Here is a 255,279-nt window from a genome sequence, read left to right on the forward strand (position 1 = left end):
CACGACGTCCGGGCCTCTTCCAAGTATTCTCTTCTCCACGTGCACCTAGTTAGCCTTGCAGGCAGCAGCAGCATTTTCATATCACGGTGGCTCGGGGCGTCATTTCTATTGTGAAAGATGGCGTGCTCGTCACGGCCTCTGTAACACACTCAGTTGCCGCGATGGCTCAGCGGCTAAGGCGTTGTGCTGCTGAGCCCGAAAATATTCGAACCCCGGAGACGAAAAGTGGTGCATTATTTGGTGCATGCTAAGATCCCCAGGTGGCCAAAATTAATCCAGAGCCCTCCACTACAACATGCCTCATAGCCCAGACGTGGCTTCACCCTGTTAATCCCGCAAATTAATTAAATTACAGTACATAACTTTCAATTTATGTTAGTGTCTGCACACCAACGAGTGAAGCCACACGAGTGAAGCCACAGTGCCCCAACAAAGAAGGCTTTTGGGTAACGTCATGACAGCAAAAGCCCAAACAAACGAGCAGTTAAGTGGCGCAGAAAAGACATCAGCCATTGATGTAGCTGTCCAATCAGGTTGGAGACGATAAAAAAGGCAAGCAGCAACCAGTGCATTCATCACGGCTGCCTTCATTTACACCTTGACAGCTGTTGGCCCGGAAAGCTGCAGGCAGTGGGTCGTGAAATTGCCGCTCCTTTCTCGGTGCCCTAGCGTGCGCTACAGGCAGCTTTATTGGGAAAAGTGCAGCACTAGCAGCGTAGCAGGGTGCCTATACGACGGAAACCGAAACTGCCAAGTGCTAACTCGAAGGCCAATAGGGGCCGCGAGTGCTCGCCCAACTGCTCGCTGTAAACGGTCGACAAACACGGGCCATAGCCTCCTTTATAACGGCTTGTGCCTGCTCAGTGCCAGAAGTTCCGCCGTTCTCTCTGGTGGCGCCCTAATCCCAGGTTGTCCTGTGTTGGCGAGGGCATGGTAAACATTTGTCTACACACCTGGCAACAATGAGTGGTTTTAAAAGAAGTTGTCAAGGCCCTTTGCAAACAAAAAATATGTTGTATAAAGGTGACTCTGGCTCTGAAATTCACGAAACCAGAAATAAAACCATCTAGGTAGGGTGACGCCTGAACTTAACAGTGTAATTATAAAAGAGATGATCTTTCTCGGGCTATCTTGTTCGTTCATGAATAATTTAACGAAAAATTTTTTCGCTGCGTTTCCCTCGATTCAGGCAGAAATGTTACGGGTGAGTTTACTGGTGGGTTTGTGACCCACTGGGAATTGATCGGTTATTCGGTATGTGATTGGTGAGGTAAGAATGAATGTACCCGGGAGAAGTAGCGAGAGAAACAAGCTAAGTGCATGCCGAATGTTTATCCTAAGCGTATATAGGGGCTCTCAAATACTGAGCATCGCCTTGAGCTAAAGCTTGAAGTCGTCATTCTTTGCGCAGCAGCCAGGCATTGCCGATTACAGCGTCGTCAATATATCTACTACATGCGCGATGGCAACATTTCCTGGAGCAGCAGCGACGGAGAAATAGGGAAGGGATGGAGGAGGGTGGGCGTGTACCTTTTCGGGGACCCTAAAAAGTATTAGCCGCAGAACAAGACTTAATAGACTCGTAAGTAAAAAAAGGGGAGCTCACGGTTTGGACTTCTTGAAACGAAATTTAATTAGTATGACTCGATTACCCCTAAACATCGAATCTAGAATCATTATTTTTCACTTATCAACTTTTCACTTATCAGCGGGAGAAAAGTTAACTGGCTCTTATCGCAGTGACAACCATTAGGTCATGCATACATTTTGTTGGGAAACTGCCGGGGCGAACCCAAAAGGGCGAGTGTGCAGGCGGAAACAGTACACTGAACGCAGTTTAGTAGGATTGCGACGCCACCCATAAAGCTTTGGTCTTTAATACTGGCTCATGAAGTTCAAGCTCGCCGTTTTGCGGACTTTCGTAGCTGGAAGATGCCTTCGTGTAGCAGACGACGCCGAAGTGCGTTTCAGTTCACCTCCGCCTGAAACAGTAGTTCGCATCGGCATGGCCATCGAAAAACCTGGGAACTTGGCGCCCCCACAGTGAACGGGCTGCTGCAATGGGTTTCGGGGCGATAGAGCAGGCACAGTAGGTTATATAGGAGGCTATGCACGGGCCCAAATTTGTGCCACCTAAAGCCTGCTGCGCGCACCTTAGAAGCTTGCCCAACTGTCAAGCGAATTTCACCATGTTAAGCAGTGCATTTGCACTGTATACCCATGCGCGCGTTTTTCAATGACACGACTTGTTTCAATGCGCAGCCAAAAACAAAATGCGCCGATGCAAGGGGTTCGAGCCACTTCCTGAACACAAGTCGCCCCTATCGACTTAGAACGAAGCGCGGGACGCTCTAGGCGAAGGCCAACGAACGCCAGCGAGTATTCCCGATCGTTAGCTACAAGCTCTGCATTTCGTTGTTCTCGTCAAATTGCAGCGACCGATTCGAACGCTCTGCGCAGTTGGTATGCGGGGGTTTTTGGGGCATATCCAAGCCACCGGAACGTAGCATCTCTGGCGATTCCCGGATACGACAGCTCGAGTAGCCGTTGGAATGCGCCGCCTCTGCAACCGCGCGCGCGGGGCTACGCTCAAGTTTCAGCCGGATCACACGAATCCGCGCGACGGTCGGCAAAACGGACAATGAGCGGACAGCCAGCAGCAACAGCAGCACGATCTCAAAGTGGAGCACGACCAACAACAGGTTGCCGTCACTCACCAGCACCATGGCTGTGCTCCTCCAGTCAACGCTGGCACACGACGACGAGGCGGCTGGGCGGTCGCATTAGCGAGCAGTGCCGCGCGCGATCGTACCAAGCCGCCTAGCACGAGAAGGAAATGCTGGCCTCCTGCTGAACTTGCCGCAGCTCGCTCAACAGCGCGCTCGAGCGCTCGTCCACAGAACAGGGAGGATTTTAGAGAAGCAAAGGTCTAGCTTTGCCTGTAGTGCCAGAAAAAGCGTAGTGGCGGCGTCGTGAACTACCCAGTACGCCCGCTTGATGGCGCTGTAAACACGGCTTTGTAAACATGGCGGATGCTTTTTGCACAGGCCGCTTGAGCTCCTTAATAACATGGCTGCCCTCGCACGGCGGCCGCCGGCTCGCTGCTCCACGGCCGGACTCGACTCTCCTCCTCCCGCGCGCGAAAGGGGCGTCGAGTCCGGCCGTGGCTGCTCCTGCTGGCTCCTGGCTGGCACGCTGGTCGCGTGTTTACTTGCGCCGCGCTAGTGAAGTGATGTTACGCCAGGTGACCAGATGGCCTCGACTGGCACAGACCACAGTGAGCAGCAAGTGAGAACAAATCGTTTATTGACATCCGCAAGTTTACAGAGGCCAGGACATCATTTCATTTCGATCGCTGCAATTGTACGTCGCTTTCGTGACAACATTTTTTTTTTTGCCATAACAACTCGTTCACTTGCGCTAAGATTTCGAACGAAGGGCACAAATGAAGTATTGACGGCGACAACGGTTTCCTTTGCACCGTCTTTCTAGCGGAGTGCATAACACTCACCTTCTGTTGGAAGAATCGAATATTCTGGCCTCGACAGCTGCCTTCCGATGCGGAATTTCCCACATTTGTCATTCCACAAGCACTCAATTCCCGTGTTTTGCCAGTCCTCTCAACAACTGATGGACGCAAAAGCACATAACAGCAATAACAGTCACGAAACCGGTGCTCCGCGCACATTGAAACGGTCGGCCGTTGCAGCGGTTTCAATTTGAATTGGCGGCTTTGTGGTTGCGAATTCAGAAACGAGGTGGTGCACCAGTCGGCTGTTCGTAAAAAGTTGCGTACATTTTTGCTCAACGGATGTTTGATGCGGAACTTGTTAATAGTATTTTTAAATAACACATTGTAAGCGAACTGTGTGGGCTCTTTGAGTCACGGAATGAATGTTTTGTATTCTATACCAAAAGTAACATTTTGCCTGCGCCGTCTGGTGGGCTTGATGGTCGAAAACAGCGCTTTAGGTTGGTCACGTGGGGCGTCGATTTTTACGCCGCCTATAGGGAAGACAGGGAACGTCCAAGCTTGAGAGGCCTGGCTCGTCCTCGATGGCCCTTCGTGGCTTCGGGAGCCTGCGGGAGCGTCGTATCCCCCTCGCACATTCTCTCCTCGCCCCTGTTCCAGTTAACATAATTGTTTTCGTTTCTCTTTCTTCTCTCACCGTTTTCTCTTCTCTTTTTTTCTGTCATTTGATGTTTCTTTTTCTTAATTTCTTCTTTTTTTTTGCTGAAAATTTGTTGTCTTCACGAGGGTTGGGATAACATCAATCAGAGTGGCTGCTGCTGAGATCACAGTTTGTGGAGAAGTTTCAGTTTCAGCTACAAAACTGCCAAGCGAATCTTTCCTTTAATGTGGCGTCACCTGGCCACAACTATACAAACTAGTTGTTTTTACACTCACCGCTGTGCTGCTGGGAGGCGGTACAGCACTGGGCGGCCTTAGGTGCGCACCGTTGCGCGCGTATTATGAATTGCGCGAGAGCTCGCGCCCGATAGCAGCTCACTGAAATGAGCTTTGTCTTGTGAAACCGTATTTGTTGGCACATATAATGCAAGTTCGGTCTAAATGCACAAAGTGACATTGCTCGCCGCTGCTTGCCTTGTCGTCTGATGTGGACGCGTCCTGTCTTCAAGCTTATCACCTGGCCAGCGCCTCGAGGACCTGCCGGACGGCTCATAGTTCTTGGTTGCTACTCGTCTTCGCGGCCTCCAGTCGCGGCAGTATGCGTCCTGATTTAGCCTCGTCCGGATTTTTGATACAGTCCCACAACATGCGTGCGAAGGTGGCCGTCTCCCTGCGGCATGCCTCGTACTTGTCGTTCGGTTGTGACTCAGGGTACATTCTGTGTAGTAGTGCCGGGCTCGGCAGCGTGCCCGTTTATAGTTGCCTGAATATAACGGCCTGCGACCTGCTTAGCCCCGTGCAGGGCGGCGGGAGAAGTCTGCGGGTCAGACGGAAGGCCTTGGTCATCTTGTTGTAGTTTGTCATCCTGTCTCTCGTACTGAACCATAGCGGACGGTCGCCGTGGGCGCGGTCGGTTAGTGCTCGCGCCGTAGCGTGTGCTGTTTCGTTACGGTTTGCGTTTTTCTCCGACGCCTCGCCCACGTGGGCCGGGAACCACTTGATGCGCACGTTCGTCTTTCCTTTCACTTCTCGTAGTATGCGGATCGCCATCGGTGAGATTCTGCCCTTGACAAAGTTCCTTTCGGCTACTCCGATCATCACGAGGTTTAACAGAAGTGGTGAAATGACTGAGGCTTGAGGCGTTCCTGTGCTACCTCAGGTCGCCGGCCCTAAGTTCCCCTGTCCTGCCCGCGAGGAAGTCCTTGATGAAGTTATACGTTCTCTCGCCCATGTTTACTTTGGACACACAATTGCTATAGAATGGCGGAGTTTTTGACTTTGTCAAAAGCACTCTGCAGATCGAGACTCAGCATTGCCTTGGTGTCTTTGGTGTCTCCGTCTATGATTTGATGTTTGAGTTGGACCATGGTGCCCTGTGTGCTAAGGTGTTGTCGAAAGCCGATGATCGTCTCGGCATACAGCTCCTCTCTATCGAGCATACAGCTCCTCTCTTGCCACCTGTTTAGCAGGACGTGCTCCAGAACCTTGCCCACACAGGACGTGAGCGAGATTTGGCGGGTGTTGTCGGTGCTCGGAGATTTCCCCGGTTTGGGGATGTATCATCTTGGCTTTCTCCCATTGTGGTGGACCGTGCCGGTTTTCCAGCAATTGTAGTACGCCGTTAGTTTCTCTATGGATCGATCTTCTAGATGTTTGAGGGCTTTGTTTGTGATGGTCTGGACCAGGGGCCGATCTGCTATTGAGGTCGTGCAGTGACGTTCTGACTTCCTCTACTTCGATGTCCCTGTCGAGGCGCGCGTTGCATCGGCCCTTGTACGGTCCGTGATTGTCAGTTGGTGTCGATGGGAGGTATTTGTCTTGTATTCGCTTCAGGACGGCGTCCGTCCCGTGCGTCGTGACTTCTTGGTGTAGAAGCTTTGCTATTCGGTCCCTTTGGTGCGATTTGTCTTGGTCTCGTCGAAGAGGTGCGTGAGTAGGTTTCAAGTTTGCCATTGTGCATTGTCCATTGTCCATCCTCAGCGTTGCAGGTCGTTCCATTGTTGGGTACATTGTGTGTGGCAGTGCTCGTCGATCGCTTGGTTGAGCTCTGCCACTTTCTTGCATAGTTTTCGGTTGAGACGTTGTCCTTCCATCTGTTCTGCGTGGAGAGAGAGAGAGAGAGAAAGAACTTTATTCTGGAACCGTTGGGTCAACGACGAGTGGTGACCAGCGCTTGGAGGGCGCCGGTGACCTGGGCTGCTCGTTCAGCGAGTCCTTGCTGGACCCGCGGATCCGAGCTGCCTAACGCCGCCTCCCAGTGCTCCACACAAGAGATGAGAGGGAATGAGTTTTGAGGGCATTGCCAAATGATATGAGCAACTGTTTCGTGGGCTCCACAGTCGGGGCATTGGGGAGAGGGAAATACAGATGGATAAATTGCGTGTAGTCTGGCGCGACAGGGGAGGGTGTTAGTTTGGAGAAGGCGCCAGTACCGTTCCTCGGCGATAGAGAGTGACTAATGGGATGGAGGGTAGCGCCGGCGAGAGAGGCGGTAGTGGGAGGTAATTTCCTGGAAAGTCAAAGGCTGTCGCGGGTTGATTGGGCTCCATGGGAAGGGGTGCGACCTGGCCCAGCTCGGTGGGTTAGCTCTCAAGCTGCAAGGTTAGCCGCTTCGTTTCCTTCCAGCCCCGCATGGGCAGGAGTCCAAATCAACTCCGCGTGGGAAGTGGGAGGATTTTGAAGGAGAATTTTGAGAGCCTGCGGGGAAATAATCCCCCGGGCGAAATTTTGAATGGCCGTTTTCGAATCGGAGATAACAATTGTTGTGGTAGGCCGATGAGTGAGCGCTAGCGCAATAGCCGCCTCTTCCGCAGTGGCAGGGGAGCGCGCTCGGATAGTGAGTGAGTGGTAAGAGGTTGCGTTTGGATCAAAGACGGCGGTGACTGCGTAGGCGTTTTGACGGGTATAACTAGCGGCGTCCACATAGGCGGTGGACTGGCCCATGGGGTATTTCCGGGCTAGGACGCGTGCGCGATGTTCACGGCGTTTAATATTGTGCTCCGGGTGCATATTGCGGGGAATCGGCCGCACAAGCAAGAGGTTGTGCAAGTCGGGTGGAATGTACACTCTGGGGTCAGTAACAATCGGTGCATGAAGCCCGAGCGACTCTAGGATGTACCTGCCAGTAGAAGTGGTAGAAAGGCGGGAAAGTTGACTGACAGAATGGGCTTCTATGAGCTCTTCAGCTGTGTTGCAAATGCCGAGGCGTTCCAGTTTGGCAGTGGAAGTACTTTGAGGTAGTAAAAGCGTAATTGTTTTGTATATTCTTCGTATCTGGCAGTTGATTTTAGACAGCTCCATTTTACTTGGGTTTAGGTACGGGATGGCGTATGTCAGGCGACTGAGCACGAATGCTTTAACCAGCCTGAGGCGCTCAAATTCTGTCATTCCTTTGTTTCGAGCTGTTATGCGACGGATGAGGCCAATAGTTTGGTTGACATGTGAGGTTAGTTGAGAGATATATCGCGTATTGGCTCTGTTGCGCTGTATGATCAAACCGAGGACTTTAAGAATAGGGACACATGGTATGGGATTATTTTGTATTCGTATAGTTATGTCTGGAGTGTAGCGTTACCGGCGGGGGCCAGGGACGGTCAATAGCTCCGACTTAGTTGGGGAGCATTCAAGACCGGCCAGTGCCGCTTCTGCTACGACGATGTCTGTGCCTGACTGAAGCGCCTCCTCAATTTGTGCATCACTACCTCCTGCGCACCACAGAGTAATGTCATCAGCATAGAGACTATGTCTAAGATGTGGAATTCAAGCTAAACGCTTAGGGAGAATAAGGAGAGCCAGATTAAAAAGGAGAGGAGAAAGGACTGCACCTTGAGGGGTACCAAAGGAGGGCATGTGAATGGTGTCCGATACTAAGTCACCGACATGAATGACGGCAGTACGATTAGTAAGGAATTCTTTAATATAAGTGTAAACCCGTTGCCCGGGGTTTGTCGTTGCCAGATTTTGTAGTATAGCTCGGTGTGAAACTGTCGAAGGCTTTGGTCAGATCTAGTGCTAGAACAGCAGCTGTATCTACTTTGGAGGCCGGGATAATGATCTCATGTTGAAGTTGCAAAAGGAGATCCTGTGTCGAAAGACCCTACCTGAAGCCTAGCATGGTGTGGGGAAGTGCATTGGTTTTGGTAAGATGTTGAACTAAGCGGGCATGTATGATGTGCTCAAAAACTTTCCCTACGCATGAAGTGAGCGATATTGGGCGGAGATACTCCAATTTCTATGGTTTTCCCGGTTGAGGTATTAGAGTTATTTTAGTGTGCTTCCAAGAAGAAGGCAAAGTGCCTGTGGTCCAATAGAGATTGTAGTACTGTGTGAGGATGTAGATGGAGTTGTCGTCTAAATTTCGAAGGAGTTTATTGGTTACACCGTCTTGTCCAGGTGCTGATCCAGGGCTAATCTCCATGAGTGCCGCTCTGACCTCCGTTTCGGAGATTTCTCTGTCCAAGTCCGGATTATTATCGCCCGTATATGAAGGCAGCTCTATGGTATCCCCTTCAGCTATGCAGAGAGTACGAAGACGGTCTAGGAGTTGTGTATCTTCCCCAGGAAATTGTTGAATAATTTTCATGAGCCGATTATTAGTAGCTATTCTCGAGTGACTGGGATCCAACATGTGTTTGAGGAGGACCCAAGTACGCATAATGCTGAGATTACCTTTAATCTGTTCACATACCTGTCCCCATTGAGCACGAGCAAGTTCAGAGGTATAAGTTTCTATCTTTGTAGCGAGAGAGGCTAACCTTATAACTTTAAGGCGCTTATTTTGCTTCTGCTTACGCGACCTACGCTGTATGCTGCGGTAAGCGTCCCACAGATGATACAGGCGGGCATCTACTAATTCCGCAGGTATTTCGGGGTCTACAGGATTGTCGTGAGTGTGTTTGTTATCGAGAATTTGGCTGACCCATGTAGGATATGTGTCAGGGGATATTTCAGGGGACTCTGACACTGCGCAGGTTTTCTTAAAGGCATCCCAATCTGTAAGGTATTGCTGTCGGGGTCGGCGCAAGATTTCAGATTGGAGCCGTAGATCGAGTCGTATAATGAAGTGGTCGCTGCCGAGCGTATGTGGCGTCCAGAGCCATTTAACTTCTGGGATACCGCGTGAGAAAGTAAGGTCCGGAGAAGTATCTTTGTGCACGCTATTGCCGATTCTTGTGGGGAAGGAGGGGTCGGACTCGATTGTAAAGCGCTGACCTGAGCTCCCATAAGAGACGGCCCTTGCGAGTAGTGTGTGTGTAACCCCAGGCTATGTGGGGGGCATTGAAATCACCTAATACGATCAGAGGGTGAGGTTGCGAAGCCTCAAAAGCAAGGTGAAAAAGTTGTTTGAATTTGTGTGAGTGCGCACGGGGGCTACTGTACACGTTGAGAATGTACAATCGGGAGGCTTTGCGCTTGGGCGGGTAGAGGACAACCAAATCATGTAGAATATCAATGCTGTCAAATTGTGAGCGTTCACCGGGAATATTACGTTGAACGGTGTACGGATTATCCAGAGATTGGAAGGCCTGATAGCCCATCAACTTGACGTTAGGTCCAGGTTCTTGTAGTGCTATTGCAACGGCGGCTTTTTGCTCAGTGGAGAGAAGTAACTGCAGGTTGGGGCGTTTTCGGGTAAAGCCTCTGCAATTCCACTGCCAAACAGAACACTCTGCGTCCCGCTTATTCATCGTAAAACTCACTAGGTGGAAGGGGTCGCCACTACCACACTTTGCCGCAAAATACCCCCCTTCTGGGTGGAATTCTTGGCTTCAAATTCAAACAGCTTGGCGAGTTCGCTGTCCAATATTTCGGTTTCGGTGTCCGTCTCGATCTCCTTGGTAGACTTGCAGACGTCTTGGGCGATCTTCGTCCATTCGTCGATGTCGTTGATCTCGTCTTTTTGCGCTCGTTATTGGTCCTGACGTCTGGATTTTCTGAATTCCATCCACTCGATCCAAGTGTATTTCTTCCCGTTGTCGCTGGGATTCCCCTGGGTGGGTATGTTGATCTCGGCGATCATGTGGTCACTGCCCAGATCGCTGCCAGTGCTGCTCCAGGTGGTCGTGATCGGCTCATTGTTTTTGATGAAGGTAAGATCAGGGGTCGTGTCTCTGGATACCGAGTTTCCGATCCTGGTAGGATGGACCGGGGCAGTGATGAGGGTGTAGTTCAGCTCTAGCGCGTCTTGTTCCAGGTTTCTTCCCTTGGCGTTGCTCTTCGCGTATTCCCACGCTTGTTCCATGGCGTTGAAGTCGCCTCATGCTACGAAAGTGTGCTTGCCAGCTGTCGTGCTCCCCTTGTTTTGGGTGGTCTTGTATCTTTGGAGCATTTGTGACGGGTTGCTGTAAACGTTCAGGAGGACGATGCTGTCCTTTCTGTGCCTGGTTTGGATGAGTTCTGTCAGTTCTGTCAGGGTGTGTTCGGTATTGACGTGCTTCAGCTCGTGTTCGATGAAAGTCAATTCCTTTCTGATATGGGCGCACAGGCCTCTGCCGTCGGCCGGGCTCACGAGCGCTGTGTAAACGGGAAGGGATGGCGTATTCGTAAGCGTTTCTTGCCGTAGCAGCACGTCAGGTTTGCGTCCAGCGTGTTCTATGTGTGATCGCCACCAGGTGGCCGACCGATTTGGGCGTGCTTCACATCAGCTCTGCTAAGCACCGCTACAAAGACTCGTCAACGGCCTCCAGAGCCACAAAACATACACCAGCCGATAGACCTCGTCAACGCGATTGCCGGGACACCAAATTTCCAGCAGCAAGCCCCTAAATGTAGGGTTAGCCGTGGTGACGGGATGGCTTCCTCGGCAAGCTCGCTACCTCGCTCCAGCTCGCCCACACCAAAGCCGCCGCAGCGACCGGTGCTGCGTTCACAAGCCTGTTGCCACGCGTTCACAGCAGCCTTGACCTCCCGACCATGACATCCACGACTATGACCGTTGAAGTTGAAGGCACCGAAATACCCCGAATCGTACAGCCCCAGCAAATGGACCCTTATACGATACGACAGCAAGCCCACCAAATGACGCCGGCGACCGGCACCTCGCCTTCTTCTAGCCCGGTACATCACAGCAACACCCGTGGGAAAACAAGACACGCCCGCAAACTACCACCCCTAACTGCGCTTCCGGCCACGGTTCTCCGACCTCTTGGAGGTTTCAATATCTCTGAGACCTCCACCCTAACCATCGCCACCGCCGTTCAACAACAATAGGCTGGCTTGGACATGAATGACATGGACCAGCTGCGACTTCACAAAAAAGCCAACTTCATGGTCGTCAGCTTTCCCGTCTGAGGAGAGAGCAACACGATATACGCAGCCCTCCAAAGTCTTCAGCTGGCTGACTGCACCTACCCCTTGGCCATACACATTCCGGCCCCCTCAAACACATCTTCAGGAATCGTCTTTTTACCTCCACACCCAAGAGACGCCCGACGAGATCACGGAACAACTCATCCTGTGGAAAAAGTCCAGGGAGGCAAGGGAGGAGGCCATCGTCAGAGAAAAACCAATGTATTTACACTATATACAGAGAACGGGTGTTAAGCAGCCATATCGTCGTTGGTTCATTGGTTGGCTGGTACCAAAAAATTTCCCCGCATTTCCCCGAGGGGAAGAATGTGAAAGTGCGAATGCAGGAGTTGAATTTGCGCGGTTCGGTAATGTTCGCGAAAGAGAGATCACACACACACACACAACTATAAAGAAAGAAAGATGCATTTATTCACAGACACCTATTTGTGTTGTCGTTGTACTTGATTGCTAGAGCGGATCTCAGCTTTGAAATTTCGTGTCAGTACTCCTTTAAGCGGGTGAATTAGCCCTTCTCACGCCCGATTCCTGGCCAATCCCCCACGTGGGTATGTGCCATGCACAGACACCTATTTGTGTTGTCGTTGTACTTGATTGCTAGAGCGGATCTCAGCTTTGAAATTTCGTGTCAGTACTCCTTTAAGCGGGTGCATTAGCCCTTCTCACGCTCGATTCCTGGCCAATCCCCCACGTGGGTATGTGCCATGTCAGCGGCCAGGCAGCGCGCGCCCATCTCCCCCCGTTGCCAAGGAAGACGAGGAGATTCCCGGCCAATATGTGCCATCTCCCCCCGTTGCCAAGGAAGACGAGGAGCGCGCGCACCCGCAGCTGTTGCTATGTGGACGGACGGCGGTCAACGGAATTCAGGGTCGCTTATAAAGTGCATTCGCACTTAAAATCAATGGCGTCGCCTCGCCTGGTCGTCTTCTTCATCGCCTATGCGCCTGTTGCGCATGCGTCTTCCACGGCCCCAAAGAAGCCGTGGTCAGCCCGCGTCCAGTCGGTACATTAGGTCGTTCCAATCGATTCGGTGAGGCAGTCTGACAGGGAAACTGTCGCAGCGGCCGTCTTTTAAACCCTCGCGGAGAATGTCGCCGCAGTCGACGCAGCCAAGTCAAAATTCGTAGGCCATCTTCGCCGCTTCTGCACTCGTATGTTAGTTCTCGAGATTTAGATACCGTGTCTTGATAACAGTTTGTGCGAGGCTTCCCCTTCTTTCTCAGTCCCTGTAGTCTCGTGGTTCGATTGTCGTTGTCAGATGCTTTCTTGTTCTGCAAACGGTGTTTGCCGTGAACGGCTTTCTGCAGATTGCGTTGTGTTCGACCAACGGCAACCTTCTCAGGATGTCTCTCACTAATGTCGGTATGCCGATCATCAGTTTCCTGCGTAGCGTGTATGTTGTTTGTTCCCAATATTTCTCGTTTATCTTGGCCAATATTACTCGTTTATCTTGTTCCCAATATTTCTCGTTTATCTTGCCATTTTATTTTCTGAGGAGAAGCGTTCATGGTTTTCGGCTGAACACATACGGTATACGGCGCATGTGCCACTGTTACGGCACTAGGTGAACAGCCGGTCTCAATCGGGGTCCTTTCCGGAACCACTTGAAACGAACACAAGAACCTGGTATCATCCGACTGAACGTCACGTGCTGCCAACGAGCAGGGCCTCTTTTCACTTTCTGCTTGGTGGTGTACATGTGACATATGCGCATTTTCTGTCGCAGAAACTTCTTCATCAGGGTTTGTCAAGTCTTGTGCTTCAGAGCATTGCTCTGTCAATGTGAAAAATTCCCCGAAGTTTGCAGACGAATGCAATTTCTCTATAATATGGCACTGTTATGTGCCATATTATAGAGAAATATAGAGAAATTGTGCCATATGTTGTGTCACTGCCTTCATAGATTATGAACCCTAGCAGTCATTCAGGCATTACGGAACCAGGGGGTAGATGAGCATTACGTAAGAATACTACAGGATATCTACAATGGGTCCACAGCTACCATCATTTTCCATAAGGAGAGCAGTAAAATACCTATAAGGAAGGGCGTCAGACAAGGAGACACAATCTCTCCAATGTTATTCACAGCATATTTACAAGAAGTATTCAGAACGTTGGATTGGGAACAGGTGGGAGTAAGGGTTAATGGAGAATACCTCAGTAACCTCAGATTTGCTGATGACGTTGCCTTGCTAAGTAACTCGGGGGACGAATTGCAAAGCATGCTTTCCGCAATGGGCGAACAGAGTAGAACCGTGGGCCTGAAAATTAATATGCAGAAAACCAAAGTAATGATCAATAACCTCGGGACAGCACAGCGGTTTGAGATAGGTGGCGAGGCAGTGGAAGTGGTAAGCGAATATATCTACTTAGGCCAAGTTGTGACCCCGGGTCCCAATTATGAGGCAGACATAATAAGAAGGATCAGAATGGGGTGGAGTGCATACGGCAGACCTTCTCAGATAATGAATGGCATCCTACCATTGTCCCTGAAGAAGAAAGTGTATGACAGCTGCATCTTACCGGTATTCACCTACGGGCAGAAACGTGGAGGCTCACTAAGAGGGTGCAACTTAAATTGGGAACGACTCAGCGGGCAATGGAGCGGAAAATGATAGGTGTAACATTAAGGCACAAGAAGAGAGTGGAGTGGGTCAGGGAACAAACGCGTCTTAAGGACATATTAGTAGAAATTAAGAAGAATAAATGGGCGTGGGCAGGGCATGTAATGCGAAGGCAAGATAACCGTTGGTCATTAAGGGTAACAGAGTATATCCCTAGAGAAGGCAAGCGTAGAAGCGTAGCAGAAGGTGGCAGAAAGTCAGATGGGCACGTGAGATCAACAAGTTTGCGGTGATAAATTGGTCGCTGTTACCACAGGACCGGGGTAATTGGAGAATAATGGAGAGGCCTTTGCCCTGCAGTGGGCGTAGACAGGCTGGTGATGATGATGTTTTGTGTTGTCGGATTTTTATCCTTCAATCGATAGTATATTCGAATCACAACATGAGCCATTTCACCTTCATATTCTACATAGGTCGCATATTCCTCGTCGAGGGAGTCGGTGTGAATAAACGATTCGATTTCTTCGTTCAGCATTTTCAATTCAATTTCAGTCTTCCGTAGCTGGCGCATGAATTCTTTCAAAATTAAGGCCAACGCTAATGTGGCTTTTGCGTATCTGCATAGTCTCCGAGCGATTAATCGCGCCTTCTCTCTTTTCGTCGTCAGTCCATGCAGGCGCATCGTAGATTGAGGAGCAATCTGTTCGTGCGGAAACGGTAGCACGTCTTTCGTTGCGCGATGCTTTGCGGCATTCCACTCACCCTTAATGGAATCTCTGCCTCGACCCATTAGGCAATCGTCGGAGGTGAGGTTGCATCGTCGTCTGTCGTCCCATCGTGCCGTTCGGCTTTGGGTACAACAGCCGCCGTTCTGTCCATCACAACGGTCCGTCGTCGGCATCGAGGGGCCTTCCTCCTTTCGGATAAGTCTGAATCCCATGGGGGCCTTCATCCTGGGTTTCGGCACCAGAATGTAAAATAAGAGGCGAGACCAAGAGCCGCGACGTCCCGGTGACCCAGTGGTGGTGGTGGTGGTAAAAAACATTTTTTATTGAGCAGCCAAGGGAGCTGGAAAGGGACGTGGTCAGCCTCCTACGTCCAGGAGGCCGCGAGCCTGCGCCGAATCCAGGGCTCGTTGCACCAGGGTGATTTGATGCTCCGGTGCCGAGCTGGTCTGCGCAGACTCCCACTGCTCAAGGGAGGGGGAGTGAATGGGGTGGGGGTGGTGGGGACATGAATACACAAGGTGGTAGGTTGTGAGATGAATGTCACATTGTGGGCAGTTGTGGGGGAAAATGGACGGAGATATGTGGGAGAGGATAGTGTGGTTGTAGAAGGTTTCTGTTTGTAGACGCCGATATATGTGAGCTTGGTGGTTGGAGAGACTGTGGTGTGGAGGAGGGTATGTTCTTCTGGTGTGTGTGTAGTGCGCGAGGAGGGAGCTGTAGGTAGAGTCCAGCGGAGTTAGGATTTCATGGTCAGAGATGAGGCACCCGGCGGTGTCGGTCCTTGCGGTTGGGAGTGCCCGGGTAAGGAGATCGCGGGCTGCGGCATGAGCCGCCTCATTCCCGGCAAGGCCAGCATGGCCTGGGGTCCAGACGATAGAAATTTCAATGTCCTCGGGAAGGTGTTGGAGCACAGGGAGGGCCTGGGGTGGTGCAAGGCCAGCTTGATACAGCCGACAGGCTTGTTGGGAGTCCGTAAAGATGGTCAAGTATGGTTGATGCTGGTGTGTGGTAGTTGCATGGGCGATGGCAAGCGCTTCGGCTGAGGTGACCGGCAGATTTTGATAGGTGACGGCTGTGGCCAGATGTCCGTTCGAGTCCACAGTAACTAGGGTGGTGCGCGTGCGGTCGGGAGTTGTAGCAATATCCGTATATCGGGTTTGAGAGTCGGCGCCATACCGTTTATCAAGCATCTTCACTCTGGCTTCGCGACGTCCTCGATTGAAAGATGAGTGCATGTGTTTGGGTACCGGGCTAACCTTCAGGCGTTGACAAATGGACAGGGGGATGCGTTGGAGTTCGTGATGAGGGGAAGGGGAGGGCCGGCCAATGTTTTGGAGAACGCGTCTACCTGAGGGAGTGAGGGCGAGGCGATGGAGGTGGGACGTCCGCTGTGCTTCTAGTAGTTCGCTGAGCGTGTTGTGCAGGCCGAGGTGAAGCAGACGCGCATTGGAAGTATAAGTTGGGAGTCCAAGGGCAGCTTTGTACGTTTTCCGTATTAGAGCATCCAACTTGTTGATTTCCTGTGGTTTTAGGTTGACAAAAGGAGTTCCGTAGGTTATACGGCTGACCAGCAGTGCTTGGACCAAGCGGCAGGTGTCTTGTTCTTTGAGGCCGTGAGTGGATCCTCTTATTCGTCGTATTAGGTGAGTGAGCTGTGTGACCGTTTTCTGTAGCTGCGGCAGGAGGGTGGCGCCAGAACCATCGTAGTGGATAGGCACACCCAATATACGGAGAGTGGGGACTTGGGGAATAGGTGAGCCCTGGATGGTAACTTGCGGATCGGGAGTGGCCACAGGAGGCCGACCTCGACTGCGGGCACGAAGGACTAGGAGAGCCGATTTGTTAGGTTCGCATGTCAAACCTCTGGGCGAGAGATAGTCGATAGTTGTGTCGATCGCTTGTTGGAGAGCGTCTTGTTGTGCGCCGCTGGAGCCCTGCGTTGTCCAAATGGTCAAATCGTCCGCGTAAAGAGCGTGCTGGAGACCGGGGATAGCTTGTAGGCGACTCGGAAGGTGAAGGAGGGCAATATTAAATAACAATGGCGAAATAGCGGAGCCTTGTGGGGTGCCCTTGGGCGGAGTGTGGAAGATGGGGGATCGAAGGGGCCCAAGTCGCAGTGTTGCGGTCCGGTTTCGGAGAAAAGCTTTTACGAAGTGGAAAGTCTTGATGCCGCAATTGGTCGTGTTGAGGTTTTCCAAAATGGCTTGATGTGTAACGTTATCGAACGCTCCCTTGACGTCAAGTGTTAAGATGGCCCTAGGAGTGGCTCTGCTCAGATGATCTAGGACCTGTTCCTTGATCTGAATTAGTACGTCTTGCGTAGAGAGATGCTGTCGAAACCCGAACATTGTTAATGGATAAAGATTGTGATCTTCCAAGTACGTAGGTAAACGTTGATGGACCAGGTGTTCGAAAAGTTTCCCGAGGCAGGACGTCAGGGAGATGGGCCGAAGGGTCGTGGGGGAGACGGGCTTGTTTGGCTTTGGGATTAGAGTGATGTCCGAATATTTCCATTGTTCAGGTAAGGTGCCTTCAACCCAGTGGCGGTTGTACAGGTCCAGGAGCGCCTGCAGGGTGTCTTCGTCCAGGTTTCGGAGAATGCGATATGTTATCTGATCTTTGCCTGGTGCAGTATTGCGTTTCAAGCGGGCAAGTACAGCATGGAGCTCGGCGAGGATAAAAGGTGCGTCCAACTCATCATTTGCCTGGCCGGTGTAATGTGTTTCCGGGTAGGTCGGATAAGAGGCTGGGTCTCCAAAAAGGTGGAGTTGGATAGACCTCAGGAGGTCTTGAGAAGACAGCGAGCTGTTCCGAATCAACTGGTGTATTTTATGGTTTGTTTGCCGCCTGGTAGTGGTGTCGTTGAGGAGGGACCGAAGCAGATGCCAGGTTTTCTTCGTGTGCAGAGTGCCTTGGAGCTTGTCGCAAAAAGAGTGCCAATTCTGTCGTTGAAGATCAGCAGCGTAGGTCTGTGCTAGCTGTGTTAGAAGGGCTATGCGTTTTTTCAAGGAACGATTGTGTTTCTGGCGTTTCCAACGTTTTGACAGGCTTCGTCGAGCTTCCCAGATGTGCATAAGGTGGGGGTCCGCGGCTGGTGTACTGTCAGTGAGTGCGATTTCTTGGGTGTGCTTATTGACCCGCTTTTCAAGCTCCAGTGTCCATTCGTCAAGATTTTGATCTATGGGTGGTAGAGGAGTGACGTCATCTCGAAACGCGGACCAATTGGTTAGGCGGGCAGTGCCCTTCCGAGGAGACTTCTTCGAGGTCGGAATTCGGATGGAGATGATCTGATGGTCGCTGCCGAGAGTTTCATCCAAGCATGACCACGTGATATTTCGAATGTTTTTTGTAAATGTTAAATCGGGTGTGGTGTCACGCGTGACACTGTTACCGGTCCGGGTGGCGACTGTAAGGTCATTTTGCAGGACTAACTGATGATTTTGGGTGGCGCGTAACAGAGCCGTACCCTTCTTCGAAGCGCGCATATATCCCCAAGCCGTATGTGGGGCATTAAAATCACCAAGGAGAAGCAGCGGGTTGTCATTGGCCTTGAGTGTAGCTTCATGCAAGAGCGCCTCGATGGTGTGAAGACTGCTGGTGGGAGGGCTGTAGATATTTAGTACATACATGCTGGGTTGCGATGGGCGGGTGGAGATGACTTCAACGAAGGTATTAGGAATGGTCTGGCTGAGCTGGTGTGCTTGGGCTGGGTGGGAATTCAGTACAAGGATGGCTGTGCGGTTTTGCGGGTCCTGGGTGAAGGCGTTGTATTGTGGCAAGCGAGGGGCAGGAGTATTTGCTTCTTGAAGAGCGATGACATCTGGCGGGTCCTGTTGGGTAAGGAGGGCTAGCTGGTGTCGCTTACTACTGAGAGATCGGCAATTCCATTGATATACGACGAGGAAGGCCTCCGGTGCGCTAGTCATGATAGGGGTGATGCTTGAGCTTCTTGGTCAGGTGGGAGGACGCCAGGGTGTCATGTATGCCCTGGATAGCCTGTTCTAACTTGTTCTGTCGGTCAGTGAGCGCCTGAATGCCAGAGCATAAGGGGGCCAGACTCTCTCTTTGGGCGTCCATGAGTTGCTTTAAGACATCGACTAGCTTGCTGTCGATGGTGGCGTTTATCTGGTCAGATGTGGGCACGACTGGTGCGACAGGTGTGGGGAGAGGGGACGCAACGAGGGCCTCAATCTTCTTGGTGAGAGTGTCAAGTTGTGTTTGAAAACGTTGTTGTTGTTCTTTGAGTTCCTTAGCACTGGTTCGTAAGTAGGGGGGACAGGGGGGAGAGGTTGTGAGGGGTGGGAGGGGATTGGGTTGGGAGCAGTGGGAGTGTTGCGAAGTGCGGCTGACCAGCTCACCTGTGTTTGAAGATTATGATGGGACTTGGAGCGGGCGTCCGTCGGTGGGGTATGTAGCTCCGGGAAATCTTCAGTACAGTAGGCCGGAAGAGGTTGGTGGCTGGGCTGGCTGCGAGGCTTGCGTGGAGCTGGGGTGGGAAGCAGGCGCTTGGGACAGTCCTTGTGGGCCGTGAGGTGAGGGCCTTCACACAACTTGCAGCGTGGAACGCAGGGGTGATCCGGAGGGGGGTTGGAGATGCCGCAAGCCGGGCAGCGTGGCTGGTCGGGTTGGGGGCACACGTCATGACGGTGGCCGATGTCGCCACAACACTTGCAAGTTTGGACGGCACGACGATAGGGGCGGCAACGCACTAGTTCGCAGTCAAATTTAATGTAGTATGGTACGCGTGGCCCGTTGAAGGTGAGCAGTGCAGATCTTGTGTTACCCATCATCCGGGCGTGAATCAAATATGGGCGGTTGGTAGCCGTGAGTTCGAGCAGCTGGTCATTCGTGGTGTTCTCCGGGATGCCATGAATAACGCCCCTGGAGGTACCGGGTGGTGGCTTCATGTAGGCGGAAACGGCGTAGTCGGTTCCCCGAAGGGTTATAGTGGCGAGTTGGGATAGTCGATCGGCCAGGTAAGGATCCGGAGTGCCGGCGACAATGAGGTTGGGCCCCGGCTGGGTTTGGAGAGTGACTTCCTTGCGGAATTGCAGGTCTGACATGTGGCTGGCGGTTGCCAGGCTGCGAGCCAATTCTGAGGTGGGCCAGTCACTGACTCGGAGACCACCATGGGGGCGGAAAACCGTGACGTGGTAGGTTTGGGGGGACCGCGGAGGGGGTATTGGGCGGGCAGATGCAGGGCGCTTCGTGGCATTGGAAGGAAGTACCTCGTTGTGAGTCAAGGATGGCCGCTGCCGCGATTTGATGACTTGTATCCATGGATTTTGGGGTGGCACGGTACGAAAGGGGGTCGAAGTCCATTGCTGCGGCCTGGTTGTTCGCAGGGTTGGAGGCTTCCTGGTCGGTTGGTTGTGGTGGTGCGATTACGCCAGGAGTAAGCGCTGTAGCCATTCTCGGAGAAACATTCGTCGGCGGTTGGGGAGACGTGGCTGCAGGCACGCAGAGGAGCGTGCTCTCCGACAGCGGGGAGGCGGGGAGGCAGCCGCTCGCGCCAGGCCTGGAAAGTAGGCCTAGTTGCGGCGCCGGCGTGGTCGAACTGGAGGGGTGGCTTGTTGATGCTCCCGTCGGTCGGAGATGGGCTCACAGGGTGTCAATCGAGTCCGGATGACTTCCGACGACCAGTAGAGGTGCTGGTTAGGTCGGGATCATCGATAGATCGCAGGCAGGGCGTTGGAAACGGGAGTCGAAACAAGGCTCGAGTTCCTGTGTCGGCCCCCCGACCCAGTGGTGTTCTATTTATATAAGATGGCGATGAGACAAAGACGAAGCAGCTCGAGCGCGAGCTGTTTGTCTGATGACCGGCACCGATGAAATCATCATCATCGGTGCAGTGAGGATTGTCCATAAAGTTTCTACACATCCTAGATGCTAGATCCTACACAGCCTAGGTGCTAGATGCACACCGCACGGGCACCACCGATGGACTGGTCCTCCAGTCGAAACGTCAGTAAAATACTGTTTTTGTTTTTAATCGTGAGTCAAGTATTGTATCATATGTTCAGATCTTGTTCGATGAGCCCAGGGTGCCGTACTGGGTCAGGTATAGAATGACAACCCACCGATGCACGCCACTGCGCCGGAAAGTGTAAACTTGTGCCCTGTGCTGGAGCGAACCCCCCAACCGCCCAACCGGCGCCCAACGTGCGGTACTCCTTACGCCACTGAAGCTCCGGTGAGCCGTACGGGGCTTTCGCGCACCTGCGCACTTAAGCGTGCATTTTCAATAAACACTGCTGACTAAGTTTGCGTCATCGTCACGAATAATATTATTGGAGCGCTAGCTGGCCGTTTTTACCGTGGCTCAGTCACAAAATGCAGCTAGCGTCAGAAGCGTGAAATATGTTTATGATTCCGAAAGTAGTGACCGTAAAACAAAGTGATCGGGCGAACTGAGTGGCCGTTCCGTTTCCTTGATGCTCTCACTCTATTTAATTGCGCTCTTGCATCATATATTCCCAGTTCGCAATTACATGGAGCCGACACGCCGGAGGTCTGGACGGTAAATCGGGTGGGAGGGAGAGGGGTAGAAAAAATTAAGCGGATTGCCAATAATATTTGAAAATAATCTAGCGAAATGTGAACATGGGGGACAATGCAACTGGAAGCGATGAATTCTCTCGTATCGCCGTCTAACCCCATTTGAGGACAAAACTGGCGTGTCGGCGTTCACATTGTTAACGACGACCCCTGCACTGCAAGATAACCAACACAGTGACGATCATGTGTAAAAATTTTGGGCCACGTACATTGTATACGGCTGCGCTATGTTATATAAATATGCAAGTACACAACCAAGCAGGCAACGGACTTTCGATTCGATTTTTATTCGCGTACTTTAATTGCTCTCAATCTGTTTATTTGACGGTATTGCCTCACCTACTCGCTAGCATACATGTGCCCTTCCATTCGTACACCATGTGGGGTAAAATGTTAAGGAAGAATCATTTAGTTTGCGAAAATGCAAAACAAAAATTTTCCACCCGTTTTCAAGGCGGTGTCAGGCCAGCAGCGTCAGCTGAATCGGCTGCGCTTCTCGCGTCTGCTGGCATGCTCCCACTGAAGCAACCATTTACAGTTACCTCAGGCTCAGCAACGTTCTGTTTATGCTACTTGTGAACTTTCCTTTGTCGACCGCACGCAAGAAGAACGAACGATAATTATCATCAAAAACTTAGACCACCCGACTTGGCGATCCACACGCCGCGACGATCACGACAGCTCGCTGATAAGAAATGCCGATAAATCGAGTTGTGGCGGATATTAGTTTGTTTAGCCTCTGCAACTACTTTAAGGGCTATTTAATTCAGTATGCAGTCATCCAAACGCGCCCCAAAATGATTAAAATAATTATAACTAACTTTCGCTCTGGATTGTGATTGAAAACACATGGAGGGAGGCGAGTGTTGTCTGCTTTTGTACTACCCAGACGCGTTGGCCATGAGGGGGCGCTGCATGTCGTCAAACTCCAGCGCAGGAGCCCTATGCTAAAACTCTCACGGGCATCATATCACACTACAGACACGAGCGTCAACGGGTCCCGCCACCCCAGCCGCCCCATTCCCGAGACGAGGCGACCACACTTCGCCGGCTCCAGACACACTCCACACTCCTCCGCCACAGACCAACTACAGCAGCTGGCAGCTGCTACTTCCGTACCTGGGCCAAAAACACCACCGCCTTGTCAGATGGGCCTGCCCAACACCGCTCCAGAAGCTCACCTGCGAAGAGGGTGTGGCCTGGCGGCCACTTCACTTACTGCATATCATACACCTTACAAAATATCCACCAGATGCCCATACTGCAGCGAACATACCCCACTGTACCACACCACGTGGGCTTTTTTTAGAAAACACCAACAGCCCCCATTATTCGCACTGTGCAGTTCGGACCCTGCGGACCAACGGCCGTTGGTGGACCACGGATGCAGTACCGCAGCCGCCGCAGGGGCCCTGGACTGAGGTCTTCTCCCGCTTTCAAGCGCGAACCTCTTTTACTTGTAATAGATGTTTTACCACCACCACCACCACTTCCGGCCATAGCCTGGCACCCTGTATCGTCTGGTAAGGGGGCGGGAAGCAATCCGGGGGCCCAGCAGTCCCCGTCCCGCGTACGAGAAGTGCTGTCCAGCTCAGGCTGAAGAAGAGATACCGAGCAGCCAGGAACGACCAGGACATCGCCTCTACGAGGCCGCTGCTCTCACCATGCATGCACGCACGATGCGCGCAGTTGATTCTCCCGCCCTACCTACATTAGGCGCGCCACATCCCGCTTTCTATCTGCCAACTTCCACTGCTTGTGTATTTGGCGCTTTATTCCACCCCTTCGTAATGGAGCAATGCCGTGTGAACGATAATAACGATACACTTGGAACGGGCTGTTTCCGCGTTGAAGGTACGCACTCAGGCATTTGTGCACCGGCGGCATCCATTGCGGTGCAGGAGCTGCCCGTGGGAAGTGCAAACTTGCCGCTTTATTGAGCAAGGGGGAAGAAACAAACATTCGGGGCGAAAACGTTCCGTGGTGATTGTTCGAAGTTCACTACCACGTGTCACCCTTATCCCATCGTTGTCTCGGGCACACGCACTGGCCAGCTATAGCCTCGGGTAGCACACGTGGGCGACTCCGTGGCCGAAGAAGAGGAGCGAACGGAGGGTGTCGCTAGAGCAGCGCCTGTCCCCCGCCGGGCAGACAGGCCCCCGACGACTGCTGGGAGGGGACGCCGAGGCACACGTGCAGGCGCAGCAGCTGCGACAGGTGCTGCACCTCGAGGCGGAGCCGCTGCAGCTCCCGGCGCAGCTCCTCGTTCCCCCTCTGCAACCCTTCGGACTCCTGCGGGAACCGGAAGAAGCGATTAGACGCCAAGCAGTTGGCCTCGGCCGGTTGTTCTTTTGCCGAGGAAGTGGTCGAGGCAAATGATTATGGCGATTATAAATTGCGCATTGCCTTTTCTGTGGACCAGACGACAGGATAATGCTCTGGGGTCCAGACCGCAGTGTTATGATTTGTTCTGAGCCATTGCTGAAAGGGATGTGTTTGTCTTTCTCTCTTTGTGCCCGTCATTTTACCGCTGTTAGAAGAATGAAAGGGCTCTGTTCGTCGGCTTCATCGGCGCAGAGGTAGACCATTGGATTTTGGCCCTTTACGAAGGTACAGGTTCCGTAAATAATGTCACCGCTATTATTATAAACATTAAGTGATTTTAAAATAGACAAAATCATCTTTACCACTAGTAAATTATACTAAAGATTCCAATAAGACAACAAGTTAGTTTCTAACAACATTATTACGCAAAAAGGTGGCGCTGGCGTCACTAAATAGTTTGGTCAGGAAGGTAGCCTGCATCGTTGCTGACTTCGATGGTGTCTCCTCGAAGCAGTCTTCTTTTACTGCCTCGTTCGAATTGGAACGGGGCTTAACATGGCGGACTGTCCGCGAAGACGGTAGCGAACCCGTCTAGAGGGTAAATTCGAACGCACCCTATGACTGGCCTTTCTCCACGCCGCAGTAAAGCGGCACCATGTACACAACGCCCATTTCGCACCCAACAAATTCTGTGGTGGGCCTCTTGGCGCGGTGGTGCTTCTTTCAGGGTGGAAAACACCCGGCCACCTTTTAATGGAGGGTGGAAAAATTGTGCAAGCATAAAGTATGGCCACAGGCCTCCTTTCTTGGCGATTCGGATCCCGCACCTTACGGATCTGCCGGAATCACCCCAACCAGCCAAGGCGTGATGATGATAATAACTTTATTTTGCCCAAAACTGGGTGAAAGGAGTAAGGGGAAATGGAAGCCTTTCTGATATCGGTGCTAGGTTTTTTGTGGCGCAATGCAAAACATTTTCAGCATGGAACTAAGACACACCTGCTTATTATGAACGTTTGATGTACTCTTGATCATACTTGCACTGTTGGGACTCGTGGCTACAGGTTAACATTAAAAGTTTGGAAAGAGTGCAGAACTTAGCGGCCCGCCTGGTGTTCCATAATTACGCTATAGAATTTGAGAGCATCGCGAGCAAAAGAGAATCTTGGATGGGAGGAACGCAGAAGGGATCTGAGGTTGAAGTTGTTCCATAATGAATTTCACTCCAGGACTGTAATTAAGCGAGAAAAATGCACATTCAAGCTTGGTTATATGTCATTTTACGTTTAGACCACGTGAGATAAAATGCAATACACATGCGCTGAGACTGTATTTTTTCCTCCAGGACAATACCGAACTGGAACAGCTTACCCCAGTGTAATGCCATAGCTATGTTTAGCGATGCGTTCTTTTGCTTGTTATCTATACACCATTTTCCATAAGCAGCCGGGAAAGGAGGAAAATACTCTCAAACCAGTTCTTTCGGCGGCCGGCCAGCGTTGCCTGTGCGCGCTGGGCTGCTAACATCGCTCGGCCCGGTGTGCTCCGCTGCGTAGTTCAGGAGTATTTCGCACGGCGTTTTTGCGGAACTTTCAACTGTTTTAGCCAATGCTGCGATGCCGTTCAAGGCGCAAACGTCGCTTGGTCAGCACTGCGCGGTGGCGGGTTATTGCAACAGCCAGATAAAGCGAGAAACAGTCGCTGACAGCACGCATGTGCAGGACACTGCCTGGAGAAAATGCAGTGTGGTTGCGGCGTGTTTTAAGTGCGAATGCACTTTATAAGCGACCCCAAACCTTCCACCGCCGGCGGCGCCGTCCGTCCGCAGTCCTCCTCTCTATATATATATAAAAAAAACAGCATCCGGCGCCAGGTTTCGATCCGAGGACTTTGCGGCGGCAGCGCGACGCTCTACCGACTACGCCACGGACGCGACTTTTTTTTTTTCTTTAATGCATGGAAATGTTAGAAAACTTCAAAAGACGAGACACTTAACACACAATTTAAGCACTAACAGACAGTCGAACAAAGATCAAAACTCAGGCAAGCAAACGCACGCATCCAAAAGAGGCAGCCACTCTGGTGGATCACTCTGCGCAGCATAAACGCTCCGCACCAACGCCGCCTGTTCCCGAAAAATGCACTTGGTCGGCCTAGGGGGTTCCGCATGCCGATCAGTCATACGGCACTTCCACAAGCTAAACAATCCTAGGAGGACGAAAACGTCATATGGCACCCGATTAACATCTTCAAATGGCAGGAAGCGAATGGTGTACGGGGTGATGTCGATGTCCTTTTTTAGTGTCCGCTGCAAAACGTCCCAGAAGAACACAGCGTCCCGGCACAACACAAAACAATGATCAATTGTCTCTGGTTGATTACAGAGGCGACAATTGTCCGACCAAGGAATAGACATTCCTTTTTCGCGCAGCCATGTCTTAACTGGGAGTGTGGAAGAATGAAGCTTGAAGAAAAATGTTTTTGCATTTGGCGGGATACACATGCTCATTACGCGTTTTAAAACATTGCTTTTCTGGTGGCCTAAGTAAGGCTGGCGATAAACAGGCACCGGGAATAGACTTTCAATAAGAGTGTTCGTCATAGTTTTCCTTGACATGCTGAACAGATATTCCAAGGAAAACCGCGCGGTAAGAAAGTTAAATGACTCCACGACCTCTTTGAGAAATCCCCATGGAGGCTTTGTATTGACCTCGCCCGTACATACAAGCAAAAAAGGCAAATGGAAACTTATGCGCTGCTGAAGTACAGTCAGTAAAAGTGGGTGATCAACCAATTTGTAGAAGAAAAAACGAGACACAAGTTGGTGCACAAACAAATGCATGAGCCCAACACCCCCTGCCTTTAAAGGAAGCAACAAGTTGTCCCTGCGCATAGGTTCCCATTGAGAGCCCCACACAAATGTTGCAAAAACTCTATGTAGGGCCTGAACTTTTGCTCGCGCACAGTGAAGCACTTGAAGCACATAAAGGAGCTTTGTGGCAAGGAAGACGTTACACACTCTTGCACGTGCAAACACAGAGAGGTCTCGCCCATTCCATGCCTGCGATGCGCGCGTAACTTGCGTGAGCGCTGATGACCAATGAGGCCCTGTGTTCCGTATTTGATGTAACGGCACGCCGAGGTATTGAAGTGGGGCGCTATCCCAAATAATACCAGCGAATGTAGATGGTTTTGTTCCCCATTGTCCGATCCAAAATCCCTTAGTTTTTTCCATATTAACATCCGCTCCAGACACATCGCAGAACTGCTTAGTCACTGTAAGGGCTTCCTGGACACTCCTTTTGTCAGCACAAAAATACGCTATATCATCTGCATAAGCAAGCACATTAACTTCGCACGATTGTAAGCAAAAACCTTTTACTCTTTGACTCTGCTGAATGCTGAGACAAAGAGGCTCGAGGTACAATGCAAACAGCAATGGTGACAGGGGGCAACCTTGTCTGACAGACGACTTGATCGCAATCGGCTCAGACAGAATACCATTGACGATAAGCTGTGTACTGCACCGATCATAGCACAGCTTGATGCCCTTATATAACACATCACCTAAGTTGACTGCTGCCAGAAGTGCGAATAAGAAATCATGAGAAACCCGATCAAAAGCTTTTGCAAGGTCAATTTGTATTAGGGCCATCTGATCTACCGAATCGGACACGCACTCCAAGACAGAACGAGCGATATGAATATTTGTGTGAATACTCCTACCCCGAATACCGCAAGTTTGGTGGGATCCCACTAAACTAGTGATTACAAATTGAAGGCGCCTAGATAAAATTTTTGCAAAAATTTTGTAGTCAACGTTGCAGAGGGAGATTGGTCGGTAACCCTCTACATACCTTAGTTTTTCTGCATCCGCAGTTTTGGGGATTAGCACCGTGTGTCCTGAATAAAAGGTTGGCGGCAAGATATTATGATCATAGGCAGTCGTAAATACGTCCAAGAGAACTGGAGCAAGGATACCAGAAAACTTTTGATAGAACTCCCCACCAAGGCCATCTGGCCCTGGGGTCTTGTTAGTCTTAAGCGCGGAGATAGCATCCTTAACTTCCTCCAGTGTAATAGGCCCTGACACCATCATGCACTCGTCCTCTGTAAGCCTGGGAAGTAAGTCAATGAGGGAATGGAACTTTAATTGCTGAGTATTCATTCTGGACCCCCCAAATAACGTGCTGTAATGTGTGTGGAAAGCACTGACTATTTATTTAGCTTCAGTATACCTAACACCGTTATAGTAAATTTCAATTATCTCCTTTGCAAGTGCGGATTGGCGCTCATCACTAAGACACCGGCGGGAAGGATAACTATCAAAGAATCTTTCAGTTCTGGACCGAATTAAGGCACCATGATACTTTTCAGTTACATATTTTTGCAATTGTCCTTTTACAATCCCAATTTCTTCCAAAGTTGATCCCGCATTGACTGTTTCCAGTTCGTGAAGCGCCACCAATGTACGGGAAAGTTCACGTACATAAAAGCGTTTTAAAAACGAAAGCCGAGCGGACTCCTCTATTGCGTCATTCCTAATTTCCTGTTTAAAGAGATCCCATTTTTGATAAAGAGATAGTTCGGGAGTGTTTAGAATATGGTGTAAGCAATCAGATACCCTTTTGCAAAAAATTTCGTCAGCCAGTAGAGAGGTATTAAGTTTCCACAGATCCCATTGAGTCGGCTTGTTACGTGGTCTTCACCTACCGAAGTAGATTGAGACCATACAGTGGTCAGTAAAAAATATTGGACGTACATTATAGTCCGAAACACCAGAAACTTCCTCTGCTGATATATATATCCTGTCAAGGCGAGCATTTGAATTGCACTGAAAATGAGTAAAGTGCACTGCACTTCCTTTCATCTGACCGACATCAACAAGACCATGCTCGTGCACTAAATCGGCCAGTGTGGCTGCACTGCGGTCATAGCGCGCAGCTGGCCTTGAACGATCATGCTCACTGCAGACGCAGTTGAAATCGCCCATAAAGAGAAGCTTTCGTTGTGTTCGGAGGAACTGCCCCAGCGACAAGAAAAAGGTATCACGGTCTCGACAATTAACTGGTGCATAGAGGCAAATGATTTGAATTTCACCGTCGCGGCGCCCCCCGAGCGTGTGTCTGTGTGCGCGCTTGTCGGTGCGCGCTCCTGCGCGGTCGTCGCCTCGCACCTCTGCAGCGGTCCCTGTTTCTACTCGGCCGTTGGAACAGGCCCGCATTTGAATTTCACCGTCGCGGCGCCCCCCGAGCGTGTGTCTGTGTGCGCGCTTGTCGGTGCGCGCTCCAGTGCGGTCGTCGCCTCGCACCTCTGCAGCGGTCCCTGTTTCTACTCGGCCGTTGGAACAGGCCCGCATTTGAATTTCACCGTCGCGGCGCCCCCCGAGCGTGTGTCTGTGTGCGCGCTTGTCGGTGCGCGCTCCTGCGCGGTCGTCGCCTCGCACCTCTGCAGCGGTCCCTGTCTCTACTCGGCCGTTGGAACAGGCCCGCATTTGAATTTCACCGTCGCGGCGCCCCCCGAGCGTGTGTCTGTGTGCGCGCTTGTCGGTGCGCGCTCCTGCGCGGTCGTCGCCTCGCACCTCTGCAGCGGTCCCTGTTTCTACTCGGCCGTTGGAACAGGCCCGCATTTGAATTTCACCGTCGCGGCGCCCCCCGAGCGTGTGTCTGTGTGCGCGCTTGTCGGTGCGCGCTCCTGCGCGGTCGTCGCCTCGCACCTCTGCAGCGGTCCCTGTTTCTACTCGGCCGTTGGAACAGGCCCGCATTTGAATTTCACCGTCGCGGCGCCCCCCGAGCGTGTGTCTGTGTGCGCGCTTGTCGGTGCGCGCTCCTGCGCGGTCGTCGCCTCGCACCTCTGCAGCGGTCCCTGTCTCTACTCGGCCGTTGGAACAGGCCCGCATTTGAATTTCACCGTCGCGGCGCCCCCCGAGCGTGTGTCTGTGTGCGCGCTTGTCGGTGCGCGCTCCTGCGCGGTCGTCGCCTCGCACCTCTGCAGCGGTCCCTGTCTCTACTCGGCCGTTGGAACAGGCCCGCATTTGAATTTCACCGTCGCGGCGCCCCCCGAGCGTGTGTCTGTGTGCGCGCTTGTCGGTGCGCGCTCCTGCGCGGTCGTCGCCTCGCACCTCTGCAGCGGTCCCTGTCTCTACTCGGCCGTTGGAACAGGCCCGCATTTGAATTTCACCGTCGCGGCGCCCCCCGAGCGTGTGTCTGTGTGCGCGCTTGTCGGTGCGCGCTCCTGCGCGGTCGTCGCCTCGCACCTCTGCAGCGGTCCCTGTTTCTACTCGGCCGTTGGAACAGGCCCGCATTTGAATTTCACCGTCGCGGCGCCCCCCGAGCGTGTGTCTGTGTGCGCGCTTGTCGGTGCGCGCTCCTGCGCGGTCGTCGCCTCGCACCTCTGCAGCGGTCCCTGTTTCTACTCGGCCGTTGGAACAGGCCCGCATTTGAATTTCACCGTCGCGGCGCCCCCCGAGCGTGTGTCTGTGTGCGCGCTTGTCGGTGCGCGCTCCTGCGCGGTCGTCGCCTCGCACCTCTGCAGCGGTCCCTGTTTCTACTCGGCCGTTGGAACAGGCCCGCATTTGAATTTCACCGTCGCGGCGCCCCCCGAGCGTGTGTCTGTGTGCGCGCTTGTCGGTGCGCGCTCCTGCGCGGTCGTCGCCTCGCACCTCTGCAGCGGTCCCTGTCTCTACTCGGCCGTTGGAACAGGCCCGCATTTGAATTTCACCGTCGCGGCGCCCCCCGAGCGTGTGTCTGTGTGCGCGCTTGTCGGTGCGCGCTCCTGCGCGGTCGTCGCCTCGCACCTCTGCAGCGGTCCCTGTCTCTACTCGGCCGTTGGAACAGGCCCGCATTTGAATTTCACCGTCGCGGCGCCCCCCGAGCGTGTGTCTGTGTGCGCGCTTGTCGGTGCGCGCTCCTGCGCGGTCGTCGCCTCGCACCTCTGCAGCGGTCCCTGTTTCTACTCGGCCGTTGGAACAGGCCCGCATTTGAATTTCACCGTCGCGGCGCCCCCCGAGCGTGTGTCTGTGTGCGCGCTTGTCGGTGCGCGCTCCTGCGCGGTCGTCGCCTCGCACCTCTGCAGCGGTCCCTGTCTCTACTCGGCCGTTGGAACAGGCCCGCATTTGAATTTCACCGTCGCGGCGCCCCCCGAGCGTGTGTCTGTGTGCGCGCTTGTCGGTGCGCGCTCCTGCGCGGTCGTCGCCTCGCACCTCTGCAGCGGTCCCTGTTTCTACTCGGCCGTTGGAACAGGCCCGCATTTGAATTTCACCGTCGCGGCGCCCCCCGAGCGTGTGTCTGTGTGCGCGCTTGTCGGTGCGCGCTCCTGCGCGGTCGTCGCCTCGCACCTCTGCAGCGGTCCCTGTCTCTACTCGGCCGTTGGAACAGGCCCGCATTTGAATTTCACCGTCGCGGCGCCCCCCGAGCGTGTGTCTGTGTGCGCGCTTGTCGGTGCGCGCTCCTGCGCGGTCGTCGCCTCGCACCTCTGCAGCGGTCCCTGTCTCTACTCGGCCGTTGGAACAGGCCCGCATTTGAATTTCACCGTCGCGGCGCCCCCCGAGCGTGTGTCTGTGTGCGCGCTTGTCGGTGCGCGCTCCTGCGCGGTCGTCGCCTCGCACCTCTGCAGCGGTCCCTGTTTCTACTCGGCCGTTGGAACAGGCCCGCATTTGAATTTCACCGTCGCGGCGCCCCCCGAGCGTGTGTCTGTGTGCGCGCTTGTCGGTGCGCGCTCCTGCGCGGTCGTCGCCTCGCACCTCTGCAGCGGTCCCTGTTTCTACTCGGCCGTTGGAACAGGCCCGCATTTGAATTTCACCGTCGCGGCGCCCCCCGAGCGTGTGTCTGTGTGCGCGCTTGTCGGTGCGCGCTCCTGCGCGGTCGTCGCCTCGCACCTCTGCAGCGGTCCCTGTTTCTACTCGGCCGTTGGAACAGGCCCGCATTTGAATTTCACCGTCGCGGCGCCCCCCGAGCGTGTGTCTGTGTGCGCGCTTGTCGGTGCGCGCTCCTGCGCGGTCGTCGCCTCGCACCTCTGCAGCGGTCCCTGTCTCTACTCGGCCGTTGGAACAGGCCCGCATTTGAATTTCACCGTCGCGGCGCCCCCCGAGCGTGTGTCTGTGTGCGCGCTTGTCGGTGCGCGCTCCTGCGCGGTCGTCGCCTCGCACCTCTGCAGCGGTCCCTGTCTCTACTCGGCCGTTGGAACAGGCCCGCATTTGAATTTCACCGTCGCGGCGCCCCCCGAGCGTGTGTCTGTGTGCGCGCTTGTCGGTGCGCGCTCCTGCGCGGTCGTCGCCTCGCACCTCTGCAGCGGTCCCTGTCTCTACTCGGCCGTTGGAACAGGCCCGCATTTGAATTTCACCGTCGCGGCGCCCCCCGAGCGTGTGTCTGTGTGCGCGCTTGTCGGTGCGCGCTCCTGCGCGGTCGTCGCCTCGCACCTCTGCAGCGGTCCCTGTTTCTACTCGGCCGTTGGAACAGGCCCGCATTTGAATTTCACCGTCGCGGCGCCCCCCGAGCGTGTGTCTGTGTGCGCGCTTGTCGGTGCGCGCTCCTGCGCGGTCGTCGCCTCGCACCTCTGCAGCGGTCCCTGTTTCTACTCGGCCGTTGGAACAGGCCCGCATTTGAATTTCACCGTCGCGGCGCCCCCCGAGCGTGTGTCTGTGTGCCCGCTTGTCTGTGCGCGCTTCCAGCGCGGTCGTCGCCTCGCACCTCTGCAGCGGTCCCTGTGCGGCCGTTGGAACAGGCCCACAGGCCAAAGGACTCTGCGCTTCGTCGCCCTGGAGCACTCGCTCAGCGGCAGTGGCAACGCATGGTCACGCTGCAACCTAAGCATCGCTCCTGATGTTGCAGGTTGGTTTTTGAAGGTTTGGTTGTCGCTGCTGCTGAGCGAGCCTTGGCGCGATGTCGGACGCATGTCATTTATGCAGTGAATTATTTGATGATGACGAATTCTATTTGACTTGTGCTATCTGTAAAAATAGTTTCCACATTGGCACTTGCTCCGGAGTAACGGACAAGTCGTACCGAAAAAAAAACAAGACCGCGAAGGAATCTTGGAGGTGCGGAGCATGCGCCAACGCCAAAAATGGTCAGAAAGATAGCAAACCGGCTGAAGCCGCAGCAACGCATCTCGCAGACGAAATCGCAGAAATTAACCGCAAGCTTTCTTTACTGCTCACAATGAAATCCCAAGTCGATGCCTTCGCGGGCATTAAGTCAACGGTTGACGCCATTGAAGCTTCAATGAAAGAGATGTCTAGCAAATACGATGAAGTTCTCGCTGAAATGAAGCAGCAAACCGCGGAAATAGCAGGGCTAAAAAAACGCGTCGTAAGGCTAGAAGAAAAGAGTAAGACCGAAGATGTTGCATCTCTGAAAAAAGAGATCAACGATCTGGAGCAGTACAGTAGGCGACAAAATTTAGAAATACATGGCCTTCCCCAACATAGCGATGAAAACCTTCTGGAGAAGCTTAACACCTTGGCAACTCATCTCGAGCTACCCCAACTTTCTGAAACTGATCTAGAGGCCGTCCACCGACTGCCTTCGAAATCTGACAAAAACGGAGGGAGCAAGATGCCCACGGTCCTCGTACGATTTTCGTCGCGTGTAACGAAAGAAGCATGGCTAGGAAAGAAAGCACAACTAAGACAAGAAAAGTCTACGATTTTCTTCAACGAAAATCTGACCGCACAAAATAAGAAGCTGTTCTTGGAGATGAAGGCGAAGGATGAGGAAAAGGAATACCAATTCGCCTGGCACAGAAGCGGAAAATTGTTTGTCCGTCGCGGCCCTCGGGATCGGATAATCAGAATAAGAGAGCTGGCGGATCTTGCAAAAATAACATGAGCACGTAACTCGTTATCGGTTTTAGACAGTGCAGAAACCTTTCTAATGTCTAGTTGTCCGGTGCAAAACAGTTATCTTGATCCTGATTCTTTCAATCGCTGTTACGCGATACGTCACAAACAGCAGTCTTCCTTGTTTCACTTGAATGCTCAAAGCCTAAAAAATAAAAAGGATTCTGTTGATATGCTCCTTCAAGAGCTTAATCATAATTTCGATCTGTTAGCTTTTACTGAGACTTGGTTTTTAGATGATTGGGATACTGTGCACTTTACCGGGTACAGATGTGCATCAATGTGTCGGAGCAATATGAGGGGAGGGGGCGTAGCCATTTACGTCAAAGCAAATGTACATTTTACTATTGTCAGAGAATTTTCTACTGTTAATCCTCACTACGAATCTATCATGATCAAATGTTTGAACACTATATTTTTGGTTGTGTACAGACCCCCTTCTGGTACATTGACTGTGTTTTTGGAATTCTTAGAAAATGTTTTGCAATACTGCGAATCTCTCCGTACGCCGGTAATCGTAACTGGGGATTTTAATGTCGATTTATTATCCCGAGACTCTTCTTCACAAAATCTGCTGGACATCTTTCTTCCCTGTGGGTATGAAAACGTCATTGATATCGCGACGCGAGTGACAGCGGTATCTCAGACATTGATTGATTTATGTTTCACGAACTACGAAACAAGCAGTTTGCAAGCAGGTGTAATAATTTCAGATGTTAGTGATCATATGCCAATCTTCCTTTTTTTCACACCATTTTCAAGTCGATACAAACAAACTGCAACAAATACACCCACTATGCAAAGATTAATAAATGATAATAATATTACGATATTTCAGAGATTAATGGCCGTGACCGAATGGGACCCAGTCTTGCTTGCAACCAATCCTGAAGATGCTTACAACATGTTCGCAGACAAAATTCGTTACAATTATAACTTAGCATTTCCAAATGTAGAGTTAAAGAGAAACAAAAAAATAAGGAAACCATGGATTGACTGCAGTATCCTTAAGAGAATCAAAGAAAAAAATAAACTGTTTGCTTCGTTTATAAAAACTAGAAATCATGATGTTTTTACTCAGTTTAAAAAAGTGCGGAACAAATTATATTCAGATATTAAAAACGCGCGTAATGCATACTTTGAAAATAAATTTGCAGCCATTTATAACGACCCCAGGAAAATCTGGAACAGTATTAATAACCTCATGGCGAAAGGCGAGAGACGAGTTATTTCCGAGATTATTATTGACGGAGAGCAATGCACGGGAAGTTTGCTTGCAGATAAGTTTAACAATCATTTTTTACAATCGGGTGCTGCTACGGTCACACACACAGCTAGTCCTAGTAAAAAACATTGTATTCCATCTAGTACTGCAGGTTCAATATTTTTGTTTCCCGTTACGGAATCAGAAATTCTGAGCTTAATTAAAAAACTAAACAACAGCCGGGCATGTGGGATTGATGAATTTAAAATACAGCCGATAAAAGCAGTCGCGCAATATATATGTCAGCCACTTTCACATATATGCAACCTGATTCTCAATTCTGGTGATTTTCCTGATGTTTTGAAAATTGCCAAAGTTTCCGTAATTTTCAAAAGTGGGGATCCAAATGATATGAACAATTACCGACCGATTTCAGTTCTACCCATTTTTTCAAAAGTAATAGAACAGGTAATCAATACTCGAATCTTAAGCTTCTGTAAAACTAACCATATCATCGCCGAACAACAGTATGGCTTCCAAAAACAAAAATCAACTGAAATGGCAATACTAAATATAAAAGATAAAATTATTGATAACATTGAACAAAAATTATTTACTATAGGAGTGTTTCTAGATTTTAAAAAGGCTTTCGATTCTATTAAACACGATATTTTGTTTCAGAAACTTGAGACATACGGAATCAGGGGAACCTGTCTCAGTCTAATCAAGAGTTACTTACATAATCGCCTTCAATACACAGAAATTAGTCACGCCAGGTCCAACTTTGGACAAATTAAGTACGGTGTTCCACAAGGATCTATTCTCGGCCCGCTATTATTTTTATTATATATAAATGACATTGTTAACTTGCCTTTCACCCCGGATATAATACTGTATGCAGATGATACAAACGTCTTTTTTTCTGGCAGAGACCTGGCTCTGCTAGAAAGACAAACAAATTTATGGCTTGAAAATTTGTCAATTTGGCTGAATACAAATAAACTGAATTTAAACACAAGAAAAACAAAATATATGATTTTTCGAGCTTACAACAAACGTTTAGGGCAACAGGTTCTCCTCAATTTCAGAGGCGAATGTATTGAACAAGTTACTTCACACAAATTTCTTGGCATTGTGTTCAATGAAAATTTGAGTTGGTCTCCACATATTGACAAACTTAGAACGGATATATCCCGGTGCATTGGTATTATTTATAAGATGAAATATTTACTACCAGCTTGGTTAAAAAGGCAACTGTACTACAGTCTAGTACATTCTCGCCTTAACTACTGCCTTCTAGTGTGGGGTTCAACAGGGAAAACAAACATAGAAAACCTATACCGGCTCCAAAAAAAAGTCTTACGCATAATTGAAAATGCACCCTACTTCAGCCACAGTTCTCCATTATTTAAGAAACATCGGGTATTGACAATTATGAACATTCTAAATAAAAAACTCTCTTTAACTATTTATCACCAGATAAAGACAGACTCTAATGACTTTTACAGAAAATACACGTCACGAACACATGAATATGGGTTTAGGCAGGTAATATATACAAAGCCAAAAACTCGCACAAACTACGGGCACCAGAAATTGAGCTACCAGATTCCTAACATTTTAAACAGTCACCCCGCAATTTTAACCATGGCACAAGATGCTAAATCTGAACAAGGATTTAAGAGGAAATTAGACATGTACCTTTTGGAATTGCAGTAAAAAACGTGTATTTCAACTTTTGTTTCTTTTAGAAACTTTGAGGTATTTTTTTTTCCGCTGTATGAAATCTTTTTACTGTATTATTGTTTGTTTATGAAAACTGAGAACTGTCTTTTTTTTGTTCTTTCTTGCTGTGAATTCTTGAATTCTACTCATTGTTTCCTGAAATCCGAGAGCTGATGTGTATGTTTTTTTCCTAGTGGAATTGTCATTGTAATTATTGTCTTTCTGTAAACTGAAAGCTGGTTTTCTATGTGTTAGTTGTGTGCATTATTTTGTTAATTTTTATTGTCACAAAGTACGTGCCATTTCCCGCAGAGTCGCGCCAACACGTGGGGGGGGGGGGAGGGGGACGTCACCTTGTCAGGCTTTTTTTTTTTTTTTTTTTTCCTGTAGCCTTTTTGACCGTCCCCCTCGACAACTGTATAGCCAGTCTTGTACATGTTGTCGCAAACTTTCACAAACGTGCTTTCAATAACAGTCTTGAATAAACAATCATAGATATTTTTTTAAACAGGTAATACATTTACATTTTTCCAGGAAATATCGACTTTTATTAGAGCAGAAAACTCATTCATTTTGGATGCACCTTTTCAACAATTTTATTTCGGAATAAATTAACCTTTTAACAAAAATTTTATACTTCAACACAGTTGTAGAAAACAGGTTATCCATTTCGCATAAATCCAACCTTGAAATGGGGCGTATGTGCGTATTATGATGTTTTTCTTTGTATTCATCTTTTAAGAAAAGAAAGAAATGTCTGTCCATTCAACACCCCCAAGAACAAGGTCACAGCAAATCAAACGCCCTGAAGTATCTACAGTGCAGGAGAGACAAGAAAATCCTACTTGCTTGCTGATGCAGAGGAAACATCCGCCAGACAAGCCTGAGGAATGAGTGACGCACGCATTATAATGTTCCAAAAAGGGCTCTAATGCAGCCGCTGTGTCCTCATCACCACAAAGCTTTGTCTCCTGAATAGCGGCGATGCTTACGTCCATCCGTTTTAGGAGACGTAAGAGCTGATACTGTCTTCTCCTGTTCCTGAGTACTCGCACATTAAGTGTGGCAGCGTGCAATGCCGTGACACTTGCCATCCCGTTGGAGCAGCTTACGTAATTCTTCCTCCAGCTGAACCACCCTTGCGGCTGGCCTTGGACAATTGAGGCTTAACTTGCTTCTTGGAGCCGGCCAGCGGCACGCCTCCACTAACCCCGGTGGCCGTGTCGGCATGGTCCAAAACAGTGGACGCCTGCTTTTTGCCGGCACTGGATGCTTTGTTTTCGCTGTCAGCTGGAGCTGGTCTTTTTATCGGTCCACTGCTGGCACTCGAAACGTCCTCAGGCAGTACCGAGGCATCCGCCCACGATGGGTATGAAACATCGCCATCGTCGATATCCCCAGAAGACATGTCGCTGCGATCGCTATCGCTTGCCGGAAGGGGCACTACAGTGTGGTCGTCACCCACCGCGTCATTTGGAGGCAGTATATGCGTGTCCATTTGCTCTTCCTGCTGCTGGTCGCACGACGTTGCCTTAGACTGGCTGTGATGGGAGCCCCCATCTTGCTCACGATCTGGGGACACTGGAGGTGGACACATATCCTTGTTTTCTCCTGCTGAAGGAGCCGTGGGCACAGCCGTCATGTTTTCCGACAGCATCGACTGGCTAATCTCCCCTGTCGCATCAACGACCTCCGTGACGTCCATTACATGGGCGGAGAGGTCCTCATCGGTCGATGGTTCCTGACCTTGGCGGAGCTTGTCAGCGTACGTCATGACGCATCTCTCAGCGGTGTGACCATATCGCCTACACTCGCTGCACCGGGGTGTTCGGCATTGTCTCCGCACATGTCCAATCCTGCTGCAACGCAGACAAAGAGGTGGCCGACCAGGAATCAGAACAAGGCACTGGCTTCCATAAATGTCCATCATATGCGGCACCTCTGCGACAGAGACGCCGTCCTTAAGTATAAGGGACACTTCCCGAGCTCCAGTTTCCATGTGGTCCATACCTGGACACCGCCACATTTCGCGGACGACGGATTGGGTAGTCCCAAATGGCTCAAGAGCTTCTGTAATCCGACGGTTCTCCATGTGACGTGGCACCCAAAGTAACTTCATTTTGATGTTCCTTGTGTCCGGGTCAAACACCATACACTTGAGTCCCTTGACGGTGATGTGCTCAAGCTGAACTAACTTGTGCTTCACGGCGCTCGAGGCGCAAGTAAGCATCCACACGTGACTCATTTGGTATTGACCAATGCACACTACGTCACGAAGGTTTATCACGCGAGCCAGGGCATCCCTAAAGTCAGGAGCACGGTATGGACGGCCTTTCAAGTCCGCATGCAGGAAAACGGTGTTCAGGACAACATTACCGGTTGGGAGACGGGGAAGAATGATCTTGTAGTTATCCATCTCACTTCCGGACGAAGTAGAACCTCGGCACAAGGCCGATGCGCTGTTCCCAGCAGAGAGCATAGAAAAACACAGCCGTTCGGAACGGCGTCTTCTGCTGATATTAGTGTTAGTAACGCGCCTTATATCTTTAACGCATTCAAACTACGTCAGCGGCGTGCGTTGGCGACTCAGCGGCGTTATAGCGGCTTGATAACTGCGTGGTGTACACGTGATACTACAAACCCGATGGAAGAGATGGAAGAGAAGGCGGCGAGGCGGTGGGCTGCGGGGGCCGAGCGCAAGCGCCGCAAGCGGGCCGACAACCGTGCATTCGCACTTTCACATTATCCCCCTCGGGGAAATGCGGGGGAATTTTTTGCTGCATGGCTTCCCAGCGCACACCGAGTTGAGATATCGGTGGATGCCGTTGATAAATCGCAACGACTTTGTACCAACGGCCAACTCCAGGGTTTGTTGGGTGCACTTGGACGGCAAGCAGATGGAGCAAAATCCATTTATTACACGCACAGCTGCGACAGGGAACGGAACCCCCTGAACTTTATCCTTTACAATACAGCATTGATTGATTGGTTGATGGAATAATTGATTCATTATGGTGTTTAACGCCCCGACGCTTCATAGGTGATGAGGCGTGCCGTAGTGGAGGGCTCCGGGTTAATTTAATTTGACCACCTGGGGATCTTTCGCGAGCGCCGATACAATACATTACAATAACTTCTGTTTCCTTGTAGTCAATTTAAAATACCATATATTGTTTGGTTTTTACAGCCGATTGGCATTAAACAATCCACTTTTCATCTAATCTAACCTTTAAAATCACGGCGTTTGTTTTGTTTACTTTTTTTCAGGCTAACGCATTACATTGCCAAACGATATGAAAGAATAATTTTCTCCATCACACACAGCTGGTCGCTAGCAGGATAAGCAGGCAGCCCAATCTGGAAACGCAGCTCGAGATGCGCGTGAACACTGCATTTGGAAAATAGCTCAACCTGTTCACAACGCGGTCAAATGAAAAGCTTCTAATCCTTTTGCGTTGTCACGGAATCTAAAGTATTACAATTAGAAAACAGTTACTGCTGGTTGCGCAAAACATTTGTGGTGTAAGCAGCGGTTTCACAAAGGTGGGCTCCGAGCGACAGGCCACATGCGCTGCGCAGAGTTAGGTCAATCATGATCACGATCATGATCAACGAATATTAACTCGCCCGAACGTCGACCCTTGTGCTCAACCTTCGAATAGTAATCTGACTGGTTGTGCGGTCGTAATTATTTTTCCGCCCAGGTAATTTCGTTTCGTCAGTAACCGTCATAAGTTTAGTTAAGGGAGATTATATTTCATTGCAATGTCAACAACGTCGCAATCGCCTTGTCGGAAGTCCATCGCGAGCACGGTTTAGCGTGACCCACACATGCTGTGCGCGCTCCGCATTCGACGTCCGCGCTTCCATAAAAATGACTAATCGGTGGACATAACAAGCACTGTGCCATTAAAAACACGTATTTACTCCCCGATATCGATTTCTATGTCAGTCGGTGCCGTACCGGTACGTTTACATCGCGGAACTGCGGAGCACCACCGGCACCACCACCACACTGCTACTGCTACTCGCAACAGCCGGGGTCGGCATTTTCCGTTCTGGCAGCAAATTAGGACCTAAAATCCGTCCGCCGATAATGAAAACAAAACAGAACACACACACACAAGCACTGCAACCACTAACTTAACGCCAAACCACTACGGTTCACTCCGTAATGCACGGGTACCGAGCAGACGCACGGAAAGAACGGAGCACTTAACAGCCCAGCGCGGCGGTTTCGGCGGTCGCTTCATAGACGGCGCTAGCGTCGGGTCAGAAAAAGCAAATGGCGGCGCCCACCTCTAGCAAGGAAAATGGTGTATAGTGAAATGATTGTTGTGACTGCTGCATATCCCTCCCCTCCCCTTCCGCTTCTGTAATGCCCCGTGGCGCGGTGTGCTCTGTGATAAATAAAAATTGAGGCCTCAACTTTGTGGGATACGAGGGGGGAGAGTCTCGTGGAAGACCCAGTCGGGGCTGGTTCGGCGGAACATCGCGGCGGTGCGGATACGTATATCTCAGGTGGGAACTTTGTTTGTCGCGCGCCGTGAGTGCCTGCCTCCCGTTCGCGGTCACGACCCGGACGGCGTGAACACCGTCGAGCCTCGTGCTCGCATGCTTTGGTATTCCCCAAATATACGGCTGTGATTCGGCACTGCTGCCTGCTGGGTTCTCGTATCGGCGAACTTCGCTGGGCTGCCGTAGGCATGGGAGCCCGCGCGGTTGACACGCCGGGAGCTAGCGTGGTGGCCTACCCCAGAGTGCTGGCAAGGTCCCCGAGGAACCCCTCATATCCCACAACTTCAAACCGTCAGTTTGGAAAAGAAGCGATGGACGCTTCATGTGGTTACCTCGCAGAGGCGCACTGTTCGCTCTTTCTTCCTGTTGCGGCACTTGGAGGCGGCGATCTTGTTGCGCTCTCGTCTCCGGTTTCTCTTCTCCTCGTCCTCCTTGGTGAGCTGCATGCAACAACAGCACACGGCGTCAGAGCCACATTCCCCCTCCGAGAATCGCAGGGTCTCGTCGCCAGCACTTCCTGATCCCATTCCTATGCACTCCTAAAAAAAGGTGGTGGCATTTACCAACAGAACACAAACCATCCACTACAGTCACATCATCCACTACGGACTTAGTAACTGGAGGTAGCAAACGTAGCACTTGTAAGTTTACTAACTGAATCAGGTAGTGCGCACCGCTATACCTTCAGCATTAAAGTCCTAGTGAATAACACGCTACATGCCCTTAGCTACATGCTTTTACTTACTGGCCATGCATAACAAACCAGTAGAATGCTACGCGTGGCAATGTGGATCGGCTGTGCGCGCACCACGACATGGAACTCATTCAACACGCACATATCACACTTAAACAACAAATAAATTGAGGAAGCAAAACCATCGGCATGCACGGGGACAGCGACTATAATTTAGTTACGTTATATATATACAACTGCTCTCTTTTGCTTTTTTAACCAGCCGCGGAAAGCCCTCAGATAGAGTCGTAGCTTTGCCGGCAACGCAGGGAAGTCGTTCGGAACGGCGGACACCTCGGCTCCGGAATCGACCTTGAACTGCGCTGTGTAGTTCGTCGACGAACTTTGCCGCGGCGGGCGTCCCGACAGCGTGTAGTTGAATAGAACCGAGCTTGCGTTTTGACTTCTTAGCGCGGCACACTTCAGAAACGTGCCCTTTCTTTTTGCAGAAGTTGCAGGCGGAGTTTCGTGCAGGGCAGTTCGAACGTGGATGTGGCGCGCGGCCGCAGAATTCACATGTTGACGGCTGGCAGGAGCGCGCTGCTTTCAGCGGCGGCGAAGGCGGCTTATCGCCGCCGCTGAAAGGCAGTGAAAGAGATGAAGCCATAGCCACGCGCGCCGCCCTTCTCCTCACCCTTAGAAAGACGCTCTTATCCGTATTCTTTCTGTCGACGCTGCTGCGTTCGAGACGGCGCCCGCACGAATTCCAGGTACCGGCTCGCAGAGTATCTGAATTCACTCTTTGTAGAGCCACGTGTAAGAATTCAAGTGACGTCGCATAGGTAATCGTTGTGGGTGTTGTCTACAGCTTCGCAGTCCACCCACCTTCACAGCGTGAATTGGAGCCAATATTTTCATTTGCAATAGGGAAAACCTGTACAAAGTGCATTAATGTACAATAGTATTTTCGCTTTTGCACTCATGTTTTGCCTCAAATATGCCTGAAGTATCCTTTGAATTGAATAGTGTCGACATTTATGATCCATGCATATCACTTGTTCTACCTTGCATATGTATAGTTCGTCTTTGAGCCTTTTCTTCGGCTGTATTTAGGCCGGGCTGTTGAATCGAGGGGCATACATACATACATACATACATACATACACACACACATACATACATACATACATACATACATACATACATACATACATACATACACGCATAATTAATATGCTAGAAGCGATTCAGAATAGGGCGGCCCGTTTCATTTCACGCAATCATGACTACCACAGCAGCGTAACTCAAATTAAGCACAACCTTTCACTTCAACCGCTCAGCACTCGCCGCGACATTTCCCTTCTCTGCCTCTTTCACAAATACGTATACAGCAATAGACAAACCCCACTTCACCTTGATGTTCCTTCCGTTACTTCACGTAGGTTGCATAATCACCTCAGTTTCACGCGGTTATATGGCTCAACTGATTCGTTCAACTCATCTGCTCTCCCTCGCGCCATACGTTTGTGGAATGATCTTCCAGACAGCATCGCATCAGTATCAGACAACAATACTTTCCGTCAATTACTGCTCACTCACTTTTTACAATAAGGTCTTGCCGCTGTTTTCGCATTTTTTTTTCTGCCGTGTCCTGTATCCCTTTTTTTTTCCTCCAATTTTTTTTTCTCTGCTGGGAGATCAAAACAATCTGTCTTAGCTTGGGCTTTCTATTTTTCTTTCTTTCTTTTTTTTTTTGCCAGTGTCGCACTTTGTGCCTGAGTACGAACATTTCATGCCGACAATGTCTCTTTACGTGCGCAAGTATTGTTCTGCGTTTTTTCCTGTTATCTCTCCCTTGTGCATACTCGAGACTGCAGAAACTGATTGGTGCTATTCGTCTGCGCATATTTGGGTATCTTTGGTTGTTCTCCTGTTTACCTACTAGCGTGTTAGCATTCAGTATAATGTTTGTGCGCAGTTTACGTGTGTGCGATATGATATTGACTTTTCCTTTTCTTGTTATCGTTTTCGAACTTGCACGTGTATTGCGAACCTTGTCATAAGTTGTTCCGATGTTTTTTTTAACTCGTGATTTTGTGATGATTGATCTGTAACTTTTTCCTTTGTTACCCCCCTTACTCAATGCCCTGAACAGGGGCCTGTAAGGTATTTTAAATAAATAAATAAATAAGTGATGGCAGTTAAGAATGCCTCAGAGAGCAAAGGGGAGCATGTGGTAGGTCATTGAAACAGCCCGCCGACAGCTCCGTGCCCTCTAAGAGGACGTGCTGGGGGCTATTGTCCAGGAGGAGTGGGAGCGGCTTAGATCAAACAACAATACTGTCGGTTCCTACACTGCTACCTGCAGAACTGAGTGAGGGCTCTGATATATTCTGCTGGAGAACCCACCCTCTATTAAGCTTAGGGTACCTTCGGAAGTGAACCCCTCACACGAAATAGATTTCGCACTAGTAAAGCCTCAGTGGTCTCCGGGTGGGATCCGAACCCACGACTTCCAGGATACGCGTCTGGTGCGATGACCACTACGCTACCGGCAGGGCTGTTTCCCTTCCACTTTCTCGGTATTTATGTTGAGGTAGTTTGTTTCCTGCGCTGGGGGGTGGTAATCTTCATCATCATCAACCTATCTACGCCCACTGCAGGGCAAAGGCCTCTCCCATTAACCTCCAATTGTCCCGGTCCTCTGCTAACTGCGACCAATTTATCCCCGCAAGCTTCTTGATCTCATCGGCCCATATAACTTTCCGCCGCCCCCTGCCACGCTTGCCTTCTCTAGGGATCCACTCTGTTACCCTTAATTACCAATGGTTATCTTGCCCTCGCATTACATGCCCTGCCCACGTCCATTTCTTCTTCTTAATTTCTACTAATATGTCACTAACACGCGCTTGTTCCCTTACCCAGTCCGCTGCCTTCTTGCCCCTTAATTCTTGGGGGTGGTAGTCAGCGCCAATGACCTACCACATTCTCCCTTTTGCTTTCCGTGGCATTTTTGACTGCCAACCCTTATTTCTGTCTTAATTCAACGAGCCCCTTATCTCCCATTCTGATTCGCTACATGCACAGCGAGGGCCTCTGTTCTGGCAGTCTTGGTGCCATAGCTAGCTTAAGAGGGTTCAACGCTGGTGCACTCTCGACATATCGTAGACACTCAAGTCGCGGCCCGGGGGTTAAAAAGAAGGTCCCTTTCACCCCGAGTAGTCCGAGTGGCGCTGGCTACCACCCCCAATCGCAGGAAACAAACTACCTCAACATAAATACCCGAGAAAGTGGAGGCAAAACAGCCCCGCCGGTAGCGGCCGGTCACCGCACCAGACGCATGTATTCTGGAGGTCGTGCGTTCGGATCCCACCCGGCGGGGATTTTTTTCTCCACTTTCTTTCTACCACATACTCCCCTTTGCTTTCCGTGGCATTCTTGACTGCCAACCCTTATTTATGTCTTAATTCAACGAGCCCCTTATTTCCCATTCTGATTCGCTACAGACAGACAGATAGACACAAACAGACATACCACATTTTTTGCGTTTAGGTAGCGCAAGAAAAACGATCGTCTTTAAACAATGATGCGTGCATTTTTTCACCAGTCCACCTCGTGACTCACCAGCTCTGCATGTTCGGCGAAGGCATTTGATGGCGCTTACTTCCTTCGTGCATCATAGCAGTGCTGCTTCAGGCGCTGTCCGAAGCATGCAGCCCGTTTCGCCTGTGCCCACAAAGTTGCACTGCACTTTGCATGCAAAGGGGACCTGGTACACTACTACTCCCGGAAAGGTTTTTTTAAATGCGGAGCATTTCTTAGGCTCGCCTGGTCCTCCGTCGTTGATAGCGGCGCCATCCACACGCTCACTCCGCAGGTGCGCGTCTCTCCCCCGTACCCTCCTCGCTCTCAGCAACAGCTGCGGCGGTGCGGGGGAGCGCGTCTGCGCGCGCCTGCGCCGTAGCTACCCCGTGCGCCTCGTCGCTCTCAACAGCTGCGGCGGTGCGGCAGGGAGCGCGCGTGTGTGCGTGCATTCTTAGTAGTTACCCCGTGCGCTCCGTCGCGCTCAGCAGCAACAGCGGCAGGTGTACACGTGATAGCGGCGTGCTTGCGGCGTGCCAGCTGCGTGATAACGGCGCGGGGGGGGGGGGGGGAGGGGGCGTGGAAAGGTCGCGCGCTTGTGTACGGAAGTGTGCGCATGCGCGTCTCTCTCCTGTACTCCTCCCCCTCTACTGCGCGCGCTGTGTATATAAGCGGCGGAGCGCGAGCTCGGAATTCAGTCAATTGCGATCCTTGGTTGATGCTCGATCCACGTTACTCGTGTCCCACCACGGAGCTCCGTCGTTGACATACGCAAGGACGAGTGGTTGGTCGAGTACATGGGGATCCGCCACGGCCTGCACTGCGTCTCCACCACCTCCAACAACAACAACAACAACAACAACAACAACAACAAGCAACCCACCACCATCCACGGTAGTTGCATCGACCTCGTCTTCACCAGTTACTCCAACGTACGACCGCTGCTCAAAGATCCCTTGACAGTCCACTTTAGCGACCATAAAGCTGTCGTTCTCTTCGTTCAATACAACGACAGCACCAACGAATAAAAGAAATAATAATGACCACAATACCTTCCCCTGTCCTTCCTGTGTCCCAAAATCACGAAACATTAAATAAGAATAATAAAGACGAAACCCTCCCCACATCCGAACGGTAACCACAAACTACCCAATTACGCAACGTTCACGCAATACAATCACCCCTATGCGACACATTTACTCGAGTTCCCCCCGTGGGAAGATGCGGGCGGGCGGCTTTTTTTTTTTAAGCTTATCATTTACGTGTTTCAGTGTGTGTCGCAGCTTGAGCTATGGCACGTGGGCCACGCGCACATCACAGCTACGCAGAACACGAGCCGGAGCTTCCCTTGTGCCAGGGATGTGAGGAATGACAATTTACTACGGAGCGTATGCTCGTGCGTGATCCGGCGCCTCTCAGTTTCTGTGTGCTTATTTGCATTTTTTTGTGTCTCTATGAGTTTTTGTGTCTTCGCTTCCTTTCACTTTCGCACCTCTCATGTTCATGTGGAGTAGCAAGCCAAGCCCGCTGCCAGGATGACTTGTCTTCATCATTAAAGGGGCCCTAAATAGGCTTCCGAAGGTCGCCATTTCAATCGCGCAATCGCTAGAGTACCCCTTCACGACAACGTGTACCAAATATTACACCTCTGCGTAAAGCAGGGGCCGCACAAACACGAAAAAAAGATTTCACTTTCTCTCCTGGCTCACCAACCATACCTTGCCGCCACACTTGCGCGCTCTGACGCAGTTCTTTCCTGCTCTGACGCGCCTCTATGACGCACGAGACACTGCCCAGTGCGGCGCCGCGAACGCGAACCACAGCGACAGCGCTCACCGTGCAACCGGAATCTGGTGGGCGGAGCACGCGCGTCGAGTGCTAAAAAAAAAAAAAAAGCGCGCAGGGCTTGGCGCAGCCAATGACTGCGTACATCAAGGAGGGTGATGGATTGCCCTGTTTCTCTCGGTGGTCTCGCGCCGGGTCGATGACGTCGCGGCTTCCACAGTGCTTCGGAGGAGCCACTAGAGGAGGAGAGCCCCAGGCCTTATGGGTGGCCCCTTTTAATGAGCGATAACTCGGCTAATAATTAACGCATTTAAACAATTTTTGCGGCATGACGTTCCTTGGATAGTACTCCAGTGACTGCGCACGCAAAATCGTAACATTTGGCAGCCTATTTAGGGCCCCTTTAAAGGCATCCGTCCTCCTCCTCCTCATAATAAGCGCAGTCTGCAGAACTATCCTTCTTCCCACGGATTCAACAAAGGCGTAAGCCGCAGCACGAGAGATCTTAACGCATTCTCTTAATGTCGTTCGTCGTGTCTTCCGCTGTTGTGCGAACAGTCCGGCCTCGTAGGATCAGAGAAGCCACTGCAGAGCGCTTGTGTGAGGCGGATTAAAAGGAGTTGAAGTGCAGATACCGGCCAGTGTGGCTGTTTTTTCGATATACGTCAAAATGCGGGGTTCGATGCTGCACGTTTGACGAGTATGCCTATAAACGGAAATTGTTCATTTATTCTTCTTGTACAGTAAACTGTATTGGCGCTGAGCGCGACCACGGGCGGCACTGCGAAGCGCGCCTCCGTGACGTCGGATTAGGGACTCTCGCATTTGTCGTCTGCTTCACTCAGGCTCGCTCTCACCGCTTTTTCTTTGCGCGCGGTTGACTTTCGGTGCTTGTCCGCACCAGATCTCCCGTTTGCGCAACTTTTTTTCATGGCAAAAGACCTAAAATCGCATAAACTATCTCAAGGCGTGATTTAAAGCATAATTTTTGATAAGAAACATTGCCGGCGCCGCCCCATTACTGCGAAGCTGGTGCTGTGCGGAGCGCGAAGGGTCGAAGCTAGGCGTCAGCTTCTGCATTCAGCGATCTTTCAAACAAAGGTAACACCCAGAGTATAACAACGGACAACAGCGAAAATGGAAGACCAAAACAAATTCCAGGTCATCGGGGCTGTCGGCTTTGGCAGAAGGCATTACGATTCCAGGTTATGATATGTAAGGTAAAACAGATTTGGCAACCTTGCCTAACGCTCGAAACGATTATCACGTCACTTTACGTTGTCACGGCATGAAAGTGTGCCGACATGCACTAAGGGGAACAAATAATGTAGGTTGATTTCCGAATAACCTACTGTGTGTATAGGCGCGTGCTGGTTTTATACCAGGCTTCTAACCGGTATGGAAGCTTACTGAGCAAAACGAGTTACTTCTATGGCAAACATACCATAAGACTATGTTCAGATCTGGAGGGATATTTCGATACATTTGCCACAGCCATATCATTCCAATATTCAGATAGGCGCTATAGTAAAACTGCACTTAAGAGGAAGAGGACGAGAAGGAGTAGAAAACTTTAACAGTAAAATCGAGCTGGTTAGTGGGCAGGCTCCTCATTCCAAGACAAGAGAGTAACAGGAATTTTTTTCAATTCATAAACAAAAATATGATTACCTAGATCTGTTCTTTAGTAGTCTGAGCTTCCAATTTGGTTTTATCATGTTATCAGAAACGTGGTATGGTGAAGGCATGTCGCCCTGGAAATTACCTAGTTACCAATGTGTCAATCCATATAGGACGGCGTCAAAGGGAGGAGGTATCAGTCTACTGGTCCGTGAAGTTTTTAACGTATACAAGTCGTGTTGGTGAGTTTTGCCGTGTTACGGATGATTACGAAGTTTTGTCTGTTCTCCATGCACGCACTGTGTACTCTGTCTTTTATCGTCCGCCTAAGGAAAAGATTGAATCTTCGCTGTTGTTCCTTGAGCAGTTCTTGTCTCATATTTCTGACCTAAACTACAATGTGGAATGGGGTGGAGACTTTAATATTAATATGCTAGCCGAAACTTCAACAGGGCGTGGTCTAGAAATACTACTCCAGACGTTTGGCTGTAGAAACGTAATATCAGCACCCACAAGAGTAACATGCAATACGGAAACAAGCACCGACCTGTTTATAACTAATTTTTGCCCAGGTCTTATAAAAGCAGGTGTCCTTGCTTACACTGTGAGCGACCATATGCCTATTTTTCTTAGTGTAAAACCCCGACCGCTTCAAACGAAAGGGAACAGGCCTATGATGCATCAATAACACATAATAGTCTTGAAATGTTTAGCTTTGATCTCTCTTTTACTGACTGGCAAAATGTTTATGAATCCCACGAACCCGACACTGCGTATGAAATCTTCCTGGACAAATTTTGTGCACTTTATGAGAAGCATTTTCCGCCACGTCCTGTCCACAACCACTCTTCAAAATTTAGGAAACCATGGATTACACAGCAACTCTATTTAAAGATAAAACATAAACAGGCACTCTATAAAAAAATTTTCAAAACACGAGACAAGGCAGATTTTACTATATTCAAGCGCTTTCGTAACCAGTAAACAACGAATTACGCCATGCCAAAACTCGCTATAACGAGGACTACTTCGCCTCCTGTGCAAATGATAGCAAGCAGCTACGGAAATAGAGTAAATTCCTTACTAAATCGAACGCCAATTAGCCAACCAGTCACATTTATCAACAAAAATGGCCTCGAAATTTCTGGACAGTTACTACCTGACACGTTCAATGATCACTTTACCGAAAACAACGATTCTGTTACTAGCATGGATTCCTGTCGCTATATCACTGCCGAATGCCCTGAAACCATATTTTTACGTCCGACAGATGTTAAAGAATTGACGGCTCTCTTTTCTCCATTAAGCAACAGCTCACCCTGTGATGCTGATAACCTGCAAATTAAGCTCATTAAATATGTGTTTGACATAATCGCACCTATATTAACGCACATATATAACCTTTCTCCCTCCACAGGTGTTTTGCCACTTAAAATGCAAAAAGCTAAAGTACTGGCAGTGTTCAAAAAGGGCGACAGAACAAAGTTGTCGAATTACAGACCGATATCTATCTTACCGGTATTCTCCAAAGGTCTTGAAAAAATTATTTTTTGTCGCCTCTCGGATTGTTTTGGAAGTAAAAGTATAATCACACATAACCAGTTTGCTTTCCGTAAGCATCTGTCAACTCACTCTGCCCTCCTTGATTTAAAAGAATCTATCTTAAAAAACCACCTCCCCTCGCGGGAACCCCTGTGTAGATGTGACGCATAGAGAGGAGGAGGAGAAAAGCGAAAGGAAAGGCCGAGAGGTTATTCAGGCTTAGAGCCCGGATTAGGGGGTTCACGTTGCAGCGTTGGACAGCGGAGGAACGGCGCTGGAACGATGGAGCGGAGCGGCGCAGGCACCGCGTTTTATAGCGCGCATAACGGTGAGGGGACGCGCCGTGCGCCAGTGCGCCTGCCGCGGCTATGACGCAACACAATCCAACACAATCCACTCTAATTCAATCCAATCCAGTCCAAGCCAATCCAATCGAATCCAATCCAATGCCCCTCTCGAGAGAGTGTTCACTATCGGACAGGAGAGGCGGGTGAGCGGCGGAGAGCGCAGCTGGCGCGGCGAGGAGAATGGGGGAGGGGCGGACGGCGACAACAACGCCGACGCCGGATGCAGGGACAAGGTGAGTGAATGAGATGCAGTCGCATCTAAAACCTAGATGAACGCCTATTAATGCTTGGTGTTTTCTTCCACCTAAGCAAGGCCGCTCAGAGCCGCCTTCAAATGCGCGTAGTAGCGTCGCGTTTTGCACTGTTATTTCCACAGAAGAACTACTACTAATGTTTGCCCAGGATAATGGGGTTAGGCGCAATTCCGACATCGCGTTGCTATCAATCGAAATGAAGTAGAACGAACGACTGTTCTTTTACCATCAGAATAACTGCCGTTGTAGCAATCCTTGGCATTGCGAGTAAAAAAGCTGGCACTTATTTGCAAAGCCAGTTGCTCGTAAGATGTCGAAAAGCAGCTTTGGTTAGCCGCCACCTCGGCTGCCACATCGCTCTCTTTGAAGGGAATAAACCCCATGATAGCGGATATCAATCACTATTTTGCAGCGTAAGCTACACTGGCCGAGGTTGAGAAGTTTCGCGTGGACCTTAAAGGGCCGTGCTGCGCAAGCGCGAGGAGCATTGCATTGGATTGGATTGGATTAAATTTGATTGTATTGGAATTCATTGGAAATCTAATCCAATGGAGAACGGGTGTGTAGAGCATTGGATCTGCACATTCGCCGGTCTGCGCATTCCAGAGGAGTGACATCATAGCCGCGGTAGACGCAATGGCGCCGGTGCGTGCACAGCTGTGCGCCTCCGTTGCGCAGTAGCCAAGTCTGACGCTGCGCCGGAACAGCTTGATAGCTGTCTGGCTTGGCTTCTGGAGAGCCGTGCGGCGCATGCCCGAGGAGCAGTAACTGGACCGGACTGGTCCGGACTGGACTGGACTAGATTTTATTGGATTGGAAATGGTTCCTAGACAACCACCTAAGAATAACCAGCTGAACCTTAGGTAACGCTACGTATATCCTGGCATAGCCTAGCTGATGATGCTTAGAGTTTAATGGCGCAAGGCCGACTAAGGGCAAAGAGCGCCAAACAAAAGTGATTACATGAAACTGACATGGAAGTAAAAGAACACTTTAGTAAAAATAAACAAAGTAAAACACAACGTAATGAAGATGACTGGTGTAAAGGGCCAGGTTGTCAACATGCATGATAACAAATGAGATGTAAAAATTTTACGTCGGTGAGAAACTCGAAAACGCGTTTGATTGAAAACAGGGCTTCGTCTCCTAAGAAGTATGACGGGTGTGGTGGAATATCTCGTGTGTGTAGTTGAGGGAAGTGTTTGCGTCGTGTAGTGTCGAGTGCCTTACATTGTATGAGGATGTGCATCACGGATAGGGCCTCTCCGCACCTGCTGCACAGAGGTCTTGGAGACCCAGTGAGAAGGTGCGAGTGTGTTGCATGAGTGTGCCCTACCCGTAATCTGGCCAAGGCGACTTCAGTGTATCTATTGCGTGTGTCGGTGGTGTATGGTCCCAAGTGTGGTTTTATTACGTGTAACTTGTTGTCTGTCTGTTCACTCCAGTGTGTTTGCCATGTTTTGCGAAGTTGTTGTCTGATGTGTGGTTTCACGTCAGTGTAGGGTAATGTGGTTATGTCTACTGCATTCGAGAGTGTAGCAGCAGCAGCCATTCGATCCGCTGCTTCGTTCCCGGCTATACCACAGTGGCCAAGGACCCAGAAAAGGACTAGTTCAAATTTGTGGACATACACAGACATAATACCCTTGACTATTAAATTTATAACGTGATTTTTAGAATACTTTGTTCACGACAACGCCCGCACAACACTGAGAGAATCTGTATATATAATGGATTGTGGGATGTGGCTTTGAAGGATATGATTAACAACCAGAAGTACACCATAAGCCTCTGCCGTAAAGATACTTGTATTACTGTTAAGAGTTCTAGTGACACTAAGTCCGGGCCCATTCGCCGCGCAGGACACCGAGGTGGAAGTTTTAGAGGCGTCCGTATAAAATTCAGAACATTGGTACTTCTGCTGCAAACACAAGAAGTGCTGCAGAATTGCACATGTGGGAGCTCGGTTTTTATCTACATGTGTGAATGAAGTGTCGCATGAGACAGGGCGGAGATGCCATGGTGCTATGAAATCTGTTACAGAACTTTGGATGGTATCTAAAAAGGAGACAGCAAGCTCTGACGCTTCCTCTCTAACTCTGTAAGAGAAGGGCGCAGAACACGATGGTCGATTTAAAAGGAGTTCAGTCATGGAGGTATCATGAAAAACTGATTTAAAAGGATGGTGAGGCATGGATGAAATTTTAAAAGCATAAAGGAGGTCTGTGTATGCTCGCTGACATTGTAGGTTCTATTTGTTGCACTCTACATACAGACTTTCGACTGGACTAGTCCGAAAGGCACCACATGACAAGCGGAGCCCTAGATGAAGCACAGGGTCCAGCATTCTGAGGGATGTTTTAGTGGCTGACCCATAAACAACGCTACCATAGTCCAGTCGTGAGCCTATCAAGCTGGTAAAAACACGTAAAAGAAGTTGTTTGTCAGCACCAAAAGAGATGTGCGACAGAACTTTCAGGATATTCATTGTTTTTAAGCATTTATGTTTTAATTGTTTTACGTGTGGGATAAATGTGAGCTTTTCGTCAAAGATTATACCTAAAAACTTGTGTTCTTTCTTGACAGGAATCGAGACACCATTGAGATGAATGTCTGGATCCGGCCGGATGCCACGCCTCTTGGAAAACAAGACACAAGTGCACTTCCCCGGATTAAATTTAAAACCGTTGCTGTCTGCCCAACCAGCTAGCTTGTTAACACCAAGCTGGACTTGGCGCTCGCAGACAGACAGGTTACAAGACTTAAAGGATAATTGAACGTCGTCTACGTAAATGGAGGAGGAAATCGATGGTGGTAGCGCCTTACGAAGAGAATTCATTTTTACAATAAAAAGGGTGCAACTTAAAACTCCACCTTGCGGCACGCCGTTTTCCTGCACATGAACCCTAGAAAGTGCAGTTCCAACTCGCACGCGAAACGTTCTTTCAGACAGGTAACTGGCAAGCGTGTTCATCATGTTACCCGACATGCCAAAGGTCTTCAAGTCGCTAAGGATGCCGTATCGCCAGGCTGTGTCGTAAGCCTTTTCAAGATCAAAGAATACCGTAAGGCAGAACTGCTTATGAGCAAATGCATCTTTTATGAAGGATTCCAACGCAACAAGATGATCGTTGGTGGATCGCCCCACCCTAAAGCCTGCCTGGCAGCTCTCGAGAAGACCGTTGTACTCAAGGAAGTACACGAGCCTGCGATTTATCATCTTCTCGAAGAGCTTACACAGGCAGCTTGTCAGGGCAATGGGGCGATAACTGGCAGGAGAGGAAGGGTCCTTCCCTTCCTTTAGGACAGCCACTACTATGGCCTCCCTCCAAGAGCGAGGAATGTGCCCCGAAAGCCATATTTTATTGTATAGGTGTAAGAGTGTTTCAAGAGTGTCTGGGTGTAGGTGTTGTATCATGGTGTATGTGATTTTGTCTGCACCTGGAGCTGACGTCTTACATGTGCTCAGAGCAACCTTCAGCTCATGAATTGAAAAACAAGAATTGTAAGAAGTGTGCGACTTGTTGTTATCACGCAGGGACTTCTTTTCTACAGATGTTTTGTGTTTCATGAAAGTGTTTGTGTAGTGTGCTGAACTGGACACGTGTTCGAAGTGTTGTGCAAGTGTGTTAGCCTGGTCTTCCAGTGTGTCCCCTGTTGTACTAACCAGGGGCAGGCTGTGTGTCTGTTGTCCTTTTAGTTTTCGTATTCGTGTCCAGACTTTGTGTGTATCAGTGTATGAATTGATGGAAGTGAGGAAGGTGCGCCAACTCTCCCTTTTCGCCTCACGACGCACTCGCTTCCCAAAAGCCTTTGCCCGTTTAAAAGAAATGAGGTTATGTGACGTGGGGTACCGGCGAAGGACACCCCACGCCTTGTTCTGGGCCTCTCGCGCCCGCCTACAGTCCTCATTCCACCACGGCCTCCTCTGGTTGCGCGGGGCACCAGAGGCGTGGGGAATAGACTTTTCGGCGGCGTCGAGGATGTGCGCCGTGAGGAGTTGTGCGGCTTCATCTACGTGTAGGTGTGCTATGGATGTGTGGTGTAGTTCGGATGTCTCTGTAAATGTATTCCAGTTAGCTCGTGCTTCATTGAACCTATTATGGGAAGATGGACTGCTCGGGCATTTACCTATATACGTTAATGAAGTGGGGAAATGGTCACTGCCATATGGGTCCGTGCCCACACCCCACTCGAGAAGAGGAAAGAGAACTGCGGAGCCAATAGCCAAGTCAAGACATGAGTATGTGTTGTGACCTATGTTATGGTATGTAGGCTGTTTATTGTTGAAAAGGCATGCTCCAGAGGATGTAAGAAACCTCTCTATCAGGCGACCTCGGGCATCCGTACGAGAAGAGCCCCAAAGAGAATTGTGAGCATTAAGGTCGCCTGTTAGAATGTATGGTTCGGGCAGCTGGTCAACCAGCGCCTCGAAGTCAGAACTCAAAAGTGTAACATCAGGAGGAATGTATATGGAGCATACCGTTATCAACCTATTAAATATTATTAAGCGTATTGCTACAGCCTCAAGGATAGTGTTTAAAGTGACAGGGTGGCATGCTAATGATTTCCGGACGATTATGGCCACACCGCCAGAAGAGTGTGCGCAGCCATCCCTGTCTTTCCTGTATACCAGGTAAGTATTCAAGAAATTTGTGTGTTTAGAATTCAAATGTGTTTCCTGAACACACATTACACTTGGCTGATTGCTATGCAGAATCTCATACACGTCGTCAAGATTATTCAGAAGGCCTCTGCAGTTCCATTGTACTATGTTCTCTCTTCCCATTATGAAGTGTTCGGAGCTACTGGACTGTGTTGTTTATGTGTCGTCTTTCGGGGCTGTGACTCTCGTCTTTTTTGGCTTGTCGGGAGGCTTTGGCGTCGGGACGCGTTCCTTGCGGTGCACCGCAGACAAGAACGGACCGACGTCCATTTCATCCTCGGATGTCCTCGGAACGCCTGAGGGATCAGGTTCCTTGGACCGCGAACCCTTTGGGGCGCGCTTTTCCTTGCCCGCAACCACCGAGGGATTCAGGAACGCCTCGGATGGCGCAGGCCGCGCGGTGGGGGTGGGAGCTGCCGCTGGCTCCCCCAAGTCCATCTCCTCTGCGCCCTCGCCTGTGGCTTGGGACGCTGGAGTGGAAGTGGAGGATGCAGCATCGCTTCCACCAGACGTGGTTGCCCCCACAGCCGCTGCTGGCTCAGCGAGCGGTGCGGAGGCGGGTTGGGCTGCCTGAGGCAACCCAGGGGGGGGGGGGGGGCGGGGGCGGGACCAAGTCCGACTCGCGGTACTGGGTCCCCGCCGAAACCAGACGCCGCTCTGCCCCCCGGCAAGCTGCGTCGGCGTACCTGCCCAGAGGGAAGGAGGCGAACCTCTTCCGCGCCTCTGAGAAGCTGATGTTTTCGGTTACCTTGATGTTTATGATTTTCTTTTCAAGTTGAAATTTTTCACATTTCCTGGAGTAGGCCGCGTGTGGACCCTGGCAGTTTACGCAAAGAGATTGTTGCACGTTACAATTTTCGGACGCGTGGTCGTGCTGGGTGCATTTCGCACAGGTAAGTCTGCCGCGACAGGAGTTTGTGCCGTGCCCGAACCGTTGGCACTTGAAACAGCGCCGCGGGTTCGGTATGTACGGCCGGACTGAACATCGGATGTAACCTGCGTTGATAAATTCTGGAAGGGTGGACTTGTCAAAGGTTAGGATGAGGTGCTTTGTCGGTATTTGTTTATCGTCTCTGCGGATGGTTATGCGTCTGACCGCTGTTATGCCCTGACTACGAAGGCCCTCCAGCAGGTCAGCTTCAGATTCATTTAGTAGGTCATACTCGGAAATCACGCCCTGGGAGCTGTTTAGGCTGCGGTGGGGCGTGACTCGGATTGGCAGATCGGCGATGCTGGTTTGAGCAAGAAGTTTATTGGCCTGATCCTGGCTACTGACCTCGACAAGAATTTCACCGGTTCGTTGTTTTTTGGCCTTATACGACCCTCCAACAATACCGTCAAGAAACTTTGAAATGAGAAATACCGACTGTGAAGCAAGAGGTTTTGATTGGTCTGTAGATTCCATCACGATGAAGCGAGGATAGTTGTTCGGTTTTGGAGGACTCAAGTCAGGAAGTGGTGGAAAGGAAACTTCGGTGCGGCCCCTTTTCGGGGGCCGATCACGTCTGGGGGGGGGGGGGGGGGGGGTTTGGAGAATGCCATATGATACATTGAAAAGCAGGGAGACGGGGGTACTTTCTCCTTTGACCTTACCCTGGTAGTCAAAGAGGTCCCGGAGTACCCTGCCTGGTAGACAGGCAGGGAGCCCATCGGCCGGAGCTTGACCAAGGCTCCGACGGCCACCGTTCGTGGTTTCTAACCCTCCACTTATAAACACATTGCCACGGTTGGATCCAGCGTATGTTTGGGGGCTCGGGGTCCGCGGTATCGCCAGTACCGTCACCAAGATTGCTCAAGGTGCCCCGTGCGGGGGGCATAGCCTAGCTAAGCCACTGCTAATTTTTATTATACATTACATGCAAACAGCTTCGTAAATATTAGCCCTGTGTTTTACGCCTTGCTGCACATCGAGGATGGAATTATAAAAGGGATCTAAAACTATAAGCGAGCTTCCACAGCTAAATTATGCCCTAAAACACTAAAAACGTTACCTATCTACCGCTGTTTTCTACTTTCACCAGACACATGTGCTGTTGAAAACATTTTACTTTCACGTAAACAAAATCTTGCGCTCCAGAAAAGTAAATACTTCATTTGGGAATTGAAAAAAAAATCAAGTTTATTGTTTATGAGAGGACAAGTTTTGTTTGCTTTTGCACTTCGCTAAGGCGACGGCCGACATTTGTGCGTATGTATTTGTGACTACGAGCAAGGCGGTTTCTGGTTCACTTAGCAAGGGAGGCAAAAGTCGCACAAATGTTTATACCTGCGTGTACAACAACTCCAGTTAGGTCGTGAAACTTCTACATAGGTCTAAGGGATCGAGGTGGCGTTGCGACAGCCCAAATATGGCAAATACTGGACGCGGGATTGCAAGTAGCCAAGAATATATGAAACATTCTTTTTTTTCTGTGATAGATGCAATATGAAAGACAAATGTAAGGAAAGTGTGGGTGTCGCGTTATTTTTTTCAGTAAAAATAATATTTTCAAGTAAAAAGAGTTTTGTAAGCTCCAGAACGTTCGCAAGCGCGTGAATAGTTTGTAGGCTTCTAATTGCTTTTATTGCACTGAAAAAAAAAAGGCGGATATTGCTACTTGTGCGGTTAGTTTGAAGCATGTGATGGCGACGTCGGCACAGCGCGGTGGTGTAGCAGAGAAACACCGGGCGAACTCGGCGGAGCGCCGTGGAAGTCACCGGAGAAGCGCGAGCTCCATGGGACAGGTTCCCCAACCTCCGTCCTAGGCCGCTCGGAACTTGTTTCGGCGACTGTCCGCCAGGTGCAAACGTCATCTGCACGGAGCTACTTTGAACGACGGTACCTAGCGCGCTGTGTGCTTACGTAGCTTGGGATTTCGCCATGGTGATTTTAAGAGCGTAGACTACTTATTTGGGTCAAATTTGGACAAACGAAAATTTGAGTGCAGTTGGTCTTTAAGGAAAACAGGGGATCCCTAACGAAGGCAAGCCTGGCAGGGGGCGGCAGAAAGTTAGGTGGGCAGATGAGATCAAGAAGTTTGCGGGAATAAATTGATCGCAGTTAGCACAGGACCGGGATAATTGGAGATCCATGGGAGAGGCGTTTGCAATGCAGTGGACGTAGATAGGCTGCTGCTGCTGATGATGAAACAGTGAAATAGTTCACTTTTTTGGAAGTGAAGCGCTTATAAGCGTCTCAACGTTCTTTGTAGCTCGTGTTCCTTGCATAACATGCAATCGCGACTGAAGCCTTTGCGATGCTGTCGAACACTTTTCTCCGGCTGAATCTTAGTGCGAGGTCAGCTGCTCCGTGGCATCGACCTATACAGAAACTCTGACGACTTACCCTGCGCCAGACGCTAACGCCTCTGGTAGGCGTCTAAAAGAGCGCTGCCTTGGCTCGTGAAGGAAATTCAGTAACGGTTTCGGGCGATCGAATAGCTCAGTTGCAAGCCCTTGCGCAACGCTGTGTGGACATTCGCGGTCCTCTCGAACGCACACGCCAGAGGCCATGGAATGTACTACGCGGCGGGCGGCGCAATTTCCATACGTCGCTCGTAGCGGGGGTCCGAGTGGGCGCAGCGCCGTCGCTTTCTAGTGCGCGCATTCGGGACGGTGTCTTCGCACGCTTCTCTTCACGGCCGCCCAAGGAAGGCGCCCCTCTCGAAGAACAAACCGCGAGAGAAATTGCAAAATGCCTGCTCCCAAGCGGTGACGTGCGCCGTCGATGCCGGGAGTAGGAGAGGCCGGCAGCCGCAGGGGGGCGACACGCGCCATTAGAACACCACCGCGTCGCGAACGGGGACGGCTGCCGCCGCTTCATGGCCACCGAGGCAATGACACACAACACGCCTCTGACAAGACGTTTGTTTTGTTCCGCCCATCTTACGACATACGCGTGCAGCCACGGGAGGAATCGCGTCACGGAGAAAAGAAGATACCGCGCTCCTTAATCGCAGCCGTCTGCCAGCCTCCGTCCGGATGCCAATGAGGGGCCGGCGTCTCTTACGCTGTCGTTTCTAGACAAAACAAAATCTAATTACTCATGAAATAGTAGCTGAACAAAATACAAGCGCATACTATCACCCTAACGGTGACCCGCTCTGCAACGACAGTTCTTGACGCATACCTATAGACGAATGTGAGAGCACATGTTCCTTCTTGGGAGTGTCCCAAAGTTGTCTCTTCAGAGCAAGAAGAAACTACCAAACGATGGCATGTGTGCATAGTGTGGGCTTCTCCAGATATGTTAGTAAAACCACGTTTGATCAATACCCCGTGGGTGTCTCTGGTTAGAGTTGGGGCGAAGCCATGACGGATGTTCCTTCCACCTCCGGGGCCTTGGAAACGGCCAGAAACCACGCGTACATATACCTTCCTATATTGCGGAGTGGACACGACGGCCGCATCCGGAGTGGAGGGATTTTAATTAAGGCAATGTGTTCTTCACACCTGTGCTCGATGGCGGATATGCCGTGGTACTGGCGAGGCGTACACTCTGGCGTACACCTCTGCAATAACGCATTTATAGCATCCCACGTGGAAACGTCAAATTTCCAAGCTAACGTGCAATAGGCAAGACCCAAGAAAACAGCTGCTTAAAAGCCGATGAAAAAAAAAATGTGGTGGATCCCACGCACAGGTTGGAATCGATAACGCGAAGTTTTCGTCAAGTGGGTTCCAATGAACTTGCCTGTGGCATTTTTTTAGAGTGGTATCGGGCGTGGCGTAGTTGCTGATATCTGTTGCAGAACCGTGAGCATTGGTGATGGCTCCGAGAAATACCATACGTGACGAGAGACTTTCAACGTCTCAATCACTACGGCGTAGATGCCACCTGCTCCAACTGCAGATAACATGGTACCCGCAGTAACTGTGTTTTCCCCGGGCGGCTCTGCAGGTCACTTCCCTTCACCCGTCCGGAGGTACGACGAAGCCAGCGTTAGGTGGTGCACCACCCCCGGGCGCCCCGCGAGCCGCATTCCGGGCCCCGCGGGTATGGCGCGCGGAGGTCAGCGTTATTTGGTGTAATATAAATCCTGGTGTAAAATAAATTTGGTGTAAAATAAATGCTGCTGCTGCCAGCAGCAGCAGCAGCAGCAGCAGCAGCAGCAGCAGCAGCAGCAGCAGCAGCAGCAGCAGCAGCAGCAGCACCCTAAAAACTCGGACAAGAGCTGTAGAAAGCTTCGCTTCAAGAGAAAGGTTCCCCGCATAGAAATACAACGTGCCGCTCGAGCTACGCTAGGATCCACGGCGCTAGTAAATTACCACCACGAATTTCTAACTGATCCCAACTTTGTTGCAACTGTCGCGTTTTTACCAAGCTCGGACTATTGGTCTTCTCCAAACTATTTGAGAGAGAAAAAGGGCACCGACCAAGTAATGAAAAAGAAAAACTTAAAAGACGTTTCGGCCCCCGCGTGGGAGCCTTGTTCTCACTCACTCACTCACTCACACTCACACACACACACACACACACACACACACACACACACACACACACACACACACACACACACACACACACACACACACACACACACACACACACACACACACACACACACACACACACACACACACACACACACACACACACACACACACACACACACACACACACACACACACACACACACACACACACACAAAAAAAAAACCTGCGTTTTTTGCAGCCGCCCTTTTCCATAGGGGCAATTTCCCGTGAAAGCCGGGTGAACTTCCCAAGCGTTATAGTCCCACACAAGGGCTGAGCGGAAGGCCGGAGAGTCACTTTTACCTATTTTACCGGTAGGTGCCCGGCGCCACCAAGGCACACGAATGCACATGGTGCCTTCCACAGCTACGGTGGACGCTCAACTTCTAACCGCCTGTTGCAGGACATGCCCCCAGTCTTTTTAACCCCCGGAAATGTGGTAACGCGGCATGATGACCGGGGGCCCCGCCAGATGGGAAAGGGTCAGAGGCCCCTCGCAAGGGTAAAGGCAGCTTTCCAGGCGTGTATTCCCCTTTCAAGGGTCCGCACTCAACCAGGGGCGCCTGTACCCTTTAATGAAACCGGTGGGTGCCCGGCAACAAGGCTCCCGTGCGGGAGCTGAAACTTCTTTTAAGTTTTCTTTTTCATAACATGGTCGGTGCCCTCGTTCTCACTCAAATGTACCCTCCCGACCAGATGGGCGTCCGTCAAACCCTTGACTTCTCCAAACTATCATGATGCGTGCGTGACGGTGTGAACTCGACAGTGCCTATGAGTTGCTTCCTTTCTCCTGATGCTAAACGCCGTCTCTCTCAAATGACGTGCTCAGGGGGCACAAATAATCTTTATTCCAGTCCAATCCAATCCGGGCGAAAGTGCATGCCTTTAAACTGCACCGCGCCAACCTTCGCGGGCCGACAAGTTGCGTTAGAAGAATGGCTTTCGAGTCTGATGTTCACTGCCGGCTTTTCTAGTTGTGTGTTTGAACTTTGGATCCGTTCCAGTGCAGTATAGTTTATTTTTGTAAATATTACAGAAAGAAACGCTAGAGCTCCACCTATATGAGGCAGCTATACGCGACTGTGAGCGGTGGCATTGGCCCGTAATTTTCCAGCTCTCAATCATGGAATCCAAACCTTGTAAATTCCAAGGACCCACCCCGCCAACAGAGATTGGGCTGACAGTGTTCACGACGAACCTGAGCAGTGGGCACTCGGTCGCAACCATAAAATTGCAGCCGCCTTAGTAACAGCGGGAATGACGCATCACCCAATCCCCGGCGATAGATTATTTTTCCGTTGCGTGGCAGTTTTGCCGCACCTCATTCAGCTGGAGGCTACTAAATGCAACTGCTTGTTAACTCCCCTTGTCTTTTGACAGACGATAGCCCCAAGAAGAAACTCTCGTGCGTCAGTGTCGAGAAAAAATGACTCCAGCAATATTGGGATACCTCAAAAATAGGGCTCGAACAGCTTACTTTTTTTTTCAGCTCCCCAAACGTCTACTCGAACCTGGTGTTCATTGCAAGCAAGACTAGGGGGCTTACCTGGGATATGACGACTAGAATATCTAACCAGGCCCAAATATTACTTCCCCGGACGGACAAACGATTTCCCCACACAGCAAATGTTGTGTGGGGAGAGAACCTGGGGGCTGTTCCCAGCCCCCAGGTTCTCTCGTCGGGTATACGTACACAGCTCCAGCTAAAACCACGTCACCTAGATATATAGTACGGCCGTTGCAAAAGTAGCGCTTCCCTGTGTTCAGTTTTCAAACCAACCTTGCAACTGCTTCATTTTCTTTTGCGCGTTTCGGTACGGTGATTTGAACCGCCAAACTAACTCAAGCAGGAGACGTCGAGGAGGGGGAGGTCCTTCAGCCCCTCGCCAGCCGCCACCACCAGGACTTCGATTCTCCTCCAGCCACTACCCCACCAAATAAGTTACCTCTCTTTCTCTTGCAAAGACCCTGACGAGTACGTAGGCCCGTCTCTTTAGCCTAACAATCGCGCCATCGCCAATGCGTGACACGTGGGAAAGAAAATAGCTCTCGTCTTTGGCGAAGTAGGGTACACACGACGTGCAACGCCAACATGCTTCCAAGGCTTCATCATAGACTCGCAAAAGGCTCCGACGATCCTGCCTGGATGTATACTGCTTGAAGCCGTACAGAAAAAGCATTTCCCCCGCGACCATCCCATAGTCTACCTCGGGGACTCAGTCCACCATCTGAGTCTACCATCTACCTGTGGGACTGCTAGTTGCCCAGTTCATTCACCTGCTCCCCAGAAATGACCTCTCGCATTGGTAGCGCGGCAAAAAAATGGACGCACTCCCGTAAACGTCGTATCTGTCTCTGTGTTCCGTTCGTAGACGCAGCGATTCGCTCCCCATTTCCAATTTCCGGTTGAAGAGACCTAAAATACTGCGACGGGCTCTCTGTTGCCATAGTGCTGATCCACTTGGTGGACATGTCCTGACCAATAATTCCGTCTTGTGGAACCGCAGATCAGTGATTCACACGGGTGATTAAAGGCATGTATATTCCGGCTGTTTAGTGTATAAGACAGAGCGCTTTAGGGCTTCTCGTGACGTCTGCATATTTCGGCGAGATCGTTGACAAACGCGGTGGGGGCATTCTCAGAGCTGCTCAGGTTTCTTTGAGTGGCCGTTCCGTCTTGATTAGAAATCATGATTGTTAGCTGCAAAAATTCATATCCTCCAGTTACGCCGCCACATGATGCGGACGCTTCTTTACTGCAAATTTCTACAGCGTCTTCGTTCCCTGAATGCCGCATTCTCTAAAGCGAACGACCCACCCGCACATGATGCAGCACAGCCAGGCGGGGCGTCCGTTTCTGAGCACTCAGGGGTCAGAGGCCTCGCAAATGCGACTGCGTCACTAGTGAAATGAACGAGAATTGGGCCTTTCTGATGCAAACAAAACCCAAAATTCCGCCCCCGACTGACGCATCCCAACATTACGCACCCCTATTATTCTTTTGAGCCACACGGCGAATTCGAGATGCCAGCGGGACTCTCCAAGTGGGAAGAAGCAATACTACACTAAATGCGGCTTCCGCTTCGAGTTAAACCACACCACTTCGACAACCCTGTCCCCACTGCGATGTACGGCGTACGTGATTCACGTGGTCCGTGATGTGCGCGACTGACTGCACAAAGGGCGTACCCGGCAGCTTCTTCGGGTAGGCCGCTTTCCGTGGTACACAACTGCGGGTCGTGTTAGGTTCCTACTCTTTTCCGAAGCGCGCTTGAAGTGCGACAAAAACTCTGATTGCTTGCCTGTTGAGCACAGGTCTTGGCCAGACCATGCAAATAACTGAACGCATGCGCACTCGCCAAAGTCACTACCCTTCTCGTCATCATCGCCATCACGTTCATCTGTTACAAATATGTAGCGCAGAAGACGAGAGACACAGACAAGTAGACACACACAGCGCTAACTTCCAACACCTTTATTGAAAACAACAACACACATATATAGGCAAGAATCCCGTGACGTCACACACATGCGTACATCGGCGCGAACGCAAGTAGGCAATCTCTTTTTCTGATAATTTGATAGAAGTCGAACTTACACAAGAGCTTCCTAACCTGGTTATCTTTTCCGCCTCAATGATTTCACGTGTACACTTGTCCTTACTCTTACCAATAATAACACATTTATCAAGGAATGGTTTGCAATCTGTACATGCGTTACAGTGCATAACTAGTAGTCCATCTTGTTCATTTTTCTTTTTTACATTGCGATTGTGCTCACGAAGGCGATCATTTAAACAACGACCGGTTTGACCAACATACTGTTTACCACAAAAGAGGGGAATCTGGTAGACAACACTATCTATACATTCAACGAACGAAGTTTGGTGTTTCTTTTTACAATTATTAGAAATCTGCCTATCACCCTTATTTATCTTACAAAGCCTATTCAACTTCTCAGGGGCTGAAAATACAACTGGCACATCATAACGTTTCGCAATACGTTTCAAATTGTGGGACACAGTATGTAGGTACGGCAAAATACCTACAGGTATGTAGGTATTTTCAGCCCCTGAGAAGTTGAATAGGCTTTGTAAGATAAATAAGGGTGATAGGCAGATTTCTAATAATTGTAAAAAGAAACACCAAACTTCGTTCGTTGAATGTATAGATAGTGTTGTCTACCAGATTCCCCTCTTTTGTGGTAACCAGTATGTTGGTCAAACCGGTCGTTGTTTAAATGATCGCCTTCGTGAGCACAATCGCAATGTAAAAAAGAAAAATGAACAAGATGGACTACTAGTTATGCACTGTAACGCATGTACAGATTGCAAACCATTCCTTGATAAATGTGTTATTATTGGTAAGAGTAAGGACAAGTGTACACGTGAAATCATTGAGGCGGAAAAGATAACCAGGTTAGGAAGCTCTTGTGTAAGTTCGACTTCTATCAAATTATCAGAAAAAGAGATTGCCTACTTGCGTTCGCGCTGATGTACGCATGTGTGTGACGTCACGGGATTCTTGCCTATATATGTGTGTTATTGTTTTTCAATAAAGGTGTTGCAAGTTAGCGCTGTGTGTGTCTACTTGTCTGTGTCTCTCGTCTTCTGCGCTACATATTTGTAAGTTATGAACCAACAAGCCCAAATATTCACGCTACTGACGTTCATCTGGTGTAGCAAGCTAAACATCTTAGCTCGGCTAACATTGCCAGGCACTCACCCTCTCGCAAAGTAATTTTGGAGAGCCCTTAACCTATTACTCATATCATCACCTGATGAGAACAGTGTCTTCATTTCTGAACACATTGTCCGCCAAGAGCTGAATTCCGCCTCCTGCTCTGTTTTTACTCGTGAATAGAATCGCGCACGCTTCCGACTGCCCCCTTATTGGTTACCCACTAATTCAGACCACTTCCTCCAGAAAGCTTACGGGAGCTTCAAGTGCGCAGTTGAAAGGGAACACCAGCTGAATATGCGTAATAAAACTGGATCCCACCTTCCGCACCATTGCATGGATTGTGAAAACAAGCGATGAGAGCCAGTTTTGACTCAGACAAAGGTGCTGAGCAAAAGAAGAGAACAGGTGGCAAGGTAATTAATGTAGGTCTTTTTCATTCGAAAGCATGGTGACCAGTGTGTAAGTGAAACATCCATATCTTTGTATCGAAATAAATATGAATTTCTAAACCGTTATATCATTTGATAACGGTGGTGACATGTGTGCGCATGTGCTGATGTGGGTACATTAGCATGCTCCATTTTTCAATAAACTAGTTGCGAGTCTGCGCCTGTCCTGTGTCTTCTTTTCCTTGTCCCGTCCGAATGCGCAGTTTTAAGTATGAATATGAACCAACTAGCCCAACAACATGCTTTGCTGAAAAATAAAAAGCCACCACAAACATGGAAGCGCAAAAGAAAATCGATCCAGGCTGATTGTGATTCGCGCGTGAACCTTGAGAGACGAGGGCGGAAGCGGCGCGAAGATAACGCACGCGAGAGACGCAAAAGAGGTGAGACGAAGCTCCTGCGGCGTGGTGGCAGCGAGTGCTCGGACACGAGGCACGCCCAGGCTGCTGCTGCGTGATGGCGCCCCCGCGGGCACAGCGTGAGCCTGCTTGCCGGAGCGGACGACCACGCCAGAAGAGAGCGCGGGCACACCTTTCGTCCGATCGGGATGGGGGCGTGCTCTAGAAGGGCCGCGTCTCGGAGTCAATTTCATTCATACAGTTTCCGCATTTTTGCTCCAAGAGTCACACTTCCGGTGAAACAGAGTTCCTTTTTTTAATTTTTTTTTCTGTGATCACTGGCTTTTTGCAGGTCAGCTGAGTGATACCAAGCCGCCAACTAAAGGGGCCCTGAAACGAATGTAAGCCCAAAAACCCCGGTGACGCCTCTAAACTCGATCAACAACTCGGTCGAGCGCGGATATCGGTGTCCAATTTCCCGCACGGAAGACTGCTGTTACGCTCAGCCATGCTTTCCGGTTTCATGGGCGCCACGTGCAAGCGCCTCTTGGCGACCCTGATGCTACAATGCTGAGCGCTAATAACGACGAAGAGCAGCGAAACAAAAGAAAAAAAATTAGCCGCGTATTTGCTCCTTTCGCTGCAAATCTCGAAAAAGACGATAGTCTTTGTCGACATTGGCCAGGTAAAAGCCTCCCTTCGCTTTCCCGCTCCTCTCTCATGCTGTTCCTCTTCCGTTTCGCTGCTTTCAAGCTCAAGTCTATTTAAATTTACCACGTTCCACTCTTCCAAGCCGGGTGCCTCGATGCCAGCGCTGCCGTATGGCGGAGACGCGCTTGAATCGAGGCGCCCTTTCTTCAACGTTTAATGACATTGCACACATCCCGTGGGACTGTCTTCGCTTTGCCGACTGTAGACAACAAGCCTTCAAAACCGTATGATTGGCAATCCCACCGAGCCTTAATGATTGACTTTATCCAAGCCGTTCCAATCAGAGCGAAGAACGGCGCCTGCTCGCCGCTCTACCAAACTTCGTCGAGAACTCTGGCCTTCACCATTTCCTTTAATTCCACACCCAATTGGATGTACCATTGGATGTATCATACTTTTTCCCCAACTCCCATTACCTAATCCCTTTCCCCTAGACACCAAAATTCGCTAAAGCGTAACATGGCGTCCTTGTATCCCTTGTACATAAAATAAATGCGTGTTACCACCACCACCATAGAACCGCGTTTCCCTACTCCACGTGCGTTCCAAGCAGCCCATGGAACCGTTCTAGTGGAACCTTTTCGTAACTTTTGCCGCTTAATTTCTTAAAACGCCGCCAGAAGCTGCAGTGGCGCGGGCGACAGCAGGCGACAGCGGAGTGAATTTTTTTCTTCAGTGAATGTAGTATTTCATTCGGAAAAATCAAGCATCTATGATTTTTTTTATAAAAGAACCCTGAAAATATCACTTACGTTTAATTTGCTGCCTTATATTTGCGTAAGTACTTGTTCTTGTTCAACAATGTTGACAAGTGTGAAAATTACATCGGACTTAGACGTTTAGATTTGGATGCTAGTATATAAGACTATTGCTCAGACCTTGTATCACTTTGGTCGGCTAGCTGAATCGAGTCACAGACAGACAGACAGACAGACAGACAGACAGACAGACAGACAGGCAGACAGACAGACAGACAGACCAAAATTTCTGGGTTTGAGTAGCCCAAGAAAGGCTATCGTCACAAGTTTTCAAATAGCAATAGTCGCTCCTCGGATAAACATCATTGGATGCGACACTGCCTCTGCGCAAAAAAACCCCAGTGTGTATGAACAATTTTAGCTGGCGCACTATTCAAACGTATGTACATGTCTGATCGCCTTCCAGGCTTCCTGGAGGCTTGAGATAACGTGCGACGCTAGGACGCGACCACCGGTTAACCTCTAACGAACGTTCATTACGCGTGACATCAAGAGGACCCCCCATCGAGTGCCTGCAAAGGACCAGAAAGTCATGCTTTGAAGTGCCGCGATGAGCAAACATTTGCTTGGTGGCTTGTTGCTACGTTAGACTGTAATGTTAATGTGTGCGCCGCCACTTTCTTGCAGTTACTACACATTCGCTCGTTCTGCGTCCACTTCAGCGGACCTTATTAGGGCAGGATTAAGCGTGTAAGCGCAACGTTCGATTAGCAATACCGCGTGTAGCCCTGTGCGAGGAATATTTTGATGCATAAGCATTCTTTCCCGAGACCTAAACGCCAACTTCAACCAAATGCGGAGTTGCTAAAGTTAAGATAGTTAATCGTCGAAACAGTGTAGGTGCAGATCATAGTATTAGGTCATAGGGGGAAAAGCAAAAATTACGAAACAACAATAAAAGTCGCCAAATTTGCTTACCATTAGCTCAAATATTTTTATATCCAATCCAAATCTGGCAATCGTCATGGTAGCAAGCTAAAAGTATGTGAACAATAAAATACCAGAAATAAAATAAGTCGCAAAGCAACCTAATCCACCACGCCGACGCGATTACCTGCAAAAAGAAACCGAAACAGAAGAAAAGAATATAAAAAAAGAAACAAAGGCGCCCTTTTGTGATTAGCGAAAAGAAAAACAAAAATGTAACAAATAAAACATTTAAACTGAAGTACCGAAATCGCAAAGCGCTACCTAGTCAGGCACCCTCACGTGATTCATGAATGAAATTAAACGAAAAACATACAACAATGACAAAACTGAAAACGAACTAACGAAACACCGAAACGAAAAGACCAAACTCGGAACAAAACTCCGAGCGAAACTCCGAAAACTCCGAACGAAACTCCGAAAAAAAACGAAACTCCGAACCAAAGGGAAGACAGAACCGTAGACTGCCAAACACACTCAATAAAGCGCTGAACTCCCGACAATGTTGCACACTTATTCCCTGCAATTTCTCTCCGGTGCAAAGGTGCTACAAACCTATTAAAAAAAAAAAAAACAGAGCTCAGGACTAGACAAATAGAGACGCCACTCCCACACAGCAAATGCCGACCATTTCGTAGAACCAATATCCTCCTCCCCCACTCTCAAAGCATAGATATGTGTGAAAACAAAGAAGTAAAAGTCCTGACGATAATGATACTCCCTAATGCGAAATTTGTGCGCAACGCGAACTGTAGTCTTTTCGGTCACGGCGCATACTGCTGCGTATCGGGAAGTGATCGCGTGATCAGCGAACTCTGCCGTTATGCCGCAGCGCGTTGCCGCTGCCTATCATGGTGTAAATTGTATTTCAATCTCCCGCGTAAATATCCGTGGTTTGGATGAGCAGCGCGTAGCGCGTGCTAGGCTTCTAAGCTTTCTGTAAACTTGAAAGAACTAGACGCAATTGCTTTCACGGATGTCTGGTTTTGCGTCTCCTTTCTGGAAGTCGCCACTAGACGCCAAGGCGCGGTTTTCACACACGTGTCACGCGCGGCCTCGGCATTATGACCTCACCCTCCCACTTTCGCCATGCTTTCATCCACCGCTTTCCTGCGGGCTCATCTTCGGTGGCCTCCTCGTTCTCTCGGTCATCTCGGAGCGCGTCGCCGCCTGCGAGCGTCTCGCGACGCCTCGAAATACCGCCTTTCCCCTCACACTTTCGCTGCTCTATCCTCCTCCGTTTTTCTTGGTACCGGCAAGTGCGTTGATTGTTGCACAGCCGCTGTAGCTCCCCGTGCGGTCGCGGCGGCCTGGAAACTTTTGACCAACACTGCACATGTCTCTGCATTACAAAGAACCGCGCGCCCTGCTGCGAACACCCACATTTCTTGTGGTAAGCTTTCCAGTGACGTGATTATCAACGAGAAAAAAATTTAAAAAAATCCCGCATCTCCACGAAGTGAATCATGACTAGTGGGCGAAGCACTGGGGATTGTTCTTACCGTAAATCACCCGTGAGAGTGTTGACTGCTGCTAAAACTATTTCCAATCCAATCCAATCCAATGCTCCTCGTGCATGCGCAGCACGGCTCTCCAGGATCTCTCTCTCTCTCTCTCTATATATATATATAACATTTTGTGAACATTTTATTTTGTTCTTTTTAACCTTTTGTGAACCTTTTGTTCACAGATGTTTCGATTTACACGGTGCTGTGCCGTGAGCACGGACGCCGGACAAGCGTCGGCCTTACGGTGCTTCGCCCCCCCCCCCCCCCCCCCCCCCCCCCCAAAAAAAAAAGGACGCCATTCCGCCCCGCGAAGGTGGATGCCCAGGGAAGCTGTTGCAAACTGCTACACACGCTGACGGGGGAGGGTATGAAATGCTCTTCATTGTCTCGGCGGGCTCGTCGCTTGCACTCGGCTTCTCTAGCAGCAAATGCTGGGTCCTGCCGAGCCTGACGCATGCGCTAACCACGTCAACCCGCTTCCCCTTTTGAGAGCAGCTGCAAACACAATCTTTACCAGCACACATCCCATTGTACACCGGCGCCTTATCATCCATCACGCGGTTTTGATGCTTGTTTCGTGGTTTTTCTTTACATGAATACTGAGCTCTATGCTGCACGCCTGATTAGCCTCACGCATGCGCTCGGCGTCTTGGACGAGAACTGCTGAACACTGCCTGGGTTTTTTATTTACGACACAAAATTTTCCGACCAGCGAGAGGTTAACAACTTCGCTGTAAAAAAAGCGATGTGACAGTTTTGTTTGATGCTTCCACAGTAGGCGGCATACCCGTACTTTTATACCACTGGGCGAAGCGTTCCGCTGTCAGTACCTCCGTACAGAATCGACAGTCACGGCGCCTTGCGCCCGGCGGCAGAACATGTTGTGGCGACGCAGATAGCCATGGAAGCGATAGTTCGATTATGATGATGATGATGTCCTCAAAGATTTTGGCACGTACCCACAAGGGGGGATTGGCGAGGGCTAAATTGATTGTTAACTAGGTGGGGACTTCAAAATACTAAATTATTTCCCGAAAGAGGCTGTAAAAGGAAACTTAGTTATGAATAAAACCCGAATTACCCATTAATTAGCACCCTTCAGCAATTCAAACGACCTGAAGCAGAAACAAAATTTTGAATGCAATAATATACATATCCCCTTTTGGAAGTCCCAATTTTGATGCGCCGATAGATGATATAAGTGGAATCGAAAAAGTCAAACCCAAACGCTCAATTGGGCCTTTCAAAAGCAGTTGTCTAGCTGTTGAGAAACTGCGGCAGTCGGGAAAAAAATGTTCTATTGTTTCGGGGATCTGGCACCGCACACGTAGTTCCGCAGGTGAAAGTCCTGATCGCAGCTCAGCTGATCGCAGCGCAGCTCGGCGAAGGTCACCTCGCATTCGATAGCTCGTCTCGTCCTTCCTTCTCTTCGTCCTCATCTTTCGCGCAAACTTATTCCCAAGATTAAACGGAACGTTGATTTGCATTACAAAAGCGATGAAAATAACAAAACGGCAGATCCCACGCATATCTGGGATCGACGTAAAGCGAAGCTTTCAGTTATGTTCACATCGTCATTAATACCACTGTTCTGAACTTCACAATGCAGTTCGTTACCGAATTCACTGTGCAACCTCACCATCCTGCGCATGCGGAGCGCCCGAGGAAGATGTTTCCCACGTGATGCTAGACTGCCCATTATACTCACGGCAAAGACGTGAACTTTTACACAAACTCCCATTAGAGAACCGTCGTGTGGTGTGTTTAGAATCTTTACTAGGACCATGGCCTGATGCGGGGCTTCAAAATAAGGTTGTTCGTGCCCTGAATGTGTTTTTTACCTCAACAGGAATAGTGACAAAGTATTAGGTGACATATTAGATTTTTGTCGTGAGTCAGTGACCACCAACCCAGGAGGACATTTTACAGACAACTTTTAGTACTCACGAAAGTGTGGTGCACAGTGGAATAGTATAGCCGGGTCTACGACCCTGTATTGGTGAAATGGAGTAGCCGGGAGCAGATCCGCTTCCAACCTCTCCACTCAATAAACCAGTTAAACCACCAAGTAGCACCGTTTGGAATGATTGCACGGGCGTCATGACAAAATTGAGTTGAGACGAAAGTTCGTGTGACATTTTTATACGAAGCTTCAGTGCCCCCACCGATGCCGTCGTACGCCAATACGCCCTGCAGGGAAGCCAAATTTCTCTGGAGATGGCGAAGAATGATCGGGGGTAAGGTGAAAGAAAAAAAAACGGTTCCCGTGCCCAGATTCGAACCTGGGTTCCTCGCGTCTATCCGATTGCTTCATTCCGACATGGTCAAAGCGAACGCCAAGCAGCAAGTACCGATTCGCGCCGCACATCCCAAAGCCGCACCGGAGAGTTGCTGTAGGTATTCTGCCTCCAGAGTAGCGCATACTCGCAGTGTGGGAATGGCCAACCAAGGAATCCGTCACGAAAACGCTTCGCGTTCAACTACCGTCGTCGTTAAACGGAGGCGCGCATGATATTTTGTTCGCCCGTCGCTTGTGGCCCCGTTCCGGCGACCCTCGTAGTCTTTCCTTGCCGCCGTGTGTTGTTGCCTTGACTCACGTCTTCGATCCAGCATACCGAGTTGAATTCGCGGTCTGCGCAACATTTCGCGGCCAGTGCAGACGTTCCTGTTATGCGAGACACTTCTTTCGCAGTTGCATGTTCCGGTCGTCACGGGTACGTTTTGGGGCAATTTTGCTGGTGCGTGCTGACGTGCTCTTCGGACGCATTGGTGACTGCGGCATTCGCGGTGACCAGCGCAACCACAGAGTTTCAGGGAAATCTGGCGCCAGTGTCTAGGCGAGCCGCGCGTCAGTGAGCGCTCCGTCATGTACCCGGTAGGAACGTCGCAGCTGTACAGCCTTGGCGTGGCTCCTTGACAGGCTGAAAAGTTGCCTGCGATTGCAAAAATGCAAGTTATACCGTAAAGATTATTTTCAGTTGTTGAATTATGATGTAAGGAACCAAAGGATTATTTAGAGTCAGGCATTATTTAGAAGCTTCATGCAAGGCAAACAAGAAGAAAAATTCAGGGAAGCGTGCTCTCACGCGCAAGACTTGAATGGTGGAGCTATGGTAGGTGATCATTGGGGGACGCGTATTCAAGTTTCAGTATCATTGTTTATTTCCATAGTTGCGGTGCTATACTCGGTTACAACTCAAGAACGGCACCACCTCATGTAGTGTATCACTCCGCCAAAGCGCCGGACCCGTGACGTCAGTGCGCGCGCGTTTTGAAAGGGGTTTGCTGTGAATGCGTGATATCGTCCCTGGAGTCGTTTATAAGCATATTAAGTCCAAAAAATCACGGGAACGGCTCGCGCCATGTTCAAAATACTCCCAGTAACACCCTACTTGCGCCGCGCGGAGAAACATCCGGCTGCGGTGATAAGGCACAGCGGTAACTTCCGGTGCCGTTCTTAAGTTGTCACCGAGTATAGTAATCGTCATCATCAGCATGGAAGAGGTCGTCGTCCCCATTCCGGCGAGTGGTGGATGCAAAGTCATCTTCAGCATCGTAGACATCCTCTAGCTCTTCACCATCGGCTCGAAACAGCGGGGGCGGGATCTGCACGTCGTCTCGGGAAGGAGTGGTACACTCGTAGTCATGTATCCAGTTACCCATAAGGGCTTCTACAGAATGCGGCGGCCGCGTGACCTCTTACAAGCAGGGCGTCTTTTCAACTTTAGCATTAGCGCTGGAGTTGTTTTGTTTGTTGAAATGCGCGGCAGAGCTTGACGACAGATCTGGAGTTTCTTTATTATTATTGCTACAGTCACTGCACGTACCGAGGGCGCTCGGCGGTCACCGCGAGGCACGCGCTCATGAGCGCTCCGCATTTTCTGGTGTTTTTTCCCCGCAAACCCGAACTTAGGGGTCGTGCAACAGTTCCGTTGTTAAAAGAGCGTTACCCTGTTTTCTTGATTTTGGCTGCAGGAGCAAAAAAAAAAAAAAGTCATGCGGCTAGCCACGCCAAGTGGGCGAGGAATGCCGCTAAAGGATGCACCGTTACATAACCTTTTCGTAAATAACAAGATATTGCCATTGCTGCAGTTATATAACTACAGGCTTATGGTGTATAAATGCAACATCAAAAATTATAACCAGAAATTTCTGTCTTTTTGTAACCTGGAAGCAGCTTCAGCGACTCTATACAGTTTCCGCAGCCAGGCAAAGTGCTTGATTCCTTTTGTTACAACAAACCAAGGGTCAAGCAGAGTTGAAAACCGCATGTATGACCAGGTTTCTTAATAAACATGCACAAAAAATATAAAAATCTCGAACCTTAGTACAGCAGCCCTAAAATTACAATCACAGATGCATCATCAATAATTTTGTGGCACTTGTAGTTATGAAGGCTACATGAGTGTATTGAAATGCAGTACAGTTGAACACGGATATATCGAACACGGATATATCGAATTATTGTTTATATCGAACAGCGCGAACATCCCCTTGAAAATCCCATGCAAAAGTATAGGGCTGTTGTGCGCGTGTATCGAACTCCTGATCACGGGCAAATTCGATATATCGAATTCCGCGCCGAAGGTGCCCCTGAAAGTTTGCTTCCTCTGATGGGGTGGAGCTGATGAAAATGTTGACTCATCGCAGGAGCTGCCTGGCTTGGTGAGACAGAGACGGCGTCCGCGGCATTATGTCGCCTCGATGGCCTTCACCAGCTGTTTTCACGCTAGCACGAGGGGCTGGTCCATGATAGCTAGAACGCGGATAGTGGTTGGGGCGAAAGGACATAAAGGAGCAAAAGAAATTGACCGGAAGCACTCTTTTTCAGAGAATGAGCTGTTCGGTGGCTCTTGCAGGGGGACCGATGCGGCGTTGTATGTTTGTTTTGTCCAAGGCATTCATTTCGGAGCAACGAAGGCGGGAATTCGTCAGGTGCAGGCTGCTGAAAAGATGTTTGAAAAGGCGTTCGGAATTCCTCGCAGTTGTTTTAAGGGCGATGCACGCATCGACGTTGACGTGAAGGCGAATGCAGCACAACCCGCCCCGGCTATTCCGGAGCGTGTCGGGCGCAAAGCGACTTCGTTGCACGCCTCCAGATGGTGTAGGTGTTCGGTTCGGATACTGAAGATAACGGCACTCAGTGCCTGACAACGTTCCCAACCGCCTACTGCAGCCTAGGTTACGTCAGCGTTATTCGCCTCTGTTGGGGCACAGTGTACAGCGTTGATTTTACAGCGCAGTGTACAGCGCAGACTTTACGACGCAGGAGAAAAAAACAAGCGAAGCTCAAAGACATTTCAATGATAAATAAAGTGCGGTGGTCATCATGCTGCGGTTCGGATATTCCGTGCTTGGAGGGTCGAAACGGTAAGCTACCGTTTTCCACGACTTTAGAAAACTCTCAGTGATGTGCGGAGTGGTCAGATAATCTTCAGATAGGCGGATTTTATATATCGAATTATCGATATATCGAATTATTTTACGATCCCCTTGGAGTTCGATATATCCGTGTTCGACTGTATTCAAACTCCGGGTACTCGTCATCATAGTTGTGTGTCCGCATGAAAATTTAGGAGTGTTTTTTTTTTGGAGTTGAATTCTTTGTGCAATATGATATTGTTGCTACGGTGTACAATGTTAATGGGGCATTATCACTTAGATGTTATAATGTTTTTCCTCATATGACAAGTTGTGAATTCCTTTATAATTGACTCATGTTCCGTAGCAACGTACATTTACATGTTTTATTATGTTTTCGCTGGTGTCATTATTTGTAATAATTCAAAGATTTCAAAGATTTCAAAGATTTTTTATTTCCTCAGAAGTACGAGGAGGCAGGCTGGGACTAAAGGCTACAAAGCCTGACAGAGGCCCCAGCCCCCTTTGGTACTGAAGATGTAATCGTCTGTATGGTTTTATACGCGTCGTTTTCATTGTGTAAATCACATGTATGGCTTTCTGTTACCTAGGAGATAAAACAGTTGTATGTTTTATAAGCGTTTTTCCCTTAGGTTCGTATTATACAATTAGCTTTGTGTTACTCAGAAAAAAAATGTGTGTGTAATGTAGTTGAGTATTTTTCATGTGTACACAAATTTTCTGCCATCGCAGTATGCCATGGGTACTGGTACCTCGTCAAGCTGTCGCACGAAAAAGGTTTTGTCTCCATTTCCCTGCATTTCTCTATAGTGAGCATGCTCAAATAAACAAACTTGAAAACCGGATGAGGCAGGCAGAAACTGCGATGTCTCGAAAAAAATGATGATGGCGATGACTGAACGTGAAGCTTTCTCCTGACGGATTCCTCTGTTGAAAGCTTCGCTTTGTAAAAACGAAAACCTAAAGCAGGCTTCCCCTGTGACAGAGTATATTTCACGGAGAGTACGCTTCACAGTTGGGTGTTGGCTTTTCTGCATTTGGTTTTGAGGCGGACTACAGACGCCATCAAAGAGACATGGAAAGCTTTGCGTTAAGAATAGACGACCAGAGGGAACGGTTAGCACGTCGCCGTTAACTACTGTTTCAACAGAAACCGGAAGGATGTGCTCGCGGCGCGGAGGTCGTCAGTCAACACCAGAGAAAGGACACTTGTTTCAGGGAGCACAGAATGTTCTGTGTCCGTTAGGCTGATAGCGGGCGAGCGGAAACAAATGATCGCTGCCGTCGAAGACAGAAAGTCCCAGCCGAGCATAAGCACGTATAAGGGCCCGGAGAGAGTGCAGCACACTGGGTGTGTTGACAAACTCCCTCAACACAAACGCGAACACTGTGCACACAGTCGAACAGACGGCTTGTTAGCGCCATACCACGGCCGCTCGATTGCGAGGTCATGAAATAAAGGACCCTCGACCTTGCGTAGTAGAGTACGCAAATCAGCACAAATATCCGTGATGGTTGCCGCAGTGTCCACCAGTGCTTCCATAAAAATACCCTCAACTGACTGACAACGAGTTCGACGGATGCTCTGGAGGAAATTTTACCGTCCTAATCGATGAAGGTGTCCCTCCAAAAACTGCATGGCGTATGGTCGTGGTCGTGGCGCAGGATAGTATGGTCGTGGCGCAGGAAGAGAAGGGAACCTGAAATGCTGAGAACTAACCGGTGTCAGCGGGACGGGTGGTCGCGCAGTACCTTCGGAGAAGGACGGAGCGGTCAAAGGAGCAACATGGTCGGCAGATGCCTGATTAGTCATAGATGAGAGCTCTTTGGTTATTTCTCGTAGACCCGGCATAGCAGCGGTGTAGCAAGAGCTTGGCGCACATGAAGCGGCGTGGTTGTTAAGCTGTTCCCTGATCATCGCCCGTATAAGCGCGCGAAAGGCCTTTATCTCCAAGCTGATGAGCTGGTGTTTCTTGCTGAAGGCGCACAGACGGAAGAGGCGGACACTGCCGAAACGGTGGCAGGATTGTGCAGGGCGAGTGCAGTGACTGCTAGTCCCTTTTAGATTGTGACGCGCCCGGTCGGTCGGTCAGCCTCGGACATGTCCTTGTCAACGTGCCTGTACAGCGCAGGGACATCTTCAGTGTATACATGAGGTATACGTTTCGTGCGGATGTTTCAGGTGGACCGGGGTTTTCCGTCACGCCATTGGAACGGACAGCAGAGGAGCCCAAAATAAGGTACAGCTGAGTAGTGAATCAGGTCCAGTCGACGTATGTAAACCTCAAGGTTTAAATACCATGTTTTGGCCACGTCCGGGAGATAAAAGGCGACATTCTGTTGCTTTACGTTACCGCCCCAACGGTTCAACGCACTTGCATAGCTGTCGACGCCGAAGCATCGCCTCTCGCATTTTAAGACCGAGACTCTTTCACGCTGCCCTTTGTTAAAGAAGGCGTAGTAAGCACTCCCGAAGAGCTTCTTGAGCGCATATAGTAACGTGGCGAACAGAGGTTCTCACTCGACAGCGGCGCTTCCTACGGGGTTCCAAGAAAAGCGAAACGTAAACATCGGCTGGATGTAACATGTAAGCGCCTGGGTGGAAATTCCCGCTTCTCAGGCGAGTACTTCCGTGTTTTTTACTTCAGATGGGGTGAAATGAGTAATGTTTGTGTGGTGAAGTGCCAAGCATCAAAAGGCCAGAATAAGAATAAAAGGCCAAACGCAAGGTGTCGTCACGAATCATCATCGTTGTGGATAGCGATGCAGTGACAGGGGTAAGGCAAGAAGAAGACGAGAAGGCAGAAGAAGTGGGCTCCGAAGATGGGCTGCCTGGTGGGCTCGATGGTTCCGGAAGCGTGTCGTCAGGACGGCAAGGACCCTGGTTTTCTGCGACCGTTGGCATAGAACGTTGAGACATCACGTCGCCACTGGCAACGCCGTGCCGTGTCCCTGTCTCCAGTGCGTCTGCGCTTGATGAAGCCACAGCATCTTCTCTTCCTGGTTCTCTCACTTTGTGGGCAGCTGCAGCCCTGATCCGGGCTGCTACTTCAGAAGACTTCTGCGTCGCTAACGCCGTCAATCTCCTCAACGACATCCCCGTGCATCGATTATGTGACACTGTTTCTTGACGTAAGAACCTTGAATCATTTTAAATGCGAATGCATTTCTTAGTCGGGGGTTGTCGTGCTCCGTCGGCGTGCGCCTGCATTCCTCCAGCGCGAGCGCACGTGAGCGCGCGCCTCGTAGTTCTGCCTTCGTCGTCGTCATCGTCGTAAATGCGAATGCATTTCTTAGTCGGGGGTTGTCGTGCTCCGTCGGCGTGCGCCCGCAGGTGTTATCTCTCCGCGCTCCTCCTCGCCCCTAGCAACAGCTGTGGCGCGCCTAGCAACCGGAGCAGGTGGTAGCTCGGGCGGGAGTAGCGGAGGGCAACGGGAGAGGAGGAGCGCGCTCGGGCGTGTGAAGGCGCTCGCATCGCGGAGCTCGGGCGGAGTAGCGGAGAGTGGAGGAGGAGCGCGCTCGGGCGTGTGAGGGCGCTCGCATCGCGGAGCTCGGCGGGAGAGAGAGCTCGCGCGCGGGGCGGGCGTGTTGCGCGGGTCTCTCTGTCCTCTCCGCGTACCCTCTCTCCGCTCGCTGCGCTCGGAAAATGTATATAAATGCAGTGGAGCGCACGCCTCTCTCCGTTACTGCTTGCCGCAGCGCACTCATCGGTGCACCCAATGCATTCGCATTTCCGCACGATCCCCTTCGGGGAGGTGGGGGGAGTTTTTTTGTGTGGGTGACTATAAGTCACTCTTCAGACTAGTTTGGTTCCGTTGAACGCTCGCTTGCACCTTTAAGTGTACCTTTCTTGGTTAAAGTACCACATTACCCTTATGTCCCGTCCTGCATAAATGTTGGTTATCCTTGTCCGTCGAACCGGTGACGCGATTTCTTGCTCCTGGCAGTTACTTCCGTGGCATGAGTTCTCCATAACCTCAACATCGTCACAGTTTGTCCTTACTGGCTTTTGCACAGATTCATTAGGTGTAGGAAGTGTTTGACTTATTTTCACGTATAAATTCCCTACACAAATTTCAACCTACCCAAAACATTTCTGTCGCAACCCCAATCGCGTACACAAGTTTTCTGTGTTCACATATATTTTTACTGCCATCGCCGCTGGGCCAGTCCCACCACGTGAACAGGTGCTTCAACTTGTTTTTGTTTTTAAACAGGAGCTCGGCTGCGCGAAGGTGTTATAGCGTGCCCAGACAAACCGTCTGGTTTTCTTACAGCTGAACAAAAACCTGCTTTTTGTGCAACTTGCGCAGATTGACTTCCACCGCCAGCTCATTACCATGCAGCACGGAGTGTACGCACAGGGTGAACTCGGTGCCGCACTCGGTGCACCGAGTGCATTCGAGTGCACTCCGAGCGCCTTCCTAGTGCAGTCTAGTGCACTGCGGGTGCACTCGGTGTCATTGCACATTACACATAGTCAATCATGCTGCGTCATCGAAGGTCGCCTGGACTCGGCTCTATCTCTGCAGGCGGAGAACGGTGCGGACATCCATTAGGTTAGACAGCGGCACCACATTACATCGTCTTCTCACGACACCAGAGCGAGCAGGTCGGGCAAAAGGGTCGTAATAGTTTTACTTGTGGCATGTAGTTCGACAGTTGTTGCTGTGTTGATGTCAACGAAGACGACGCGTCAACGAAGACGACGCACAAGGAGGCTTGGCGCCTGAGACAAAGCTTCGTCCGGTACGACGCGCAGCCTTCGTTTTCGAAGGGTCAAATTTTTGACCTCCCGCCTGCCTGCTCGGTCAGGGGAGTGAAGTCGGGAGTGTCTTGTCGGCCACGTTGCGCTGCTGCCTGAGCGCACGCCAGCTCAAATACTCTGCCGAGGCGCAACTTTACACAAGCGAGACTGCGCGGCTGGTAAGTTGCAAGGTCATCCTACTCGGCTCGGTTTCGACTGCGGGGAGCGAGTGCGCGTGCATAAATTATCGCGTCCCTCAAGGCTGTTCCTCATTTAGCGCTGCCCCTACACCGTAACGCGCGATCACCGGTACGCGCACACGTCCACGCGCTTCTCGGGCCGAAAGCACGCTCCTGTCCTGACCGTTGTTGCGCCCTCTCCGACTTACAAGATATTGACGCGTACAGCAAATGCGTCTTTGGATGTGTTCGTAAGCTTTTCTCAGAAGAAGCTAATACAAGAAGCGGCGTTAAGAACGCTCTTGACCGAGAATCACTCGAGCTGCCACAGCAAGCCGCTGATGATGATGCGTTCCGGATAGCACCCGTTCGTCGTCGTCGTCGTCTTGGCTGCGATTTCACAAATTAAAGGTTCGTTCACATGCATGTGGATACGTGAAAATATGCTTAAAGGGACAGACAACAGATATTTGTCGAGTGTATTGTCTTTATCCCAAATGAAAGGGCGTCACTTGCAACACCTTAGTACTAAACGTTTTTGCTGATAGCGTGCAAGAATGTTTGCAATAGCAATTTTTAGATCCACCAGCCCTACGTCTCCCGCCAAGAGGAATGCTTGCAACCATGGCAGTGAACCCTGCTGCAACATACCTTTAACGGCACGCGAGATTAAAAGAGGCATCTAAAAATTACTTTCACCTCCCCTCGCGGGAACCCCTGTGTAGATGCGACGCATAGGGGGTTCCGTTGTTGTTTCCGTTAGGTTGATTCTCCCATCACGTGAAACATGCCGTGAACCCCCTGCTGCGGCTATGACGCAACGTGGCACGGCTACAACACAATCCAACACAATCCACTTCAATCCAATCCAATCCAAATCCAATCCAATCCAAGCCAAGCCAATCCAATCGAATCCGATCCAATGCCCCTCGCGAGAGAGTGTTCGCTATCGGAGAGGAGAGGGGGTGATCGGCGGAGAGCGCAGCTCGTGCGGCGAGGAGAATGGGGGAGGGGTGTGGACGGACAACAACAACGCCGTATGGAGGGACAAGGCGAGTGAATGAGATGCAGTCGCATCTAAAACTTGGCCCCTGCTAAAACAACAACACGTGCAACCTTTCCTGCCCCTACATGCAGTTTTTCAATAGCGTGTTGAAATCGACGGAGTTTTTTGGACAGGTATGGTAGTGTCACGGTTAGACACCACATATCGCCGCCTTTCAGAATTCAGAAATTTTAGTGCAAAATTAAAACTATTTCCGCCTGTCTATTTGGAAATTCGTTGCTGTTACCCCTGTATATAAAATGCTAGCTTTCATATGAGCTGAAGGATATGCACTCCACAAAAATCGTTTGTCTGTTTAAGGCTCTCAGCAGGTGTCTAATGCGCCAGAACGCCGAAAGAAAAATTCCATTAAACGCGCTCAGCCGGCTCGTTCGATTTGCTCCGCCCTTTTGCGTCGCATGCAAGTGGCAAGATAAAATAAATCACGCCATATCCACGGAATGAATGATGATAAGTGGGGCGAAGCTCGAGAGGGGGAGATCATCGGTAACCGTAACTCTCCCGTGAAAGTTCGCCTATTACATCATTAAGAAAGACGTAAGACTGTGTGCGTACATTGTACAAATCAACTTTTATTTTGTTCTTTTATTTTGTTCTTGTTCGTTTGTTGTTGTTGTTGTAGGGTTCGTGAGGCTGCAAGCAAGCGCTCGTATCGGCAGGCAAACCCCGATGCAGTGAGAGCTCGCGAGGCGGCTGCAAAACGCATCAAGCGAGCTCAGCCCGAAGCTGCCGACGCGCGGTTTAAGCGCGACTTTCTAGGCGAGATGCTTCGGCCTCTCTTTCGCGCACGGCGGGATCCTGTCGGCGAGCGCGCGCTGCCGCCGCCCTGCGCGCCCTCCGCTCCGCAGCCTTGTCAACAACCACCTCCTCCATCCGGTGACTCGTTGCGAAAGAGGAAGCGCGTCAACAGCGATTGCCTTTTATAGTGTCAGTCACGTGCGAGTGACATCATGACGTCACTCACACCAGCGCCACCTGCGAGTGAGTCATCGAACTAGGCGGTCACGTACCACGAGACACAAGGGATGGACAGACCCACGGCTTTAGGAGCTTCGTCCCTAATAAAATCATGCACCCCTCCGTTTAACGACGACGTTGGTGGAACGGGAAGCTTTCTGTGAGGGATTCCTGGGTTGTCAGTCTGGACTTTGACCCAGAGAGTGTTTGGGGTTTGAGTCGTTGAGCTTTGAATTTGACTCGCACATCCCCGTCAAAAAAGGCGACAAGAAAAAAAATCTGTAGTTTACCGTATTGCCGTGTCGTACTGTCGTCTTGTATTCTTGTCATGTCGTGATTCTGATTAAGGAAATCATTGTACTAGCAAACACTAAACAGAGACAAAGGTAAAAGAGGCGACAAAACACACGCTAGATTTCCTTAGTAACCAACTCGCCGCCCAACTTACCGCCTTAGTGATTCTGGTGTTCTGTCGTATTCTAAGTTTGATGTTCCGTCGTGCCGAATTCCTGTCTTGTCGTGATCCTGATGTTCCATCAATAGTTGCACATGGTTTGAATGTTATTGCCCGTTGTGAAGAGTAGCGTAAATGACAGTTCTGTTGGGAGTACAGGAACGTTTGTCGTTGAGAAAATTGACCTTGTCGTTACGACAGAAATGTGTGTCTTAAGAACCGATGGCTTTTTTGTAACAACAGGACTTCTGTTGTCATAACAAATGTTTTTGGTCGCACGACAAGAATCTTTGTAAGGTTTTTGCGGTATTCCTGTTGCGATTTTGGACTGGCGTAGTTAGAAGTTTTGATCGCAAAGGGTTTGACCTTTCGCCATTTGACTGCGCACAAAGAAAGCTTCGCGTTCAACTATCGTCGTAGTGAAACGAGGGGTGCCCGATTTTTCTGTCTAATTTTGCACCCTTCTCCAAATCCAAACTGCTTAGACTGCGCCGGAGTGGCGCAGTGGGATAGAAATAACGCGAGGGACCGAGGTTGGATTCGAACCTCGGGAAGCGTTTTTAGTTTCTTTCACTTTACCCACAATCATCACCGATGATGATGATGATTGATGACGATTTCTATTGGTTTCCCCTTTGTATCGGGGTGATGACATGTCATCTTACCAACATGTCGGGGTGATGACATGTCACCATTGCCAGAGAAATTTGGCTTCCCTGCAGTGAGTTTCCGACTTGACATACGCCTTCAGTTATACAAGGAAAGCTTCGCTTTAAAACAGAAATTTTGGGTCTCAGTGAATCTGACAGATGCCTTGCGCATGCTTGTGCAACATAAATCAGTCCAAAGAGCCGCCGCGTGGCAGGCAGATTTATAATCACGACATATGATTAAAAAATAGTTAAAGAGGACGCGATATAAAAATGATTGGCCCAATGGCCACTTCTCAACTCTGGCAAATAAAAAAAAAAACGCCGAGCAGGAGTTTTAGATAAAGCAGACAAAAAAATGGATGCTGCGAATTGAACTTCAGATATGCGCGGGTGTGAATGCGAAATCATTACAATCTATTTCGAGCTGTGTGAGCCCCTAATGTCTAATTGCAGTCCTGTCGTGATTATAGTATCTTCTGTTGCTACGATGTCTTCGTCGTCAAGGCATTCAATTTTCGCGTCGGAACTGTTCCCGTGGTGTCGGCTGGCGTTGCTGTTACATCAGCCCCTTTCCTCGCCATGCTGAGCGAGCGAAACACGTTATTAGGGACGAGAGGCCATGAAGCCCCGTGGGGAAGTGAGGAGAAAGTGGGGGAGGTGGAGGAGAAAGGGAAAGGTCACAATGCACACAGTGTACACAGTTCTAGTTTTGGGATCCTGCTCACAAGATGCACAGTTCACTCAGTCAGTGGCACCAAAATGCACAGTTTGCACTGTTGACATCGGTCGTGGACGGGTATGGACAGTCCGGGACAGTCTGTCAGACCGCTACACCAATTTGTAGAGACCGTAATCAAGGGCTTACTGGGTTATTATTTCTAGTGTAGCGGGGTCGTCACGGACACGACTAACGTGCTCCAGTTCAGTCATGGGTGCAGGACCTACAGTTAGCAGCTGATGGTGGTTGCGGGCATGGCCACGCGGGGGAATGGCCAAGAAGCTTTGTACCTAATCAGGATGTGACCTATATTATTTTAGCCCTCAAAATTTAGAAAAGGCAATACAGAACAGATATTTTTAATATGTATAAAATGAAGGCAGAGTCAGGAAGAAAAAATGAAATAAATGGGAACGCTTAGCTGGCTAGCAGGAAAACCGGCCTGTCGCCGCAACATAGGAGTGTAGGGCGGACACAACATCCCTATGGCAGACTCCAAGGGCCGAAGTGCCTAGTGACAAAAGTGCGGAAGTAGTTAGCGGAAGGCGGAGGCGCCTAAAGGTTGACTCCAGATGCGTGCGTCGCATTGGGGAGAAGCTGCGGCAATTAAACAGGAAATGTTCTATATTTTCCAGCTTTTCACAGAAAGGGCAATGCGGGGATAGGGCCAGACCAGATTTATAAAGATAAAAATTTAATTGGGGAATTTTGCACCGAAGTTTTGTGATTGTTACCTCGCATAGCCTTGATTCACAAAACATTGGCTTCCATGCATGACGAAGGTAACTATAATCTCTAAAAGAGAGAAGGGCGTCTTGCCGATAAGTCTGGAGCAGTTGTACACGTTTAAATCTCGCCTCCAATAGAAAGCTATCTTTTGGACATTGCTCGACCACAGGGCCACCAAGAGACATACTGGCTAATTGATCAGCCACTTCATTGTACAAAATTCCTGCATGTCCTGAAGCCCACACTAATGTAACCTCAGAAAGCTGATGAGAAACAAATGACCGGAGTGTGCGGATAACTGAAGAATCTTTTTCGAATGTTAATGCGGAACACACAGAGAGAGAGTCAGAAAGAATAACAGCATGCGAAAATCTATGCTAAAGCTTTTGAAGAGCCAAAATCATGGCCAATAATTTCGCCTGGAAAATAGGTGTGTAATTAGGTAACCTAATTGAAAAGGACCAATCGAGGGCCTGGGAGAATATCCCGACATCACTTTGCGAGGCATCGGTAGCAATGACAATATGGGAATAAAGGGTTGACAGACGATCCTCCAGCAATCCATTGAGGATTCGGGCCGGCAACATCTTTGCATTCGGGGGGAAGATATTATCAAAGTTTATTTCCACAGATGACACACTAATACGCGGAGGGGGGAACCGAAAAAGGTCGGCGTGAAGTGGCTGAAGCCATGACTGAACTAGATCCATCTGTGGGCTTTGGAACCGCGGCTACTGAATGCCTTGAAAAAGACCAGGCCTCAGACGGAAAATGAACTGCGTGTCTTGCAGTGGGGAGTCAAACAATTTGATAAAAATACGGTCAATAATTGAAATCTAGACTTCAATAGAGAAAATCGTGCCTCAAGGTGTAAAATAGGGTTAGCGACATATTTTGGTAATCCCAAGAATAGTCGCAAGGCCATTCTCTCAACGATAAATAGGAATGTAATTTGTATGCTGCACAACGGGAAAATAGGACGCAGCCAAACTCTAATACCGGGCGAACATAACTCCGGTATATCATAACAGCGTAACTCTATGCAACCCGAATTTGTGGTTAGATAGCCTGCGGAGCACGCCTACAGCTCTTTCTCCTTTACCAGCAACATGTTCAATATGAGGACGCCATGTAAGCTTATCATCATAGATTATACCAATATATTTGATGATGATGATGGTTGGATGTTTATGGCGCAAGGCCAACTAGGGCAAAGAGCGCCAAAACAATAGTCATATGAGGGTGAGACCTTAACCACTATGTAAAGTCAGCAAAAACAAAAGTAAAATCAGAAAACGGCAATGGGCATGGCTGGTGTATAGGGCCAGATTTCATTATGCATGATAGGAAATGAGGTTTAAAAACTTGACTTCTGACAAATACTCAAACACACGTTTCACTGAAACAATGGCATCGTCACCTAGAAAAAACAATGGATGTAGGGGAATATGTTGTCTGTAGAGTTCTCTGAAGTGTTTGTGTCGTGTTGTGTGAAGTGCCTTGCATGTTATTAGTATGTGCACTACGGATAGGGCCTCTCCGCACCTGCTGCACTGGGGTCTAGGAGATCCCGTCAGCAGAAACGAGTGAGTTGCATGCGTGTGCCCTATCCGTAGCCTACCCAAGGCGACTTCCGAGTGTCTGTTGTGTGAGTCAGATATGTACCGTCCCAAGTGTGGCTTTATTACATGTAGTTTGTTGTCTGTCTGTTCGTCCCAGTGTGTTTGCCATGTTCTTCGCAGGTGTTGTCTTATGTGTGGCTTGAGGTCTGTGTAGGGTACTGTTGCTATGTCCGGTGTATTTGTATGTGCAGCAGCAGCGGCCATCTGATCAGCGGTCTCATTTCCCGCAATCCCAGAGTGGCCTGGAACCCAGCACATGATCACCTCGAGATTTAATGCATACGCGGACATAATGGTTTTATAGACTACATTAAGAACATGGTTTTTAGAAGACTTGTTGGATGACAATGCATGTACAACACTCAGTGAATCTGTGAAAATGATAGACTTGGGTATTTCATGTTGCACTATGTGATTTAAAACAAGCAAAACGCCATGGGCTTCTGCCGTAAAAATGCTGGTCTTCGAGTTCAAGGTCTTAGAGACTCTAAAATCGGGTCCGTGCGCCGCACAGGACACAGTAAGGGCAGTTTTTGATGCGTCACTGTAAAACTCTGCACATTCATACTTGAACTGCAGGGACAAGAAGTGCTGCAAAATAGCAGTTTGTGGTACCCTGGTTTTATCAATTTTCACGAAGGACAAGTCACAACACACAGGTTGAAGCTCCCAGGGTGGTAAGACGTCAGTAAAAGAAGATGTGTGAATGTCTAAAAAGGAGATGTCGAAATTTGAAGCTTCCTGTCTCACTCTAAGTGAGAACGGCAAAGGAACAGACGGGCGATTTACAAACAGTGGCGATGTGGATGTATCATTAAAAACACGTTTAAAAGGATGGTCCTTCAAAGACGAAATTTTAAAAGCGTAGAGAAAGTCCACATACGTCAGTTGGTACTCAAGGCACCACTTATTACATTCAACATATAGACTCTGGGCCGGGCTAGTGCGGAACGCACCCGACGCAAGGCGCAGACCCAAGTGCAGTACTGGATCAAGACTTTTTAGCGTTGTTTTCGATGCCGACCCATACACGACACTGCCGTAGTCTAATCGAGACCCGACTAACGCGGTGAAGACCCGGAGAAGCAGTTCTTTGTCTGCACCATAGGATTGGTGGGAGAGGACCTTGAGAATGTTTAGTGTTTTGAGGCATTTATGTTTAAGTGTTTTGACGTGAGGTATGAACGTGAGCTTGTTATCAAATATGACACCTAAAAACTTGTGCTCCTGTTTAACAGGAATAGGTGCACGGTTAAGCGTAATCTCAGGGTCGGCGTTAATCCCGCGCTTGCGGGAAAATACAACACAAGTACTCTTGGCCGGGTTCAGTTTAAACCCGTTAAGGTCCGCCCAGCCAGCTAGTTTCTTAACACCGAGTTGTACTTGACGTTCGCATATTGACAGGTTACAGGATTTAAAAGATATTTGCACATCGTCTACATAGATGGAACAGGAAATGGTCGGCGGCAATGACTTTCGGAGGGAGTTCATCTTAACTATAAACAAGGTGCAGCTTAGAACTCCACCTTGCGGCACACCATTTTCCTGCAAATATACAGTGGAGAGTGCACCACCAACCCTCACTCGAAAGGTTCGTTCGGCCAAATAACTACAAAGAGTGTTCATCATGTTGCCAGAGACACCAAATGACTTAAGGTCCCTGAGGATGCTGTAGCGCCAGGCTGTATCATAAGCTTTTTCAATATCGAAAAATACAGTAAGGCAGAACTGGTTATGGACAAATGCATCTTTTATGTAGGATTCCAGTGCAAGAAGTTGATCATTGGTAGATCGCCCCACCCTGAAGCCTGCCTGGCAGCCCTCGAGAAGACCATTGTACTCCAGAAAGTACACTAGCCTACGGTTTATCATCTTCTCGAGGAGCTTACACAGGCAGCTTGTGAGGGCGATGGGACGATAACTTGCGGGAGAGGAAGGGTCCTTCCCCTCCTTCAGAAAGGCCACAACTATAGCCTCCTTCCAAGACCTTGGAAGCTGCCCCGAAAGCCATATTCTGTTGTAGAGGTGTAGGAGTGTCTCAAGAGTGTCTGTGTGTAGGTGTTGTATCATGGTGTATGTAATGCTGTCTGCCCCTGGAGCTGAGGGCTTACAGGTGGAAAGAGCAACCTTCAGGTCATGAAGTGTGAATTCAGAGTTGTAAGCAGAATTCGACTTGTTCTTGTCTCGTAAGGGCTTCTTTTCTGCATTAGTTTTGTGTTGCATGAAAGTATTAGTGTAGTGTGCTGAGCTGGACACGTGTTGGAAGTGTTGTGCGAGTGTGTTAGCCTGGTCTTCCAGTGTGTCCCCTGTTGTACTAACCAGGGGCAGGCTGTGTGTCTGTTGTCCTTTTAGTTTTCGTATTCGTGTCCAGACTTTGTGAGTGTCGGTGTATGAGTTTATGGAAGTGAGGAAGGCGCGCCAACTCTCCCTTTTTGCCTCACGACGCACTCGCTTCCCCAAAGCCTTTGCCCGTTTAAACGAAATGAGGTTATCTGACGTGGGGTACCGGCGAAGGACACCCCACGCCTTGTTCTGGGCCTCTCGCGCCCGCCTGCAGTCCTCGTTCCACCAGGGCCTCCTTGGGTTGCGGGACGCACTGGAGGCCTGGGGCATGGACTTTTCGGCGGCGTCGACTATGTGCGCCGTGACGAGTTGGGCTGCTTCCTCCACGTGTAGGTGTTTTATGGTTGTGTGGTGTAGTTTAGATGTTTCTGTGAATGTACTCCAGTTTGCTTTTGATTCATTAAACCTTTTATGGGCAGATGGACTGCATGGGCCTTTACCTCTGTATGTTAGGGATGTGGGGAAGTGGTCACTACCATATGGGTCCGTGCCCACGCCCCACTCAAGACATGGAAAGAGAATTGCAGAACCAATAGCCAAGTCGAGATGTGAGTACGTATTATGTCCTAAGTTATGGTAGGTAGGCTGTTTTTTGTTGAAAAGGCATGCTCCTGAAGATGTAAGAAATTTCTCTATCAGGCGACCTCGGGCATCCGTTCTGGAGGAGCCCCAAAGAGAGTTGTGCGCATTAAGGTCGCCTGTTAGTATGTATGGTTCGGGCAGCTGGTCGACCAGCGCCTCGAACTCAGAGCTCGAAAGTGCATGATCAGGAGGAATGTAAATGGAGCACACCGTTACCAACCTATTAAATATTATTGTTCGAATTGCTACAGCCTCGAGGACAGTGTTCAGAGTGACAGGGTGGCAGGCTAAGGATTTCCGGGCGACAATTGCCACACCTCCTGAAGAGTGTGTGCAGCCAACCCTGTCCTTTCTGAATACCATGTATCTATTTAAGAAATTTGTCTGTTTGGAATTGAGGTGAGTCTCTTGGAGACACATGAGACTTGGCTGATTGGCATGCAGGATATCATACACATCATCAAGATTTTTAAGGAGGCCTCTGCAGTTCCATTGAATGATGTTTTCTGTTCCCATTATTTAGGTTTAAGAATGAATGGAGTGTGTGTATGTGTTCATGTGTCGTCTTTCGGGGCTGTTACTCTGGGGTTAGGCTTTTTAGGCCTGTCTGTAGGCTTGGAAGTCGGTGGCCGCTCCTTGCGCTGCGTTGCAGGCAGGAACGGCCCGACATCCATCTCGTCGTCGGATGTCCGAGGGGTGCCCGACGGACCGGGCCCCCCGGACTTGGCCCCCCCTCGGGAGCCCTTCGTTTGAGCCGCCACCGCCGAGGGCGTCCGGGGCACCAGAGGTGGCACGGGCGGTGCGGTGACGGTGGGAGCCGGTGCGGGGCCCGTGGTGTCCATCACCTCGGTACCCTCCAACGGACTGGAGGACGGGGAGACAGAGGCGGGAGCGGCACCGGTCCCGACAGAAGTGGTTTGCACCACAACCGCTGCTGCCTCAGCAAGCGGCGTGGTGCCGGGTTGGGCTGCGTGAGGCAACCCAGCGGGGGGCGGGGGCAGGACCAGGTCAGACTCGCTGAACTGGGTCCCTGTGGAAACCAGACGCCGCTCCGCCCCCCGGCGAGCCGCGTCTGCGTACCTCCCCAGAGGAAAAGAGGCGAACCTCTTTCGCGCCTCTGGGAAGGTGATGTTCTCCGTGACCTTGATGTTAATTATCTTTTTTTCCATTTGGAATTTTTCACACTTGCGGGAGTACGCTGCATGCGGACCGCCGCAGTTCACACAAGTGAGGGTTTCGGGTGGACAGTTGTCAGTCGGATGATCGTGCGCCGCGCATTTCGCACACGTCGTTCGGCCACGGCAAGAGGTTGTACCGTGCCCGAACCGCTGGCACTTAAAACAGCGCCGCGGATTCGGGATGTACGGACGGATGGAGCAACGGATGAAACCTGCATTGATGTGTTGTGGAAGAACTGCGCGGTCGAATGTCAAGATAATGTGCTTGGTGGGAATCTCCTTGTCGTCTCTGCGGATAGTGATGCGTCTCACGGCAGTGACGCCCTGATCCTTCAAGCCGGCAAGGAGATCCGCATCCGTTTCGTTCAGGAGATCTGTTTCGGATATCACACCCTGGGAGCTGTTGAGGCTCCGATGGGGTGTGACCCTGATGTCTAGATCAGCCAGTCTAGTCTGAGCTAGAAGCTTCGTGGACTGCTGCTTGTCATTTGTTTCGATGAGGAGTTCACCAGACCTTTGTTTTTTGCACTTATATGATTTTCCTACTATGGCTTCAAGATACTTGGCGATCAAGAAGACTGACTGAGATGCTAGAGGGTGGGTTGGATTGAGCGATTCCATCACAAGAAATCGAGAGAAATTATCCGGTTCAGGAAATGTTAAAGATGGCAATTGGGGAAAAGATACTTCGGTGCGGCCCCTTTTCAGGGACCGATCACGTTTGGGGGGGGGTTTTGAAAATGCCATAGAGCATAGTATAAAAGCAGGGAGACTGGGGTACTTTCTTCTTTGACCTTACCCTGGTAGCCAAAGAGGTCCCGGAGCTCCCTGCCTGGTAGACAGACAGGGAGCCCATCCGCCGGAGCTTGACCTGGGCTCCGACGGCCACCGTTAGAGGTTTCTACCCTTCACCTTAAAAACACATCACCACGGTTGGATCCAGCTTATGTTTGGGGGCTCGGGGTCCGCGGTATCGCCAGTACCGTCACCAAGATTGCTCAAGGTGCCCCGTGCGGGGATACCAATATATTTAATTTCTGTAACTTGGGGGATGGATTGCTGTCGGTACAATAGGCATTGGTACAAAAGGGGATGGTAACCGGAAATACTAAAACAGCACATTTTCTCACATTAAGCGATAAATGTAACCCGCTAAGCCAATTATCTAGGGAGACCAGATAGCTTTTAAACGTTGACAGAAGTCATGAATGTCTCTGCCCGATGAGTAAAAAGCAACATCATCGGCATAAGCGTAAGTTGTTATACCCTCCATATTCGGAATTGATTTGAGAAGAATATTTATAAAAGAACCGGAGAAAGGACTGACCCCTGAGGAACACCACAAAACTGCTGATATTGCGATCTTTCGAACAGCAGAATGTCCTTCCAGTTAAAAACGCACCAATCCAGGATTGAATGTATAGTGGAACTTCGCTACTCTCTATATGTGACATTAAGGTAGTATACTCTACGCTGTCATAGGCCTTTGTTATATCCAGAGTAACAAGTGCGCCTACGTGTTTTAGGTTGCGGGCTAGTTTAACGCGGCTCTCAATGTCCACATGATCCTTCCAAATAGAATTTCCGGGTCTAAAGCCAATTTGGGTGGGGCTTAACATCCTATTGCTTTCGAGAAACCGCATAAGGCGACCATGCAGTATCCTCTCGACGAGCTTTACCAAGTTGCTAGTTAAGAAAATCCGCCTGGTGTTATCTGGGACATAACCTAAACATTTGTTTTTTAGAAATGGCACTATCTTAGAGAGTTTCCATTCGGGAGGTATCCAGCTATTTTTCAAAGACATGTTTACTATGTTAAGTAAATGTTTAGGGGTTCCCTCAAACAAAAACTGTAACATTGGCACAGTAATGCCATCTGGCCCCGAAGCAGCCACAGACAGCTGCGAAATAACTTCAGCCAATTACGACATTGTCACTGGGTTGAAACCAACATTACAAAGTTGACTGATAAAACGATCGAAAAAAAAAACAGAAGAAAACCGGTATTGGTTCTTGTGCTATTTATTTGAGAGCTTCAATAGACTCCTGTGTTAACTGAACCACTCAATTTTCATTGTAGCGCGCTTGTAGCCCCTTTCTCGAGCGAAGAAACTGGTATAGGGATCCCCTATTCTTTGGCTTTGAGACAGCGGCAAACTTCTGGTCGTTATGGACTTCTTTCGCTTTAGAAACTGTCCGTTTGAATATGGCGGCCGCAAATTTGTAACTGGTCCAATTTGTAACTGGTACAACGGGCATTGATTTCTAAGAAGTACCTTCCAAGCCGCCTGCCTTTTATTATACGCCAGAGCGCAATCTTCATTCCACCACGGGCTACTGCCATCTTTTTGGGAAGAGATAATGAATTGAGAAGACTTAACAGCATCCGAAATGATGTATGTAACTTGAACTGCTCTGCGTTTCTCGTTACCGGATGGAAGTGCTTGAAGTGCTGCCTTTACTTTGTTTTGCATACGGTGCAAATTTGTATGCCGAATCATACGAGCACTTGGGGACCTAGAAGGGCCCACTATCTCAAAAACAAGTGGAACGTTGTCACTACTTGTGGCGTGATCCAAAGTAGACCACAAAGAGATATTGCCGAAGTTTGAAAAAGTCAAGTCTAAGACTGAAGTAGACTTCCAGCGAAAAAATGTTGGTGATCCAGAGTTATAACAATGCATATCGTTATCATTCATCCAACCACTTAGCCGCCTACCACATGAATCTGTGCGCAGCCCCCAAGAGACATGGCGTGAATTAAAATCATAGCAAATAATAACACGCTTCTCACACGATGACAAAACACTATCTAGAGGCGAGGCGGAAATCACGCCTTCCGTGAAATAGGAGTTAACCAGAGAAAATGCAAAACACCCAGGCAAGCTAAATGTAACTGCTAGAATTTCACAATCCACAGGCATGAATTCAAATGACTTATGGGCTTTATGACAAAATTGCGATGATACTAGAATTAACAATCCACCTCCTCTAGTTAGTCGATCTAAGCGGAATATCCGATAATTCTGGAAATAAAGTGGCCGAAGCGGAGTCAGCCAAGTTTCCTGCAGTACAATAATGTCTGGTTGTTCTTTAGAGACTATGAAGTCAAGGTCTGTGAGAGCTGATATGACAGAGCGGCAATTCCATTGTAGTACCCGAAGCGACATTACGATGGATTGATGGCTGCCACTGCAGCTTCTAAGATGTCGTTTGTTTTAAGAACGCCGTGACCTTTCTTTGCTTTTTGTTTTGGAGAGGATTCCAGTGAACCCGCAGTCGGAGATTCAGTTCTTTTAAATGGAACTGTTCGGTACTCCATGTCTACTGGAGAGTTCACAGAAGTGGCACTAGGTTTGTTAGCAGGATGAATACGGGAGGATTGAAGCAAAGTGGGCTGTCGAAAAACGATTTTGGAGGAAGATGGATCATGTCCAGAGCAGGACTGAGGCGAAGGGTGCACACTAGGGATAAAGGATGGTAAAGGCTGGCTGTGCTCTGGAAGTTCAGGAGACTGAAGGGCTGTAGAGATGGTATGGCTGGGTGATTCCGGAAGATCGGACTCACTAAAACTGTGCTGGTTCAGTGACCCTACCGCTTTAGAACTGGACCCGCCTGTTGAGTCGCTTTGTACCGCTACGCCGCACAAAGCAGACACAGTCTCAGATACATGGGCTGTGTGAGCTGCCTTAAGTTCTGTCATGGCATGCATACACCTGTCTATTACTTTAACCTGGCTTTTTTCTATTGCAGAGGCAATTATTTCAGCAAGACATGAATCAACCAGTGTATAGCCACGGGCAGCTGCGGGGGCATAGCCGGACGATCTTTCTCTAACCACTGCCATCGCCTCACTCCGCGTGCACCGGCGTTTCCCAATCACTTCAAGGATCTTCATTTCCTGCTCGCGAACCGGACACCTTGAGTAGTCCGCCGGGTGAGAGTTGCCACACATACAGCAAGTTACCTCTTCCGTACTGCATGGTGCGGGAGGGTGATCACCCCCACACGAACAGCAGCGAGCCGAGGATATGCATCCCCCGACACTATGGACAAATCGCCAGCATTTCTTGAATTGTAAAGGACGCGGAGAAAGAGGCTCCACACGAAAGATAAGAGGCCACACTTTGAGTTCTTATGGGACAGACACACCGGCGAAGGTAGCAATGACTGACTCGATGGGATAGCGGGAGTCATTCTCAATTCTGCTATATCGGTGTACAGCTATGACACCCGCGGAAGCAAACTCTTCTAGCATATCGTTGACAGACATCCCAGTGTCAACTCCGCGAATGAAGCCTTTTGCCCACGCAAGGTGAGAAGGAACAAATGGGCACACAGGGAACGCCGCAAACGACTCACACTTTAGAAGGTCCTGTACACACTCCAGGTCAGATGATTTAATCACCACTCCACCTGTCCCAAACGGACGCATGCTAAAAATATTGTTAAAGTGTTCCGTAGCGGCACGAAGGGCGTTTTGCATTTTCCCAGGATTTTTGCGGCGAATCGCTCCACCATTCGTCAGAACCAAAGCCACAGTCAAGCCGTTGCGGAGAAAGGCTGTCAAAAGAATATCCTCCGGAGAAAGGCCAGGGGGAAGCCCCCCGGCCAGGGGAGTTGGTAGCCATTGGGCGCAAGAAGCGCCCACCCTAACTGGACTCCCAAAAAGGTGCTCGTTGGACTCGCACGTGCAGGCTTCGGGTTCGAGCCGCACACCCGTATTCACCGATTCCTTTGTTTAGTTTGATTCTCTCTGCGCCGTCGGCCATTTTCACACCGTCGCTCGGTCAGGAAGACTAAAGAGAAGACTAGGCAGACAAGGGGACACAGTTTCTGCAAAATTATTTGCCGCCTTAGGTATTCCGCCACTTAATTGGGGAAAATCAGGGCTGCAAGTCAATGGGCAATACTTGAGCCACCTGAGCTTCGCGGATGTCATCGCCTTGTTCGCCAGTCCTCTAAGAAATCACGCAACACGCTTCGAGAGCAGTACTTGACAAATTTACTTGGAAGGGAGTTGAAATAAACCACGAAGAAATAAAAAAAATGTTCAACAAATATACGAATGGACGCGCCTTGAAAATAGGTACCAAAATCCCTGAATGAGTAATGTCTGTGATACACGGTAATTTTAATTGACAATTGGACTTTAGCTCACAACTGCGCCCTATGTATTTACTATAGGGCACTCGATACAAAATTGGACCAACGGCCTTCGGAAGGCCTTTCAAACAGCCATGTAGCACAGGCATAAGTCATTATACCTATATTGGGCGAGATATTACTGCTGATCCAAATCATTAAAGAAAATTAACCGCAGGATAAGATTGGGATAAGATCGGGATCGAAGTAAACATTGTAATACTTGAGCAGTAAGCTGCCTGTGTCACTAAAAAATCTGCTATGTATACAACTATTGTGTACTTCAGATAATAACATATGGGGCAAAATCTTGGGGTCTCACTCAGCAACTTTATAGAAATCTTAGATCTGTCCAACGGGCCTTGGAAAGAAGAATGCTATGGGGAACAATTGGGGATAAGAAAACAGCAGCGTGGATTAGGGAATGGCCTCGCGTGGGAGACGTTCGAATTCAAAACAAGCGAAAAAAGAGAGGTTGAGCAGTATTTGTCATGGAGATGGCGGACAAAAGGTGGATTGTTTGTTTAATGGAATAATTACCAGGGGACGGGAAACGACCCAAAATGACTCGATGGCGGTATGAAGAAAGAAAATTCGCGAGGGAAGACTGGACCCGGTGCACTCACCACAAAAGCTGCTTGAGATCTTCGAGACGTCTTGAAGTGTACATAAACCGAAAATAGGTCGAGGTGTAAAAACGGATTAAATGAAAGCGCCTATACCCGCTCTACGTTGTACAGAGAGAGCAAGAGAGAGAGAATGGACATAAACAGGCTGATGATTCTGCTGGCGAGTGCGCTAACCGCAAACGATTTGTGCAATAACTAGCAACAAATGGGGCAGCGAAAAGTTGGCCGCGGTTATCGTTGCTCCGCTGCAAGCGAGGTCGAGAAACAAGAGTTAAGTCCCCTCCTGAGCCCCGCTTCAACGTTTCTCCCTCCAACTACCCCGGACTCAGTGCTGTCTTTCTCCTTGCACTATCATCCCAGGCCTTTCCCTTCCGGTCCTCCACATTTCTTCCGCCTTTACGCCGATGCTCACGACTTCTCCATTTTTGGCACTAGTCCTGTCCCCCTGTCCCTGCTACCATCCTGCATTCTCATCCTTGCTTCCAGCCTCCTTTTAAATCTTCCTGTCCACTCCCGTTCCATTCACAACCCTCTCTGTCCTTCCTCTCTCTCCTCGAACACCCGAGTATTTTCCATTTGCCCTTTCTTACTCTTCCACCTCCCTCTCAGCCCCTGCAGCTTCGCCCTCCTGTCTCCCTCCACACTCTCCCTCATTCGCGTCCACCACACTCCGTCACCCCCTGTCTGCCGCCATCCCACTTTCCCCCCTTCTGCTGCTTCCCCTCTCCCTCCTGTAACCCCCAAGTCTCCTCCCCCTCATATTCCCCCGCTCAAATGCTGCTTCTCCTTCCCTTTCCCATTTACTTCCCGGCCATCATCTTCCTCCTGTCGCCTTCCCCCTGCACTCTTATCCCCCTCTGTCTTGATGATGATGGTTGGGTCTTTTAATGCGCAAGGATGCATTATAAATGGGATTTCGGGTAGTTTCATTACCTTTAAGTCAGTTGCAGCTTTGTTCTTTGCACTTTTTCATGGTTTCGCCTCTTTTATGTCGGTTTATCTTAGTTGAATATTTTTAAGCACCGTAGTTGCTTCGCTGCTGGGTGGGTTTCGGTTCACATTTTTTTTAATTTAGGTGCTTTTGTCCGTTTTAGGCTGGTTTCGGCCCTTCGTATAGGGCAGCAAAGGGCTGGCGAGCTAGCTGCGGTAAGCATTCACGTACGCTATTTTTTACAATTGCGTTTTTTCATCCACTTTAGGTGCGTTTTGACTGTTATTTATTTCAGTTCGAATGGCTTTGCGTGCTTTAGGTAGGTTTCTGCTGTAATATAACCCCCACAGCGAGCTCAGATGACGGCTGGCTGTGCTGACTAGGAAGCGTATATAAGTCACCGGCGTAGCACCTGTTAGCTGAAAGCGGCCACGTACCAACAAACAAGACCAATAAACCTACCAGCCAATGACAGGACTCAAGCTACCACTCAGCAGTGGCAAGAATATTTATGCGTGCAACTGTGCCTGCTTCCGAAATATATTTACCCGAATCTAGCGCGTCTGTATTGAAGATACAATTTTAAAGCATCTTGTCAAGCACTGGCACCTGTGAGAAAAAGAGGGGCACCGATTTCAAAGCACGTTTGCTGAGAAACGCGCGGTCTCCGAGCTCTGGGCCGTCGACCGCCTCGGCGAGCTGACGGGTCAGCCGCGTGTTTTGTAAATATAAGCCAAGACAGAGTCCTTCAATGCTTTACATTGAAGGACTCTGGCCAAGATAAGCCAACGCTGCATGTATCCCCGACCCCATCTATTTACTGCAACAAAGATTGAAGGCGGGCTAGTTGGTACCTAACTGACTTATAAAACAGCGCTAGAAACAGGACTACAGAAAGGGCACGCAGACAGGGCGCTGTCTGTGTGCCCTTTCTGTAGTACTGTTTCTAGCGCTGTTTTATAACACATCTATTTAGTTGTACCAAAGTGGTGTGTACCGCAAGATAAACATAAATGCCTGATAAAAGTCTCCACATTTATACCCCGCGTTTTAAGTCGTTCGTATTTGTTTCCTCTATTATTCGAACACCGCTCGCAGCATGGATTAGTTATCTTCCCGCGGTGGTATGCTCCATCAGGGATTAACCGTCGACGCATGAAATCTGTATACGGTGCGTGTAATTTAGAGTGTTTCTTCAGAACATCACGAAGAAAATTAGTTGCTACCTGGCACCTCACCACCTACCCCTTAGTCTTTCCTAGCCCACAGAACTCCCACCAAAGCCCACCTCTGAGCAATGGTAGACCGCGCTGACTAAATCATCACCTGAGCAACCGATATTCCTTGTGACTACATTCCCATCTCCACCTTCAAACTTACGTCAATAAATTTTTGCTATACTACAATACTACTTGTTAACCTTATGCCTATTTTTGCGTGATCTCTGCATTTTGGAGCCATAGTGGTTATTTTGTTGGCTTGCACGCAAAATATGACTTAATTGGCGCGCTTCATGAGTGCTTTGAACGGCTGTAGTCGCGGGTTTTTTAGCCCTCTTTCTCAGATTGCCCTCTAATTTCATCTTTTTTTTTTCGTGCCACCGATGATAGCTGTTGACGTGTTACTAGCGCGCACCTGGTTCCGAGTGTATTGCAGTTCCAAGTAGCGGCGTGGTCCTTGGCTTTTCACCCCGGCGCTGGCGGATCGTAACGGAATGCGCGTACTAAGCGTCCGATGCGACGGTCGCATCGTTCCTCTTGGCACGTTCCCTGGACGTTCGCTCAAATGCGTACTGTATTAAGGAATTAAAAACAGCGCCAATTACGTGGCGCTTTCGTGCCTCCGCTCGATTATCCACGTGGCGAAATTTGTTGGCACCAGTCACTGTAGTAGTAAATTAGCATTGCGATTAGCTCCACGCGAGTAATTTATTGTCACTATCGCCTGCGGAGTGCTTGTTTGTTAGCGCTGCTGTTAACTGCTTTCGTCTTTGCATTCTCACGGGAAAAAACATCGGGGAAAAAGTAAGGAATAAGCCCCGGCTACGGCAGCCAATAACATTTGTCGCTGTCGTGTTTTGGTGTGTCGTCTGTAACTGTTTTCTAAGATGCGCACAGGTTTTAAGGCAGATATGTGTATTATTGTATGTATGGTATGATATCGCGTATGCCTGTATGTCGTGCTATGGCCGATACGTATGTATCAAACTGTATGCATGTTACCTGAACCCACGAGTGGGGCAGGTGTCCTGAATGCGGTACCGGGGTGGTTGTGATTAGCGCTTATAGTTCAATTGCGGGTAATTAATTCCTTTTCAATTTATATACATTTCATTGGAAGCCACGCATTATTTGCTCTTGTATTTGAAACACAAGGCATCCAGAGGCCAAAGAGCACAAAGACTACAATGTTCAGTTATCCAACCCACACTGTTTGAGCAATTTGTGTCGCTCTGTACTTATAGCGGCAACCGGACAAGCGTGGGCATGTTGTTCGGCAGATGAAAACATATGGGCAGTCGAAGTCACCACAGTGGTAACAAACTTCCCCAGGAGTGCATTTACGCCCAGCACGAAAGATGCGGCGAAACGAAAAAAATGGCTGCGGCTTAGCTCAGCTAATTTTGGATAGGCAAAGCAAAAGCTTTGCTTAGCCTGGTTGAGTTTTGGTTTCGCTTGGTTAACCTTTGATTTAGCTGTATTGCCGACCACATCACAAAGCCGCTGGGTGCCGTGCGACGCTCACAGATGGAGGCCGGGCGAACGCACCGTCTCCGGGCGCGAGACGATTCACGCAGCCGCGGCGACCCAGCGCCGCATGCATGGGAGGCTGTGGGGGTGGTCGGCTGCCTCGGCCGCAGCGGCGTCGGCGCCCGCAGCTCGTTCGGCGCAGAACCACTGAAAGCGTGGCCTTGTGCGCAGCGCCGACAGCGGGCCCGGCGAATCACGTGATTCGCTTCGAGGGGTGTGGCGCCGGGGGTGTGAAAGGTCATTTGCGCATCCTCCGCAAACTCGTTGGAAGAAAATAGTAAAGCTTCGCTTTAAAAAAGAAGGTAAAAACCAGCCCGACGTAAACTATGCAGCTGTTCCGCCAGCACAGGCAGTAGCCGTACTGTAGACGGTATGCCATCAAATTCATGCTTTTTTTTTCTTGGCAGAAACGCTTTCGCCAAGGGGGCTGAAAAAGGCTTCAAAAAAGTGGGGGGGAGGGAGGAGGGGTGTTGCCGAAACGACGGTATGAACGTGGTGACGCCAGGTGCGTGCGTGCATGTGTGCGTGTGCGTGCGTGCGTGTGTGCGTGTGCGTGTGTGTGTGTGTGTGTGTGTGTGTGTGTTAAAGCGAAGCTTAGTGTCCTCAATGATGCCGTTGAACTCCAATACGCCCTGCAGGAAGGCCCAACTTTCTGTGACGATGACGATGAATGATTGTGGGCGAAGTGAAAGCAAAAAAAAATTGGCCGCGTATCTGCTCCTTTCGTTGCAAATGTCGTCAAAAGACGACAGTCTCTGTAGACAGTAGCCAAGGAAATGCCCACCCTGTGTTTTCCCGCTCATCTCTCATGCTGTTCCTGTACCGTCGCGCTCATCCCAAGGTAAACACACTAACGGTTTGCTCAAGGTGATTTGAATTTACCGCGTTCCACTGCTACAGGCCGGGTTCCTCGATGCCAGCGCTGCAGTACGGCGGAGACGCGCGTGAATGGAGGCGGCAGTCTACAAGGTTTATAGAACCGCGTTGCCGTGCTCCACGTGCGTTCCAAGCAGAACGTGGAACCTAGCTAATGGAACCTTTCGTTACTGTTGCCGCGTGATTGCTCATATGCCGCCAGGATGTGGCGCGAGCAACACTAGGCGGCGGGTTTCTGCAGTTGATGTAGAATATCATTTGCTACCGAAAAGCCAAGCATCCATGAATTTTTTTTGAATAAAGGAACACTGTAAATATCCCTTGTGTATTAATTTTCGGTCCTATATTTGCGTAATGTCTTGTTCATGTTCAGCAAAGTTGACAAGTATGAACATATAAACCGGGCTTAGATGCTCACATTTGGCTGCGAGTATATAAGACCATTGCGCAGTATGCATTTTACTTTGGCCGGGTAGCAGAATCGAGTCACAGGCAGACAGACGGACAGACAGACAGACCAAAATTTCTGGGTTGAAGCACCATGTCGCGGAAAGGACCGAGCCGGGACCTGATCGGGAGCCGCCGCTTCAATGGGACCAGATGAAACACAATGTACAATGATGATGATAATAGTGCACGCTCCGTTCGTGCGCACGGTCTCTTCTTCTTCCTCCTTGCTACTATTTCCTACATCCTCCCGACCTCAAGACTATCGTCTTTAAAACGCTTCCCGTTGCCGGAATCGCACCTGCAGGTCCCTCGGGATATGAAGACGGCGTCTATCCGATTGCTCCATTTCGACATGGTAGAAGCCAAGGCCAAGCAGCAGGTACCGATTCGCGCCGTACACCCCAAACCCAAGCGTAAAGCGTACGGAGCGCACGCCCGAAAGTTGCTGTGGGCTACTCTATAAGAGCGGTGCGTACCTCCAGAGTTGCATGCGGGTGATTTGACTGATCGAAGAGTCCCATTTGAGGATCACCTGAGAGTTGGAACAGTCTTCTTGAAGGATCATGCCCAGTATTTTAATGGAGGGTGAGGGTTTGATGGGGACCCCATCTAATTCTATTTCTATGGTTGTCTTGGTGTCTTTCTTGAGTCGAGGTCTCTTCTGCACCAGTACGAGTTCTGACTTCTGAGGGGCGCATTTGAGGCCACAGTTTGCTGCATAGGTTCGGCCAACGTCTGCAGTCTGTTGTAATTTGTCTTGCATTTCGCCTTCTGAGCCCTCCCCTATCCAGATCGTGATGTCGTCAGCATATATTCTGTGGTGCAGACATGGAATTTGATCCAGTTACCTTGGAAGGTTGATGAGGGCAATATTGAAGAGAAGCAGGGAAAGCACCGCCACCTGCGGAGTGCCCTTGCATCCAATCCGTAAAGACGAGCTCATAGACGAGCTCATATAAGCCCACCTGACCGCTCAGCAGCAGCGAGTCGCCACCACTTCAACTGGCCGTCACCTTTTGCGCCGTCTCGGATACTAGGTAGTGAATTCGGGGTCTGCCATGGAAGATATCCCCGAAGAAATCAGAGAAAACATCAGAGTTTCCCCCCATCTCGAAATATGCACCCTCAGCAACATGAGGGCCAAAGAACGGCCAGAGCCGAAAACGTATGGAGGAAATATGGGCAAAAACGCAGGGTGATGTACACGCGGAAGACTACGCCCGAGAGCATGCTATGACGGCAGTGGTCACTGACACGGCGCGAACACTCACGAGCCTGACACTTAGACTCACCAATACGCTGCAAGCAGAAGAAACAGCCATTGCGCTTGCCATCACTCAAACTGAAGCCATGACTGTCATCTCATACTCACAGGGTGGTGGTGGAGAAACATTTATTCAAGCGAAAGAGGTTAGCGCTTGAAAGCGGGAGAAGCCCTCAGTCCAGGGCCCCTGCGGCGGCTGCGGTTCTGCGTGCCCGGTCCACCAACTGTCGCTGGTCCTCAGGGTCCGAACTGCACAGCGCGGCCTCCCACTGCTCGAAGGTGGGTGTGCGAATAATGGGAAGCTGCTGGTGTGTTTTGGCAAGCCCACGTGGTGTGGTACAGTGTTGGATGTTCGCTGCAGTGTGGGCATGTTGGTGGATACATTGTGGGGTGTATGATGTGCAGGAAGCTAAGGTGGGGGTATGTGTTTGTCTGTAGTTGCCGCCAGGCTACAGCCTCCTCTCGGGTGAGCTTCTGGTGCGGTGGTGGGTAGGCACATCTGGCAAGGCGGTGGTGTTGCAGAAGTGTACGGTACTGCTGCTGGACAGGCTCTGGGTCACGGAGCGACTGGTGCGGTGCCCGGAGGGTGCATGCTCGGGCTGTAGCGTGTGCTCGCTCATTTCCGTCAAGCCCTGCGTGACCTGGCGTCCATATTAGTACAGTTGGGTTTAGGGTGTCCTTGTGCTTTTTTAGAAGTCGGAGAGCGCATATTGAGATCCGACCGTTGCCGTAGTTTCTGCATGCCTGCTGGCAGTCTGTAATTATATGAAGTGGGCTATTCGAAATTGGAGACGTCATCGCCAGTGCGATGGCCGTTTCTTCGGCTTCAACAATGTTTGTGGTTTTTACGGTCGCAGTGCGAACGATATCGCCCGAGCCGTCAATGACACTAACTGCTGTGGCTGGATGGGACGCGTAGTGGGCCGCGTCCGTGAAGCGCACATGCGGGTGGTCAGAGTACTTCACTTGCAGGAATTGTACCCGTGCTTGCCTGCGCTGTACGTGATGCTCAGGATGCATGTTTCGCGGGAGCGGAGCAACCCTGATGAGCGTGCGGATGTCTTGAGGAACAGTTTCCGGACGAGGGTGGCTGGCGTCCGCTATCCGGTAGCCTAGCTGCCTCAGCACCGTGCGACCGGTCGAAGTTAGTCTGAGCCGCTCTAGTTGGCTGACAAGGTGGGCATCAATGATCTCCCGCACCTTGTTGTGCACCCCGAGCGCTTCCAACTTGCTAGTGGCAGTGTGAGGAGGGAGGCCTAGCGCTTGCTTGTACGCCTTCCGCAGTAGTACGTCAAGTTGGTCCAATTCCCGCGGTTTCAGCGGGAGGTAAGGCGTACAGTACACCACGCGGCTGACAACAAGTGCTTGCACCAACTTTATGATGTCATCCTCTTTCAAACCCTGGTGACGGTTTGTGACTCGACTTACCATACGCATGATTTGTAAGGCAGTGTGTTTGAGGCGCTGGACGGTTAGCGTTCCTCCTCCGTCTTGCTGGATATAAAGTCCCAGAATGCGGATGGCCTGGCCGGTATACCTGTCGGGAGAGCTTATAACGTTGAGTGACATCTCTGTACGTAGCTAACAACTGGTTAACCCTCTGCTGATCTTATTGTGGAGCCCGGCCGGCTAACTCTCGGGCACTCCTGTGAGCGACGAGGTTTCCACGAAGACTGGAGTGGGCAGGTGTCCAGACGATAGTCACATTTTTCCTAGGAGGGTTTTGCTGGAGGATTTGAAGGGCGGTTTTGGAAATTCGTCCATTGATATAACTCCTGCATGCTCCCTGTGAGTACCATCCGCATTCTGGGACTCACAGGGAGCATGCAGGAGTTATATCAATGGACGAATTTCCAAAACCGCCCTTCAAATCCTCCAGCAAAACCCTCCTAGGAAAAATGTGACTATCGTCTGGACACCTGCCCACTCCAGTCTTCGTGGAAACCTCGTCGCTCACAGGAGTGCCCGAGAGTTAGCCGGCCGGGCTCCACAATAAGATCAGCAGAGGGTTAACCAGTTGTTAGCTACGTACAGAGATGTCACTCAACGTTATAAGCTCTCCCGACAGGTATACCGGCCAGGCCATAAATCCCTCACATAGGAGCAAGAAACCTCACTTAACAAGCTACAGAACAATACCTTCCCTCATCCTACCAGGCTCCACGCTATCTTTCCTACAATACTTTCCCTCACTGTGGAGAGCTCTCAACATTATATCACATGTTGTGGGCTGGCCAACGTAATACGAATATAGACACAATACGAAATGCAACTTTAGAGCAGTGGGAGCGAGAGCTGGCCAGCTCAGATCCTGATCCTCAGCTTCGGCTCGTCGAGAGGTCAAAGGTGGCAGCAAGCTCTTCTGTGGTTCTGGACTGAGGACTCCACTCACAGCGATCTTATTTGATTGTTGTTGTTGTTGTTGCGCCTTTAGGTGTGGCACATACCCAATCAATGAAAGTTTACCTCGTCCTGCAGAGTTGCACATACTCCCAGTGTGGGATTGACCCAGCAAAGAATTCATCACGACAAAGCTTCGCGTTCAACCACGATCCTTGTTAGACGGAGGGTTGCATGATGCCTTTTCCCTCTTTTTCACTCACCCCCAGTCATTTTAATTTACACGTCTTCTCTCATTTTCACCCTTCATCATCCCCATACGGAGTATCAAGCCAAGTTGGCTGGTATATATAGGCTCACTTCTCCGCATCATTAAAGTTTCTCTTTCTCAACTCTAGTCGATCGTCACTAGCGAGTAGATCAAAGTTCACCGGGCGGCGGACCCAGCCGACTTTGCATTGTGCCCCAACTTCAAGCCACCGGGACAATGTGACAGTTGCGCGACTATACTCGGTGACAACTTAAGAACGGCACCGGAAGTTTCCGCTGTGCCTTATCACCGTAACCGGATGTTTCTCCGCGCGGCGAAAGTAGGGCGTTACTGTTAATATTTTGAACATGGCGTGAGCCGTTCGCGTGATTTTTTGGACTTTATATGCTTATAAACGACTCCAGTGATGACAAACCAACTGCGTGAGACAAGGCAGACGATATCACGCATTCATAGCAAACCCCTTTCAAAACGCGCGCGCACTGACTTCACGGGTCCGGCGCTTTGGCGGAGTGATACACTACATGAGGTGGTGCCGTTCTTGAGTTGTAACCGAGTATAGAGTAAACGCCTGATTCGGAAGTCGCTGATTCCCCCTTTTCTGCTGTGTTGGCAGTGATGTAGCAATTGTAATAACACACATGGAAACACAGGCAAAGAAAAATTTCCCCGCATTTCCCCGAGGGGAAGAATGTGGAAGTGCGAATGCAGGAGTTGAATTTGCGCGGTTCGGTAATGTTCGCGAAAGAGAGATCACACACACACACACAACTACAAAGAAAGAAAGATGCATTTATGCACAGACACCTATTTGTGTTGTCGTTGTACTTGATTGCTAGAGCGGATCTCAGCTTTGAAATTTCTTGTCAGTACTCCTTTAAGCGGGTGCATTAGCCCTTCTCACGCCCGATTCCTGGCCAATCCCCCACGTGGGTATGTGCCATGTCAGCGGCCAGGCAGCGCGCGCCCATCTCCCCCCGTTGCCAAGGAAGACGAGGAGCGCCCGCACCCGCAGCTGTTGCTATGTGGACGGACGGCGGTCACCGGAATTCAGGGTCGCTTATAAAGTGCATTCGCACTTAAAACAGACGCCGAGGAGAATAAATTACTGGTGCTGTTGAAGCCAACGTTCTCGGAACAAACAGTTTCTCAGGTGGTGGTAACACGCATTCATTTGGTGTACAAGGGATTCAAAGACGCCATGTTACGCTTTGGCGAATTTCGGTGTCTAGGGGAGAGGGATTAGGTAATGGGAGTTGGGGAAAATGTATGATGCATCCAATGGTACATACAATTGGGTATGAAATAAAGGAAATGGCGAAGGCCAGAAGTCTCGACGAAGTTTCGTAGAGCGGCGAGCAGGCACCGTTCTTCGCTCTCATTGGAACGGCTTGAATAAAGCCAATCATTAAGGCTCGGTGGGACTGCCAATCCTACGGTTTTGAAGGCTTGCTGTCGACAGTCGGCAAAGCGAGGGCAATCCCACAGGATGTGTGCAATGTGATTAGTGGCTGAGCACCGCGAACACTCGGGATCATCTAGGCTGCCGTATCTTGTGGCGCGAAAGTGTGGGGTTCTTGCCGATCAAGTGCTAATCCTGTGAACGATCGTGTGCCATTTCTTGGGCCATTGCTGAGGTATGACAGCCGCTCGTAGTTGCAACTTCCTTTCCACCTTGCGGTGGGTGTATGATTCCGAGCTCGAAGTAGGTAAAGGTTCCTCCGCTGTGTTTTCGTAGTTCTCATCCGTCTGCTTATCCTGAGATGCAGATGATGGCACTATGACCGAAGGAAGCTCAGGAGAATGCCCAAGCTAAGAAGAGAAGGGGTAAGCCCGGGTGATGCAGCTTTTCCCAGTTGATGTGTCCCTTGCGGCTTGTTGCGCAAGTGCGTGGGCCTTGCCATTGCCTGAGATTCCGCGTGAGCCGGTACCCAGAAAAAGGTAACAAGACGTCCGCGGGTCCATAGAGTTTCTTAGTAAGTATACTAGAGAGGAAACTGCGTCTGGTAATCCATGTCGTCGTGGGGGTTAATGGGAAGAACCCCCTTTTTGGCTTGGGCTTGGCATGACAATTGGATTCTTAAGCGGTTTGGGGGATTTGCTTTCTTCACTATGCATTAACACGTCTACGAGCTACGAGGAAGCCGAAATCCTTTCTGTTCTGTGGCAGCCGCGTTCGGTGAAACAGCAGGCAGTGCGTGATTGTACCTGACGTTGGTCATGCCGTAGTCGAAAGACGTATGACTGAGCGGGTAATATGCCGCCGCGAAATTCGTAGTCGAGGAAAAAAAATTAACAAAAGGTACTTCGACGAAGACAAGATACGAGAGATACGGGCGGCTGAATCCATCCAACGCCGCCTGTATTAACATTGCCTGACGCGTCGTGCGCTTTTCAATGGGAAGGGTAGGGACGCTTAGTTCAGGGCTTCAGGCACTGATCCGCTATGTGGCGCGTGCCGGCGGACATCTCGCCTTACGTCACTGCTCGCGAGTCGCGAACGCTGCACCCACTTCTACGACGTGTGTCTGTCAGCTTTCCTGTTGGGCTTCAGGGGCCGTTTCGCTTACACCTTAGCCGCGACGGGGCGCTAGTTCTGTGGCGCACTGGGGATCTCGTTCAACGTGTCGCTCGCTTCATACTTGCTGCATTTTTCCAAAGATAAAGACGGAGGCGGACTGAAATAGTGTAAGAACATACTGATTGTCAGGTAGACATATAGCTAACAGAAAAACGATATTTTCGGATGGGGCAGCCATTATTTTACTGATATTTTTCTTTCTGGAGTATTTAGAGAAGAAAAAATTGCGTGCACGTTTTTTGTTCAGGCGCTCACTTCTACGATTACTTTCCAATTATATCACGTGCTTGTAAACTTCAGAAAATTATAGGAAACAAAAGGATAAGCAGCTGGGATCCCGCCACGCTGCCCGGGCGCTTCTACAGTACAGTGCTCAATTTTAGAAGTGCGTACCGATGCGGAGTGCGAACAGCGGGGTCAAAACAATACCTAAATGCGGAGGGGATAGAGGTGGGATGCCCCACTCCGAAAATTTCACGGCCTGTGATCCGAGTAGATAAGCGCGCAAAGCCGGCATCCTGCGGCAGCGCAAGGGATTTTGCTTCGTGACAAAGGAAGTTTTATCAGTTGCAGACCAAGACAGACAGGCATGGTGAAAAACAAGAAGGCGTAGGAGCGACGCCTCGGGAACGCTAAACAAACTTTCCACTATTTTGCATAGTTTCCGAGAAGCGGCGCTGGCTGGCGGACACGAAAGCACGCTGGAAGGCTACGGAGCGGGGAAGGGTAGGAGAGAGCAACAGGAGAGTGGCTGTTTGGCCATTTTTCGCTCAGGCGTTAGGCAATGTTTATACAGGCGGCGTTGATCCATCCTATCTTGTCATCGTCCACTACTGTTTAACGCCACGTTTTCTTTCTTCTTGTTAAACTGCAGCTGACGGTGGTACACCGGTTCACCACGAAGGTGACGTTTTCATAGGCACGCTGCAAAAAAAATTGCGCCCACCTCTCCGCGAGGGGAACCCTGTGTATACATGCGACGCATCGTGGGGTTCACTTGGTGTTTCCGTTGGATTGATTCTGAAATCGCGTGAAACGTGTCGGGAGCGCGTATGATTATTATGTCTTATGATTATTATTATGTTTTATTGGCCAATCTTGGTCAATCTCTCTAAGTGGTATGCGTGGGGCTTCGCTGTCGCAATGACCTTTACTCCATCATTGTTGCTGTAAGTGGGAGCTTCTTTTCTTTTATTGCAAGTGTTAATCATTGCCCCATCATGCGTTGTATCAGTAGCTTCTTGACGTAGTTTGAATGAGTTAAGGATATAAGGCGCGTTCGTAGCATTTGATTCTGTGTCGGTTTTGTGGCGCAGTAGGAAGAGCACCATGTACCTCGCGTTCCGCCCACAAGGTCGTGGGATTGAAACCGGGCGCCGCTAACTATTATTTTTTTATAGTGTAGGGGGAGGGGTGTGGACGGACAACAACGCCGTATGGCGGGACAAGGCGAGTGAATGAGATGCAGTCGCATCTAAAACTTTCCAAACTCTTCATACAACTTATTATTTAAAATAATGGTAAAGTTAATAAAATGAGAGTCTATAATGAGTTTCCTCCCCAAATATTAACATTGCTCGTAACTGCCACCTTGGCCTGCAAAATATCAGGAACAAACGTTCCGGCAAAAATACGCTTTATCTCCGTTTTTCTTAGTTTTAAAACAGCCTGTTATATTTTTCACTTACATAATTACACACAATTTTTCGCGTTTTTGTGGAACTTTGTTAAAATTTGCGGTTTTCGGTCACTGAAACGTTTCAATCCAAGCCAATGATGAAATTTAGGCGAGCGCATGACCTAATGGCGGCCCATGACGGCACAGACTGCCTTGATGTGAGCCGCATAGACGCTAGCGGGAGATTCCTCTCTAGTGTATATTGTAAGAAACACTATGCACGGGTCCGCAGCGTGCTGGCTCGTCGCCAGATATTTCAGATTTGATTTCATTTAATTTGATTTGATTTTTATTCTTGCGCGAAAAAACAACAAACAAATCACTTTCGCGCAAAGGGGAGGTTTCATCTGGTCGTTTCAGACGGCTTAGGACGTTGATCGCGCCTGTAAGAATCACTGATTCTTTGAAACGTTCTTGCGTTTCTACCTATTGGAAAATCACGGAATGGCTATCAGCTCGGCCATCTCAGGTGTCGAGTTGTCGAAAAGGTGTATTTTACGCTTTCCATCGCATTCTGGACACACGAAGGCAGCACCCGCACGCCCAGTGGCTGGGTCAACTGAGCCGTCGGTGAAAACCCTGAGAGCGGTGTTATAACCCTCGTCTAGCCGTTTAAGTGGCAAGGATGCTGTTAAACAGATCTGCTGCTAAAAAAATATGCGCACTGTCCCAACAGATAGCGTGCAAGCAGTGCGAAGGCGGGAAATCGAATTGCATTGAACAAACCTCCGTTCAATACATCACGAGAAGAGCGTGATGGGTGGAGCGGAAAGCGAGGTTACTGAATGTCTTCCGCACGCCCACTACCGCAGGGAAGTATTAAAGGAGCCATGAAGACAAAATACAAGTTGGGTTTATTAGAAAGACTGCTTAGTCCCGATAACAATGATACCAATATCATCGCAATCTTCGAACAAATAACGGAGATATTGAAGAAAACGTGTGAAGCTGTCGCGACCCCCTAGCCAATTTCCCGCAACTTTTCTATGACGTCACGGAACCTTGTTTGCGCGATTGGCGGCCTCCTAACTGACCTGTCGCGACGACACATGACTGGACGTCTGTAATGGGGCCTCTAGTTCCATTTGACCGCATCACTTGAATGTTAACCTGCAGTTAACGCATTGAAAATTATGTTTTATTGTTGGCCCGTATGACGTCATTCTTGCTCATAACACGTCACTGTGGCGCAAAATTTGAAAGTTTTAAATACATCTTGCTTTTTTTTTTCGTTAAAAAAACATCTTTTGTGGCTCTAATGGTGCTGAATGAGATACTGAATCCTAGTTCTTTCAAATTAAACGAAGTTGTATTTTCTCTTCATGGCTCCTTTAAGGCTAAGCTTTCTGCTCCGCGAGTTTCCCACTTACGTTGTCGTGTGCGGGAGCCTTGTACTCGGGCGCGATGTCTCCCAGTCCCAGGGCCTCTCGGCGCTGGCGGATGGTGAGCTTGAGGCAGTTCTTGATGAGCACCGACCGCTCCTGCGGGATGCACTCGAGGCTCTCCTCCTCATCGGCAGGTGGGGCGGCAGGAGACGCCTGCGAGCATTGCCGCCCACTCACTCACTCACCCACAGCTCTCGACTCCCGCGACAAGAAATGTTCCCCACCGTTCGGTAGGATGTATTCACAAGCCTGACACGCGATCCTCATGTGAAATAAAAAAAAGAGTATGCCCCTCGAGAAAAGGCTGACCTCACATCACAGTTTTTCATGCTGTTCCTCGACAAAAATATTAGAATTTCGCTGCAGCTGCACGATTTTAGATAATCTAGCTCTACTATTCCGGTAATAATTGTCTTTCTGACATAGTTAATGAAGCCTTCAACAACAGCTATTTTCTAAGCCATAAAAAGTGTCTGATACCGCTGACAACAATATTTTGTTAAGCAGATTACAAATATACGGTATCAGGTGCCTGGCTCTCCCATTTTTTAAAAAGCTATTTGAGGCATACAATTTGCGCCATTTGAACCTATTAAGCTGCAATGATACACCAGCATACTTCAAGGTTGCAACCAACCAATACAGGAGTATCACATGGATCAGTATCAAGGCCCATACAGTTCACGCAATGTATCAAAGACCTGCCTGAGTGCCCACGAAGTCTCCACGCTATTGTGTATGCCGATGATGCGGCAATTATCTTAAGATTAAAACCATTATTAGATGCTTACAGGATTGTCAAAAACAAAGTAAGATGTTCACAAATGATTGCGCCTAACAAGCTCACACTTTGAAAACATCAAAAACTAAATATATTGTGTTTGGGTCACCATATAAAGTACACGATGGTATAACAATCAAACTGCGTGTAGCACACATGGAAGGTCGTGTTTAAACGATTCCCAATTAAGGCGCGGATCTAGAAGAAGCGTGACTGAAGGCCGCACATTGATATCCTTAGAAAAAAAAAAGCATTGGGCCGTCTCTACTAACGTGAAACCTGGGGAGGGGCGAAGCATGCAGTGTATAAGTGTATTCTTGGCGCCTTGGTGTTTTTGCCAACGGAGATGAAACCATTGGGAAGGGGGGGGGGGTGTACACGTATACAGCTTTGCTGTAAAAGTCCCTTGTTTTGGAAGCACGACTTTCTCTAGCGCGAGGCGTAAACGAGTGTCCCGGTGTTTTCTTAGTACGCGTTACGTTCTAGCGCTAGGCGTCAACATGTTTCCCGGTGTTTCAGTACCGCGACTATATACATGACACGATGAACGATAGGGGACGCCAACATCCCCAGCCCCTAAGGGGCATCGCCCTTATAATATTTGCTTATTCACAGCCAGGTAATATCAGTGCAATTGCTACGTACGTGATTACCGTCCGGTCGTGTAATTGACCAAATCATCCATATGAACTTGCCTTTTCTGCCACCATTTCTTTATAAAAACCAGCTCGAATACTCATTATTGCTCTCAAGGTGAATATTTTATACCGCCACCCAATTATCTATATGTTCAGCGGAGTTTGCAGTAGACGGCTGTTGAGAATTAGAACAAGCGTTCATGTCCTTATTCTATCTTTCAAATGAGTGTTTTTTCTTAATTTTGCCTACCCTATAAATCTCTTTTTTAACTCATGATCGCCCACCGATGATATTCACGTAGTCCGACGTCTTTTAAATATGAACTTCACTTTTAGCACCCTACAGCAGTGAATTATTGTCTTAACATACTCGTTTTGTGTGTTGGCTGGCCTAAATTATCTTGAACAAGTGTTTTCGCATAGTGAGATTCCAACTTCTGATTCCGAGTTCTTGTGGTAGATTTTTTTACTGGTATATTTTTGGTGTAGTGCTCCCAACCTGCTCATGAGCTGCCCTTGCTTTCATGTACTGGCGTGCATAATTAATCTACCCCAGTTTCCGTTTCGGATAGGCCTGTAACTAGACAATGTCTCTGGACCAAGGGATTAAGCCTTATACCTGTTTCTGAAAACTACATAATAAGCATTTGTACCAATTTCCAACCATGATAGAGTGACGGTGCAAAGCCTAGAAAATGCTTGTTTTGCGACTGCCCACGTCACTCGTCTGAAAGAAAGAAGCCGTCGTAAGAATTGGGCAACCTGGACTACCGCAGCCAATTTCCGGAGGAGAAGATTCCATGTCACTGCCCTTCTCTGCCACCAGCTCAGAAGGCGACTAAGGAACTTATAAACACCAGACACGCTTCCTACAGGCGACGAACTTAAGCACCAGACTGCCGACTGAAAGTCTCCAGTGACAATCACTGAACTTTATCTGGGTTCAGTGCTTCAGCGCTGGGCATACCTGTCTGCGGCAACTTTTCTCCATTCTGTGCTTTCTCATTTTTCGCCCATTTTTCGTTTTCCGCGCACAGGATAGCAAACTAGGCTCCAGCCATCAACTTGCCTGCGTTCCTTCACACATCTGGCAACCGTTGTCCTCCTGCTTCGCCAAGCATTCGTTGAAAATTACCGCCTAATTTCAACGCGAAAATGACCACGGGTATGTGGGGAAAAAGATTTTGTACCATGTTACGGGGCTAGGGTTTTATGTACTCTTAAGGTACGAGGAGAAAAAACTCCCTAGGCGCTACGTGTCTTTGAAGTGTGAGGTATTTCTAAAACGAACGTCCCCGTTCACGCGGTTGCCACGAATGTCGCCCGCCGTTCAAAACATGATTTGCAATGCGTTCCAATGCGCGAGGCGTTCGTTTGTGTACGCTTGTTTGCTTTAGTTGTGTCGTCGGACATTGATTCGAAAGGACATGAGACGGGAAGGATCTCCTGAGGATGTTGTTGTACCAAGTGATAAGGTACGCCAGGGTACGTCAGTCACAGGGTACGTATGCAGGGTGTATGCAGGGCACGCCCAGTGCAGGGGAAGAGAATATAGGGGGCAGACAATAGGACAGAAGACGGAAGAGTACGTATGGGAAGGTAGAAAGTCTGACGCGCCGTGGTGGCGAGAATTGTCACTTGCAGGCAGGAGAGCGTAGCTCACACGCCGGAGCACGCAACACCTGAGCCGCACACTGCACAACCCAATTGCTTGGGCTTTGTACACTGCACACCACTCCGTGCCAAGGGGTGCGGCACATCGCACCACAGCCACTGTACACGAGAAGCTTGCGGAAGGCCTTCCCGAGGCTGAAATCGGTGCCCTCGGTGCTGGTATGCCGCCTACAAGACAATCCTTAAACCGAGCAGTTCGTGGGAGTGCGTTTGTTTGGCATGCTTGCTGGCTTGCATGCGTGCTTTTATTAGACACCGCACTTGGTGTAAACGGACAAGCTGCCGTTGTCCGTTGTAAATTTGACTTCTCCTTTCTGGTCGTAACGCGGAGGCCGAGTATAGTGCGCACTCACGAGGAGCTGCGCCCATACGAAGACGAGGTGAATGTAATCGGCGGCGGCGGCGGGCGGCAAACACCAGCCATGAAGAGCGCGCACAAATTATGCCTCCGTCTCTCTTAGGGATAACCACCGTCGAAACTCAAATTAAATAAAATTTGCTCATATATTTCACTTCAAGGGGCGGACAACCAATTTTGGTCGAGTGCATGTCGTCTAGCTCGAAGCCAGCGTTTTCTATACTGGGGTAACCACGAATTTCCGAATAAACAGGTGGAAATCATTTTAATTTTGCAATAAAAATTCTGAAGTCTGAAAAGGTGGTGCCCTGTGACGCCTAAACGTGACAGTACCTCACGTGTTCAAACAATTCCGTCGATTTCCACGCGTGATTCAAAACCCGGATAAAGGAACATGAAAGGTTGCGCATTATTGTTGTTTTAGCCGGGGACAAGCTTTTAAACACCTCTTTTAGCCTCACGCGCAGTTAAAAGTGTGTCGCCGCACGAATCACTGTCACGGTTGCCAGCATTCCTTTTGGCCGCACACGTATGGCTGGTAGACCTAAATATTTCGATTTCATATGACCCACATTTTTACTGATGGATCATCTACGCCTGACTCCAGTTCTTCCGGGCTCTTCATTTCATCAACCGGCCAAGCACTCTCATACCGTCTTGAGCGCCCAACGTCATCTACATCTGCTGAGCTTCATGCCATCAAACAAGCACTTCGCTACATTCTCCGCCAGCAGCCAGCACAGTGGGTAATCTTCACAGATTACCCACTGTTTTCAGGGAAAGAAGCACCTTCTGGTCTCTCCCGGAAAACCAGCACCCATTCCTGCATCATGTCGACCCAACTTTGGCACTGAGGTTACCGGAGCGACTTCCACGTCGGCTCGAGACTTCGCTCCATCGCTTACGTATCAACGCGGCGCTAACACATACCTACCGCTATCACCTTGGCCTAACCTCGAACCCCTATTGTGACTACTACGGTTCACCAGAAACCATCGAGCATATTTTACTGGAGTGCCCTACATACTGTCAAGCAAAGAACAACCTCGCACAGAAGATCGAGTGCCTCAACCACAGTTCCTTCACTTTAAAAGCACTTCTGGGACCATGGCCATCTCCCTCCTCTCAGCGTAAAGTGCTAACCGCATTATTTAAATACCTCAATGACATCGGCGTCGCTGAGCTGATATAGGACCAGACCATCCTTGCACTGTACAACCGTCCATAGACTTTTCACGTGTCGCACTGACGGTCCCCAACGCACACGCTACCTCCTTTTTAAATGCAGAGCATTTCTTTAACTCACGATGTTATGCGTCCGTAACTCGGCGTCCGCACCACGGCAGCTGCGCCCTCTCCCGCACTCCTCCTCGCCCTCAACACGCTTGCAACAACAGGTTCAGCGCGCGCTCCGGCGTTGCAAGCGCCGTAGCAACAGCAGGTGCGGGCGCGTCGTGGCGTGACGGTGGCGTGATAGCGCGCTCTCTCTCCGCCTCCTCTCCCTCTACTGCGTTCGTTGGGAATATAAACCCGGGTGTCGGCGCGTCAGCCGACTAACACTTGACGTTACCTAATACTCGTCTCGTTCTCCCTCTCCCCAATCATACCAACAACAACAACCCTACCACCACCATTACAACACCCATCGCCACCGCCACGCGCGTAACGCCGCTAATGCTCTGCATTTACTCGTGCCCCTCCCGCGGGGGCATGTCGGGGTCTTTTTTTTTTACTTTTTATTTTCTTCTTTCTTTTCTCCCTTCCGCCTTTCTTCCTATTGCAACTTTATTCCCTCCTCCCGTACCCCGCGGAGTAGCATGTCGGCGTTAACATGCCGGCATACCTCTCTGCTTTCCTCTAATAAAGAGCTCTCTCTCTCTCTCTCTCTCTCTCTCTCTCTCTCTCTCTCTCTCTCTCTCTCTCTCTCTCTCTCTATTTCGATTTCCAAATTTCTAGGGCGCTATCACCAAACCGTTTCGGATTAAGGTGTGTTAAGTGACGCCGTTTCAATTTGAGATAAAGAGAATATACTGGGCAAAAATCGTTTGTCTGTCCCTTTAAATTCTCTTTCATTTCCATGTCCTGTACGACAAAGCCTCGCAGGTCATCCTACTTCTCAGAGCGAAATCGCTGATTATTTCTTCAGGGGAGCATATACATGAGGGCCGGTATTTTCGTGAACATATAACCCTGGCTTCCACGTCGTGCGTCGCCTTTCTCCTGGTAAAGAAGTGAACAATGGCACAGAGTCAGTTGCTTCAACCAGCGACGAACTGCACAGTTGGCGGATATAGAAAACGAGGCAGCCGCCGTTGATACCGGGTCAGGAAGTCCTGGTTGCAGTACCAGTGGCGCTCCGCCAGTTTCAAAAGGGGTCAGAAGCTACCCGTGCTTTCAAAAGGACACTTCTACCCGTTCAACGCGTCGGTGACTGCTGCATGCGCCAACATGACTGCTATTCGCAAGCTGATCCTGTGAGCGAAGTAGAGATGTTTTCGCGGGCCTCATAATTGAGGCCGAAATTTAAAGCGTTCTATTAACGCCTATCAAAGCAAAGTGTACGAACGTACGAAAGTCACCCCTACAGGTTCTATAAACAGCATCCGCGGTTCACAAACATTTATTACATAGTTATAGCACGGCCTAGCGTCAATGCTCTACTACCCTCTCATCTGAAAGGTCTGGGGCCTGGGCGGGAGTACTGACCGTGTCGCCATTTGTAGCTAAAATAAATTAAACTACGTTTGTCCACCAAGGTGACTCAACTATCATGCTCTGTGTCACGTATTTCTGGTCCACGGGCAACTTACAGTGAAGTTCTAAAAGCGTCGGCGAAACCTGACGACCCAACCCTCCTGCATGTGTCAGAAGGCCTTCGCTGGAGTTTCGATACAGCCATTTGAAGTCACGTTCGTTCGTTACAAATCTCTCTAGCAGTGGCGAGTTTTACATCATCACGCACATCTGATAATACAAAAAGGCAGTTACGGAATTCTCCGCTTCTTCTGCGCTTGCATGCAGTTCGGAAAGAAGTTCTAATACGAATTCCCTGACGAAAATTCAACCACGTTCGCCGTATAGCCGTTGCAAGTTTCGGTGTGTTCAGAAAAATGTGAACTCGAAAAACGGCCAGCCGGATCTGTCACTCATATTATAATCGATTGATTCTACTACGACGGTCCCCCTCGTTCGGTCGTCTGCAACAACTGGCAGGCGACCGCCTACAGCAACGACTGTTGTTGCAGACGACCGTCTGCAACAACGTTCGAGCAGCTTGTGCTCATCGCCAAATCTTGGGTTCATTGCTCTGCCCTTGGTGAACATGCATGACAGCCGCCGGCTACATCCTTAGCTTTCCGCTGCCATGACATGCACTCTTAAAAAAAAGGTGGTTGCATTCACTAACGGAACACTAACGAGTTACTTGTATTACTATACGCTAGGGAGTAGTAAATGTAGCACTAGTCAGGGTGACTAACTGGCAATAAGCACCTGTACCTTCAATAGTAAAGTCCTAGCGATAACACCCTTTTGAACTACATGTTTTTACAAACTGGCCACGCATAACCTAGTCATAAGCACGACCTTAATCTAGTTTATACTACCTCCTACACCCAGTTAATTTCCTAACCATGCAGCTGCTTGTGGCAGAGCCTACGTACCGTTCAGCGGGCTAGTAAAGTTCGTAAGGAGTTAGGAAATACGGCCGCTACGACCATTTTACGACCTTTTTTTATTAACAAGAGTCTGGGTGCCCTACCCATGAAGCATCGCAGGGAGTCCAGCAGTAAGGTGCCCCGTCGTCGGCCCGCTGCTGCCATCCGGAGGCCACCGAGGCGTCCCGAAGTGCAGAGCCGAACATGGCCGCCAGTCGCAGACGACTGAGCGCCCGGCCCGCAGGGAGGCCGCTGCGGCTGCCAGGACCGCGCTGATCAGGCCCGCTCCGGCTACTCTGCGGGCAATAGAGCATCCCGGTACACTGAGCAAAGCGCACAGCTGTCTCTGCTGTCCATCCTCTGTCTCGAACGGAAGGACACTACCGCTGCTAATGCGAAAGCATTTACCTTTAATTGAACGCACTGCAATTCTTTTCTTTCTTTAGATTTCCAGCTATTGCGACATACTTGGCCATCATGCAGTCAGGGCTATATACAGGAGTAATGTTCTGTTAGTCTCCTTCACGGGTCATGGGACAGGAGCGCATACACGAGGAAAATGTCATGTGGACACCGGCATCATTGTGATCTGCGGCAAGGCTCTGTGTATACGAGCGTCAGGTGAGCTTGGAATTGCTGAGGCAAAGATGGCGTGATGTTGGCAGCAGCCTTTTCGATACTGGCTATTCAACGGATAGCTCGCATTTGTTCTGCAGTTTTCCCGCAGCAAGAAAAAAAAAAGAATATAGAACGGTGAAAAAACCCGTCAGGGCGCAGACATATCGAGGCAGGTACAGATTAACAATAGGCTTGTCATGCACAACGCTTGCTTGTGGCCAAGTGTGCTAGCGTCGATGTGCTTGTGTACGCCGCAAGAAAGAATACGGGGACACAAATTTATTGGTTTAACGAAACACTAGAAGCCTTCTTCGCATATGGGCGGAAGCCTCGGTCAACAGTTGGAAAGCAGCATGGGGATTAGGGTATAAGAAAGCCAACTGAGAGCAGTCCTGCTTCTCGCGTGCTTTCTGTGAGGTGGAGATCCAATAGGGTGGACTGAAAACGGGCCAGGTGTGCTCAGGCAGCGTACTCTGCAGGAGACACCGAGGAAGCAGCACGGGCCGCGTTTCTTCCACCCCTTCAGTCACGCCTCTGCGTACCCGAGACGCCGAGATTCATCACTGCAAGCGGGCAGCGCGTCTACGGACGCCGCTGTGAAAAGCGCTCGCTGGCGTCTGCTGCGACCCAGCTCACTTTCACCGCTGTTTCCATGGCTTGGGGTGGTTGGTACGTAACTTGGAAAGAATACGATAAACGGGACGGGAATGGGAGTCTGCAAGCCTTCGCGCTCCACTCCTCTTCCCCCTGCGTCTTCAATTGACATGTGACACTTGCCCGCAGCGGATTTTACGTGCGCGCTTGATCACAACATAAGGCGTATTTGGTGGGGCGGCAGAATCATAAGAAAATACCTAACCCACAGCGGTGTGCGGTGCAATGAAGACGGCAGTAAAGAAGGGAGAGCAGGATTGAGGGGTTCAGAATAGGGCTCCCCAGCGCACTCTCGGTTTCAGGGCACGTTTTCTGGTTCTGAGGCCTCTTGTAGAGCGGCCAGAACCACAGTGTTCTGCAGCTGTCGTCCCGAGGGTCAGGCACCGCATCCCCACCCTGTACAAAGAGCCCACATATCACCATCGCGCCACCGCCCTCGCTGCTTGTCTAAACCAGGGCGCTGACCTGACAACACTGGTGGCTCTATCGCGCCTCCAACGGCGTACCCTCGTCCGCTTCTACAACCACAGCCAGACTTTCAAGCCGTCCCGCTTGAACTATAGGCCTTATGCAAAATCTGCTGCCCTCTCGCGGCCACCGCGAGCGCGACCGCCATGTTCAAGGGCTCATCTGGAAAGCGGAGCATCGAACTGCAGCGAGTTCCCGGCGATCTATCGTTTCCTGTCGTCCAGGATGCCTACATACTGTTGTGTGCCATGTTGCACACAACGTGGGAACAAGGATGCTCAAGGGGCAAAGGTAAGAATGCTAGAAGTCAAAGTATTAATGTTTATTGCGTGTCGCGCGCGCGTGTGTGCGTGTCGCTCGCGCAGCGAATCGTATTCGTGTAAAATTCGTTCATGTAACAATGACAACAACAAATTATGTCCGTGTGATATGAAAGGGGTTACCAAAGAACTGCCTGCTTGTCTCAATATGCCAGAATTACCTCGCGCTAACGCAGCGGCGATTGCGGACTATACTACTTCGGTGATCGGCGCGAACGCGACCTCGCGCTAACGCAGCGGCGATTGCGGACTACTACTTCGGTGATCGGCGCGAACGCGATCGAAGCTATAAAAAGAATTACAACGAATGCTGAATGGAACTGTCACGATTTAGTCCCGCGTTCGTGAACCTGGGAGGGTAGGGGTACCCTCCAGCCGAGAGACGACATGCAGCGTGCTGGTGGTGACGGTGACTGACCCCCGAGCAGCCGTCCTCGGAGGTGTTTATTGCCCGGCCACACGCAAGGTTGCCCACCGAGCCTGGTGGGGCCACTGAACTTAGCGGCCAACGAATATCAGGGATGGGGGGCGCCACACACTTGTCACACCCCTCACCCCCAAGTTTGTTTGTCCTACACAAACACAAAACACCTGTCCTCCCGGCGAGTACCGGTCCGGAGGTCTCCGCAGTCTCTCACTCCGCCGGAGCACAGGTGTCGAGGCCGTTGTGGCAGCATTAGGTGCTGCCTGTGTCACGCTCGCACCAGCTGTCAGCCTTCCCGGTGTCGAAGGACTTGCGCGTGGTGCCGCAGTGGCGCGAGTAGCACCAGCCCCTGGTGCTGTGCTGGCAGCGGTCGGTGAAGCTGGCTCCCCTTGAAGGAGTCCAGGCTGAGGCAGTGCAGCGGGCCCGTGGCCAGGCAGCCCGGCTGCGCCAGCAGGGGCGCAAGCACCTACTCGGGCGCGTACGGGTCCCCGCACAGCATGCACAGCATCAGCCGCATGTCCAGCCGGGGCCCCGCGACCGCGGGCAGCGCCTGGTAGATGTGCAGCCGCTCGATGCTCTCCACCAGCGCGCACAGCGCCTGCTCCAGCCGCACGGGGTCCAGGCCGCCGCCGTCCACGAAGGGGCACTGCGGGCTCTTGGCCCGGTTGATGCCCTCCTCGCGCAGGAAGTCCCCCTGGCCTGCAAACACCATGACCAGGGGCAGGCTGTGGAAGGGCAGCTGGTCCTCCTGCTCCAGGTTGGCCAGCAGGGTCTTCTCGAGGCTCTCGCGGATGTACTCCAGCCCCAGCTGGCTGGCGTACACGCACAGGCAGCCCTGGGGCAGGGGCTCCGTGCGGAACGAGTTGTGCGGCAGGCCCACGTCGCCGCCGATGATACTGAAGTCCAGCGCGTACTGGGCCTTGTCGTCGAGCCGGAAACCCTGCGGGAGCACCTGCCGCATAGCCTGTGCCACCTGCTGGGCGCTGGCCCTGGCACCCAGCACCACCAGGTGCAGCAGGCGGCCGTTGGTGCCCAGCACCCCGCCGCCGTTGGTGCCGGCCTCTCGCCGGTGCAGCAGCTGCTCGATGACGCCGTCCATGCAGTCGGGCTGGACGGGGTAGTGCTCCCTCTGGCACCTCAATGCTTGCCGCCGTGCCGGTGAATGTCCCCACCTCGGGCTGGAACAGGGCCTCGAACTTGGTCAGGAGGCCGGGGACGTCTGCCACTGCATGCACTGCTTCCTGGTACTCCGGCAGCCTCACGCCCAACGCCTGGATCCAGTTCCGGCCCAGCAGCGTCGGTGACGGCCCCTTGGTCAGGTACAGGGGAAGGGTGGCCTCCCTGTCGCCAAGGCGGACGCTGACCTGGGCTTGACCCTCGACTTGGGCGAGCTGTCCGGAGTAGCTGCGCAGCACGACGCCCGACGCCTCGACGGCCACGCCAGGGAAGGTGCGCTTGAAGGCTTTCCCGGCCATGACCGACACACTGGCCCCTGTGTCCAGCTCCATGGAGATGGGGCGCCCGCAGACTTCGACGGTCAGCCAGTATGGTGGCACCGGCGGCTGCACTGTGGCCGCGTGCCACATGTCGAACATCTGCGGGTCTTCGGCCACGACGTGAAGCCTAGCCGCTGCACCCGAAGCTGCTGCCGCACGCCCCCGCCGCCTACCCTTGCGCCGACTCCCTCGGCCGTGGGCTGGCGCGGAACCTGTGCTCGGCGCCGGCTGCTGCTTCCGTCCGTCCGCCGTCGTCCCCCCTCGGCACGCCCGAGCAATGTGCCCAGTTCGTCCGCACGCGAAGCACTCCGCTTCCGCGAACTGGCACTGTGAAGGGGCGTGGTCACCACCGCAGCGACTGCACCTGCCATGCCGTGCCGCCATCTTGTTCACCGCCGCCTCCGCCGACGGTGCGCCGGCCGCACGCGCTATCTCGCCCGCGTCCTTGGCCGCAGCCTCCATCGCCAGCGCTGCCTTCACGGCGTCGTCCAACGAGGGGTCGGGAAGCTCCAGGAGTCGCGTCTGCATGGCGGGGTCGTTGATGCCGCAGACGAAACGGTCCCGGAGCAGCGAGTCGAGCTGCTCCCCGAAGGCGCAGCCGCTCGCCAACCCTCGCAGCGCTGCGACGAACTGCCCGAGCGTCTCTCCGTCTCGGCGGCTCCGGTTATTGAAGCGAAAACGCTCCATTAGCGTCGACGGAGCCGGGCTGTAGTGCGAGCGTAGCGTCGCGAGCAGCTCACCCAGCGACTTGTCGTGCGGCGTGGCCGGCTTGAGCAGGTCGAGCAGGAGAGCGAAGACGCGGGTCCCGCAGCTGGCCAGGAATATGTCGCGCTGTTTTGCCTCGGGTGTGTCGTTCGCCCGGAAAAACACGCCGACTTGCTCCTCGTAGACCGGCCAGGCGGACCCTTCACCCTCGAACGGCTCGAGCCTCCCGTACAGCGGCATGGCGTAATGGCGGCTGGCTTGAGGGGGCGGTGTCTCGGCGTTCTCGGTGGCGGCGTTCATGGTGGCTTCGGCCGCTCCGCGGGCTTCTTCCCTCGTCGCCAGTGTCAGTGGCGACGAGTGGCGTCAGTGGCGACGTATCCCATCCTCGTCGCCAGTGTCACGATTTAGTCCCGCGTTCGTGAACCTGGGAGGGTAGGGGTACCCTCCAGCCGAGAGACGACATGCAGCGTGCTGGTGGTGACGGTGACTGACCCCCGAGCAGCCGTCCTCGGAGGTGTTTATTGCCCGGCCACACGCAAGGTTGCCCACCGAGCCTGGTGGGGCCACTGAACTTAGCGGCCAACGAATATCAGGGATGGGGGGCGCCACACACTTGTCACAGGAACGGCCAGCGCTCGTGCGTGTAATACTGATAAATTAGCGTTCGTGCTTGCTGGTCCGGTGTTTGAAATTATTTGATCCCTCGGAAGGCAGGAGTGTCAACTGGCTTGAACATAGAGGGTGCAACCGCTGTGTTTACATGCTTTGCGAGTTCAAGGCGAACGTCGCTGCTACAGTTCATGTCCGGACGTACTTTATGTACTGTTTGAAAGATTCCGTTTTTTACATTCTCACAACGAAGAGAAGTTTGCACGCGATGTAAGCATTCTGCGTTCACACCAAATGCAAGGCAAAATGAGTTGGAGTGGTCGCGTGAACGAACTCCGTGCCGAACACGAACCATCGCTTGATCCGCAATTTTTCTTGCCATGAATGACGATTATCTGGCCAAAAGCACACGCAAAAAAAAAAAAACGCTGCGCAAAAAAAGACGCCCTTCTAACGAAAAAAGATACATGGAAAAAGACGCAGTTTAGGTACATTTATTGTATGCCTTAGTTCTGCAATTAGCGCAATAAATGATTACTGAGCATTTTCAGTGCATAATTGAGGAGGTAGAACGAAGGGGAGGAGGGGGTAGCTGTTTCGTAGACATTGTTCTCTGGGGTGTACCACCGTTGTACACTCTCATTTTATCAAGTATTTCTTTGCTACCTTCCTTAAGTGAACCTATCGTATCGTACTTGCGATTACAAGCTAGCACACACTTTCAGTACGGAAAACAAGCTAAAGAGGTTGTTTTTTCCCTCCATGGCAATCATCACATCATCTCATTTTTGCAGGTGTCATTCCACTGCATTCCTGATGGTGAAGAAGCTCGGAAGGTGTTAAGTTCGGGCTCCGCATGTAATTAATGAAGGCCGCCGGTGGCCCATGTATTGGCGTCGCCTCCGCTGGTGGCTACTTTCCCGTGTCCCTTTCATGTAGCCGCGCGGACGCCAAGTTCGGAGCCGCGGAGAGCTGTTGTGCTCGTCCTTTTTTGTGTCAAAGGATGGGGGCGATTAGCCTGAGTGCCTCTGTCGCGTCGAGGGTGGCAGGGTCATTCGGCATAACAAGCTGACGGGCGGCCAGATGATCGTATCTCTTAGTGTTGAAAGCGCGCGCGGTGTAAGTTTGGAAAATCTTCGACTCCTGCGGTGGGCGCTCTTCGTCGACGGGTCGTTCGCCTCGACGATGGTCGCCTCGGCTGGCGGCGTCTTTCCCCGTGGTCTGTTCAGGTGGGCGGCGGCGCCCTTTAGTCTGGGAGGGAATTAGCAACCCTCATTGTCCCGCCGCTCGCGCAGACGCACGCTTCGTGGGAGGCGTCGCGCGGAGGGAGGTCAGCCGCGCGGGGACTGCTCTGGGCCCTCGGCTTGGCTGTTGTGCAGATGCCGCCCGCTGAACGTAATGTGTGTCCACTTAGGCCACATATGTACTGTGTTTGCTTGTCGGGTGCTATGGCGTTCGCGGGAAACGCACTATGAGTGTGTAAGAGAGAGCGTTAGGTCACGTGACCGCAGGTGGGGACATGTATGTGATTGGCTGTTTCCTGTGGCCAATCCATGGTTTGTAATAATTGTTTTGAAAGGTTTTTCTCTCTTTCTTGAACGCCCCCTTTTTGGAGGCGGAGTTTTTGCTATCAAAACCAGAGTGTTGGGTTTTGTCGGGGGTCGGTCGAGAGGGGATCTAGCTTAGTATAGATCTCGGCCGAACAGGCTGCTGCTGTCAGAGTGACAATGTAGCCGTCACCCTGACGTGATGTAAAGTTGGAGTCTTTGTAAATAATGTAAATAAACCTCATATCTAGCAAGGAAGGCAGTCCTCATCCCTCACCCGCTCCAAGCATCGGTCGTCGGTCATCGGAGCGAGTCGAGATCGTCCTCTCGGCTCGCGCATCAAAAGAACATCACTATTTCGCCTCCATCAGTTCGCCAAGAAGATGGAGAGGCGAAATTTAACTGGCGCAGTCGACAGGATGACCACGACCATCGGCTGGAGCTGGTGGGGCATTGCGGAGAGACTCCTTCAACGCAAGGTTCGGCTCCGACCAACGACGAGCCAGACTCCAAGCATCGACGGGGCGACACCTCAGCGGGAGGCCTCGTGAGTTCCGGCTCAGTGCGGCAGCAGCCGCGATTCAACGGCAACGGGGCGACACCTCAGCGGGAGGCCTCGTGGGCTTCGGCCCAGGGCGGCGTAAGCCGCGGTTCAACGGGGCGACACCTCAGCGGGAGGCCTCGGGGGCTTCGGCCCAGGCGGCGTAAGCCGCGGTTCAACGGGGCGACACCTCAGCGGGAGGCCTCGGGGGCTTCGGCCCAGGGCGGCGTAAGCCGCGGTTCAACGGGGCGACACCTCAGCGGGAGGCCTCGGGGGCTTCGGCCCAGGGCGGCGTAAGCCGCGGTTCAACGGGGCGACACCTCAGCGGGAGGCCTCGGGGGCTTCGGCCCAGGGCGGCGTAAGCCGCGGTTCAACGGGGCGACACCTCAGCGGGAGGCCTCGGGGGCTTCGGCCCAGGGCGGCGTAAGCCGCGGTTCAACGGGGCGACACCTCAGCGGGAGGCCTCGGGGGCTTCGGCCCAGGGCGGCGTAAGCCGCGGTTCAACGGGGCGACACCTCAGCGGGAGGCCTCGGGGGCTTCGGCCCAGGGCGGCGTAAGCCGCGGTTCAACGGGGCGACACCTCAGCGGGAGGCCTCGTGGGCTCTGGCCCAGGGAGCACGGCCCCATCCCAGCGGCGAGAGCGGCGCATCGGGTCCACGAGCTGCTGCACCAGCGAAACTTCGACCCGGCCGAACCCGGAGGGGGAACAGGTGGGCCCTGATTTGTTCCTCCGGGTTCACCATGGCCACTATGCTAACGGGATGTCGCGGCACCGACCGGAAGGTTAGTGCCATTGTGCTCGAGATTGAAGAGTTGAGAGCGGAGTTAGCTCTCAGGAATGCGCAGCACGCTTTCGAAAAAGCAAGGCTGGCGGGTAGCAGGGGCGCGGGTAGCTGGTCCGAATGGACAGCTGAAGAGCTTAGCGCTCAGTTAGCCCAAGGGAGAGCGGAGATCGCTTATGAGAAAGCGAAGCTCCGCAGGATCGGTAATCTTGAAGAGGACACCAATGTCTTCACAGTGTTCGTTCCATCATGGGCGTTTCGAACGCCACAGGATAAGGAGAGTAGCTCCGCCCCATGCGCCGACATAGACCCCGCGGCCGACCGCGAGGAGCCCCTCGTGGATGAGCTAATTCCGAGATCGAGCGAATCTGTCGAAGGCATGGTCATCTCGGAGGAGGCAGAGGTAGCACAGCCGTCATGTGAGGGCAGCGGAACGGCGGGCCTAATTGTTGAGCCTGCGTGCGCGAAGCAGGAATGTGCAGGCGGCCCGCGGCGTCTTGCGCGTAGGTCGATTCCGACGGGCGCGAGAACGCGGGACGCGGGGACAGGTGGGGCGGCGCAGGTGCGACATCGTCGTACGCGCTACCGCCGAGTAGGGTGTTCCTTTTCTCCAGGGAGCAGAGGACACCGCGAGCCAAACCAGGGTTCGTGTAGAATCAGCTGGTGGCGCACGAAGCGGAATCAGTTTCCGTGCGACGGTCGGTGTGTGCCGCCGTGGAAAGGAGTGTTGCGCTGAATAGTGTGCAGTGCTAGACAGAAGGGGTCAGTGTTGTTTGGCGCACACTTAGTTGTTAGCGTGTTTTTCTCTGGATGCGTAGGGATCACTCAGAGGACAATTATTGTTAGTTTTACCTGTATTGTAGTTCTCCCCCTTGTTTTTAGTTTTTTTTATTGTGCATGTGTAGGTTGCGTTCATCTGTCGTAAGTCGTGTGATTCGCGAGAAGCGCAGCCTGGCGGTCTTAACGCTGTCTTCCTGAGGAGTAGTGCCGCTGTTACAGCACGGTAGGGAGTTTACCTCTGGGTACAATGGCGAGTGCCTTTCTTTATTTGCGCTCGTTGGCATGTGGTCATGGTGGGCCATGGAATGTGCAGGTAGGGCCCACTGGTGGCGCTTGTGTGCGAACTAGTGTCTGAAGTACTGAAAAGTGAACTTTCAGTACATCGCATGTGGACAGCGAGTGAATCGCAACCGGGACGCACAATCTGTGTCGCATTCCGAAAGAACCGGCGTCCGCGAGTGCGTGAAGAAACGCTGAACTTTCTTTAAACGTTTTGTTATTGGTACAGGAGTAGCCTCATTTTGAGCGTTTGGGTTTTGTTCGGGTGTTTTTTTTTTTTTCTTTCCTTAGAGTGAAAGAATGTTCCTGCATGCGCTTAACGGTTAAGGATGGAGGGTGTCATGAATCCAGTTGTCAAGTTGTAACATTTATACCCTTCGTGGGGTTGGTTGCCTTTAATGGTAGAGGGTGCCACGAGTTTGTTCTCACGGGCCCTGTAGTTGAGCGCCTTCGTTTATTGTTTGATGTTGCGCAAGCCATGGCTAGGCAAAGGCACTGAGTATGCCGTGTTGTATCTGTTTTTGGTGCAGTTGGCCGGCGCGTTGTGCTGTTTGAGTTGGTGTGTAGCGGGTTAATTTTTTTTGTTGTACTGTATTGTACCCGCGTTGTATTGTACTTGCGTAACGGCTTGAGTGTGTTTTTTTTTTAGTTCTGACTCTGCCGTAAGACATAACCTGCAGGAGAGTTAATGTTGTACGTACAGCTAGTGTACGGACAGCATTCTTAGTGCGGAGGTGTTAAGTTCGGGCTCCGCATGTAATTAATGAAGGCCGCCGGTGGCCCATGTATTGGCGTCGCCTCCGCTGGTGGCTACTTTCCCGTGTCCCTTTCATGTAGCCGCGCGGACGCCAAGTTCGGAGCCGCGGAGAGCTGTTGTGCTCGTCCTTTTTTGTGTCAAAGGATGGGGGCGATTAGCCTGAGTGCCTCTGTCGCGTCGAGGGTGGCAGGGTCATTCGGCATAACAAGCTGACGGGCGGCCAGATGATCGTATCTCTTAGTGTTGAAAGCGCGCGCGGTGTAAGTTTGGAAAATCTTCGACTCCTGCGGTGGGCGCTCTTCGTCGACGGGTCGTTCGCCTCGACGATGGTCGCCTCGGCTGGCGGCGTCTTTCCCCGTGGTCTGTTCAGGTGGGCGGCGGCGCCCTTTAGTCTGGGAGGGAATTAGCAACCCTCATTGTCCCGCCGCTCGCGCAGACGCACGCTTCGTGGGAGGCGTCGCGCGGAGGGAGGTCAGCCGCGCGGGGACTGCTCTGGGCCCTCGGCTTGGCTGTTGTGCAGATGCCGCCCGCTGAACGTAATGTGTGTCCACTTAGGCCACATATGTACTGTGTTTGCTTGTCGGGTGCTATGGCGTTCGCGGGAAACGCACTATGAGTGTGTAAGAGAGAGCGTTAGGTCACGTGACCGCAGGTGGGGACATGTATGTGATTGGCTGTTTCCTGTGGCCAATCCATGGTTTGTAATAATTGTTTTGAAAGGTTTTTCTCTCTTTCTTGAACGCCCCCTTTTTGGAGGCGGAGTTTTTGCTATCAAAACCAGAGTGTTGGGTTTTGTCGGGGGTCGGTCGAGAGGGGATCTAGCTTAGTATAGATCTCGGCCGAACAGGCTGCTGCTGTCAGAGTGACAATGTAGCCGTCACCCTGACGTGATGTAAAGTTGGAGTCTTTGTAAATAATGTAAATAAACCTCATATCTAGCAAGGAAGGCAGTCCTCATCCCTCACCCGCTCCAAGCATCGGTCGTCGGTCATCGGAGCGAGTCGAGATCGTCCTCTCGGCTCGCGCATCAAAAGAACATCACTATTTCGCCTCCATCAGTTCGCCAAGAAGATGGAGAGGCGAAATTTAACTGAAGGCATGGCTGATTGCCATGAAAAGGGACCCCCCATTCAATGTCAGGACTGCCAGAGTTTGTTCGCAGCACTTTACTCAAGATGATTTTGTTTACTCAACAAAAAACAAGCGCAAAGTTGAATCGCGGAAGAGCGAGTATTCGTCAATGTTTTTTCGCTTTCATAAGGACGATCACAAAATAAGAAACGCACAAGAAGTGAAACGGAACACGCGTGTTGCGGCTGCCCGAGCGACTGATTTTTCAAAACTTCGATTTGCGTGCGGCACCATTGATGGCTCGGTAAGCTTTAGAATGTAATTCATTCTAGGCACCATTAAAGAACTTCTGCGCAAACTTTAATGCACATACAAATAACAACAAACCAAGAGTACTTCCCCGGCGCACCGTTTCGTCTTCATCGTCGGCAGGCAAACGTACGATTCGGTGGCGAACTTGTAACTGCGCTCCTGGTGCCGTTGCGATTGCGTTTTGGACGCGTAATATGTCTCCGCGAAGCCGGACGGGAACCGGGGCAACGCAGACACGTCCACACACCATTCATCAGTCATTACGTGCGACAACACAGCACGAGACGTGCAGCGAGTCACCAAGAAGCGATAACACGCACGCGCAGCACCTTGTAGCACACGTATCCCCATGGAGGAAAAAAAAGCTTAGGAGAGGCCCCCAGCTATCCCCGCGCATTGGCAAAAGTGTGGAGGAAGTCACGTGTTTTCGGCGGCCATTGTAAGTCGCGTTAGCAACGGCGTCCTAGCAACAGCCCGCCCGCCGTTCGCCAGTCATGGAGGAAAGGCAGCGCCTGCCTTGTCGTCCTATTGCGAAGATTGCTGCTTCGCTTTGCTGCGCTGTGGTCTTGCGGAACTCGAAAAGGATGCTGCGAGTTGCGACAGCTGCGCCGATGTGAATATGTCATTTAATTTCTACTTGCAAGTGCACCTTGTACCGCGTCAAGCTTTTGCTCCGGTCGCGATCACGACGCGCCTATTGAAGTGCAGATATTGTGAACGCGCCGTCCCGTCGTACGAGCGGACACCCGTCAGGTAGATTTTCGGGAAGTGATACACGGTGTGCAGTACGTAGGCGACTTGCAACCGAACGATTCGCAACTCAATTTTTTGGTTATCGCCGCTGCAATATATAGTTTGCTAGGCCGGCAAACGCGGCAGCGCCTTTGCAACTGTTACAAGGTCAATTCCCAGTTGATATAATTCCATCATCCTATTACCTTAGTAGGTGTCCGTCTGTTGACTGGAAGAGTGCTGGATCTGGAATCTGGATCTTTTTGAGGTCTCGCTCTGGATTTCGCTTTTCAACGCTTCATACTGCGAGGTTAGTGTATGAATTAACGTTTACAACTGATATCACCTTGAATTTATTGACACTGAGACAAGTTGAAACTTGGCGAAAAACAGTTTATTGACGCCACCCACCCTCTCCTTTTTTTACTCAATAAAACGTTTCGCCTCCTCCTCCTCCTCCCCCTTCGCAAAAAATTCTATCGAAGGCACGTGCGCGAACAACGGTAAAAACATTTCACAATTTTTTAGCTTGAAATCTGCATGATGTGCTGCTTATCTATATATATAGAACGACCGTTTAATTGACTAGTCATCTCTGGGATTGCCAGTGAAACTGCAACGCAAACTTTGGCACTTTCCAGTCCGGTAGCCGCACGGCGTTGGCCCACTGTTTGCGGCGTTCTCCATCGCTTGGGAACCTATAAACGGCGGCGATTGCAAACAAAGGATGAATGCACACCAATGTACAGCAATACTTGTCAGCGGAATGATGCACTAACCGGTGGAAAGTGACGCCCAATTCATTGGGTACCGATCGCGACTTGCAGCCTGGCACCGAGCATTGCGGCATTGTTAGAGCGAGCCGCTTCGAAAAACTGCTGCGGCCACACTGAAGGCCGTGTAACGGTGTAACCGCGCGTTTAGGTTCGCGGTCACGCGCTGCAAAACGGCCTTCTACCTGCCTATCAGCTGATTTCCGCCGGCTCGGCGCTGGCAGATGCAGACGCAAGAGAGGCGATACAGGACGGAGGAGGCGGAGAAGGTGCACCGAGAGAGAGAGGCAAAAAGAGTCCGCCAATGGCATGGAGGGCCAATGGTCCGCCATTCGACTTACAGAAATGGCGTTTCCGGCTGCGCTGGGTGTGACGTCAGGGCCTCTCCTAAGCTTTTCTTTCCTCCATGCGTATCCCCGACCGGCGCTATCCTTAAACATGGCGTCGAAGCGAGGGTTCGATTCGGCTGCGACAGAGGGCAGCACTTTTGCATAAGGCCTATTGGATTCAACTTTGAAAAACCTCTCTTAACATCCTTTCCGCTGCCTAAACAGTTTACCGTCTTCTTATCTCTCTTTGCTTGTCGTGCCTTTCACAGTGAATGATGCCTCCACTCGTAATTCGGAAACTCCGCGTTGCAATCACTGACTTGTCTCTCAGCACCTCGCCTTGAGTCTTCCGAAACCTGACATTACAGCGTAAACATTCTTAAATTGCGCTTTGTATGCGGCTGCTTTCTTGTTGTGCCTTCGCCTGCTTCGTAAGGCCTTGTGCAAGACGTGCATATTGCTATGAACATAGATGGCTGCTCTATCCAACAATATTGCAAACAAAGAACAAGCAGGCTCCTGGTTCCCGACAACTGTGAAAGTGAAAGACCAATAAGAATTCCAGACCTTGATCCAGGCTGTATCTTATAACGGACGAACATAGAGGCTTACGCTATTGGCGGTGAGCGCGACCACGGGCGGCGCTGCGGAGCGCGCCTTCGTGACGTCGGCTTAGGGATTCTCGCATTTGTCGTCTGCTTCACTCGGGCTCGCTCTCTATGCTGTTTCTTTGCACGCGGTTGAGATTTTGTGCTTGTCCGCAGCAGATCTCGCGAATGAGCAACTTTTTTTTCGTAACAAAAGATTTAAAATAGCGTAAACTAGCTCAAGGCGTGATTTTAAGTATGGTTTTTGATACCACTCCGGAAAAAAAACATTGCCGGCGTCGCCCATGCATTGCTGCGAAGCTGGTAGAGTCGTAGTGCGAGCCCTGCGTGGTCGCTGACTACATCTTGCCGGATCTATAAATAAAGTTCTTCTCTCTCTCAAGCTGGTCCTGTGCGGAGCGCGAAGAGTCGGAGCTAGGCGTCAGCCTCTGTGTTCAGCAGTCTTTCGAACAAAGGTAAAAGCCGCAGGCTGACAAAAGACAACAGCGAAAATGGAAGACCAAAACAAATTCCAGGCCTTCGGGGCTGTCGGCTTTGGTAGAAGGCATTACGATTCCAGCTAATCGCATGTAAGGTAAAACAGATTTGGCAACCTTGCCTAACACTCGAAACTATTGTATCAAGTCACTTTACGTTGTCACGTCATGAAAGTGTGCCGACATGCACTATGGGGCACAAATAATGTAGGTTGATTTCCAAATAACCTGCTGTGTGTATAGGCGCGTGCTGGTTTTCTACCTGGCTTCTAACCAGTATGCAGGCTTATTGAGCAAAACGAGTAACCTGTAAGGCAAACATACAGTAAGACTATGTTTTTTCATATTTGGAGGGATATTTCGGTACATTTGCCACAACCATATCATCCCAATATTCAGACAGGCATTATAGTAAAACTGCACTGAAGAGAGGGAGGACCAGGAGGAGGAGAAAACTTTAACAGTAAAATCGAGCTGGTTAGTGGGCAGGCTCCTCAGTCCAAGACGAGAGAGTAAGATTCATTCTTCAATTCACCGAACGTCATCCCGAGTAGGCCAGGACTTGTTCTTTGCGACTGAAGGGGTTGGAAAACAATAAAGAGCTGTCTGGACATATTCATTGGTTTCAAATTGTGTTATACTGAAAATTGGCATGTATACTATTTATTGCGTTATGTTAGCAAGTATATCAAGTTTTCAACACCGTAATCATGACACAACTTTGCGGGTTGAGATTGAGTTCGTTACGATATCGATGGTTCGATAGAAATTAGGTGCACAAAAGCCGCCTTCGAGTACTGTACATGGACAACGTTATCTGCGCCGTAGCACAGATCTTATTGCATTGAATATTCACACGAACTTTGTGAGCCTCGCAAACATCCCCAAACCTCCTAGGACGTTTAGGACGGCGCAGAAAATGAATGCGTTGGGCACAGAAAAAAAAACGTTCATCTAACAACAACGAATTAAGAAAGAGAAAACACCCGTTTTATTTCCTGCTGTGCGACCCGCTGCTTGATGCGTAGCATTAGACTGCTGAGTCTTCATAAGAGCATCTGAGAAATAGTTAAAGGAAGCCTACGCATTTTGATTACTTATCGAGGAGCTCTGAGCGCTGAAACTCGCAAATACGCTAGATAGGACGAGGGCGAGTTACGTCTGAGCGATGCTCTCTGAAAGTCGTTCTCTCTCTCCTCGTGTGTTGTAAAATTGTGCGGGACAAAGCTTGAAATTATTCAGAGCCGTCAGAATCTGATTGAAAACACGCTTTTTAAAGCACCAAAGCATCAAAGTGGGCGATTTCTAGCAAAGGCACTGCTGCCAGTCAGAACCGGACGACCGCGGCGCGGGTGTAGCAGCGCGGCGAATGTAGCAGACGACAGCGGAGCGGGTCCCTAAGCTGACGTCAGATCTAGGGGGCGCCACTCAAACATCTCACCGCCAATTACGTGTTTTCTCGTTCGAGCAGCCATTGCGACGATTACAGCGTGGCTCTTGCTACGAACGAACCGAGGAGCGCATGCTATATCTTGGCTGCCGAGAGAGAGAAGGCTCTTTATTGAAAAAAAAAAGCAGAGAGTTTTGCCGGCGTTTGCGATCGCCTACATGCTTTCTGTGCTAGGGGTCGGGGATGTAGGGAAAACAGGCCCTAGAGAGGGATATGGGCAGAAAAAAACAAAAACACACAAAAAACGGGCTTGACGGACTATTCTGTAGATTGTGTCACAGAATTCACAATTTTGAAATGTGGCCAATGTTCTCCAAATATGAAAACAAACTTTTTAGAGCCTGACGCTGCTTTGAGGGGCAAGGCCATAGTACTAGGATGGTCTTCAAAGTTACCGGCCCTTGATCTAGGAATCCAATATCTTCAGAAAAACTGGATCTTGGTGCCAAGTAGGCCACACATTCTAATAAAGTATGTTCAGCGGTTTCTATGGAAGAACAGTTATCACAGTACGGGTTGGTCGTCAGTCCGAGGCGAAAAAGGTAACTGTTGGTGTAGGCCGAGTTCAGTCGTAGGCGATGATACAATGTCTCCAGCCTACGAGGGAGCTGTCTTGGAAGTCTTGATGTCAATTCAGGGTCAATCGTATGCAAAAATATTTCGTTATTCGGTTCGTCGGGCCATAGCCGGTTTCTTTCAGTTACTGAAGAGCGATGGGCCATGGTAGAAGCGTATGTTTTTGTAAAGTACACTTTGCGGTATTTCCGGTGGTTAAGGCCCATACGGGCCACTTCATCGGCTTTTTGATTTCCAATAATACCACAGTGGCCAGGGATCCATTTCCATTGGCTGCCGTGTCGTCCTGTTGCCTAACGAGTATTGCGAGAGCTGCGCGACAGCTGCGCGACAGCGTCCCTCTCGGGTAGTTTTCTGTGACACCGAGCTTACGGCCAGTAAGAACAGCTCCGCAGTTAAGTTTTTTTTCCCACGCTGACCGACTACCTGTTCAAGTTCACCAGTCACAAATGAACACTGGTGCGCATCCGTCTTGCCCCACCAACCATAATGTGCCATCAAGAACTATGCCGGACACCCCCTCCCCTCAGGGGAAGGCCATGGTGTGTGTGTGTGTTGCTCCAACGGAACCTCGAGAGACAGCTACAGTGACCGCTACAGTGAAGCTTGAACATTACTTAGTTGTACTACAACTAATTAGTGGCGTCTTTCCCAATCCTACTTTCCATTCCCTACCCACAGGGCTTTATAGCCTCCTCCCTTAAATAAAGTGATTCATTCATTCATGCCACGTTACAGAATGCTCGGAGATATTGCATGGTATGCTTTCACGCTGTCACAGAATGTACGTGTGCAATACACTATAGGGTCGCAGAAATGTAAGGTCGGTTCAAGATAAAAGCCTGTTTTTGGGCGCCTGTCGCGGTCTAATACCAGGTACGAAGGCTTACTGACGCCATCTTGAAGAGGCGAAAACCATGCATATCCCGACAACGTGCCCGTTGAAACTCGGAGGATGGGCGCGCACAGGGCATTATACAACGCATGGTTCATTAAGCAATCGTGTACTTTCAACCTCGCCCGATGTTTCTAGCCATAAAAGAAAGGAATAGCTCACCCTTTTTGCTCGTTTTTTGTTGCTTTAAGGAATTTGTTGTAGAATAATCGACCTTCATCATACCGCTGCACCGCGTTAGTAAATCGTGCGCACACTCCGCCATTGTTTTCGGTCAATTTAAAAGTGGGTTGTTCGACAACAGTAAAAGTCTCAACAAATTAAAATGCAAAAATAGTGTCAAATACTATATTTCTTCAGACCGGACGATAATTTTAACGGTACACATCCCACGGCCATCATTGAGCTTTTTCCCATATATTCGCTACAATGTACATCTGCACTAGGATACGGGAGAGCAATTTTGTTCGGTTCAACAACCTCAATCCGAATTGGCAACAATTTATGGTTGAAAAACCAAGACCTTAATGGAATGCTTGACATATTCTTTCATCCTTTCGGTTTTTATTGTCGAGGCAACCAGCTGGGACACCATTTCTTGAACTGCCTCGCCTTGAATTCCCAAATCGTGTCATGACTGCGTGACGGTTCGTTATGTTAACGAAGGCTGTGGCAGAATTTCGGCGCACAAAATCCTCCTTCCACTATACTGTGGTCAGCGGTGTCTCTGTGTTCTGCGGTGACGTATGTCAATCAATGACAGCTCCCTCTCGCTTCACCCCTGTGTGGCTGTAAGCGTACCCGCGCTCAGAGTACGTTTGGCCAAGGCTAACTAAGCGAACCCTTTAACAAGCCATGAACTTTTTCAACAGGGTTTGGCGTAGTCAATATACACGTAGTAGATTTTTTTTTCAAATGTGAGAACCAGTGCGCAAGGACGCGGCCATCCGTGAGTTATTCCCTTCCAGACACAGCGTCTTCGTCCTCCGGTTTTTACGCTCCAAAAATCGCAAACCGATTGGCCCAGTAATCTACCTCGCTGCGATATCAATGGAGCAGTAATCGATTTTGCGTTTTAGCGTTCCGTGGGTTCCGTATGTTTCGTTTGCAGCGGAACCCGAGAGCGCATGCGCGCGCGGGCACGGCGGGGTGGGCCACCCCTCAGCTGAACGAATGAGCGGGCATGGCGAGGGCCACACGCCCGTCAGCGGCACTCAGCTGGGCTAAAGGAGCGAATGCGCACGTGCCCAGTCAGGCCCCGGCACAAACGGAACACACGGTATGCTAAAACTAACAGCGCCACCGTAACGGCGACTTTCTCAGCAGCGCACCCGCGTGGTCATGTGCTAAGCCTTGCTTGGCTCTGTTGCCGTCGGTCATGGAATCAGTGCAGCAGCAGCAGCAGCAGCAGCATCCGTCCACTTCTCGTGACCCCCGCGGTTCCCGTATCGCGCAGGGCTGCGGCCTCGCGCGTTCCTGTGACGGACAGCGCCTTGGCGCCACCCGCGGGGGGCCAAGGAGAAGCGCGATTCGCCTGCCAGCCGTTCGCCTGCTGCTGCAGGAAGCCCCTCGTCAAGTCCCCGTCCTTATAAATTTGATCGCGCTCGGAGGAGGATGGCTGAGGCACACCTTTATACACGCCGGCACCGCCTCGTAGACGTCGTATTAAAGCGACGCTGCATGTGCCTATAGAGTTCCGGGCAGTTTAGATGCGCGCGAGCAAAAACGCCGTGCGGCAGAGCCGACGTCGTCGCAAATGCACGCCTGAAGACGGCTGTAACTATTATTTTATCAACGCCCCCGCCCCCGTAGAAATAAAAAAGTGATGCGACAATTGGCCGCTAAGATGACTCTGTCTGTACTTCGAGTTTCATTTACTTGTCGTGGTTTGTCCTTTCAATGTGACATTGTAAGCGTTGCACAATTGCCGCCTGCTGTCAATGCATGGGAATTAACGGCACGAGTATGGCTACAGAAGACGGCTGTAGCTTTGGTGTTATGCAAACTTTCTCAACAGTGATTATATGAGAGGTAAGACGACTGTAAGAACACGCCGAGTTTCATTTTCTCCTGATCATTAGGTGGTTCGCAGTAAATGCGTTCGTACCTCTGTTCGATACTCTGTGTCACCTCCGTGTCGTGTGCCAAGCAATGGGTCCTGCAATAGTGCAATAGGTACTAATTTTTTTTTAATTTTTTAATACCACAAGCGTTAGTTTTATTGAAGATTATCGCTCTGCGCCTCCATTCCGCCCAATAAATTTCGGCTGCGGTGCCTCAGTGGCGAAGGCGTTGTGCTGCTAGCCCAAGGACGCGGGTTCCATTCCCGGCCGCGGCGGCTGCTTTTCTGATGTTGACGAACAGCTAAAACGTCCGTGTGTTCGAGATTTCGGCGCACGTTAAGGATCCCCCTCAGGTGGTCAAGATTAATCCTTAGGAGCCCTCCACTACGGCGCGCCTCATCGCCTGTGTAGCATCGGCGCGTTAAACGCCACAATCAATCAATCAATCAATCAATCAATCAATCAATCAATCAATCAATCAATCAATCAATCAATCAATCAATCAATCAATCAATCAATCAATCAATCAATCAATCAATCAATCAATCAATCAATCAATATTTCGAGCAGTGCACGGTTGTCCAACTGGCGACCGTCGGGAGAAGATGCAGGGATTTGGCGAGAGCGAATGAAAATGACCGCCGAGCACAGTTACGACTGGAACCACTAAATAAGCTACGACACTGAAGCATGGCGGCAGCCATTTTGGTGCCTGACCCCAGGGTTGACAGCTGCGGCTGACATTAACGGCCGGTATTGGTCCGGGCGCCGCTTGGCAACCATGACAGCTGTGTTTACTTTTCGAAGATTTACAGACTGCGCGCCGGTGCGTTAGGGTCAGGCTCGGTTACGCTAGCGTAGCTTATTTAGTGACTCTAGGTTAAGCTGAGCAACTAATGAAGCTGCGCTTTTTAAGTGGCTATAGGTTACGCTAGGCCACTGTCGTTTTTTTCCCAGAGGGAAGCGATGCAGGCGTTTTCCACCTTCCCGCCGGTTGAAAAAGCTTAGTACACAGCAGCATGGCATCGCTACTCTGGACGCTTGAAAATTCCCTCTCAGCGTGTCATACAGCTGCACTTCTCTCCGAAAATCACGACTTATCAAAGAGCGCGTGCGCGGCAACACAGAGGCACCAAAATGTCGGCGCCCATGGGTCTTCCCGGGGTAAACAAATGTCACGTGACGCGGTTCGACCAATGGCCACTGTCGACAGCATAGGGGGGGAAAATCCGACTGCCACCTGCTCGTGGTCCCCCCTGCCAGCTGGCTGGGCGAAGGCGGTTTCGGCTGCCTAGCTTTGGTCAGTTGCAACGGCAGCGGTGGGTGGGTGCCAGGTCCCACCCGGTGATGCAAAACCCCAAGGGAGTGGCAGCGACTCCCTGGAACTGTATGGGCCAGTTCCTTGCCCCAGAGCCGATGCTGGACGCGGAGGCAGGCCCGGACAGCCTGGGTGGCTACCGAGGCTGGCTCTGGGAACTTGGCTTAAAAGCGGTTAAAAAGTTCCTGTTTATGGGAACGCCGCAGTCACCCCACGCGGGCACGACTGCTCGCTGCCGATACGAAGGTTCCTGGACAACAGGATCCAGGGCCTTCATTAGGTGCTTATGGTGGCCAATTTCTCTGGCCCTTAGTAGCGAAAGGTCTAGTAGGCGCGCACTAGCTGGAACCGACGAAAGAGGAGATTAGTACCCTCTCCTCGGCGAAAATCCTCGTTCTTAGTATTGGCAGTAGGGAGCCGGTTCCTTTCCACTCGGGTTCGCCTGATTACTGCTGCCCGTACGGGGACCTGCCACCTGGTGGGCAGCAGTTGGCACGGAGAAAACATAAGGGACCTGAGATACCTTGGGGAATACCGAAGGTTCTTCCTTTGGTACAGTATCCAGGTGCACATAATAATCGACAGTCTAACAGGTTTCTCACACCATTCTGTCGGACAGACTACCGGCTCCCGAAACCGAGAACAGACGAGGAGGAGAGTACCCGGGGTTTGCCGAACGTCTTCTTTAGTACTCGGGGGATCCGGCGGGTGTTCGTTGAGCGGCTTAGTAGCGAAACGGGTTGGAGGATAGTGTCGCCACTCCTATGAGGGTTCTCCCTGCTGCCTCGCTATCGGAGCCTGGCTAGACGGAACCTATTGTGGGGTCCGCAAAATTTCAATTGGCAGTCTGATGCCCATCCTGAGCAATCAGGCCTAAATAGGAGTCAGACCTCGATGGATCAGACCTAAAATCTCGCTGTCCCCATTCCCACCCACCTTCCCATAACCCATTCCTATATTCCAACTTACCTTTCCCTACATCCCAACCTCTTCCGCTACCTTCCCAGGGGAGATCAGGGGAGTCTCCCCGGGCCCGCTCTCCTGGCTGTGGGTTCGCTGTGTAGCTTTTTCCCTTTTTGTTTTCCACCTTTGGTGGGTATTTCCTTCTATTCAAAACTCTAGTTGACTTCGGTCCAAGTTTGTTTATTTTCAATTGGCGTCACCCGCGATACGTATGTGGTGCGGGTTGGGCTTTTATTTTATTTTATAGCCCTTTACCTTTGTCGACAGCATAGAACAATGACAGAAAAGGGTGCCGATACTCTCAAACCTCATCTAGTGGCTCTAGTCCCGACCAAGTGCGTATCATTTGTTTATTGGTTCGGCTACGTGGCGACTTGTAGGCTTAAATATGAATAAATGAGTCTAGGTCAATTACAGTTAATTCCAGAGTTTCCCAGGGGAGTAGCGTATTGGGTTCTCTTTTATTTTTTTAACACGAAAGTGTTTTACTCCCGGATACACGAAGATTTCGCTGACGTCATATCCGTCACGGAAGTAACGCCAGTACAACGAAGCAAACGGCCTGTAAAGGGTGCACCCCTGCACGCAGGTTCTTCTTGCGGGAAATCAACCTTTAGTGCTAAAGAGGACGTTATACTTAGGGTTGTCGTTTTGGGGTTTTATATTTTACACGAATGTGTTTTATGCCGCGATACCCCCAGATTTCACTGACGACACATCCGTTACGGACATGACGCCAGTATACCTTTGCCGAAGCGACCCACCAGCAGGACGCTGCTCGCCAAGCACACCCACAAGACAGCCGCCGACCCGCAAATCGTGCTCAGCTGCAGCCTTCGCTGCACATTTCCCTTTCGTGTTTTACCGATTCCTGTGACAGAGAAATCAACCTCATTTTTTAAATCAATAAATGACCTGGCAATCGCGTCACGGTTCCGCTAAGGTTGTTTGCCGATGACTGCGTTGTTCATAGCAGAATCAAACCTGGACACGATTAAGTTAATTTAAACAGCAACCTTCAAAAAATAAAGGATTGGTGCGAAGAGTGGCAAATGACTTTGAACGCAGAAAAAATAGTCTTTATGTCTATAACCAGGAAGAAAGCACCTCCACAATATAATTATCAGATTGACAGTGCTATGCTCAAGCGTGTACAGAAACATAAATATCTTGGCATATGCTTTCCGCCCGGCCTCCGGTGGAACACTTATATTGATTATGTGTGCTCCAAGGCTACCAAGGCATTGTATAGCCTTGGGCGTAACCTTGAAAGCAGCCCACCTGATATTAAGTGCCTAGCTTACAAAACCTGTAGTCAGGCCTATTATCTAGTATTCTAAACTTGCATGATACCCTTACACACAGTTAAACTGCAATAGAATAGCGAAAAAACAGTGACTTAGTTAGTTAGAGATTTGTTTTTAATAAATTTCGCCGGTATCATTCACCTACTGAGCTTTGTAGAACAGCGTGCCTCGATAATTTTGAGACTATAGACTTTATAGCCCCCCTTAAGCGGTCAGTCTATGCTACGCCGCATGTCCCTTTATATGACCCTCTCTTTTTTTTTTCCCTCTTTCACCTACTACTCTTCTTTTTACTACTCATCTGTCTTTTCCCCGTTCCCCTTCCTGCAGAGTAGCATGTCGACGTACCCATGTTGGCAAACCTCTCTGCCTTTCCTCCTTTAATAAAGAGCTTCTCTCTCTCTCTCTCTCTATAGGTCGAGGATTGAGCGTCTGAAATTCCTTTCAAAGTTAATTCGTAATCAATTTAAGCTAAACTATTCAGATTTTTTTCCACGTTAACACACAAGAACATTCGAGACATCGCCATAGTATGTACATACCGCCCCTAGCCGCACGTAAAGACCGTCTTAAGTTTGACTACTTTCCACGTGCTATCGAAGATTGGAATATGTTGCCGGAGTATATAATTGGTTGTTCCTCACTGACGCCATTTGAACAGAATCTAAAAAACGGCTATTTTCTAAATTATAGAGTGACAAATGCCTTTCGCTTAGCTGGGTTTGTGTGTTTGTGTTTGTGTTTGTGCGTGCGAGCGTGCGTGTGTGCGTGTGTGCGTGTGTGTGCGTGTGTTTGCGTGCGTGCGTGCGTGCGTGCGTGCTTTTTGTTGGTCGCATGAGACTGCAATGCGTGTTTTGAAGTTCAAATTTCCACGGCGGTGCAAGAGTGCCACCTCAAATACATCATGTACTGTTGTGCGCGTGTGCATTGCATTGCACGTGTGTTCCATTTTTTCTGTCGTGTATAACTTCGAGCTGCTCCTCGCAACAATACCGAGAAATTTTCTTATGACCTGTCATGTACCTGTCATGCACATTTTTTTCGCAAATATCTTTTGTACTTCCACCCTGTAAGAGCCCACAAACGACTAACAGTATTAATTCATGAATGAAGTGAATAAATAAATGGCTTTATTTCTCGTAAACTTTAGGAAAACAGTACGAAGGACGATGTGAGGAAAAGTTGTTCGCAGCCAGCTTGACCAGCACAAAAAGCCGGTAAACAAGCTGCAAGAGAGCGGGACGAGAAAAAAAAGAGAAAGAAAAAATGATAAAAACGTACAAACAAGAAGCACCCGTGAAATGTAATAAAATTGACATCTTTGTCAACGCATAGCACCAGGGAACGAAAGCGCGAGAACTACAATATCAAGAGATACATACGAAAAAAAAAATACAATCATAGACTGTTGCATACGTTGCTTACGGCTGCTGTGAATTGTGCCTATAGGCCGTTACCAAGCCAGCAACTTCGCCATGAACTTTGGCTGGCCACCGCTATAGGCAAGCATTCGACGTGAAACCATAGAACACAGGGATAAATACGACGAACCCATGATTAGCCCGCCAAAGTAAAGGATGAAACTTAAAAGCAGCAAGCAATGCATCAACGGAGGAAAAATGCTCTGCACTGCCCGGCTCTTCAGTCCTCCAGCATGGGCCGCTGCGGGTTATCACGAGGAGTTATCGGTTCAGCTATCGACGCTCAACTAAAGAACCCGCAAATGCAAAGCTTTAGAATGTTCTGGCCAAAACTTGCTTTTCCGTGTGCTGCCGGCGGGGTCGATACACACGGCACCTGCAGGGCCCCCATGTTTTCAAGATTAAAAAGAAAAACAAAATGAAAGGGAACAAGGAAAGATCGGGGAGAGTTGGCAGAATGCACGTATGTACACGCGGTTGTACAAAACTGCGCACTTGGCGAGGATACGTTCTCCCTCGCAACTCCATTTGTCAGTGCGATCGACGGCGAGCGGCAACAAAAGCGCCGCCTGTACGCTCGTTAATTTACAGCTGTGAAAAGCACTCGATTCCCGGCCCGATGCACCGAGCGGACGTCTGTTTATTAGGCGGCGCGCCGATGTGGATGGACTCCGTCCAATGCGCTTCAGAGATGAACGCAGGCCGTGGGGCTACGTCACCAGCGTCCAGACCTCGCCGCGGAGACCGGTGCGAGGAGGGAGGCCGTGCAGCAAGGTGGTCGGAAGTGAGCCAGTCGAGTCCCGTTAATCGCCGAAGAGCGACGGCGGCCTTGATGGAGCGGCCTTGGCCGCCGAACCCGCTAGCGGAACAACAGCTGTGCGCCGTGCCATTTTAATCTCGCTCCTCCGACGCTCTCCGCCTGAAGTTACTTTAGAACGTCGTCCACTACTTAGATGAAGGGGCCTATGTATACCCACGTCAAATGGTTCACACATCAGATGATTTATGGATATTTTTTTTTTTCCCGACCTGATCTCTTTCCCGTCCTGGACATGATTTGCGGCTTGAGCGGCGTCGAGGCTCAGCACACATCGCACGTGTTGACCGGCTTCCTTTCGTTTGCCGCAATATTTTTCGGGAACTTAAGCCTTTACGTGCTCTGAATGGGACGCCATGCATAGCCCAGTAAAAAGCTACACGCGACAATGTGTCTCGGCCGACGTTCAGCACGACATATACACATTAATCACGCACATATCACACTCACACAACCAACAAATAAATTGGGCAAGAAATGCACGACGAGAGCGATTACAACTTAGTTACCTTAGAAATGCTTCTGCTGTTCTTGCTTTTATAGCCAGAAGCGGAAGTCCTGTGATTGCGTTAGTGGGCTTGTCGCAAAATTCAAATATTTTAGCGATAACTTTAGAATTATGCATTCTAATGTGAGCATTTACAAGTCAGCATGCGGATTTGCAAAAACGTTTTAATCGTCATATGGAGTGTAAAAGTGCTGTAGTTTTTACGTTCAATAATTGATAGAATTTTGTTACTGTCAGTGAATCTAAGTATCAAACAAGCAGCGGTTACTAAGTGCACGGTCTAGACTATTAACGGTTTCCCACTTAGTGGCAGGACCTACGTACCGTTCTGGGGGGTAGTAAAGTTCGTAAGGAGTTAGTAGGTACAGCCGTTACAATCCTTTCACGAGCTTTTTTGTTAAGAGTGTAGAGATTAGCAGACTTGTAGAGGTTGTAGAGATTAGCACTGCAATATCGAATTCGCGTCCCCTACGTTTCTTCTTATTTTTGCGCGAACTGCTCCGACTGGCCGCAATTCACGCGACAGCCTTGGAGGATATGGCCACAAACGAACCCTAAACGAACACGTAGCCCATCATGGAATTTTTCGCCTGCTAAGCTTCCATAGCGAGACATACCTAACCCATCCCAAACTTTGCTTTCCAAACTGAGTAGCCGCGCCGTCCCACTTGATAAATTATTCCGCTACAGATAAAACCCGATCTTACGAAATCACCGGGAACCACGAAATATTTTGCTAAATCAAGAACTTCGTAGAAACGGGACTGTCGTTTTCCAAGCAGTTGATTCCATAAATGTTATGTCAAAAGTGAGGCGCATTCCATCAGGTACCATGACATCGTAATTGCGTTGGCCGCGGCGCTAGCCTGCCGATGATTCAGCAATGAAAATGATAACGATAAAACGCTATGCCTTCGGGAGTAAACGAATTTATTTCTTGGCAAAAAAACGTATCTGTTCCTTTCATTGCAAATGTCGATAAAAGACGATAGTCTTTGTCGACATTTGCCAAGTCAGTGCCTCCCTTCACTTTCGCGCTCACCTCTCATGTTGTTCCACTTGCTTCGCGCGCCTCCCAAGGGAAACACGCTAAAGGTTTGCTCAAGTCAATTTAAATTTACCGCGTTCCACTGCACCAGGCCGGGTGCATCGATGCCAGCGCTGCCATACGCCGGAGACGCGCGTGAATCGAGGCGCCCTACATCAACGTTTATAGAACCTCGTTGCCTTATAACGTGCGTTCCAAGCAGAACGTGGAACCTATCTAGTGGAACCAGTCGTAACTGTTGCCGTTTGATTTCTTAAAATTCCGCCAGAAGCTACAGTGGTGCGGGCGACAGCAGGCGACAGTGTCATTTTTTTTTTCTGCAGTGGATGTAGTATTTCAGTTTGCAAAAATCAAGCATCTATGAATTTTTGAAAATAAAGGAACACTGTAATTGTGTAATAATTTTCTGTCTTATATTTGCGTAATGTCTTGTTCTTGTTCAGCAATGTTGACAAGTATGAGCATATAAACTGGACAGAGATTTGGCTGTGAGTATATAAGACTATTGCGCAGAATTCGCTTCACTTTGGCCGGGTGGCTGAATAGAGTCGCAGACAGACAAAAAGACCGACCGACCGACCGACCGACCGACAGACAGACAGACAGACAGACAGACAGACAGACAGACAGACAGACAGACAAACAAAAAGACAGAAAGATGGACAGACAGAAAGAAAGACAAAAATTTGTGGGTTTAAGCAGCCCAAGAAAGGCTATCGTCTTTAAAAAAGCCTGTGATTTTCGCCGGCGTACGCTTCGTTAGCATTGGGCGGGCAAACTCTTCGTATAGCACGCGAGCGCGTTCAACGCATCCTCGGTTTCTTTGTGAGCCCTAGCCAAGTGCCAGAGCAAGTCAATGGAATGGCATTCATTACCTGGCCCAGAGCGGGCACAGGAGCTTCAGCAGTTTCTGAGTGTCAGCATTCTCTGACACCTCTTGAGTGCCGGAAACTAACTATACGATTTCTGGAACTGCTACGTTTATCTCGTCGAGGTCCGCAAAAACTAAATAGATGCCTCGTTTTTTTGTTTCTGACGTGGCGCAAGGATCTTCGTGGTGTTCGGAAGAAACGCATTCAAAATTGTTTTTTTATAAATTTGTCTGTTTATAGAAACACCTTAACAGAAATTAGAAGGATAAGAATGGGGTGGAGTGCATTCGGCAGGCATTCTCAGATAATGAATGTCACCTTACCATTGTCGCTGAAGAAGAAAGTGTATGACAGCTGCATATTACCGGTACTCACCTACGAGGCAGAAACGTGGAGGCTTACTAAAAAGGTTCAACTTAAATTGAGGACGACTCAGCGAGCAATGGAACGGAAGATGATAGGTGTAACATTAGGGGACAAGAAGAGAGCGGAGTGGGTTAGGGGACAAACGCGTGTTAAGGACATATTAGTAGAAATGAAGAAGAAATGGACGTGGGCAGGGCATGTAATGCGAAGTTTAGATAACCGTTGGTCATTAAGGGTAGCAGAGTGGATCCCTAGAGAAGGCAAGCATTGCAGGGGGCGGCAGAAAGTTAGATGGGCAGATGAGATCAAGAAGTTTGCGGGGATAAATTGGTGGCATTTAGCACAGGACCAGGATAGTTGGAGGACCCGGATAATTGGAGATCTATGGGAGAGGCTTTTGCCCTGCAGTGGGCATAGACAGGCTGGTGGTGGTGGTGATGATGATGATGAAGATGATGATGATTTAAAAAATACCTCGTTTAATAGGGAATGGGAATGGCGCTTAACAAGCGTGAGTGTGGACGATTTTTGGCACGCTTGTTACAAGCGTGACGTGTTTTCACGCTGAAAAATCACGTTTTCTAAGCGTGACTCGCGAGATGCGTAACGCTTGCCAAGCGTGAGTACAAGATATTTTTTGCACGTTTGTTTTAGGCGTGGTGAATTATCACGCTAAGCGTTCACGCTTGCCATCCGTGACTGGCAACCTTCTTAACGCTTAGTGAAGGTGAAAAAGAGGATTGTCTGATTATCCGTATACCTGATGCGGCATTTTCCAGCTGTGTATAAGACGCCACTCTGACCGTCAGAAATCGATTAGAAAGAAAGCTTAAAGAAGACAATAGTTGTTCTGCCGTAATTGTGGTCTGGGTAAATTAAAGCATCCACCAAGCACATAAATACGGAAAAACAAACTTAATCTTATTGTAGCTTTCTTTTTAAATGATCTCTGACGGTCAGAGAGGCGTGTTATACACAGCTGGAGAATGCCGGATCAGGTAAGGACAAATCCTCTATTTCACCTTCACTAAGCGTTACGAAGGTCGCCAGTCCTGCATCGACAAGCCTGACGTTGCGATTACGGCGTTAATTCTTCGTTCTACACGGCCCCAAACTTAGTAGTGTTTGCAGAACAAGGGGGTTTTGGATTGCCGCTAAATTTCGGTTGTGATAATCACAAGTGCCGTTGAAGGCAGTGCAAAACAAGCGTTCATGAAGCATCTTGCACAAGTGCACCTAGGGAATTCCATACCATTAAGCATGTGATGTGCATTCTTTCGGCACCTATACCCATACGTTTGTGAAGAAAATTAAGTGAGGAAGTCTAGTGAAGATTGCTGCAAAGGTTGACATTTTGAACCAAAGTTTAGAGTAAAAGAAATTTAAACAGATTTCGAATTTGAGCGAAACATTTTATTCACAATAACTTACAAGAATGCTCCCGAATAGAGAAATCTGAGAAAGAATGACGGGAACTATAAAATAGGCTCCAGATGAACTGTTGACGCAGCTTTTAGCAGCACGGGAATACTGCTATGACCTTAACTCAGGCGAGGGGTAGTTTCATCGACAAATCGCGCAGAGTTTTTAGCGCCCATGAAATTTCGTCGATGTCATCACTTGTAACTACTACTTGAACGAATCCTAGTAATTGCCTGAAAGAAGACGGATACGTAACGTCCTTTATGTAACACACACGCAATCACAGCAGCAAGGCTTTTTCCAGTGGCGTGTCCAGTTGCAACTTCACGATTTCTCTGGGTTCTGACGCATACCAGCTGCTTCACGTCGCCTCATGCAGTGCACCGGCAAACGATGCCCACGGGTGAAACTTGGCGGCGATAAAAAGCGGCTTCAATCAATGCGTCTGCGCTGTCATACAACACGCAAACTTCTGCCGCGATGTGCAGCACAAACTAGCACATTTTTAATGCGGCCATAAAGCGACGGTTCTGTACAATGGAACACGATTTTCAGTGCTTCGTAATGTGCGCGGCGACTGTGTGAATTCGCGTTCGACAACATTTTTCGTCATTTTCAAAGTGCTCTGCGGAGGGAGGAGAGAGGAGACGGCTCCTTCCCCCGCGGTGTAGCGCCTCCTCGCCTGAGAACGGCCACCGAGGCGAACCGCAAGCGCGGCAGCGAAGTTTACCGCCAACAAGCCAAAGATGCTGAACGCCATACGCCGAGACCGACGGAAACCGGACGGCGAACGAGAGAAACGACTCCCAGCCACACCAACGAGAAACGTACCCCTTCCTTCTTTCTTCTCAACTTCTCAACGGACCGCGTGATCCGTGTCCTACAGAAGCTACATGGAGAACTAGGCCTGACACTAACTAATGCGAAGTTCCAATGTCAATACGTAGATCTCCACAATACACTAAAAACGTCGTTATTCAGAAAATAGTTCAATATATTATCGGAAAAGATATTAGGAAATAATTTGCTCACCTGGATATTCCAAGAGACCGTGCATGACGGCTGACTACCCACTGTAAGAACGCCATCCGGCCGGAAAAGTGGAGTTCGTAGTGAACGGCGCCGTGTGGCGCGAGAATTCCCTGCAGTCGACACTCCTTGTTCTCGCATCAACCGCGCGCCACACCACACCGCCCGGTCAAGGTAAAATCGCCCATCAGATTGTTCCTTCTTCGCCAATTTTTACCACAAAAAGCGAACACTCTGCGCAGTACACACGTGAATGGCAGAAAGACACGACGCACAAACCGCCTGCTTCGGCCGATGCCTCCAACGGCTCTAACTCCGTTTTCCTACCAAAATCGCTGAGGCGAGTGCCACCTTTCAATCCCTTCGCATGACAAAATAAAGAAAAGAAGTGCAAGTCGCAGCAACATGCCGCAGCGAGCCCCACGGCTCCGTTGTGGATATGTATCAGGATATGCATATGTGTGATTAGGAAAGGCGCGATCGCTGGGGCGAGGTTTTTCTTAGCGTGATTTTTACGGTTTACACGCATGCAATCTTGCGTCACGCGTAAAAAAAAATCGAATGTGGGTTTTCTCAACCCGCTTCACGCTCATATCGAAGAAAACCACGCATATTTTGAGTCACTTGGTGCTCAAAACGAAGTTTAGGGTGCAAAGGAGCGTGTTTCACGCTTACTATATGCGTGAAAAAATTTAGAGTGTAGGTTTCCTTCCGTCAGTAGATGACGGAAAGAAGCCTGTCAGAAGGGAAAAGGCTAGGGTGTGTTGGTTCATAGCCACACACAAAACTTACCGCACTAGCAACTCAGGTTGAAGCGAGCACGGGACAAGCGCTAACTTTCAACAATTGGTTCATTGCAGAACCACCGCATATAAACACATCTGTCTAGAAAGAGGACAGAAGGAAAGGGAAAAAATGCGCGCCAATCCACCCTGTGGAGGTGCTTGGAAAGCGAAGCTGTAAACGACACCCATAACGATTACCCATGCGACGCCACTTGAATTCACCCACGTGGCTGTACAAAGAGTGAAACCAGAGGCAAGTGAAATGCGCTTAGCCACACCGTTTATTACTTCAGAGATATTGTAACCTGGCGGCAGGACACATGACAATTGTCATGCCAAGCCCAAACCAGAAGCTGCGGTCTTCCCATAGCCCTACACGACGACATGGATTCCCAGGTGCAGTTTCCTCTCCAGTATACTCACTTAGAAGCTCTATGACTGTACCGACCAAGCGGCAGATGCTTGAACGTTCATTTAAAATAGGACAGAAACAAAGCCAGTAGCGTTGCAACTGGAGAACTCGACAACGAAGGGCCGTTGGAATAGCCTCTATAGGTTGCGTAAAGGGCTCCATCCAGATTTCCGGGAAACCTTTAGGTGGCAGAAATCTCTCAAGGACAATTCTGTTCTTGAAGCTTTAGCATTCGACGGTATTTAGCAGCGGAAATTAAAGATGTTGGCTGAACGACGTCTACGATTGGTTCAGAGAGCGCTATTCTTGCTAGATTGTCAGCGGCTTCAATTAGAGAGATCCCCGCATTTCCAGGAACCCAAAGAAGGTGGACTTTGGGAATGGACAGATACAGACCTGGGGAATGGACTTTTCAGCGGCGTCAAGAATGTGCCCCGTGACCAGTTGGGTTGCTTCCTCTATGTGTAGGTGTGTTATGGATGTGTGGTGTAGTTTAGATGTTTCTGTGAATGTGTTCCAATTAGCTCTCACTTCATTGAACTTCTTGTGGGAAGCGGAACTGTTTCGGCCTATATATGACAGGGAGGTAGGGAAGTGGTCACTACCATACGGGTTGGTGTCCACCTCCCATTCTAGGGAAGGGAAGAGAACTGCTGAGCCGATAGCTAAGTCTAGGTGTGGATAAGTGTTGTGTGCTATGTTATGGTATGGAGGCTGTTTCTTGTTAAATAGGCATGCTCCTGATGATGTTAAGAACCTTTCAATGAGGCGCCCCCGCGCATCTGTTCGAGAAGAGCCCCAGAGTGAGTTGTGTGCATTCAGGTCACCTAATAGTAGATAAGGTTCAGGTAACTGATCTATCAGAGTTTCGAAATCAGAACTTGTTAGCCGATGCTCAGGAGGGATGTATATGGAGCATATTGTTACTAGCCTGTGAAAGATTATCGTTCGGATGGCAACAGCCTCGAGGTTAGTGCTCAGAATGACCGGATGACATGCTAAGGATTTTTGTGCGATTATAGCCACACCACCAGAAGAGGTTGGGCACCCAACTCTGTCCTTTCTGAAAACCAGATTATTGTTGAGGAAGTTGGCATGTTTTCTGTTTAAATGTGTTTCTTGTATGCACATGACACTTGTTTGGTTAGCATGCAGTAACTCGTATACATCATCAAGATTTTTAAAAAGGCCTCTACAGTTCCATTGGATGATATTTTGTCTTCCCATTATAGCCATTTAAGAGCAACTGGAGTTATGTATGAGTGTGTATTCATGTGTTATCTCTCGGGGCTTGTACTCTTGGGAGGGGCTTTTTGGGCCTGTCTGTTGGCTTGGACGTCGAAGGCCGTTCTTTGCGCTGCGATGCAGGCAGATACGGCCCGACGTCCATCTCATCTCCAGATGTCTTGGGTGCGCCCGACAGACTGGGCTCCCTGGACCTGGATGTAGCACCCTTTAGGGCGGTTTTCTCTTCAACCACCACTGCCGAGGGCGTAGTGGGCGCCACGCCCGGGACAGGTGGTGGGGCGAGATTTGGAGAGGGTGTGGTTTCCTCCGTGTCCATTTCCACAGGGCTCTCGGATGTGCTCGAGACCTGTGAGGCAGGAACAGGAGCGACTACGCTCCCATCAGCATGAGTGGCCACCTCAACCACTGCCGGTCCAGCAAGTGGCGTGGTGACCGGGGCGGCTGCCACAGGCAGCCTCGTGGGGGGCGGAGGCGGGAGCAAGTCAGCTGAGCTGTATTGCGTCGCCGCCGAAACCAGGCGCCGCTCCGCCCCCCGGCGAGCAGCGTCGGCGTACCTTCCGGAGCTGAAGAGTGCAAACCTCTTCCGGGCCTCCGGAAAGCTGATGTTTTCATTGACTTTCAATGTGATGATTTGTTTTTCTTGTTTGAATGTTTCACACGATCGTGAATATGCTGCGTGAGGTCCATGGCAGTTAGGGCAGGTGAAGTTGCTTGCGTCGCAGTTGTCTGTGAGATGGTCAGGTTGACCACACTTTGCACATTTTGGTCTCCCCCGGCAAGAGTTTGTACCGTGCCGATACCGCTGGCATTTGTAGCAGCGGCGTGGGTTTGGCACGTACGGGCGCGTGGGACATCGCAAGTAACCTGCCGTCACGAATTCTGGTAGTGGGGTTCTGTCAAAGGTCAAAATTACGTGCTTTGTTTTAATCTCTTTGCTATCTCGTCGTATTGTGATGCGCCGGACTGCTGTGACCCCTTGGTCACGCAGTCCTTCAAGGATGTCGGTTTCGGTTTCGTTGATTAGATCGAGTTCGGAGATGACGCCTTGAGAAGAGTTTAAGGTTCTGTGAGGTGTGATCGTAATTTCTAGACCATCGATGTTAGTTTGTTGAAGGAGCTTATTGGCCTGCTCTTTGTGGCTGACTTCAATGAGCACATCACCAGAAGTAAGTTTTTTCGCCTTGTAGTTTTTTCCAGCAACACTTTCAAGAAACTTTGCAACAAGGAAGACTGATTTTCCACTTACAGGGGTTTCTTTGTCACGAGATTGCATAATGAGGAAGCGAGGAAAGATGTCATTGCTTCGGAGGTCAATGTTCAGAAGAGGTTTGAAAGTTACTTCGGTGCGGGCCCTTTTGAGGACCCGATCATTTGGTTTGGGGGGTTTAGATAATACCATAAGCTATAGTATAAAAGCAGGGGACGGGGGTACTTTCTTCGCTCGGGTTACCCTGATACCGAGAGAGGTCCCGGAGCTCCCTGCGTGGTAAACAGACAGGGAGCCCATCCGCCGGAGCTTGACCTGGGCTCCGACGGCCACCGTTTGAGGCTTCTACCCTTCACCTTTAAACACATCACCACGGTAGGTTACAGTTTATGTTGGGGGCTCGGGATCCGCGGTGTCGCCAACACCGTCACCATGAATACTCAAGGTGCCCCGTGCGGGGAAGAGACCAAGCTAAGTACCGATGAGGATACGCAGGCGGCTGTCAATCCATTTACCTAAATACAGTGTTTGCGTGCCTGACCTGTCGGGTGGTTGTTTGTCGTTTATCAGTAAGGGCCTTCATTGGACCATCCATGCTTGCTGCGATGTTGATGATGATGATGTTTTTTTGTTTAATGGCGCAAGGCCGACGAGGGCAAAGAGCGCCAGGGAAGTTATTTAATGAAAAGAAGTGATTACCACAGAAGGTAGGTATAAAACGTGTAAACTGGACATTGTAAGATCAATAAAGATGATGGTGATGGCTGGTGTACAGAGCCAGATTTCATGATGCGTGATAGGAAATGAGGTTTAAAAACTTGACGTCTGACAAATATTTAAAAACGCGTTTCACAGAAACCATGGCATCGTCACCTAGAAACAGGGATGGGTGTAGGGGAATATGTTGTCTGTACAGTTGTCTGAAGTGTTTGTGTCGTGTTGTGTCAAGTGCCTTGCATTGTATGAGTATGTGGACTACGGATAGGCCCTCCCCACACCTGCTACACAGGGGTCTTGGAGATCCCGTGAGCAGGTGCGAGTGCGTCACATGTGTATGGCCTATCCGTAATCTAGCTAAGGTAACTTCAATGTGCCTGTTGTGTGAGTCAGTTGTGTATTGTCCCAAGTGTGGTTTTATTACGTGTAGTTTGTTGTCTGTCTGTTCGCTCCAGTCTGCTTGCCAAGTTTTACGGAGTTGTTGTCTAATGTGTGGCTTGAGGTCTGTGTACGGTAGTGTTGCCATGTGTACTGTGTTTCGGAGTGCAGCATTGGCGGCCATTTCATCCGCCACTTCATTACCGCCAATGCCAGAATGGCCTGGCACCCAACACACAGTCACCCCAAGGTTTGAGGAATAAGCTACCATAATTGTTTTGAAGACAAGATTAATGACATGGTTTTTTGATGACTTTCCGGATGATAATGCACGGACGACGCTCAACGAATCTGTATAAGTGACGAATGTAGGAATACGATGTTCAACTATGTCACTTACAACCAGAAATATGCCATATCCTTCTGCCGTAAAAATACTTGTATTAACATTCATTGTTCTACATGCTTCAAAATTGGGCCCATGCGCAGCACAAGACACCGCAGTGGACGTTTTAGATGCATCGCTGAAAAACTCTGCAGCCTTGTATTTATCCTGTATATACATGAAATGCTGCAAAATCCCACTTTTTGGTGTCCTGTTCCTATTGTATTTTAAGAAAGACAAGTCACATGCAACAGGACGAAGATGCCATGGTGCTACAAGATCGGTGATAGATGACTTGAATGTGTCTACAAAGGAGACCTCATGAATAGTGACCTCGTCCCTTACTCTGAGCGAGAAGGGAACAGGAATGGATGGGCGATTTAAAAAGAGCTTTGATGTGGATGTATCATTAAAACCGGTTTAAAAGGATGATTGTCCATTGATGAAATTTTAGAGGCATATAACAAGTCAACATAGGTTCGCTGGTGTGATAAGCACCATTTGTCACACTCTGCGTAAAGACTCTGTACAGGGCTCGTACGGAATGCGCCACAAGAGAGGCGAAGCCCCAAGTGAAGCACTGGGTCGAGCATTGTAAGTGCTGTTTTAGTGGCTGACCCATACACAACACTCCCATAGTCCAATCTAGACCCCACTAGGCTTCTGAAAATACGTAACAGGAGTTGCTTATCCGTTCCATACGACTGGTGGGACAAGATTTTAAGAATGTTGAGAGCCTTTAGACATTTATGTTTCAATTGTTTAATGTGAGGGATGAACGTAAGCCTTTCATCCAACACCACACCTAAAAACTTGTGTTCCTTCCTCACAGGAATCGATACGCCATTAAGGATAATGTCTGGGTCCGGATGGATCCCACGCCTCCTGGAGAAGACAACACAGGTGCTTTTTTCTGGGTTAAGTTTAAAACCGTTCTTGTCTGCCCAGCTGGCAAGTTTTTTGACACCGAGCTGGACTTGACGCTCACAGATGGACATATTACATGATTTAAAAGATACCTGGATGTCGTCTACATACATTGAATAAGAAATTGTAGGTGGCAGTGCCTTCCCAAGGGAGTTCATCTTAACTATGAACAGAGTGCAGCTTAGCACTCCACCTTGCGGAACGCCGTTTTCTTGCACATGAACTCTTGAGAGTGCGCTACCTACTCTCACGCGAAACGTTCTTTCGGACAAATAACTAGCAAGGGTGTTGAGCATATGGCCCGAAACACCGAAAGACTTTAGGTCACAGAGGATCCCGTAACGCCAAGCGGTGTCATAGGCCTTCTCAAGGTCAAAAAATACCGTTGTGCAAAACTGCTTGTGAATGAAGGCGTCCTTTATATAGGACTCGAGCGCGACGAGTAGGTCGTTGGTGGACCGCCCCGCCCTGAAGCCTGCCTGGCAGCTCTCGAGAAGACCATTGTACTCGAGAAAGTACATGAGTCCCCTGTTTATCATCTTCTCGAGGAGCTTGCACAGGCAGCTTGTGAGGGCGATGGGCCGATAGCTAGCGGGAGAGGAAGGGTCCTTTCCTTCCTTCAGGAAAGCCACTACTATGGCCTCTCTCCAAGAGCGAGGAATGTGCCCCGAAAGCCATATGTTGTTGTATAGATGTAGGAGTGTTTCAAGAGTGTCTGGGTGTAGGTGTTGTATCATGGTGTATGTGATTTTGTCTGCACCTGGAGCTGAAGGCTTACATGCGTTCATAGCAACCTTCAGCTCATGAATTGAAAAAGGAGAATTGTAAGAAGTGTGCGACTTGTTGTTATCACGCAGGGACTTCTTTTCTACAGATCTCTTGTGTTTCATGAACGTTTTTGTGTAGTGTGCTGAACTGGACACGTGTTCGAAGTGTTGTGCAAGTGCGTTAGCCTGGTCTTCCAGTGTGTCCCCTGTTGTACTAACAAGGGGCAGGCTGTGTGTCTGTTGTCCTTTTAGTTTTCGTATTCGTGTCCAGACTTTGTGTGTGTCGGTGTATGAGTTGATGGAAGTGAGGAAGGTGCGCCAACTCTCCCTTTTCGCCTCACGACGCACTCGCTTCCCAAGAGCCTTTGCCCGTTTAAACGAAATGAGGTTATCTGACGTGGGGTACCGGCGAAGGATACCCCACGCCTTGTTCTGGGCCTCTCGCGCCCGCCTGCAGTCCTCGTTCCACCAGGGCCTCCTTGGGTTGCGGGACGCACTGGAGGCCTGGGGCATGGACTTTTCGGCGGCGTCGACTATGTGCGCCGTGACGAGTTGGGCTGCTTCCTCAACGTGTAGGTGTTTTATGGTTGTGTGGTGTAGTTTAGATGTTTCTGTGAATGTACTCCAGTTTGGTTTTGATTCATTAAACCTGTTATGGGAAGATGGACTGCATGGGCCTTTACCTATGTATGTTAGGGATGTGGGGAAGTGGTCACTACCATATGGGTCCGTGCCCACGCCCCACTCAAGACATGGAAAGAGAATTGCAGAACCAATAGCCAAGTCGAGATGTGAGTACGTATTATGTCCTAAGTTATGGTATGTAGGCTGTTTTTGGTTGAAAAGGCATGCTCCTGAAGATGTAAGAAATTTCTCTATCAGGCGACCTCGGGCATCCGTTCTGGAGGAGCCCCAAAGAGAGTTGTGTGCATTAAGGTCGCCTGTTAGGATGTACGGTTCGGGCAGCTGGTCGACCAGCGCCTCGAAGTCAGAGCTCAAAAGTGTGACATCAGGAGGAATGTATATGAAGCATACCGTTATCAACCTATTAAAAATTATTGTGCGTATTGCTACAGCCTCACGGACGGTGTTGAGAGCGACAGTGTGGCATGCTAGGGATTTCCGGGCTATTATGGCTACACCGCCCGAAGAGTGTGTGCAGCCATCCCTGTCCTTTCTGAAGACCATGTACCTATTTAAGAAATTTGTGTGCTTGGAATTCAAATGCGTCTCCTGAAGACACATCACACTTGGCTGATTAGCATGCAGTATTTCGTATACATCGTCAAGATTTTTAAGAAGGCCTCTACAGTTCCATTGAATTATGTTTTCTCTTCCCATTATTTAGTGTGAGAGGTACTGGAGTGTGTGTGTTTGTTTATGTGTCGTCTTTCGGGGCTGTGACTCTCGCCTTTTTTGGCTTGTCGGGAGGCTTTGGCGTCGGGACGCGTTCCTTGCGCTGCGTTGCAGGCAGGAACGGCCCGACATCCATCTCGTCGTCGGATGTCCGAGGGGTGCCCGACGGACCGGGCCCCCTGGACTTGGCCCCCCCTCGGGAGCCCTTCGTTTGAGCCGCCACCGCCGAGGGCGTCCGGGGCGCCAGAGGTGGCACAGGCGGTGCGGTGGCGGTGGGAATCGGTGCGGGGCCCGTGGTGTCCATCACCTCTGTACCCTCCAACGCACTGGAGGGCGGGGAGACAGAGGCGGGAGCGGCACCGGTCCCGACGGAAGAGGTTGCCACCACAACCGCTGCTGCCTCAGCAAGCGGCGTGGTGGCGGGTTGGGCTGCCAGAGGCAACCCAGGGGGGTGCGGGCGAGGGACCAGGTCAGACTCGCTGAACTGGGTCCCTGTGGAAACGAGACGCCGCTCCGCCCCCCGGCGAGCCGCGTCGGCGTACCTCCCCAGGGGGAAAGAGGCGAACCTCTTTCGCGCCTCTGGGAAGGTGATGTTTTCAGTGACTTTGATGTTGATGATTTTCTTTTCTAGTTGAAATTTTTCGCACTTGCGGGAGTATGCCGCATGCGGCCCCCCGCAGTTTACACAAGTGAGAGTTTCGGCTGAGCAGTTCTCGCTCGGATGATCGTGCGCCGCGCACTTTGCACACGTCGTTCGGCCACGGCAAGAGTTCGTACCATGCCCGAACCGCTGGCACTTAAAACAGCGCCGCGGGTTCGGGATGTACGGACGGATGGAGCAACAGATAAAACCTGCATTTATGTATTGTGGAAGAATTGCGCGGTCGAAAGTCAAGATAATGTGTTTGGTGGGAATCTCCTTGTCGTCTCTGCGGATGGTGATGCGTCTCACGGCAGTGACGCCCTGATCCTTCAAGCCGGCAAGGAGATCCGCATCCGTTTCGTTCAAGAGATCCGTCTCGGATATCACACCTTGCGAGCTGTTGAGGCTCCGATGGGGTGTGACCCTGATGTCTAGATCAGCCAGTCTAGTCTGAGCTAGAAGCTTCGTGGACTGCTGCTTGTCATTTACCTCGATTAGTAGTTCACCAGACCTTTGTTTTTTGCACTTATATGATTTTCCTAGTATGGCTTCAAGATATTTTGCGATCAAGAAGACTGACTGAGATGCAAGAGGGTGGGTTGGATTGAGGGACTCCATGACAAGAAATCGAGAGTAATGATCTGGTTCAGGAAATGTCAAAGATGGCAATGAAGGAAAAGATACTTCGGTGCGGCCCCTTTTCAGGGACCGATCACGTTTGGGGGGGGGGGGGGGGGTTTGAAAATGCCATATAGCATATTATAAAAGCAGGGAGACGGGGGTACTTTCTTCTTTGACCTTACCCTGGTAGCCAAAGAGGTCCCGGAGCTCCCTGCCTGGTGAACAGACAGGGAGCCCATCCGCCGGAGCTTGACCTGGGCTCCGACGGCCACCGTTCGTGGTTTCTAACCCTCCACCTATAAACACATCGCCACGGTTGGATCCAGCTTATGTTTGGGGGCTCGGGGTCCGCGGTATCGCCAGTACCGTCACCAAGATTGCTCAAGGTGCCCCGTGCGGGGCTTGCTGCGATGTTGCCACAGCAGGTTGTTTGTTTGAACGGCCCTAGCATGACGAGCAAGACGCGGGTTCTCCTCCTCTCAATTTCTGTGCACCCAAAGACTGATGGGTGACGTTCACTGCGCGTGTAGGGAGGATGACCGGTCTGCCTGTGATCAGCGCTATGATTCGAGCGCCACGGTCCTCAGAGACATCATTAGCGAGTACGGCCTAGCTGATGTAGGAAACGCTAAAAGAAGCACTGTTCACTACGCACATCTTCAACCCTTTTCTGGTGCCCGCCTGGACCAAACTGACATTTCCGCACGAAAGTGCCCTCTTGCGCGATCGTCTTGTCACGCCGATATTTTTTTAGTAATCACTGTATGGTCTCTGCTCGGATTGGACCACGGGGCTGGCGTGCTCCGCTGATTTTTTGGGAAATGTGGAAAATATACACTAGCTTACTTTCTAGTGAACATTTCTAGCACAGAGCAGCTGTTCGCTTAAATGAGTTTAAATTGATTTTAAGTTGAAAATCGTGGGTGGCTATAGACCGATATTTCGTTGTGTAGTGTGTCCATTGCAAAATATTTGCTAAAGTGTTTGGAACACAAGCAGCAGCTCATAATTAGAAGTCTAATATAACAGGCTCCCATCAAACATGTGGAATTCGAGGACGGAGGTTCAGACGATTGTTAACATTGCTCGTTCAGTACTAGAATGCGTAACAAATAGGGCTGGGCAGGTTTAACTTTTTCAAATCGACTTTGCTAAAACTTGTGACAGGGTTAGCCATCCTTTCTTATATTTGCCGTTCTCGAGGCCGCTGGGATTGGGAACATTTTAAACGTATACGCAACCAAATCTGTAAAACCAGGTTAACCGTAAAAGGCAAGTTCTTTACCCATGAAATCCTCCGAACGGCAGCTTTCCCATTATCACCCTTTTATTTGGTCTGTCGCTGTGTATTAATTCTGCAAAGCAGCGTCATACATGGTCATTCTTTGTCAAGTTAGAGTTTTAGCCTACGCGGATGGCCTTGCATCTCTCCGTTCAGACAAAAGAAGCGTTTTGGAGGCAGCGGTTTTGTAATGCGTCTGGAGCCGAGGTAAACCTTTAGAAGCCAAGAGTATTTTAGATAGGCTGGTGGGGCTCGCAATAGCGGCATCTAGGAGGCATAACACGAGATTCAAAAATTTTACACTATATCAGTACTGCAACGGCGGGCCTCATTGGACTGCGGCGCTTATGCATGTGAAGCGCAAAACGCTGCCATGGATGGGCCTGGAGATGTCGATATTTGCGCGGGCTGAAGTCTACAAAGCATTTCTATAGCCTCGAAGCTTTTTAATGTTATGCAAGTCCTTAGCTAGCCCTTAGCTGTAACATTTCTTTTGCTGATTTCAAAGTGACACTTTTAAAGACGATTTTGTTTTCATGGGCATTGCTGCTGTGCATTGCTATATATTATGCTATATTATGCTCTAGTTCTTGGTTGACTCGGATCATCTATAAAAGTCTCAGTAGTGTGTAATAAATGTATAGCTGCGTTTTTACAAAGACTGTTTTTTAACCACTCTGTTTTACCAGATGAGTGCATGAAGCGCCTGTCTTGCTGAGGGTGCGAGATATGCCCAAGGGGGCTCGGGTTTCCTCAAGTGAAAGCTGTTCACTTTTTGCCTGAGCCTACCCGCATCACTGTGGTGCAAATAAAACTGGTTTGATTTTATTTGATTTGATTCGACATAAGGTCCAAGCGTGCCATAGAGTGTTCGCTACTTTCTTGTGGTAGTCCAAGCCGGAGCCAGTGCGCCGGAATAACCTTTTCCGCCCTTTAACGTCCAGTTCGTTTGTTTGTACACCAGCTTGTCTCGCGTTTCTTCATTTTTAAAACGGCTGATCATCTGTTTTTAACGTTATCAGTTCAATGTCTCTTGAGTGCGCATTTGCCACTTTTCCATTCCATTTATCCATTTATTTTAGACAATTCAAAACTGCCTTGGATGGCATGGCAAAAGGCAAACAAAACTGCCTGGCGGGGCCCTGCCACCAGTAACAATCAGAGGAGCAGGGGGATCACGAGGAACAACAATGAGAGGAAGAAGATAACAAAAATAAACAAACAAAACAAAAATACAAAAAGCGAGTTATATCCTTTCGCCAAAATAAAATAAAAGGTGCACACTGGCGTAATCATACCAGAACAAAAATATGGAGATTTGCGCCTACCTATCGCGAAAATTCTAGGCAACCTCGGGGCTTTCTTAAAGAGATTGCTGACACCTTCAAGTTCCTCGCTGTGTTGTTTTTTCCCCTAGAACACATATTACAAACTCTCCAGGTTGGACTTGAGGCGTCTATTCTCCCTTCCCAATTACCGTCAACCAGTCATAATGTTTTTTGATACAAGTGGGTTGCAGCGTGTCAACCGCATGAGCATTCAGGCTGCTGCAAAAACATTATTTTTTAAGTTGCATCTACGTTGCCTGTTAAACCGTGGCCCAAATATAAAGGGGTATTTGTTCCTTGGCCTGTAGACTGCCGTTTGTGCAACCAACACGAGACAATACACTATTGCTTTGTTTTGTGCCTCCGTAAACCTCCACTTCTTCGTCAGCTGGTTCGGTGGCCATCCGCACGTGTGGATTGTGAAGGGATCGTCTAGGGCGCGGCGGACCTGTGGCGCGCCGGTCGCCACACGACGGTGGCGATGGGAGCTCCTCACGAGGCACACGCTCACGTACGCTCTCTACCTTTTTTAACGCGAAAGTGTTTTATTTCGGGATTCATGAAGATTTCACTTACGTCATATCCGTCCCGGAAGTGACGCCAGTACAACGAAGCAAGCGGCCTGTAAAGGGTGCACCCCTGTACACAGGGTATTCTTGCGGGGAAGCAACCCTTAGTATTAAGAGTACGTTATACTTTGGGTTGTTCGTTTTCAGGTGATATAGTTTAACACGACCGTGTTTTATCTCGAGATACATCAAGATTTAACTGACATCATTTCTGTGATGGAAATGACACCAGTACACCTTTGCCGAAGCTACCCGGCACCAGGACGTCGCTGGCCAAGCACACCCACAAGAAAGCCGCCGACCCGCAAATCATGCTCAGCTGCAGATTTCGCTGCACATTTCACTTTCGTCTTTTACCGATTACTGTGACAGAGGAATCAATCAGTTTTTTTTTTTGCTAACACCACTGCGCGAAAGCCGTGTAAGGCGCTTCGCGTCGACGCAGTTTTTTTTTGTATTTTTTACGAACGGTAACGTACCAAGCTCAAGTTTAAACAGCTCTGCTGCTGTGTTGGCAGGCATCGATGAAATCTAAACTTCATCGTTGGCTTTATCATTGGTGGAGGTTCGGACGTACTGCTACTCGGTGACGGTGGGGGATGGGTCGTCGTCGGACGAGGCCGATTGCTGGTCTCTTCCAAAGTGGGATGAATTTAGAAAAGATAAAAGGGTCGAACTTGCGATTTCAGGTGTCCCATTTAAGAACAGCTCGTTTTTACGGCATTTACTCGAGTTGCTTCTGAAATCAAAGTTTGATCTTCTCGAGAGATTGGTGGTAGTAGGAAGTGGCGTGCCAGGCGTGTTATGAATCAGGTGCTTGTTCAATATGGCAAGCTCTCTGAGATGTCTGGGACCGAATGCATATACGGGAAAGCCGTAAGACCGTCAGCCGTGTGCGACGGCGCTAGCAAGCTTGAGCCGAGCGTTCTGGTGCGAGCCCCCGTGTTCACTGGATAGACGGGTTATTAAGTGCAAGGTGGAGCACCAAGCTGTCTGAAGACGAAGGATCCATGTAGTCGGGATATCTCAGCTACTAATCTGGAGGCCCAGTAATTTGACGATACCCTTTCTTGACTCAAAATCGATTGGCGATGTTCAAGTGTAGTATTTGGTCAGCATTGGTCGAGCTCTTGCCGTCGACGCTGAGAAATTCGGCCTGGTAGGGGCATAATTGCATCTTGAATTCATAGAGGGTGTGCTCGAAGCCTGAATAGATTCTTTTGAATCATAATGAGCAGCCTCGGTCCACACAAATATATCATCTTATAGAAGGCGAAACGGGCCGCTGAGTACATTTCAAGGGTGCGGCCTACATCATTCATGGCAAGGTTGAAAAGTAGAGGCCCCAATATTGAACCTTGGGGAACTCCTCAGTCAAAGTTGTAGACATTCGGCGTTGCGTCCTTGGCGTTAAGACGAATGAGTCGGGGCGTTAGGAAGCTGCGAATCCACATCTGAGACGTCTGACTGGGGAAGGAAGCGGTTAATTCTCTCAAAATGCCTTCTTGGTGACGTTGTCAAGCACTTTGTGCATATCGAGGGCCAGGACGTAGTCAGGTCGGCTTTTTCGGGATGTCCGGTTTATGGCTTGACGTGATCAGGGGTGCCTGCATTTGGGTGAAATACCGTGAGGGGCGTGTGGAACCATCCTGTGGGTACCAAGTGGTTTTGAAGTCTCTTGTTGATGAACCGCTGTTGTTGATGAACTTTAAATAACGGGGCTTAATGCGATGGGTCGGAGATTCTCAGGTTTGAGAGAATCCTTGCTAGGTTTCGGGATTGGTTGGATGATCGCCATTCTTAGTGGTCAGAGACTTACTGAGATTCCTAGATTGATTAATGAGAGTTAAGAGGACCGTTTGACCATCTGAATGGAAGATTTCGGAGGCCTTGCCGTTCAATTCAATCGTGGCCCGGTGCAGATTTCGGTTTTACTTCGGAGAAACTTATCTGCGGCTCGCCCGTGCTGAATGGAGAATGGTGAATGGATATCACCACCCCTCGCAAGGGGCGTGATGATATCAATTTTGGGCAGCGGTGGGGGGGTCGAGCTGTAAGCCGTGGCGTGAGGGAAGAGGGTCTTGATAACAGTTCCCTCCACTTGAGAGTATAAATAATGGAGGCACATTTCTTCTAGAATTGTCAGTTTTGTTTTTGCCCACCAATTCAGACCTCGAAACAGGCTCTGCAGACGTCAGAGACATCGATCTTGTCCAAGTCGTTCACAGCTATTACGCCAGTTTCCAGATTGAAGGGTTTTTGATATTCACTTTTTAGTGACATTTTAGCCTCATGAGGTCATGATGACGTTTCCCGCCTTTTTTGTACTGTTTGGTAAGACGTTGAGCGGTACGAAGCAGTTTGTGTATGTGGCCGTCCGGGTTTTCGACCTCAACTCTGCTTACTCTTACTGTCCCCGTGGCAAAGATGCGCACTTCGGTCAAAGAACAACAATCCCGGACATAAAACTCGGACTACGTACAGTAACATCAACTGTGATCTTTTTCGCTCACATCTGCGAATGAAAATAATTTCAACACGCTGAGTGTATAATAGTCTCACATAAACAAAGTATACGTGTCACGTAATATATTGTATTGACGGCACGACCATCTGCATTCAGCACCACTATCATCGTCATGAACGAACGCCACCATAATCAGCGGTGCCTGGGATGAGCTGTGCCACGTGACACAAGAGATCGGACATGTCTTCGCGCCTGGGCGCGTGTCCGGGTCGCCACTTCTAGGGAGGAGCCGTGGACTCAGTAGAACAGAGGTGGCTTCCTACATTTATTACTGATGCACACGTCTGGCCACAACTGGCGATGACAAGCGACCACCCAGGAACGCAGACAAGTTCGATCTATTGTTTCGCGTAGGACAGCTCAGCCCTGGCACCGCTGACCATGATGGTGGCGTTCGCTTATGATGATGTATGTGTCTAGGCGAAGGGACAACAGTAAAAAAATTGCCGAATATTATTGCCGTACATCCACATTCCTAGCGCCATTTTCCCCCCGGTCGATTAAAGAGTGGAACGCCCTACCCGACACTGTTGTTGCCGCCCCCACTGAACTGTTTTCCGCTGCACTCTGGCAGCACTTGCGCACGAGCACAACATGACTTGAATGGGTATTTTTTGCTCTTTTACTGTACTGCTGTTATCTGCATTTATCCGTTGTGTCCGGTATAATCTCTGTATGTGAAGACCTGGCACCACTTTAGCACGGTCACATAATCTAAAACGTGTTTCTTTTTGTTTTTTTTTAGTGTGTCACTGTCGCCTGTTATTTGCGCTGATTTTTCTTTTGTTTTCTTTTTTTGCTTGTTACCATTATGCCGTGCGTGTGATTCTTTGTGTTTATTTTTCTGTATCACACCCCCCTACAACAATGCCTTTTGGCGAATGTAGGTATGTTAATAAATAAATAAATAAATAAATAAATAAATAAATAAATAAATAAATAAATAAATAAATAAAATAAATGACAGTGGCGCTGAATGCAGATGTTGGTGCTGCCACTACAGTATGCGACATGTGTATGCTACCTTGTGATGCTGACACATCAAGTTAACGACAAATAAACAAAAAATTCGTGCGCACAATACGATGAGTGGAAGGCTTCGTAGATCCTAAGCAGGCGCACAAAAACTGAAGTTAACATTAAGAAGCAAAATCAACAGGTGGGCACATTCGCACAAAGGGAAATCAGCGGAAATGCCACAGTATAGCAGCAAACATCGCAAAATCGTGCCATCTATGGTCGCGCCACCAGATTTCCGCTTGTATACATATCCTGGCCGGCTTGCGCGCCCGGAGGTCACATACAGATAAGCAGGCGTTCGGTGGCGATTGTGGATGCGTCAGTATTTACCTAATTTGGACAAACGCTGGGTGTCATGTGGGGACTGAGTCAGGAGTCTTACGAAACGACAGAACAAAGCCCCCTCCCCTGCCCAACTGTGTAACGCCCTGCATTTACACAAAAATGAAAAATTGCCGGAGTGAACATATTTGATCTTTATAATAGCGTAAACGAGCTAAGTGGTTAAAAGAAATCTGAAAAAAAAACAAAACAAAAGTAAAATGATAAAACTGAAGTTACAAAATCAGCAATACGGATCTTGTACACCTCCATAAAAAATTCCAAAATAACAACGACCGAAAATAACGAGGAACACACATTAAGAAAGCGGACGAACCGTGTTATGGGTGTTACCGTGTTACCGTGTTACTGCATTTGCCCAAAAATGCGTAATTTGCGTTTGTAACACGATGATTGGTTATAATAACATACATGAACAGAACGGAATTTTAAGGAACAAAAACTACAAAGAAATAAAAAAAAGTATTTAAAAGTCGTAAAAGTTCAGCTACGAAATCACAATTGCGCATCTTGCACGCCTCCCCAAATGAGGATGAAAATAAAGAACGACCGGGACATAATGACGCAAACACGACTACAAAAGTCGTGAAAATGGACCAACCGCGTGTAATGCCCTGTATTTGCTCCAAAATGCGTGATTTGCGGGGTTAACACATTCAATCGTTACAATAACGTAAATGGGCATAATTGCTAGCGTGAAATTGAAGAAAACTTAAAAATAGAAAAATGGAAATACTGCAGAATTATAAAAGCTTACTTAAGAAATCAAAATTAGGGACCTTGGGCACCTACCTCCAAAAACGAAGACGAAAACAAAAGAAGTCCGGGAGAGAATGTCGGGAACAGGAATAAAAAAATCGCAAAAATTAACCAACTGCAATCCGCCTTGCTTCTGTACAGCAATCTACGATGGCAGAGTAGTTGTTATAATCGATTGTGGGGTTTAACGCGCCCAGGCTCTACCTGTCGCGGATAGCGACGGAAGAAAGGAGCCAGACATCCGGTCGCCCTTTCGCTGCGCTCATCAGGAACCAACTGCCCCAAGCACGAGGAGCGAGCTATGCCCGTACCCGCGTGCCCGTGCAGCCCTGCCTCTTTTATTCATTATCCACAACACACTCGTCGCGCTTCCAATGTGCGCATGAGCAGAAGTATGAGGTCGAGGCCGATGCGCAAATGTACCCATGTGCGATGCTGACAACAGGCGTTCGGAGGCGCACTACGAAGTCCAGCAGGGGAGAAGGGGCATAAGTCGAGGGGAAAGAAAGAGTACTCGTATAGAGCATCGTGAACATGCGTGCACAGGCACATGCCTCAGGAACGATGATGGTGTCAGCTGATGGTGTGGCGTCCGGGAGCTTCCCAGGCAGCGCAGCGAAAGGGCGACCGGCTCCCTTCTCGCGTCGCTTTCCGCGACATTCTGGTACAGAACCCCGGGAGGAACGGCGCAGCGCATCTTCAAGGCTTGCAAGGCCCGGAAACTCCTGGTTGGGATTCCCTCATCTCAGAGGCCTTGCCCTTGGGCGGCGCCCGCCGTGGCTCGACGCTCCACGCCACCCACACTGAACCCGGAGACGTCGCAGAGGACGCGGGCCAGCTGCTACGGCTCAGAGACACCCTCCGAGTGCAGATTTCCGACCTAGTCAAAGCGACAGACCGCGCATTGGAGCAGCGCCCTGTGAAACCAGGCACGCTGAGAACCCTCTACGAATCCGCCCAGAAAAAACAGATCACCCTCGTACAGCTCGACAATCAAGTCAGAAACCTATTGGATACTGATGACTACACAAAGGAATATGAGGAACCTGATTTATACCTCGGAATGATTTTCCGAATTATTTTCCTGCTTTGAGACACGTTATCAAAAAATAGGCTACGTTTGCACAACCCCGCAAGACAGTAAAGTCAAGACATCGTGGAGACCCCCTGAAACCGTCACTGAAGGTGGATCCCTCCGAACGACACGCAGCATTCCACTCGCTTCTCCAGTTGCCTTTAAAGCAGCCTTTGTCCCTGCCAGCGAATCGCTGACAGCAGCCACCCTGGAGGCAGCCACTAAGTCTTCGGTATGCGTCGCAGACTCAGCATCTTGTGTCGTTCTGCAGCCGCTGAGCGAGCTCATACCCCAGGGAAATGAAGAGGTCGCCGAACTAGGAACAGAACCCTTCGAGTGTGCGAAGGAGCATTCAGTTCTGGCTGCTCTGGATTCAGATAGTGCCAACGTGAAAACCAAATCGAATTGTTGCAGGGCACGGAAGGTTAGATACAGGGACAGAGGACAACATATGAGTGCTCGAGCTGAGGTCCTTGCGTTAGCTACAGCTGACTTTCAACGACGAAGAGGGCAACCATTCTCACGAAGGAGGGCGATGCGGACTACTGTTCACTCTTACCGAAGGAAACGGCGACCGAATTACGTGGAACCAAAGTCAATCCGGCGTTTCCAAGAACCCCGACCCAAGAATCCAAGAATCCAAATCCCCGGATCCAAGTTTTGGCGGGCTTTCGTTGCCCGCGTTCAACAGAGCCGTTACTATACTCGGTGACAACTTAAGAACGGCACCGGAAGCTGCCGCTGTGCCTTATCACCGTAGCCGGATGTTTATCCGCGCGGCGCAAGTAGGTCGTTCCTGGGAATATTTTGAACATGGCGTGAGCCGTTCCCGCGATTTTTTTTTCTAATTCATATGCTTATAAACGACTCCAGTGACGATAAACAAACTGCGTGAGAGAAGGCAGACGATATCACGCATTCATAGCTAACCCCTTTCAGAACGCGCGCGCACTGACGTCACGGGTCCGGCGCTTTGGCGGAGTGATACACTACATGAGGTGGTGCCGTTCTTGAGTTGTAACCGAGTATAGGAAGCGACACCACACCTCAAAGCACCGTTGGAGAAGGATGTGGCTGAGGGGATGAGACCGACCGGACGAAACGATCACAACTAGAATGCTGAACTCGCCGTCATTTATTTTTCTGGTGTTTCCTCTGCAGGTTATCTGCATGTCTTCTGAAGAACCATTGTCGCGGGCGGGAGTATGTTGAGGAAAGAAGAAGACGACGAGCTTGTGTAGTACTATCACCGTCATTGGCGATAGGGGAGAAGAAGAGGCGTTCTGAGCGGTGCCATGGCCCGGGGCCCAGTTCCTCAACACTATCCGGGCTATGAGGAGCGCCGTAGCGGAAGACTCTGCGGCCGGATTAATTTTGACCACCGGGGGATCTTTAGTGTGCGGCCAAATCTCGACACACTGGCGTTTTGTAATCGTTATAATTGGGAGAACGGAATCAAAAAACGAAAATGCAAATGCAGGAAAAATATAGGTTCATTTACAAAATCAAAATTATGGATCTAGCACGCCTCCCGCCAAACGAAAGATAAATTAAAAGTAAAGACGACTGGGAAAGCATGACGAGAACACAACTACAAAAATGGCGACAACGACCCCACCGTGTAACGCGCTGAATTTGCACAAAAATGCATAATTTGGGAAGTTGACACATTTAATCTTTATGATACGCAAACGGAGACTATTGGTCAAATTGAAAAGCCTAAAAGATAAAAGTAGACAATTCTAACAATTGTGGACGTGAGCTTCCTAAAAAAAAATATAGATCTTGCACATTTCACGCAAACAGCAAAGATGGAAATAAACCAGTTAGACAAATAACAACGGAAACCCGAATAAAAAACCGCAAAACCGGACAAGCCGAGAAACGCCCTGCATTTGCCTAGAAATGCGCAGTTTGGGGATTATGACATACCTAATCGTTATAATAACGGAAGTTAACATAACTAGTAGAAGGGAATTTAAAAGAAAACAAGAAATACCAATAAATTTTTTAAATTAAAATCTTTTGTTACGAAGTCAAAGTGATAGATCCTGTGCACTGTGCACCTTCCCCAAAAAGCGAAGACGAGAATAAAGAAGACCGGAAAAGAATGGCAAAACACTACAAAAATGGTAAAAACGGATCAACCGTGTATTTGCGCAAAAATGCGTAACTGGCGGAGAAAAGGCAGGCAGTAGCTACCACAGCGTAAATGTACATAATTCGGAAAAATAAACAAAAGAAAACTATAAAAAAGCAAAATAAACCAACTTATTCGGCTACTTGTAGCAAAATCGGGCTGTAAATAATTCACAATAAAGACAACGGCTTAAGAATGCTACGCGTTAGTAGACAATTCTCAGAATTACCGTAGGTTGTTTTACATCCACCGAATCATTTCAACATCTACGGGACATCATTATTCCACAGTGGAGAATTTCATCTCATGTGCGAGCGGATCGTTTCTCGCGCACCTGGCCGCGACAAGGAAATGTGTGCTCGAATGTGCAACAGAAAAGTGGCAAGGAAATACTGGTACATTACAGCAAGAAGTACGCTGGACCAATGAAAGGCGTGCCTTAGCAGTGTTATTTTGTGAGAATAATTGTGAAATTCCACGCAGCAGTCGCGTCACCCAAACTTGGAAGACATACGAACAGACTGGGGATCCCACCCCTGTACACTTTTCCCGTAAACGAGCTCGACAGCGCCGTATTTTCGCGCGTATAACCCGCCCCTGCATGTAACCCCCACCCCTTACCTTCCGTGGTCGAATAAAAAAACGCAGTGTCTAGAGTTACGTCCGACGGAACCCAAAATCGAAAACTAGAGTTACGTCCGACGGAACTTTAAGCCAGTTTCTGAAGTTACGTCCGACGGAACTCAGAATTGAAAACTAGGGTTACGTCCGACGTAACTTTAAGCCAGTTTCTAGAGTTACGTCCGACGTAACCCAAAATTGAAAACTAGGGTTACGTCCGACGGAACTTTAGGCCCGTTTCTAGAGTTACGTCCGACGGAACTTTAGGCCAATGTTTTGAGTTACGTCCGGCATAACGTAAAGCACAAAAAATTTACAGCTCTTCAAGACTCTTGAACCAATTTACATGGTTCAAGAGTAATTAATAGGGTTGGGTGTCAGTTAATATTTCAACCCGATTAATTGGCATCGATTAATTCGATTATGCATAGATTATTCGGTTGCGTGGTTTTTTTTTAGAAAAAAATGACCAAAAATAATCCTGTAGTAGTACTTATCAGATCAATATGCTCATACACTTGTTCAGACACATTCCGGATGAGGTAAGTATGTCATCATCATGGCGCATGATGCGGACGCAACGCTTATCAGCTCGTTCGTCACTCACATTTTTTCTAGAAACAGGAACATCAGCGCCCGCCATGAGTGCCGATGGCGCCAATTAATCGCGTTTTTCTTACTACAGAAATAGTTTATACAACGGCAAAACGGTATGTATAATTGCCCACTGGTCGTTTTTTGTACCGTGTATATTTGTAATTTTTATTTGAAATTTTGCCCTGTACCATGAAATATTATTATCGATGAAATATTATTGAGTAGCTATTTTCCCGTCTGTTTTCGGTTTTAATCACTGCCATCTTTTCGCATACTGGCATCGTTTTGTGTCTTGACGTAAGGCGGGTTATTTGAACACGAATATGATACTCGACATGCTTGCGTATAATTTCAACATGACATTTTTCTTTCTGTTGCTCAGAAGCTTGAACTGGTTAAAACAATTAATCGTGACTAAGGCATTAATCGATTAATCGGAAGGTTAATCGATCAATTACCTACCACTAATAATAAATAATTGATTAGTGATAATAAAGCGAATGCCCTGGTACTCCTTTATTTCTTCACAGAATTAAAAATGTCGATACATTTTAGTTAACTGATCTGGCTGATTAATGAAAAACGTATTTTATCAAAGTCGCTACTATTATGGGCAGAGTGGGTGGTTTTTACTCCCATTTGTGATATGGAGCAAACAGTCACTTTATATTCCGATGCCAGCAAAATGATATTGAAGTGAAAAGCTGAAATTTTCTCTTGAAGGAAATGGTTCGCACATATTCGTCCAGGCACTAAAAACACCCAAGCTTAATTTTTGCATGTACATTTTACGGAGATTACATAGGTGGGCATGCAGTAGATGGGAAACCACGCAGTAAACTTTATAAATGTTGGATATGGAAAGAAGTCTACAAGGACTAGTACAAAAAATTTTTGAATTATTTAATTGAAAAATCCATCAACCCAGCCGGGATTCGAACCTACAGCGCTGCATCGTACATCGTACGTCGTGTATCGTACAAGTGACAGATTACATGGAGCGTCATGGTATTTGGTGCTGTTAGCTGTAATTTTTTTTTAATGCTCTAAGTTCGCCGGACGTAACTCAGAACATTGGCCTAAAGTTCCGTCGGACGTAACTATAGAAACTGGCTTAAAGTTACGTCGGACGTAACCCTAGTATTCAATTCTGGGTTCCGTCGGACGTAACTCTAGAAACTGGCTTAAAGTTCCGTCGGACGTAACTCTAGTTTTCAATTTTGGGTTCCGTCGGACGTAACTCTAGACACTGCGATAAAAAAAAATGTACCCCCGCGCATTGCCCGCAGATCTTATACATGAAAGGCTGGACCAAGGCTACTACTCAAGCAACATGGTACATTTGTTTATGCAAAAGAACAATTACCCAGCTGACTAGGTAACTTGTTGACTTGCCAGGAGGAATAAACGTTTAAATTGAGCAGTCAATGTTGCTGGGTTGACCGTCAGGTGGGGGACCTCCTTACTTTGGGAAGCCCTGGGTCTTGGCTGCCTGTCTCGCCCGGTCTACCAGATGTTGGTGATATATATCCGGGTTGGAGCTGGTCAACCGACCCTCCCACGGCTCAAATGAGGAATCTGGGTTTGGGGCAAGGGATGGCGTGTAGCGGCACTTCCATACCATGTGGTAGAGAGTGCATGGCTGTATGCAGAATTTACAAGTATATTTGTACAATGTCGGATGTATTGAGTGTATTAATGTACCATATGGAAGTGTGTTAGTTTGGAGCTGTCTGTAGATGACCTTGTCTTCGGGAGACAAGTTTAGAAGTGAAGGCGGAAAGGCTCTTCGTTCCAAGCGGTAGTAGGCTGAATTGATACAGTGTTGATTTGTACGTGGAGAATGAGCACTGTCAATGGAATAAGAGTGGCGTAGTCGCTATTGTGGCTGCAGGGGCATCCCGGCCCAACGAGCATTGCGGTGAAGCTGCACCAAAATAAATGCCTCGCATATAATCCACGCCTTTCCATTACCTCTGAAATTTTCGCATTTTGGTGTGGGTTCCACGCACGAAAATACGGTATTCCCACACGTGCTGGAAGTGGAGATGAGATGAAGTACGCGCGGCAGTCAATCCCGTGCTTTCGGCAGCCGCAGACACGATCCCGTTTTGTTCAAAACAATCCCTTCAGTCAGTGTTCTGCCCAATCGCAAAGCGAACTGAGGGCATTTCCGCACCACCAACGACAGGAAGGAGAAGAACCACTGGCTCGGCTGGTTCTTTTCAAAGCGCATGTCCATAAAAATGGTGACTTACGGGCGTGGGTGAAGGGCCGTCTGCTTGAAGGTGCGCGCAACGCCGCTGATACGCGAACCATCCGCACTAGCACAGCACCGGCGCGACTCTGCCACCGCTCCGAGGCGGTGGTCGTGCTTGCGTACGGTCACGTGGCGTCGACCGGTCAGCAGCAGCAGCGGCCGCCGCGTGTCCTCCTCCTCCTCCTCCTGCGTGACGAGCGCCGAGGGATGCTGCGGATGAGGTAGCGACCGGTGTATTTCGCGATGAACCGTATGCAAGCCAAGGACGGCCGTCGCTTATCCCGCGCAGCGCGACATCCCGGTGCGTTTCGCGCAGCAATTCAGCGACGAAATGTGACTCGCAATGCGCGCATTTTTAGGCCACGGCATGGAAACACCCACCCGAACCCCGTGGCCCGCAGTCACTTGTATCCGGAAATATTCTCAAATAAATGCACGCACTCCGGCCACCGCGCAGACCTCACGCATACGTTTATCAGGCCTATACAACAGAAAGCATGGCGGCGAGACTACTAAATAATTTTAACACATGTACGGCACTTAGTACAAGCAGAATCGAGAGATACGCGGCACTTTCAATAATAAACAGAACTCATTACAAACAAAAAGTGAAAAAAAAAAACACCACGCTTACGTAAACACTAAAGAGCGGCACAAAAAGTAAGAAAGAAATATATGCGTTATAGTAGAGATGCTACGTAGACAATCTTTATAACAAAACTACGTCAAGCAAACACGCCCGTGTCACGAGATTTGGGCGCACGTTAAAGATCCCCAGGGGGTCAAAATTAATCTGGAACCCTCCACTACGGCGCGCCTCATCGCCTGTGTAGCGTTGGTGCGTTAAGACCCATAATCACTATAACACTTATAGCAAACTTAGAGCCTTCCTGGCAATAACTAAATTGCATCGGTAAAGCAGACAAAAAACGACATACAAAGGATTTCTCTGCGTCAGGGCGAATGAGTTTATTGCTCTCTCTCTCTCTCTCTCTATGCCGTTTTAATGTCCTGAATCGGTCGGCCAATGCACGTATGTTTGCATCGATAGCGCATCTGCCCGACCTGTCGACGCGATAAGACTGTAACTATCTGCTTTCCTGTGTTTGCGAGAAGCTGTTATCAATTGCGTTTGTTCGAGCAGGAGATTGGCACACGCCGGGCTATCGGCGAACAGGAAGGGAAGGGAGCGGCGATGTAAAGCAGTAATCAATGGGGAGCTTCCGTTGAGCGAGTGATTTGAGACAGGTCGGCACGACGGAAAACACTCACCACACGCATAATGCGTCGACGCAAAGCTTGTATGACATCCGCATGTGACAGTTGGCGCTGTGCGTCGCCGCATGTCTTGGCTGTCGTGTGTAGTCTTCCTATCCTGACCCGCAAAGTGGGTAACAATGCTCCAACTATCTCAGGTTCTGCCTACCGCGGTGCTACCGAGCCCGACGACGCGGGTTCGATTCCCGATCGCGGCGGCCGCTTTTCTGATGGAGGCGAAAAGCGAAAACGCCGGCGTGTTAGAGATTTCGGCGGACCTTAAATATCCCCAAGTGGTCAAAATTATTCCCGAGCACTCCAGTACGGCGTGCCTCGCCGCCAGTGTAGCGTCGGTGCATTAAACGTCGTAATCAATCAATCACATTCTGCCTGTTCTGTTCATTTTAGACTGCACTCTCACAAAAGCAGCGAGAGCAAAATGAATGTCGTTATCGTCGGCGGTTCTCTAAATGAGGGCGAATAACATTTGCATGAAGCTATTCAAGCACAAATCTCTAATAATAATAATATTAGTATTCATTATCATTCATAATTTGCTTTTTACTGGGTAGGTTTCGTGGTTGCCCGGCAAACACAGCTGCGAGTGAGAGTAGGTATATATAGTTGCTAGGTAAAAACACATCCGTAGGTTATGAAATTGTAGAAAAATAATGAAGCTAGTAAATTTTGAACAAATCTGGGCTCGCGGCTAGGCGGCTCCCACATTACGTATAACATAAATCTGCTGGAACGGCTCAAAACACATTGTGCACCGCAATACTGCAGCGCACTTACATGCACACACGATTTAATATATTTCCTACAAGTACAAAATCTCGTGACGTGTAACCGTAAAAACTAGAAATAAAATCGCAATACTTCGATTCCCGGCCGCGGCGGCCGCTTTTCTGATGGAGGCGAAAAGCGGAAACGCCCGTGTGTTCCAGATATCGGCGCACGTCAAATATCCCCAGTTGCTCAAAATTAACCCGGAGCCCTCCACTGCGGCGCGCGTCGGCGCGTTAAAACTAATAAGCAATAAATAAAAAACACCAGTACGTTACGTTTTAACCAACAACCAACGAGTTCTGCGCGCCTCCCGGACAATGGGTCAGGGAACCCGAATTGGTTTCGTTTTATTGCGTTAGCAATAGACAGGTTATACCGACAATAATAGTGAGGGCGCCGCTCTATGAACTCAAGAGAAAGCGAGTGGACTTCAGAATTTCTAGCTCTACCGTTCCAAGTCCGCGTCTATTAAGTTCGCACCCGTTCAACTCCACCTCGGCCCCCTCGGTCTGTCCTCGGGCCCCTTTTTGTATCGTGAGCTACACTGGCCGAGGTTGAGCAGTTTCGCGTGGCTCCTGGAGAGCCGTGCTGCGCATGCGTGAGGAGCAGTGACGTGACACGGCGCACAGAACGTTCCTCGCTGCCCGGCGCCTCTCACACACCCCACGCGCCCAGCGTCTTCGCCGACCTCCGTTCCGCACGTGACGGCGCGGTCCACTCGATGATCATGCGAGGGGTGGCCGGGTGTGGAACCGATGGCTCGTGCGTCGCTGCAACACCGGCGTGCGCCTGTAGAACCAGCTTAGCTCTGGGGCGATTGGTGACGCTGCGCCGGAGCCGCTTGATAAATATACATGTGTCCCATAATGCGTGCACCGTGTGGGTGTCATTGAAGCAGCAGTAAGCATGATAATGAAGCTAATCCTGGACAACCAGGAACGCCAAGAATAACCAGCTGAACCTTAGCTCAGGCTACGGATATCCTGGCATAGCCGAGCTAAGCCACTGCTAATTTTTTCCTAATATATTCTTACGGAGCAGGGAAAAGGCCTATTTACAAGTTATATGCAGATAATTTACAAGGAAGATTCAGGCAGGCAGCTAGGTCGTCCTGCTCGTGCACTCGGTGGTTCGCCAGTGCGTCTTCTTCTTTCTCGACGGCTGGCAAGGCTGCCCACACAACCATGACGCATACCCACTTTGGGTGGATCGAGTCTCTCGTATCTTTGCGTGTCGAGTCTCTCGACAGTAAACGGTTATCTCAGTTTTCTAATAACCACCATGTGGCAATATGTTAACGACGTACTCATAACCGTATCTTGAAGCCCGATTTCGCGATGTTTCGCACAGTTACTCGCCTTTCTATTCAAGCGCTGTTCGTTCCAAAATGACCTTAACCGTGTGATCTTTGGATGATGCGGTTTAACGCCACTAAACACTAACTTGTGTGACTTAAACACAGGCGTAATTCCGTGCTTTGTTTGCACGTAATCGCCAAATATAACGTTGAGAAGCTTAATCATATCAATATATTGTCGTCACCTTACCCTAGGATAGTCACTGGCGTGCATATATCGCCAACGTCATGTCATCTGCGAATAAATCCGTGGGTTTTTAAAGCAACATTTGGGTCACGCCTAGCAGGACGTAAAACTTCTCGCGCACAAATTTTTGGTCATATTCATACCAAAAGTAGGATTAGCAGCGCCCAACAGGAATCCACATTATTCAAATTACTTACATTAGCGCATCATGCCTTTAACGCGAAACTGGTCTTCTCAGACTTTCTGTGCGTCGCCGCTGTGTGTCAGCTCTTGTATGCTTCACAGTTTCTTAACAGCTTCCTCGACGTGCATGCTACATCAACACTCCTCCCCAAATGGTGCGCTTTTGCCTTTGTTGGCTTTGTGCCAGTAAAACGAAGCAACCATCTTCGTCACCCCACCCAAGTGCGTACCATGCCGCACTGCCTACACGCATCAAATTTCCCGCTCACGTGCTCGCAGTACCCCTTCGGCCGCCTTATTTTTCCAGGGGGCTTCCGTCAACTCCGAGTCCGACACGCCAAACAGGTGCCATATATACCAAGAGTGGACGACCCCATGATTCCCTGTCATGCCGAGGAAACATTACTCCCCTGTGGAAGTTCGCAAAAGAATCAGGCGCAACCCGAATAATTTAGGGCCTGGAGGAGCCCTGCACCTTCTCCCAAACAACGCCCTCCCTTCTTAGGTCACTGGCCACCCCGTTGCCCAATATTGATTGATTGATTCAAACCTTTATTGGGGCAAACGGGAGGCCCGGAGGTCGTGCATGGGGAAATAGGAAGTGAAGGAATGGGGGAGTGGCAAAGGTCTTCGTCACACAACTGAATGCCCCTTCTTTGATCACTCATTTTGCCTCCATGATGTTCTCGGGATGGGTAGTCACCCTTCTCGGGATGGGTAGTCACCCAAAGGCTACACTAATCTCGCAAGGCCACTCTGTATACCATAATTGCCTAGTGCTTGCAGAATATCGATGTCGCGATTTTGGAGGGTGTAGAGTGTCCGCGACTGCAGGGATGTGACGGAACAAGTCCTGTCTTTGGAGCGTAAAATGACTGCACACCCACGTGAGCCGGTGAAGGCCAGACGATACGCTCTGTTGCCAGTAAGGGCTATACGGGGTGGGTGCCCATTCGGATGGTACCATTTTGACGTAACAGAGGGCGTGTTGGCACTGTTGGCGATGCCCTGGGTATTTGAAGGCTCTGTGGAAGATATCCTTTAGCAGTTTGACGTAATAGGGTCATCTTGCGTTGAACACGCCCAGCATCCAGTTCCAGGCGTGGGTTCTTGCAAGGCACGTACCTCCCCCGTGACGTCGCGGCCATCACGCGTCCACAAACGTTTGCAGAAAACGTCACAGCTCAGTTCGACATACGAAGACTGACTCCTGAAGCCAGAAAAAAACTGTTTCCTTTAAGCCGGTCCTCTAGGATTGCGATGCCAACGCATTCCTAAAGGTCCACCCCGGTGTCTCCTACTTAGGTTTTTGCACAGAAGACACGCCTGCTTTCTGTGCTTTCTCTACCCGCAGTCCCTTTCCAGTGGGTTTCTACTTGGAGAGTGCTGGTACTCATGCCAGCTGGAAAGATTGCAGGCGAAACCCGTGGTTGATTGTCTAGTGTCGAGTAAAATGCGTCTCTTGGTGTCTGATAAAATGTTTTTTTTTGTAGTGATCCCGGATGCTATGTTTACAAAGAATGCCGAAGAGGTTTTGATTATCCGCCTCTGCCAGCCCTGAGAAGGTCAAGAAGCACACCCTTGCACTTTTGAACAACTTACGCCTGCAAAGCCTGGCCTCCAGAGTGGAGCCCACAGAAGGAGCCAGCTGGTATTTTTTAGGGCGAAAGCCTTAAAACATGTTCAGCTTGGCTGAATATAAACGAGATACCGTTGTTCTTGTTGTTGTCCGAGCAAGAAAATGGCACCGCTGTAACAAAAAAATTAGCAGTGGCTTAGCTCGGCTATGCCAGGATATACATAGCGTGAGCTAAGTTTCAGCTGGTTATTCCTAGGTTTCCTGGTTGTCTAGGATTAGCTGATTATCATGCTTACTGCTGCTAAAACGATTTTCAATCCAATCCTATCCAAGCCAATCCAATCGCGGCGGTGGCGGCTCCGGCGCGCCGGCTGTGCGCCGTGAGACGTCACTGCTCCTCGCGCATGCGCAGCACGGCTCTCCAGAAGCCACGCGAAACTGCTCAGCCTCGGCCAGTGTAGCTTACGCTAGAAAAAGTAAATAAATAAAAACACGTGTAATTCGATGGGATTTGAAACCGGGTTTCCACACTAGAAGCCCGATGTCGTAGCGACGACGACGACGATGATTATGATGATATCACTGATATGCTTGGCACGTACGAACACAGGGGAATTGGCCAGACCTAAGTGTCAACGGTGCTCCTGTCCTAGCTCATAGATGGAAGGTTTTTTTTCCGAAGTATATGGACGTTAAATGAAATTAGGTTGACTGCGATGAAAACCCAGTAATCGTGGTCTCGGTATCAATCGAAGCGACCTGTCACAGAGACGTAACCTTGCATACAATTATGACCATCGTACAGAGAGACTCATAATCTCATGCATGCTTATGTTTCTAGCACATGTCACTCAATTGAATTTATAGCGAAGCCCCAATTTCACTATAAAAAATTCCCCCGCACCTCCCCGAAGGGAATCGTGCAGAAATGCGAATGTATTGGGTGCATTGATGAGTGTGTTGCGAGTAATGGCGTAATTAATGACGAGAGTGTGAACGGAATCATTTATTCATCAGCACCTGTTTGTGTTATCGTTGTACCTGACGGCCACAATCACTGCCTTGTGATCGCTAAAGTGCACGGTCAAAGGGTCTTTGAGAAGCATACGCGCGTCACAGTTTCGCGTAAAGACCAGATCAATGCAACTCCCGTGAATGGTAGTGGGGCACGTGTCGAAGCCGGCAGAGAGACAATGCATAGAGTGCCTGGTCTGCATGTACTCGACCAGCCACTCGGCACTCTTCTTGCGCACGTCAACGTTGAAGTCGCCAACCAAGACTATGGGGTCAGAGGGTTTGGAGCGCACGCGCACACTTTCCATAGCCGCGTCCAGCTGCGCGGCAACGGCGTCTCGAGCGAGGTTGGGCGCGAGGTACACGGTCACCACAAAGACTCCGTCTCCGGTGTAGGCAAGGGTGTACAAGTCCTTGTACGGAGACGTGTCTCGAACGGGAGACGTGGCAACGGCGTGCGATATCAAGTTCCCATACACGTTAGACACGAGACTAACACCGCAGTACTGGAGGAGCGCGGAGAGATAACACCTGCGGGCGCACGCCGACGGAGCACGACAACCCCTGACTAAGAAATGAATTCGCATTTACGACGACGACGACGACGAAGGCAGAACTACGAGGCGCGCGCTCACGTGCGCTCGCGCTGGAGGAATGCATGCGCACGCCGGCCAACGGAGCAAGAAAACCCCCAGCTAATAAATGCATTCGCATTTAAAACATTGGCTCCAATCCACACTGTGAAGCTGGTTTGACTGCAAAGCTGTAAATGACACCCACAACTATTACCCCTGCGGCGTCACTTGAATTCACACACGTGGCTCTACAAAGGCTGAAACCAGGGACTCTGCCAGCCGTTACATGGCATTCGCCAGGGCGGAGTCCCGAACGCAGCAGCGTCGGCCACTGCCGGGCTAGAGAGGCAGGCGCCGCCAGTATCCCGGCCTTGCATCGGCAGAAAGAAAACAGAGAAGAGCGTCTTTGGAAGGGTGGGGAGAGGGGGCGGAACGCTCAACTATGGCGTCACCTCTCTCACTGCCTCCCCCTCACTCCTGTTTCATGTGTCGCTTCCAAAAAGCATCATGCCCCTCCCCAGATGCTGAATACAAAACCACCCTCTTGTCCTACCCCGTCTTTACGTGTGGGCGCAGCTTAGTCGCAAGGACGACGGGCTCTCATCTCGCTCCGCTTCCCTTCGGGCCCTGTTTCGATTCCTGGTGGGGCCAGTAGTTTGTGTAGCCTGGGTGTAGCCAGTAGCCAGTTTTCTGCTGACGCGGACACGAAAATTTCCTTCGCTGGTTAGAGGTAAACTGCTTCGCAGCAAAAACGTCTCCTCGTTTTTGTTCCCTTCTTCGTGACGCATAAATAATTAAGGAATCGACTAAGGCGGACTTCTGGGCAAGTTGATATTGCATCGTAGAAGTGTAATGCGCAAAAAAGAGGACAACAGCGACACGTGTACGTTGTGGAATTGGCCAGAAATCGGGATCTGCCCGCTTCACAAAATTCCCAAAACTGTGAATTGAAAACGTAATAGTTGTTGAGTTTGAAGGTTATTTATTTCCATAAACCTACACCGTTATGGCGGAAAATAGGGTAAAAGGTTGCACTCAGCAACTTGACGGAGCCCTACATCGACATCCTTCACGGGTAGAAACAACAGTGGCGGGGAAAACAAAAAAAAGTATACATAGACAACAGCTTGTGGATGTCAAACAAAACTCGCACCAAAAATACAATATGTTCAAAACTACAATAGATAGTGATTAAAAAGAAAATATATGCAACAAACAGCACCAAAACAGCAAGAAACTATTACCAAACATCATGGTCTTTCCGAACAAACAAGTTATAAAGGATAGATTTAGTACACAAGCTTATGTTGAAACCAATAAATACAAGACCATTCAACAACTTCGGAAGGGTATACCCAATCATCTGCAAGGTGTACTTTGTACGTGGGCGCAGCACGTGCCAACGTTCAGACAGTCTAGTCAGATAGGGCGTATGAATAATTTGGAGATTAGCTATCAACAAAATGCTCCTAGAATTGTTTTTGCGTTCTAGAGTATATGTGTAGGCTAAGCGGTACTTAAAGGAGCCATGAAGAGAAAATGCAAGTTGGTTTTATTCGAAAGATTTCGTGTTTTATAGTGCCCCCAGCGCTTGTCCGGATACAAACGGTGCTTTATTCACTGAGAAATTAAACAATTTAGGTTAAAATTTTGATTTTCCCGCTCAATCGTGCGTTCTCGTGGTCCCAAATGACATCACAGGAACCGACTGCTCTGCAGCCTAGAATACCTTCATTCACGCATCCGCCGTACAGGGTAGAGACACGTATACGCTGGCGCCGCCATTTTCGGTTGCTCGCTCGCCGCCGAAGCAAGTCATTGTGTCAAAACCGCGCTAAAATTATCGTCGCAACGCGGTTTACTGAAGAAGTTTGAATCATATTGTCTGTTTCGCGTTGCTAGGTCTCGTGGGAAACGAAAAGAATAACGCGTTGAGCCCGTTGGCCCAATCGCGGCGGCACGGGACCGTTCAAAGGTTGTCTCCACCCTGTACAGCGGTGTTGGTTTGTTCCCGCGTTTCTTTACGTTCCGTAACCTAGATGGCGCCACCATACCGTGGCAAGCGTTTGGTTTGTTTTTGCCCGCATTTAAACCTGGCTTGTTTTTGTTCTGGGAGAAAATATTCGTTCCCTGAAACAGTGCTCGCTCGACAAATGGGGTCACGTAAGACACCGTTGCTTGCGTCAATCGGCCAGTGTCGTCTGAGACCACCCCAAGCCCCGTAGTGCTGTGCAGCTAAACCAAGCATGCTGTGCGCACTACGAACAGCAGAACGCATCAGTACTTCTATGTTTACATGTGCTTTCGTAACTTCCACTGTTTTTTCCGTCATTCTTATTGCTTTGTAAAGAATGTGCCCTAAATTTAAGCGCAAATCGCTCGTTCGTCTAGTTTGTAAGCTCTACCTAATTTGCGTCTGCTTCTGCCAGCCTCCGCCAATCGCAGAGCTTAGCTCATGTGACATCATAGGTTTTGTTGCGGGAAATGAGATGGTGGGTCGCATGACCATTCCCGTTTTTCCTAATTATGTAGCTTATTTGAGCGAAGTTTACGTTAAAAGTGGTGTCAGTATGATTCTAACGATAAAATCTTTTAAATGAACCAAACTTGTGTTTTCTCTTCATGGCTCCTTTAAGAAGGTCCGGAATCTTAGGTAGACAAAGTTTACTAAACAAAGTGGCAGTAGGAGCATCGTAACGTGCATTACATAGAAGCCGAATAATTTTTTTTTCTGTAGCAAAAATAACCTATTTATATTAGTTGCAGACATTGTGCTCCACACGACACAATAGTTAAAATTACTTAAAAATGGGGAATTGTACAAGAGTAACTTGACTTTATACGGAAGATCACGTACAGAATATACCATCCCAACTATGCGCAAAAGTTGCCCTGCTAGAAAATTTATGTGTGTCTTGGTCGAAAAAAACACCTAGCGTTTTTGTAGACATGACCAGTTCAATTTTGGAGTTGTTTAACCTGATACCAGCAGGTAAAAGGATATTTCTGTTATTGGATTGAAAAAGCATCGCTTTCGTTTTATCTACCTTGATTCTTAAGCCGTTGCCCGCTGACCGCCTGTGTATTTTTTCAAGCACGTCATTAGCGGTTTGTACCAACTGCATGACATCACAAGATGAAACAAGGAGAGTAACATCGTCAGCGTAAATTATGTATTTTGTATCAGTGTCAACGTTCACGATGTCATTAATATACATGTTGAAGAGAAGGGGCCCTAAAATACTGCCTTGTGGTACGCCTCAGTTCAGTTGTCTGATTTTAGAGCGGAGATTATTTACCTGAACAAATTGGCTTCTGTGACCTAAGTATGACGTTATAAGTTCTAGAGCTCTACCGCGGATACCATAGTAATGCATTTTTTCGAGCAGTAGTTTATGATTTATACTATCGAAGGCTTTGCTGTAGTCAATTAAAATACCTAATGTAAGTTGTCGTTTTTCAATGTTTTTTTTTTTTTTTTCAGAATGAATTTCTTGCTCAAGTAACGCTAGATGTGTCGACCTTCGTTTTCTGAAGGCATGCTGGCAATTCGATAACATTGAGTTCTTTTCAAGAAAGTTGGATAGGCGATTGAAGATAATTTTTTCCAAAGCTTTTGAAAAGATAGGAACTACTGAAATCATCCTGTAGTTAGATACCCATGCTCTATTTACTTTTTTGAACAATGCAAGAACCTTCGCCACTTGCATTTTTTTAGGAAAGGTTCCTGATGACAGGCATAGATTATAAACATAAACTAATACTGGTGCAATAACATTAATGACAATCTTGGCTGATTTAATTTGCAGGCCGTCGGCATCACAGGTAGTGCTATTGTTAATCTCCTGGAAAAAAGAAATTACGTCTGATTCACTGGTAAGATAAAGAAAGATAGTGTCGACAGAGTTGGTCGTGATAAAACGGCAAGCATTGAGATCGCAGTTACTGCTGCCTATGCTGGTGAAATGCTCGTTAAAAGTATCAGGGACTAATTGTTCGGCAATTTCAAGTCCATCTTTATGGATTTGAACAGTATGTGGTACTTCAGGTTTACGATTCAAAATTGAGTCAAGTTTATTCCAAACTTTCTTCGTATCATTCATGCAGGCGTCAAACGAGACGTTATAATAATTTGTTCTGGCTTTACGTACATCTTTTGTAAGTTGGTTACAAAAAGACTTAAATACTTTAAAATCAGCCAGCTCACGTGAATTCAGAAATTTTATACTTGGTTTTGATTTTACAAAGTAATCCCTCGTGATCCACGGCTTTCGTATATTACGCGGATGAGCCTGAGTGGTAAGCAAAGGAAAGTTAGCGCCATAGGATGTTTTAAAAATCCGCAAGAATGATTCGTAGGCTGTGTAGTAAACTTCTATAGTGCAGTAAACTTCGCTCCAGTCGAGTTGACATAACTGATTACGAAAATTCTCAAGTCGGTTTTCCGTGATACACTGACCTGTCCTGGTACGTGTGTTTACCTTATCGATTTTCCGATTTACACTAAGAAATATAGGCATGTGGTCACTTATACCGCAGGAGAAAACGCCACTTTTGTTATAGGCAGGGTTAAAGTTCGTAAGAAAAAAATCAATGCACGTCGATGTATAACTCGTTATCCGCGTTGTAGTCGAAATAACATTTGAAAATCCGTGCGTGCTTATTAAGAGATTGAAATTCTTTGTGACAGAAGTGGTTGCAAACATGTCGACATTAAAGTCACCTCCAAAAATGGCCTTGTACTGATTATCTAATATAAAACCAAATAGGTTTTAAAAAAAGCAAGAGAAAGATACCAGGCTGCCATGTGGTGGCCGGTAGAAAACGGAATATACTGTTCGGGTGCGAAGTACAGTTAATACTTCGAAATCATCAGTTATACAGCAAAATTGTTCAATGCGATCAGCCAAGATACTCTGCTGAAGAAGCATTGATATTCCCCCACCTCGTGCCGCATGGCAACTGAACGTGCGTGCCGCAAGTGAGTGCGTGCCGCATGGCAACTGAACGTAATTGCACGTGAGTAGGGTAGTTGCACAGCAATTGCGCAGAGCCGTGATTCTAGAGAAGCTGTGGATGGCACCAGTCTGGTTGCTGACGCAATTCGCACCGCAACACGCAGAAACGAAAGCGAAGAAAGAGATGCAAGCAAGGCTTAGAAGAAAAGAAGTTGTTCATAAGTATATATCCGCTGGTTTTCGCCTCCAAAGAGCGCAAGCAGATTTAAATGCCCCTAGCTATTTTTTTTTACTGTTAACACGCATAAGCCAGAATGGCTTAGCGCTCCATATTGTCTGAGACAGGCACCTGCCAACATATCGCGTCAGGGAACTCGAAAAAAACATGTCAGTTCCCAGATTATTCCGGATCATTTTAACAGCGAAGCTGTTTAGCAATTCGTTGATTCCGGCGTTTCACAAAACTCAGTATAACTGTATAAATAAAAGCAATCACCGGCACCGGCAGGATTCGAACCTGTGTCTGGTAAATCAACGGAGTTAAAGTCTTCTTACCCACTCGGCTACCACCGTGATTTTTTCTTTAATGCGTGGCAAATTTAGGCACACTCATCATCACACATAACGACTAAAAGATAACGACTAAAACGCTAGCAGGCATGAATGGAGAATCACAAAGTTCAACTGCGGTTTGCGCCCTTCAAGAGTCAGACAAGGCGATACAGGCATCCGAAAGATTCAACCAGACCGGTGGATCATTCTGCGCCGCATGAACACTCCTCACCAACGCAGCCAGCTCACGAAAAATGGACTTAGTTGGCCTGGGGCGTTCCGCATGCGTGTCAGTCACGTGGCACTGCCACAAGCTGTACAAACCCAGCGCTTCAAAAACATACGGTCCCTGATTAACATCATGAAAAGGCAGGAACCGAACGGTATAAACAGTTATTTCAATGTCGTTCTTGAGATTCCGCTGCAAAACGTCCCAGAGGAACACAGCGTCACGGCAAAACACAAAACAATGATCAATTGTCTCTGGTTGATTGCAGGCGACAATTGTCCGACGAAGGAATCGCCATTCCCTTTTTGCGCAGCGATGTATTAACTTGAAGTGTGGAATTATGAAGCTTGAAGAAAAACCTTTTTGCATTAGGCGGAACACACGTACTCATTACACGTTTTAAAACATTGCTTTTCTAGTGGCCTAAGTAAGGCTGGCGTTAAATAGGCACCGGGAATAGACTTTCAATTAGAGTGCTGGCCATAGTTTTCTTTGCCACACTGAACAGACATTCCAAGGAAAACGGCGTTGTGAGAAAGTTAAAAGATTCCACAACCTTTTTGAGAAATCCCATGGAGGCTTCGTGTTATCTTCGCCCGCACATATAAGCAAAAAAGTCAAATTGAAACTTATGCGCTGCTGAAGTGCAGTTAAGTGAAGTGAAGTGGGTGATCAACCGATTTGTAGAAAAAAAAACAAGGCACAAGTTGGTGCGCAAACAAATTCGTGAGCCCAGCGCCCCCAGCCTTTAAAGGAAGAAACAAGTTGTCCCGGCGCATAGGTTCCCATTGAGAACCACACACAAATGTAGCAAAAATTACCCCACCTTCCCGCGAGGGGAACCCTGTGGAGATGCGACGCATCTTGGGGGTTCACTTGGTGTTTCCGTTGGGTTGATTCTCTAATTGCGTGAAACGTGTGAGGAATGCGTATGATGTATTCTTTCTTTAACACGCGGCGTAACGTTAACGATGACGGCCTTGTGGTCGCTGAAGTGTACGGGTAGTGGATGGAGAAGAAACCGGACCACCGGGCAATTTGCAGCGAAGATCAAGTCCATGGCTGCCGTGCCGTGCACCAATCTTACCTCAATGCACTCACGACGAGCTTGAATGCCCGAAATAAGCGCAGAAGCACACCAGGCTGGTTTGTGATTCCAAAAGCACAGAAACTGGGGGCTGGCTGCCCTATCAGCGATGGTTCGAGCGACTGCGCGCAGCGCGCACTGCATGTTCACCTCGCTCAGCACGCTCTACGTTAGCTTTCTTCGTCACTAAAGTTCCAGCTCATTACGCAGCAGGTCCTCGTGGTCGGCGTACGACGGTTCGCAGGACGTTTTCGGGCGCGGCGGCTCGGTAGCTGGAATGGACGAAGGAACGATTGAAGTTGCTATAGCAGGCAGAGCAGACGCGCTGACTGAATGGTCACTTCGCGTCGTTCTCTTTCTGTGTGGAGCTGAATGGTGGGTTGTTGCCAAGATATCAATGTCGCGTACCCGCTCTTGGGGATTGGCCAAGACGGACTAGACCAAAATCAAAATCATTTTTTTTTTCTTAAAAAATCTAAAATTTTCCAAATTTTGAATTTAAGCAGTCTAATGCGGGAAGCTATATTATGTTACGAGGCGCGACGTAGTGCGCACTGTGCGCAATATGTGCACAGCATTTTAAAGTGAAGCTTCAGTGTTCTCACTGATGCCGTTGTACGCCAATACGCCCTGCAGGAAAACCAACTTTCTCTGACGATGATGATGAATGATAGTGAGTGAAGTGAAACAAAAAAAAATTGGAATCCACGCTGTGGGGGTGGTTGGAAAGCAAAGCTTTAAACGACACCCGCAACAATTGCCCATGCGACGTCACTTGAATTCAAGCACCTGGCTCTACAAAAAGCGAAACCAGAGATCCTGCCAGCCGTTACCTGAAATTCGCGGGGGCGGCACCCCGAATTCATTGATTGATTGATTGTGGGGTCTAACGCGCCGACGCAACGCAGGCGATGAGGCGCGCCGTAGTGGAGGGCTCCGGATTAATTTTGACCACCTGGGGATCTTTATCGTGCGCCGAAATCTCGTACACACGGGCGTTTTTGCTTTTCGCCTCCATCAGAAAAGCGGCCGCCGCGGCCGGGAACCGAACCCCCGACCTCGTGCCCAGCAGCGCAACGCCTTAGCCACTGAGCCACCGCGGCGGGTCACCCCGAATTCAGCAGCATCGGTCACGGCCGGGCTAGAGCGGCGGAAGCCGCCACTGTAGCCGGCCGTGCGTTGGCAGCGCTGTAGCCCGGCCGTGAGTCAGGAGAAAGAAAACGGAGAGGAGCGCCTTTCGAAGGGTGAGACAGCGGTACCTAGCCATCTTGATGTTTTACCTTGGGGCTACACCACCGCGCGACACAAGCGCAGACACCGAAACAATTCGGCATGTGAGCTTAGTAATTCCCATATATACCAATTTAAACTAGTTAGTTTAGTAAATATGAGAATTGCGAGAAAGCTGAGGGAACTTTTATAATCGCTATTTATCAGAACCAGTTGCTACTTTCGCCTTTTGTAATACCTCGTAAAACACAACCGAATTGGTAATCACCAATTTAGCAAACGGAGTCCCATTCGTGGCAAGCCTTGCGCAAATGGTAGCGTTTCTCTAGCGGCCAGACGTCTGTATGTGGTTTTTGTTTTGTTTTCCCGCCCTGCAAACCAGTCCTTAACGTATCTTTCCCGTACGACCAGTTAAATACGTCGGGTATGGGTTACCCAGGAGTTACTCAAGCCGTGCGAAGGACGCGAAGCTCCGCCAAAACAGGCCCAAAACAACCGCCGCTAAAGGAGACGACAACGCGGTCACACCGACGGGGCCCGCCAGTGTAAGCAGGCACCTGCGCTCGGGGAACGGCGGGGAACCATTTGCCGCGCCATCTACACTGTGCAGCGTGAGTGAAGACCGCCCTCTCCCTTGTCGCGCGCGCCAGGAAGGAACCGCTTTGCTTTAAAAAATGCCCCCACCTCCCCGAAGGGAATCGTGAGGAAGTGCGAATGCATTTCTTGCGCCGAGAGTACACGGCGTAGTAATTCTGCCATCGCCTTGAGAGGCGCAGTACCGGCGAGGGGGAGCTGTCAGGTGAGGGGAGAGGCGCGCGCCGAAGGTGAGTGCAAACCTAACGGGGGGAGAGGCGCGCCAGCTGCAGAGCATGTGACGTCACGGCGCGAGGAGAGGGGGAGCAGACGCAAAGGCGCCAGCGCGCGGTCACGTGGGAGTGTGACGTCACGGCGCGAGGAGCGGTGCGGGAGCCGGCGCGGGCGCGCGCAGCCACGGCGCGGGAGGCGGAGCGCGCGCGGGTCACGTGGGGTGTGACGTCGCTGCGCCGTTGCTACAGACGCTCCTCTCCGCTCCTCGCGCCGTTGCTAGGGGAGAGGAGGAGGAGCAATGCGGACGGCGGATTCAGGGTCGCTTATAAAGTGCATCGCACTTAAAACGCCTCACGTGGCCGGAACTGCACCTTACGAAGCCGGCGTCTGTCCGATCGCTCCATTTCGACATGGTCGAGGCGAACGCCAGGTACCGATTCGCTCCGTACACTCCAAGCCCAAACGTTAGGCCTGCACGTTCGACCCGAGAGTTGCTGTGGGCACTCTAGAAAAGGGTGCGTACCTCCATAGTAGAACAGTGGATAACCTCACTTAGGAAAACCCGGCGTTCCACCTTACACCTAGTTACATGGATATCTAATAAATATGGAGGGGCGCACCAAGAAGCCTGTACCATGCTTACGCGTACCGTGGCACATGGACGCTTCACTTACTGCTTCCCAGTCACATGTTAATGCCCTTCACAAGATGAATCGACACCCTCTCCGTGCGACTAGCGCCCTCCCCTCCCGGGTAGATACTCTCCACGAAGCAGTTCCCCTTCCGCCCCTCACTAACCTCATCGAAGAGACCAAACTACGTCCCCAATGCAATCTGGACCATTTGCCACAAGGATAAAGACTCCAGAAATGGGACCGCCTAAATAGCGACTCTTAAAGCACCTGTTCGCCGCCAGCAAGCCTTCCGTGGGAACTGCCCTCCAACGGTATTCCACGTCGTCGCCCATCCTCCGCAGTAACCGAAGAGTATGAGAACAAGAAGTTCGTACGCTCGCAGATGACAAGGCAGGAGACGAAATTGACACTTATCCGACGCTTCTTTGAATGCAATGACGGCGGCCATTGCCTGGACACCTACAGACTTGCCAGAATTGGATGGATCCCGCCAAATTTCCAACACATACGGCCTCGTAGAAGAAGTAGAACTTCTGGGCATTCTGGCAGCCACCCGGCAAACTTAAGACTATTCCGCCCATCTCGCCGCGAAGACATTTTGCAGTATGACGGATTCTTATGTTGCTGTCCGTGAATTGAACCGTCCGTTTCCCCCGAACAGTATACGGCGACAATATCCTGACTACGATACGAGACCTACAAACGGAAGTATTCAAAATTCGCATTGTTTGGACTCTAGAACATACTTCCGGCGCACAAGGCAACCGCATGGCTCACGACGCTGTCAGGGAGAGGCTACAATCACCTCCCACGGTGCCTCTCCAAGCAGATCAGAACTCCATGGCTACACCTCCTTAAAAAAGAAAGCAGAAAGCGTTTGCAAGATGAAATTCCGGTTGGCATCCTTGCACTTCTCAAGGCCTTCTCGCGTTCGGGCGAGGTATTCGCCAAATAAGTGTATCCAAACGCAGCGCATGCGCCACACATCATTATACATAAGTGGTCAGCCCCACCACACTCTCAATTGCACACATGCCTCCACTGTAACAGTGATGGCATACCAAATCTGTTCACTTAATTTGGCCTGTCCTATATTCGCCCGTAACCGCCGTCGCCTGATAACTGTAGGACCTGCACCCGTGACTCAACTGGATCACGTTAGTCGTGTCTGTGACGACCCCGTTACTCTAGAAATAATAACCCAGTACGCCCTTGAAAACGGTCTCTACAAATTGGTGTAGCAGTATGACAGACTGTCCCGGACTGGCCATACCCATCCACGACCAATTTCAACAGTGCACACTGTGCATTTTGGTGCCACTGATTGAGTGAACTGTGCATCTTGTGAATGGGACCTCCAAACTAGAACTATGTACACTGTGTGCATTGTGACATTTCCCTTTCTACTCCACCCCCCCCCCCCCCCCCATCCTCACTTCCCCACGGGGCCTTACGGCCTCTCGTCCTTAAAGGGACCCTGCAACACTCTTTGAGCAGTGCGAGTAAACCTGCGCGACGTTTAGATTACACTGCCAGGAATACCTGAGCCAAATATTGCACGTTCACGTGAAGCGGTGAGCGCGCAAATCGATGTGAAAGACGCGGAAAGACAAACCGCTCTCTCTTCAGTTGTCCTCATTATGCATGGCCTAAGGGACGTCACATAGGTCATGGCTGCCCGATCGGCTGTCACTGGTCAACTTCGCGGCTAGATTCTCCCATTTGCGTCATGGTCATCGCTGAGCACGAACGTCTTCTATGCCTGAACCTGTAGGCACAGTTTTGCCGTTTATTTTGTGTTTTGAGTGCGCGTGGAGTTTTAGTGATGAGCTCAATACTTCCCTTTCAACGGGACCACTCGACTGCAAACGTTTATTGCTACAAAAACACCCTACCAGCCCGAGCGCGCACTTGCGAGCAGGCACCCATGCCTGCTTTTTTGTGGCACCAGACCGGAAATAGGCCCCTCCGCGTTGCGGAGAAAAGGAGAAAACTACCCGGCATGTGATATATCGAAGGCCGCCGAAGAGAACGCCGCGAGCCGCCCCCCTCTCCGGGAGAGAGCGCGCAGCTTTCGTCGCCGCGCTCGAGTTGAGAGGAAATGATTATGCGCGATTTCTCATCGCGCGTAGTTTCGTTAATTGTGAACGGATTTTCATAATTCTTGCGGGAGGAGATTTCTGGGACAATAGACTTTATCCCGAAATACAGTACTAGTAGTCTATTGCAAGTGTTGCAGGGTCCCTTCAATAAACTGCTTCACTCACTCACTCCTCCACAGTCGTAGTGTGGGACTGGCCAACCAAAGAATTTACTGAGAAAAAGCTCGGCGAGTTTGGCCTCGGTCGTCGTGGGGTGCGGTCGTGTTTTTCGTTCGCTCCTGCGCGGCCGGGGCGGTATCGCGATTATGCCGGCCACGCGTCGCGAGCCATGGGTGTTTGTTTGGGCGGCGCGCGCTCTGCTGCGTGGGGCCGTCGAGCGCCTGCTCCCGCTCGCCAGTAACCGCTCGTCTGCCTCGAACTTCCCTCAGCAAGCTCCCCACACTTCGGACCTCCGCGCACGACTCATCGCAGCACAGCCTCGCCTCTACGCTCCACCGCTCCCGTCGAGAACTTCTCCCGGACGCAGCATGACGCCAGGACCTGTGTTTGTGGTGTGTACTGTGCTCGGTGGCCCCCAGTGACTGTGGCAACGCTTCTTTTCCTCGCGGCGCCTCAACTTTTCTCTCTTTACCTATCTCCTTTTCTCTACCCTATCCTATTCATCCCCTTCTATATTCCCCACCCCCCGGACTGGGTTGTATGCCGGTGAGCCCCCAGCTGGGCTCAATAATATCCCCAGTCCATTTCTTTTCCTTTTCCATCGAACCACCTACCTACCTACCTAAAAAGCTCGGCGTTCAACCATCGTCGTCGTCAGACGAAGGGGTGCATGAATTTTTTCTCCCTCCCTCCCTTCCTCCGTGGCGTGAATTCGCTCAGCGCTGTGTTTTTCTTTTAATTTTATTTCCCTATGCTCGCGTGAATGCCCCACCGCACCCCGAAAAGTCTGCCGTGTTCGCTACTTGGAATCACCAGCAGGGGTGCTCACACCGAAAGTTGTTCGTCTTAATCGAAGAGTACGTGCAAGCCTGTTCGTCTTAAGCGGATTTTTTCGCATTGGGTCTTCCAGGGTTGGAGGTTTAATCGACTTGAGGACGAACCTTATAAGGGCATGCGTCCAACATTCGGGAAGGGTGCGGGATTCCTGTTTGACTATTTCGTTACGGCTCGAACAGAATATAGTCTAGGTTTCTTAGTTGTTTGTTGGTAACCTGATTTTTTCCGCTACTGTGTCGCGGGCAAGAGAGACAATCACTTGTTTGACTTCAGGCACCGTTATAGGGCAATCTAGCATTTCTCTCGGTTCCCCTTTGTATTTAGGGTATGTTATACCCTGGCTGTATGGACCTATGTATTTCGTAGGTAGCGCCTCTAAAATTTAATCATCACAGCCTGAGTGTTCATGCAGAATACGCTGAATGGTTCACTGTCACTTAAATTTTTCTGGTTGGATCGAGCATGCAGCGGGGCAAAGAACATGTTTGGCAGTGCTCAATGTGCTTTGTAGGCCCGCCGCAAGTCCCAAATTTTGGCGCGTGATGTCTGCCGCTTAGTTCACAGCCTCCTCCTCAGTGATGCGGGCCATTGTCAGTTTAAGCTTCCCATTGCGTTTCTGCCGCTTCCATCTCTTGCTCGGACACATCACTGCATCCCACAGATGTAGAAGGTGCGAGTCATCTGTAGTTCGAGCACGCAGCATTTCTGTGGTGCAGGTTTTTTGTCGGCGTGAATCTGGGCAACCCATTCTTGAATGGCGTCTATTCCTGCAGGGGGAGTTACAGTCTGTAATCTTGGTAGCCCCTGTCTTCTTGATACGCGGCAGGGGAAACTGGGAGGCAACAATATGTATTTGTTGCCCCCCAATTTCCCCGAATCTGGTTGAGGACTATCGCTTTCCAGTGTTCCATTGGTATTTTTTTCGATTGGGAGTGTTCGATGTTTCTAATGCGAGTGAAATGGGACACTTGTCTCTAGACAGGCTATTCCCACGCTGGTGTTGTGTTCGGGGTCCTTGAGTGTTGTAAGACCGTGTTTTTCTATCGCCTCCTATAGACGGCTTCCGAATCGCCTCCATAGACGAATGATATTCCCGCGAAGGGTGAACAGCGCTAAAGTGGCCCACAATGATTAGGCTACTTCATCCCGTTATTTTAATCGCTTTGGCAAAAAGGTAGCCGAAATGTTCTTGCCTTGGGTTGGGAGGGCTTTAGGCATTTCAAACGAAGGTGCTCAAATGACGCTGTTTTGCACCATTTCCGCTATAATTCCTGCCGCCGCGTTACAATACGATCGGCGTCGGTGTCGTTTACTGCCTGCTGCGTGAATAAGCCTGATTAACTTGGCGGTCTTGCTTTTTGCATCCGTGGCGTATGGGATATATCTGATGTGAGCGCGAGGTATAGGACATATTACTTAAAAAGACCCCGCAAAACATTTTTCAGCTTTGTCATAAACCTGAAATGCTTTCAGAACGTAACGTAGTCAACAAACGCATTCATTACTTACAAAAAAGGTCGCAGCCCGCAACTATGGCCTTGATGCACCAAGCCGCACCAAGGACACGGGTTGGATTCCCGGCCGCGGCTGCCGCTTTTATGACGGAGTCCAAAAGCGAAAACGCCCCTGTGTTCGAGATTTCAGCGCACGTTGAAGATCCCCAGGTGGTCAAAATTAACACGGAGCCCTCCACTATGGCGCGCCTCATCACCGGTATAGCGTCGGCGCGTTAAACCTCAAAATCAATCAAAATCAGTACGGAAGGAATCGCGAAGAGCAATCCTCAGCCAAAAGGGACTGCTCTAAGCTCATCATATAAGTTAGAGGGCTGCTGAAGAGATTTTTCTTTCTTTCCGGGACATTGAAGAAAATCTAAACAAAATGTAAAGCCGCAACCCAGTCGAAAATGACAAGAAAAATGTCTGTAGTTTTTTCGTATTTTCGCGTGTCGTACTGTCGTCTTGTCGTATTCTTGTCGTGTCGGGATTCTGGTGTTCTGTCGTGTGTCGTATTCCTGTCCGCATTTGACGTTCTGTCGTGCCGAATTTCTGTCCTGTCGTGATCCTGGTGCTCCATCAGTAGTTGCACATGGTTTATATGTTATTGCCCATTGGCAAGAGTAGTGTAAATGGAAGTTATGTTGTGACTATAGGAATGTTTGTTGTTGAGAAAATTGACTTGGTCGTTACGACAGAAATGTGTGTCGTGACAACAGATGGCTTTGTCGTAACAACAGGACTTCTGTTGTCACAACGAAGTTTTTTGTCGTAGGACAGGAATCTTTGTTAGGTCTTTGCGGTATTCCTGTTGTGATTTTCGACCGGGAAGTCTCTGGCGCGGCGATCAAATCACGCTTTGAGTGCTGGGTGCCTTTAATGATAGCTAGTACAATGTCAAAATCCCTTAAGTACTCTCTAGTCGGAAGTAGGCAGCTAGGTCCTGCGAAGAAATCTGTGCGAGGTGCATGCGATGCACACGCTTCAGATGAGCAGGACATTGACGCAAGGACTGGCAGTGAACCAGAGGTAATGCTGGCGAAATATACGCGCACCGCGCATTGAGCCGGGTCTCCTCCTCTGCCGTTTCCCGGCCGGCCACCGCAGACAGCTTCTCAAGGATAAAAGAGGGGCCGAGGCCAAGGCGAAGGCGATCGCCAGGAAAGAAACAGCGATTGCTTGATTGGGCCGCGCGCGCTCACGTGCTACAGGCAAGCTAGGCGTTGTCAGCAGATGTCGCCAGTTCGAGTGTTATGGACAAGCATCTCGCGCACTCTATGCCCTACTGGTCAATCTCAGGACCTGTCTTGTTCTCGATGTGTTCTCGCTTTGTTTCGATGTTTTGTCCTCAATCTGTTTTTATTTCTTGTTCTTGATCTGACGACGTTGACCCCTGCGTGAGTGTGAAAATGTTTGCAGATGACTGTGCGATTTATGCAACTGTTAAACGGCTTCGATCAATAAAAGGTACGCGGGTTCAGTGCCGGCTGCGGCGGCCGTTTTTCGGGGGGAGGGGTAGCGCGAAGACGCCCGTGTGTCGAAATATTGGGGCACGCTAAATGGCCCCGGGTGGTATAAACTAATCCGTAACTCTCGAAAATTTTCAATCCGTAACCGCAAAAAATTTCAATTATAAATTCATAAAAACTTGTGGGAAATTTCTGACAGGTATGACAGGTGGCAAGTGGTCGCGAACAATTAAAACAACTTGTGCTCTTTGAAAAGAAAACTCCCATTGAATTACATATCACAACCGTGACAAATGCATAACTGCTTCGAATGACGTCAGATACTCAGTTCTAACTGTATTCAAAACTCAGCTGACATAGACATTTGGCCCAAGGCTTACAGAAATCAATGTTTTTTTTTTTTACAACGCGCTTGTAACAATAACAATACTCCCAACCTTTTGCACTCATTTGGGAATGTTCAGCTTACTCAAATGATCGCGACCACTCCCTCATAACGCCATTAAGTCAGAGACAACCCCCAAATATTGCAGCAAATTACACAATTCGGTCTAAAAACAGGTCTCTATACAGTAGTGTGATGGCGAATGTCACCCTCTCTGTAGATGACCCCCAAAACACACAAGCATATCCGGCCAGAAGGAGCTGCACTCTGATTGGCCGGTTAAAATTACGTCACATAGCAAAAAAAAAACAGGATGTGACATTGCATGGGATTTTTATTTTTTTTAACTTGAGATCCATTATGGCGGTGTAGTGTTGGTGAACGTTTAGGCGCACGTGTCGACTTTGTCTCGAAAATTTTCATTGTACGGTGTTTTAGTCGGTGATGTCCTGGCGGAAATTGTGTCAGTTTCGACCTCGCTTGTTGTGATTTGTAGCACAACAAGCGGGGTACACATACGAGTGCGATCGAGATCGATGCGCCCATGGCCGTCCCAAACGTCTGCTTGTTGATGTCGCCGTTATACGTAAAATACGTATTGCTTAGGCAAAAATGGAGGAGCTTGCAAAGCTCGGCGGCATCAAACGGAGTTTGATCTCGACCTCATCGATCTCGGTCGCAACCGCAAATTTGACGATGGAAGCAATTGAGGAAAGAGCCTTGGAATCATTACAACCACAGCCGAAGCTCTTCGTACGGTACGTCGACGATTGCTTCTGCGTCATGGACAAGCAGCATGTTCGGCGCTTCCTACAGCATCTGAATGATACAGAGGCTTCCATCAACTGTACTGTGGAAGAGGAATCCAATGGTTGTATTCCTTTTCTGGACTCGCTCGTAAAACGCTCCCCGAGTGGACTATCGTTCAGCGTATCAAAGAGGCAAAGAGGCAAAGAGGCAAAGAGGGCGACGAACACGACTCCGCATCGAGATGAGCAGGCAGAAGCGTCCACAAGAAGCGCGCCAAAGCGTGCTGCGATTCCCTACGTCCCACATATCAGTGAATTAAGCTCTCGCACGCATTTTCAAGAAACGCGGTGTGCACATCGCGCACGGGCCCATTAGCAAACTGCGCTCTGACCTCGTCAACGTAAAAGACCCCCTCTCACGCTCCAAGTTTCCAGGTGTTGTTCACACGATTCCGTGCGCCGAATGCCAATCAGTGTACATTGGCGAAACGGGCTATCTTCAAAGAAGATCAACGCAGCACCGGAACGACGTAAACAAGGGCCATGCAAGAACAAGCGCACTGGTGGAGCACTGTGAGAGAATGGGACACGTGGTCGACTGGGACGAGGCGAAAGTTCTGACAACCGAGCGCAATCTGTCTTCTCGATTGCTGCTCGAATCCCTCATCATTCAGACGACGGCCGACACTACCAACAGAACAGACGGCAATCTACACCGTATCTATGCCACCTCATTGCGACGCCTCATGCCCAATATATAGCTTCGTTTTCCACGCACATGCTCATTGTGATCAAGGTACCCGTAGGGGTACCGAAACGTCAAACCGCTTCTTTGACTTTGTCAGGGACCTACGTTTCATCGTCACAACCATGATTTTACCTGACCAGACGGTATTCCGTCAAACTCTGGACGGACTAAGTCAGACTTGATGCGTCCAACTGGCTGTGCGGCTCTTTTCAAAACTGGAAGTCGCCGAACAGGATCGCCGGATGATGGCGGCCGAATGCCCAGTCAAAGCTGTCGACGTGGGTGGACTGCGACGTGAAGCGCACGAGCACGCTGATTTCCGCCTTTGTGGACGCGCCGAGGGGGAGGGGCCGGGACCGTAAATCAAGCTGACGCTCAGGGACGCTGTTGGCCAACGCGGGACGTAATTGGGGGCCGCTATTAACGGTCGCCTCCCAGCGAGCCGCAGCAAGTTTCGGCTGCCAAATATGGCGCTCCCTGTATTCCGGATAAAGAGTTTGGCTTTGGAAGGGCGTTCTATTCACTCAAGACCAGACACTTTCTGTCCTTCCCCGGCGTTAGTTCGTCGTGGTTCGGGGGGAAGTAACGCCCCTAAGCTTTAGCAGGGATGATTCGTGGTCGTAGTTAAGCGGAAGATGGGAGAGTAAATCCTTAGAACGTCCTTGAAATACGTGTGCGGCAGGTGTCGCGTCGAACCGGCCGGCCTTTCCAAGTGCCGGCAATTGCCCATCAGTAGTGATGTTTTGTTGTTGAATGCGATGTATCGACGACTCCAGCACAACGTTTGTCCTCTTCTCGTATATTCGAGTCTTGTGGCGGAGCCTCGGACGACCGCGCTTGACGACTGCGAGCGGTCTCCCGTGCAAGATCAACTTCGCGCAACGTTAGCAGGCACATCGCAGCTGGTGCTGTCTACACCCCTCACCGAATTCGGCTTGCTCATCCGGGGCGCGTACAACGCGTTTTCTTCCCATTTTGCTCCGTTGCTATTGTCTTCTAATTGCTGCGTACTGGCGTTGACTGCCAACTCTCGCTGCAGCTGCCGAGTTTAGCCTCGCGCTACGGAACGCCTCGTGCTATGGCACCTCCTCTTTCCGCCTCCTCTCCCTACCACGATTTCTCTACACGGACGTCTCCCGGCTCGGTATACTCCCCTGGGAGAGCATGCGGGGCATGCATAGAGGTGGCCGTGCTAATATGCTGATGATTAAAGTTCACTCCCACAAAGCCCGGTGCGATCACGAACGCTGCGATTCGATGGTGAAGTTTTAGTGAGCCCAAGACGTGGTTCATCCGAAGGAAAAGAGACATACATTACATTACATTACATTGCATTACTGAACACATGAATAATAAAACAAAAACTACAAACTACAAACTGTATAGCATCAAGGGTGCACCGGTCACTGGAGAAGCGCATCGCACTCTCTTTTATGCTCCATGTTTACGTGAACTAACTACTACTATACAACAACGGTGATTTCGCCACTTAAAACTTTTCCCTTAAAAGCACGTGCGATCCCATGGGATTCCCACCCGGGTCTGCAGCAGGAATTGAGATAAGGGATCAGCCGCGGTGACTCACAGGCTGAGTGGTTGTGCTGCCGAACTCCAGGACGCTGCTGGTACACTTCCGTGGATGCGGAGGTCGTTTTTATGCGATATGCGGAAAAACAACAACAATAACCCCGGGACATCTCCACTAACGTGAAACCTGGTGAGGGGTGAAGCATGCAGTGTATAAGTGCATTCTCGCACCTTGGCCTTTTTGCCAACGGAGATGAAACTGTTGGGGCAGCTTTGCTGTAAACGCCTCTTGTCTTTGAAGCACAAAGCTCTCTAGCGCGAGGCGTAAACGACTGTCTCGGTGCTTTTTTAGTACGCGTTACATTCTAGCGCGAGGTGTAAACAAGTTTTCCGGTGTAAAAGTACCGTGACTACATGAGGCGACGATTACGACGACGACGACGACGGACGTCAGGAGACGCCTACAGCCCCAGCCCCTAAAAATTGGCCCAGCTTGCACACAGGGGTGCAAGGCTGCAGAAACAGCAGAGCTGCCGGCCCCTCTGCCTTCGTCGGAGACCCGCATGTTGCGCCTCACAAGAATTTCCCAACTTGCCGCCGAAAGTTATCCATGAGTGGCCGGCCCGGATCGTTTTGTCCTCAACCTTCCACATCTCTGCCAAAGTGGACGGCGTTAGCACGCACTGGAACCCGCGGCAGCCGGCTTCGCGAACTCAGCGTCTGTTTTCCCCACTTCAGGCGCGAACGCACGTGAAATGGCGAGGAGAACAGCACGCGAGAAATCACGCCACGAACGCTGGGCAGAGCGTTCTCGAAGGTCGATCTGGCTGACGCCGGGCGCTCCTGACGAGGCGCACGCTAACGTGCGCGAGGTATTTTAAAAACGATAGTCTTTCTTGGGTGAAATTTTGGTCTGTCTGTTTGTCTGTGACTCTATTCAGCCACCCGGACAAAGTAAAATAGATATTGCGCAATAGTCTCATATATTCACAGCCAAATGTAAACGTCTCAGCCCGGTTTATGTGTTCATACTTGTCAACTTTGTTGAACAAGAACAAGACATTACGCAAATATAAGACAGGAAATCAGTACACAAGAGATATTTACAGTGTTCCTTCATTAAAAAATTCCTGGATGCTTGGTTTTTCGATAGCAAATGATATTTTACATCTTCTGCAGAAAACCTCCGCCTGCTGTTGCCCGCGCTACCTCCTGGCGGCATATGAAAAATCACGCGCCAACACCAACGAAAGGTTCCACTAGCTCGGTTCCACGTTCTGCTTGAAACGCACGTGGAGCACGGCCACGCGATTCTATAAACCTTGAAGTCGGCCGCCTCGATTCACGCACGTCTCCGCCGTACTGCAGCGCTGGCATCGAGGAACCCGACCTGTAGCAATGGAACGCAGTAAATTCAAATCGCCTTGAGCAAACCTTTAGTGTGTTTACTTTGGGATGAGCGCGACGGTACAGGAACAGCATGATAGGTGAGCGGGAAAGCAAAGGAGGGCATTTCCTTGGCCAATGTCTACAAAGACTATCGTCTTTTGACGACATTTGCAACGAAAGGAGCAGATATGCGGCCAGTACTGCAAGCAGTGTAAGGCCAATGGTCACCTCGCCGTCGATCCTACCTGTCCCAAAAACAAGGCCTGCGAGGAGAGAAAAAAATTGCAGCTCAAAGAACGCCAGGGGCGCAGCCGTCGTAGCCTTTCGCAGTCACGGATATCGATGGACAAACCAGCGGACGCCGACTCGCATTCTCGAACGCGTTCACTACCAAGAAAAAGATCGACGTCGCGCGTCAGCTTCCGATCGGCATCAAGTGCAAAAAACAAAGGCGTGGAAGAGATTTCGTGCAGCCGCCAGACAACACCTCTCACCAACACCAAGTCCAACTCCACTCACCACGTCACTGACTACGCGACCGGCATCTCTGCTTCGTCCGAGAGCAGCGACTTTTGCAGTGAGGTTGGAGATAGAGGCCGCTCAAACAACAGGCGCAGACGGGGACGCAAGAACCGCCGTAAAAAAACACAAACATCAGCAACTGCAGGAAGCTGTGACCGCCGAGCCCCACGCCGCAGCGTGGGCAAGGTGGTATTGGTGCGTGGCGGAACACACAGTCGCCACTCGATCTAACTACCGAGCTTGCGCAGCTGGAGCTTGAGTGTGAACAAGCGGAGGCGGACCTTCAACGGAAGATCCAGGCGATCAAAGACGAATACCAAGAACGCATCAAAACGCGACGACGCCGAATACGGAAGTTGCAAACAAGAATCAAGGAACAAGAGCAAGTGGGGCGGCTTCGAACGACTCAGTCGCTTGGTCACTCATCCGGAAAGCCAACTGGGGGCACTCGTCACCGGAAGATTAAAAAAACTGTCGTTACCTGATGGTTCGTCTAGTGATGACAGCGCACTGCCGACATGGATGAAACCTTTCATCGAGCAGATACAGCAGCAGCAGTTACAGCTCCGGCAAACACAGCAACTGCTAATGCAGCAGCAACAACTACTGCAGCAACTACAGCCAATGGTAGCCCATTTCCAGTCGATGCAGCAGCATGGCCAAGTTCTCGGCCAGTAACAGCCGCTTGCAGGACACCATCGCCGATGGTATGTCGCCTCCTCCACCAATGCTTCCTATGCCAGACTCACCGACCCCCGACGTGCTTGAGTGGAATTGTCGCTCTCTCCAAATGTGCACTTCGGAGCTGAATGAACTTTTCCAGACTGTTGGGTGCCCAGCTCTCCTGCTTCTGCAGGAAACGCGCGGGGAAAGCCCTGGATGCCGTGGATATAAGGAATAGTTACAACCCAGCATTCAGCATAAACTCCCGGGACAAGACGCACATCATATTCAGGCGCAGTGCGCGGTGTTCGTCCGCAGACATAATTCACACATCGTATCGACACGTCTGCCTTTTGTGATTCACTGCAGGAGGTTGTGCCAGTGAGGTGCCTCATCCCGTCTCGCTCACGACCGCTTGTGGCGGTTTCCTGCTACGTAAGGCCAGCCACTAGCGGCTACCGCCAATGTAGACGACGTTCTGAGCAGCAGCAAGACTACATGTGGATTCGCCGACTCCAGGCAGCACACCCACAGGATGACTTTCTAGTATCGGGAGATTTTAACGCACAACACCCAGCCTGGGGTTACACCTATGAGAACAACAGGGGAACAGCACCTTTAGAAATGATGGCAAGCTGCGGAATGGTGTTGGCCAATGACCTCGACTATCCTACCCGGTAAGGCCTCCACGGAGGGCAGCGCTGTACGACCCCAGACCTCACATGGACGTCTAGCCGCTCGCTGGTGAGAGAGTGGAGGACAAACCCCGACCCTCTAGGCTCTGACCACTATCCTATCTGGATTGAGCTGACCCCCAAATGGTCGAAAGCGCGACTTGCGGAGAAGGACGAGGAGTGTGGACTGGGACAAGTTCAGGAAGCTGCTCAGTCAATACGAAGACAACCGGCCTGTCACTGAGGTACTACAGAAGGAAGTAGCCCTTGCCACGCGCACCTTGGATATCAACCCAGAGCTTCCTACTCCGGATAAGCACCTTGCCAACCTGTGGGCAGCACGGAAACGTCTACAAAAAATTTCCATTCGGAATGGAAAGAGGCATAAAGACCTTATCCGTCTAAGACGCAAAACAGCCGAAGCTATAGGCGCTACGCCAAACACCTGGCTCGTGATAGGTGAAAAGACGGTGAAAAGACGGGTGCACGTCGACTGTGGCAAACATTTCGTACTATGTGCGGCAAGTCCAAAGCCACGAACACAGATCCCAAACAGGAACACAGGTCCCAATGAGCAGAACCTGGCAACCACCTTATTTCCCGAAGCCACGTACGGCAGCGAAGAGGTCGAAGACTCTATATAAGACCCAATGCCCGTTGCTTCCGAGGTAGACCCAGACTCGCTGTTTACCATTGCAGAGCTCGCAGTGGCACTCGAGTCAGTTAATGCAAGAAGTGCACCAGGCAAGGACGGAATCACCTGTGCGATGCTTCGCAACATGGACTAACGACAAAACGAAAACTTGCTGGACGAGCTCAACATGGTCTGGACAAGCTGCCTCATGCCTGACTACTGGCGCCACTCTGCAGTGCACGGTATTCCAAAACCAGGGAAGCCTACTGACAGACTAGGCAACTTGCGACCCATCTCACTCACGTCTACTCCGTGCAAACTGCTGGAAAGAATTGTGCTTAGCAGACTCAACCACAATTTGGAATACGTCAAACAAGATTTCTTCGACCCTGTCCAGACTGGGTTTCGCAAGGGACTGCGAACCTATGACAGCATACATCTGATAAAAGCAGCTTTTAAGCGTAGACACGGGCGGCGCCGCCAGATTCCCGGGCTTTTGGTGGCTGTCGATCTTCAGAAAGCTTTCGATACGGTCAGACACGACTACCTGCTTGAGGCTCTGGCTGAGACAGGTGCGAGTCCCCGTATTCAGAACTTCGTACGACCTTTCTTGAGACGTCGAACCTTCGATTTCGCGCCTTCAACAACAGGTGTCACCTCGCCCAAGGCATTTCATGCTGCCGCAGTTGGAGTACCTCAAGGACCCATTATATCGCCTACCCTCTTCAACATTGCGATGGCTAAGACCGCCCGGTCACTTAGGATGATACGGGGTCTCGGCTCGACTGCCTACGCCGATGATGTCACCATCTGGGTCATTCCACAGCAGTGTGCCATCACCCAATCCACCGTGACTGCTGTTCAAACAGGCCTCGACACGCTCTCAGAGTACCTGAGACCAACAGGCAAGCAAGTGTCTCCAACCAAGACGCAGTGCCTGGTCATTCGGGGTTCAGAAGCTGAGCATGCCCAGGTTCACCTTACCCTGAATGGAAATGCCATATCGCGACCGACAGAAGGCTGGACTCGAATACTGGGCATTCCCTTCCACAAGAATGGCACTCCTAACGAATGGCTATCGCAGCTCCGAAAGTCGTGGAAGTCGATACTACACGTAGTACAGAGGATCGGCAGCCGCTTCGGTGGTGCTCGCACCGAAGTACTGCGAACGTTCGTCACCACGGTCCTCACAGCTAAAGCGCGCTACGGAGCCATGGACTTTGAGCTAACCAAGGCACAAATGCTCAAGCTAGAGGTCTTGCACGGAGACTGCCTTCGGGTGGTCACCGGCCTCCCATGTCCCGCAAAAGTTGAGGACCTACATAGCTACGCCCGACTGCCTTCCTTGGCGGCCACGCTCGCTGCGAGAAGAGACAGCAATGCCTCGAGGCGAATTCATTAACGAATGCTGGCAGGCCTTGCTGATGATTGGGTACATCCCGAGATACCCCCGCTACCACTTATGACACCACCGTGGGAGGACACGATCGTTACTCGGCCAAAACCACTCCCACGAAGACGCAACAAGGAGCGCCAAACGAAGGAACGGGAGGCTCGTGCACGCAACACCGACAACCCCGAGCTTCAGGCAACTACTGTGTACACAGATTCCGCTCGGAATGAGGAGACACGGGAGACCACCCTTGCAGTGGTCACACCCTTTGGGTCATACAGAAGGTCACAGGCCTACAAATAGCACGAGCCTACAAGCACGCAACTAGAACTCTATGCCTTGTGGATGGCGACACTCGTGGTGCGCACCGAGGCGGCGCGCTCACTGTGGACGGCCCGACGAAAAATCACCGTAATGTGCGACAACACAGAAGCCATCAATCGGCTTCAAGGACCAAGCATAGATGGTTAAGTGTGCCACCTTATAAGAAGGAGTGCAGAGCACTAAAAAAAACCACAACATCCAGGTATGCATTGACTGGGTGCCGGGACACGCGGGTAGCCTCGGGAACGAGGTTGCTCACGCGATGGCGAGCGCGCAAAACTCTACGCTCCACTCGCTTCCCGAACACCCGGTGCCACCACTGATTGACCCGGCCAGCCTCGTCGAACTAGAGATAAAACGAAGGAAGACAAACCTGAGAGACATGACTCCCCAAAATGAGCACCCTCTTCCAAAGGGCTTACCCAGAGGGGCTCAAGTTCTGACCTACAAGGCCCGAACAGCGGCCGCCCTTACCGAGCATGTGCTGCACAAGTGGCGCTCCTACTTTAAAGTGGCGGCACGTAGTAATCCAGACAGACGCAACGGCCCCGCCGCTCTCATCGACCCACCGTACCCCTGCCCGTACTGCAAAGACTCCGCAGTCAAGCAGGACATTCGACAACTCTTGTGGGACTTACAAATATATAGCGCAGAAGACGAGAGACACAGACAAGTAGACACACACGGCGCTTGTCTGTGTCTCTCGTCTTCTGCGCTATATATTTGTAAGTTATGAACCAACAAGCCCAAATTTCCACGCTCTTGTGGGACTGTGGGGGCCTCCGTGAACTCCGAGCCCGACACGCCCAACAGGTGCCATCAAACGAAGAGGGGACTACGCCCATGAATCCATAGTCATGCCAAGGAGAGATTGCTTTCCCTTTGGGAGTTCGCCAAAGAGTCAGGCGTAGCCCGAAGAATTTGGGACCTAGAGGAGCCCTGCACTTCCTTCCAAACACCATTCCCCCTTCTTAGGCCACTGGCCACCCTTTTCTTAATAAAGATTTATACATACATACCTTGGTGTTTTTTTGCGAGCTCCTCACGTGGAGAAAGCCCACCCGCAAGCCTAGACGATGCGGGGCGCTCCCGACGATGCGCATGCGCACGTGCGCTCGGTAGTTTACTTGGTATGGTAATGCTGTACGGCGGAACGAAAAGCTGAAACAGCTCATGCTGCTAAAAACGCCCGTGCGTGGCGATTTATGCATACGGGTGGTGAAAATTAATCCTGAGCCCTCCATGAGGGCGCACCTCACGCACCTCACATAACCTCACTCACCTCACTCATAGCCCACTTATAACTTCGGATCGTAGACCACTTCAGCGTCTTTGTAATTTATTGACATATGGCGTCAAAAAAGCACCAGTACTTTTTTTTTTTTTTTTGCTTGGGGACGCAAAGTTTGCCTTACGCTTTCTACCATTTTGGGGTAGTTCTTGTTTTTTTTTTTAATTTGAACTGTCACACATAGTCGGGTAGAAAGCCACACATTAAAAAACTTCAGCGGCAAAAACAACACGGCGTTGCTTACAGATTTATTATTGTAATTTTGCCAAGCAGACACGTTAGCAAAACGTACTTCACTTTCGGGCTAGTTACTCGCGAGTGCATAGCTCATGAAAAATAAAAGAAATGCCAGTTGACATGCGTGACGGTGTTGGGACCCTCGTCGCCCACACCATCATCATCACCAGCCTATCTACGCCCACTGCAGGGCAAAGGGCTCTCGTTTTAATCTCCAATTATCCCGGTCCTGTGCTAACTCTGACGAATTTATCCCCGCAAACTTCTTGATCTCATCTGCCCATCTAACTTTCTGCCGTCCCCCGCCACGCTTGCCGCCTCTAGGGATCCACTCTGTTACCCTTAATGGCCAACGGTTATATTGCCTTCGCATTACATGCCCTGTCCACGTCCATTTCTTCTTAATTTCTACTAGTACGTCCGTAACACGAGTTTGTTCCCTGACCCACTCCGCTCTAGTCTTCCCGTCCCTTAATGTTGCACTTATCCTTTTACGTCCCATTGCTCGCTGAGTCGTCCTCAATTCAAGTTGAACCCTCTTAGTGAGCCCCCCCGTTTCTACCCCGTAGGTGAGTACCGGTAAGATGCAGCTGTCATACACTTTCTTCTTCAGGGGCAATGGTAGGCTGCCATTCATTATCTGAGAATGCCTGCCGGATCATATCTCACCATCATATCTCAATCAATTATAAAGACGTTTGGGTGGGCTACGAGCCGAAGTTAAGCGTGGGCCATGAGGTCAGCTGGCCGATGTCGCTCAAGTGATTTCTATGCACAAGATAGTTTGAATTTCAAGTGACACGTTGACGTTTTTAGGCGAAAGCACTGGGGGTCTCATCAAACGAGAAAAGTGGCTGTCCACAAGAATGGTACCAAAATTGCCGCCACTGCGCGAAAAGAAAATGAGGAGGGTTCGTCAACAGCCAGGTGGGTTAACCGAAGCGCTAACTCGGAACCCTGCCAGAATGGAACAAGCCTGATGTGACAGGTGCACGTAGTGGCACGTGTGTAGAATGGGGGCTCTGTTTCTGGAGAGAGAGAGAGAGAGAGAGAGAGAGAGAGAGAGAGAGAGAGAGAGAGAGAGACTTTATCGCAAATAGTAATTAGCCAGGCGGTGACCGGTAGTCCCAGCTTGCTGGTGACCAAGGCCGAGATAAGTGAGAGAAACAACTTTACTGTTTGGCCAAGATGGGGTGACTCAAAGTCACTCCCCTCCCTCTTCAGCCGTCGGCCAGGATGGCCGGAGCCCTCAGCCATCCGGACAGCCATAAGGCCCCAACAGCTGCAGCGCCACTTGCGGCCCGTCTGCTGCCTGGCGGAGCCGTTCGCGTCGAAAGAAACGAAAATGAAGAGAGGCGCCAACACGATTTATTAGTAAAGAAGTATTTGATAACCGCCATACGCTTCCACTTTCAAACGCCGTAGCATGCAGCTTAAGTGCCCGAGTAATCTTTTTAATTACTCATGTTCCCTGTCATCATCATCATCAGGCTGTGTACCCCCACTGCAGGGCAAAGGCATCTCCATAGATCTCCAATTATCCGGTCCTGTCTAACTTCAACCAATTTAGCCGCGCAAACTTCTTTATCTCATCCGCCCATCTAACTTTCTGCCGCCCCCTGCCACTCTTGCCTTCTCTAGGGATCGACTCTGCTACCCTTAATGACCAGCGCTTATCTCGACTTCACATTACATGTCCTGCCCACGTCCATTTCTTCTTCTTAATTTCTACTCATATGACCATAACACGAGTTTGTCCCCTGACCCACACCGATCTATTCTTGTCCCTTAAGGTTACACCTATCATCTTCCGCCCTCAGTTTAAGCTGAACCCTCTTAGTGAGCCTCCAAGTTCCTGCCCCGTAGGTGAGCCCCTGTAAGACGCAGCTGTCATACACTTTCTTCTTCAGGGACAATGGCAGGCTGCCATTTGATGTCTGAGAATTCCTGCCGTAATGTAAACACAGCCTTGAGTTCTTTTCATCGTGTCTACCACGTCTCGAGGTCGTCAACCGGCCCCGTGTTCGAGACCTCCACCCTCGGCCCATGCAGAGCCGACTGGCCAATGAGGGGTAGCCCGGACGAATGTGTTCCTTATCCTGACCGGCCCCGGAGAGCAAGGGAACAACCTCGATCTCTGTTGGGGCCGTCTAAAACGCTATTTCGGTCGCGGAATGTCCGCAGATAAGTGACGTGTTGGCGGTGACAGCGCAAAAGTGTCTACTACCCAGGCGGCTACTGCAGCCAACACATTCGAATTCGGAGCAATCGTAAGTGGCACAATCTGCGTACGCTGGGGCGGTATTCTCGAGTTTTGTCCCTTTCGCGTCCCTTTCAAAAGTGTCACTTTTGGCAAACCCTGATTGGCTAAAAGAAAACAACCGGAAGTGACGTAACGCAAGCGCGGCAGACCTACTGCCAACGCTCATTGCTTAACCGAAAGTACGTCACGTGGAAGGGGCACAAAAGGGACGTTTTCAAAAGGGACAGTTACGAGAATACCACCCCTGGTTCCGCTGCGTTTTGTACGTTGCTGCGGAATGCGACGAATGAAAAATGAGAGGTGGGGGTGAAGGCTCTCTTCATTTAAACCAAATGACCAGCGAAAAAATACACGGACCAAGAAAGAAGCGGACAGGACGACGCGTTTTAGATAGCGGGTGCGACCAAGTAAAACGAGAGATTCGTGAGGCCTTCCATATTCACATGGAGGCAGATAACTGCGTAAGCATGCCTTTTATCGCTTTCCAGGGGGGAGGAGCTAGGTTTCCTGCAAGGGCGCATGCGCGAGACGTAGCTGGCTGAGTGGGTTTTCACGCGACTATGGCTGTCCATTGGTTGTTTGTATATTTGTTTACATTTCAATTTTATCCTCGACTGTTAGTGTTATGTGTTACGTGCCCCAAGTAAACTTTACAGTTGAAACGTATCTCAACTTTCAGCCTTAACACTCTTCATTGAGCTTAAAGGGGTCCTGAAATGCCTTCCGCCGATGCATGGATGTACATGTAACCAAATAAAGCAATGTATTAGCAATCTCCTCCTGCAAGAATTTTGTTAAAGCGATGAGTATTAGCTGAGAAATCGTAAATCGAAAACCGCGCATTATCGTCGCGCCGTATTTCCTCCTCCTTTCAACTGTTTCTTCTCTGTTGGCCTCCCCTCCCATGATGCTTCGCTCCTCAGCGGTGACGTACTTCCGCTATTGCGCTCCCACAGACTGCCGTCTGCTACGGGCCAGCTCTTTCGGCTTTTTCATCTTTGTTGACACCATGGACACTCCTGTAAAGGCTGGAAAAGCGAACGAAAGACCTGGCCGCATGTGTGCGGCCTGGCCTTGCCCTTCCGCGGTGTACGTAGCTGCAGTTGGTATCGGCGGCGAACTCGCAGCCGCGCAGGGCGAATCGTGCGCTCGTTTCCTTTGGTGCACCGCGCACTGTTTATCCAAAAAGCGCGGTCTCAGATGTGGGCCCGCTGGTGCGGGGTCTTATTTTGCGGCGGTTGTAATTCCTACTACCGGCGGCATGTGAAAAAAAGACATTTTAAACCGACACAGAACCCGTGCACAAAACGCGCCGGATCGGATTGCTTTATCAGTGGCGATGAACGGGAAGGCGCAGAGCAAACCAACGCCGCACTCGAGCAGCGAGCATCCGTGTTCTGCCAAGCTGCACCCGTGTGTTGCATTCAATACTGATGGGAAAGCGTTGTTTGAACTTGTTTTGATAGTCGTAAAAGGTTCAGGCACTCCGGCACTCCGCTAGCAGATCAGCCGCCGAGTCATTTCGGAAAACATTGAACAGATGGCGCCGTATGCATTAGCATGTCGCAACGCAAAACTGATGAGACGTTCTACTCTCCTCGCGGTGTTTACGTAGCGGGACGCAAAAATTTAGCGTTTAGCGTATGCAAAGGCACAAACGCTGTACTAAAACTCGCTATTAGCAGCAAAATAGCGTGTGTACGTGAGGCTGCTTGCGTTTACAAAGCTGCACGCCGAGCGCTTACGTTTCAAACCTAGTGACATCGTTTAAATACACTCGCAAGCACAGTGTAACGTAGTCACATATCAACCGTATGATCAGGCGACAAGCAAGAGCTTATTTTATGTGGGACGGAGATTGCGCATAAAGGCCCGTTCGCACTTGCGACGAAAGCGAGCGAAAGCGATGGGAATTTCGTCGCTTTGTCGCGCGACGATCGTGTTTGTCGAATTGTCGGGAGAAATTTTCGTCGCGCGACATAATTCCCGTCGCTTTCGCTCGCTTTCGTCGCAAGCGGGATTGGAAAGTTCTTACCCTGCCGTCTGCTACGCAGCGCGGAGGCAACCGCGCGATCTGCTCGGGCCGGACGAACGCGCACACTCCCGCACGGCAGCGTCCCAAGCGGCAGCCGGGCCCGCCTGGGGCCCGCCCTCGGCACACTAGCAACACTAGCCAGTATATTTCAGGCACAATAATGGAGGAAAGATCTTTTGCTTCCAATGAACCAAGTTCTTTGCCCCTGTGTTTTTAAATACGTGAAGTGGTTAGCACGTCGCCCTCACGCAGCTCTGTATCGTCGTAGCATCGCTGACTGTCCGAACGAAGCTTGCAGCTAAGCCAATGCAGCGACCGAAGCTGTGTGTGTGTGTGCATCGCCTCCTGTGTGTAGCGTTCGTTTCGCGATGAAATGCGACGTTGTACTTCTGCGGGTGGATAGTGCTTCCCATGGTCTGGATTATCTTTCTCGAACGACGAACGACTCAACCTCGCATGGGGTATGTGTAGTGTGCCTGGCTAAAAGCCTTCTCGCTTGCGTGCCAGAGTTCAGTGATTTGCTGTTCGTCCCCGCAAACAAGGCGCGAGGTGAGTGCCGAATTTACGACGGGCAGGAGGAAGCAACCGGTCGTCTGTCAATCGCGGTTCAGACTTGCAACGCATGTTGTGACGTTGTGTTCGTTCGAAACGCATCTCTGGTTTGTTTTGAAGTTGAATAAAATGTATCCGTCAAACCCGGGCATTCGGCTCAGGGCGTTCTCTGCGATTGCACGAAAGAAGTGCCACGGGGCTTCAACGCTTTCTTTAGGGAACGTACTCAGGTAAGAGAATATCCATGTCGTGTTATGGCCGTGTTGCATTCAATACGAACGGTTAAGCGTTTGTTTACACTTGTTTCGTTTGTCGTAAAATGTCCAAGCACTCCACTCCGCTGGCAGATCAGCCGGCGAGCCGACGCTGAGCAGACGACTCATCTCTTTGCCGGAAGTGCGTGAAAAAGCCGCCCAATAGCAGGATGTCTAGCTCATGACGAACATATGGGAATCGATGATGTAGACATGTGAAGATGGCGGCGTCCAAAAACACGAAGGAAAGGGTGAGAAAAAAGCGACAAACTTTGCAACAAAAGTGTGAGCTTTCCGCTGTTCGTAAAAGAGTAATACTTGGCACAGCTGACGTTGACGACCCAATCTAACCATTGCGCTAGTTCATTTAGTGTGCTCAAAATGCCTTTCAGGACCCCTTTAAGGGGTAGGGAAGGGGGTGTGGCCAGCAGTCTCCATTGTCTGCGGGTCCACGGGCATTCAAGCGGGGAGGTTAAAGACGGGCCGTGTTCTTGGCACGTCGGCGAGCATCTCAATTCGTTTTCATTTTCCCCGGAACTAGAGGCAGCCCACGAGGCTCGCAGCTGACACACTCCCACTCTAGGCACTAGCGGATCCTGGGGCCCCAGCCCTCCGCATCGTTGCGTCGGACATGCCGCCGGCTTGTCTTGCGCCTCGCTACAAGAGCGACTCGACAGGCCTCGCGTCTCGTGGCTGACTCAGCGGCGACGTTCCGCATTCCCCGGCCACCTTGGCCGCGTGTGACGTAGCCCGCGACGTCGCACCTATGACTCCGCGCATCAGGTGGGCAGTTACGCAACGCTGCCCACGCAAACAGGATTCGAACGGCACCGCCGAGCACGATTACCGCCTCGTATTTGTTTTTTAGCCCCTCGAGCGACCATGCCTGCGGCCTCTCAGCTGACGGCAAGCCGGTCTGTCGGCCGCTAAGTGACGTAGAGCGCAACGTCACGCTAATTCTACGAATGTTCTTCCCAAAGAAGCACGCATCAGCACCATACGTGCGCATTCATTCATAAAAGCGGCCTTGCGGGCCGACAGCGGCCGGATGTTCGCCTGGATTTCGCTGGCGTGGAACGCGTTCGCCCGCAACACTCCATTTATTGCCATGCGGCCACGGCGTCTTGCACGGCGTAATGTCGCACCTTCTTACTTTCTTTTAAAGACGATAGTCTTTCTTGGGATCCTTAAACCCAGAAATTTTGGTCTGCCTGTATGTCTGTATGTCTGTCCGTCTGTCTGTCTGTGACTCGATTCAGCCACCCGGCCAAAGCAAAACAATGCCTGCCCATTAGTCTTATATAGTCACAACTAAATCTACCCGTCTATGTCCGGTGTAAGGTTCATACTTGTCAACATTGTTGAAGAAGAACAAGACATTACGCAAATATGAGACAGCAAATCAATACAGAAGTGATATTTGCAGTGTTCCTTTATAAAAAAATCAAATATGCTTGCTTTTGCGAAATTAAATACTTCATCAACTGCAGAAAAAGAATTCACTTCGCCGTCGCCTACTGTCGCCCGCGCCACTATAGCTTCTCGCGACATTTTAAGAAATCAACCGGCAACAGTTACGCAAGGTTCCACTAGATAGGTTCCACGTTCTGCTTGCAACGCACGTGGAGTAGGGAAACGCGGTTCTATAAACGTTGAAGTAGGGCGCCTCGATTAACGCGCGTCTCCGCCGTACAGCAGCGTTCGCATCGAGACACCCGGTTTCGAGCAGTGGAACGCGGGAAATTTAAAATGATTTAAGCAAACCTTTGACGTCTTTACCTTGGGAGGAGCGCGACGCAAGAGGAACAACATGAGAGGTGAGCGGCAAAGCGAAGGGAGGCATTTACTTCGCAATAGCCGATAAAGACTATCGTCTTTTGACGACATTTGCAACGAAAGGAGCAGATACGCGGCCAATTTTATTTTTTGCTATCGGTGTTTCGTCATTTTTTGTGTTCAGATATTGGTTCGTGTGGGCATTGTATCATTAAAGAGAAGCTTTCTGCGCCTCACGGATGGCGACGTTGTCCCAAACCCCGTGCAGGAAAGCCAACGTTCTCTGACGATGATGATGATCGTCGGTGGAGTGAGAGATGATTGAAACGCGAAGCTTGCTCTGGTAGAATCCCAATGTCTTCAAAGTCCAAAGTCAAAGTCCCAAATCCAAATTGTTACGCAATGGGTTTCCTCAAGGACATACCAAGCTCCGCAAGAAAAAAAAAAAGTCGCTTCCCGCGGTCGGGGTCGAACCAGAGTCCCTCAGGTTATGAAGCCTACATCTACCCGATCACGCCATTTTGTTTTTTGTTTTGTTTTCCACATGTAATTTATTGCACTACATGTCAATGTAGGAAACGATATTTACAGCACATATTTACAACTATGTGCACATACAAATAAGTAGTTTTTTTATTCAGCTTGAAATCAACTCATTTGTATGTGACTGTACTATTCCAACCCGGTCGAAGCTGTTTGGAATTTGGACTTTGATTCAGGTTGCATCGGAGAAAGCTTCGCGTTTTAACCATCTTTGTCATTAAAAAAGGCGTCTTGATTTTTTTTTGACGTTTTTACAGAGAAGATCTTTTTCGAGCATTGGAAATAAACACCTCCAGCTCGTCTGTTACGCCTCCAAGCAAACCTGAAAACTTTCTCCAGAGATTGTCCCTAATTTTCTGCTAGCGATACGCCTCGTTATATAGTCTGTAGTCAGCCAGAATAATCTCGCTATCTCCCGATTTCCTTCCAGTTCCAGAAATAAATACTTTCGGTACAAGGCAGTTTAAGATGAACAATCGTCTTGCAAAATAGCGCCCACATAGGAGAACCGCAACGGACACACGAACAAGCGCTCCTAATAACTAAAAAGAGGCTGTTTATGCCCCACAACATTCGACGGCGCCACATTAAGAAGCAGATCTTTACTCCCAGTAATTTCCTACGCACGTGGACAGAAATGATATCTCCTTATCTGACAATGCTATGGATGGGTGGCTCAGACAATCTTCATTGTGACGGGAAATGGGCACGGCCTCTGCCTCTTCGATTTCTCTTTATGTCTTAAAGGGACCCTGCAACACTCTTTGAGCAGTGCAAGTAAACCTGCGTGAAGTTTAGATTACACTGCCAGGAATACCTGAGCCAAATATTACACGTGCACGTGAAGCGGTGAGAGCGCAAATCGATGTGAAAGACGCGGAAAAACAAACTGCTCTCTCTTCAGTTGTCCTCATTATGCATGGCCTAAGGGACGTCACATAGGCCATGGCTGCCCGATCGGCTGTCACTGGTCAACTTCGCGGCTAGATTCTCCCATTTCCGTCGTCGTCATCGCTGTGTACGAACCTCTTCTATGCCTGAACCTGTAGGCACAGTTTTGCCGTTTATTTTGTGTTTTGAGTGCGCGCGGAGTTTGAGTGATGAGCTCAATACTTCCCTTTCAACGGGACCACTCGACTACAAACGTTTATTGCTTCAAAAACGCCCTACCAGCCCGAGCGCGCACTTGCGAGCAGGCACCCATGCCTGCTTTTTTGTGGCACCAGACCGGAAATAGGCCCCTCCGCGTTGCGGAGAAAAGGAGAAAACTACCCGGCATGTGATATATCGAAGGCCGCCGAAGAGAACGCCGCGAGCCGCCCCCCTCTCCGGGAGAGAGCGCGCAGCTTTCGTCGCCTTGTCCGCGCTCGAGTTGAGAGGGAACGATTATGCGCGATTTCTCATCGTGCGTAGTTTCGTTAATTGTGAACGGATTTTCATAATTCTTGCAGGAGGAGATTTCTGGGACAATAGACTTTATCACAAAATACAGTACTAGTAGTCGATGGCAAGTGTTGCAGGGTCCCTTTAATACACCTGCCCATTCGTCCGACATACACGTGACCGCACGCTACCCCATACACATTTTTTTTACGCAATAAACAAATTGATTGTTACGACTTACAGTACACATTCATCCTGTACTTCGTTCATGCCCTCATATTTTTTTTTGTTTTATCCACGACAAACACTTCCTATTTTGTTTTTCGCTGAAAGGACCCCGGGTGACATTGTAATTCCTGCTACCTGCTAAGTCTTTGGGATAGTCTGTGCGCGCAACCTCTGACCGTTCTTCGCTGGGCCTGCTTTCCTCCGTTGCAGGTTGTTTTCAAACGAAGCTTTGTACAGGCGCTCCTAAAGTTAAACGGAGCACGACAGTATATAGTGGTCGGAGCGGGCAAAACTGCATGCCAGTGCGTGGGGACATCCGGCTGGCCCATCTCGGTACTCTGACCACGGCCTCCGCAATCGACTGCCGGCGGCGCGCCGCCGCTCTGACGCTCGCCGTATCTCTATGGCCTTATCGCCGCTCAAGTGGAGCCACGCCGCCGCCGTCCTTGCTCGCCAGGGGCGCTCCCAATGCTTGCGTGTCAAGCCGAGATACCCTTCTTTTCCATCATAATTAGATAGCTTTAGCAGAGTCCTTCAATGCTTCTCTGGTCATGAAACTCCCGGCCAAGTTTCGTACGGGGACAAAGGCTACCACGAGGGGCGCCACCGCAGATCGGAGGGCATCAGGCGGCCGCCGCTGCTCTGTAGCCAGACCGGCAGGCAGGAACGCAGTAGCCGCATGCCCGTTCGCACCAAATTTTTTCGCCACTCACAAAAGGATAAGTCCATTTGAGCCGCCCACGACACGTAAAGCGAAAGCGCACTGCTGATAAGACGGCGAGCGTCTGTTTTATCCACGGCCGGACTGGAGCAGCGGCGAGCGCGCACTTTCATACGGCCTGCGCACCCAAGAAGGAACCAATACAGCAGATTCTTTACAGTGGGGGCGCTTCGAACCAACCCTCTGCCCTTCCAACCCGCCTTTCTGTTAGTCGACGCATCGCCTCTGGCCGAGCAGCTGTGTGTTTTTGACAGTGCGCTTCGCAGCCGGTGGGCCGCTCAGCCCGACCGGAGCGTGAATAGCAGAATCACGTTTAGCTAAGCGATAACCCTATCTCCCTCGACGGGAAATCATTCGCGTCACTGGTCGTGCCCTGTGCGTGTGCAAACCAAGACATCATCCGAAAGGAAAAATAAAAAGGTTAAGTCTCCTGCCACGCGCGTGGCACGAGCTACGCCCCCCTGGCAACAGCTGCTGCCACGCAGAAGTGACGTCAAGCTAAAATAATCACGTGACTTCCTGTGACGTCACAAAACAAACGTCATGTTAACGTTATTTGTTCATGCCGCTTTCTTGCGTTAACGACGACGGCAGCCGGGTGTTTTTACGTCTTGTGTCCCGATGTTCTCCGCCCGTGGTTCGAATGGCAGGCCTGACGCATCGTTACTTCCCTATCTCCCTGTACAGCGGCTGCTTCGCCGCGCGTTTTTCTTGTTGGGAGATGTGCTTGTAATTATTTAGATTGGGTATTTTTTGAACTTGCTGTTGCACGTCTTGGTAAGCCTAACGCATTGTTTTCTGCACGCTGCTTCGCCCCGCTTTTTACATGCTGCTAGAACTGTCGTGTTGTCGTTTAATATTTTGTAAGCTTCACGTTGTCTTGCAGTTCGCGTGCTATCGGCTTTACGCGCCTGCATTCGTTGTCTACTTGTGCCTCGCTTCTTCCATGCCAAGCCTTGTGTTCTATTCTGGAGTGGTGGCTCAATTATAAAACGTGGGGATCAGTATTTTCCATCGCGTCGCGCCGTGGCTAACGAGGTAGCTGTCTTTGATGACATGCCAACGCTAGCGACGTAGTGTCAGCGTGTGCACGAATCGAGTGTCGTCAGGTAGCGCACGGAACCATCGAACGCAATCCGACCTCGCATGTAGCTTCTGCAATTTTTCCCCCGGGCAGTAGTACTATCGCCGAGAAAGGTATCCAGCTGACTATACTGCAGAAACGATCTGTGCACGCGGCGCTGCAGAATCCGTGCAGGGAGCGCAGCTTCACTTCCGTGGGGGGAGCCCAACTGCCCGTCCAAAGATATCTACTTAAGATACCACTGAAACCATTCGCTGACTGGCTGGCTTCTTGTGCAAGGAGGCTCAAGCTCCAACTGTGCAAGCATGGGAGAAGTGCAGCCGATAAGATCGCCGTGTGAGCCAAGTTTGGAACTTCTGCTAATAGTCCTTTAAAAGTATGGTGTGCATAAGGTTAACAAGTGACAGTTCAGTTATTGTTCATCTATGCTCAGATTTGTTGCTTAGAGTACCATTGTGCTTTCAACTTAATGAAATGATAGGCAAGGCTTAAAATTACTGCTTGGCTTTTATTTCACTTTCCTTCGCTTCAGTACCTTTCGCCTCCTCTAACCTGGTTAGGCAACAAAACTTCCTCCTGCATCTGCTTTGAGTATGTATTTTGATAGGCTCGTTCCTTCTTTACTCTTGTGTTTGGCTTGGTTGGAATTGAACATAACCAGCCACAATACTTTCATTCACTCAGCAGGATAGGCTAATGATGATGAGAGCTTATCTCGGAGGCTTGCAGTCTATGCACAAATTCCAAGTGGCTGTGACATCTATATGCCCATCCCAAGCACTCTGCGGAGTTCAACTTGACACTAATGCTTGTATTCGCAACTGGTGAAGCGTGCTTAAGCGTCTACTGTGCAAGCCTTTGGGGTAGTGAACAGGAAGAGTTTCCAATTGTGAGGGGACGTTTCACATTCTATTGCTTTTTAACTCCGCACTGTGTAAACTGTTTTGTAAAATTGCTTAAGTGAATTTACTTAGTGCTAAGGGGCATTATAAAATGGCCCACATTTCGTTCACAATGATGCAAGTCTCGTCAGAAGCCAGCTGCTAGAAAACACATTCACGGGTTGTGTGTTGTGTGCCCATTAGTTGTTTCTTTTTCTTCCACAAAACGGGCACTAAGACAATCCTTTAAGCCAACAGGCTTAAAAAATAGTTTATCAAGTACAACTTCGGGGTAAAGGTTGGTGTCGAGCGTGGCATTGCCCACTCCCGAGAGTACTTCTTAATACCTTGTGCAAGAACTGGAGCCAAGGCCACGTGCGTGGATGTGAATGTCTGTCGGTGTTTGTGAAAGTTGCAGTACAGCTGGAAGGTGTATGGATCATGGGTGGCTTTAACAATAAAATGACTGCTGAACGTACTTTTGCTCTGGTATCAATGAGCAGCATGTGAGCATTGATAAGTGCTTCACTGTTGACATTTTTGTTACACAAAAGCAGGCCATGTTAAGGCCCCCTGGCAAATATTCATGAAAAACACTGGACCAAAAAGCTGCCAACACATAGAAACCATGTTGGTCACGGCACCTTTCCAGTACTTCAGTACTGTTTATCACCGCTGTGTTTTTTCCCCCCAACTAGTAAACTATCCCAGCGTTGCACCTTAAGCCAGAAATCAAACGCTTGTCAATTACAAGTGATCTGCCAAACTTCCCTGTCTATGCAAAAAGTGAGTAGCTCTACTTTCTGTGCACTGTTTGTGCTGTGAAGCGCCATTTCTAAACAAAATGCCAGGGTTCTTCTGGAAGATGCAGCATTAAAACCTCAACAAAAAAGGAATAAGCAAGCGATACTCTCTCGCACTACACTAGAGTCCTGCGGGAAAGCCAAACCAGCAAGTGATCTTTTTCTACAAAGCGGTGCAGACGAGCCAAGAAAAAGATTCCTTTTTGCGGACACCAAAGCTACGCTGGAAAGCCAAAATGTGTGGTGTCTGTTACTGCAGATTAGCTGCAAGATGGGCATGTTCATGCAAAGATTTATGAACCAGGCTGGCGGGGTAACAAAATCATTGAATGAGGTTACAACAAAATGTGTTATGAAAAATGATATAATACTGTTTGCTATAAATAGCAATTAATGGTATAAAATGGTTTTGACACTAGTGAAGTGGCCTGTTGGAAATCATTAGCAAAACCTAAAGAGCAACATTTCATACAGCTGCAAATGTGAAATAGCAAAGTGTGGTTGGGGCCTGAATTCAGCAGGCATGCTCCAGCTGATGATGTATTATTGCGGAGCAAAGTAATTATAAAGGCCTAGGGTAAAGGTGAGCTTAGTTGAGTTACCACCAAGGTATTTGGTAGAGAGAATAGTTACAAAAATAAAGAAGCAACATGGGAAGCTTTATTTTCCCTGATTTAAGTTTATCAGCACTGAGCTTCATGTTCTGCATGTCCCATTGAAGAATGTCACACCTGCATGCACTCGGCACATCACATTTTACGGTATAACACAGTTTACTTCGAACATAGGTAAATAAGAGAATATTGCATAAGCAGTTCATTTATATGTGAAATAGAAACAGCAGGGTTTTTAAAACGAAGCCCGTAAGTGTGCTGAATGAAAGGGACCAATGATGAGTTTATGTTGTTACTAATAACAAATTTCAACGACCTTGTCTGAAACAAACCTTTCTATGGAGGGACTGTGTAATCATAGGATTTTTTTTTATAAAAGGTTGTAAATGCCCTGTAAATGCATGTCAAAAGGTATTTTAACGTCCTAGTCGTGGCCTGTGAGTCATCGGCGTTTTTTTCTGGTGTTTAGATGATCAAGGGCTGTTGTACGGGATCCACCTTCTCTTCTCACTTTGGTCACCATCTTTCTTAGTCACTGCATTCATGTGCTTGGTCAGGGAGCTAGCAAGCGAGGACAACAGTCGGCACCAACTATCAGCCGAGTTCCTTCAGGCTGGGACAATTGCTGGAGAAGCTAAACAATGTTTTTAAAATCCCTAACTGAGAGCTTTCACTTTTTGTTTTGTTAAAGTACATTTAGGCAACCCTTCAAGAACTGTCCGAAATAACAAAAATGACTATTCTGCCCGTTAAATAGTTAATCTACGCGCAGTGAACGATGGCATAAAATCTATCAATGCGAACCTACCCTTTGAACCTGCCTAATATTTAGCAGAGACTCCCTCCATTCATTAGCTGTTTTATGGCACTGTGTGGGTGGGCTACTGGTTTCCACCTATGGAGCGTGTGGGCCGCGCTAGTTTCCAGTCGTCCTGTCAAATGTTTTTGGAGACTAGCACTACCCTGCAGTGTACGAGCCATGTATTCCTTGGGTTGGCCATGTGAAATTCTAGTGAATCGTTACAAGCCACCAAAGAAAGTGAGCATTTGTTTATCGACCACTGTTTTGTGGCCGTGAAAAGTTTCGTTCATTAAAAGGACTAACAAATGACATCAATTTTATTGCAAACTTCAAACAAATAACAGTATTACAGAAAATGTGTAAAGCAGCTGGAGCTCCATAGCCACTTTCCAGCTATTTCTCCATGCCATCAGAGAATCTTGTTTGTGCGACTAACAGATACCGACCTATTCCACTGCAAAGAAACATAACTGGGCGATTGTAGTGGGGCCTCTAGTTCCGTTTGATCATATCACTTGAGTGTTTACAAACAGTTAACATACTGATGACTGTGTTTATAGTGCATGCACATATAACATCAGTGTAGTTTGAAATTGGGATCTTTTTCATCATTTATTTTTGTTAAATTCGCCCCATGACAGCTTTGACGTTTGCCTATCAATTACATTTGCAGCATGCTCGCTGCTTATACCTGTTTACACAAACAATCCGTAGATGCTTTCACGTTCCAGGCACATCTTAAGATTAGATTCTCTTTGACGTTGCTCATTGAGCCTGTGGAGAACCCGTAGGTTTTCATATGCTGGAGTGCATGTAGGTGTATTAGACATGATGGCCAGCCAAGCGTACACCCTTCCTATTACCGTCTGTACAACCTCTTCTCTGACCCTATTGTCTGGGTGTCCTGAATTAACTTCCTTTGCATGAGGGACTCAGTCAAGTCTGGCCAACATAGCGTACACCACGGTACAGTGAGACGTGAAAGTTATACCCGTGCAGTGGCTATGCGATGAAGCGTCTAGCTAGTCTACCTTTTGAAGGTCGCAGGTCCTAAACTGTCGTAGAATCATGTATTCTACTACTAAATCTTTGGTTTCTACTAGGAAATCTTTTTAAGCGCTGAATATCACGCAATTATGATGCTTGTGGCGCATGCTCACAAGACTTTTCTGCTCATAAAACGTATCGTGGGTGTAAAACAAATTTTAAGCTACAATTTCGCCCACTAGAAAGAAAGAACTTCCCGACTTTCGGAAGTTTTCCTTGCGAATATTTCAGAAGAGGAGATCTACTGTAGTGGTACATACGTGGTACATGTGTGGGGACACCAAAGATTACCTTTCCTATTCTTGGCGCAATTGTCTGTAATTGTAATGCGCACATGTGCCTAGTAAAAAACAGTTGCCGCCACTACCCTTCATCCTCGGCACTGTACATTCCGATTATCTTTTGGCGCTGCCAAGTTGTCTTCATTTCGAGAACACACACCGCGATTTCAGGTCGTGGTGCAAACTTGCCGTGGTGCAAACTGTTGATAGCAGATACCGCCACGCCGACATGCGTCGGAAGGTTCACAGAATTACGCTCGGACGGTGTCTTTTCTTGTGTGGAACGTAGCTTGTTCGAACGGGGCCAGTCGGCTGTGCGACGTCGTCTCACGTACGCTGAAACTGTACGCAGGTACCATCGGCGTACACCAAGCATAACCAAGCGGTCACGGGTCAACATTACTCGAGAGCGGCTATTTTGCTGCGGTCTGGAAAGGCTGGCTGGGTCCCCACGCAATACATAATCGCAAGCAACTTTCTCACGTTTTCAGATAGTGCTTCTAACAATATGAACTTCGGTTTATCTACGTTGTCGGCCCGAGAAAATCGGAGCTTCGTCACGCTTTCGGATACGCGACTCCATGTACGCGATACGGCAGCTGGCAGCAGCAGCAGCATCGCCGGCTGCTCCCGCAAGAACAAAAATTGTTTGTTTAGAAAAGTTTTAGCAGTTCAGTGGTGCGTTATTTTGTACTACAAATAAAAAAAAATGTGTATTTCGGACTACACTACACAAAATATTGACAATTATTAATGTTATGACGTCATTATGACGTCACGCGTGGCAGCAGCCGTTGCCAGGGGGGCGTGGCTGGTGCCACGCGCGTGGCAGAAGACGCCAGTCACGGAAAGCGCCGTGTTTATTTGCCTGTCTCATCATTTTCATATAATACAGTCGCTGATAAGATATGAAGGCCTCGCACATTTTTCTTCATGTGCCCCGAGTTAAAATGTTTCTTTCAATTTTTTGATTAGCCGCTTCCGAGTGATAATGTTAGGCTGTTTGACCCTATTAGACCGAAAATTCAGAAGGGGGAGGAGTCGCCTATTTTAATGACGCACATGTAAATTTACACGGACAGGTATCGCGTGTAGCCACGGCAGGGCTAGAGCAGTGGCAAGTGCACGCGCGCCGCCGCTCTACCTACCCCGCGCGTGCTGTAGGTCAACCGGCGAGGGTTGGTCCGCAGCGACACGAACTAGCGGCGGTCAAAGGTGGGAACTATACCCGAAGCGCAGGCCGTATGAAAGTGCGCGCCCGCCGCTCCTCCAGCCCGGCCGTGGTTTTATCTTACTCCGTGGTCCGTTCCCTGCCAAACGCGCTCTGACCACGCCCCCGGTTGCCCTCCGATCAACACCAGCGCCGCGGCGCAGCAGCGTACGAAGCTCTCCCACTGGTCGGCGACTTTGGCTAGTTTCGGTTTCCGAAATTGTGGCGATCCTAGCGGCACGGTGCTGCGGCGTGGCCCTTCCCTTTCCCTCAGTGTTTTTTTCTTTCCACACCGTCAACGCTTCCGCGCCTCCTCACGCATGCGCAACAGCTCACCGGCGCCAATATTTTTTTTTCTTTCTCTCGGCGCGCACGGCGGGCCAGTTCGGTACGTGCGTGAGCGAGCCGGCGTGCGAAGGGTTGCGCGGGTTGCCTAAACGCTTCTACGGGCGGAAAGTTTCGCTGCATTATAAAATACATTCGAATGTATTCTAAATATGGGGCAGCGGAGGAAGGAGTGTTACCACTCCTGCGCAGCTCTGTGGTGCAGCAACACAGGGCGGTACAGTTCGACCAAGTTTCTCGCCTTCTCCAAAGACGACAGGTAAGCAAATTAGCTTTGTACAAGTTATAGTGAATTCCTTAAAAGCCGACTGATTGCACTCTTCTGTTTTCAAAATAATTCGTGTATGTAACGTGAAGTTAACGAGACTCGTCTTGGAGTGGAAACTAATGTGCAAATATATCCCAGCTGTGCAGGTACGCAAAGTTTTAGTAGAAGTAAACGCGTCTTTGGCACGCACACACTTGCTCGCAAGATCAATTTGTGGTGGCATTGCCGCTTTTTGATGATTGCCTTAGTAACTGCTGGAACGTCGATTCAGTATACTTATCAAGGTATTTTTTGTTGTTTCGTGCAGCAGGTATGAGTCTAGGTTTGGGCCCCAAGTCGAGGATGGTTTGCGACTTCATTGGACGTTTCCTCCGGTGACTCTCCTCAATCCATCCAATGTCATCACGACGCACCTGCTCACAAAGAAGGCAAGCTCAACTGTACGCGCTTCTTGCCTTTCATGGCGTACATACTACCACATCGATTGATGACGTGGAGGTGCTGCGCCCTAAGCATTTTTTCCTCCCCCGTCTTGCTCCAAAACGTATATTTGCGGCGAAACTACTGCCAAGCGTTGCTTCAGAGCTCCGAAAAATCTGACGTAACTCCGCGGTATTCAATGCAAGTCGATTTTCACATGAAGCAGTGGAAGGCCAAACCGAAATACATGCGTTGTCTGCAGCCGCCATTGCAAGCGTTTCGCTCATTAAAAAATAAATAAAACCAAGTACCATTACCGGCGTTGCTGTTCAATCTAAACTGCGCGCCCGCGCCTTGTCATCTTATCGCGAATGGGTTTGGTGTTCCATAGTTCTGAAGTTAGAATGGGCATGCCGTATCGGACAGGATGAGATAAGAGGCGCTGCCCAGACGCGAGTTAGAGGGTAGTTTGTAACAACCTGGCCGATATCTGCGGATTAGAATGCAGGCAAGCTTCTTTTTTTTTTCTGGGTGTCTTCTCCCCCCCCCCCGCCTTCCCTCCCACCCCCGGTAAGCAGACTGTTAATTTACGCGCCATTATAGGCACCTTCTAGACTTTATACGAGAAGCAAACTTGTTCGTGTACCTGTGAATCGTGCACCGTTATGCCGCAGGGCAAACTTTCGAATAATAAAAAAAAAAAAAAAAGAAAAGACGGGTGCGTTCGATTTGTGTTCTGTGTTCTACGACGTGCACATGGTTGGGCATTGTTTTTGTACGTAGATATAATCCACCAAAGAATGTCTACAGTGCGGTCATTGTGTTGCAACAGTTTTTTATGGCTGCATTTTGTTGGTGTGAACATGATTTCTCGGAAGTGTATGCAGGTCAATGGGCGGGTCAACGCTTTCTTTCAGAGTTTGCGTTAACTCGCCCGAAAGGCAGGGCTTGAAGCATACGTGTGCGTGCTTTCTTTTAACATATAGATTCCCAATTATTGTGTCTCTGAACTGAAACGAATTTTTTTAATGTCTAAAGAACATTCCTGTCTCGAGGTGAGCCCAAGAAATAAGTATACATTGAGTGGAACTTTCAAGTTCTTTTCTTCTCCCGCCGCGGTGTGCGCGAAAAAAAATCTGTGTAGGGACTAGAACTTTCGAAGTTCTTCTTTCGTAATCAATTATTGTGTACCTAAATGTGTATTCATGGCTGTAACTTTCGCGCAACTTTAGACGGAGACCGATACAAAAAGGGACTCGAAGACCTGTACCTGTCACCGTGTAAAGTTGCGCAAAAGTTACAGCCATGAATTCAGAATACCAACTAGCCCGCCTAACCGTGTTATTGTAAATGTGTATGTAGCACGTTTTTTCCCTATTGTACAATGTTGTATGCCTAAATTTGCATATGTCATATTTTTGCTTAGTCCAATACTGTGTACATAAAATGTATGTGCAATATATTGGTGTAGTACATGTGGTTTCATGACTTCGAATCAAAGACGTCCTCATATGAATTTTGAATAAATGCATAGCAAAAATAATGTTTGTGTAACACTCCAATTATTATCGCCACAAAGACAACAATTTGACACCAGAAAACGTACTATTACCTACATGTTTTCTTCGTTAAATTATTAAACACGTTACTGCACACGTAACAAATGACGGGCGGCGGCCATTTCGAGTCATCGGCGCCGCTCGTCCAACTTTCGCGCCTGGTGCCATTGCCGAGCGGCCCATGAGGCAGCGACCGGCGGCAGACGCGAAAGTTGGACGAGCGTCGGTTTCAGGGGCCGGGGCGCGGCGGCACGGCCTGGCTGCCGCGGGATAAATGACGTCAGCAGCGTCCGCGACGTCAGCAAACGCCCTTTCCCCCCTCGCCACTCGTTGCCATGGCGATTAATGCAACGTTTCTCAGAGGCCACGTACTACTAGGGGAGGATTTGGCGCTGCTGGCGCGAATTGCGTGGGACCACGGTGGATGCGAGAGAGGCCGCCCCGTGGCTCTCCCATATCGTGACCAGCGTGACGGGGAAGTTTCATGACCAGAAAAGCATTGAAGGACTCTGGTTTTAGCTAACCATTTTCGACGGTCCGCTCCCGTATCGGCGGCACGCTCAGCGCAACCGGAGCGTCAGCAGCCGAAAGGCTTTTAGCTAAGCGATAACCGTATCTCCCTCGGCGGGGAATGATTCGCCTGACTGGTAGTTTCGCGTGCGCGTGTAAACCAAAACTTCAACCTAAAGGAAACGTAAGAATTTGTATTTGGTCGCCCAAACAAAGCGAAATACCGTGTTTCTTGGCCTCATTTAACCTTTTTTTTTGTATAATGTAGTCGCTGCCAGGGTATAATTTTTCTAAATAACAATAAAGAAGCAGATAAACATTGGAATAGCCAAGCCAAGGATGTCTTTCTCGGCGCTTCGGTCGACGTTTTTCGCTTCCGTTCTAAAGATCTTTGAGGTGTGTGGCACCATTGCCTATTCGGAAGCGCTTCCGCGGCTTCGTCGCTCGTGTTTCAACTGAAGAAACGGAGTTCGCCGTAGCGCGCTCGCATCGCGGGGCAGCCATGCTAAAATTCCGCACGGTGGCGTAAGCTGCCGCGACGGTCCGCTAAGAGGCCCCGGTTAGCGGAGCGGGGCCCCGTTCCGGTATCGCCAGTAGCGCGCCACGCATGCGCAATGGCGCTCCCGCTTGCTAGCGGAGCGGAGTGGACAATCTTGCTCCGTGGAGTGGACCGTCAGAAACGGTCAGCTAAAACTCTCTATTTACTAAGTTTGCGCAATAAAGCCGATTTGTTTTCAAGCAGCTGGCGTCCGATAGGCTCCCCTCCTCAATTCTTGTGAGCGCCATGGAAGCAATGCGGCCAATACACGCACGAACTGTTTGTATTTATTCGTTTTAAAGCAAAGTTTTCTAGCTCTACCAGCCAACGGTTCTTTCGTGGCGTGCGGGACAACAAACTTCCAACGCGTCGGAGCGACGGCGGGGGAGGGAGGGGGGACATGGCCGGGCTGGAGGAGCGGCGGGCGCGCACTTTCATATGAAAGTGCGGCCGTGGGGGGGAAGGTTTCACTTACGCAGCACATTAGAGATGGCGCTGCGAATTTACCCAGCATTCCCCGCGCAAAAGTGCCTGCTCACCGACGGCGACGTCGGCGGTACGGCTTTGTCGTCTGCTTTAGCGACGGTTGTTTTGGGCCTATTTTGACGCAGCATCGCGACAATTGCGCGCTTCCTTCACACGGCTTGATAAACTTGTTCGATAGCACCTCAAGGGTAACCCGCACCCGACGGAATTAAGTTGTACGGCAAAGATACGTTAAGGATTGGTTTCAAGGGCGGGAAAACGAAATATAGAGACCACAAACAGACATCTAGCCGCTGGAGAAACGCTAGAGAAACGCACTGCCTGCCACGAATGGGACTCCGTTTCCTAAATTGGTGAAGACCAATTCGGTTGTGTTTTAAGGGGTATTACAAGAGGCGAAAGTAGCAACTGGTTCTGATAAATAGCGATTATAAAAGTTCCCCCAGCTTTCTCGCAATTCTCAAACTGACTAAACTAATAGTTTAAATCGGTATAAATGGGAATCGGTAGGCCCACATGCCAATTGTTTCGGTGTCTGCGCTTGTGTAGCGCGGTGGTGTAGCCCCGAGTTAGCACATCGGGATGACTAGGTACCGCTGTCCCACCCTTTAAAAGACGCTCCTCTCCGTTTTCTCTCACTTCCGACTCACGGTCAGGCTACAGTGGCGGCGTCCGTTCTCTTGCCCGGCCGTGGCCGACGCTGCTGCTGCGTTTGGGACGCCGCACCCGCGAATTCCAGGTAACAGATGGCAGAATCTCTGTATCACTCTTTGTAGAGCCACGTGTGTGAATTCAAGTGACGTCGCATGGGCAATTGTTGTGGGTGTCGTTTACAGCTTTGCCTTCCAACCACCTTCACAGCGTGGATTGGAGCCAATTTTTTTTGTGCGTTTCCCTGGGCAAAGCATGGCCATGGCCGCAGCTGCTGTATGATTCACAAGCGTGTAAACCTCATGGCACAACAAGACTGCCGCCGGAATAATCTCCAACCACGGCTGGGACGTGGACAAACTGGTGGCGTTCCCAACAACAAGAAACCCCTACGCCGCTGAAGATCAGTGTTCTTTCGAACGATATAAAACAGATTCGTGCATAAAACATTGCAATCGCCCCTGGCGAGCAGGAATGGCAGCAGCGCAGCTTCACCACGGCCGGACTGGAGCAGCGGCGAGCGCGCACTATGAAACTGCGCGCCCGCCGCTCCTCCAGCCCGGCCGTGGCTTCACTTGAGCTGGCGATATGGCGAGCGTCAGAGTATCACATGAGTCAGCCGGGCGTGGCCACGCACTCTCGCTATCTACGGCGCGTCTATTCCTAGATCGCGCTGACATGCAGTTTTGCCCGCTGTGGACACCGCACTGGTGCCCCGTTTACCTTTTGGAGCACCTGTACCTCTACCAGCCAAGGATTTTGTCACGACCACGGAGCAAGATATAAAGAGGAGCGCCGACTGTGGCCCAGAAAAAATCTTTTGCTCGGGCAGATAATGTCCACGCGCCGCTGGCCGCCCAGCTTTCCCTTTGCTCTCTTCCTCCTTCGTTCGCCCTCTCGTCGCTGTGCCTCTGTACATGGCTCTTCCCTTCTTCGCTCTCCCCAGAGGCATCTTTTCTTGCGCAGCGACGTCTGTCTTATGCCTGTCCTACTATGCAGGAGGCATGCGTGCACGCGCGGAATTTAAACACCCGTGCGCGGCTGCAATAGACGGCGCAGATAAGCGCACGCCGCCGCATACATGGCGATCGCTTATTCCCGGAACGTTTAGTCTGTCATTATGAAATATTGTCAGACTAAACGTTCTAAATACTAAATACTAAAAATATTGTACTAACCCAGCACATGTAACACGCAACTGAACGACGACGACTTCAGAAGCACCAAAGAATGAGCAAGAGTAATATGGAACGCCACAACATAGTCTAGCGTGATTCTGCTTACGAGGAATCGATGCAGCGCAAAGGTTACCCTCTGTTGTTATCCCGCTCTCCGTCCGAGTGCTTAATTATTTTATGCTGCTTCTGCGCACGAACAACGCTTACGAGGGTCGCCCGGAGACTCCATCGGCAAACGGCAATGATGCACATTTCTGTGCCAATGACTGAATTGGACGGCTGCCCTGTTGTATCAACTGTACAAAAACACTGTCAGCTTGATAAGGAACCCAAGAATATCAAACGCATACTTCATTTTAACTCATGCCGCAACTTACCGCCCGATGTTCACTGTCGCTCTACGGTCGTGTTATCTCGTCGATAACACCGCGGTCTCCAAATAAAATGCTGCGATTTGTATGGCTGCAATTTTTTGGCCTACCAGGGTTCCTGACGTTTTTTCTTTCGTTAAGCGACTGACCAGCAAAACAACCGGCTCGTTAAACCTTTTCTTTCGGCGAGTTATCGCGAAATGAAGGCTTGTGAAAAGACCGCACTGTCAGGGACTTGATCTTGAGCAGATCGCTACGTCGCGGGCAGTCGCGGGTGATGTTATCGCATTTCTGTTCCTTTCTGATGAGCGTGTAAGTGCCGGCCCGTGTTTTAGGCGCGCTCTGTTTTGGACGCAAGTTGCAGAACTGCGAGAAAGCTGAGGGAACTTTTATAATCGCCAGTGATCAGAACCAGTTACTCCTTTCGCCTTTTGTAAAACCTGTTAAAACAGAGCCAAATTGGTATTCCCAAATTTACAAAACGGAGCCACATTTTCGGCAAGCACCGCGCAAAAGGTAGTGTTTGTATAGCAGCCATATGTTTGTATGTGGTCTCTATATTTTGTTTTCCCGCCATGGAAACCAATCCTTAACGTTTCTTTGCCGTACGGCCACTCGATTCCTTCGGGTCCGGGTTACCCGGAAGGTGCTGTCGAACAAGTTAATCAACTGTGCGAAGGAGGCGCGCAATGAACGCGAAGCGGCGCCAAAGCAGGCCCAAAGCAGTCCGTGCCCAAAACTACCGTCGCCGAAGCAGACGACAGAGCCGACGGAATGCGTTCCGCCAACTCTCCCGCCGGCGCACGGGGAACGCCGGCCGCTTAGCCGCCGCCGGCTAAGGTCCCTTTCGCTGCGCCATCTACATTGTGCTCCGCGAGTTATGGACATTAAGAGCCCGCCGGAGAGAGCGAAGTCGGCGCTCCTGCTTATCTTGCTCCGTGGTCACGACCTTCGGCGTCACCGGAAAACTCCCGCAAACAAATAAAGTAAATCACTGGAACCGCGAGGAATCGAACCTTGAACGAATATAGAAACGGAGCGAGGGCCCGTTGTGTTACCAATTTAGCTACGAGCGTACGCGGAAACGGGGGAGACAGACGGTGTACTCACGGAGCACAGCTGCGGGTTTACCCTCTACGTTCTCGCTGAATGCCACGTGATGGCGTCACGCGACCTCTCGCGCCACTATTCACTCCGACCACAGCACGTGTAGCGGCCATGTGCGCGCCAGTGGTTCATTCATTTCGTCCTCGAAGAGTTTAGACTCGTGTGCAACACCGATACCAAACAACCGACTACCATCCGTGGAACGGGCATTGACTTTACGTTCCCGAAGAATATAACTCCGGTGAAAACGCAAAGTATGAGTGTGTATCATACAGATCGTAAGGCCGTTCTGAGCGTCATGCTGAAGTGGAATAATGACGAACGTGTTACAGGTACAGTGTAACAAGTGATCAACGCAAGCGGGCCGTAAAAAATAAATAAAGCTTTATGGCGAAACTACCAGCCGGGTTAGCTACCCTCAGTTCAGGGCACCTCTAACAAATTTCTTTACGAAATCTGCAAGGCGGCGTTGGTCGTTTAGGGCCGGTGATTGGAGTGCTGCTCTCCCTTCGGGGTATAGTTAAGGAGACTGTCTCTGGAAAACGGAACATTACCGCCTCTGCCGCCGAAAACTAGCACTCCCGCACCCGGAACTCACAACAGCCCAAGAGCAAGACTGGAAGCTCATACAAACGAACACATACCCACACCCAACCCGCCTGCACCTAATCCACCCAACACAAGCCCCATCCCCGAACTGCACCCTCTGCACAGCCCCAGCCACCCTACCCCACATTCTGTGGGCCTGCCCCCAAAACCCCTATCCCCGATACACCACAGCTGAGCAGTGGAGAGAAGCACTGGCATCCCACGATAGGGAGGTACAGACCTCCCTGATCGCAAGGGCCGCCTCGGTCGTCGTTGGGCTGATAACAACGACCACCAACTTCTCACGCTAAAGACGAGTTCAGTTTAATAAAGTTTTGTCTCTCTCTCTCTCTCTCTCTCTCTCTCCCTTCGGGGAACGGGTTGCATCCTTCGAACATGTGGTCCTCGTTGAGGGCCTTGGAGCACTTTGGGCAGGTGGGGGTTGGCGTTCCGTTGTAGAGGGCCACTCTGGCTGGGGTTAAGAGAGTACCCATTTGCGCTTGCTTCAAAAGTGTTTCGATAGTTGTGGATGTGGGCGAACGTATGGGTTAGGTGATCGCGGAGGTCTTTGAGGTTTCGGGGGCGTAGGTTCCTGGGACTGGCTGCGGTTGCAGGGAGCCCGGAGAGCGGTGTCACGGGCGAGCTGGTTGACCCCTTCATTGCCCTGCAGCCCGGCATGACCAGGCACCCAGTAAATCCTTACGTCTCCTTTGATGAGAGGCTGTGTGCGCTAAGTGGGATGTTATTGTGTATATAGTAAGCGGGGGCATGCTTCTTGTGAATCAGTATAGACGTTAAGGGGACTGTGCGGGGATCCATGGTGGACAATGACTTTTCCAACAGCGTATGTTTCTGCTTCTGTGCTATTAAGGCAGGGGAATATGTCGGAGGAGGAGAAGCGAGCCTCGTACGTACTTACTGCCCAGGCCCAGATGTTCTTAATAGGGTGGCATGCCGCGTCCGTGAAAACATGTTTTTCATCAAGAGCTTTACTGATCTTTTAAGTGCAATGCACTTTATAAGCAACCCCAAACCTTCCACCGCTGGCGGCGCCGTCCGTCCGCAGTCCTATCCCCTAGCAACGGCGTGGAGCGGAGAGGAGCGTCGGTAGCAACGGCGCAGTGACGTCACTCACCACGTGACGACACGCCCCTCACCGCTCCTCGCGGCGCGACGGCGTGCGCCGCGCGCGTCCCTCTCCCTTCCCCGCGCCGTGACGTCACATACTCCACCTCCTCTCCCCGGCAGCTGCCGTGCGCCGCTGTGTGTCACTCTCCCTCCCCGCGCCGTGACGTCACGCACCCGCACCTCCTCTCCCCTCGCTCGGCTGCAGCTGCCGTGCGCCGCTGTCCCTCTCCCCTTGCGCTCGCCTCCTCTCTCAGCCACCTGGCTCGGCGCGCTCGGCGCGGCGTACCCCCCTATATATGCAGCGATAAACCGCCAGACCTCCATGGGTCGGCTGGCGCGCGCTCTCTCGCTACAGTCTCCTGCTCGCTCTGCTCCAGTTTAGACCGTTCGCTGGCTGGGCGCCTCTCAAGGCGATGTCAGAATTACTACGCCGTGTACTCTCGGCGCAAGAAATGCATTCGCACTTCCTCACGATTCCCTTCGGGGAGGTGGGGGCAATTTTTTTAGAAACCCGCCGCGGTGACTCAGTGGCTAAGGCGCTGCGCGGCTGAGCACAAGGTCGCGGGTTCAATTCCCGGCCGCGGCGGCCGCTGTTCTGATGGAGGCGCAAAACAAAAACGCCCGTGTGTACGAAATTTCGGCGCACGTTAAAGACCCCCAGGTGGTCAAAATTAATTCGGAGCCCTCCGATACGGCGCGCCTCATCGCCTGCGTTGCGTCGGCGCGTTAAACCCTACAATCAATCAAATCTTTTTAGAAAATTATTTGGCTCGGATTTGGCGTCTTTCGCCGTTTTTGCGAGCCGCCTTGTGCCTAGGTATGGGTGCTACAGTGATGCGAGCATGGTCTTCGCGGGGAATGGCTAGGTTTACCGTGGTAGCCTGGTTAGCGGAAAATCCCAGAGAACCTAATAATTCTTTGCCTGGTTGGGTGTTCCGAAGCCGTATTAGTTGATTGTGGCGATGGGACGCGATGATTTCCTTGCACGTAACATAGAGCCCCGTGTTCTCTATGTGGGTGTTCGCCGTGCAGATAGGAACACCTAAAGCAAATTTAGTAGTCTTTCGAATGAGGGCGTTAATCCTCTCGTGATGCTGATTTGTGAGAGTGCAGTACAGTAGCGCGTATCTAATTAGTAGATCTAGTTTATCTAGTAGATTACTCATCTAGTAGATTAGTAGATCTAGTAGTAGTTTTAGTAGATCAGCTTCCTTCAGGCCGTGGTTTCGATTTGCAATTCTTCTGCAGACATTTAGTAACTGCGCTCCTTGTCTTACTATATGCGCTACCGCCGAGTCTGCTATGCCATTGCTTTGGATGTGGAGTGCTGGTTTGGATTAGTTGGTTGTCTAAGTGCAGTTGAATACCGTAAAATCCTGAGAGATAGCCCCCCTAAGATCGAGACCAAATCGAGTGAAAATATGACGTGGGCTAACTTTCGGTGTGCAGTAAAAAAATTGAGAAATATATCGCAGCCAAAGAACGAACACGCGTTTATTAGCACTGCATTCATTCGTCGTCAATACCGTCGAACGAACAGCGGGTCTCACTGTCAAGCAAAAGGACCTCCTCACGCACGGAGTTCGACGTGGTTGGCAGGGCAGCAGAAGGAGGGAACGCTGAAGCGAGCCGCTCCTGAAGCTCTCCGCCTTCTGATCCATCGAGGGCTGTTGATATACCGCACCGTTTGAGGGAGCGGGCGACAACTTCCTCGCTCACGGCGGCCCAAGCCTTGGAAACAAAGTTCACAACATCTTGTCGAGATGGCTTCTTGAGGTTGCCCTGGGGCGTCACTGCCCCAGCTCGAATGAAGCTTGCCCAGGTCTGCCGAAGGCTGTCCTTGAATGGTTTCATCCAGCTGACGTCAGCTGGCTGCACTATCGGTGTGCAGCCACCCGGAACAAACACCACGTCGGTGTCCTTTGACGCGAGGGCCTTGCGAGCGGCGTCGGTCTCGTGGATTGGGGCCTGGTCCAGGACGAGCAGGCGCCGGACATCACCTCGGTTCGGACGCCAAATCCGTCGCACCCACTCCAGGAGCACATCGGATGTCATCCAGCCATTTTTAGAGAATGACAGTCGCACGTTGGCTGAAATATAACAAATTGGAGGGCAGATAAGATACAAACGCGAGCACACATGTGACGCGACGGAGCCAAGAGCCAAGCGGGCCAAGTATGCTGCTATAAAAAAAAGTAGCGTTAGGCCTAAACGCCTAACGCTACGCCGCAAAACGCGGAACGGAAACGAAAAGAAAGCGAAAATGCCGCGCAAAACAAAGACAGTAATAGTAATAGCGAGCAAGCTAAACATTTTCTCAGTATGAAAAATAAAAAAAGTATTATTTGTATGAATGGTTTTGCAATTTAAAAAAAATTAAATCATACCTGGAACGCTGACGGTGAACAGCACCTTCGGAGGGATCCGGCCGGTCGGCTCTTTCAGGATTATAAATGCCGGGAGATTAATCCCTGCCGCGGTCGCACACAACGCCACCGTAAACCCACGACGGGAGCATCCAGTGTTCGCAATCCGGGTGCTTGCTTTCCCGGCGACGTTGTTGGTTCTGCTTGCTTCACCGGCGACGTTGTTGGTTTGCGATGCGGGTTGGTCCATTCGCACCATCGTCTGGTCCATGTTGGCAATGGAGAAGTCACTGTAGTCATGCTGGAGGCGCAGCGGGCCTACAGTCCTCCGGAAGGCCGATACCGCCTCCGCATCGTCAATCGGGAGCTTCTGGCTGTCGTTCCATTGTGGGTGGTGAACTGGGAGGAGTTGGGACTTTTCAGGGCTGCATTGGAGACCGATTTCTTTGGCGGCTGAGCTGATGGCGAGAAGGGCTGTTTGTAGAGTGTCTTGAATTTGTCCTGGGGAACCTTTCGAAGTCCAAATCGTGATATCGTCCGCGTATAAGAGGTGTTGGAGGGGGGGTATATTCTTCAAGGCCCTGTGTATTCTTAGCGTGGCCAACGTGAAGAGTGTCGGGGAGATCACTGCTCATTGGGGAATTCCTCGTTGTGGGTGTTGGATAGTAGGCGTTTGGTGGTTTCCTACCCGTAGGGTCAGTTTACGTTCCCTGAGGAAGTCCCGGATGTAGTTATACATCTTTGGCCCGCATTTCGTAGCCTCCAATTCGCGTAGAATTGCATCGTAGGCTATGTTATCAAATGCTTTCTGTAGGTCCGCTGCCACGATGGCTTTGAGTTGCGCCAAGCTGGGATCCTTTGTGACATCTTCATATAGGGCCAGCAGGGCGTCCTGGGTCGACAGTTTGGGCCGAAAGCCAAGTAAATTATATGGGAGGTGGTGAGTGTCTTCAAGGTGGTCCTGAAGTCGTCTCAGAGCCATCCTCTCTAATAGTTTTCCCGCATTAGAGGTTAGAGTGATGGGCCTGAGGTTTGTGGTGGTGATGGGTTTTTCGGGCTTTGGTATGAAGATCATATGGCCCGTTTTCCACTCCTCAGTGAGCGGAATTTTGCCGGTCCAAATGTCAAAATTTTTTCCAGGAGAAATTCCTGATCGGCATCGCTAAGGTCACGGAGGGCAGGAGGTTGATCTGGTCAGGCCCCGGGGTCTTGAAGCCTTTGCAGGTGTTGATGGCCGCTTTTAGTTCATTCATGATGAAGGATGCTTCCATTTATTCGTTTTCAGGGCCTTGATAGTCTACATACTTGGGGGAGGCCATTGGTGGAATATTTTTTTGCCAGATTTCTGTAAATAGTTTTTGCGGCTCTTCGTGTTCGTTGACCAGTTGGGCGATTTTCTGAGTGCCCACTCCCTTGGAAATTGCTGGATTGAGCAGATGCCTAAGTAGCTGCCATGTCTTCTTCATACTAAGCGTACCTTGAAGGCTGCCGCATAGATCAGACCATTGCTGCGCTAATAATTTTGAAGTATATTGCTGAATGCAATTGTTCAGTTTGTTGATACGAATACGGAGAGAGCGATTCATTTTGTTCCTTTTCCAGCGTTTCGCTAAGCTATGTCGAGCTTGCCAGCAGTGAAATAGATGTTTGTCTGCAGCGGGTTCCCCTTCGTATAGTACTGGATATTGCCTAAATTTTTTCCACGCTTGTTTGAGCTGATCGCTCCACTCTGTGATGTCTTTTGCTGAAACTTGCGAGCGGGTGGCTCTGACTTTGTCCCAGTCGGTGAGCTGTTGTCTCCACTTGATTCGAGGTGGTGCTAAGTCGATGTCGATTAGGATCATGTTATGATCACTACCGAGAGTTCTTGTGTGTTCTACCATCGAATGTGTAGTCCTGCAATGGAGAACGTCAGGTCGGGGGACGTACAGTCTAGTCCACTTATAACAATATTGAAGTGCCTAGGAAATCCCATCGTTATAAACGATAATTGTTATAAACGGGTTGCGAAATCAAAAGACGGAACAGAGCTCAAAACATTTTAAGTGGTACTACTACTAATTTGCGGAAAAGAAGCCACAGTCGGTCCCCTTTGTTTGCTGCGTGTGAAGCTAGCACAAATCTTTTCCAAGAGCATCTATAGGTGCTTCACCTAGCTGAGGTAAATGTCCTTGGCGGAAACAAAGTCCCCGAGGGACTGTGTCACGCACTGGGCCTCCTACGAAGACACTACCTGAGTAGGCTACGCAACCGCGTCATTAGAGTCGTCACTGTTGCACTTTTGGTGCACAATATCACCGGATTCAATCGTTATATCCGATATCGTGGCACTGGAGCATTGTAATAAGCGGTTTATTTTACCATATAAAGAATACAAAAGTTGACGGTGCCATAGTTGTTCATCGTTATATCCGATATATTGTTATAAACGGTATCGTTATAAGTGGACTCGACTGTATCGCGCTCTACCGAGTTACCGTGACGTGTGGGCTCATGGAGGTCGTTGTGCAACACGTACTGATAGGGAGTGGTGTGTTTCACCAATAGTGCCCTGTTACGACTGAGCCCACCGTTGGGCTTTGTTTAAACACCCCTCGGCTGTGCGGCGAAGCCTCCACTACGTGCGCCTTTCAAGCAGTACCCCCGTGTCGGTGACTCATGTTTTCACGTCTCGACAAGCCCGGGTCAGACGCTTCGCTTTCGGCGCGTTTCAAACTTCGGCGGTTGCCGACGAGGCACGCCGAGACTTGCCCAAGGACACGGAAGCCCCGCGTCCGCAGCAGAGTCCTCCTCTCTCCCCTCTCTCGGACTCAGCGTGCGCAGCTACTATCGACTGCTCACGAACTCGGGAAAGAGTGTGGTGTGTGTCTGTGACGTTCGTGGCGTGGGCACAATGTAGAGGGAACGCTGTTTTGACCGTTGGCGCTTTTGGGTATAAATACGAGCCCCTCAACCGCTATAACTCATTCCTGTTTGAGCAGCGAATCAATGCTGTCTCTCTGCTCGAGTCCTGTACTGTTACGTCGCCCGTCGGGGCGTTGTTCTTTGGCTTCGGCTCACCTCTCGCTATGAAGTAAACAGTTACGTTAGCCTACGGCTTCTGGACTTCTTCACGGCTGCAACAGCGGCTGGCCGCTCGCTTCACACCACGCTACCAAACGTATGTCGGAGGCGACGGAGCTCGGCTCGGGTCGGCCTTCCCGTTTGCAACAGCCCCTTTCTTCGTACCCCTGATGTATCCCCAGAAGGTGTCGAGCGCGTTGAAGTCGCCGAGCAATACATGTGTATGGGGGCTTCCTACTGGGAGGAGATTGGAGGAGATGTCTTGCAGTTGGTGTTTAGGGGGGCTGTAGATATTCGCAATTATTAGCATCTGCTTAGGAGGGCCGATTTGTAATCTGAGAAAATGCTCGCCATGATGAGTGATGTGAGCTAAGAGCTGCTTGCTTGGGGTCGTATTGGGGTCGTATTGATGCGTTACGTACCCTCTGATGTTCGGTGTTTTGCCTGGTTCTTGAAGGGTGATGATGTCCGGTGTTCTGTCTTGTGTGTGAAGCCATGCCGTGAGCTCTCTTTTTTTCTTCGGTAGGCCTCGGCAATTCCATTGTAACACTCTAAGCAGTTGAGCTGCCATGTTGTTGCTGAAGAATGCTTAGAATGAAATACATCTTTGATTCGAGGTTGTTGACACGTTTTATTTATTTTATTTAGCAATACTGCTAGCCCCAACGTGGGACCATAGCAGAGTTTGTGTACATGGTACAAGAACAAAATCAACAGTACAATACCGAAGTCAGAACACAGAACAATGCACTTCAAACAACATGGAAAAGGTTTCACATGCAAAAAAAAGCAAGCATAGCTATGCAGATATCAATTTTTCAAATTCCTCAATACTCGTTGATTCAATAATTTTACTGTCGAGCTCATTCCATTCTTTGGCAGTGCGCGGAAGAAAGGAATACTTGAAAACATTATTTTTCGGCTGGAAAGGAACGACAGTATGTTCGTGACGTTGTCTGGTAGAGTAACCGGAAGAGAAGTTTAAGTATTCACCTGTGGTGCTATTTATCCGACCATTAACTATCTTAAAGAAGAACAACAAACCGGCAATTCTATTCCTTTCTGATGTTCGTTTCAATCCGGCTTTGGCAACCAATTCAGACTGACGTTGGGCCGCATTTATTAAAAATAAATCTGACAGCCTTGTTTTTGATTCTATCTAGTTTATGGATATTGACATTGGTATAAGGATCCCAGATAATGTTTCCATAATCAAGAATGGGTTGGATAAGAGATTTGTATGCTAAAAGTTTAGTGTCGTATGACGACTATCGAAGAGAACCTCTCAAAAAATGTAATTTCATCATTGCATTATTAGCTATGTAGTTGTTATGTTGATCCCAGTGGAGGTTGCTACATATATGCAAGCCGAGATACTTGTACTCAGTTACTCGATTTAGGATATTTCCATCAGTTGTGTAATTATAAACAAGGGGACACTTCTTAGTTGTTATCGACATAGCCACACTTTTGTGATAGTTGACACACATTTGCCAAGAACTACACCACTTCATGAGTTTCTCAATTTCTGTGTTAAGCTTTACTTAATTGGTCTTCGACTGTGTGAATAAGGGAATACAGTTCACAATCATCAGCGTATAAACGTATTTTAACACCGCAGTTATCAACAATATCATTAATGAACAGTAAAAATAACAACGGGCCGAGCACAGAGCCCTGGGGGACCCCTGAGCCAACAGGTAACATGTTTGAGGGAGTGTCTTTAAAAACAACGTATTGCTGCCGGGATGTTCATCATCATCATCATCATCACCAGCCTATCTACGCCCACTGCAGGGCAAAGGCCTCTCCCATTATTCTCCAATTACCTCGGTCCTGTGCCAACTGTGACCAATTTATCCCCTCAAACTTCTTGATCTCATCTGCCCATCTAACTTTCTGCCGCCCCCTGCAACGCTTGCCTTCTCTAGGGATCCACTCTGTTGCCCTTAATGACCAGCGGCTATCTTGCCTTCGCATTACATGCCCTGCCCACGTCCATTTCTTCTTCTTAATTTCTACTAATATGTCTTTAACACCAGTTTGCTCCCTGACCCACTCCGCTCTCTTCTTGTCCCTTAATGTTACACCTATCATTTTCTGCTCCATTACCCGCTGAGTCGTTCTCAATTTAAGTTGAACCCTCTTAGTGAGCCTCCAAGTTTCTGCCCCGTAGGTGAGTACCGGTAAGATGCAGCTGTCATACACTTTCTTCTTCAGCGACAATGGTAGGCTGCTATTCCTTATCTGAGAATGCCTGCCATATGCACCCCACCCCATTCTGATCCTTCTAATCATCTCTGCCTTATGGTTGGGATCTGGGGTCACAACTTGACCTAAGTAGATATATTCGCTTACCACTTCCACTGCCTCGCCACCTATCTGAAACTGCTGTGCTGTCCCGAGGTTATTGATCATTACTTTAGTTTTCTGCATATTAATTTTCAGGCCCACGGTTCTACTCTGTTCGCCCAGTGCGGAAAGCATGCTTTGCAATTCGTCCCCCGAGTTACTTAGCAAGGCAACGTCATCAGCAAATCTGAGGTTACTGAGGTACTCTCCATTAACCCTTACTCCCACCTGTTCCCAATCCAACGTTCTGAATACTTCTTGTAAACATGCTGTGAATAACATTGGAGAGATTGTGTCTCCTTGTCTGACGCCCTTCCTTATAGGTATTTTACTGCTCTCCCTATGGAGGATGATGGTATGTAGCTGTAGACCCATTGTAGATATCCTCTAGTATTCTTACATAATGCTCATCTACCCCCTGGTTCCGTAATGCCTGAATGACTGCTAGGGTTTCGATCGAGTCAAATGCTTTCTCATAATCTATGAAGGCTAAATATAGGGGTTCAGTATACTCAGCGCACTTCTCTATCACCTGATTGATCGTGTGAATATGGCCCATGTGAAATGGGCCGGGATGTTAGATACGATTTAATCCAGTTACACAGTTGCCGGTTTTTCAATATAGCGTTCAGTTTAAGGAGCAATTTAGTATGGGAAATCTTGTCGAATGCTTTGGCAAAATCTAAAAAAACGACATCTATCTGCTTTCTCTCATTAATAGCTGCGGCAAAGTCATGTGTCATTTCTACCAGTTGAGTTACAGTAGAGAAACCACGCCGGAATCCATGTTGCATTGGTGTTAATATTGAGTAATTTTCCAAGAAGATCGTAATATGCTTATGAATAAGATGTTCGAGGATTTTACAACACGTACATGTTAAAGCTATAGGACGATAGTTAAAAATAAGCTGCTTATCGCCATTTTTAAACAATGGTTTTATCTTGGAAATTCTCCAGTCATCAGGCAAGGTACCCGTCAAAAGAGATGTACTGTAAATAATTAACAAAAATTTAGATGACCACTCAGCGTATCGTTTAAGGAATGCATTAGGTATATTATCTGGTCCATCGGATTTTTTCACATCTAAATTAAGCAAGAGGTTAAATATTCCACTTTCTGTTATTTCCATATCTTCAATCGGAGGCAATGTCTGGAAATTGTCAAATAAGGGTATGCTACCATCATCTTTTGAAAAAACGGTTTCAAAGTGGGTGTTGAAGGCATCAGAAATCTTAGCAGCATCGGATGTAAAATCATTGCCTACGTTATATGTATTTGTACTTGAGGTCTTCGGTGTGATGGTCCTCCAAAACTTAGCTGGCGCCTCCTTTACCAGAGTGCTTAAACGCACGTTATAGAAGTTAAAACGTTCCTGCTTCATCTTTTTCTTAAGTTCACGAGAAAGCATTGCCACTTCAGCGATACGTTTTTGACTACTGTTCTTTTTAATTTGTTTCCTAAGACGGTTTAATTTTCTTTTAATGTGAATGCTATCACGTGTCATCCAAGGATTCTTAGAATTGATTTTTCGATACTTGACAGGTACGAAGAGCTGAATGCAGGCGTGAATTGTATTTTTAAATTTCAGCCACACTGAATTGACGTCATACACTTCAGTGACCATACTACTGCTAAGTTCGTCGTAGGCTATTTCGAGTCTGTCTAATATAGATGTATCATCAGCAGCCGAGAAGTCAGGGAAATGAGATACCTTAACCATGGGCTTCTGCAGTAACGAAGAAAACTCTATCAAAACACATTTATGGTCGGAAATTCCCTCAACTATTTCACATTTAGAATCACCACGAATACTTGAACTAACAAAAACAAGGTCAAGCACAGATTTACTAGTTCCGTGAACACGTGTGTACTCTTTAACTAGTTGGGTTAAGCCAAATTGAAATGCAATATCAATTAATAATTCGTTATTATTTGCGTCGCTTCTGTCAGCCGAAAGAGTGTTCCAATTAATGCCAGGAAGGTTAAAGTCACCACACAAAATAAATTTAGTGTTATCAGTTGTATTGCAGTCAATGTACTTTCTAAGATTCTCTAGTACTTCTAAATCACTCGCGGGTGGTCGGTATACAACGCCAACAATCATATATTGGCCCTCATGAAACAGCTTACAAAAGAGTGCTTCAACTTCTGCGGCATCAGACATTCTAGCCACGTTCAAATTTTTCTTGAAAAGAAGGGCAACTCCTCCACCACGAGAGTTGCGATCACGACGATAAACATAAAAATTTGGGGAATGAATTCGTTATCATAAACACCACTGTGAAGCCAGGTTTCAGTAAACGCGATAACATCGGGCTCGTGAATTGCCACCAAGTGTTCAAGATCAAGACCCTTATTCACGATACTTCGACAGTTTACATTAAGCAGCTTTAAGGAATTGCAACCAGTTGTTCGTCATGTTTGGTGGTGTTTAGGAAAACGAACAACAGAACCGCTGGTATCGTCCCACATGTAAAGAACATCGTTAATGGACACTTTGTCGAAGATCAGCTTCACTTTCTGTTTATTTTTTCTATTTTCTGCGGTGCAGTCCCATAATTTTGATCTAATTTCCCCGACTTTCTCAGAAAAGTCTTTTGTGATATAGTAATCTGACCCCTTGAGTTTAGCGCAGTTTTTTAGAATTGCAAGCTTTTCACGGAAGTCAAGTGGGAATTCTTTATTTCCCACTTGCTTCTTATCGTTTCGCGGTGCGATCAACGTTTACGAATTTTACAGTGGAGCTGGGCTAGCTAGCCTACCGTAACATACCTTTCTCTGTGACCGCACATAAAAACTTCGGCTTTCCGCGTCTTTAAAGGAGTACTGACACGAAATTTTCGTGTTACGTTTTTTTCGCTGCTATGTGTGACATATTACACGGTCGAGCGCAGCGTAAACATTCATTTACGGCGTCGTTTATTCGTGCCAGTTTCGGTTTCGACTAAAAAACGCCGAGCGGCCGCCATGACAGGATGTATCACATGACGTCACCATTCTTGCCGCATCGCTGTCTCTCTGGAAGCGCGCGCGAGCGAGCGCACGTGCGCGCCCAGATCGGCCGAGGTCTTCGCCGTCCCCACAGGCTCGGGCAGCATGACGTCAGTCCCAAAACCATGACGTGTACACACGCCCGAGCAGCGCGCGCCAACCACAGCCAGCGCGTCGGCTTCGTCACAGGAGCCCCGACGTCGGCAGTTTGGCGCACGTAGCAGATGTCATGTCGGCCCGCTCTGGGCTTTCTCGTGCGGGCGAAGATTAAAATGGATTTTAAATATGTTTCGCTGAACGGTTGCTGTTGAAACTTGCTGGGAGATATCTCCTGATAAAAAGGAAGCGTTTTACATAGTTATCTCAGCTTTGAAATTTCGTGTCAGTACTCCTTTAACATCGGCAGCGATGATTTCTGCTACGGCGGCCTGACCAACTATCCACCTTCTCAAGTACACCCTTTCCTCCCCGATTCTCTCCCCTACACCCACACTGCGGTGTACAGTCGTCCACAGTCTTAGCTGGAGCAACGCTTTACCCACTTGTTAGGTAATTTAGTCAGGACTGTTGCATTTCTGCAAGTTTGAAGGGGCACCTAAGTCCCCCGCATTCGTTTGAACAATTGTCCGCTAAACGCTTTGAGATATCTCGCGCTAAAGTCAACCCTGATGCTGCAGCTAAGCGTGTGGGCGACTGACTGTACGCACACGGAGGAAGAAAAAGTTCGGAGACGACATGACGTCACGCAGCTAGCCTTCGCAAGCCCAGCTCCGTTGAAGCCGCTCCCTCCGCCGTTTCCCTTTCTCAAGCTGCCGTAGTCGGCCCAGCACGTGACCTCTATGGTCGGGTGGGCCGGCGGCGGCGGCGGTCTCCGACTCCGGCGCATCTCTCGTGTTTGGTTGGCGGTAGCTTTTCCCCGTCCTTCCTGCATTTGTCTGCTCGGCGATCTCATGCCCGCGTGCGGGCAGGGAAAAACACCATGGGAAAAAAAGCCGTGGGAAAAACACCAACATATAGCAGGTTTCGTGACAACGGGCCGCAGAGCAGTTTCGAGCAGACGAAATTGAAGACTGCGCGGCGGCCCATACAGCGGCGGCGCGGTAGGGTCACGCGGTGCAGCGACACCTGGGCCGACTTCGATTTTACTTTTTATGTATAGGCTTCACGTTTCTCTGGCGGCGCCGTCTCCTAACTTTTTCTTCCTCCATGTGTACGCAAGTGTACCCTATGTTCGGGCGCAGTGATATCCGCACTGCGTGTTTTAGAATCGATGAACAACGGCAGGTGCGAAAGAGAACTAGTAGCGGCGCAACCACCTTCCGTTGTTTACCAGTGTCGCCATTTTGCCACCCTTATCTCGATTCCATCTTTTTTGCGTCCTCGAATAGGACTGTGGGTAGGATGCCACTATTCCTGTGGCTGTGATCACAGATTTCCATGCGAATGCGTCGGCACCGAAAAGGAAGTGGTTTACATTTGGACGTTGAGTTGACACACCGATCCGGCATCAATTTGACATTATTCAAGAATCTGTATGCAGTCGCAAGTATGCCGATCAGTGTTTATTTATTTCAGAAGGGTATGCTGACGGGCCAGTACATTGTTAGACTAAGAAAAACAGCGCAAACGACGGGACGAAGAAAGGTATGACTAAACCACACATTTATTTATTTAACAAATAAATTTATTTATTTCATTTTATTCATTTTATTTGGTATTTTTTATTATTATTATTATTATTATTATTATTATTATTATTATTATAAGAGGGGCGAGAAGCTGCTCATCGGTGCATTCTATATAACCCCGGATATTTTACCTGCTGAATATAATCTAAAGCTCACATCTATTGAAAATGTTTCCAATTCACACTCCAACCATAAGCTAATTATACTTGGGGACTTCAACACCCCAGGTATTCACTGGAACAGTCTTTCATTTCAGCATAAAAACCATTATGCAGCGCAGAAATGCACCATGTTATTAGATTTTCAATCATTCACCTCTTTGCAGCAGTTCTGCCACATAGAAAACTTCTGTGGTAATGTCCTAGATGTGTGCTTCTCGAACTTGAAAAACGTAGAAGTGTGTGCCTCCGAAGTATCTCTTGTACACCCCGACAAGTTTCACCCCCCTCTTATTGTCTCTGTCTCGGTCGCGACCCAGCATCGCTCTGGCGGTGTTGACGATTGTGCAGTCCCGCGATATGCTTTCAAGCGTGGAGATTATGTTGGGCTCTATCACTTTTATTCATCTGCTGAATGGTCTAGTGTTTTTGATGTCAATGATGTTGACGAACAGGTTCGACGTTTTACCGAAATTGTCAGGAGTGGCATGGAAAAGTACATCCCTTGTTATATGCCTGTTCATTCCAAATTTCCCCATTGGTTCTCTAAAGAACTTCGAAGTTCGCTTAAACTTAAGGACAGTGCCCACAAAAAGGCCAAGCGTTCTGGGCTCGACAAGTGGAAAGCGGAGTTTAGTCGGTATCGCTCACTTTGTAAAAGCCTCTACCGGCGTGACCACCAGCTCTATATAGAGTCGTTAGAGGCTTCTGCGTCTCAGAAACCGGCTGACTTCTGGAGGTATGTACGCGGCCGTTCTAAGGAGTCTAAAGAACACATTAGCCTGCTTAATTCCGATGGGGAACAGGTTGAGGATGTCGCCACTAGCTTTGCTCAGTACTTTCATTCTGTCTTTCAATTGCCAGATGGTCACGACGAACGCCTGTCGTTTAATAATATGTCTAATTTTAGTACACTTATGTTCGATGAAAAACTTGTCAATGATAGCCTTAAACGGATGAAACCGTCATTTTCCTGTGGTGCAGACGGAATTCCAGCAGCCCTCATGAAGGTTTACGGCAACATTTTTGTGCCTGTCTTAACTTCCATTTATAATAACTGTTTACTTTTCGGCAAATTTCCTCGTGCATGGAAGATTGCTCGAATTTTTCCAATATTTAAGTCTGGTGATAAGTCAGCCGTTACCAACTATCGCCCAATCTCACTCCTTTGTGTCGCCTCAAAACTCTTTGAGTCAGCTCTGCACAACGTTCTTGCTGCCTGCGTCAAGAACGTTGTGATACCAAATCAGCACGGCTTTTTCTCGGGTCGATCGACGGTTACAAATCTTGCAAGCTTCATGACTCAGGCTTCGGCTGCAGTTTGTGAAAACGGCCAGTTGGATGTTATTTATTTTGACCTCAGTAAGGCGTTTGATGTAGTGAACCATAAATTATTAATTAACAAGCTTACTATGTCCGGTGTTGATGCAAGTCTTGTTGCCTTGTTGTCCAACTATCTCCTTGACCGGTCCTTTTACGTAGATGTAAACTTCAAAAGGTCTAGTGTTTACACTGCAACGAGTGGTGTACCTCAGGGTTCTGTGCTGGGTCCACTATTGTTTTCTATCTTTATCAATGATGTGTCAACAGTGTTAACAAAATCTTCATTTCTTCTCTATGCTGATGATGTCAAGCTATTTAGGCACATTAGCAGTTTTCAGGACTGCTGTGCCTTGCAGAGGGATGTGTCGGAATTATCGGTCTGGTGCAGCAAGAACTGTCTAATTTTAAATCCAGCTAAAACAAAGGTTGTCACGTACAGCCGGAAAACCCATCGTCTACTGTTTTCCTACAGTATAGCGGGAGCTCCTTTGCAAAGGGTTGAGGAGATTAGGGACCTCGGGGTTCTTTTCGACAGTACCCTCTCTTTTTCTTCTCATATTAGGCTCATCACCCGGCGAGCGCTCCGAAGTCTTGGAAATGTGTGTCGGATTACAAAGGAATTCTCTTCTCCAGATGCATTTCTAATGCTATACAATGCAATATGTATCCCCCAGTTAGAATATGCTTCTGTTGCCTGGAACGGCATCTCCAAATCTAGTAGTGAATTAATAGAACGTGTGCAGAAGAAGTTTTTATCCATATTTAAGCACCGTCATCACAATCACAGTTTTCATCCTGATTCTGACTTACCCATAGTTACTTCCATCCCTTCGTTGACCTGCAGACGTATGCGTGCAGACCTTACATTTCTTCACAAAATTGTTCATGGTAACCTTTCTTGCGCAGACCTGCTTAACTGTTTAGAGTTTAGTGTTCCACAGAGGCCCACCAGGTCGCATCGCCCTTTCTTGACCGCTGCGCGCAACTCCAATCATTCTCCAGTGCGCAGAATACAGAATTGCTACAACCGCTTCTCTGAACGCCTTGACATCTTTCAAAGCTCCTTTACGATTTACCGTAGTGCGCTGTTGAACACAGTATGTTAAACATTTATGATATCTCTGTCGTTCGTTTTTCTTTTTATTATTGCTGAAATTTGGTTTCTCTGTGGTTCTGTTTAACCAATATAGTTGCCTGTTTTTGAAACTGTTTACTTATCATGCTTGTCTTATCATTTGTCTCTATACTCTTGTCATTGTTTTTGTCGTCTTACTGTTAAACTTTGTTCTCTGCTTGTTGTGTATTCATTACAATAAGCTGAGCCACAAAGGCATCTTCTTTTTCTTTTTTACCTGTACCCAGGCTCCGCCTGTACTTTATTTCTGTAATTTTCGCTACTTCAATTTGTGTTTCTTGTCGCTTGTTTGTTTCTTCCAATATGTTTCTTGTATTTTGTTTTCATGTAACTATCCGTGCGCCAGCACTCAGGCCTCTGGCTGTTCCTGGGCACGTAAATAAACATGATTGATTGATTGATTGATTGATTGATTGATTGATTATTATTATTATCATATTTATTTTATATTTTATTTGTTTGTTTGTTTGTTTGCGTGTGTTTATTTATTTATTTATACTGCCAATCCCATGAGGTATTATTGCAGGAAGGGCAAAATTAACAAGCTTCAACATAATACAACATACAAAATTTTTAACGAACATCATATACAACATTTGGAGAAGAGAGTACAGCTTCAGTACAGAGCAACTAAGTGTGTAACAGGTGAGTTTTAGTGAATCACGAAAATTGTGCAGCTTTAACTGCGTCGGAAATACTAGAAAGAACAATTGGATGCGGAACAAGTAACGGCTGTAATGACTGAATTACACCGAAGTGCGCAGTGATTTTCCAACAGAGCCGGAAAAGTTTCATAAGTTGGACTGCTTGATACGGAGGAAGGCAAGTTGTTCCATTCATGTATGGCGAGTGCAAAGAGAGAGAACCTAAAAATATCCGTGCGGCATTGGTATTCTCGAAGGGTTAGTGGATGCGTGTGTCGTGTTGGTCTGGTTTGTTTTTGATATATACTTGGAGCTAGCTATGCTTAACTGCTAGCTTACTAATTGGTATAACATTTTCTGGCGCGAAAGCTTTGCTCGCCGTTTGAGGGTTAAAATTCCTGATTTTTTAAGTTCTCTGGGCGAATCAATTGTCCTGTATTTGTTATAAACAGTGTGTCGAACCGAAAAAAATAGCAGTTCGGTTCCGGTTCCGGTTTAGACGAAATCATTTCGTTCCGGTTCAGTTCCGGTTCAACAAATCACGTACCTAACCGGTTCGCGAACCAGTTCGATGAGTTGAATTATCACTGAAATTAGAAAAAAAACATTTAGCAGTTTAACACGACAGTCAAATCAAAATACAAACAAAAATTCAAAATGCTGCTGTTCTCCAAGGGCAGTGGAGCAATTACAGAGCAAACTTTAAACAATTGCGAGATATTAGAAAATCAGATGAAGTGGCGACGATTTACCATCTACTTCCTCGCCCAAACTTTATGTTGTCCTAGCGACTATTCATAAAGCCACCGCCAAGAGATATGACGGTGGGATATATTTTCTGCCCTTTCCTTTTTTGTTGAACTGCCTTGGACCGCCCCTATCAAGGGGAGTCCGAATAAAGTTCTTTGTCTGTCTGTCTGTCCTTTTTGTTTAAATCGCAATCGTATATGGAATCGCCCATCACGCTAACCTTGAAGCCTTAAATTTAGGCCTGCGTACTGGCGCGTTCAAATACCAGCGCTCAATACCAATGGCGCACATTTTTTATATTTCTAACAAAACAGAAAAATTCTAGAACAGGCACATAAATACTACCAATGAATTAGATTATTTGGTCATCCTGAATAATTTGTTTGGCGTCACCTCAGCCATACTCTTGTTGAAAGTAAGCTTTAGTTAACGCTCAGTCACTGCATTATTGCTCTGACCACTGCAATTCCTTTTGCGATAGCTATACCGGATGTGTGCATTACAATCAGTAATCAGTATGTCATCGTACCGCCTGACCCCCGGCCATCGTTCCGTGTGCTACATTGCGGAATCTTATAACAGATTATGCTGTTACAAAATGAAAGGGAAATTTGACGCGCGGAGCATGAGATGGGACTCTTTTGGGTAGACGCTCTTTAATTCGTCCACAGCAGTACTCCCCTCCGGAACGTAATTCGTCCACAGCAGTACTCCCCTCCGGAACGAGTAGCAGTAGAAGTAATGTAGCGAGTTGGGCAGTCAGTGCAAGTGTACCTTCGAAAAAAAGCAGATCTGAAAGAGACAAAACTGCATCAGCAGCAAACGGCTTAGCCACTGAGCAGCTCCTGCGGTCACACTTGTCAAGTATTAACAATTTGCAGGTGTCTCACCTTTTAAACAAATTACAAAATGCAAAAATTTTGCACACATCGGGTGTGGGCTTTCGCTGTTGCGCAGCGCAGCACTCCTGCAGCCTGATTGCTCCAATAAAGTCGCATCTAGGGAAGGGCAAAGTCGTTTTATATCCCCTGAAAGCTGCCGAGAATCACATTTCGTTTGGTCAGCTTGCACTACGCTCGCGCTTCCAGCAGCAACAGTTAACAGACATTGGTGCTCATTCATTTCCCCTGTTGTTACATAGAGCGTGATACAGTCAAACCCGGCTATAACGAACCCGGATAGAGCGAATTATGCTATATATCGAACAAAAATATTTCAGTTACGGAAATACATGGGAAACATATTCCTTATAACGAAGTTCACATCCGATATATCGAACTGGGCGCGCCTACAATGGCCGCCGAAATGCATGGTCTCGGAGCAGTGATTGAGATGTGGATTGGCCGTGACCACGGAGCAAGAGTTGCGGCTGAGACATTGCGCCTCGCACGGAGCTACGTGACGCTCGACACTTTCCGTTTCCGACGCGCGGGACTCACGACGGAACCCGCGCAGTCAGCGAGTCCGGACCAAGACAGCAGCATCGGTGAACTGTGGGAAGAGCTCCCCCATGTTCCCGATGATGTCGCGAGTGAAAGCCGTACGACGCTTTAATGAAGCGCTTTCGGCAGTCGATGTGCTCCGCCAATGCTTCTTAGATTTTGGAGGACGCGGACTCGAACTGGTGCAAACAATGTTTCGTGTAGAAAATGCTATGCTAGTTGAAGCCGCCATAAGGAAAGCGAAAACAAAAATCACCGCTTTTTTCTCTGCGAAGTAGGCAGTTCAGGCGGAAAGTAGATTTATTACTTGCAATAAATGGATTATTTTGGGTATGTTAATGGCTACTTTACTGTGTTCGTTTCTGCATGCTGGGATGGTGGAGTCGGGGAGGAGAAGGGAGGGGGGCTCCCGCGGATTGCGAACTTGTAACAATAAGTTCGTTATAGGCAGGTTCGGCTATATAGAACTATTGGATAAATCGAACTTATCGCGGTGCATATTGCAGTTCGCTATAAACGGGTTTGACTTAGTGTTCAACTGTCTGGAAGAGAAAGTGCGCAAGCGGGTACGAAGTTGATGGTACGTGAAAGAAAGAAAGACCTGAATTGCATTGACTGTGCAATATCAACAGCGGAGGGTCGAACCGTTTCGCCATGAACCGGTAACCGTTATTTCTTTTTTTTTGGTTCGGTTCCGGTTAGGGTTCAGCGTGCTCAAAAAATAACGGTTCGGGTTCGGGTTCAGTTCACGCAAAATTACCGGTTCAGTTCCGGTTCGACATCCCGGTTATAAATAAACCTAATAGCCTAGTTGTACTCCTCCTCCTCCTCCTCTGCACCCTTTCAAGTCTTTGTATAAGTGTGTTAGTATAAGGAAACCAGGTGACGTTTGCGTATTCCAAAATTGGCTTTACAAATGTCATGACGACAAAAAGCTACGGGGACCGTAGCTTTTTGTCCTCCACATTTGCCTGGTCAAATGGACTTGAATTTTTAGCGATGACAGTCTTTATTGGGCTGCTTAAACTCGAAAATGCTGGTCTGTCTGTCTGCGTTACTCGATTCAGCCCCCAGGCCAAAGTGAAAGAATACCCGACAGGAATAATAAATAGGCAGGACCGTTTCAAACCGCAAAAACGCAAAGGAAACCTGAGGCACATTTGAGGCACAACGAAAGTATGTACCCAAGAGTACCCGCGTTCTTTCATTTGGTAACATACGTTGGGTTGGTTTTGACGAGAGCGAAAAAAAAAACAACACATTAAATATAGGCGAGATAAAAGTGAACAGAGATGAAAAAAATATGAACAAAGCTCAAGCAATTCCAGGCAGAACACGAAACAAAAATTCCTATCGTCTTTTTTGTGATTTGAAGGCAAAAACCTGTTGATGCTTAACTTCTTTACTGCAAGATCGTGTTTGCGTCTCTTTCTTCGCTTTCGTTCCTTAAGTCCTAGCTATACGTCAGCAAGCAGACTAGCCCACACAGCTTTCTTAGAATCAGAGTTCTGCACCGCTGCACGTGTTTACTGGTGTTTTACGTGCGCACGTGTTCGACGTGTTCCACAGCGTAAAAGCTGTAGAATAGCGCCTGCGGCGTGGCACCCGCAAGTGATGGCACGCGAGTAGAACAGGTGCTCACCAGCCGCGCGGACGTGCCAGTCTGCTTGCTGGCGTAATTCGCACAGCAAGACGAAGAAACAAACGCGAAAAAAGAGACGCATAGACGGTGTATCAGAAAAGAATCCGGTCGAAGTAATTCGTGCCAAAAGACAAAAAACGCAAGCGAAGGAAGAGGCGCAGATACGATGCAGCAGTAAAAATTGCTGTGGTTTAGCTTTGGTTAACCCTGGTTGATAGCAAGAGTTTCACTGCCCTGGCTAAGCCGATTGTCGAGGTGTGGTTTTGCGATGATATACAGACATGATATCCTACCGCCTAACTACCGGCGGCAGTTTGCACTGCCGCCTATCTCTCCCCGCCATCGGGCCGCTGCTCCGTGCCGGGAGCTTCCGGAAGGGGGGCTCTGCGCCGCATGTGGCCTCCTGGCCTTCCTCCGTGGCGTGCTCTCTTTCCTCCACCAGGTGGCGACACGGGCGCACGTCTCCGTTCCTTCCTCGTCGACCACCTATCCCCGCGCATTGGCAAAAGTACACTCTAGCAAAAGTGTGGAGGAAGTCACGTGCTTTCGGCGGCCATTGGAAGTCGCGTTAGCAACGGCGTCCTAGCAACGGCCCGCCCGCCGTCCGCCAGTGATGGAGGAAAGGCAGCGCCTGCCTTGTCGTCCGATTGCGAAGATTGCTGCTTCGCTTTGCTGCGGTCTTGGGGAACTCGAAAAGGATGCTGCGAGTTGCGACAGCTGCGCCGATGTGAATATGTCATTTAATTTCTACTTGCAAGTGCACCTTGATGGCACCTTGTACCGCGTCAAGCTCTTGCTCCGGTCGCGATCACGACGCGCCTATTGAACTGCAGATATCGTGAACGCGCCGTCCCATCGTACGCGCGGACACCCGTCAAGTAGATTTTAGGGAAGTGATACACGGTGTGCAGTGCGACAGGCGACTTGCAACCGAACGATTCGCAACTCAATTTTTTGGTTATCGCCGCTGCATGTAGTTTGCTAGGCCAGTTGTTAAAAGGTAGATACGATTCCATCGTCCTATTACCTTAGTAGGTGTCCGTCTGTTGACTGGAAGAGTGCTGGATCTGGAATCTGGATCTTTTTGTGGTCTCGCTCTGGATTTCGCTTTTCAACGCTTCAGACTGCGAGGTTAGTGTATGAACGTTTTCAACTGATATCACCTTGATTTTATTGACACAGTTGAAACTTGGCGAAAAAAAGTTTATTGACGCCACCCACCCTCTCCTTTTTTTTTTTTTGCTCAATAAAACGTTTTGCCTCCTCCTCCTCCTCCTTCGCAGAAAATTCTATCGAAGGCACGCGGACAACGGTAAAAACATTCCACAATTTTTTAGCTTGAAATCTGCATGGTTTCCGGCACACATGGGCCCGGTCACGACCTACTCTATCCGATCACCTCGTACAAGGACGTGTTGGATTGGTACCGGGAGGGCAGGCGGACGTACCCGCCGCCCCACCGTAAGGTCACGAGACAGGAGGCGGTGACGCTGCGGCACGGACGCGAGCGGTGTGGACACCGGTGGTGGCGAAACATGTGTGCCCAGAGGTGTACATACGACGTGTGTGCGGTGTGTGGCGAGGAGCGAGCCACCATGGCGCACATGCTGTGGAAATGCAAAGTAGAGGACGGTGTCACAGACGCGTTGCCGCCGCGCCTAGCGAGTGCGGTGGTGAGTGTGGACTACGACGCCCAGCGCGAGGCCGTCCAGCAAGCGCTGGAGGCTCTCGAGCGCCAGCGGCCGACAGCACGTTCTCCTCGGAGGCTGGGTGCGAGTAGGTAGCGAGCGCCGGGTGGCCGTCCAACGTGACGTTTAGGCCGCGTCTTTTTGCCGGACAATAAAAAAAAAAACGTTTCTCTCTCTCTGGGATTGCCAGTGAAACTGCAACGCAAACTTGGGCACTTTCCAGTCCGGTAGGCGCACGGCGTTCGCCCACTGTTTGCGCCGTTCTCCATCGCTTGGGAACCTATAAACGGCGGCGATTGCAAACAAAGGATGAATGCACACCAATGTACAGCAATACTAGTCAGCGGAATGATGCACTCACCGGTGGAAAGTGACGCCCCGATCGTGACTTGCAGCCTGGCACCGAGCATTGCGGCATTGTTAGAGCGAGCCGCTTCGCAAAACTGCTGCGACCACACTGAAGGCCGTGTAACGGTGTAACCGCGCGTTTAGGTTCACGGTCACGCGCTGCAAAACGGCCTTCTACCTGCCTATCAGCTGATTTCCGCCGGCTCGGCGCTGGCAGATGCAGACGACAAGAGAGGCGATACAAGACGGAGGAGGCGGAGAAGGTGCACCGAGAGAGAGGGAAAAAAGTCCGCCATTCGACTTACAAAAATGGCGTTCCCGGCTGCGCTGGGTGTGACGTCAGGGCCTCTCCTAAGCTTTTTTTTCCTCCATGATCTCTCCCCTGCCGCCTATCACTCCCCGGGCCGCTGCTCTGTGCCGGGCGTTTGCGGAAGGGGATGTGGTTTGACCTCTATCTCTCAAGGTCAAAACTGGCCACCCCGCGAAGACCACGCTACAAAAAGTTAATAAGCACCGCGAGGCTGTCGCCTTCAAAGCGCGAAAGCATACTCAGGTGACACCAAGTATTATTTTATTCTTGTCATAATTTCATTGCGCCTTAGACAAGTGCGGATGTTGAACAGCATGACAAAATACGGCGCGCGGGCCACGAAAGACTGTACGAAGGTGATCGAGCCAGTGCTCCCGATCGAGGCGCAGCCTTTAGCTGGCCATGGAGCCACTCAGACATGCCGCTCGCACAGGGATGCAATGGCACGGAAGGGCTGCATTAATGCCAATCCAGCGATTGCGGGAAGTGTAGCGAGTGTATTCTAATTGCCGGTCGCGATAAGTTGTAACACTACGTGGGCAACTGCAGCAAGGAACCCCTGCTGAAACGAAGGCTGAAGCAAAGCACGTCCCGCGGTTCCCGATGCACCAACCCTCCAGCGGGATTAGCAACTTCGGCTTCGGTAGCTGAAGAAACAAAGCAGACAACTAATGTCAAGCTCTGCATCCACCACTAGAAGACTACGACCTCTTCGATGCACACAGCGATTACCAGCACCACAACTATGCAAATAAACAACGATCCTGCAACTTAAATATGTGTCCGGCTTCACCATTCACGTCACACGCATGAGTGCGAGCTTCACTGAATTTTGGGGGGCACGTGCGACGAACCACAAGTTTCAGCTGTTTTCTGTAACTTCTCCCGTATAACTGATGTATTGAAAGCAAGCTGCAGGAATTCCGCAAATGACAATTAAATGAAACTCGGTGCAAAGATAAAGTTGCCTTGGTGGCCGAGTACACTTGATATCTACATTAGACTGAGAGCTACCGAGAGTTTGCGAGCAAGTTGGCTCTCCTGCAAAGTGACGGACCAGGCCACAAGGAAATCATGAGGAGCCACATACGGTTTTGCTGTAAAGGACAAATACAAGATTTATTCGAAACACTAAGAGCCTGTTTTAGTAACTGGTTATTTGGTCAACATCCTTCACTTAACTCTTTCGTTACCGCGGGAAATTGACCAATTTTGAAGGGTCTAACAAAACATTTTTTTGTGCTATACATATTGGTTAGGCACACATTGCAGTGACATACAATGCAGATTATTCCACGCACTTTCCAACGACACCAGTTTTATTAATGTTTTCCTAAATAATGATTCCGAAAAAAATTATCGAAATCGAAATTTTTGTCCGCGCGTCGAAGAAAAAAGAAAAAAGTAAGTTGTGTATAATAAACCACGTGTAGTAGAAAAAATTTAGAATATACATTTTGTAGGTAGACATTTCAAAAACCCGTCCTAGAAAAAAAATTGAGTTGCGCAGTACAATTTGTCAGATATAAAAGAAAATGTTAGCCCACGTGGTGCCCATGCCATGTGGTGAAGCCCAACCTCTATTTCAAGTTTTGCTATTTTGGATAGTTCTCTAGAAGAAATCTGGTGGTTTGACATTATTAAAGGCCCAAATTAGCCTCCACGTGATGTAAAAACACCTTGTCAATGATTATGACCGGCACAATGTTGAAGGCAAGCAAGCGATGTGAAAAAATCCGCTTGGAGTTGAGAACCAAACTCTTTGGTGGATGCTTGTTGACGTTCTGATGATCGCTCATCAGTCAGAACTTTCATTTGCGTTTTATTATCATGTTCCGACTCACTATGGTAGCCCTGCTTGCAGGAATGAGGTACGATGCGTTAGAATCATGCCCAGCAAGCTTTCACCAAGCCGCCGTCGGGCTCTGAAGCGAGTTCAGCACTACGAGCCTACTACATTGCAGCGCCACCTAACAATTTCGAAAAGAAACAAATACAAGGCTGTTGGAGACTTTGTCAGAATAAACAGTACTACTAAGAAGCGACACTAGACTTCCGGAAATACCCTCGTATGAAACCGAAACTGGCCGGTGAACAGCTGGCGGTGTTCAAGGCCAATTGGAAGCGTTCTCCTCGTCTGAACTGATACCCGACGACTTGGTGTTATCGTTTGACTTTCAGCGGAAGCTCTTATCGCA

At 49.5% G+C, this 255,279-nt stretch overlaps 2 protein-coding genes, 1 long non-coding RNA gene and 1 pseudogene across 4 annotated transcripts; 1 reads left to right on the forward strand and 3 right to left on the reverse strand.

The window, feature by feature from the left end:
- Positions 1–23,263: 23,263 nt before the first annotated feature.
- LOC144164728 (uncharacterized) lies at positions 23,264–172,819 on the reverse strand. Of its 2 annotated transcripts, XM_077695022.1 has the most exons (6): positions 172,515–172,819; positions 137,524–137,574; positions 118,319–118,510; positions 111,093–111,260; positions 41,233–41,340; positions 23,264–23,582 (listed from the first exon to the last, which is right to left on the reverse strand). In XM_077695022.1, exons 3-6 carry the CDS (start codon positions 118,418–118,420, stop codon positions 23,412–23,414), a joined length of 549 nt encoding a protein of 182 aa, XP_077551148.1. In that variant the 5' UTR covers positions 118,421–118,510; positions 137,524–137,574; positions 172,515–172,819; the 3' UTR covers positions 23,264–23,411. The 2 variants fall into 2 exon arrangements, with proteins under 2 accessions (XP_077551148.1, XP_077551147.1); XM_077695021.1 differs by lacking the exon at positions 137,524–137,574 and having other exon boundaries at positions 172,515–172,815.
- LOC144164727 (uncharacterized) lies at positions 37,491–38,861 on the reverse strand. Its single transcript, XM_077695020.1, has one exon. It carries the CDS (start codon positions 38,859–38,861, stop codon positions 37,491–37,493), a length of 1,371 nt encoding a protein of 456 aa, XP_077551146.1.
- LOC144164736 (U4 spliceosomal RNA) lies at positions 67,966–68,097 on the reverse strand (annotated as a pseudogene).
- Positions 120,124–129,380, forward strand: LOC144164733 (uncharacterized). The gene is made up of 3 exons (XR_013321226.1): positions 120,124–120,245; positions 124,303–124,344; positions 129,291–129,380. It is a non-coding gene; the product is annotated as an uncharacterized LOC144164733 (long non-coding RNA).
- Positions 172,820–255,279: the final 82,460 nt, after the last annotated feature.

This window comes from Haemaphysalis longicornis, unplaced genomic scaffold (genome assembly GCF_048455015.1).
Source record: "Haemaphysalis longicornis isolate Haplotype H1 unplaced genomic scaffold, Haemaphysalis longicornis Haplotype H1 scaffold_136, whole genome shotgun sequence".
NCBI lineage: Eukaryota > Metazoa > Arthropoda > Arachnida > Ixodida > Ixodidae > Haemaphysalis > Haemaphysalis longicornis.

Coding starts and splice junctions, on each gene's coding strand:
- LOC144164727 (XM_077695020.1), bottom strand. CDS start 38,861: ATGCTCTCTGCTGGGAACAGCGCATCGGCCTTGTGCCGAGGTTCTACT.
- LOC144164728 (XM_077695022.1), bottom strand. CDS start 118,420: ATGTTCGGCTCTGCACTTCGGGACGCCTCGGTGGCCTCCGGATGGCAG. Junction 111,261..118,318: donor CTCCCTGCGATGCTTCATGG/GTAGGGCACCCA, acceptor CAATGCTCGCAG/GCGTCTCCTGCCGCCCCACC. Junction 23,583..41,232: donor GAACAGTGCGCCTCTGCGAG/GTAACCACATGA, acceptor CGGTTCCCGCAG/GAGTCCGAAGGGTTGCAGAG.